This window comes from Spermophilus citellus (genome assembly GCF_964194105.1).
Source record: "Spermophilus citellus genome assembly, chromosome: 5".
Classification (NCBI taxonomy): Eukaryota; Metazoa; Chordata; class Mammalia; order Rodentia; family Sciuridae; genus Spermophilus; species Spermophilus citellus.
The window spans coordinates 129,359,020-129,627,002 of NC_138186.1; the positions used below are offsets into that span (position 1 = coordinate 129,359,020).

General features: G+C 37.2%; 3 protein-coding genes, 2 long non-coding RNA genes and 2 pseudogenes across 7 annotated transcripts in view; 4 read left to right on the forward strand and 3 right to left on the reverse strand.

Annotated features, from left to right (window-relative positions):
- Positions 1–6,087, forward strand: part of LOC308650008 — a 20,470-nt gene extending 14,383 nt beyond the window's left edge. Inside the window, exon 3 of the long non-coding RNA XR_014022215.1 lies at positions 5,850–6,087. This is a non-coding gene — a long non-coding RNA (uncharacterized lncRNA). The remainder of the gene's footprint in view (positions 1–5,849) is intronic.
- A 133-nt stretch (positions 6,088–6,220) lies between these two features.
- Positions 6,221–7,986, reverse strand: LOC308650006. Its single transcript, XR_014022210.1, has 2 exons — positions 6,444–7,986; positions 6,221–6,404 (listed from the first exon to the last, which is right to left on the reverse strand). It is a non-coding gene; the product is annotated as an uncharacterized lncRNA (long non-coding RNA).
- Positions 7,987–82,611: 74,625 nt separating this feature from the next.
- LOC308650002 (metalloreductase STEAP3-like) lies at positions 82,612–85,532 on the reverse strand. The gene has a single exon (XM_081295930.1). The coding sequence runs from the start codon at positions 85,496–85,498 to the stop codon at positions 84,035–84,037; it is 1,464 nt and encodes a 487-aa protein (XP_081152056.1). The 5' UTR covers positions 85,499–85,532; the 3' UTR covers positions 82,612–84,034.
- Positions 85,533–98,380: 12,848 nt separating this feature from the next.
- On the forward strand, positions 98,381–99,427 carry LOC308650004 (protein JTB-like). Its single transcript, XM_081295931.1, has one exon. The coding sequence runs from the start codon at positions 98,612–98,614 to the stop codon at positions 99,050–99,052; it is 441 nt and encodes a 146-aa protein (XP_081152057.1). The 5' UTR covers positions 98,381–98,611; the 3' UTR covers positions 99,053–99,427.
- An 8,116-nt stretch (positions 99,428–107,543) lies between these two features.
- LOC308649480 (large ribosomal subunit protein mL42-like) lies at positions 107,544–110,494 on the forward strand (annotated as a pseudogene). The gene is made up of 2 exons: positions 107,544–108,043; positions 110,477–110,494. The product of its transcript is annotated as a large ribosomal subunit protein mL42-like (transcript).
- A 2,202-nt stretch (positions 110,495–112,696) lies between these two features.
- LOC308649998 lies at positions 112,697–238,645 on the forward strand (annotated as a pseudogene). The gene is made up of 41 exons: positions 112,697–112,789; positions 115,030–115,138; positions 115,297–115,424; positions 116,241–116,365; positions 118,364–118,439; positions 119,156–119,236; positions 121,587–121,695; positions 121,852–121,979; positions 122,796–122,920; positions 124,914–124,989; positions 125,706–125,786; positions 128,137–128,245; positions 128,404–128,531; positions 129,348–129,472; positions 131,467–131,542; positions 132,259–132,339; positions 134,690–134,798; positions 134,955–135,082; positions 135,899–136,023; positions 138,014–138,089; positions 138,806–138,886; positions 141,107–141,215; positions 141,374–141,501; positions 142,318–142,442; positions 144,436–144,511; positions 145,228–145,308; positions 147,659–147,767; positions 147,926–148,053; positions 148,870–148,994; positions 150,977–151,052; positions 172,425–172,514; positions 177,109–177,226; positions 186,515–186,604; positions 191,199–191,316; positions 200,607–200,696; positions 205,286–205,403; positions 214,690–214,779; positions 232,352–232,457; positions 233,516–233,595; positions 235,929–236,041; positions 238,496–238,645. The product of its transcript is annotated as an uncharacterized misc_RNA (transcript).
- Positions 186,584–203,386, reverse strand: LOC308649481 (thyroid receptor-interacting protein 11-like; the record flags this gene model as incomplete). Its single annotated transcript, XM_081295018.1, has 5 exons — positions 202,699–203,386; positions 201,764–202,257; positions 200,203–200,362; positions 186,642–188,534; positions 186,584–186,595 (listed from the first exon to the last, which is right to left on the reverse strand). The coding sequence occupies exons 1-5, from the start codon at positions 203,341–203,343 to the stop codon at positions 186,584–186,586; spliced, it is 3,204 nt and encodes a 1,067-aa protein (XP_081151144.1). The 5' UTR covers positions 203,344–203,386.
- Positions 238,646–267,983: the final 29,338 nt, after the last annotated feature.

A 267,983-nucleotide genomic window follows, 5' to 3' on the forward strand; every position in this document is an offset into this window, starting at 1 on the left:
ATTAGTTTTTTATATCAAGTAATACCTAAATAGTAAAAAATATCTGATGACCTTATCTATGTTTCCACAGCAGTCTTAAATATTATCTAATTTTAAATATATAACCATGTAATTAATAACCTATAATTTACTATTAATTACAGTGTAGCAAAATGATTAGCAACTCAGAATCTGATTTCAGAGGAATCATTTTCAAATTCTGGCCACACCACACGCTGGTGGTATGACATTGAACAAGTAACTTGACATCAAGATGCTTCGGTTTTTTCATCATTAGAATGGAGAGAATACACATTGCATAAGAGTATTGTGTGGCTTAAGTAAGAATACATCAGGGAGCTAATAACTTAGCTCATTGAGTTAGCCTTATAATAATAAATGTCATCATTGTAAAATTCAAACATGCCAAATTAAAGAATGACATTTTATTATACCTGTGTATGTAAATTTTCATGTAGATATATGCATATAATTATGTACGTGTGTATATGTATACATATACTCAAGTATTGTATATTCACATATGTCAATCTTGTAGAAAAAAAAAAAAAAAAAAGAAAGTACTTATCCCAATGATGCACAAACCTGAGTGAGCATTGGAATCACTTTAGGAATTCTTAAAAATCATATATACTACAACTTTACTCCCAGAGATTGTGATGTTAATGACTATTTTTTTTCACACCCTAAATGAGTCAAATGTGTGACCAAAGCTGAAACCAATGTTATGTATTCAGTTGTATATTAATTATATAACAAAACTAATATATGCATGAATTATTTCAACTATAGGCAAGAGTTTGAAATTTATTATGATATTCATCAACTATAGGACTTTTATTATGCCTTCAGATTCCCTTCCAAATACATCTCTGTTAAAACATTCATAAAATGGACCATGTCTTTAGTTGTCAGCAGACTTTACCAATGAATTTTTTTAAAAAACCATATTTATACTTACTAGCAACACCAGTATAGATTCTGTAATTGAAGTACAAATGAACATTTCCCTTGTTAGTTTATGATTTGAAAAACCTGGGAATTTTTGAACCTCATTTTTCAGAAAGTTACTCTGGCCAAATTTTGATTGAAATAGGAATAGGAACTAAAGCAAACTTGTATATTTGTAATCTGATAATATGCCAGATAAGAAAAGTATAAAGAAAAAAGTTATTATAGTCAAAGTGATCAGAATTTTACATTTATGTAAGTATATTTTGAATTTTTAAATCACTAGGTAATGTTTACAGAGATTGTGTCTTATCTTGATTAAGTGGTAAAGAGTCAATACAAATGTTTATTAATTTTAAAAATGCACTTAGATATATAGACAAGTCTCTATTAATTGCCTCACACCACAACAATTACTAAGAATGTAAAAGTTTTATTATGCATTCTAACTGCAATCTGAGTTAGTTCTAACAATTTTAGCATGGCTAAACAAATGCTCTCAATTAACAGTATGAATATGCAAACAGTGGCAAGTTAATATCTTTCTATAGCAACCTTAATTTTAAAATGGAAATCTTTAGCAAATGGTTTTCTACTTATAGAGCATTGCTCAGCTAAAATATATTGGCAGATTTTTAAAGTCTAAACAAATAATTTTCTGTTCGTTTCCATAGTATCTAACTTCATGTGGTCTATGTACTCTGGTTGACATATGATTCAAACAAGAAATTATAACAATGAAACTGTTTCACTCAAAGTAAAAGCATACAAAGAGGGGAGGAAGAATAGGCTTTTTAAATATAAGCAAACTATAAAACAAAGCATTTTATTATAATTACTTAACCAAATTTTATGTGAATTTAATGTACTAAACATACATTTGGTCACACATACAAGCAAGAGTTATAAGTACTATAAGTTGTCAGTACTAGAGATCAAGACTATATTATAAACTATTATAAGGTTATAATATAAACTAAAGGATAGAAATTTTCCCTGAATAATAATTTTAAAGACCTCTCTCTATTCTTTATAAGCTTATTGCCACAAAATAAAAAAAGATAAAATCATTAAGTACTTACTCAAAATGAGTAAGTCTTAAAAGCACTAAATGACTAATAAAACCATAATAAAAATGAAATAGTTACCAATTAACTGTCTCTGTATGTAAATCCAATGATGGAATAGATTAGATAGAATTATACTGGTGTTAAAATAATAGAGATTTAGGGATATGAAATGCTAAAGATTATCTACCCTGAATATCTCAATATTTTAAAGTTAAATTTGCTTTTTGAGAAATAACGATTGGCTGATAATTGACTAAATGTACTGGAAATTTATCATGTGCTAACTCTTCTATGTATTCTGAGCTTCCTTCTGAAGTAGCTAGTGCTATTTCTCAGCTTTTGAGAGGAGAGACACGAAAAACAAAGAGGTTAAATAACTTATTGCCCAGCCTGGCCAGATTCAAACCCAAGCAGCTGGCCTCAAACTTACACTGGCATTCACTAAAATGTACAGCAAACATAACCAAAGATATGCCCTTTTTCAATATTTAATTTTTAAAAATAGGTTTTAATTTCTTTAAGTCCTTTATAGTATTTTTTAAACAATTACACAAACCCAAGGTTTTGATACTTTTTCTCATTTTCCAAACTGAAAACCATGACTTTTGTCCAACTTTCCCATTTTAGAGATTCACACTTTTAAGAATATTTCTATTCACACTTTTAAGAATATGTTGAGTGATGAACCAAATACAATTTTTTTCTTTAGTGACATTTTCAAAAATAACTATGAAATTGAATAAAATATATTAAATTTGATAAAAGATGGGAAGATATCTGGCAATTCAAAAGGGAGAGACTACCTGAAGGCTTCCCAGTAGACGCAGAGCACTAAATGGAATTCTAAAGAATGAATTGAATTTAGATAAATGTATAATTAATGAAAAAGAGGTGCCAGGTTTAAGAGAATTATGAGAGCAAGGACAGAGATAAGTAGGTGCTTGATAAGCCAGAAAGGAGAGGAGTCCCAGTTGCCAGAAGCAAAAAGTACATAAATGTACATCAGTAGAAATATTGTTGAAAATAGATGAAGTAGGTTCTGAAAAACTAGGTGATTCTATAAATAAAGGTACTTGAGCTGGAGGAGAGTGATAAGACAGCATTGTACAAAATAGTTTGGTGTGTTAATAAGAACTGGAAAAAATGGAAGTGGAAATTGAGCACATTGAAGAAATTAACAGCATGTTATGCAAATAGAAATGACAATTTGAGGAAGAAATGAGATATAAGTGTTTCAGGTACACTGAGTCCTTGTATCAAGATGACTGAGAAGACAAAAATAAGGACATCCACAAAAATATTAAACCCAGATATGGAAAGTAGACCATAATTTCATCTTGAAATTAGACATCAGAATAATCATGGAAAGAGACATCTTTAAAATGTTGCATTGAAATTTGAGAGCAAATCCAGCTTTAAAGTCACAAATGCTGGTGCTGTTTACATGGTGATTACAGATTCTGTTAAAAGATCAGGTGCTGCTATGAACATCGATGTGGCAGTATCCCTGTAGCATGCTCTTTTAAGGTCTTCAGGGAATAGTCCAAGAAGGGCAATAGCAGGGTCAAATGGTGGTTCCATTCCCATCTTTCCCAGGAATCTCCAAACTGCTTTCCAAATTGGCCACACCAATTTGCAGTCCCACCAGCAATGTACAAGTGTACCCTTTTCTCCACAACCTCTCCAGCACTTGTTGTTGTTTGACTTCCTAGTGGCTGCCAATCTTACTGGAGTGAAATGGTATCTTAGGGTGGTTTTGATTTGCATTTCTCTGACTGCTAGAGATGGTGAGCATTTTTTCATGTACTTATTGATTGATTGTATATCCTCCTCTGAGAGGTGTCTGTTCAGGTCCTTTGCCCATTTGTTGACTAGGTTATTTGTTATCTTATTGTCTAATTTTGTGAGTTCTTTGTATACTCTGGATATTAGGGCTCTATCTGAAGTGTGAGGAGTAAAGATTTGTTCCCAGGATGTAGGCTCCCTGTTTACCTCTCTTATTGTTTCTCTTGCTGAGAAAAAACTTTTAAGTTTAATTAAGTCCCATTTGTTGATTCTTGTTGTTAACTCTTGTGCTATGGGTATCCTATTAAGGAATTTGGAGCCCGACCCCACAATCTGTAGATTGGATCCAACTTTTTCTTCTATCAGACGCAGAGTCTCTGGTTTGATATCAAGTTCCCTGATCCATTTTGAGTTAACTTTTGTGCATGGCGAGAGAAAGGGATTCAGACTGTGGAACCAACCCAGATGCCCCTCAGTAGATGAATGGATAAAAATAATGTGGCATCTATACACAATGGAGTACTATGCAGCAATAAAAAATGACAAAAAAAAATCATAGAATTTGCAGGGAAATGGACAGCACTAGAGCAGATTATGCTTAGTGAAGCTAGCCAATCCCTAAAAAAACAAGTGCCAAATGTCTTCTTTGATATAATGAGAGCAAATATGAACAGAGCAGGGAGGAAGAGTAGGAAGAAAAGAGTAACATTAATCAATGACATGAGATGGGAGGGAAAGGGAGAGATGAGGAAAATTGCATGGAAATGAAGGGAGACCCTCATTGCTATACAAAATTACATATAAGAGGCTGGGTGGGGAATGGGAAAATAAATAAGGAGGGAGATGGATTACAGTAGATGGGGTAGAGAGAGTAAAAGGGAGGGGAGGGGAGGGGGGATAGTGGGGGATAGGAAAGGGAGCAGAGTACAACAATTACCAATAGGGCATTATGTAAAATTGTGGATGTGTAACCGATGTGACTCTGCAATCTGCATTTGGGGTAAAATTGGGAGTTCATAACCCACTTCAGTCTAATGTATGAAGTATGATATGTCAAGTGCTTTGTAACATTGTGAACAACCAATAAAAAAAATTAAAAAAAAATTAAAAAAAAAGATCAGGTGCGAGTATATCAACACACATCAGCACACGTAATGTAGAGTGAGAAGAATAATGAATTCTAAAAGTCCCTGGAAAACATCAACAGTGAGAGGGACTAGGACAAAGAGAAGAAATTAAAAAGATAAAATTAGTCATCAAAGACAAAGGAAACTCAGACAAATTGCAATTATGAAATTACAAGTGAGGAGAGTTTAGAAAGAGAATGTACTGGACCATATCAAAATTTACATGTAGGTCAAAGGTAGGGATGCCTGAGGAAGTCCCTAGAATTAGCTAATTAACAGTTATTGACATACTTAAGGAAATGTTTGTGGTAAGCAGAACAAGATGTGCTTATCTACATCCTTGGAACTTGTGAATATTACCTCATATGACAAAGCAACTTTACAGATGTGATTTAATTAAGAATTTCAACATTCAAAAATGACCTTGAATTATCCTTAGTATAATCACAGTGTCCTCACAAGTGAAAGAGGAAGGCAGAAAAGAGAGGAGATTCGATGATGTAAACAAAGTTTGGAGTGTTGTGATTACTGGCTGGGGCATCAGCCAAGGAATGCAGGTCATCTCTAAAAGCTGGTAAGGCAAGGAAATAGTCTCATTCTTGGAACCTCCAAAAGGAACCAGTGCTGCCAAATCTTGATTTTAGCCCCACATGAACCATTTCAGACCTATGACCTGCAGGACTGTAAGATATTTATTATCTTAAATAAATAATCGGCTTTTAAACTCCTAATCTGTGGTAATTTGATACACTAGACATAAGAAACTGACATAACATTTCAGTTAAGGAGTAAAATAAGTTCTTACTCTTCACATGAATACTTGAAGAGTTGTGGAGTTAAGAACTCTGAGGTTAAATTTCAACTGTACAAGTTACTTAACTATTCATGTTTCAATTTCCTTCTCTAGAAATCAAAGTTAATAATCCTAGAGCCTAAACATGGATGTGCCACCTGAGGAACTTCCAGACCCGGGGGCCTAAACATGGACGCCTGAGGAACTTCCAGATCCTAGAGTCTCAACATGGACGTGCACCAAAGGAACTTCTGGATCCAGGGGCCTAAACATGCATGTGAACCTGAGGAACTTCTGGATGCTACAGTCTAAACATGGAGGACTGAGAACTTCCAGATCCAGGGGCTTAAACATGGACGTGCACCTGACGAACTTCCAGATCCTGGGGCTTAAACATGGGTGTGCGCCTGAGGAACTTCCAGATCCGGGGGCCTAAACATGGATGCCTGAAGCACTTCTGGATCCAGGGGCTTAAACATGGACATGCGCCTGAGGAACTTCTGGATGCTGCAACCTAAACATGGACGCCAGAGGCACTTCCGGATCTGAGGGCCCAAAGATGGACGTGCACCTGAGGAACTTCCTGATCCGGGGCCCTAAACATGAACTCCTGAGGAACTTCCGGATCCTAGAGTCTCAACATGGATGTGCAACTAAGGAACTTCCGGATCCGGGGGCCTAAACATGGACATCTGAGGAACTTCCGGATCTGGGGACCTAAACATGGACACAGAGGAACTTCCTGATCCGTCGGCCTAAACATGGATGTGTCCCTGGAACTTCTGGGTCCTTGTGCCTATAAAGGGCAGGGTGTGACTCTCAGAAGGGACATGGCCCATGAAGAGGAGCTGAGTATGGGGCCTGTTGGGGGGCAGACTGAACTGTTGCACCCTGAATGTAAATGTGACGGTGGCCTCACTTCCCGGCCTTCCCCTGGGTGTCAGTTCCTCCCCTTCCAGGCGGTGCCGGGGAGGAAGGGAGGAAGTGAGACCAGACGCGGAGGCCAGGCTCTGAGGAGGCACACGTCTTTCTCCTCACTTAGCCAGGTACCTGGCCTGGCTGGGGACAGGGTCGTCTTGTGACACTGGCTGCCTCCTGCATCCCTGCCCCACGTCCTCAGGGACCACAAGCAGAGACGGTCGTTGACATGATTCTGCCCTGGCCACTGACTCTCAGCCCCAGGGTCTGCCCAGGGAGAGCGCTGTCTCCCAGAGGGTCAGGGGGCCGCTGTGACCTGCTGCTCCTTACCCACCATCATCCTGGGCGAGCACAGGTCAGGACACCAGACGCTACTGAGAGTGACATCTCCTGGATGAGCAGCTGGGGACTTTGCCTCTGTCCCCAGGCCTTAGACACCAGATCCCTCCCAGAGACAGAAAATAACCTCACATTGCCCAAGACTTATTTTTAAGCTTTAGATTCTGAAGTTTTCCTGCTGCCATCTTCTTTGTGAAGCCAGTTTTTCAACAGAGACAATATTCCTGGGGTGTAGAGGGGGAATCAACATGAAGTCAATCAAACCAAGCTGAAACATCTGGTCCTCCAAGAGAAATCTGGATTGGAGGGAGAACAGCCATTCTCAACTGGCGAAATAGTGAAGATTCCTTGTCCTTATTTTGTGTAAGCAAAATAAATACTCTGATGTTAACTCATCAAATTATTTTTGATGACTCCTTGGCTCATAGGAAAACTGATTCTGTTTTATGGAATAAAGTGTTACCTGATTTTAAAATTTAAAATGAAGCCAATAAAAAATAGAGTCTTTTCCTTAAAAAAAAAAAAAAAGAAAGAAATCAAAGTTAATAATAGTGTCTACCCCACAGAGGAGTTGAGAGTATTTAATGAGATAATTCATGTAAAATAAGATAAGTATCACCCACATAGCAAGGGCCCAATCTGTGTTAATTATTGTTATGTATGTGACAACAGAGTGCCCTACACAGTGAGGAGATAGGACAATGAGAACTATAGAAAGCTGAGACCTCTGAAGTACAATGGTTTCAAGGTCACATGTCTACTTTGAACTGATCTAAGACATAATCTCAGTTATCTTGGCCCCTGGTCTAAAAATGTTTTCATACTGCATACCATTATTTGTGCTAGAGACTGCAAACTGTCTCCTTCACTTTAGTCATAGAAACCTTGCATTTTTTCTTGGCAAAGAGCCACACAATGAGACACTCCCTTTCACATCCTCCTTACTGGTAGACTTTCCCATGTGTCTACATTGTGATCAATGAGATGTGAATGAAATTGGAATATGCCACTTGGGGGCCAACTCTCAAAAGAAAGCTGTTGGGTCTCTACTTTCTCCTCCTTAAAGGTTAGTATAGGCAAGGTTTCGGGGAACCAGTTCCAGCCACATAAGAGAAAAGATATCATCCTAGGAGATCATGGGCAAACAAAAAATATGAACGGAAGCCACTCCTCATAACCTGACTGAACAAGCCTAGCCCCTGCCTGGAATTATCCACCTATCTCTGGATGATTATACGAGAGGCAATCAGCATCTTTTTTGTCTCAACCACTTAATCTATCTTCTCTCTGTATACTGTTCTTATAAGAAATTTAACAAAATGAAAAAGGAAAAGGAAGTATCAAAAAATAGGGAAAATCTACAGATTCACATGGATAAACTTGATTGTTAACCTAAGAAAATATAGAATTTTTTACTGAAGTATAAAAAAATATTAATAATAACATTATTTGTAAGCATATTATTTTCAAAGCCCTAGGCTAATTTTTTTGGATGGATTGTCTCATACAAGCTCTACTATATTTGCATAAGAAAGGATCCGAAGTATCTTTATTTTCAGGTATCAATACTGAGACTGGATGATATTAATTATATTTCTACACAAGTAGAAAGTGACAAAGTTGGGACTTTTAACCCAGAATTACCTAACTCTACAACCACAAGTCTTAACCACTATGTATGCTGCTTTCCATTGAGGAATAGTAAAAACTGCAATTTAGCAATCCTTTTCCTAGGGAAGTAAGATTCTCCATCACATAGTTTTTTAAATTATACCCAAGAAGTCATAATTTTTTAAAAAAATTTTAACTTGGAAACATAATTTGCATAATGACTCTTTTTTGCCTAAACTTTATGGGTGTTGGCCCATTTTTAATATTGGAATTATAAATTTGAGATGCATTACTTATGTGCACACACTTACACAATACATGAAAATTTTCAAGAAGTTAACAGTAGGGTCAACTGGCCTGAATCATAAACAAAATGTGAGGGAACAGCTGTGTGGGATTTAGACCTAAGCTGGTAATCACTGCTTGTTCAAAGGAGCCAATATTAAGCAAATTACAATTTTAAATTATTATGTATCCCTCAGATAGACATTCTTCAATCAAACAGTCACTAAAGATTATTTCTGGAAATTGAAGCCTATCTCCTAATTACATGTTTTTTGATCTTTGAATGAGACTTCCCAAAAACATAGATTGCAGTTTTGTTAAAAGACTACCCAGAAATTTCAGTCCTTTTTCCGAAGCTTATTATTTCCTTTGAGTGTAATGTATATAGTTTGGCATGAGCAAATAACCACTAATTTGAGATCAGATTTCTAGACCAGTAGTCAGTTCAGGAAAGGACAACAAAACCTGATTATGAATATGCTATTGAAATTTGGGCTACTGCTTAGGAATATAAAATTCTTTCATTAAAACTGTATCATCGAAACCATGTAACACATTCCAAATGAGATGAAAATCTGGTGCCAAGTATTAAATAGGACTCAAACCTAGGCTCAGAGAAAAAAGTATTCAAATATAGATAAATGCAGACTTATAATTAAGGCCTTCTTATGCATACTAAATAGCTAATCAGTTATCAAGCATTTATATATTGCACATTTGCTACATGCCCAGAACAAAGGCAAGTACTTTGTGAAAAAGAATAAAGAATTCATTGTCACAGTCCTTGCCTTCAAAGAACTTTAAAATTACTGAGAAGTCAAGGCTCACTAATGTCAAACATCATATGCCTGGCGTTTTGCAATGGCCTGTATATTCATTAACTTGTTTATTGCTCACAAAACCTATGAAATAGAAACTTCTATTATCACCATTTCATATGGGAAAATACTGAGTCACCAGAAACTGAGGGATTGCATGGTGGCTTGTAGGTAGTGGAAGTCTGACTATGGAAGACATTACACCGCCTCCACAGTGTGCACCATAATACATACAGGGCCTCCTGATTCATTCATAGGAAACGATTGTAGAAAATCAACAAACAAAATGGAAAAATATTTCTACCCAGGAAAGTCATTTTTAAAAATTTGTTCTAATTAGTTATACATGACAGCAGAATGCATTTTGTTTCATTGTATACAAATGAAACACAGCTTTTTATTTCTCTGGCTGTACACAATGGAGCCACACTATTCAGGCAATCATACATGTACATAGGGTAATAATGTCCATCTCATTCCACCCTTCCCAGCCCTGTACCCCTCCCCTTCCTTCATTCCCTACCCTCCCCTCACTCCCCTCTGCCCAATCCAAAGTTTCTCCATTCTTCCCCCATTATGGATCAATATCCACATATCAGAGAAAATATTTGGGAGTCGCATGTTTTTAATTCAGGAACTTCAAATGGAAAAAAATAACACAAGAAAACAGACCAATACTGATAATAGCTGAGGATTTTTAACACTTACTATACATTTATTATGTTAAGAGCTTGATATAAAGTTCTTCATTAATCTTCATAAAATTAGGTGAAATGGGAGTTCTTATTCCTTTGTTACATATGATGAGCCTGTTCTTATACAAGCTAATAGTTTCCCCTGGTTACAACAACCAGAATGTGATGAAATCAAAATTCAAGTCCAGTCATGATGAGTCCAGAGTCCATTAATGCTCTTAATCTCTGGGACATATTGGACCCTCTCCAGCCTGAGCTGGACTCTCTAAAGAATCTAGAAGAAAAATTACCAAAGAGTGTTTTCAAAATAAATCTACCTTACCCATCACATTCCTAAGTCAGTCAAAACCTTATGTATGAATGGTCACCCTGAAATCCAAACCTATGGAACTAACTTGATTTCCAAAGTGCTGTTGCATAGTTACTTCTCTTTTGTTTTCTATGTCTGCTTGTCTTTTACAAGGTACACAAAGCCTGAATTGCTATTAGGCTACCACTATCCTTCCAAACAGCCCACTGACATGAAAAGAGAAAGGCTATTTGAAATGGAGATGTTCTCAAGTTTCATGTTAATCTAGCTCCTGCCTGAGGGGAAGGTTGAAAAAAACACCTCTAATTTACTGGGAGAAATTAGAAGTTTTAAAATGTAAATGGCTATTTGAAATAAAATTTTATAATAAATGGGTTTGAATGAAGGATAACCCTCTCAATATTTTCATTCATTTGTCTTAATAAAAGTTGTTAGTAACTACTCTGTGTTACCTGTTGCTTTAGGTGTACAGATATCAGTAAGCAAAACAGTAGATGCTGAATCAGGAGCTCTCAGTCTCTTGGGGGAGTTGCTTTTTAATAAAAGCATCAAGAATAAATATGAGTCATAGCAATGATAGGTTTTATGAAATAAAGATACAGATCATTATAACAGGAGGACATGATGAATTTCATGATATCAGATCAAACTTCTCTGAGAAAGAAATGTTTAAGCTGCATTCTAAATGATTAGTTGAAAGTTGTAGAGGAAAAGATAGTGAGATAGGTAAAATTATATGGCAAAAGGAGAGAACATTCAAGAAACTAAAGGAAGTCTTGGAACAAGATGACATAGAGTGAGAGGCCAAGCAATAGTCAACTACTTATATAATGAGAGTGATTTTTGATCACTGTCTCATAAACAATGGAAGCCAATGAAAGATTTTGACTGTAGAATCATAAGGAGATATAAAACCATGCTGCCTACATCAGGAAATTTGGAAGGGAGCAAGAGTTCAAAGAGGAGAGCATTTCAGAAGTTTGTCAGTTCACATTCTTTGAGGAGCAGATTCCAAGATGGAGTTAGAAATGCAAGAGATGTATTGAGGGTCATATCAATACACAAACTCACAAAAAGTTATGTAGCCAGTCAGTTAATGAGTTATTATATAACATTAAGTATAATCAATTTTCATATGGCCATTTTAGCTGCTGACCAAGTGTAATCAATGTCTAGATCCTTTCAATTAGCATGTAAACCTGCTGCATTGAACTGCAAGTGAGAATCAACTATCTCCATTTTTCTAGAGCGTGTTGAGCTGGCTGTGGACCACCATACACTGGCCAAAAGGCAACTCAAACTAGCTAGTAATAAACAATGAGCAAGACAAAGGAGAGACCAACCAATCCTTGGACATAAAAGACTGAGCTATCCACCCTCTTTCCCTTGTGCTCACAGCTCTAGCTTAGCTTGTAGAAAGGAATGAATCAATGAAATCTATGGCCACTAAATTATACTTAGTTCTAATTTCTCTCCATGCTGTTTATACATTGACATCCAGAACGAGGGCAATAAGCAACAGTGATCATGGTGTAGTTGTCCAAAGATGGTAGAGGAAAGGAGGGGAAGGAGAGGGAGAAAGAGAATATCCCTCTGTTGAATTTGTGCCCTCAAGCTAGACAAAGCTGTGTCCCCCATTGTCCCTAGGAAAAGGAAGTATATTTGATTTTACTTTGAGAACTAACTTTATAACTATCATTCTCCATTCTTCACAACTTCTTACGTTTTTTTGTTGTTGCTGATTGTTTGTTTCACTGAGGCATGAACTTAGGGCCTCATACATGCTAAGCATGTGCTTGATCACTGAGCTACATTCCCAGTTCTTTCTTCCTATATGGATTCTCACCATTAGATATATACTAGGAAAGGGCAAAACATTCTGATTGAGTTATAAGAGAAGTTTAGGATTCTTGAACTCTTATATTAAGTTGTATTGGATCACCAGCAGTTAAGTGTTTCTTTTGCCACACTATCATAAAATAGCTTCATTATTCATTAAATTACCTATTCACTGTAGACCACGGATGCCTAAAATTCTAATTAGAGTATCTGTGTGAAAATATAGTTATAATGCATGTTAATGGAAGATCTTAAGAGTGTGTGTTTCATTTTGGTCTAAATCTCTATAAATTATAATAATGTTTTATTTATGTGTGGAGAAATAATTTTAATTTACTAAAATAAGAAAATAAAGTCAATTTTCTGATAAATATCTAAAGAAGTAAATTTCTTTGTGAATAAAATAAAAATCATAGAAGTAATAACAGTGTGATAAGTTGGAAGCCAATCTGTATTTTAAAACCTCTAATGTTTAAATATCAAATATCTGAGAAAAGATGGAAAAATTAAATGGATTTGCAGAGATTGTGCCAAATACTTTAAAACTAGTTATGGGAATTTCATTTCAAGTAATTATAAAAATATTGAATAAACTGTTTTAGAATCTGAAGAATATAAAGAGAAAAGTAAGGAAGAGAGGAGGAAAGGAAGGAAAAAAGATGGTGAGGGAGAAGAAGGGAATAGGAGAGAGAGGAAAAGAGAAAGGTAGGAGGAAACAGTGAATCCAAATTCCTATTCAGTGAAAAACTCAACTTTCTGAATCTTATTCTCATCATTTATAAACTGATAGAAAGACTTGGGGCTTCCTATACCCCCAAACATTGAGATCTCCTTAACTTGCATCCTTAAAATTTGGAGCAATATCCACATCAAATAAATCAAAATATAAAGTTTTCATGTAAGACTTCTGTATAGTGGATATTGACCTTTACTGAAATAATAAAGAACATTTAAATCAATTATTAATGACAAGGAACTACTTCTACTGAATGACCTCTAGATCTCAAGGAAACCTCATTTTATGTATCAGACATGCCACCAAAAGGTTGGTAATAAATCTTTTTTTTTTCTAATGGAATCATATTTCTCCACTACTGGATAATTCTAATATGTTTTATCTTTATCCCAAGTCATTCTTCAATTGGCAGACATGGCTAACAATTTAGCTTTTAGTTTCCCTGTCAAGAATCTGTCCTATAGTAAATGATTTATAATTTTACAACAAAAGAACCAATACATATCACTTTTAGAGAAAAGAGTTTTTGCAATGAGTGTTTTTATGAAACAAAGAAGACTCATGTAACAGAACAGGAGTCGAAAGAATACTCATCTTACCTTCCAAACTAAATTAGTTAAAATGAGGCAGCCTGTATTGCAATAGCAAATAAATCCCCAAGGATCAGTGTATTATCACATCAATGTTTACTTATCATTTCCTGATATTAGGAAATATTTCAAAGCATTTTTTTTTCATGCAGTGACTCTGAGATTTAGGTTCTGTCCATCTCAATGCCTTGTTCTTTGGATTACTATGTTAGCAAAATATGTAGCTAGAAGGTCCCAAAAAGCTGTTCATGGATAGACATATAAATAGCATGCATCATTTCTGCTAATGGTCCACAAGACAGAATGAGACACAGGTCTCCATCAACTACAAAGAGATTAGGAAATGAGAAGCACACAAATATTTGATGATGCCTTTATCAGGCACCATTTGTCAGGTTTTATTATTTGTAAAGACACCTCAAAGAGTATCCACAGCATGTTGAAATCCATGCTGTGATAGGATTCTATTTAATATATGTGTATGCATGTTTAAATAGACAGGAAACTACTGAAACTAAACCCTGAAGACTTCCCATTCAAATGCCCATTCTATCATTGCTCTTTTCCCTACTATTCCATTATTTGAATACTTTCTTGTCTCTCTTATTTATTATCCATTCCTTTTTTTTTTCTATTGTTGCATAGAAGCATCATCCCAGTCTCAACTAGCTCATTTTCATGTAATCACAGGACTGTTCCTAGGTACACTCAGCCTTACTAGAAGTAGTTAAAATACAAGTGACAGAAGAAAAGAAGGATGAAAATAATTAGCCAGCATTCCACCTGGTCTTCCAACCTAGTGTTGGCTTTGGGAACAAGATACCCCCTCTCCCTCCCATCTTCTTACCCACCAACCAATGAAGAAAATGAAGGAAAGAAAGAAAACTTTTGAAGTTGTGAGAGAAGAGAGAGCATGTTTCATTCTTTATATCAATGTCCTAGCAAAGAAACAAGATGAAGAAAGAAATAACTTTATAGTTTGTCTAGGCAAATAGGTAGCCTTTCAAATGATACACTGCCTCAAGAGCTACCATTACTAAAGGAGCCATGGTCCTCAAATCATAGAATGTCTCTTATAGGACAATGATAGAAAATATTCTGTTACAAACACACACAAATACCTAAGTAAGGTCTTGGAAATTATACTAAGAAGGGTAAAGCAAAGATAAACATGTTAACTTCTAAGGATTATGAATAGATATTATTACTAAAATGTCCACTAATATAGTTCTAATATTGCTAACAATGCATATTTACTCAAATTACAGTTGATAATATGATTGTAAATCTCTAAAGATAATAAGACAATTTAGAGAAACGTAATAAAAATATATGAAAGTATGTTGGCCAAATTTAGTAACAGATTATAGATATATTTTAAAACGTGATGGTAAATAGAAATGTTCTATATGAATCTGTTTATGTTTATTATCTTTAGCAAAATTGCCAATGAAACATTATAATCAGGCCCATTTGAAAGTTGATACCACTGTTAAATTTTATATGCTGACTTACAAATGTTATTCGAATTCATGTTGATTTTCCCTTTAGTATCTACCTGCCTTATGTCAAAATTGATTCATGGCTGAACTATGAGGGTAAAAATTTAAACATTCCTTAATATTTTTGCATTGCAATTCTTACTACACCATTATACAATAATTCATCATATCTCTGATTATATATAAGGTATGAGAATTGCAATGCAAAAATAAATAAATAGATCGATAGATAGATAGATAAGCAAAAGGAAGTATAGCAGAGTAGATGAAGGAGAACAGAGAGGGCAGGGAGGATAGGAGGAAAAAAAAGGGAGATCATATACTGAAATCAAATTTTTTGCATGTATGATTTTGTCAGTATGAATCCAACTACTATATAACTATAATGCGCTAATTACAAAAAAAGAATAGTGGTTATTCTTTTTAGAACTACAAGACAGTAGAATATATTTTGACATACATACATGGAGCCAAACTTAGATTCTAATTGAGATCCCATTTTTGTGGTTGTACATCATGTGGAGATTCACTGTAGTGTATTCATACATAAACATAGGAAAGTTATATCCAATTCTATTCTTGAGGAGAAATTAATGACTAGAAAAGAATAAGGAATCATTTGGATTCTGGTAATTTTCTGTTTCTCATTCTGAATGCTTGTTACATAGGTGTGTTTAGTTTTGAAAATTTCATTGAGCCATAAAACTTTCAGCTGTACCCTTTTCTGAATGTATAATAATCTTCAATAAACTATTCATTAATAGTTTACATATAATCAAAGAAAACAAAAATACTAGTAAAGTCAAATAACAAAAAAATTAAACATTTATTAGCTGCCTAAAATTGTTGACTTTATTCTTATGATTTTCTTACATTTTGATCAAGTCTATTTTTGACCATCAACAAATATTATCTACTGGTAGAATGAAGCAGTAAGCATTCTGGTGAGCAAATAACATCATGGCTATTTGTCAAAGAAAGAAAATGAACACTGAACCAAAAATGGGGCCTTGGTAAATGCCTATAGTAAGTTTTTTATTAGTAAGAAATACCTTATTATTACTTTGGTGAAAAGTGAAAAAAAATGCATTGCTAGGGGAAGTAGTAATTTAGGTTCTGACAAAATCTTGAAAACCAGTGGGAAGCATGACTATGAATTATATGAATTATCTTTTTCTGCAAGTGTCCTTTGAATTTGTCATTAAATGTTGTTTCTAGAAGCTACCTTAAAATTCAAAAGTGTTTTCCTCTACGTACATGGAGGGGTTTGTTGCCTTTTGTAAATAATTTAATGAGTTAATAGTATCTATCAAAAGATGAAGATACTGGGTACCTTGAATTGTTCCCAGCTCAGCATCATTGTCTGGACATAGGCTATTAGCATTATGCTAATAATGCCCCCCTCAATGAGCAGAAGATGGATAAATAACTAAAATGATGAAAGATTTCATGAGTATTTTTAAATCTAACAAAAATTAAAATTCTAGAGCTGAAAAATCCAATATATAAATTTAAATAGTTATTAATGAGATTAATAGCAGATGGAACTCAGAAGAAAAGAACAATGAATAGAAATAAAGGAAGAAAGCAAGATGGTGAACTAGGAATGAGGCAGCATTTCTCCTAGCTCAGCTATCCAGAACTCAAACAGCAGGAATACTATGTCTCCCTAAAGCTTAAAGTGAAAAATCCTAAGACTGGAGGGCAGACCGCCCTAATCAAACCAGAGACTGTTTGACTCAGTAATCAGATCTAAAAAAATCCTATCACCCTGAGTTTATCAATTGTCCACAGAGGGCTGATCCAGGAGCCATCTTGGGACTGCAGTGTGGTGGAACCAACAGAAACTGTAAACCCAGATCCATGAGTTTGCAATTAGGTCTGCATGGGCCTGTAAGACCCTAACAAACCTGTGAAAAGTCAGAAACTAGGAGGATTTCACCCAGGGGAACACAGGTTAGAGGGGTTTGAGAGAGCCTAGCTCTCCCCAGCCCCGTGAGTCTTGCAGCTGGAAGGGACTGATGGGGCCAACTATAGTGGGTCAGGAGGTTAGAAGGGTGGTAGGAGGGCATTTGGCTCTTGGCTTGCCCAACCAGCTAGTCGAGCACCCACCAGGCTCCCAGGGCCCAAGCCAGGTTGGCACCAGTTTAGTTCCTGGCTCTCTCCCCAGTTGGTCCACTGGTCCCCAAGTCCCTGGGACCCACCAGGTCTAGCACCAGTCTAGTACCTGCCAGTGTCCCCCAGACCCTCCAGTCCCCAATTTCTCAACCCCCTACCCACCAACCAGGCCTACTGCTCTGCCTACATGGCTTATAGCTTAGCCACTTGCCCATAGGCCTTCATGCCAGGCCACTGCTTCACTGCCAGACCTGCCCCACCCAGTACCCAGCTTCACCACTAGCCCCTACGACCCAATGTCTGGCCCTGACTCACCAGGCACAGGCCATCTGGGCCCTCTGGATGTGGCAAACCAGCCCCCAGGACATGACCAGCTGCTTCACACCTGCATACCACTCAGCCTCCCCAGAACACCACTTTACTTCCAGGCCTGGCCTACCCAAATCTATCAAGAAGGGAAATTGAGAAGTCATAAACTCCAACCTTCAACCTTGTGAGCAACATAATAAAAGGGAAGAATGCACCAATGACAGCTCACACTCCCCCACTTAGTTCATACCTCAAGAAAAAGTGAAAACAAATCAGGTGGGCAAAGTCAGTGAACATCTAAACTCACTGACTGTTTTGTCCACCGTGGTGGATTTGACTTCTTAATTTCATAACATTTCACCAAGATATGGTGGTTGATCTTGTTTGTTTGTTGCAGTTCTGTTTTGCTTTTGTTTTGGTGCTCTCTATTGGGTTTTTGTTCTCTTTAAATGTGTACTGACTTCAAGAGCTTTGTAATGTTGTGAACAACCAATAAAAAAATTAAAAAAAAATAAAAATAAATGTGTACTGACTAATTCAAGGTCTCCTACACATTTTCATATTTGTTTCTCCCTCTACTAATTTCCCGATTTGTTTATTGTTTGTTTATTTGTTTTTTGAAAGTGTTATTTTCCCATGCTTTGTATTTTTGAGTATTAGGATATTTGATTAGCTTATTTTCATTTTGTTTTGTAGCATCTTTGCAACTATTCTATCTCCCTTCTCCCTCTCCCTCTCTCTCTCTCTCTCTCTCTCTCTCTCTCTCTCTTCCTTCTTCATTTTCCTGTTCCTGACACCAAAATTCCACTCTCTCTCACCTCCTTTATATTATGCTATTTTTCCCCTTTCACATTAACAACATATCCTAAGTTACCACTGCATCTGCCCTATTCACCCTTTGAAATTGCAAACACTTTTCTACACTCCTATTTTCCTTTCTCATACTCAACTCTATCCTTAACACTTCTTAACATTAATTGAGATGTATAACATCTACTTCCACCACCAATGTCACAGCAATAATTAATATTGCAGAACACCTACTGTTTAAACCAGACATAATGCATAATTATTCACTGGTTTTGCTGATGGAAATTGCTGGTCCTACTATATCTATAGATTGTACCAATTAACACTAGATATCAAAATAGGAACTAAGGACCTAGTCTACTGCTATATATTGTTTGCATTCAGTTTTGCTATCATTAGGCTCCCCCTCCCTAATCTGTGAGGTACTAGTAACATAGAGACACACTGTAAATTCACAAGGTAAAAACTCTACAACATCAGATCCATCCAGATAGATAGATAGACAAACAATATGAAAAAGCAAGGGAACAAACCATCCCAAATAACCCAGAACACCTAAAGAATAGACTCCATTGACACCACAGTGGAGAAAATGTCAGAGACGGAATTCAGAACGTTCATGGTTAAACTGATCCATGAGGTAAGAAATGAAATCAGAGTGGGCTGGGGATGTGGCTCAAGCGGTAGCGCGCTCGCCTGGCATGCGTGCGGCCCGGGTTCGATCCTCAGCACCACATACCAACAAAGATGTTGTGTCCGCCGAGAACTAAAAAATAAATAAGTATTAAAAATTCTCTCTCTCTCTCTCTCTCTCTCTCTCTCTCTCTCTCTCTCTCTCTCCCTCTCCTCTTTCTTTAAAAAAAAAAGAAATGAAATCAGAGTGAAAATATAAGAAGTGAAAGATTATTTCAATAAGGAGATATAAATCAGTTGGAAATCCTCAAAATGAATTAATCAATAAACCAAATTAAAACTTCAATGGAAAGTATCACCAACAGACTAGATCACTTGGAAGACAGTTTCAGGCAAGGACAACAACAAAATACATAATCCAGAAAATAAAGTTGACCATGGAGAAAAGATGTTAAGAGACCATGAACAGAACATCCAAGAAATATGGGATAACACGAAAAGACCAAATTTAAGATTTATTGGGATAGATGAAGGCTCAAAGATACAAATCAAATGAATACAAATCAATAAAATAATATCAGAAAATTTCCCAATCCTTAACAATTAAATGGAAAACCAAATACAGGAGGACCCCAAACGTACAAAATTAAAGCAGACCCACACCAAGGCAAATTATTATGAAAATGCCTTACATGTAAAATAAGGATAGATAGTAAAGGCTGCCATTTACAGGGAAACCAACCCAAGATCTCAGCTGATAACTCAGACTCTCAAATTGAGAAAGTCTTAGAATAATATATACCAAGTTCTGAAAGTAAATGTATGCCAGCCAAGACTACACCCAGCAAAATAAAGCTCCAGAATTGATGATGAAGTAAAAACCTTCCATGATAAACAAAAGTTAAGAGAATTCACAACTATAAAGACTGCACTATAAAACATACTCTATAAAATATTTCATGAAAAGTAAAAGAGAAAGCCAGCCAAAGGACGATCTACACTAGAAAACTAGTCAATTAAAAGAGAGATGAATTCAAGTTAAAAATCAGAAATAAGCAAAAATAACTGGTAATAAAAATTATATCTCAATAATAGCACTGAATGAAAATGGACTAAATTTATCAATCAAAAGACATTAACTGACAGATTGGATTAAACAAGAAGACCCAACAATATGGTGTTTCCAAGAGTCTCACGTCCTAAGCAAAGACATCCACAGACTGAAGGTAAAAAAAGAAAAAAAATATCACTCACATGGATCACATAAAAAGGAAGCGGTTTTTAATATTCATATCAGATAAAGTGGACTTTAAGAAAATATTACAGAAGGGTCAAAGAAGGCCATTTCATACTGATTAAGGGAATTGTACATCAATAAGACATAACAATCATAAATATTTATGCTTCAAACAATGGAACACCTATGTATATTACACAAACCCTTCTCAATTTCAAGAATAAAGTCAACCATAACATAATAATACTGGGTGACTTTAACACACATATCTCATCACTGGATAGATCCTCCAAATAAAAAGCCAATAAAGAAGCCACAGAACTAATAAATACAACTAATAATTTAGACTTAACAGACATATATAAAATATTTCATCCATCGATGACTAAATATACTTTCTTCTCAGTAGCACATGGATCCTTCTGTAAAATAGACCATATCATAGGCCTCAAAGCAACTCTTAACAAATACAAAAAAATAGAGATAATACATTTAATTATATGAGATCATAATAGAATGAAATTAGAAGTCAATTAGAAAATTTAAAAAAAAAAAATAGAAGCTACCCTAACAACTGGAGACCAAATAATTTGTATTGAATGACCAATGGATAGTAGAAGAAATCAAGGATGAAAATTTTAAAAAATACTTATGGTAAATAAGAATCATAACACAAATTATCAAAATCTTCATTGTACTGAGTGAATTCTTTAAAAGAATAAAATGTCACCAAAAAAAAAAAAAAGCCCTAGAAAAAGAACAAAACGACACAAAATGAATGGACTACTGGGTGGGAAGTGATGGAGAAACTAAGTCACTGAGGACATGCCAGTGACTATATCTTGTTCCTGCTCTTTCCCCTCCTTACTGTCTTCCATGAGATGAACAGCTTTCCATTGCATTTTCCTTCATTCATAATTTTCTGCTTCAGCAATGGACTTAACTATGGACTGAACCTCTGAAAACATGAGCCCAAAATAAAGTTTTTCTCCTTGTGAGGCATTTTGGTCACAGGATTGAAAAACTGCCTAAAATACTATATATATTTCCCAAATAATTCAATTCAACAAGAAATACTTGTGTAAATACTATGTGCCTGGTTATGCAGTAAACACTATGAATAACACAAAAATTAAAAAGATGGATACTTGTCCTTAACAACTTATGTAACATTTGGAAACATACAATAAAACAATATATACATGACACCATGTACTTATTAGGTATTTCACTATACCTGACTTAAATGATGACAAATGAGATTTAAAATGTGTATTATTTTCTCCCACTTTGCACCCTGCTGTTTGTGACAGTAAAGTCTCCTCTTTTGTAAATGTCAATCCAGTATATTTTGCATTGCTAGATTTAAAGAATACATTGGAATTATTTTCTAACAATTTATAAGTCCTTCTACAAATTATCTTCTACTTATGTATATTTTGAATACTGAGTAGACAGTAAGTGCTTATTGGAGTGGGATAAAAGTTATGCTATCTATACGAACCTAAATTACAAAAGGAGGAGACTCAAGGAAGGGTATAGACCATTGACTTACTTCCCTACTGCCCCAGCATGGTTTAAATACATGTCCTATGACTGAGGAATGTCCCCTGATTTAAGTTACTGCTTTATCAAGGTAGAAATACCCCTAAGTTAAGATTGATCCTGAAACTCAAACCTACATTTTACCTGGAGACCTTAGTGAATGGCGTGAGAAACAGAATGTATTTTCTAGAAAGATGGAGGTGGAAATGTATCTATCTTTATTTGCTAGGTGGCTGCAATTTTGTGCCCCTGCTGCAGTATGGCAGCGGGGGAACTAGGAGCAATAGCAGTTTCCCTTCAGACGATGCTACAGTGTGGTTTGGGTATGGTTCCTGAACATTCAGCCTCATGTCTGGTTCTTTGGATCCCCAGTGGTCCTACAAGCTCCCCATTATCTGTCCTTTTAAATACATACCTTTTCTTATTTAATTTATCCAGATTCTTTTGCTTCCTGTTAAAAGAAGCCTTGCTAAATACAGTTAGTATGAATGAAGGAAAGCAATTATGATTCACTGATATATTAAAATTGAAACTGAAAGTTTTCTGTACAGGTAAGAAATAAGGGTAATCCTGGCTATCAGAAAGGCTAGACTAGAGAGAAATCCAATTTGTAGAGAACAGACTGGGATTAATTAGAACCAACATTCAAAACTCCGTTTTTGAAATCCTGCCATCTCTGAAATCAGACAAGTCTATATGAAGAAGTCAGACTTCCAATCACTCCAGGCTCATGTAAGGAGAACCTTAATGGCTTATTTTTCTTACCACTATTCCCAAGATGTTCTTATACACAGGAACTCAATAGTGAAATTATGCAAGGACAGAAACAATAACATTTCTGAGAATCTATGAAGCCAAACATATCCTATGTGTGCAGAGTTTTTATTTAAATAATGTGGTGCACGTTTTGTTTTCTCAGCTGCAGTCCATTGTAATGCAGTAATTTGACTTTTAGTTTATGAGTGATTCTTAAGTACCATTGGAGTGAATCCACCAGCTCCTTCCAATGATGAAGATTGCCTTCTAACAAGAAGTTTCTCAAGTCTAGCTACACATTGATGGGGTGTGGGAAGGTGGTCACCAAACACTGAAGCTTGGGCCTCAGCACCAAAATGTCTGAATTGTTCAGAGGTATGGCCTGACCATCAGGATCTTTTCAATTTCTGAAATGAGCCAATATTCAAAACCACATGTCTAACCCTGGCTATGCCACAAGAGCAGTTAGAAACACACCATCTCGGTCCCCACTCCTGTACTACTGAATCAGAATCTGCATCTTTAAAAGGTCACAGATGAATGGTACAGATACTAAATTTTAAAAAACACTTTCCTAGACCACTTTCACATTGCCTGTGTTGGGATCATTTAATAAAATGCTGAAATCACTACTGGTGAATAAACATTGCTCTTTTACCTCACATCTTTTCTCCCTTCTCCCTCCATCCTCTCTCACTTCCAGTGGTGTTGGGAGCATCCCAAACAAACGTTTCTCTTCACTTCTTCAGGTTAGTAATTTATATGCCTGAGATTAGACATAAAATTTCTATTTTCCTCTGAAAATTAAACATTTCACAATTAACAACTGTGCCTTAAGACACTGAATGCACAATGAAGCATAAGCTAATATTAATTGGGGGGAAGCATACGAGGAAAAAATATTGATGAATGGTATTTTGGATTAAAAGGATATATTCTCTTATAATAGAAAAAATATTTTATCAAACTCATCATTCTAACATTATTAAATTGAACAATAGTATTATCAGTTGAGATGTTTACATAATGAAGCAACAAGTCCTTTTGAAATTTAAAAGTAGTTTTATTTACATTGTTCCAGAGCAAAGAAAAGCTACATAAAAAATTGTTTTACAAGAAAGTGGGTTGGTCATGTGGCTTTTTCTATTTTGTTGTTTTTCCTTTTTTAAAAATAAGAACCTTTTAAGAAGAAGAAATTAAGAAAGCATAGAATATAGTATTTTTTATTGCCATTAATCTATCACATGTTATAATATGGGTTTACCCTGATTATATCATAGGTCCATAAATACCAGATATAAGCATACTAAATTGTAAAAGTTGGTGTTTTAGTTTAGAATGTAGAATATTTAAATCTCCTAAACAGAGAAATTACAGAACCTTTGTAACAGTTTTTAAATAAAAACCCAAGAGACTTCCTTTAGGGGCACAATTTATCATCTGTCAGACAGACCAAACTCTGATTCTTTCCCTGTTTTCCCAGAACTTGTTAATGTCTGGGCTGAGATAGGTCTCTCTGTGCCACCTTCACAGGTCACCAGCCTAAGAATGGTCACACTTCATTGTGATTATTATGCCTATATTCCTGGAAATACATTATTTTCAAGTAGAAAAAAAAATAAGCACACAGATCTGGTTGTCCATTGCTCTATCTCCTACTCCAAAGAGTGCTGGCATGCAGTTGGGACTCAAGAAATTTGTTGAAAGAACCATCGTTAATTAAAATTGAATGACATCCACTTATATAGTTTATCCACTAGAGTTATAACAAAATCTCTCCCAATCAGGAGACAGAATAATGTATAGAAGTTAGAAACTTTCTTATAAACTTAACCTGTTTTAATTATACATCCATTTTTGCAATATCATTAAATGGAATTCAAACACCCATGAAAAAAAAATGTCCCACACCTTTTTCTGGCTTGATAACTGGGATACTCAACACAGAATAAAACTAAAATTTTTCTCATAGCACACATCAAGTACGTGTTACACAGAACTAAAAAAATTATTCCCTGTTTAGTTTTGCAGAAGCATTTCCTTCAAGGTTCTTGACATACTTCAAACAATCCCATGCCAGTCTTTATTTTAGCCACTACTGTGGCTCCTCCTATCTGAGTCTACTCCTGTGATATTGAGGACGATGCCCTTCTTAGTTTTCTAAAGTGCTAGCTGTAAAGTCATAGTGAAGTATAACTTGGAGTGATCTTCTTTTCTTCTTTATCAGGGAGCATTTTCTATTCCCTGTGCCCCTCCCATAATAAAAACATCCTGTATATTGTGTATAATTGCAAGAGTTTAACTTGGAAACATCTTGTAATTTTTTAAACTCTCTTTTTTCATCACATACAACCTAAGTAAGTCCCGCCAGAAGTTAATATGTGACCGAGATGAAGACTGAACACCTTTTGAGGGGATCTAGAATAATTCAGGAAAGATTTTCATACACACAGTTGTTACCCACAAATGCAATTAAATATATAAATCAAGAGCTTTGGAAGGTTAAAGGTTTCATGTATACTCCTACTCCTTAGCTGGAAACATCTTCTCTGGGCATTATTCTGAATAACCACTTCTGTCAGTGAAGAATTGCTTCCAAGTAACACAACCCCTAAAACAGTGGTTTAAATAAATTATATGTTGCACTTCTTTCACATCAAGAAATTTCCAGAGATAAGTGTTTACTGGTATTGGTTCAGCAGCTCATGTATACCAAGATCCAAGTCTGTGCATTCCTCTTGACCCTTCCCTCAAGGTGGCTTTGTGGTCAAAATATGATGCTCCACATCCGGAACTAATCCATATTCCAGTCATGAAGAAGAAAGGGAAAAGTCATATGTCAGCTGAACCTGACCCTTTGGCAAGAAATTTTCCCAGAAACCTCACTTCTACTTGCATATCACTGCCCACAATTGGGTTACATTGCCACTGTTAATCTTCAGGAGAGGTTAAGATATTGTTTTGAATTAAACATTGCTGTTTCCAACCCCAATCTGAATTCTTTGAGTATGAAAAGGAAAATTAATGTTGTGTAGGCTACATCATCCCTACATTTTTATTATCTTTCCTTAAAATTTCACTTCTGCTTATCTCTCTCTGGCTCCACTATTTTCTCCTAAAAATATCAATATACTTAAAATGTGTATATGCACACGCACGTGTATGAGATAAATTCTGATCTACCATAGCACAAAATTTATAATAAGATGAAAAATAAATGCATGTGGGAGAAGCCTTTTTTTATTACAGTAAAGTATAACAATGGTGTTTGACTCCTTAATTTTCATGCATTGTGGAAAGTAAATGGTCTGCAATTTATTCTCTCCCTTTACCTATGAAAGAAAAATAATCTAGACCAATCTTTAAAAATGCAAATAATTCTCCTCTGATACTCAGATTAATTCTATTTGAAATTATCCATAAAGCTTGATACTGGTAAAAATTTTAATTTGTGCTAAACTGATTTGGCAATCTGATCCTCGGAGTCATATTATGCTAAGATATGAACAGATGTATATTAGAGCACGACAAAAATCAACTATTTTCTCTGCTTTAGACACTCACATGTACCTTATCTGTCTTGTGCATTCCTAACTAGTCTTTACTTAAGAAATCAGTACTCCATCTCCCTCATGATCACTGTTGGTTGTTTTGTTGTTGTTGTTGTTTTGAGCCATAAGCATTGCCTAGAAGGTTGTCCTGTTTTGCCCTTTGTCATGGATGTGTGTGTTTAATTGTTGAAAATGAGAATGTACAGACATTCTTAGCAGAACACTTAGCACATAAATTGTGCTAAGTTAATTGTGGTAATCATTGTCAGGATGATTGTTCATCTGTCTTTTGATCTTTTTAAGCTTAGCCACACAGTCTGGTTTTTTCACATTCCTAGCAGTACAAAGTCTGGTAGTGGCTCAAAAAAAAATCTGTTAAATTAATTATTTTTAAAAGTTTTAAGAGCCCAAGTCCCTTCTTTACTTCATTACCCCCACTCACCACCTTTGGATTCTTTTAAAGTTTTATCTTTAAAATTTCAATTTAAAAAGGAAATAATTAAAATTCATTTTTGCTTCTAGATTCACACACAAATGATTTCCACGTTTCGATCAGAGAAAATAGATCTTTACTCAGTTAAGATGAGGAATTCTCATAGAAGCCATCTCTGATGCTACTTTAAAAGAGGGTGGTCTTTCAAGAGATTTTTTTCAGCATGCTATTAGCTTTATATTGCTGTGTAAAATTATGCTACAAATTTAGCCTCTAAAAAATTACATTGATTTGTTATTTAGTAGTCATGCAAGCAGGTGACCTGAGGATGTGTCAAATGGCATGAATCTTTGTACCATAGGAGACCCATGGGTTCTTGATGTATCTATACCAGCAGCAATACCGACAGCATGAACTAAACAGAAAAGGAGATTACAAAAGGAAAAGTTATTGGACCTCTAAAATTCTATTAGCAGGAAGAGAGCTAAAAGTTAGGACACAAGAGCCCAGAGGAGAGCTAAGAACCACAGAGCACTTTTCCCAGGCTTTGAAACCTAAGGAGTCTGCAGCTGGATTTCAAAACTTCTTTGAATCAATGACTCCTTTTTACTTTCCACTTTCCCCTATTTTGAAACATAATGTCACAGTTATTATCCTGTTCTCTACCACCATTATATGATAACAGCAGATAAATGTTTATTTAGTATCATAGATCCATAGAGTACGATTATGAACATAAAATTCATCCTAACTGATTTAGATTATACATGAGATTTTGAATTTTGAGCTGATGCCATAATGTAATGAAAATTTGGAGGGTATTGAATAAATATATTTTATATATGAAATAGATATGAATTTTTCAGGGACTAGAGTGGCCTGTAATAGATAGCATAATGGTCCCTTGAAGATGTCTTGACCCCAGAACATGTGAATATGATATTTACCTCTCCTGTGATTATGTAATATTATATGACTGTCAGTATTGGGCCAAAGACAGGGAGACCATCTGGTTTAGCCTAATGTAATCATACAAGCCCCAATCTAATCTCAAAGGGAGAGAGCTTTTTTTCTAGCTGATGGCAATAGAGGAAGTCAGAAGAAGGATTCAATATGTCTATAAGAGGAAGTGAGGGGAAAGGGGGAAAAAACAAGAGAGAGAAATGAATTACAGTTGATGGGGTAGAGAGAGAAGATGGGAGTGAGGGGAGGGGAGGGGAGGGGGGATAGTAGAGGATAGGAAGGGCAGCAGAATACAAAAGACACTAGTATGGTAGTATGTAAAAAAGTGGATGTGGAACCGATGTGAATCTGTAATCTGTATATGGGGTAAAAATGGGAGTTCATAATTGCCAATGTCTTGGCTGGGCACAGAATCACGAGCCACCACACACCTTGTAGATTCAAACAGCAATTCTTTATTCCCGAACTCACACCGGCCTCTACACACGTTCTGGGGAAATCCCAGTTCTGCTGCCGCCCACTTCACCTACTCCACAAGGCTTTTTTCCCAAAATACTCTCTGAATCTCACGAGAACTCAAAGGGAGCTCAGGTAGCAGGAACGCCCTATTTCCAGCAGCAATAATCCTCAACATGGAACTTCCCTAAAACCCATAGTCTTAAACCGGGAACGCCCTAAACTTGTCTTAAACCGGGAACGCCTTAAACCCAAGGAGCGGGATACTTCCTCAAACCTGCAGGATACACCCTAATCCTGGATCCACCCTGGTCCTTGAGCAAGGTCACCTTACATGCAATGTCAACAGCGAAATTCCAAGGCAAGTCCATTTAACATAGGGTACGCTGGCAAGGAAATTTCGATGCGTCATTCCTACTTGGCAATGGCCCTCAGCACATAATCTGCTTGAATCAAATGTATGAAATATGATATGTCAAGAGCTTTGTAATGTTTTGAACAACTAATGATAAAAAAAAATGTCAGCGATGACATTGAAGGCAGAGGGGGCATGAACCAATGCATTCAGGTGACATCTAGAAGCTGAGGAAAACCTTCAGCAAACAGTCAGGAAGCAAACAGAGACCTCAGCCCTGCAACCACAAGGAACTGAATTGTTAGTAACCTGAATAAGACTAAAAGTGAATTACTCCTAGACTATCCAGATATAAATCCAAGCTACTTATCTCTTAATTTCTTAATTTCAGTCTTTTGACTAGGTATAGTAGGCAGCTGAGCTCACTTGGACTATTTACTTGTATGACTATGAAATAATCAATCAGTGTAGTTTTAAGAGGCTAAATTTGTGCCATAATTTTACACAGCAATATAAAACTAACAGCATGCTGAAAAAAAGTCTCTTGAAAGACCACCCTCTTTTAAAGTAGCATCAGAGATGTTCTCTATAAGAATTCTTCATCTTAACTGATTAAAGATATATTTTCTTTGATCACAGCATGTGGGAATCATTTGTGTGTGAATCCAGAAACAAAAAATGAATTTTAATTATTTCCTTTTTAAATTGAAATTTTAAAGATAAAACCAAGAATTCAAAGGGGGTTAATGGGGTTAATGAAGTAAAGAAAGGACTTGGGCTCTTAAAACTTTCAGGTTTTTTTTTTTTTTTTTTGAGTGGCTACCAGACTCTGTACCGCTAGGAATGTGAAAATGGACCAGACTCTGTAGCTAAACTTAAAAAGATTAAAAGACAGATGAACAATAATCCTAACAATGATGACCACAATTAATTTAGTACAGTTTATGGACTAAGTGTTCTTCAGCTAAGAATTTCTGTACATTCTAATTTTCAACAATTAAACACAGACATCCGTGATAAAGGGCACAATAGAACAACCTGCTAGGCAATGCTTATGGCTCAAAAAAAGTGATCATGAGGGAGATGAAGTACTGATTTCTTAAGACTAGGGACACACAAGACATGTAAGGTAAAAGTGAGCATTTAAAGTAAAGAAAATAGTGTATACTAACATTTTTTTTTCTATTTTTCAAATTTATTTTTATTTTATACAAAAAACTTTAAAAGTGTACATATTAGTGTGATAGTATTTAATATTTCATTATATGTACAATGTGCAATGTTCAATTCGGGTTAAACATGTCTACCTCCTCAAACTTTTATCATTTCTTTATGGTGAAAACTTTCAAAATCCTTTCTTCTAGCTTTTTGAAATGTGTAGGATACTATTATTATCTATAGTCACTGCACTGTGCAGTGGCACACCACAACTAACTGCACCTATGTGTAGCTGTAACTTAGTACCTATTTTTTAACCTTTCTCTATCCCTCTCTCCCCTGCTTCTTCTCCCCAGCTTCTGGTAACCACCATTCTATTCTCAACTTCTCTGAGATAAACTTCTTTTAAATTCTTCATATGACTGAGATCATGTCTTTTCTTTCTGTGTCTGCCTAATTTTATTTCACATTATGATTTCCAGTTCCATCCATATTGTGTTAAATGACAGAATTTCATGCATCTGTATAGTTGAATAGTACTTCATTGTAGGACATGGTTTCCTGCTTCCAGGTCTTGGGGCCACACATGTGGCTGGGTTGGCGGTGCTGTGGGCGGTGACAGAGGAGGCGGACCACCTCCAGGATAGGTCCAGGACTCTTCCACCCTCATGAACAGCTCCTGCCTACCCTTACAGACTATGGGATGGGTGTACATGGGAACTTGCTCCACCCCTCTGACCTTTATTCTGATTGACTCCTCTGCAGTATATAAGCTGTGTGTAGTTCCTCATTAAAGGAGATCCTGCTTTGACTGTTCTCCCTGGAGAGTCTGATTGAGGGCTGGGTGAGGGCAGCCAGTCGACCTTTACCTCTCTTGGCTCCTCCTGGTCGGGTTGTGCTTTCCCCGCTTCTCCCGCAGGTCAAGGGGGGGGGGGCGCTAAAAACCTCAACACTTCATGTTATCCATGAATCATACTTTCTTTATCCATTCTTCAGGTGTGATGGATACATTGGTTGTTTTCATTTCTTGGCTGTTGTGAATCATATTGCAGTGACCATGGGATCACAGATGTCTCTTTGACATTTACTCATTTCCTTTGGATACACATCCAAGAGTGGGATTGCTAGATCATATCATAGTTTTATTTTGAATTTTTTGAGGAACTTCCACATTGTTTTCCATAATGGTTGTACAAATTTAAATTCCCACCAACAGTGTGCACATCCTCACCAGCATTGTTATCTTTAGACATTTTGATAGCAGCATTTTTTTTTTACTGTGGTCATGATGATTTTTCATTGTGGCTTTAATTTGCATTTCCCTGATAATTAGTGATGTTGAACATTTTTTCATATACCTGTTGAGCACTTGTAAGTCTTCTTTTGAGAAATGTCTCTTTAGATCTTATTGCCCATTTTTTAAAATTAGGTTATTTGGGTTTTTTTTGCTATTGAGTTGTTGGAATTCCTTATATATCCTGGATGGATATCAACTTCTTGTCAGAGGTATAGTTTGCAAATATTTTCTCCCATTCTGTAGGTTTCTTCAATCTGTTTATTGTTTCATTTGCCATGTTGAAGTTTTTAGTTTGGTACAATTTTATTTGTCTACTTTTGCTTTTGTTTCCTGTGCTTTGAGGGTCTTGTCCAAAAAGCCCTTGCTGATTTTAATGTCCTAAAGTATTTTCCCTATGTTTTCTTCAAGTAGTTTCATAGTTTGAGGCCTTATATTTCACTATACACATTTTGAGTTGATTTTTGTAACTGATGAATGATTGGAATATACTTTCATCTTTGAGTATGTGGATATCTAATTTTTCCAGCACTTTTTATTGAAAAGATTGTTCTTCAATGTGTGCTCTTAGCTGGCCACAGATGTGTGGGGTTACTTCTAGGCTCTCTGTTCTGTTCCATTAGTCTACATGTCTGTGTTTATGCCATACTATTTTCATAATTACAGATTGGTATGGTTTAAAGTCACATAAGGTAATGCCTCTTGCTTTGTTCTTTTTGCTCAAGACAGCTTTAGCTATATGAAGTTTTTGTGACTCCATATAAATTTTAGGATTTTTTTGTAGTTTTTTCAAGAATGACATTGGTATTTTGACAGGATTGCACTAAATCTATAATCACTTCAAGAAGTATGCACATTATAATAATATTGAATCTTCCAATCCATAAATACATAATTTTCAGTGTACAGGTCTTTCACCTCTTAGATTAAATTTATTCCTATGATTTTTTTTCTTTTGTTTTTTGGTTTTGTAGCTCTTTTAAATGGGATTTTTATTTTGATTTCTATTTTAGTTCACTTGATACTGGCATACATCGATGCAACTGTTTTTTAGCTTTATTTGGATCCTGCAACTTTGATGAATTCATATATTAGTTCTAATAATCTTTTGGTAGATTCCTTGGAATCTTCCAATTATAATATTCTAAATACACATAATATTATATCATCTATATATTACAACACATATAATATATAATATTATGTCATCTATAAAGTGACAATTTTACTCATTTTTCCAAATTTGATAGGCATTCTTTCTTTCTCTTCCCTGATTACTCTGTCTTGAACTTCCAGCACTGATGAGAGTAGGCATTCTTCTTGTTCCAGATCGTCATCTTTTCTGCATTCAGTATAATGTCAGCTATTGGCTTATTAAAAATGGCCTTTATTATGTGTTTTCCTTCTGTACCTAATTTGTTTAAAGTTTTTACCAAAAAGGAATATTTAATTTTATCAAATGCCTTTTCTTTATCTCTCAAAATGATCATACCATTTTTGCTCTTCATTCTGTTGATGTGGAGTATCACATTTTTTATTTGCATATGTTGAACTGTTCTTGCATCCTTCATATGAATTCGACTAAATCATGGTGAATAATCTTCTAATGTGCTATTGGATTCAGTTGGCTAGTATTTTGTTTGGAGATTTTTTAGTCTATATCACCAGGCTTATTGGCCTGTAGTTTTCTTTCCTTCCTTCTTTTCTTTTTATTTTGTTTTGTTGTATTCTTACCTAGTTTGATATGAGAGTGATACTGGCTTTGTAGAATGTGTTTGGAAGACTTTATTTTATTCATTTTGGAATATCTCAAGGAGAATCAGCATTAACTCTTCTTTAAATGTTTGGCATATTCCAGTAATGAAGCCCTCAGATCCTGGGCTTTTATTCAATGAGAGATTTTATCTTTATTACTGATTTAATCCTGTTTACTTTCTTTGTTGTTATCGTTGTTGTTCTATTCATACTTTTTATTTCTCCATGATTCAATTTGGGTAAGGTGTATATGTGTAGGAGTTTGTTAATTTCATCAAGGTTATCAAATTTATTTGCATATAACTAACATATTGCATAGTGAACTCTTTGTGAGCCTAATACAACAGAAGACTTGCACCCTGTCTTTACACATGAGCCTCTGGCAACTATTATAATCTCTTCTCTAAGCTCTTTTTCTTTATACACACACACACACATAAACACACACACACATTATACTGATTCATATCCATGTATTTATATTCTTAAAAAATTCGTTTTTAGATTTGGGGGGGTTCTAATGCATTTTTTTTAAAGAGAGAGGAGAGAGAGAGAGAATTTTTAATACTTACTTTTTTTTAGCTCTCGGCGGACACATCTTTGTTGGTATGTGGTGCCGAGGATCAAACCCAGGCCGCACGCATGCCAGGCGAGCGCGCAGGCGAGCACGCAGGCGAGCGCGCTGGCTTGAGCCACATCCCCAGCCCAATTTCTAATGCATTTTTAAAATACATCATTTCCTACTGAGCATTGAAGTGCATGCCTGTTATCCCAAAGACTCCTGAGGCTGAGGCAGGAGGATTGCAAATTTGAGACTGGCCTGGAGAGCATAATGAGATCCTGTCTCCAAATAAAAATTAAACTGGGGATGTTACTCAGTAGTAAAGCACCCCTGGGATAAATTCCAGCCATAATAATAATAATAATAATATTTCCTAAACCATTAAAATTAGTCACAACCTTAAACCATCTCAGATTCCCTAGTACCCATCCCTGTAATAATGTCAGCCTTTGAAGATAATATTCTAATACCTCATATCAAAAATATCAGGAATATACATTTTATATCAAGAAAAGTGTGCTCATTAAAAAAAAGAGAGAGAGAGAAAGTAAGTGTGTGCTTTTTAGCTTACCTGTATCCATCATAATAGTTAAAACCATACCCAAGACAGAGGAGAATGCCAACAAATTTTCTTTATAAGATAATTTTCACCCACAAAAGATTTTAGATGAAGTAAAAAAAATACATTGATTTTTTCAAATAAGACTTTTTAGACTTGAAGAAAATTTATAGCTTTATTCAGATAGTTCTTCCTTAAGTTTAGAAAAATGAGGGAGGGAAAAAACTAACTTCATATCAGTACATTTGAAGTCATGGACAAAATGCCTTCTAAAACTTCAGGAGACAACGCTATTATCCAATTGAACCTACTCACTGTGGCCAATTATACTGGTGCTCAAAATACTTTCAGTCTTTCCTCGTGATGCCCTGTCCCTAAGGGAGAATTGTATGTTCTCAACTGTTTAAATAAGGCATGATCTCTGGACTTCCCTTGGTCAATGAAATGTAAACTGAAGACTATGTCCTCTTCCCCTGGCAAAAACTTTCCAAGCCACCATATTGTTCACCAAGAGTTGTCCCCATCAGCTGTTGATTGACAATGTTACAGTCAGAGATGATGGGAAAGGGCTACAGTTGATCCACAGAGAAAGAAAGTGTGAACAAAATGTAAATCTTTAATTGCAAGTCACTGTAACATAAAGGTCATTTGTTATTACAGCCCAACCTAAACTACCCTAAAATAGGAGGAAGTTTCCTTCTCAACTATAGCAAAGATGACACTAAAGAGTAGAACTTCAGAAGTACGATCCTAGTGAAAGCTAGGTTAAAGCTAAGGATAGCTACAATCAACAATATTATCTAACAGTGTACTGGAGGTCCCAGTTAGCACAACAGGCAAGAATAAGAAAATAAAAATACAGTACATAACGGAGGACTGGGATTGTGGCTCAACAGTAGAAAGCTCACCTAGCACGCATGGGGCCCTGGGTTCGATCCTTGGCACCACATAAAAATAAATGAATAGAATAAAGGTATTGTGTCCAAATACAACTAAAAAATATATATATTAAAAAAAACACATAACAGATGGGAGAAAGATTTTTCTTTCTTTTTTCGGGGTGGGGGGGCGTGGATTAAATTCAAGGCTACTTTACCTCTGAGTTACATTCTCTGCCCCTTTTCTTTTTTAACTTTTTATTTTGAGAGGAGAGCTCACTAAATTGTAGACACTAGACTTGAACTTGTGATTCTCCTGCTTCAGTTGCCTGAGTCATTGGATTACAGACATGTGCCACTGAGGCCAGGGAAGATTTAGTTTTTCATATGTAGATTATCTCTCTCTCCCTTTATATATACATATATGTATGTATAAATACTACCATATATATAAGAAAATACATATTTAAAATAATATACCCAAACTGCCATTGTAAAAAAAAAACCTGAAATTCAAATACTACAATTAATCATAGATTTCAGAAATGTTGCTGAATTACGGTCAACATAAAAAGCAATGCAGAATATCAATTGCATTCTTATACAACAATAGCAAACAGCTAGAAAATGAAAATTTTCCAAGTTTCTGTTTATAATAACAATAATAAGATACCAGAAATAAATATAAGATGTCATAAGTAATGATAAAAAATTATTGAAAGGTTGAAGAAGACTTAAATAAATGGAAATCTATGAACCTCTTAAATCATTAAATTACATTCAAACTTACTGGTCAGTTTATTCAAGTTAACAAAATCAATTTTCAAATGTATAAGAATGAGAAAAGACCCAAGAATAGTAAATATAATATTGGAGAAAAATAATAAGATTAAAAATAAATACAATACAATACCAAAGAAAAATAATATGTATGGTATAGAGATTTCTTGGCTAACTATAAAGTAAAAACAATTGAGACAATGTGGTATTGGTGCAGGAATTTAAGGGGAAAAAGGGGAGAGGAAGTGGAAGAAGAGGATAAAGTCTAGAAAGAGACATGCACATATGAGAATACAGGAAGGTGTAGAGATACAAACCAAAAGGATGCACACAATCTTTTCAATGAAATAATATTGGAAATTTTCCAAAAACTAAAACTAAAGAATGAAATAAAAAATAAAATACAAGAGGATCATAGGACCCCAGATGTACAAAATTACAGCAGACCAACACCGAGGCACATTATAATTAAAATGCCTAGTACACAGAATAAGGATAGAATCTTAAAGACCTCAGGAGAGAAATATCAGATTACATATAGGGGGAAATCAATTTGAATCTCAGATAATGTCTCAATGCAGACAGTCAAAGCTAGGAAGACCTGGAATAATGTATTCCAAGCTCAGAATGAAAATGGATGCCAACCAAGAGTTTTTATATCCAGCAAAATTAAGTTTCAGATTTGAAGATGAAATAAAAACCTTCCATGATAAACAAAAGTTAAAAAAATTCACAACTAGAAAGCCTTCACTACAGAACATTATCAGCAAAATATTCTATGATGAGGAAATTTTTAAAAGTGAAAACCAGCAAAGGGAGGAGCTACACTAAAGGAAAAGACAATCAAAGGAGAAACTAATTTAAATTAAAGTCCAGAAATAAACCAAAGTGAATGGGAATATAAGTCACATCTCAATAATAATCCTGAAAGTTAATGGTCTAAATTCAACAATCAAAAGACATAGACTGGCAAATTGAATATGCTGTCTCCAAGACACTCACTTCATAGGCAGACATTCACAACCTGAAGGTGAAAGGATGGGGGAAAAAACATATCGCTCACATGGACAATAAACAAGCAGGGGTTTTTATCCACATATCAAATAAAGTGGACTTCAAGCCAAAGCTGGTAAGAAGGGACAAAGCAGGACATTTCATACTGCTTAAGGGAATTATACATCAACAAGACATAACAATCATGACTATTCATGCTCCAAACAATGGAGCATCAGCATGCAACAAACAAACCCTTCTCAATTTCAAGAATCAAATAGACCACAGCACAATAATACTGGGTGACATCAATACACCTCTCTCACCACTGGATAGATCTTCCAAACAAAAACTAAACAAAGAAACTATAGAATTAAATAATATAATCAATAAATTAGACTTAACATACATATATGAAATATGTCATCCATCAACCAGTGAATACACTTTCTTCTCAGCAGCACATGGATCCTTCTCTAAAATAGACATATGCCACAAAACAATTCTTAAAAAGCACAAAAAATGGAGGTACTATCCTGCATCCTATAAGATCATAATGGAATTAAAATTAGAAATCAATAATAAAATGAAAATAGAAGCTACTACAATGCCTAGAGAAATAACATGCTATTAAATAACAAATTGATAACAGAAGAAATCAGTGATTAAATAAAAAATACTTAGAGGTAAATGAAAACACCAATACAACATACCAAAATCTCTGTGTAGAAAGGCAGTGCTAAGAGGAAAGTTCATTGCATTGAGCTCATTTATTAAAAGAATAGAAAGTCAATGAATAAATGACCTAATATTACATCTCAAAGCCTTAGAAAAAGAAGAACAAATCAACATCAAAAGCAGTAGAAAACAGGAAATAATTGAAATCAATGAAATTGAAACAAAAGATACAATTTTAAAAATCAATTAAAAATTTTGGTTCTTTAAAAAAATAAACAAAATTGATAAATCCTTAGCCATGCTTAAAAAAAGAAAGAGGGAGAAAACTCAAATTACTAAAATTTGTGATGAAAAAAGAAATATCATAACAGACACTACTGAAATGCATAAGATAATTAGAAACTATTTTTAAAATTTATACTTCAACAACATAGAAAATCTTGAAGACATCAACAAATTTCTAGAGATATATGACCTACCCAAATTGAATCAGGAGGACATACACAATTTAAACAAATCAATTTTAAGCAAGAAATGGAAGATGCCATCAAAAGCCTATGAACCAAGAAAAGCCCAGGACCAGATGAATTCTCAGTTGAGTTCTATTAGAATTTCAAAAAAAAAAAAAAAAAAAAAAAAACACTAATACTCTTCAAATTATTCCATGAAATAGAAAAAGAGGGAATCCCTCCAAACTCATTCTATGAGACTAGTATCACCCTGATACCAAAACCAGAAAAAGACACATCAAGGAAAGAAAACTTCAGATCAATATCCCTGATAAACATAGGTACAAAAATTCTCAATAGGATTCTGACAAAACATATTAAAAACATAGTGCACCATGATCAATGGAGTTCATCCCAGGGATGCAAGGTTTGTTCAACATACAGAAATCAATAAACATAATTCATCACATCAATAACCTTAAAGACAAGAATCATATAATCAGCTCAATAGATGCAGAAAAAAATATTTGACAAAATACAGCACTCCTTCATGTTCAAAACACTAGAAAAACTAGGGATAGTAGGAATATACCTCAACATTGTAAAAGCTAATCTATGCTAAACCCAAGTCCAACATCATTCTAAATAGAGAAAAACTGAAAGCATTCTCTCTAAAAACTGGAACAAAACAAGGATGCCTTCTATCACCACTTTTATTCAACATAGTCCTGAAAACTCAGCAAGAGCAATTAGATAGACTAAAGAAATTATAGGGATACAAATAGGAAAAGAAGAACTCGAACTATCACAATTTGCCAACAATATAATTCTACATTTAGAAAACCAAAATATTCCACCAGAAAACTTCTAGAATTAATAAATGAATTCACCAAAGTAGCAGGATACAAAATCAACACCCATAAATTAAATTTATTCCTATACATCAGCGATGAATCCAGTGAAAGAGAAATTAAGGAAACTACCCCATTCATAATAGCCACAAAAAAAATAAAATATTTGAGAATCAATCCAACAAAAGAGGTGAAAGACCTCTACAATGAAAACTACAGAACAATAAAGGAAGACATAGAAGAAAAAAGACCTTAGAAAATGGAAAGATCTCCCATGCTCTTGGATACACAGAATTAATGTTGTCAAAATGGCTGTACTATCAAAAGTGCTATACAGATTTAATACAATTCCTATTTAAATCCCAATGACATTCTTCATAGAATTAGAAAAAGCAATCATGAAATTCATTTGGAAAAATAAAAGACCCAGAATAGACAAAGCAATCCTTAGCAAGAATAGTGAAGGAGGAGGCATCACAATACCAGACATTAAATCCTACTTCAGAGCCACAGTAACAAAAGTGACATGATATTGGCACCAAAACAGAGATGTAGACCAATGGTACAGAATAGAAGATACAGAGACAAACCCACATAAATACAGTTATCTTATATTAGACAAAGGTGTCAAAAATATTCATTAGAGAAAAGATAACCTCTTTAATAAGTGGTGCTGCAAAAACTGGAAATTCATGTTACAAAATGAAATTAAACCCCTATCTCTCACCCTGCACAAAACTCATCTCAAAGTGGACCAAAGACCTAGGCATTAAAAAAGAGACCCTGTGCCTAATAAAAGAAAAAGTAGGCCCAAATCTTCACCATGTTGTCTTAGGAGCTGACTTCCTTAACAAGACTCCTACAGGGCAAGAAGTAAAATCAAGAATGAGTAAATGGGATGGATTCAAACTAAAAAGCTTCTTTACATTAAAGGAAACAACCAAAAATGTGAGAGAGAACCTACAGAATGAGAGAAAATCTTTACCACATGCACTTCAGATAGAGCATTAATCTCCAGGATATATAAAGAGCTAAAAAAAAAAATCAACACCAAACCCCCCCCAAAACCCAATAAATAAATGGGCTAAGGAACTGAACAGACACTTTAGAGAACAAGAAATACAATTGAGCAACAAATACATGAAAAAATATTCAACATATCTAGCAATTAGAGAAATGCAAATCAAAACTACTCTCTAAGATTTCATCTAACTCCAGCCAGAATGTCAATTATCAAGAATACAAGCAACAATAAATGTTGGCAAGGTTTAGGGGAAAAGGTACACTCATACAATGCTGGTAGGACTGCAAATTGGTGCAACCATTATGGAAAGCAGTATGGAGATTCCTCAGAAAATTTGGAATGGAACCACCATTTGACCCAGCTATCTCACTCCTTGGTTTATACCAAAGGACTTAAAATCAGCATACTTCATTGACACAGACACATCAATGTTTATAGCAGCTCAATTCACAATATTCAAACTATGGAACCAACTTAGGTGTCCTTCAACAGATGAATGGATAAATAAAACGTGGTATATATAAATGATAGAATATTATTCAGCCTTAAAGAAGAATGAAATTATGAGATTTGGTGGTAAATGGGTGGATCTAGAGGATATCATGCTAATCAAAATAAGTCAATCCCAAAGAACCAAAGGCCAAATATTTTCTCTGACATGCAGATGCTAATTCACAATAAGGTCTGGGGTGTGGGATGGATGAATAGAGGTACTTTGGATTAGACAAAGGAAAGTGAAGGGAGATGAGGGGTTTGTGGGAGTAGGAAGGATAAAAAATAGAACGAATCAGACAATCAGACAATCAGATAATAGAATGAATTATTACCCTATGTACATATATGATTACATGGCTGATGTGATTGTACAACATGTACAACCAGAAGAATGAGAAGTTATACTCCATTTATATTTGATGTGTCAAAATGCTTCTACTGTCATGTATAACTAATTAGAACATTAAAAAAAAAAAAGATGTGGATTCCCTGTGTCGAGTCTCAGCAATTCCACTCCTAAGTATGTGCCCTGGAGAACACCCAGAGAACCACCAGAAAGGAACAAGAAAGATCACCATTGTTAATATTGATGTACCATTGTTAATATTGATGAGCCTCTCATTTATAAAATAGAAATAATATCAACACCTGCCTCAAAGGGCTTTTGTAAGAAATAAATATATCTTGACAAGTAAATTTTTAGAGAAGAACTTGAAATAGTGCAAGTGTGTAATATGTGTTAGCAGTTGTTAATGAATCCATTTTTAGGACTCGCTTTTCTTTATTTTAATTCCCAGGAATTACTGCACTAGGCTCAGAGCTAGAGATATTTTCTTTTGAAAGCTCTCTTTTCTCTATAACTCATTTAATGGGCTGTTCCCTAGTTCCTAGACAAGTGTACTTGCCATGTAATACAAGGGCAGCCAGGCCTGCTGGAATCTGGGTGGGGCTTGCACAACCTCTCAGGTCATGCTTATGCTAATCCTTTTGTCCAAAGGTGAACTGGCAGCTGTCCCATCATACGTTATCCCCAGTGAGGTCTGCCAAAGTTCTCAAAATTATTTTGATCTATCACATCAACAGATGCTAAATTGGGCCAGTGGGCATTTTAATTTCACCCCTTAATGGGATTTTTAATTGTAAGATTCTACTCTCAATAAATGCAAAAGGGAAAAGAAAACAAAGAAAGGAAGATTGGAGGGAAGGAAAAGGAAAAAAACATAAGAGATTCCAAATGCTTCTTTTTTACTTTTTTGTTCGTACATTATAATTAAACATAATAGATTCATTGTGACATATTCCTGCATGCACATAAAACAATTTGATCAGTTTCATTTCCCAGGAATTTATCCCCATCCCCTCTTGCCTCCCTCTGATCCCATTCCTCTGCTGGTCTCTCTTCTATTTTCAGAAATTCCCTCTTTTTTCTTTCCTTTCCTTCTTTCTTTCTTCCTCTCCCTTTCTTTCCTCTTTAGCTTCCATATATGAAAGAAAACATATGACCCTTGACTTTCTGAGTCTGGTTTATTTTGCATGATATGACTCTCTAGGAAAAATTCATATAATTAATAACATAGAGAAATGTTGGTAATTTAGACATAAGCAAGTTTTGCTTTTTTAAATAACAATGTAACTTTTTACAAAAAAATTATATGCTGATATACTTTTATTTTATTCATTTATTTATATGTGGTGCTGAGAATTGAACCTAGTGCCTCACACAAGCTAGGCATACACTCTACCACTGAGGCACAACCTCAACTCCTTGCCTTTTACCCTCACCTTTATTTCTTACTTCTTTTCTTTATTTGAGTAACTATTCACTTAACCCCAGAATCATTGATTGTCTGAAATTCTTTTCTTTCTTTTTTTTTTTTTTTTGGCACTGTGGATTGAATTCAGGGGCACTCAGCCACTGAGTGACATATCCAGCCCTGTTTTGTATTTTATTTGGAGACAAGTTCTTACTGAGCTGCTTAGCACCTCACCATTGCTGAAGCTGGCTTCGAACTTTCGATCCTCCTGCCTCAGCCTCTGGAAATTCTTAATCACAAACAAATTAATATTAAGAACTGATGGGTGCTAATATAATAAAGTGTCATATTTTTTCAGCTAACATAATGACATTTTTAAATGGCCCTCTAAAATAGATATAGTTTATTCACCAATATTATATAAAAACTTATCCTTCCACTGGTGTAGATTTTAGTCACCCTGACCATTCATTATGGGAGAAATTCTGAGATAGTCACCTTCCAGGACTCTAACATGTGGCATGAAATATCTGGTTTATTTGCCAAAACAGGTAAAGCTGGCTCTGAAAATACCCTCCATCCCAGCCCCAAACTGTTTTCTATATATTTACTAGAAGATATTAGCTTTATATGAACACAAAAGATGTATATTCTTCTTATTAGTAGCCAATATATGTATTTCATAAATATTTATAAAGCATTGTAATGTGCCAGGGAAATAACTAACTTTGTTTCAAATCCTTACTTGATTTCATCTTTATTCTGTATTTACCTATATGATTCCCATTCTCACAACTAAGACTTGCTGCTCTTCCTTCTCTCAGTCTTTCCCCGCTTCCTCAACACATACACACACACACACACACACACACACACACACACACACACACGATGAATATAAGGTTGGTCTGGATGAAGTCATATGGGTTTCCTTTCTTCAACTAAAGTACAATCTGATTCTTGACTTTGAAGTCCAGGTTTTGAATAAGCAATGCATAAAAATAACTTATTTTCCAGTAAATTTACTTTTAATGATTTTTCATTTATCTTTATCATCTTTTATGCCCAACATTACATAAGATTTTATAAAAATAATAGTTCTTTACATTGTTTAGAAACTTCTCATTTAAACACTTAATAGAATTTTTAGTATAATATTAAAATAGTACAATGAAATAATAATTGTTGGTTTACTATGACTTCATAAGACCACTAAAATGCAAAAAAATACATTTTGTCATTTTCAGTAAAATTGCATAGCATTTAAAAAATAATAGTAACCTCAGGATCTGGACCATTAATCTGATGGTCTCTATTCTTTACAAAATACTCAATTTTTTGTTTCCTTGCTCTTTGGAGACAAAGCATCTGAGTACTTTTTTCTTATTCTTTTTTAAAATATCAACACAGGAAAAGAGAACAATTCTTTGCTCTTATTGAAACAGTATTTTATCAGTTTTTTAAAATCAATGTTCCATCCAACATATTAGGGTGACCTGGAATCCTGCCCGCTGCTTATTAGAAAGGCTGTTGCAATTTCCTCTTCCTTTGTCAAATCACATCAAACACTCTAATCATCTCACTACACTTTGGTCAGTTGAGCCTTCCTCATGCCCTTCAGCTATGTCTCTTCCCATGACCACTTGAATCCTTTTAACTTTATGCAGTTGTAAATGCTGAATTATTTCTCCTTTCATCATAAATCAGCTCCTCCTAGACTCCTCAATTGGCCCCAGACTCTCAGTTTGAACATTTTCCAATCAAATTACACAAAAATAGTAAAGTTGGTCCAGATTTGTTTAATAATGCTAACAAAGACACTGAATTTCCACTCAGATAAAGCCCTTTGCTAAGTATTTTTTATATACCTTGTTATCCAAACTCTCAATAATTCTATGAGGTAGGAATTTTACTAACAGGGAAACAGATCTAATGAGTGTAAGAACTAGGAACTTACATGTGATCACCTAGTTGGCAATTGGGACAGCAGCTAGTCAAAATAATCCCAAAGTCTGTGTTCTTCCTTAAACATTCATTAAATGATGACTGAGAACTGTCTGCAGCAGAATTGCTTGGAATATTTGATAAAAATGCAGGCTACTGGTCCCTTTCCAGGCTGGATAAATTATTATCTATAAGGGAAAGGACCAGAAATAACACATTTTTAACAATACCTGCCCCCAAATAATCCTTAGGTATACTAAAGTTTGAAAATCACTAAACTGCAAGGCCCACATTCTGTGATACTAAGTACTTGATAATCTGAAATCAATCAAATCTACCATGAGGAAAATGTGTTGCTTTTGGTACTGTGCCTTCCACTTTTTAGTAAAAGGATCTATTAAAACACTAGTAGATATTAGTATTTTTACATCAAATTTGGGTGCTCCTAATACTGGCATTATGCAAACTTAGTGTGAGCCACCCTTGTTTGGTACACACTATAGTAAGGCCACTGCACAATTCTTACTAAAGAGTTGTTGGAAGGCTAATAATAGAATGTCTTAAGACTGTCTCTGATTAAAAATTATGTAAACCTCAGAATATAGATTAAGAAACAAACAAACAAAAAAACCTCCTGTCCAAGATGTCCTGTTCTAGTTAATGAAAATAGTTGTTTAAACTAACTTCCAGAATTCTGTGGTAGTACTGACCACCCCATCTGCAATCTCATAATATGATTGTTAAAAACGTTTGCTATGAATCATTATCCAAAATAACCATCTGCTAGAGAGACATGATTAATTATGTGCATAAATAAAATCACAGCTAACCAACAACAGCCTTTGGCCTAAAATAGTGGGAGAACTAATGGCCATAAAAGGTAAAATTTAAAAATATTTCTTTCTTATTGGGGAGAAGGACATGAGAGTATTTTCCCTGTGGCATCAAAGGACTATGCAGCTGTTTCCCTTTAACCCTCTGCCTGGTTGTAAATCGGAAGCAAAAAGCTGATTTTCAAGGTAATGGCAAATTATTCCTTAATCATTAGAAGTGCTAAAAATATCATGTTAAGAACTCAAAAAATTCTTCCAGCTCTGCTTACTTGCACAGTATCTCTCAGGCTAGGTTTTGTAAGGGACAAAAAATTGAGAGGTATATATATGTATATTTTACACACACACATCCTTCTACTGCGTTTCTCTCTTCTTTAGGACAACAATGCAAGATAATGAAGAAAGCAGGAAAATGACCTTTAGGTGAGATGCAGCCAGGGTAGGCCAATTATCCAGTGACAACATGGGGTCCCCTCAGCCTCTCCTTAGGGGAAATCACACATCTGATCCTTGCAATTAAGCTTCCTAGCACCCCTTCTAAGGCATTTGTCTTTAGATGCTTTGCGGTGCTGATTGAGTTTCTACGCCTTCTTACTTGTGCTGTGCAGGGACAATGGAACTTGAGCCCTTCTACCTTCTTCTCAGGAGCATAATGCGTGAAAATACACTATGATCATCATTGAATTTTAAGTCTCATTTCATACTATTATCCCAAATGTGACTCTATTAGGAATTGAAATCATCTTACTTTTCATCTCACACCTAATTGACTACAATAATCATATAACTCACTGAAGGACTGCCATAGAGTTTGGTCTGTATTAAAGGTTTAGATTACCCCAGTTTATCTAAAACCCTCTTAATCAGTAGAGACAATTGTATTTCATCCTTTTGAATTTTCATAGTAATTTATCGTTCACAGAACTCTCTTGAGGTTTGTGTGGGTAATTCTCCTTGGTTCCCTTTCCTTCCTCTCTGGGTCATAAACCATTTGTGGTTCTATGTTCCTTCCCCTACCACTTCCTCACAGAGGGCTCCAAAGCTTCAGGGAATTCTTGCCTCTTTCTTTGGACCTGTCTGTGATTCCCTCTTCTTGTGCTACAGTCACTGGCAGCTGCTTTGCTGATACATTTCCTTATTTTCCACTTTAACATCCAAGCATCCTCTATCTCATAAGGTAATTTGACCAGAGTAAATGGCTGTTGCCCATGGGGGGGAAAAAAAAAAAACACTATTCCATTTGCTGAGAAGAAGCAGTGAAGTTTTCTGGGGTCAAAAACCCCAAAATTGAGGGTAAATGAATGAGTAATGTTTTTCAAACTTCAAGATTTCAGGGAGAGTTCCAGCAAATATATGTGATATAGTTGACATAGCACAAAATTTAATTAAATCAGTATAGTTCTGAGGTATGCATGAATAGAGAGATCACAGGAATAGAAAAATCCCCAAATGGATCTTAGCAACAAGAAAAAGAATCATGAATCATAGGATGAGGCAAAGCACGTCCAACATACTTGAATTTACTTACTAAGTGTTGATTAAAGGTTAGACTTAATAAATAAATACACACTCATTTAAACTTTGAAACGGAGTTTTCTAAAGTAAAAATGTGATGCTACTTTATTTTAACTCACCAAATAAGCAATAAAAATAAGATTTTCAAGAACTCAATAAAATGGACTCTCAAACTAAACTTCTCAAAAATGATAATTGGCAGAGATTTTCTGAAAATAACTTGGCAAAGTATTTAAAAAAATATTTTCACATACAAAAATTTATTATAAGAAATATATAAAATATAAGATCAATATTGTGTGCAAAAAAGTTAGTACAATATTGCTTATAATAACAAAAAAATGGAACAACAAAAATCAAACATTTAGAGGATGGTTAAATTGTGATAGATTTATATAGTGGTATATTAAATAACTAATAAAAGTATGGAATCCAATGTCAGAAAAGGGTTAACTTGGTTTAAATCTATACATTCCAAAGAAAAGATTGACACTGACTTTCTGGGAAATGATCCTTCATGTCTTACACTATCTGGACTGATTAGAGTGTCTTTGTTGACCTGGAGCCACAGATGGTTAATCTAACATGGGATTTAGGTGGATGAACTGGGCCTTGTGTTACCAGTTTGACTCTAAGGAACCCTGGGATCTCAATACCTACGTAAGTTACAAGGCACTCTGTGACTCCATGGCTGAATCCCATTAGAAACTCTGCACCTGAAGCTTGTTTGATTTTTCTTGGTTGGCAATATTGTGTTTATAGTGTTTCACATTGCTGGGAATATTAAGTGTTGGTGATACAACTCCACTGGGTAGGGTCAACTGGATGCTTGCACCTGGTCTCTCCCAAACTCTGGCCTCTGCATTTTCTTCTTTTTATGAGTTTAATCTGTATCCTTTTGCTTTAATAAAATATAACCATGAGGAAAATTACATTTAAAAGAGCTTAAATGAAATGCTTCTCCTATAATGTTCATGGAGAAAAACCACAAACTGTTTGTACATAAGAACTCAACTTTATTTATAAACAATCACTTTTAAAAGTTTTCAAAGTATTAGCCAATATGATAACTGGCCATCTTTAAGCAGTGGGATAATATGTCATTTATTTTTCTCTGACTCATTATCCTAATTAATACTTTCCACATTTTTTTCATTAAAAACTGTAAACAACAACAGCAAAAACAGAACATGCAGATACACACCAAATAAGGGAAAATGTTTTTATTTTTTATAAGATCAAGAATAATATCAGTGGTTAAGCATCTCTGGATTTAGTTCCTGGTACCAAAAAAAAAAAAATCATTGAAAAGTGTAAGTAGATTTTTAGCTTGGTTTGGATTTGGAATTCTGTTTTAATAGTAAAAGATGTATAAAATATTTTAAATGTATAAAGCATAGGACATATATAAAACACATTAGTTATTGGTTTTGTGAAAATGGAAGGGAGGAGTAGGAATAAAAGAATAAATACGTGAATAAATAAAATACAAAAATAAACTGTTCTAATAATGTCATAAGATGCCTTCCTCCAATCATTAGCAAATATACTCCACACAGGATTTAAGAGAAAAAAAATATAACTTTAAGATTGTGTGTTTTGGTTTCATCATTTATTTTTGAAAGTTAATATCTACTTTTTAAAAAATTATGTCTGTAAACTACACATAATGTATCAAAATCCAATGCCCTTTTCCACTTACAGTTTTAAAGTTTCAAGACCAATTTCTGCCTCCTTGACATTTTCTTTCTCCTCTCTCCATTGACAGTGATGTACAACAAGGGATCAGCTCATGCAGCTCAGAAAAATGTGGAGGTACTTCTACAGTATAATCAAAAATGCCATGCATTAGTTTATCTATAGATTTATCAGAAAAATTTAGTTCTACCAGCACTAAATTTGCATAAAATGATCATTCCAGCTGAGACTAACTTATCCACCTATGGAAATCATTTAAAATATCAAGGGTTAATTTGGTCTATATGGACTGAATAGAGACAGTAATAAAGTAAGTATCCTTTCATTTTAACAGAATCAGTTGCCTTGTTATTGTTGTAGTTTTAATGTCCTTTTTTACTTTTTTCTTAGATATAATTAACTTTCAGATGGCCCCTCCTTAAGATTATTGAACCAGGTGTGGTGGCCCACACCTGTAATCCCAGTAGCTTGGGAGGCTGAGGCAAGAGGATTGCAAGTTCAAAAGCCAGCCTCAGCAACTTAGCAAGGTCCTAAGCAACTTGGGGAGAACCTGTCTCTAAATTAAATACAAAAAAGGGCTGGGGATGTTTCAAAGTGGTTAGGCACTCCTGGGTTCAATCCATAGTACCAAAAAAAAAGCAAAAAATTAATGATACTATCTTGCAAGTAACAAAAAGCTCTTTCTGACATTTGTTTGGCAATCACAAATTTAGTTACTAACTTAGTGTTAGAACCAATGATCACTAGAACACTCTGAATACTTTAAATTTCATCAGAACTGAAGACAAATTATATTTGTGTCCCAGAATTTACAACTCTCTTTTTTCTTTACTAGTAGCATCTTTTTTTCTCACAACTCACTAGAAAATGTTCACGTAAGAAATAGTCACAAAATAAAGATGCTGTAAAGAGCTACTAAGAGAAATGGGGATTTTGAATTTCATTCAGTCCATTGCATGATTCTCATTTGTTCCACTTTATTTGGACTCTGGGTCTTTAAGCTGATCTTTACAGTCATTCCAAAAACATGTTTGACTAATGTAAACTAAAAGTCCAAATCAGTGAATACTGAGCTACAGGGTTTGGTAGGAATTTGTGTTATATACAAATTAGGAAAGTAACTAATCATGTTTGACATTAAAATAATACAAAACAAAAGTTTAAAAATTAAAGCAATAAACTATTTGGAAACATAATACAACTTTAGGGTAAGCTTTAAATGTATCCAGAATAATTTATGCCAGGTAAGAAGTCAAGAATGTTAATTTTATTCCTCTTTTTTTCCCCTTAGACAGTATGGTCTGGATAATTTTGCTGTATCTGTGGAATATACCAGTTTTGAGATTGTCTTAGATACTGCCTTCATTACCACAAGCTATTTTACTCTTATTTACTCTATGGAAACACACACACACACACACACACACACACACACACACACACACTCTAGGGATATATATATATACAAACAAACAAACAAAGACATATATGTCTTTGTACATTTAGCTTTAATAAATTTCTTACAAGTATAATCCTTTCTAAATAAATCAGAAAAAAATAGTTTTCATTGCTTTAGCTGCTCCTTGTTGACTACAGAGTAATGTCCACACCTTTTCAGCCTGACATTTAAGGTCCCGCACTAGAGGTTCGGAACAAAACCTTCCTTCCTTCGGTTTTCATACGTCTTTTCAGACAATCAAAAACCCTCCCTCATTCTCCTCTCCCTTCTGCCCATATTCAGATCTGGATCATCCTTCAGCAGAATATTGTAATAGAACTATAATTTGGATCTGGGATGTCGCCTATTGGCACATGCATTAAAGGCTTGATCTGCAACTTGGCACTATTGGGAGGTGGTACAAACTTTAAGAAGTGGGATCTAGTGTGAGATTTTCTGGCCTTTGGGGACTTGCTCTTGAAGGACCTTGAAGGACACTGTGGGACATTGTTCTTCCCCTTTATCTTTCACTTTCTGACCATTAGATGAATAGCTTCCCCCTACACCTGCCCCTCACTGGGGATTAAACCCAGGGACACTTTTACCACTAAACAGCATTCCCAGTCCAAAATTATTATTTTTAACTTTGAAACAAGTTCTTGCTATGTTGCTTTGGGCCTTGCTAAATTGCTGAGACTAGCCTGGAACTTGCAATCCTCTTGCCTTAGCCTCCCACATTGCTGGGATTACAGGCAAGCACCACCATGCCCAGAGAGGTAAGCAGCTTTTCTTTGCCATGTGTATCCCACCATGAAGTGCAGCCTCACCACAGGTACAAAAGCAATTGAGCCAACCTTTACTCTGTATAAAATTATTACCTCAAGTATTTAAATAATGACTGAGAACTAACATTACTGGCAATCAAAGTATGAGCTAACAGGATGAATGGTAGGAATAAAACAAAAATAAACAGACTTAGAGGTAATTTCTAGGTTTCTTTCCTGGAAAGTCCAAAGGTATAGAAACAAACTATGAAGGGAGAGAAGAAGGAAAACCAAAAAGTGAAAAATGATAATACTGTCATTTTGAACTATTTGAATGCTTCAATTTTACATATATTGTAATCTACAGTAAGAGTATTTGTATCTTCTTTTTTAAAAATATTCTTTATACGCTTCAATGGTTTTCTTAGTGATAGGTAACTATTAGGCACACAATAAATATTTGGTGAATAAATGAGCAATGCCAATTTTTCACTGTCTTATCATTTTATTGATATGTCTTTTATTTTAAAAATGTCTATAAATCTTGACACTTATTATATAACCTAACTCAATTAGCGAAAGTTGAGAAGACTAACAATATCAAATATTGGAGAGGAGAAGGATCAACTGCAATGCATACATGACAGAAAGTGTAAATCAAAATGACCACTTTGGAAAAGAGTATGGTCAACTGCAATGATGAGTTTTTGGTGTGCATTATGTGGTATATGTTTTAGATCTTAAATATATGTTACACCTAGTCTTATGTACCAATTATTATTTTTAATGATTATAAAGCAAAAATGTTCAAAAAATCTGTAGGCTGATTCTTAAGTGTGTTACAGCATGGGATTCAGATTTTTGCTTTTTATCCTATTATACAGCCTACAAATAACTTTTTAAGGGGAAAAAACACTGAGTTATACATTGACATAATTTGTACATCCTACCCTAGAGAAATGGCAATGTTAATAACAACTAATAGCATCATATGACAGTGGGATATTCAAAATTATAATGACTTTGCTGGATTCATTTCTTGTTTTTACTTCATTAACTTTTTTTCCTCATCAAAGTACTCTGAACAATGAACTTAGTTTGTCCAGCATATGGGAAGAATTAGACAAAAAATCTTTTATTTCACATTGTCATGCCCAAAACAATCTTTTTGTTTAGCCAGAATACTGGCTTTGTCCTCAAATTTACAAGCAGAGGGGGTGGTTTGTGACAAATATCAATTCAAGTGTTTTTGTTTAGTTTTTCTATGTAATTTTGCAGCATTTTTCTAGAACTTTATGTGGTCTGATTGTGACACAAAACATTTGCTCTTTGACTCAGTATGATCAGCCGAAACTATTGACCTAGATATTGAGCCCATTATTTCTCATCGCCTTTTAAGAGGTTTTGTCACTAAGCTATAAGGTCCATCTAATTCACCTTCCTGGAGTGTCCTAGCCTATGAGCCATTATACCTGCCACGCTTTCTTTGTATATCCATCTGTCTCCCTTAGGAAATCACTCAAGGATAATATTTCACTATCATATCACATGAAAAGCAAAGCTGTTTTTAACAATGTAACACTTTTAGTGGCAATGATCGTCACATCCATGAATTTTAAATATCCATTTTTGTCTTATAAATGTAAGTTTTGTGTCCTCACATTCTTTGGGCGATATCTGAAGATTTTTCTGTTCCTAAAATTAGTGAATAGCTGGGAAAAACATTTTCCAACAATACAAATCTGCCATAGTTACTTAGGAATTAAAAGAAATTCAGAGAAATTTCTACTTTATTAACATATAAAAAAATTTTTTTATTCACGGTAGGAAAGAAATCAATACAAGAATTGCAAAGAAATCTAGCAAGTAGGAGTTTACCTAGAAATGTAAATATTCTAAATGTCTTGTAGAGTCCTGTTTCTTATAATTTCTATGCCCTGGTCCCATCATCATCTCTCACTTTGTCTCATTCAAATGACAGAAGTAAAGTGAAGATATTAATTCTACAAGTTAACAAATGAAAAGTCAATAAATGTTTCCTGAATAATATAGTAGGATAAAAAAAAAATCTGAATCCCATGCTGGAACACGCTTAAGAATCAGAATTTTCTTTAAGAAATCCTGCCATGAAGACTCCTATCTCTAGCATCTCTGTAACCAATGAACATTTAGCCTCCAAAAATAGAAAATGCATCACCACCAAGGGAGGCCTATTCCATCATTAGCCAGCTCTACTGGTTAGAAAATTATGTTAAAATTCAATTTACTACTTTGTAGCTTTCCTACATTTGCTCTGTGTCTGTCTATTAGAACAAAGAGCCCATCCTTAGATTTACTTAAGGATTTTTAATGCCTGTTTAAAATATCCCCTTAGGGGATGGGGATACAGTTCAGTGGTAAAGCATTTGCTTAACATGTGCTAGGCCCTGAATATGATCCCCAGCACTGCAAAAAATTAAAATATCCCCTTTTACTTTTTTATTTCACTAAAACATTTCCCAGAAGACAATTTTCAGGTTTTTTTCTCCAAAGAGGTTTCCAAGTTTTCCTACAGCATAGCATTTTGTCAGTGTAACACTAAAAATATGGTACTCAGAAGCAGATGTAATATTTTGGATGTTAGCCATTTTATATACCATAGACTTTAAATTTCTATTACTGCAACCAAACACAATTCTAATGCTTGTATAATTCAAGGATTGTTCATTTAGCAAATATTTACCACTGGGCATGGTGTTGTATGCCGGTAATCTCAGAAACTCAGGAGGCTGAGGTAGGAGGATCACAAGTTTGAGGCCAGCCTCAGCAACTTAGTGAAGCCCAAAGCAAGAAGACTCCATCTCAAAATTAAAAATTAAAAGGGCTGTGGTGTAGCTCCATAGTTATAAAACCCCTGGGTTCAATGCACAGTATAAAAAAATAATTCACCAAGTACCTACTAAATGCTAAGTTTTAGGTAGGCCTTGGGAATTTAAAATCAAAGAAGGCTTCCTTCCTTCCCTCCTATAGCTGTATTACTCTATTAAGTCATGAGGGTTTATAATTAGTTAAAACTCCATCTCTTCTGCATTTGTATTTCTACAAGCTGATCACTACTATCTATTGCTATGCAGAGAAATTTACCTCCCAAACTGTGAAGTTCGCTGACTTTAATCACAATGTTCCTTTTTTAATGGGAAATTTTTATTCTCCTTTTCCAAACTATATAGTCTGCTTGTTATCCCTTTCAACTTGTATGAGGATGAGAAAAAAAAGGTGTATTTTGAGGGATCCAACATGGCCGCCAGCGAGGAAGCAGCGATTCCAATGTCTCCACATTAACGGGATCAGAAAGACCCATTGGAACAGCGGCAGTCTACCTACTGAGGAACTTCTAGCAAAATTTCATTAAGAGGGGACCTGCTGGGAATTGGTAGGTTTATTAGAAGTGTCAGTTTGTCCCATACAAGTGGATCTTGGCCGGCCATGCGGGCGCGGAGGTCCAGTCACGCAGCCACCAGCCGCTTCTGCAAGTGGCCGGCGGCCCAGAGCGGCGTGGCCCGCCTGAACCCGCAGACGGCACCCGCCATCCCGCCATCCTGGGGAGGCCCTGCTCTCGCTCTGCGAACAGCCACCACGCCTGCCAGGCTCGTAGCCACGCGGCCACAGCTGCCCGGCTCTACAGGCGGCCCCCCGGCGGGTGCAAAGGTACAATCCCGCGGCCACCAGCCGCTTCAGAAAGCGGCCAGCGGCCCCGAGCGGCGCGGCCCGCCCAAACCTGCAGACGGCACCCGCCATCCCGCCGTCCCGGGAGGCCCCGCTCTCACTCAGCGAACGGCCACCCCACCCGCCTGGATCTTAGCCACGCGGCCGCAGCTGCCCGGCTCTACAGGCAGCCCCCGGCGGCCCGGCGCAGCGGGAAGTGTCCCCGCCTGGCCCAGCAGACAGCCCGTGCCCTCCCGGCTCTACTAACAGCCCCGCTCACCCGGCGAACGGCTCCCCCCCACTGAGACAGCATGAAGGGAATCTAACCAACCCTTTACGAAATAGCGAACTGGGAACTAAAACCAGAGATTGTGTCAGACCAGAGACAAGCCAGTTCCACCCCTCCCTTCGGACACTCCAGCAAGGAGCCAGGGGCCCGCCATAGCAGAGAGGGGAAGTCACCAAAGTTCGGCCAAAGAGATTCCTTCCCAGCGGAATCTACTTTAGCAGGTGTGTGACTCCCACCCACACCAGATACAAACAACCGGGAAACTTCAAAATCTCTACGTGGGCATGACCGTAAGGGCCAAAGGACTCTCGACCCCCAACTCTCCCTACTGCCAGTGATGAGGGCATGACTGTAGGGGCAGAGGGAAGCAGAGAAGACTCCCCACCCCCAAATCCCCCAACCGTGAACTGAGAGGGTGTGACGGTAGGGGCGGAGGGACACAGAGGACACTCCAGACCCCTAACTCCTCCTACCGCCAGCAGTGTGGTTGTGACTGTAGGGGCTGAGGGAAGTAGAGGGGATCCTCGACCCCCAACTCCTATTACCACCAGCAGCGACACCAATGGTCTTAGCTGCCAGATTCCGAAGGTGTGCCCACCAAAGGGGTCCGGAAAAATTAAACAATTGACTCCCAGACCACAGCTCCACAGCACTGGGGCTTAGATGAATGACAGCGAGAGTGCTCAGTAGTTAGGGAAATAGAGCACTCGGTGGGGCTGAAAGTGTAACCAAATCCTTGGGGAACTGCTACCGGTGAGCAGGACCTGGCTGGCTGGCAGGAGGAAGGGGAGGAGGGGCCGTAGAAGTAAAATGGCTCTGGACCAACAGGATTGAGAGACTCCCAGGAACTGCCTTACAGGAATTGCTGTTGACACATTGAGGGCAAAACTCAGCCCGGAGGGCACAGCTTTGCCTACGGGAAGAGAAGAAAATGGATCTCTAAGACCTATTTTATTTCCTATTTCATTTTAATTTTTTCTCTCCCTTTTCCCTCTCTCTCTCCCCTTCCAAGTTTTACTGCTCTTTCCATTCTCCTCTATGCTATCTATCTCCCTCTCCTTCTTTCTTTTCAAGAGCACCTACCATCCCCTTCCCCCCAACTTTCATCCCAAGCATTACGTCCTCCATTTCGCATAACTGTCTAAATACAAATAGGTGTGCACCCTCCCCCTGCACCTGCAAGGTAGCTGGACCTGCAACCCACCAGCAGGTCAGGCCCAGCAACCTGGGAGTGGCAGAGCCGCCCCACGCACCTGCAAGGTAGGCGCACCTGCTACCAACCAGCAGAACAGGCCCAGCGGCCTGCCGATGTGGTAGGCACAGTGCCCCAATTGGAGGAGGAGCAGAGCCCCTGCCCGTGCCTGCGCGGGAGACTTTGCAACTATACAAGAGTAATACAAATATATAGGGGGAAAATTCAATAACACAACAGTATCAGTAAGCAGAAAGAAACACGAACAGTATGAAGAGACAAGGAAAGAAAGCACCGCAAGCAATGCAGGTCAACTCAAAGTTAGAAGAGGTAATATCTGCAGCAGATGGAATGTCAGATAAAGAATTCAGGAGATACATGCTTCAGATGATCTGGAGTCTCAAGGAAGACATTAGACAGCAAAATCAGACAATGAAAGATCTCTTCAACAATGAAATACATAAACAAATCCAGGAAGCAAAAGATCAACTATACAAGGAGATAGAGGTTATAAAAAACAAACAAACAGAAATCCTAGAAAGGCAGGAAGCAATAAACCAACTTAAAAACTCAATTGAGAATACTACCAGCGAGTAGAACACTTAGAAGATAGAACATCAGACAATGAAGACAAAGTATTTCAACTTGAAAAGAACATAGACAGCTCAGCAAGACTCTAAGAAACCAGGAGCAGAACATCCAAGAAATATGGGATAACATTAAAAGAGTCATTGGGATACAGGAAGGCACAGAGCTCCAAACCAAAGGAATGAGCAATCTATTCAATGAAATAATTCGAGAAAACTTCCCAGACTTGAAGAACGAGACAGAATCCCAAATCCTAGAAGCCTACAGGATGCCGAATGTGCATAATCATAAGAGATCCACACCTAGACACATTATAATGAAGATGCCCAACATACAGAATAAGGAGAGAATTTTAAAAGCTACAAGAGAAAGGAAGCAGATTACATTTAGGGGTAAACCAATCAGGATAACAGCTGATCTCTCAACACAGACTTTGAAAGCTAGAAGATCCTGGAATAACATATTTCAAACACTGAAAGAAAATGTCTTCCAACCAAGAATTGTGTATCCAGCAAAATTAAGCTTCAAGATGGAAGATGAAATTAAAACCTTCCACAATAAACAAAAGTTAAAAGAATTTGCAGCTAGAAAACCATCTCTCCAAAAAATCCTCAGCAAAACATTACAGAAAGAGGAAATGGAAAATAACAATGAAAACCAACAGTGGGAGGTAGGAGAGTAAAGGGGGGAAAATAATCAAAGAGGAAAACAAACCATATTCAGTAACATAAATAAACAAATATGGCTGGAAGGATAACCCATATCTAAATAATAACCCTAAATGTTAATGGCTTAAACTCACCGATTAAGAGACACAGGCTAGGGGCTGGGGATGTGGCTCAAGCGGTAGCACGCTCGCCTGGCATGCGTGCTGCCCGGGTTCGATCCTCAGCACCACATACCAACAAAGATGTTGTGTCCGCCGATAACTAAAAAATAAATATTAAAAAAATTCTCTCTCTCTCTCTCTCCCCTCTCTCACTCTCTCTTAAAAAAAAAGAGACACAGGCTAGTAGAATGGATCACAAAACATGACCCAACAATATGCTGCCTACAGGAGACGCATTTGATAGGAAAAGACATACATAGACTGAAGGTGAAAGGTTGGGAAAAATCATATCACTCATACGGACTTCGGAAACAAGCAGGAGTGTCCATACTCATATCAAATAAAATAGATTTCAAGCCAAAGTTAATCAAAAGGGATAAAGAGGGACACTACATACTGCTCAAGGGAACCATAAACCAACAAGACATAACAATCATAAATATATATGCCCCAAACAATGGTGCAGCTATGTTCATCAAACAAACTCTTCTCAAGTTCAAGAGTCTAATAGACCACCATACAATAATCATGGGAGACTTCAACACACCTCTCTCACCACTGGACAGATCTTCCAAACAAAAGTTGAATAAGGAAACTATAGAACTCAATAACACAATTAACAACCTAGACTTAATTGACATATATAGAATATACCACCCAACATCAAACAGTTACACTTTTTTCTCAGCAGCACATGGATCCTTCTCAAAAATAGATCATATATTATGTCACAGGGCAACTCTTAGACAATATAACGGAGTAGAGATAATACCATGCATCTTATCTGACCATAATGGAATAAAACTGAAAATCAATGATAAAAGAAGGAAGGAAAAATCATGCATCACTTGGAGAATTAACAATAGGTTACTGAATGATCAATGGGTTATAGAAGACATTAAGGAGGAAATTCAAAAATTCTAAGAGATAAATGAAAACACAGACACAACATATCGGAATCTATGGGACACATTGAAAGCAGTTCTAAGAGGAAAATTCATTGCATGGAATTCATTCCTTAAAAAAAGAAAAAACCAACAAATAAATGATCTCATACTTCATCTCAAAATCCTAGAAAAAGAAGAGCAAAACAACAGCAAAAGAAGTAGAAGGCAAGAAATAATTAAAATCAGAGCTGAAATTAATGAAATCGAAACAAAAGAAAAAATTGATAAAACTAAAAGTTGGTTCTTTGAAAAAATAAATAAGATCGACAGACCCTTAGCCATGCTAATGAAGAGAAGAGAGAGAACTCAAATTACTAGCATACAGGATGAAAAAGGCAATATCACAACAGACACTTCAGAAATACAGAAGATAATCAGAAATTATTTTGAATCCTTATACTCCAATAAAATAGAAGATAGTGAAGGCATCGATAAATTTCTTAAGTCATATGATCTGCCCAGATTGAGACAGGAGGATATAGACAACCTAAGCAGACCAATATCAATTGAGGAAATAGAAGAAACCATCAAAAGATTACCAACTAAGAAAAGCCCAGGACCGGATGGGTATACAGCAGAGTTTTACAAAACCTTTAAAGAGGAACTAATACCAATACTTTTCAAGCTATTTCAGGAAATAGAAAAAGAGGGAGAACTTCCAAATTCATTCTATGAGGCCAACGTCACCCTGATTCCTAAACCAGACAAAGACACTTCAAAGAAAGAAAATTACAGACCTATATCTCTAATGAACCTAGACGCAAAAATCCTCAATAAAATTCTGGCGAATCGGATACAAAATCATATCAAAAAAATTGTACACCATGATCAAGTAGGATTCATCCCTGGGATGCAAGGCTGGTTTAACATACGGAAATCAATAAATGTTATTCACCACATCAATAGACTTAAAAATAAGAACCATATGATCATTTCAATAGATGCAGAAAAAGCATTCGACAAAGTACAGCAACGCTTTTTGTTCAAAACTCTTGAAAAAATAGGGATAACAGGAACATACCTCAACATTGTAAAAGCAATCTATGATAAGCCACAGGCCAGCATCATTCTGAATGGAGAAAACTTGAAGGCATTCCCTCTAAAATCTGGAACAAGACAGGGATGCCCTCTCTCACCACTTCTGTTCAACATAGTTCTCGAAACACTGGCCAGAGCAATTAGACAGAAATTAAAGGCATAAAATAGGAAAAGAAGAACTTAAATTATCACTATTTGGAGATGACATGATTCTATACCTAGCAGACCCAAAAGGGTCTACAAAGAAACTATTAGAGCTAATAAATGAATTCAGCAAAGTGGCAAGATATAAAATCAACACGCATAAATCAAAGGCATTCCTGTATATCAGCGACAAACCCTCTGAAATGGAAATGAGGACAACCACTCCATTCACAATATCCTCAAAAATAATAAAATACTTGGGAATCAACCTAACAAAAGAGGTAAAAGACTTATACAATGAAAACTACAGAACCCTAAAGAGAGAAATTGAAGAAGATCTTAGAAGATGGAAAAATATACCCTGTTCATGGATAGGCAGAACTAACATCATCAAAATGGTGATATTACCAATAGTTCTCTATAGGTTTAATGCAATGCCAATCAAAATCCCAATGGCATTTCTTGTAGAAATAGACAAAGCAATCATGAAATTCATATGGAAAAATAAAAGACCCAGAATAGCAAAAACAATGCTAAGCAGGAAGTGTGAATCAGGTGGTATAGCGATACCAGACTTCAAACTATACTACAGAGCAATAGTAATAAAAACAGCATGGTATTGGTACCAAAACAGGCAGGTGGACCAATGGTACAGAATAGAGGACACAGAAACCAACCCACAAAACTACATCTTTCTTATATTTGATAAAGGGGCTAAAAGCATGCAATGGAGGAAGGATAGCATCTTCAACAAATGGTGCTGGGAAAACTGGAAATCCATATGCAACAAAATGAAACTGAATCCCTTTCTCTCACCATGCACAAAAGTTAACTCAAAATGGATCAAGGAGCTTGATATCAAATCAGAGACAAGGCATCTGATAGAAGAAAAAGTTGGCTATGACCTACATACTGTGGGGTCGGGCTCCAAATTCCTCAATAGGACACCCATAGCACAAGAATTAATATCTAGAATCAACAAATGGGACTTGCTCAAACTAAAAAGTTTTTTCTCAGCAAGAGAAACAATAAGAGAGGTAAATAGGGAGCCTACATCATGGGAACAAATCTTTACTCCTCACACTTCAGATAGAGCCCTAATATCCAGAGTATATAAAGAACTCAAAAAATTAGACAATAAGATAACAAATAACCCAATCAACAAATGGGCCAAGGACCTAAACAGACACTTCTCAGAGGAGGACATACAGTCAATCAACAAGTACATGAATAAATGCTCACCATCTCTAGCAGTCAGAGAAATGCAAATCAAAACCACCCTGAGATATCACCTCACTCCAGTAAGATTTGCATCCATTATGAAGTCAAACAACAACAAGTGCTGGCGAGGATGTGGGGAAAAGGGTACACTTGTACATTGTTGGTGGGACTGCAAATTGGTGCAACCAATTTGGAAAGCAGTATGGAGATTTCTTGGAAAGCTGGGAATGGAACCACCATTTGATCCAGCTATTCCCCTTCTGGGTCTATTCCCTAAAGACCTAAAAAGAGCATGCTACAGGGACACTGCTACATCGATGTTCATAGCAGTACAATTCACAATAGCAAGACTGTGGAAGCAACCTAGATGCCCATCAATAGATGAATGGATAAAAAAAATGTGGCATTTATACACAATGGAGTATTACTCTTCATTAAAAAATGACAAAATTATAGAATTTGGAGGGAAATGGATGGCATTAGAGCAGATTATGCTAAGTGAAGCTGGCCAATCCCTAAAAAACAAATGCCAAATGTCTTCTTTGATATAAGGAAAGTAACTAAGAACCGAGTAGGGAAGAAGAGCATGAGAAGATGACTAACATTAAACTGGGATGAGAGGTGGGAGGGACAGGGAGAGAGAAGGGAAATTGCTTGGAAATGGAAGGAGACCCTTAGAGTTATACAAAATTACATACAAGAGGAAGTGAGGGGAAAGGAAAAAATAATACAAAGGGGAGAAATGAATTACAGTAGAGGGGGTAGAGAGAGAAGAGGGGAGGGGAGGGGAGGGGAGGGGGGATAGTAGAGGATAGGAAAGGCAGCAGAATACAACAGACATGAGTATGTCAATATTTAAATCAGTGGAAGTGTAACTGATGTGACTCTGCAATCTGTATACGGGGTAAAAATGGGAGTTCATAACCCACTTGAATCAAAGTGTGAAATATGATATATCAAGAACTATGTAATGTTTTGAACAACCAATAAAAATAATAATAATAATAATAATAATAATAATAATAATAATAATAAAGTTGTATTTTTTTTCTTGAATGACCTTTGCAAATAGGACATTTGGGACAGACACCTCTCTGCTCTCCTTAAGTCATGGTGGGCACAATGGGTATTACCAGATCAGAACACATCACTGCTGTCACTTACCCAACATTGTATCAATTGCTTCACAAATCATATCAAGGGCTTCACCAAGCATACCAAGAGCTTTACTCAGGATACACTGTGAGCATATTTTTCTGATTTACCACGTTAAAGATTCCATTATGAATGAATATAATGGAATATATAATTTATGTCTTGTTCTCAGTAAACTCATATTGTGATGTCAAGTTCTCCAAAGTTCTTCTGAATATAAATGTTTTATTACTTCACTCTATAATTTTTCTAGGTAATGAGATTATGTTTTCAGGTCTATTCTTTCCAAGTTCCCTCTTTTTATCTTCTGGAAATTAAGCAATTGACTCACAGTTTTCTGTCACTTTTCATCCCCCCATCCTTCCCCTTTCTCCCAATTAGCAAGAAAATAATGATTCTTCCTATCAAACTAGGCACTTACTAATGCTAAAAATGAAGACAGGCTCACAGTGAGAACAGAAATGGCTGAAAGGAGATGCTTCTGCATGGTGCATACCTGAGGTTTTCAGATTCCTTTCAGTTCCCTTATGATTCTTCAAATGAAAGACTACTTTCTACTACTTAATGGTAGTCCAATGACTGAAGCAGACATGATTGAAGTGCCTCTGGTTGCAAATAAGGAATACATCACATGGTGGTGCATGCCTGTTATCCCAGAAGTTTGGGAGTCTGAGGCAGGGAGATCACAAGTTCAAAGTCAGCCTCTGCAACTTAATGAAGCCCTAAACAACCTAGCAAGACTCTGTATCAAAATAAAAATAAAAAGGGCTGGGAATGTGACTCAGTGGGTAAATACACCTGGATTGAAAGGAAGGAAGGAAGGAAGGAAGGAAGGAAGGAAGGAAGGAAGGAGAAGGGAAGGGAAGGGAGGAAAGAAGGAAGGAAGGAAGGAAGGAAGGAAGGAAGGAAGGAAGGAAGGAAGGAAGGAAAGAAGGAAGGAAGGAAGGAAGGGAGGGAGGGAGGGAGGGAGGGAAGGAAGGAAAGAAGGAAGAAAGGAAGGAAAGAAGGGAGGGAGGGAGGGAGGGAAGGAAGGAAGGAAGGAAAGAAGGGAGGGAGGGAGGGAGGGAAGGAAGGAAGGAAGGAAGGAAGGAAGGAAGGAAGGAAGGAAGGAAAGAAAGAAAGATTTTCTACATACTTTTAATGTGTGCATGAATCTCACCTGAGGATCCTGTTTAAACTACAGATCCTAGATCAGTGGGTATGCGGTAAGCCAAAGAATCTGCCTTTCCGATGATCTTCTAGGTTGATGCCCAGATTTTCACCCACAGACTACACAATGGGGCAGTTATGGGATATTGGCAGCCTCTCAAAGCTGGAAAACATGAGGACCCAGTATTTATTTATTTATTTTGATACTGGGAATTAAACCCAGAGGTGCTTAACCACTGAACCACATCCCCAGCCCTTATTTATATTTTATTTAGAGACAGGGTCTAGCTAAATTGCTAAGATGGCCTGGAACCTGCAGTCCTCCTTCTTCAGCCTCCTGAGCTGCTGGATTACAAGCAGAACCCAGTTTTCTTCCACAGCCTACACAAAGGAACGCAGTCCTACTTATATCTTGATTTTAGTTCAATGAGACTCATTTCATACTTCTACAGAGCCGTAAAATTGTTTTAATCCAATATATGTGGTAATTTGTTATAGAAGCAATAGAAAACTAATAGATTCTCCGTACTAGTGTTTTCCTGAATAAAGAACTAACTCAAATTGTCTACATAATATCATGGGTTTCTCTTTTTAAAAATTAGATAATATTTGAGTGAAACTTTTGTCCTCTGAATTGCTACTTCATTTTCAATCTTCAAAACTATAAGGAAACTCATTTCATGTAAGAGTCAGTGGTGCATGTGTATGACAATATAGTATACTTTATTGACTAACTGAGCATCTGGAATTTGTTTACAAAGTACTCAAAATTGGTGGCTTTCATTTTTATTTTAGAGTAAGATTTACTACTTAAACTAATTGAGTAGAGTCCAATTTTTAAGTGTGAAATTTTGTTGGTTTTTTTAGGTGTTCAAAATGTGTCACCATTTGTGTTTAAAAAAACTAATTGAAAACCTATGAAATGATTTTTTTTTGTTAAAATTTTTATCCTTGTGGTATTTAAAGAAAGTTCTGCCACATTTACCACCAAATAAGTTTAAATGTCAGCATAATAACTTTTTAATAAACTCTAAATTAGTTATAATCTTGGTTGGAAGGAATAAGTACAAATATTGCAATGGAAAAACATCAGGAATTGGGCCCCATACATGCACAATCTTTAAACTCCCAGAGAAGGGGGAAGGGATGTCAATAAAAGTATTCTGAAATTTTATGTTTCTAAATAATGGAAGTTTCATCATGCACCAAAATGAAAATTACCTAAAAATAAGTGCACATAATTTGATGGCAAAATATCTGCATCTCAAGTATGAAGTTGCTAAAGAATATAAAAATATGTTTATATAAAGATAAATATAAAGACTTATAAATGAGCTTAATCTATTCAGATATAGTGGCCTCTTCTTTATACAACATTCAACAATCTCTGTTCTAGAAAGTTGACTCCAGGAAGCAAAAGGACTAATTTTCAATGTAAAATGTTCAACAATAAAGAATATCACACTGTCTGTTTTCATCTCCCAGTGGGAGAGGAGATCAGAAAAAAATGTGAGATCAGAATGAGAAGAGCCTCAGTGGATGCCTAAATGGAAAGAAAATCAGGGAAGGGTTCCAGTATCACAATAAAGCAGTAGTTAAATAAGCATGGAACTTTCATCATCAGAGGTTTGAAGTTGCAAACAACAGAAACCCACACCGACTTTTTGAAAATGGGTATTATTTGAGATCTTACAATGTTGTTCACAGTTCTTTGCATTGGAGAACAGGAGGAAATGAGGGCAACAAAGCAAGACCAAGTTCCAGAACCAGTCCATAAAAGTCACCACTGCTTCTGTTACTAAATATTGGAGCAGGTCTGCCATGCCATAGCTTTTGGCACTGAACATCGAACGCCATAGTAATACTGCTATAGTAATACTGTAGTAAAGCCATAGTAACACTGCTAGAAACAGTATTACTGCCACTTCTGCTGACACTATTCATCTCCAAAATGGATTTTCTCCAAATCTTACTCCTTTGAATCAGTAACTTCTTATTTAAAGTCAGAAGAGGTTATCATTCCAACCAGACTGGCAGTCATCAAAAATACAAATAATAATTAATGTTGACAAGGATAGGGGTGGGAACGAACTCTTAAACATAGTTGGTCAGAATACAAATTAGAACAGCCACTATGGAAATAAGTATGGAGTTTCCTCAAAAAAACTAAAAATAAAATTACCATGTGATCCAGCTATACCACTCCAGACATTTACACAAAAGAATCAAAGTCAGTATACTTTACAGATACATGCATACCTATGTTTATAGTAGTACAATTCAGAATAACCATGATATGAAATTAGTCTAGGTTTCTGGGAAGAAATGAATGTATAAAGAAAATATGATGTATATATACATAATGGTATTTAATTCAACTGTAAAGAAGAATGAAATCCTGTCATTTACAAGAAAATGGATGGAGATGAAGACCATCGTGCTAAGCAAAATGTCAGATTCAAAAGTATTGTATATTTTCTCTCATATGAGAAATTTAAAGGAAGAGGTGAAGGAGGACATCATGAATGTAAAAGGGAAACTTACTGTAGAGAAAGGGGAGGCATAAGGGAGAGTAAAAGAAGGTAGTAGGAAATTAATCTGATCAAACTATGTTATAAGCATTATGAATATGCCACAATGAAATGCAATATTCTGAACAATTAATATAAACATTAAAAAACTTAGAAGAGGTTGTGTATTTGCCTAGGTCATAGAATAAAGGTTATGTGCTCACATCATATACCAAAAGTACTTTGGGGATACAAATATCAAGTATGAGAATATCTATTATATAAGACAGACTCTCTCTCTCTCCTACACTATAGTTATCCCCTTGTTATCCACAGGGATTGCTTCCAGGACACCTCTATACATAAATCCCACCTTCCTGCCCCCTGTGGAGCCCAAAATTTGTAGATGCTCAAGACCCTTATATAACATGGCATAATATTTGCATATAACCTATGCACATCCTCCTGGAAATTTAAATCATCTTTAGATTATTCATAGCACATACTTCAATGAAAATGCTATCAAAGTAGCTGTTATTCTGTGTTGTATGGGAAATAATAACAAGGAAAAATGTCATTATATATTTGGCATAGATACAATTTTTCTTTTTCCAAATATTTTCTATGTGTAGTTGGTTGAATCCACAGATGTGAAAGGCCTACTGTAAGAAATGGAGGGCCTACTGTAATTATGTGTGGAATCCCAGAAATATAAAGGGACTTAAGGTGTTGGTCAACCCTAGCCTCTCAGAAAAGGTATTATCCAGTACAAGCAATCTGAATTAAATGAAAGGAAGCATGGAATTCCATGAGTGTTGGTTTCCTTCAAATTAGCTACAAATTTTTGGAGTAAGAGATGATGAAAAGATTCCTTCTACTTTTCCACTTACTCATTCTTTTTTTTTAAGAGAGAGAGAGACAGAGAGAGAAAATTTTTTAATATTTATTTTTTAGTTATCAGCGGACACAACATCTTTGTTTGTATGTGGTGCAGGATCGAACCTGGGCCACACGCATGCCAGGCAAGTGCGCTACCGCTTGAGCCACATCCCCAGCCCATACTTACTCATTCTTATACTCACTACCTGAAGTACAAGAACATCAGTTGGTACTTTTAGATTATACCTATGTGTCAACCCTTGTGATGATTCTGAGTACAAGATTAAGTATAATAACAATTATGGATTTACTGAATATTAGTACAATTTTTTATTTTTAAGAGCACAAATAAAAATTTTACTATCTATCTTTATGGTAAAAGATAACAAAAAAGGGCTGGGGCTGTAGCTCAGAGGTAGAGCACTTGCCTAGCATGTGTGAGGCACTGGGTTCAATCCTCAGCACCACATAAAAATAAACAAATAAAATAAAGGCATTGTGTCCATCTACAACTCAAAAAAACTTTTTTTCAAATAACAAAAAAATATAAATTAATTATAACAGTATCTTTACCATACAATTTTGGTGCATTGTCTTCTCCATTTAATGGTTAATGAAAATATTGAAAAACACTGTTAATTGCTTATAAAATTTTTTTATTCCATCTTCATAAACAACTTTATGAGGAAAATGGAACAGACTTGTTGCAGTTAGAGACTTGCTGAGGATTACACAAACATAGCAGAACTAAGGCCTCACCCAATTATATCTTAATTTCAAGTTCCAACTCCTAATTCCAAAGTTCAGCACTGATTAAAACATGCTGTAGGAGAAGCCCAGCAAAGTTTATCTTTCCCATTTTGTTTGACTCATTATTCTCTCCTAAGTATTAAAATTAATTATATCAAAACTTTAGGGGGAAAAAGTCTGAAATTGCAACTGGAAGTACTTACATAATTGTAAACCCCTGTGAGCTTTTTGAGACCTTGGAAAATATTTTTGTAGAACCCCTATCTAACTAAATAATTTGACTTCAAATAAATTATAGAGGGCTGGGGATGTGGTTTAGTTGTCAAGCACTCCTGGGCTCAGTCTTCAGCATCAAATTAATTAATTAATTAATTAATTGCAGATCTAATAGGTCCCTGTAAAATTAGCAAGGTATTGATGAAGATTATAATAATGGGTAGAAAAGAAGTATTTGTGTGTTTATTATCTAGTCATGTGAAGTCTCACAGTGTCCAGATGTCACCTCTTCCTGTTCTGAGCTAGGAACCATCCTCTTATGTTCTTTGTTCTCAACTGTGCTAACTTCATTATCTCCTACTGTGAGACTGTTATTATCCAATGTCATGCCTCATCAGAACCTGTTTGTGTTGAAACAATGCACATCTTCTTACCTATGCAGCTCCCTAATACTATTTGCTGAATGCTGGTTACATCATTACTGATGATTTCAAATTATCCCTCATACTGCCCATAGATATTTTCATCCAGCTGCTGATTTTCTTCTCAAAGAATAATGATGATTAACAAATATTGTCTTATACAGAGGAGGAAGGAAACCTGGACAATACTTCATTTATGGGCCACATTAAATTTATCATTCAGAATCTTACAAAATATATGCAGAATAACACATTGTATAGTAACGTTGACTGCATGGTGCCCTCCTCATAGCACCTCACCAAGAAAGACAGGGAAGGGACCCATGGGTGAAAGGAGAAGAATGTTCATATTTAAACAGGAATATGAATCCTATATCCCTCATGGCTTAAGACCAACCCAAGAGAGCATATTCTGGGAGCACTAACATTGCATAAAGATCTCAGAATCCCTGGAGACTGCACAATGCATAGTTATAAGCCTGAAAAGGAGTGGGGTTGGCCACCCTGGGTGCCATTGGTGAGGATGGGGAAGTACGGGGAAGGAAGCCTGCAAACCCACCCTACTACTGGTTGTTTACTTTTGTACTTTTTTTGCCTTGTTGCTGCCTCATCTATGTCATTATACCTGACTTAAACTCTAAAGAGATTTGTATGTGTGAGGAGTCCTGAAAGTCACGAATTCTCTGTAAATACATCTTCTCTGGTCTTGGTGAATTTGAGGACATTATGTGACAATTTTTCCTAGTTTTTTTGACCCTCAGTTTAAATATCTGTTCCTCTGGTTGAATTACATCTAAAATTTAGCAACTGGTTAATATCTTGCAATGGTCAATGTTTTGACAAATGCCTGTATGTTGCTGCATCAAAAGCAAATTACCAGTTAAAGTATTGGATAAAATACAAAAATAAAGAAACACAATCTTCTAAGTATTTGCTGAGTAATCTTGCCTGTGGCTGGACAAATATATATACCAGCTGACATCTGTTTCGATCTATCCTCCTAAATAAAAATGGGCAGTTTGACCTTACAGTTCTGTACTGCTATTAACTGTGATCAAAGCATCCTATGACAAATTTTACAGGGATCCTCAGGAAAAATAATGTCTGCTAGAGACTAGTAAGATCAAATTATGGGGAGGAGGAAAGGAAACATTTCTTTTAAGTATAAAGTTAGAAATGTCAAAAGGTTTTTATGTTTGTTATCACTACAGTGAATGCAACACGTTTAGCACAATACAGTGAATTATGTTACTTTCGATAATTTCATGTTGGTCCTTTTCAGTTGAACAACACAGTTAATGTTTTATCAGAAATTTACAGTTAATCTTTTATCAGAAATTTATAGTTATTCTTTTTCAATATGTGATTTAATTTTTTTCTTGGTAAATAACATAGTTTTATCTAGCCAAGTATCATCTCTAATTTAATGATAAAATAACAAGAAAAATAAAACCAGAACCTTTTACCAAAAATTTGAATAGCAAACTTTTAAATTCTATTAAGGGAAGCATGGATGAGTGGTCAAGTGTAGCTCAAACTGTCAGATACCTTCTGTAGTTAATTAAATGCTTATTTATATGGCATCTACAGATACCTAAGGCACATGAAGAAAGAATCAGAAGTACTCCCAAAAGAATTTTCTTTAACTTTTGATACAGGCCAAGTTCTTTATCCCTGAGAATTAGTTTGTATAGAGAAGTGTCCTAAATTCTTCCACAGTGCACTTCCTAGCAGCTCCAAGTAATACATCTTGTCCTCGTACATGAGAAAGTGTTTAGTAAAACCAGATGGCCAACTGTTTTCATGTCCTGAGGCACTAAAAACTGGGAAGAATAGATTTAAGGTCAAAAAAGTTACAGATTCTAAGTACATGAACAGACTCTCGAAAACTCTGGTTCGCCCATAATTAGAATATTTCATTTATTCTCCACCCAACCTGTACTAAGGCACAGTTTGCTATCTGAAAAATATTATTCTAACACACATTGAGCTCAAATCACCTCTATCCCTAACTTTGTGAAAGTCTATAAAAGATCTGTTTTGTTGTTTGAAGCACTAAGAAACCATTGGGGAAATAAATGTAAATTTACAACCTGCTGTTATAATCAACTCAACTTTATTATTGGATATCTTCAATGTCATCCCTGAATACTCAATTCAGAGATGTCCAAAAATAAGTGGGTCTTCTAGGCTAGTCCTTTCCAAAAACAAATCACCTAGAGATCTTGTCACTAAGAAGAGTGCAGCTTCAGGATCTGCATTTCTAATAAGTTCCCAGATGATGTCCATGCTACTAGACTAAGGGCCATTTTTGAATAACAAGTTCCCAGGGCTAGATGATATTCAAAATTCTACTGCTGGCACTGATTTCAGCTTCTCCCACAATTTTCTTACAACCTTCTTATTCCCTTCTCCATCACCCATCTTTTATAACCCCTACCCGAACTCCTCTTCTATTTTATATTGATGTGTCTGTCCATGGAGTGTGTAGTTTTGTCTACATCTCCAGTCTCTATGTTTCTTATTTCGAATGAAGCCTTCCACTTCTAGTTTCTGCTCTCTGGAATTCCTGCTTCATTTGTTGTCACCTCCAGAGCTCCTCATAAATGAACTAACATTTGGGTAATAAGAATATAAAGAAAGGGTGAAAGCAGACCCCAAAATACCAAAGGAAGTGCAGTATAAGATAGCAATGGTGTCTTTGGGAACCTGAAATCTATTTAATAGAGATCCTAAATTAAGATTAAAATGCTATTAGGAACACCAGATCTCATGTACGGGTCGAGAAATCAAACAGTACTTGCGAATTCAAAGAGAAAGCAATTAATCATAGCGATTAATTCTTAGTAGGGAAACTTAGTTAAGAAATATAAACTCTAAAAGTTGTATGGGAATAGATCTTGGGTTTATAAAAATAGATAAATTAGCTAAATATCATACAAACTTATAAATACAGTTTGTTAATCACTAGAACTTCTCAAAACATAAAGTTCAGAGTCGATAAACAGATTTATAGAAAGTTAATAAGAGGGAATCTTCATCTTATTAAAGTATGTCAAGAATCAATGAAGAAGGCAATGCACAGTGTGGGGAGCATATATGGGGAGCTGGTTAGGATGACAACAGTCATGGAAAAATAAGTTAGATGCCAGATACATTTTAGTTGAATAATCAGTGGGGCTTAGAACCTGCCTGGCTACAAGAAAAGGAAGAAGTGAAGGATGGATTTTGAATTTTAACCTTGAATGCCTAAAAGATATTATTAGAAAAGCAAAAGGGACTGCAAAGCAGGAGAGAGGGTTCAGCAGACATATTGATGGCGTTATCCTCAAGTGAATGTACCCACTAGGTACCTCAATTAATCCCTTAGCTAGAAGCTGCATTCTTCCCTTTCATTTTTCATTTATAGAGAATTTATCCTTTCCTTTTGTAAATAAATCAAATTTCTAGCTTATGTTCTCAACTTCAGGGCATCCTTCATGGATGTTCAAAATACTGACATTATCCACAGTACTTTTTATGAATTAAGAGGCCATCAATAGGACAATTATCAATTTAAGTTATGTTTTATACTATGTGACCTTAATATCAATCTGTGCCCAAATTCAATGGTATATAAAAAAACTATCTTCATTAAAAATTGTAAATGAAAGACAAAAATTGGTTTGATGTACACATTTAAGGATGAATTCTGCTACTCTATTTTCCCAGACTCAATTTATATGAGCTATATTCCTGTTTTATTTTAAACTTGAAACAAATGAGGTTTGTTATTACCTGAACCATAAGAGTGTAAGGAATTGGGCAGACAGTATTACCCCAACTATTGAAATTTTCTTGGAGATGCTGCCTTAAATTGGTCCTTTTGTTCATTCACTTGCCCTACACTTCAGGCTCTTATCAGTGTCTTAAAGCAAAGACAACTCAGACTTTGAACCCTCTGGTTTCCCTTGTGCTGGTATAACATTTTCTCCCATGTTATACCAATATACAACTGCCATATTCAAGGATGCCTTGACTCTTGTTTTTTGTCCTAGTTTCTAACATCATTTCAAACTAAACCTTTTGTACTCATGGATGTTTCTGGGCTTTTCACCAGCAGGAAATTTGATGATCTTTACACACAACCTAAATCATAATGTTAAAGTAGTGAGGGAAACATGTGGAATACAGTAATTTTATAGATGACAAAACTGAGCACAGATAGATCTATTAACTAAGCAGGGCCATAAGGCAAATTTGTTGCAGTTTTAAGCCTTGGAACCAAATGTTATATCTTCTACTTCAATGTTTTGTTTACCACAAAAGTTTATTTATTCTTTACCTATAATCCCAGGGCTAAGACCAAATTTAACAGTAATTTTATGGTACTCATTTGTACATACATCATTCTATATTCCAGCATCTTACTAAGCTTCATTACAAGGTATAGCTAATTCATTTTCACTTCTAAAACAGAGATCTTCCTGGAGTGAAATATAATAGCTAAAGCTATTCACTGGGAACAAATTCAAGCAACAGATAAGTAGCAATATCCATTTGAAAGGATATGGAGAATCTAAATGATGCTGAGTAGCTATCAAAATTTATAAAATGGATACAGCTCAGATATATTGTCACCTTAGTAATGCTCCTGGAGAACTACTACCCTCAAGGAGAAGTTTCATGGGGTTTTATAAGAAATTAAAACTTTTACACTTTCCAGGAGCACAGAAATAATTAGTTTGTGTAGTCATGATTCAGTACTATTTCAAAAGGATAATTCTGCATCCCAAATTGCTAAAGGGGTGGTCTAACAAGCTGGAAGCTCAGTTTGTCTTTGGATTTCAATTTCTTTTGAAGATAAGTTAAACGAATATCAACAATGACACAAGCATGTCCAACCCTGAGAGGCACAGAGGGTTAAAAATCACAGGAGAATTCCAGAGTCTCAAATCACAGCTTGTTCCAGCAACAGCCCATGAATTTCACCCTTCCCCACCAAAAATCAAAACATTAATTTAAGTGCTTTAAAACTAACATGGCTTTGTGTAAAGCACTTATTGGTTGCTTGTCATGGAAATAAATCAAGGGATGGTAAGAAAAAATGTCTTACACAGAAGAACTAGGATTTACGGTTCAGGTCAATATATCCTTCCTCTACCTTTTCTATTTTCCACAAGTCTCAGAGGAGAATAAGCTCAAATAATGAAACAGGAAGAATAAAAGTTGGAATATCTGACTTCCCATGCCCTCAAGAGAAATTTATCAGTAAAAAGGAAAGATAAAACTGAGTCCTGCTTGGTTTCTCAAGTACACAGGAAAGCTGACTTTTTACTTTGAAATTTTTATGTGTGCATTTTTAAATAAAGTACATAGGGATATAAACAACAAAGTTTCTTATTAAATACCTTTAGAAAATTAACAAAATTAATTTAATCAGAAAGCTTATTAGTTTCCTGTTTTGTTGTTTTGAGACTGGATACAGACTTCTGAGTTAGTGAAAAGATAAGAATGTATTTTGCATTTTTGACTAAGAATGTATTTTGCATTTTTGACTAGAAATTGCTGTTTCTCTGTTGAATGGTTTCTCCATTGTTACGTAATTTTGGCATGGATGATCTTTTTTCTTATAGTTATAATATTTGCAATATTCATGGCAATGACAAAATGACAGCACAAATATCAATCCCCCTTGCTAGACTTATAAAAATCTCAAGAGGAAAAGTAACCTAATTGATTAAACAATTACTGTGTTCCTCTACTGATGCTAAGAGTATTAAGTACAATTTTTACAGTAACTTTAGAAAGTATATATTATTGACCTCTGATACCAAAGAGTCTACCATGACACAGCACTCTACAGCCACTAGCAATTGCAGGTGGTCAACCAAAAATGTCAATTAGACAATGATTTTAACAAGCTATGCTATGAAATCACCATGATGTTTTATTAAGATATCACAGAGCACCTGGGCACAGTGGAGCATGCCTGTAATCCCAGTAGCTCCAGAGGCTGACGCAGGAGGATCTTAAGTTCAAAGCCAGCCTAAGCAAAAGCAAGGCACAAAGCAACTCAGTGAGACCCTGTCTCTAAATAAAATATAAAACAGGGCTAGGGATGTGGCTCAGTGGTTGAGTGCCCCAGAGTTCAATCCCTGGTACCCTCCCCACCCAAAAAAAAAAGATATCACTGATGCACAAATAACTAATAAAACTATTTAGAAAAATCCCTAAATTACTCAATGCACCATTTTCTGAATATGTATTTAATGGCTTTTATCATTCCCCCCCCATATTTCCCTACTAGAAGGGATAATTAATGGTAAGATGATTTCATAGATGAAATTCCACAGAATTGTCATTAGATGCAACTCTGAGTTGATTTCCAATAATAGATATTAGTTCCAACCTTCAATTTTGAATAAGTATGTAAGGGATAGCTAACCAGGGATTTGAAGGAAGCCTGTGCCAAGGAACAGTGTGTGCTTCTGTGTGACACTAACTGGCACCTACAGAGAACTAGTCATGTTGACCTCATAGAAATCAATCTATCATCAATGAAAGTGTCTGGCTCAGATAATCTATGAGCTCCTGACACCCCTCCAAAACCCCACATGTTAGCTATATGTATTAGTTCCCAACAGTCATATATTCAGTTACCAAAAACCTCAGTGGACAAACATGAAAATGTTGTGAAAAATCTTCAAAATTCACTTTCAATTCAGAACCTCCTTCTGCTTTGTAAGAAAATGAAAATATTGTTTGCTCTTTTATCATACTGAAAAAGCAGACATCCACATAATATTCAATGATCAGAAACCTCTCAAAGTGAGAAACTACTCCTTTAAAATCTGAACTTTGCTTTATTTGAGAAAAAAGTGTTTGGCATTAAGTTCATCTTCCTCAAAGCCACATTACTGCGAGTGAAATAACAAAACTAGATTATTTAGCATGACAACCTGCTGGGCACACTTTTCTGAGTGGTTATCACAAACCCTACCTCAGGTGACGATTGCAAGGCCCCCAGCCAAAAGCAAAGTGATTTCCAAGTACTGTATAAATCAACCAGAAATCATTTTGCTTGGCTCTCATATTGCTATTATGAAATAGAACAAATACAAACTAAGAAAGAAAAATCTGCTGCAGGCTGAACATTCCCTTTGCCTTTTCTTCATGTTCATGATAGACTTTGGTTCGTAAAGTACCATGGGATTGAAGATGTGTATAAAGTTCTCCAGCTTTACAAGGACATTCTGCAGCTTACATCTGGTTTCTGGTTACTGGCATATACCTGCTTTGGTAGCTCAAAGGACAGACTAATGGGTAGCATACAACTGTATCAAATGTGGAAGTAACTTTTGATCAACTGGAGTATAGTATATTTCCAAAACATATTGAAAATTAGTTATGTACCAAAAATAATTTGTTGATAACTTCATAAGCATATAATATGTTCTAGGAACTTGGCAATCATTACTTCATTTTCAGTAGGCCTGTTTTAACACAGCTCCATTTTAAAGTTGAGGAAACAGGAGAGATCAATTAATATATTCATTCTCTTAAATATTATCAACATGAACATAGTTTAATTTAATTCATTTATGAGTTACTAAAAAAATCAAGCAAACCATAGATGTTTAAAATATAATTGCTGTTGAATTGATCAATTCCAAAATTGAAGGTACTTTTCTTTGTACTATGCTAATTCTCTAAATAAGAAGGGAAAAAAATGAGAGAAAGGGGGAGGGAAGGAGAGAGAGAGAAAGTATCATCTCTTTAGTAAAAAAAAAGAGGAAAAAAATAACTTCAGTACTTTTAATTGTTCAGAACATTCGGGCAATTATTTTTCTATCCTTTCCCTGTCCAGCTAATATAGTTGTAATTACAATGTAGTTACTGAGTACTGTCAAAATCCTTTTTATATATTTTTGGAACTTAAAAAAAGTGCTTCAAATTTGTTAATGAAGTACAAATTGAGGCAAAGTTACATGACTTGCTCAAGATCATCATATAAATAGCAGAGCTGGGGTCATCTGATCGTTCATTTTTTATATGACTAGGTACTACACAATGTTCTAAGTGTTGGAGATTTATATGTAAGTGCAGTACAGTGCCTGCCTCAAGAAGTTTACAGGTCTGTGAGTAATACTCTAAAGTAATTAAGCAATGAATATAAAATAATTAAAACCCCAAAGAATCAAAAACATAAAAGAATATCTTTATGACCTTGAGATGGGCAAGAAAACTTTAATCCAGACACAAAATCTACTAATGATGAAGAAATAATCATAAATTAGACTATAACACAGTTCAGAATTTCTGTTCATTAAAGGATAATTAAAAGAGTGATGGCTACTTTTATGTGTCAACTTGACTGGACTAAGTTAGCAAAGCATTATTTATGGATGTGTCTATGAAGGTTTTTCCAGAGGAGATTAGCATTTAGAATCAAAACATTGAATAAAAAAGGAGATTCTCACAAATGTAGGCAGTTATCATTCAATCCACTGACGCTCTGTACAAGATAAAAAGGCAGCCAGGGGAAAGAGAAGAGTAAATTCACTTTCTCTGTTTGAACTGAAGCATTTGTCTTCTCCTACCTCTGACATTGGCGCTCCTGTTTTCTGACCTTCAGGCTTGGACCAGAACCTAGCACCATTAACTCTCCTATTTCTTAGTCCTTCACACAGGCTTTGGAATTTTGATTGAATTATGATATCACTTTCCTGGTTCTCCAGCTTACAGCCTACATCTAGGATTTTGCAGCCTCTATAATGGAAATAACCAGAGTTACAGGAGATATTCACAAGACATTACAAAATGATAGTATTTGGAACATACAAAGAACATACAAATTCATGTAAAAATTAAGATATTTCAATAGAAAACACTTCACAAAAGAGGATAGCCAAATGCCCAATACACATATGAAAGATGAGACACTACATTGTGTACGACCAGAGAAATGAAAAGTTGTGCTGCAACTGTGTACAATGAGTCAAAATGCTTCTACTGTCATATATACCTAATTAGAATAAATAAATTAATTAATTTTTTAAAAAATAAAAATCGCTGAATCACTTCTTTAAAAAACCCCTGTTCCTGATAATGGGGAGAATCCTATCCTTTAGGACAGGAGTCCTCTGTGTTTCTCCTTTTCTACCAAAACAATAAACCTTCTTTTTCCTTTTTCTCAAAAAGAAAGAAAGAAAATTGTCTGATATAATGGTGCTTGCCGGTAATCCTAGCAACTTAGGAGCCTGAGACAAGAGGATCACTAGTACAAGGTCAGCCTCAACAACTAACCAAGGCCCTAAGCAACTTAGTGAGACCCTGTGTCAAAATAAAAAATAAAAGGACTGGGAATGTGACTGAGTGGTAAAGTGCCCTTGGGCTTAATCCCTAGTACCAAAAAAAAAAAAAAAAAAAAGAAAGGAAGAAAGAAAGAAAGAAAGAAATGAAACTACAATAAAATATGACTGCATATACACTAGCCTTGATAAAATTAAATAGATAAAATTTAAGATGTACATAATGTGAAACAAAAAATTCATACATTGCTGGTAAGAGTCAAAATTGGTATAAAACCTTATGAAAACCAAACAGCACTGTTTATTAAAGCTATATGTATATAGCTTTATATACTCTGTTACCCAACCATCCAATTACTATTTATATTCCCAAGAGAAATATATTTAAGGTGTGCATGGTGGTATACACCTGTAATCCCAGTGGCTCAGGAGGCTGAGGCAGGGGGATCACTCAAAACCAGCTTCAACAACTTAGAGAGGCCCTAAGCAACTCAGGGAGATCCCATCTCTTAATAACATATATAGAAAAAGCTACGGATGTGGTTCAGTGGTTAAGCATCCCATGTGTTCAAAATCCTTGGTACCAAAAAGAGAGAGAGAGAAACAAAGAAAGAGAAAAGAAAAGAAAATGTTCACCAATACACATGTACCTCGTCAGTATTTATCTAAAAAAGTTTAAATTCAGCATACTATAGCAATACATAAATATCCATATTTATAGCCACACAAAAAGTACTTGCCACATAATTGCAAAATTAAAAAGGAGAAGAACCATAGAAAGAAATGAATCTATGCTAAGACTTCCACATTCAACCAAGATATAGTAACAGGGAATTGATTTAATGTTCTACCTGAAACAACTAAATCCTCAGATAAAATATAGGATATAATGATGGATTTTTGTAACACTAAGCATGAAGCAATGAAGGAAAGTGATCCTGAGAGATGAAAAACAAATGAGATCAGCCGTACCATTGCCCAACTCTAGCCTGGAGAGAGATTTCTGGCCATGGCCCAGGGAAGGAAAAAAGAGCCATATTGCAGAAAGACAGGTGAATTTCCCAGGAACCACTGGTAGCTGGAGTTTGCAAAGCAGAGTGGTAGAGAGAATGAAACTTCACACAGAGAGTTCTCCAGAGCTCTGCAGAGTTTTCCTCCACTCTCCAAACAAGTATTCATTATCATAGGATATCTAAAGTGCTACCTATGGCTAGAGAAAGAACCATCAGAAAGAAACAGAGGGAATATTATTGGAATTTACAAAGAAACTGAGACCGTTACTGTTCACCTACCCAGAGTGCAAAACCTCATGGTTCATGGGTTACTGAGGAGACTACTCAGAAGAGTTCCGCCCAAATAGTGGGGCAAAATAAATCCTAGGAAAGGCTGTTCTGGTTCCATCTAACAAATTTTACATAGAAGATATAAAGGTATTAGTATGTTTCCAAGTAACTTATCAGTTGTCCAGAAGAAAAGTTCAAGAATATTTATAAGAAAACAAAAATGTCCAAAAACATACAAGGTTAAATTCCTGATGTCTGACAATCAACAACAACAAAAATCACAAAGCATGCAAAGGAACAATACAATCAATAGTAAAGAAAATATCAATTAAAACTGTTAGACAGTCATTAGACATGAGCAGTGGATCAGGAGTTTATGAAAATTATACAGAGCAAATAAATTGATCAACAGCTCTGCTTCAATGGCATTGCAAGGTCTAAAAAGTATAGCTATTCGGGACCTTTGCCTGACCTCAGCCATATAAACTATTCTTCTTATATCAGGAGGAAAATAGATAAATTCAGGGGAAGACAAAGATGTTTGCTCAGGAGGACCTAATTATTAAGACATTTTAAGAAAAGCCGTACACAAACAACACAGACTAGAGATTCTCATACGTATTAATAAGGGTTCTCTAGAGGAACAGAACCAATGGGGGGATATTTGTGTGTGTGTGTGTATATATATATATATATATATATATATATATATATATATATATATAATATATATATAAAACAACATAAGGGGGTTTATTTATTAGATTGGCTTACACAACCAGAAGCTGCATAGTTCCATAATGGCCATCAGCAGGCTGGACAGCAGGAAGAACCAGTAGCTGCTCAGGATAAGAAACTGAGCCTCAAAACAAGAGACATCAATGGTGCAGCCCCAGTCCAGAACTGAAGGCCTGGAAACTCCCTGGAGAGTCACTGGTCAAGAGTCTACTTTGGAAGCAAGAAGGATCTGGAGATCTATGATCTCAGGTGATCACAGCAGCAATCGAAGAATCCACTCAAGAACTGAATTTTTACTTGCTGCTGCTTCCTTGTTCTTCCAGCTTTCATTGCATATATGCCCCCAACTTATTGGACCATGCAGCCCACACTCAGTGTGGTCTCTGTGTCAGTCTGCTGCCCCATATGGCAATCTTTCTAGAAACACCCACATTAACACACTCAGAAGCCTCTAAATCTTGGACATCTCTTAATCCAATGAAGTTGACAAATCAGATTGACCATCATGCCTAAGAAAGCATGATGATTAAGATCATCTGACCATAAATTCTGAAAAACAAGTTTCAATTAGGACCTGTCAGCAATGAGCCAGAATGCAGCACCATCCACTGCCTTCACTAGAGGCCAAACCAATGGAGTCTAGGAAATCTTGGATTCTAAACATCTAAAATTCTAAGATAACCTTTTTCTCTTTATAAATTAGCAGCTTCTGGCATTTCGTTATAGTGATAAAACTCTAAATAACACAGTAGATTGCTAAGTAAAGAATATTACCAACAATTCAAAGATTCATTTCACAATGATAAAGGGATAAATTCATTAAGATAATATGATAATTGTAAGTTTTTTATGTATCTCATCCATGAGTATATGAAATTACATAGAGCAAAAACTGAAAGAACTATAAAAGAAATAGAAAAATTCACAATTATGTTTAGAGATTTCAGCCTCGAAATCTGTCTTGATAGAATGAGCATACAGAAAATCAGTAAAGAGCCAAGAATGTAATCACCTGTCAATCAGTAAAGTGCCTATAATCCCAGCTCCTCAGAAAGCTGCTCCAAGAGGATCACAATTTCAAGGACAGCCTAATAATTTAGTAACACCCTCTATCAAAACAAAAACTTTAAAAAGGGATGCGGATGTAGCAAGGTAGTAGAGTGGCAGGGGGCTTGCCTAGCATTTGTGAGGCCCTGAGTTCAATCCTTAGCACCATATAAAAAAAAATAATAAAGTCATTCTGTCCATCTACAACTACAAAAAAAATCTTTTAAAAAAAGGAATCAATAAATGGGATGGAATCAAACTAAAAAGCTTCTTCACAGCAAAAGAAACAAGCAAGAAAGTGAAGAGAGAGCCTACAGAATTGGGAGAAAATCTTTGTCACCTGCACCTCAGATACAGCTTCAATATAAAGAACTCACAAAAACTTAACACCAAAAAAAAAAAAATCAATAAATGGGCTAAGATACTTCATAGAAGAAGAAATATGATTGGTTAACAAATATATGAAAAAATGTTCAACATCTCTAGTAATAAGAAAAATGCAAATTAAAACTACACTAAGATTTCATATCACTCCAGTCAGAATAGCAATTATCAAGAATACAAGCAACAATAAATGTTGGCCAGGATGTGGGGGGGGGGGGAAGAGGTGGCTTCTTAATGAAGAGTTTTTGCAAATATAGAACTTATTGCAAAAGTAATTGGAGAACAACTCCTTAGGGTTATGATAGATACATTAAGTTGGTAAAGAAAATAAAAATCTGCATGGCTTGGAGGGCACATAGTGTGCATCATCACAAGGAATAATTCCAAGAATTATTAGGTGAGTTTCAAAGTGCCCTGGAAGCACACACCAAAGGTGGGGCATATGAAAACAGAGCCAGGAAAAAGCACAAATCTGTGTTAGATGTTGGTCTGATGGGAGAATATCTCCTGGGTGGGATTATCAAAGAGTTTAACTTGAACAATATTTATATAAGAAGTAGCTGTTTTGATGAGTCTAGATGATATCACTATCAGCATCTACAAAAATCTGGAGGAAAAATCTGGATTATTCAACAAAAATAATCTTGAGGGAAAATGCAATTACATGAAACAGTGTCAGAGAATGAAAGGAAACAATTTTATGATGGAGTTTAAAATTCAACAGGGCCTCTCTGAAGGTGGAATACAAGAAAGGGAAATAAAATTAGAGACAAACACCCTACAGGTGCAGAACAAGATGTGGAAGAAAATATTGTTACTCAAGACCTGGAACATTTGAAAACTGAGCATAAGAAATAATTTTTTTAAAAGACAAGTATAACGTTTCAACGTGCAGGCCCCTAAGGGGCAGAGCTTTCAGAATAATCAAAAGTAATTTCAGTTTTGAAATCTATTAAGAGTAATTCTTAAATAGATACCAGTGGAAAACTTCCCTCTCAGCAGGTTTCCGGACTCATGCAATTTATATCACATAGAAATGAAAAGATACAAAATGAGAAAATGCCTGTTCACAAGATATTGGAACTCTGTATCCGTAGGTACAGTCATCCTCACTAAGGTCTAGGATGCTGGATGTACAAGACTCAAAGGGGAAAACAGAAATTAAAAAGGTTTAAATATGCAAAAGGAAAATAAAGCACCTGAAATGAGACCCATGGGCCAAAGTTACCACCATCATAATTTCTGAGCTTGGAAAAATGCACAAAGGACCTGGATCCCTAAATCTGATCATGAGATAATGCCAAAATGAATTCCTTCTAGAAGATATTGCAGTCTTTCAAGTTCATTGTTTAAATTAGTCAGCTTTATGTTACCATAACAAAATACCTAAGATAACGAACTAAAAAGGAGGAAAGGTTTATTTTGGTTCACAGTTTTGGAGTTTTCAGTTCATACTTAGTTGGACTTTGTTTTGGGGCCTGGGGTGAGGTAGCACATCATGGTGGAAGCATGTGGTAAAGGAAACTGCCTACTTTACAGCAGTCAGAAAGCAGAGAGACAGGCAGGGAGGGGCTGGAATTTCAGTATGAGTACACATACCTAGTGACCTAAGTTTCCCCCACTAGGCCTTATTTCTTTTTTTTTTTTGTTTTTTTTTTTTTTTGTTTTTGTTTTTTTTTCTTGGAAGGTTAGGTATTTATTTCTGTTGCTTAAGACAAGCTCCATAAGGTAAAAACAAAACAGAGAGGCTGAATGGCATAGATATTAAACATCCACCTTGGACCATAGCATTTAGGATTTCCAGAGCACATCGGTGGAGGCACTTTTGTACCGAGGCACATAGACTTTCCCAGGCCGCGGGGAGTGACCCGCTCTCTTGGGGATGCTGTTGCCAGCTGCCTAGTGAGGTAGGGAGGAACAGCAGTAGACACAGGTCAGGGCCAGCCCAGGGCCCCTTCACTAGCTGATTGTCTGGTGGCAGATGACAACGACGCCTATTTCTTCCTGTCACACACCTTGGGACCATTTCTGACCTGAACAGCCTTGGCAGGAGGCGGGTGGAGAAGGAAGGAAGGACCTTGTTTGGTGTCATCCTGTTTGGTGTAAGGAGGCACCCCCAGCCAGGGACCGATGGAGAAGGAACAGCTGACACCCACTGGGGCTGGGATCGTGGGAGGTTCATGTGCCAGTCAGTGTTTTCCCTGCTTCTCATTAGTAGGGAGACCACGGGCCCTCCCTGTGCCAAGCAAATGCCAATCTCTGCTCTGCTCCTCCCCCTTTAGGTGAACCTCTCATAGGCCATTTCTGGCACTCTATCAGGACCAATTTATGTGACACGCTTCTGCCTCCAGCCTGGGGGAGCACCTTAGAAAACAGACACCCCCCCCCCACACACACACACACACACATACACAGCCCTCCTCCAGCAGCCACAGGCCTAATGAGAGGCTCCTACACTGAGTTTTTTATTCCTTATCACTTAAGGACCCTAATGCAGTCTGTAGACGTTAGTACGTGAAGCCTCTGGGGGCTGGCAGGGGCATCTCACGCACTCTGTTGGCCTCTGAAGACCCTACTCTCTTGGCTTCATCAAAACATGCCTCCTGGTCCAGGAGCCCTCTGTGATCTTTGGGTTCAGAAATGACTTTTTGGTGGCTGATCATTCTAACCAGGGGAGGCAGGGCCGTAGGGGAGACTCAACAGAAAACAGCTGTTTATCAACAGAGAGTAAACCAGTTTTAGTCTGAATCAGTGATGGGTGGCATGGGATTGGGGGACAGATGTTCTGTGACCCTGGCTTTTTAGGTCTGGTCTCTTGTGCTTTGGGGCTGCAGTGTTTTTAGATTGGTAACTTTAATGGAAAAGTCCCTCCTAGCTGTTCTGAACCATACATAATACAGTAGTCCCCTCGTATCCTCAGGGATACTTACAGGACACCCCAACCCCCAGTGGATGCCTGAAACCTCAGATGGTATGAACTCTATACGTACATTCTTTCATATGCATACACTCCTGTGATAAAGTTTAATTAATAAATTAGGCACAGGAAGAGATGAACAGAAATAAAAACAGAATAATTATAACAACCTACTGTAACAAAATGTGTGGTCTCCCTATTAAAAGTCAAGACAAGTATTCATATTTTCAGACTGCAGTTAACCATGGAGAACTGAAAATAAGGACCATGAAACTGTGGATAAGAGGAGACTACTGTACCCCATGAGGGGGAACCACGAGCCACTGTGATTTTCAGGGTGCTGGGAAGGAAGGCAGTTTCTCTGCCTTGCATCAATGGAGGACATTTGAAGGTGCCCCGTTATTTTTCCACAGAGCCAACTTAATGAAGACAGTCCTTCAGCCTTGAAGGCAGGTTCAAGAAGAGGCTCAGCCATGATACTCAGTGAGTAGGTGTGTGTCCCCCTCCTACTGGACTGATCTGTAAAGGGTCTACTCTAAGCCTTCCAGGGAGACATTCAGGGTAACAATGAAAAGGTGAGAAGGCACAGTGGTTTAAAGAACGGTCACCACCTACTTAATGGAGAGAAAGCAATTACACTTGCACGGAAGACAGTTCATTAGTGGCTCCACAAAGAGGTGCCTTCACACCCTCACAGGAGGATCCATTTGCAGGCTCCATGGTGACTCCCAACTTTCAAGGGGGAAAAAATCTCCCTGGCTCAGTGAGAACCAGGTGCAGCAGCTTCAGCCCCAAAGTAACCCCCACCCCACCGCCAAATGGGTGGACCTTCATTTGGCTCCCACCCTTCCCACCACTGCCCAGGGGAGAGGAAGAGAAGGGACCACAACCCCTGCCCACTGACATCTCCTCATCTCCAGGCGCCCTTAGGTTGCAGGTAGAGCTGTTGTCTCCCTGTCACTTATGAGTCCCAGCTCCGCATGAGCCTTGGGAGAGCTGAAGGGGGACTAGGGTGGAGGATAAAGGCCGGTACTCATCAAGGCCAAAGCCTCTTCTGTACAAAAAATGGGTATATCTCCGCAAACGTCACAATAGCATGATCTTGCTATTTAACATCTGGCACTTGCTTTTAGCTACAAGTTGAAATCTCAGGGACCCAATTTTTTTTTAAGCTAAGTAAATATAATGGGAAGTCATGTTATATATGTAAAATACACGTACATCTATGACGCGCACACGTGCGTCATTCTGAATATTACCGCGCACAGTTGCATCCCAGGAATTCCAACCTCAAACCACCCCTTTGTGCGTGGACACTCCACATTGCTCCATCCAGAAAAGAAAACCCGAACAGGGCTCGGGCTGCCGAGCCGCCCGCACCTCTGGAGCTGAAGCAGGCACCTCACACGTGGCTCGTCTTCTCCACCAGGATGTGGTCTGTGGGTAGCACAAACTTAATGGCGCCATCCTTCTCCCAGCCCCTGCGGATCTTGGCAAGTCTTCGGCTGAAACAGGGGAGGAGGAACAGGCCTTTGGCCAGGATGATGACGCAGGGGACCAGCAGCGCGAGCGTGAAGGTGGGCGGCAGGTAGAACTTGTAGCGGTTCTCCTCGAAGGCGCGGGTCCAGCCGTAGGTGAGTGTGTGCAGCGTGGTCAGCACCAGGGCCACGAAGCCCAGCGTGGACTGTACAAAGCTGAACTCCCTCCAGTTGAGCGAGTTTGCAATGGACGGCAGAGAGGTGACGGCCAGCAGGGACAGCGTGCCGAGGGCCAGCACTCCCAGGGAGACGTATATCTCCATTCGCCAGACTTCCTCCTCCACCCAGAGGTGGCTCTTGTTGGCTACCTGATCGACAGCCAGGTTGACCAGCTCGTAGCGGGAGGAGCGCAGCAGAGGCAGGCAGAAGCTGTAGACAGCGTGCAGAGCCGCACAGTAGAAGCTGAGCAGCCCAATCTGCTTGCGGTGCTGCAGCCAGTGGTCCAACCAGTCGGGGAAGCGGCGGTATTTGGTGCCTCGTCGCAGCTGCAGAGCGGCTGCCAGCACGCCAGGCAGGTAGACCAGGGACAAGAGCACGTAGGCCACACAGGGCAGCGTGGTGTTGACCACAGACACGGGCAGCTTGTAGAACTTGTTCTTGCCGTCTTGCACATAGGGGTGCAGCACGTCGCGGACGAAGTTGTAGGCATAGAAGCAGACAAAGAGCCCCAGGGCCAGGAGGGTGGGCACCTTCCAGCCCGGGAGGAGGCGCAAGGGCATGGCCTCTACCTCCTGGGCTGATGCTAGTGATCCCATGTCCACAGGCATGAAGCCCATGGCGTGCACCATCTCTGAGACGGTACGCTTGGCTTCTGGCTGGTCACTACAGATGGGCACCTGCCTGTTCCCATCCCTCGGGCCAGCCTGCAGTGTCCAGGCGGAGATGACGTTGAAGGCCTTGACCACCATGCAGGTGGGGAAGAGAGAGGCCAGGTATTCGGCGTTGGACTCGCGATGCTGGAGGTGCTCCTGCTCCGTGGGATTGCTCACGTCCACCAGGATCTTGCCGGCTAGCTGGTCACTGAGATCACACAGTGAGGAGTAGTGCTCCCGGAACACAGCCACGAAGATGACTTCTGGGGAGCTCACCGCCTCCTCCCTCAGAGTCACCTGGGCTGAGGAGGGGAACAGCCCGGCTGTGCGCTTGGGATTACGGCTTCCCACCACCACGCTGAAGCCAGAGCCTATAAGGCGTGTGGCCAGGGAGCGGGCAAAGTCCCCACTGCCCAGAATGCCCACTTTGGGGGCCTTGCTGGGGGTCTCCGCGAGGCTGCCGTCACTGTCCACCAGGCAGCGGCTGATCAGTGGCTTGTCCATCTCTCCTGACATTTTGGTGGCTCCGCGGCCCGCCGCTCCGTGCAGCGGCAGTCTAGGCCTTATTTCTTAAAGATCCTACCATCTCCCACAGGCTGGAAACCAAATCTTTAATACATGGACCTTCAAGGGACATTTCAGATCCAAACTATAACACTAGTCATGGATTTGAAAGAACTAAAATTATGTATGGGAATCATTTGAGGTGTGAACCTCCCCCCAAAAAATCTACATCTAACTTCCTTCTCTAAAATTACTATTAAGACCTTAGGAACACTAAATTTAAGGATCTGGGAACGCACTTCTTGGGACAACTACTCTAGGAGATAGGAACCAACCCGTTTTTCAAATTGCATGAATGTAGGATTGACGCTCAGATAATAGTTTGTTCTACTAACTCATTCATAAGTGTTTTCATTTAAAGCAAGATTTAAGACTTAACTAAAACAACTGAAAGAGTCATACATATTATAGTGAAAAACTCTGATCACAGATGCTAGTGGAAAAAAATTGACTCTAGACTGGGGTTGTGGCTCAATGGTACAACACATGCCTGGCACATGTGAGGCACTGGATTCGATCCTCAGCACCACATAAAAACAAATAAATAAAATAATTAATATTACTTAAGTGGTATAATTTGATTTGGGACTTAAAATCTGTGGCAATTCCCCCAAATTCAATAATTAGAAAGCACTTATATTCCAATTTGGGATATCTCTGTGTGATAGTTTTCTACCAAAAAGTCTTAATGTATCATTGAATCTCATTGCAAAACTTGGACAAGGAATTTTGGACTATCATCATCCTTAGATGCAAAATGTTAATTTAGACAGTAAACTGATCTGACTTATTTCAGGGCCTTGTTCCAAAATGTTTAAAAATTGGTAAGAGGAGACTAGCCCCACAAAGAGAGAAACCTGTCTCAAAAAGCTCATTTTTCTCCCAAAAGGAAAAGCCACACTTCCCAATGAGCATAAGCTAAATGATTAAACCCAAAGGGTTAAAAGCAATCAAGATATTCTATATACTAAGACTATGGTAGAGTGTTTTGGTCCCTTCAGTCTTCCATAGTACAATGTCATAAACTGGGGAACCAGTAAGCAACAGAAACGTGTTTCTTACACTTCTGGAGCCCGGGAAGTCCAAGATAGAAGCACCAGGAGGCTCAGTGTAAGATGGGGGCTTCTTCTTTATAGTTGTGCTTCCCTTAACCTCACATGGCAGAAAGGCAAGAGGCCCTCTGAGGCCTGTTTTAAAAGGACACTTACCTCACTCGTGAGTTTGCTGCTCGTGAAGCAATCGGCTCCCAAGACCCTACCTCCTAACACCGTCACCTGGGGGCTGAGGATTTCACATGAATTTGGGGGGGGGGGATATAAATATTCAGGCCATGAGACAGAAGTAGAGGGAAACTCAGCACATTATTATATTGATAAATTTGGGAGCAAGCACTGGACAAGCTGAGTTGAGATTCCTCCCGTACCCTTCTTCCTTTCTTGGGAACAATCCACCAAAGGAGCACACGTTATTCTCTATTCTTAACACAACTAAAATTTTACAACTCTGCCTTTTGGGAAGTGGCCTGCTATAGTACAGGCATGTGGGAGGGAAAACTGGCCTGTTTATGGGTTCAAGATTTATAGGGTTTAATATCTTTATCACATAATCATACAAGTGTCCCAATAGCTCCAGCAGTTAAAAAACAAAACAAAACTAACATTCAGATCCTCCCCAGCTGGACTTCCTTGTCCATTTCAATTTAATTAGAATCAAGACAAGGAATTCTGAGTGATGTTATGTACTGCTCCTCTTTAAACCCCAGCTCTTAAAGGTTCTTAAAGATCGACCACATGCTGTTGCCCCACAGCAGATAGCCCTGCTACCTGCCTAACGGAAGATAACTTCTGAAAGTTGCCCTTGTACCAGAGTAATCACAGTGGGAGTGAAGAAAAGTTTACTAAATAAGCACGGATAGGATTTGGTGATAGATTATTACAACATTACTGGGTAGTAGATGATGTCAAATGTTTCATTTGGGAGCACAGCGGAGGAATCAGAAAAATGATGGTGCTTCCAATAAGAGAACTAAGAAGAAGAGAAAACAGAGCTCAGCCTGGTATCACTCTTCTTTCAAAAAATTGAATATCTACTTGGTACATGCTGTGTGCTGGCACTGGGTTGTTAGTTAATAGTATACAGACAAAAGTGGATCCAGGGGTGCCTTGCCAACTACCCTTAGCTCCTGCTGGGCTGCACCAGCAGCAAGAACAGTGGCATACAACATACAATAAAATACAAGCTCTATACAAATTCTTTACTTAACATTCATTCAGTATCATGAAAATACCAGGCACAGTGGCACATGCCTGTAATCCCAGCATCTTGGGAGGCTGAGGCAAGAGGATTGCTGGTTTAAAACCATCCTCCACAACTTAGCAAGGCCCTAAGCAACTCAGCAAGATCCTGTTTCCAAATAAAATATAAAAAAGAACTGGGGATGTTAAGTTCTTTTTTATATTTTACGGTTAAGCTCCCCCTGGGTTCAATTCCCAGTACAAAAAAAAAAAAAAACATACAAAGGAGAACCAAATGCATAGCCCACAACATAGCAGAATCCCTTTATATATGATTCTCTTCCTCCCTTCATGTCTCTAAAAACTCTTATTCCCTAAGATCCAATTTCTCAACCCAGAGTTTGTTGTCATTTATTTTTAAACTCTTCCTCTTCCTCCTGGTTCTTCCTCACTCTTCATTTCTGTCTGTATATGATGCTTCGGAGCCTTCCCATAAATCATAGCTTCCCGAGAGATGCCCCCTTAGCATGCATAGATTTCCCCCTGAGAACCAGCCCACTGGCCTGGTTCTTTCCATATCTGCACTTGTTCTCCTGACTTAAAATGCTTAAAATGCTCTCTAGAAAAGTCAGAACCCTTTGTAAGGTGGAGGAGGAATGAAGCCAAGTGAGCAGATCCAGAATCCTTTTCAGGGGAAACTAGAGGGGAGAACTGAAAATGTTTAATCAGTTTTTCCCAATCACAAGTCACTAATTAAAGCAATAATTAAGCTGGACCGGTGGCGCATACCTGTAATCCCAGCGGCTGGGGAGGCTGAGGTGGGACAGCATCTCGAGTTCAAAACCAGTCTCAGCAAAAGTGAGAGGCTAAGCAACTCAATGAGACCCTGTCTCTAAATAAAATACAAAATAGGGCTGAGGATGTGGCTCAGTGGTCAAATGCCCCTGAATTAAATCCCCAGTACTAAATCATCATCATCATCATCATCATCATCTTGAATACAAGGACTTATACTGAACATTCTTCCATGGAATTTTCCATTTATTGCAACAATTCTTTGGGATAATTAGTGCTATTATTCACATTGTAGATAGAAAGGAACTGAGATTTAGGGGTCAAACATTACCCAAGTCCACAAAACTAAGTAGAAATGAAATTAGAACTAGAATTTGGGTGTACCTGACATAAGAATCCTTAAAATCTTAATGTTGTACATGACAACATATTTGCCCCTTTCTTCTTATCACCCTCCAAAAAAAGAATACCAATTTTTTCAAGTTTTTCTCACACTAAAGATCAGAAATTTTAAAGCACTTAGAACAACATGACATATAAAAGCAAGCACATGGTGCCAACACACTGTCAGCACTCAACCAATAGTTGTTCATTTGATTTATAATGTCTAAAACAGAATCATATCCCTCCATCCAGCTTTACCCTCCAAATCAGTTTCTCTAAGTTTGCATGCTTTTGTTAAGAATATCATCTACTACTACCCTCAGCTTAGGCCACATCACCTTAGACTTTATTGATTTTTACATAGTCTGTTCACTCAAATCTCCTCTAATTCTTGTTTGAGATAGTGCCTACCATTACATGACTACTACCACACATAGCCTAAGGTCTCATCTAGTTTCTAAATTACAATAGATTTGATGGACTGTTTATTACCTTTATACAAACCCTTTAATTAATTCATTGTCTTTAGATGTAAGTACATATTCTTTGATCAGAATCTGGCCCCTGCATCTCTACACTGTAACTCACTCAGTTTCAAACTACCTTACTCATTATTCCCTGAATATATATTTACATTTTCCTAAGTAAAATATGAACAAAAATATATAAAAATGAGCTCATCTTCACTTACTAATTATAACATATTTATAATTAAATATGTATTAACTAAAACCTTGAAGTAACAAGTTTTGATTCAATAGGCAGAGATAAAGCTAAAAGAGATATAACATTCAATGTTAATAAGAATATAAGAAAAGAAGCATTCTCATTGGCAACAAAAATTACTTCAGTATTTGGAGAGCAGTATCTCTATCAAATAGACAAACACGTAACTAAGGGTTTGTTCTATAGATATTTTAAAACAATTAAACAAAAAATACAAAGTTATTTACTAAGCACTGTGCTATTAAAAATACTATCCAGTTCAGTTCTATGGCAAGAAGGATAACTATAAATAACAATAATGTACTGTGTATTTCTAAAAAGTTAAAAGAAATCATTTTGAGTGTTTTCACTAGAAATGATAAATGAAGGAATGTATGTTTCTACTGCACATATATCAAAACATTTTATTTTAACCAATAAATATTAATGATTCCTATGTGTCAATTAAACAATTACTACTTGGGAAATAATAATATGCCAAGTAAGAAATAAGCAAGGTTGGGAATGTAGCTCAGTGGTAAAGTGCTTGCCTATCATGCACACCATAGCTCCAGATCCCAGATTCAATACTCAGTACTACAAAAAAAAAAAAAAAAAGAAACCAGTGAAACTATTTATGGTGTATACTTCACTTTTGCTTAAAAAGGAGATATGTATAAAATATATATATGTATATATATATGTATATATATATATAAAATTGGTCTTTATGTGCTGATATAGAAAGATATTTATGATATAATACTAAGGGCAAAGAACAAATTTCTTCAAAAATCAATGAGTTTGCAGGAAAATTATACCAAGATAGAAGAAAAGACAACCTCAAAAAAAAGTTTTATACTGTATAATTCCACTGATAGAACATTCATAAAATAATAAAATTATAGAAATTAAGAACAAATTTGTGACTGCCAGAGGTGAGGGATTGGGGCTAAAAGGGGTAGCATAAAGAAGCCTTGTGGTCATGATGGCATTCCCTATATTGATTGCGGTGGTAATTACAGGATGCTACATATAAGATAAAGTTCCATTGAAGTATATACATAGACATTAAAAAATGGGTGCATATAAGGGTTGGGGATATAGCTCAGTCAGTAGAGTGCTTCCCTAGTATGCACAAGGCCATAGGTTCAAACCCCAGCACCACCAAAATAAAAAAAAAAAAGGTTCATATATAGTTGGTAAAATCTGAATAAACTCAAACTTTGTGAATTTTATCAATGTCAATTTTCTGGTTCTAATACTGTACCATATATGGGAGAGAATGGATTAAGGGTGCACGGGACCTCCCTGTACATATCTTTGCCATTTCCTATAAAGATATGATTATTTCAAAATAAAAACACTTTAGAAAAGCATAGGGAACTCCTCTGTGTTTACAACAAATGCAGTATTAGAGTGAAGCTCTTACTAGAATAGAAGCTGAATATTGATAATACTTGAAGATGGTAGGGGTATTATATAAAGGTTAGAAGTGTTAATACATGTTAGCATAATCTTAATAATTCTTCTTGTAAACCTCTTAATAATTCTTCTTGTAAATATGTAAGAATAAAAAGAACAGTTGTAGAATAGATGTATGATTATATCTCATTTTCAATATGTAAACATTTATGTAATTAAAATAGCAGGAATATATGCACCTAATTATTAATGATGTTTCCTTCTAGGAAATGTGACAGGGAGAATTGGAAACAAGGACTGGAAATTTTTATTTTTTATTAATTTAATAAAAAATTTTATGTTTTCTGTAACATTTATCTTTACTTTGTATTGGTGTATATTTATTTAGTAATTTAATATTGGTCAGGAAAATGAGGAGGGAGAAACCAAAAAGGGAAAATAAATGAAAGGAAAAGGAATTCCTCCTCTGAGCCTTTGCCCATCATAATTTTTCAAGACCTGTTTGACAATTTCCTGTGCGAGAGGTCAACAGAACTCTGAACACTAGAGGTATTAGACTTACTGTTCAACACTATATATTTGGGATTTAGGAAAGTGTTCTGTGATTTTATACCTTCAAGTAGTAGGTTCCTAAGAAATGTTCATAATGATAATACTAACGCAACATAGCTATAAAAAAGCAGGATAAGTTTTTTAAAATGTTAAAATTATCATATTGATACTTAAAAATGAACTCTGTCCAAACATCTAGTCGAACGCTCATTAATCCACGGCTGTATCATTTCCTACAAGAAGCTGCCCTGCACTCTTGTGGTGGTTTCTCTCCTTTGCAGCAAACATCCTCAACAGTGTTTATAGTAAAGGGAAGATAACCCTAAATGCATATGCTGATCATTCAGACTTCCTGTACTTATGATCAGGGTTGGGGAAAAGACAAGGATTGTTTAATGTATATGGAAGTAGTAGACCTTTGAAGAACTCAACCGAAGTACTTGCACTCATATACATCTTCCATTTTGCACTGATAGCTGTTTTGTTATGGTGGTCTTGATATTTAGATATTCATCATTCATTTGAAATAACTGAAAGAATGGATCTTATGCATATCAAATTTTTCCTTATTAAAAATGAAGAATTAGTTTTATAATACCAAGAAAAAGAGTATACTAGCAATTTTCAAAAAAAATATTGTATACATTTCAATATCTCAAACATATGATGCAATATCATCTCAATTATTAAATTATAGTGGATAGATAGAAAGGATTTGGTTTTATTCAGATACAGAATAAAATATAGAAAGGTCTTAAGAATGTTCTACTGATTTTCTAGCATAACTGTGCCTTGTCCACCACCTACAGGAAATATGTAAGATTTGCACTGAACATAACTGCTTGTGTGGGTTATAGAAACAAATCTAATGTTCATTATGAGATTTGTAAAATAGAGACAATTTCATCTACCTAAAATAATTGTCATGTAGTACTGATGGAATATGACTTCCAATATTATATACATGAAGTCAGATATCAATTAGAATCTAGCACAAATATTTGCAATTACTTAAACTTATCACTCAAATATATTTTAAACTCTACTTTCCTTTAATAAATTGGAGACAGCACAACTAGATTTTCCTCTAACATTCAAATCTATTGTTATTAATTAAATATATCATTTGTGCTGTCAATAAATAGTTTATACAAGGAGAAAAAAAAACCTGTCTTTCCTTTTTTTTTCCTATCTAAACAAGGAAACTGAAGCATAGTTTAGAAAAACTTCCAAACCTGAACATTTTATTTAAAAAAAAAATAAAAATAAAAAACAGCAGATCTGAATTTTTCACCAAATATTTTTAGAAATTATCTTTCTAGTCCTCATAGCATCCCTGTAACAAAGTGAGTTGCTTTAATGGTTGAATCACCTCCTATGAGTAAACATTTTTAATACAAAACTCTGTACTTGTGGTGTTATTATTTTCTAACAATATTTATTATGAACACATTTTTAATGACAAGTACCATGTTATGCTATATCAAAAACACCTAATCAGGGCTAAATCTATGCCTTCATTTGTTCTCAGAATTTGCCCTCTCCCTAATAAATCTCATTTAAAATTTCAGTTATATTCCAATGACTCCAAATTAATATCTGTAACAAAGATCTCACCTCTGAATATCTAAAAGACAACTTATAATTTATATGTGTATGCCTGAAAGGTATTTCAACTCAACATGCTCAAAGGTATTATGTTGTGTCTCCCAAACTTCAAGTGCACCTCTTTATTCTGTGGCATTATTGAAGTCATCCTTGGAAAACTCTCTACTTCCTTATTTAATGCATCATCCAGATCGCCAATTTCACTGTAAAGTCACCCCCAATCTGTTCACTCCAGTCCATCTCCACTTCTGCAATTCTAGTGCAAATTATTAACACTCCACACGTGAGCAATTGCCTTAACTACCAAATTCATCTCCCTTCCACACCATTGCCTGTGTCCAGTTCACCACACAGCAGCCATGAACAAGAATGGTGATTTTGTTCTTCATTCTAATGGGAGGAAAAAGATAAAGGACCAAGTTATCTTCTCTCTCTGCCACAAACCAACAAAACTGTAGTAAAGGTATACACACAATCACACACACACACACACACACACACACACACACATGCACACACAAAATAGATTAGGCCAGCAATGAGAAAAAGAGGGGAAAAGAGGGCATTTGAGAAGTAATTTCAAGAAATACTGGGAAGAATGAAAAACGATAAACCAGTGCCTGATAAATAAGGCAATGGAAAGTGCTATCAAGTGCTCACATAGAAAAGGCAGAAGTAGCAAGATGTTCTGCCCCACAGAATCGGGGAACTGAGAACTTTGAAGGGTTGATCAACTTGGAGAACAGAACTAAGGCATAGGCTAAAAATGGAGAGATTAATTGAAAGATTTCAAACAAAGCATGTCACCTTCCCCCAAACCCATCTCTTTCACCCATACGCTTTCTTAGATGGTTCAGCTGCTGCCTAAGATTTACCCCATCACAACTAGAGAGAGAGATAGAGAAGAGAAAAGAAGGAAGAAGGAAGGAAGGAGTAAAACCTGCCATTCTTCTCTATAAAATCTAACATGGTTCTTTGGAAGAAGCAGGGCAGCTTGTGTGGGAGTTGGAACTTTGACATTCAGGAGTCTAAAACTATAGTATTTAGCTCCCACCCACATATCTTAGAACAAAGCTTGCTAGTGCAATAACAGCACCTGACAGAAACTCACCTGGTTTTTCTGTTACTGCTTTCATAGTGCAAACGGACAGCAAGAACCACCAAAAATGTGGAGAGAAAAATGCAATATGAGAAAGCTCAAAATAAGCAAAAGTGACTCCAGAAAAAAAGAGATAATTCATCAACACAGAAAAAAAAAGAAAAGGAAGAAGGAAGGAAGGACGGACGGATGGACAGATAGGTGGTACCTTTCTGATGGTACCATCAAAGGTATTTGGGAAGATATCTTTCTTATCTACAAAACAAACAAAAAATACAAGTACCAGATGTTCTTAGAAATAAGAAAGCCAGGCTTAGTGGCACAGGCCTATCATCACAGTGACTCAGAGGGTTGAGGCAGGAAGATCACAGGTTGAAGGTCAGCCTCACTCAGCAACTTAGCAAGCCTTGTCTCAAAATAAAAGGGCTCAGGATGTAGCTCAGATGTGAAGCATCCCTGGGTTTAAGCCCCAGTACCCCCACAAAAAAAAATCAGTATGTTCTTGCAAATTAAAATATTTTTTTTTAAAGAGAGAATGAGAGAGAGAGAGAGAGAGAGAGAGAGAGAGAGAATTTTAATATTTATTTTTTTTAGTTTTTGGTGGCCACAACATCTTTGTTTGTATGTGGTGCTGAGGATCGAACCTGGGCCGCACGCATGCCAGGCAAGCGCGCTACCGCTTGAGCCACATCCTCAGTCCAAATTAAAATATTAATATTAAAAAATCTTCAGAATAATAAAATTAAATATGCAATAGAAAATATAAGAGAAAATGAGACATGGTTTACTTGCAGATGTCCAACTTTAGAGAGCACAGAATAAATAGGAAAAGGTGATAATAATAAATAAAAATGGAAGAAATCTCCTACAGCTAAAATGCTTCTTACATGGAAGTCAGCAAATTGAAAACATCCATGCAGACACAGTGGCGCATCTCTGTAATCCCAGCAGCTCAGGAGGCTGACACAGGAGGATCACAAGTTCAAAGCCAGCCTCAGCAAAATCGAGGTGCCAAGCAAATCAGTGAGACACTGTCTCTAAAAAAAATACAAAATAGGGCTGAAGATGTGGCTCGGTGGTCGAGTGCCCATGAGTTGAATCCACGGTACAACAACAACAACAAATTTAAAGCATCCATGATGTATCTGATTCAATAGCTAAAAGAAAGACATAGGCTGAGATATATCATTATAAAACTTCAAAACTATAAATATAAAACATACAAATATAATTTATAAATAAGTTGTCCAGTGTGGAGATAAAAACAAATTCCCTAAAAAAAAAAAAAAAAAAAAAAAAAAAGACTATCATCAGAATTACCAGCAGTACTAGATCAGGGAAAATCATGAAAGGATGTTTTCAAAATTTTGAGGGAAAATAATTTTTCACCCAGAAATCTCTAGTCAGCAAAGTCATTCACCAAATATGAGAGCTGGAAAAAATCAATATCTTCTGACATGTAAGTAATGAGTAAGTTCAGTTATTATAGTGCTTTCTGATGAAATTTCTTTAGAATTGATGTAACATATTCATCAAAAGGAGGGAATACACTTATAAAGAGGAAAGTTCAAAAAAACAATGAATCCTCTTCAGAAGAGCAATAGTGAGTCCCAGGATGACAGCAGGGTGGGTCAGGAAGTTGGAGAGCTCCAAGCAGGAACTAGGTGGCAAAAAGACCTACAATACCAGGGACTCGTGACAGGAAGTTCTAATAAAATTTAAAATCCAAGAAAGATAGATGATGCAAGAGAAAAAAATTAGAAACTACAAGAAAAAAAACAGATATAAAAGAAAGGAAATACAAATATAATGCATTCCTAACATTATATTTCAGCAATACTTACAGGATCATAATAGTGTTAACACTCTGTTGAATTTTGTACTTTAGAATCAACTTACAGAGAAAGTATGAAAGTCTTGTGGCTATAGAGTAGAATGCAGTGGTGTGAACCTCATTAAAAGTGAAAGGTCAAGAGGACTGGGGATGTGGCTTTGTTGTCTGGAGGTAGAAAGGAAAGAAGGGAAAGTAGAACTGACCAGATAAGCAGGGAGGCTGCTCCTGTAGCACAGAGTGGAAAGAAAAGACACTCTCCACAGTTGGAAAAACGAGAGGTCGAGGTAGCATAAAACTGAAAATGGCAGGAACTAAAGTGATTCTATAGAAGACAGATTTTCTTATTAAAACAAATTGCAAGATCAGGATATAGGAGAGCTTGGTAAAAATGAGCTAAATCTTCATCTGTCATTGCAAGAAGCCAATAAAGAGCCTTCACAATTGGTAAATCTAGGAATACAAAAGATAAGAATATTTTGAAGATACCTTAGTGGTATGCTGGTTGTGTGACAGCTAAGATAAACCACTGTGCATCATTTACTTCATCTATAAAATGAGAATAATAGCAGTACATGTTCATTTTGTTTGGCCTCTTCATGTTTATTAGGAACATTAAATAAGTCAATATATGTAAGTCACTTATAATGTGGTCTGGTGCATTATGAGTGCCACATACAAATAATATATATATCAATGTCTTTTGATGAGTGATATGGTGGAGATGGGGAAAGCAGTTACAGGGCTCTTAATGTTCATTAGTCACCTTTCTTATTATTTTTTGTTCTAACAAAAGATATGTGTTGCTTTGATTACCAAAAAAAAATAAATACTTTTAAAAAAATACTGAAAAGAGTCAATTCCAAAACCTAGAGATGCCAAATTTACATTTATCCCACATTTTTTCTTTTTGGTGCTCCCAGCTTCACCCAGGTCTTCACACATCATGCCTGCTGGGGAAGTATTCTACTACTGAGCTACATCCCCAGCCCCATCCCATGAGTTTTTAAGCTCTGCTATAGAACTAATTTAAAAATCTACATAAAGTAAAATTGAATTAAAGCATTAAACATGAGTGCTATTAAATTAAAAAAAAATAATTTACCATAAATAGCTTTAATTAAATTGATCAATTTAATTAAACTTGAAATTTTTAATATAAATTTATTTTGGAATAAAATTTTATTTGTTAAAGTTCCAAAGATAACACAAAGTGTTCCTAAATATTCTCCATCCTGTTTCCCCTTATGTTATTTTTTACGGTGCCAAGATATATTTGTTAATACCAAAAGACCAACATTTGTTCACTACTATTAAATAAACTACAGCTTCATTCACATTTTATGTTTTCTAACTTCAATATATCTTATTGTATTCTAAGATCCAAGTCAGAATATCACACTACCTATAGTAATTTTGTTTCTTGAGTCGCCTTCATTTTGTGCCAGTTTCTCTGTTTCCCTTAGTATTTTTTCTTGATGTTGGCAGGCTTGGGGAGGACTGGTCTTGTCATTTCTAAAGCATCTTTGAAGTTTATTTTGCCTGTTTTTAATACTCAATGGATTCATGCCTATAAAAACAGAATTTCAGACATTTTATTGATTTCTGTAACATAGTTATTAATGTAAATAAAACATTAAATATTATAATATGCTGTACGTGTTTCCTAACTTCTCAGAAGGGACCATGTGTTTTTAATTTAAGAGAATAATTTTTAAATGTATTTAATGATATAACAACCATAATATAGAAATATTCTGAACTTCCAATATCCTAGTGAATCATTTAAATAAATAGGAGAAATCACATGCCTTTAACATCTGTATACTTTTTTGTAAAATTATACCTTCACGAGAAGCACTTGCTATGTGTTCATATTTTATCTTTTTTTAGTATTTCATTCCAGTTTTATTGTAGAATGATATTACATTGTAAGTATATATCACAGTTTCCTTTTAAAAAATGTTATGAGCTTATTATAAATATAAATAATAGGCCATTGTGTATAGTGGTACCTGAAGTGAACAGTATTTAGTCAGTTTCATTATTTTTTATTTAAAAAAAAATAACATTAAGGAAGGGAAGAAAATCTGATCTTAGGAAATGCAACACTCTAAAATACATTCAATAACATAGTTTTTCTAATAATGAGAAATTCTAATGGAAATTAAGAAATTAATCATATTAAAGGACACTAGGGGCTTCCTCCCGCGCCGCACGCCCCGGCGAGGGGCCCGGCTTCCTTGACAGCGGATTCGTAGGCGCTCTTCCCGCCGCGACCGTGGGGTCGTCCCGGCAGAGCTTTGGCCCTGATGGGCAACGGGCCGTTTCACCTTCCTGAGCCGGAATCGCCCGAGCGCCTCTGCGTTCCGACAGGCTCGCGGCCCAACTAGCAGGTCCTTGTGTCCCGACAGGTGCGACCCTGACCGCCCATGCCTGCGGGCACCGGGAGGCGCGGCCTCCCCCAGGGCCTCCGCCTGTGCTGGCTCTTCTGCGCTTTCACCATAGAGCTCTGCCGAGCAGAGGCTTCCGTGCGGGAGGAGAAGCAGTCAGTGAGCACCTCGACTTTGCCGTGCTGGCTGGGAGAAGAGTTCCTGGTCGCAGAAGAGTGTACTCCGTGTTCCAGTTTTCAGGCTAAAACCATCCCTGAGTGTGGTTCCACAGGTTATGTTGAGAAAATTACGTGCAGCTCCTCTAAGAGAAATGAGTTCAAAAGCTGCCGCTCAGCTCTGATGGAACAACACTTATTCTGGAAATTTGAAGGGGCTGTGGTGGGTATGGCTTTGGTCTTCGCATGCCTTGTCATCATTCGTCAGCGACAACTGGACAGAAAGGCTCTGGAAAAGGTCTGGAAGCAAATTGAGTCCATATAGCTACATTCCACCCTTTTATCCTGGGTCTTATAGACCATATCTCAGAGAAAGTGAAATGGACTGATTTGCGCCTTTGGTTCTTAGGACTCTTGTGGTGGTAACCCCTTCTCCCCATCTTCCTCTCCATGTCATTAATAAGCACAATGAAAAAGAGTAAGTTAGTTTTTTTCTCCCTATAGTAATTTGTTTTGGGACAGGAAATCATGGAAGCAGAGAGAAAAGGGGATGGCAATCTCCCAAGTACCTACCTTCCCCCCTTTTACTACTTATTTAGAACTTCTGGGATATAATTTTAACTAGAAAATTTATTTCTTAGTCAAAACTTTGTTTCCCTCAACCCTATCCCCAAAGAAGAAATAAAATCACAGATACATAACAAAAAAAAAAGGACACTAGGGGCCTAGAGAAAGTGGAAACTAGGAAATTAATCACATTAAATGCCATTTGGGATCTTTGAAAATCAGGTTCAGGTTTCTAGTAGACATTTCTCTTAGAGGTGGTCTTTTTCTTCTTGTATTTACAGATCACAGAAGTAACAAATAATGAACACTAGAGGGAGCCAGAGGCACAGGCCAGAGGATAAATGTCAGCAACTATGTTTGGGGAATAGCCTTAAAGGAATGAATCAGGAAGATCAAAATTAAAAAGGCGTTATTTATTTTTTCTATCGCTCATAATATAAAAAATAAATAAAAATAAGTATCCATAAAAATGTATTATGAGTACCATAAAAAATGCAATAATTTTTCTTGGGATATGTCATGAAAAATGTTTATAAGGAAATACGCTTTGTGACGGATCTTGGAGAATGGTAAAAGATCAGTAAATATAAACGCAGAGGTCAAGATGAATAACACTGAGGCAGAAAGAAATAATTGTGCTGAAGCTAGAGATAAATATGAAAGAGTATCTGGAAATTGTGTACCTTGTCAGATGATAAAGATTCCTTCCCTACAATAGATTCCTTCCCTACAATATTCATAACAGACTCTGTCTTTTGGTAAACCTCTTTTACCCTTCTGTAGACTTGAAGAGGAAGATTGAAAACTGCAATTACCAATCTTCACTCTGCTTCTTTTATTATTTATAAAAAATTACAATTGTACTAATTCATAGGGGTATAATGAAATTAAGCAAGTTAATAAAGACAGAGAATTTGTAACTGTTCCTGGAGCATATTAAATACTATAAAGATGCTTCTTCTTGTTGATGCCATTGTTGGTTATTTGGTATCCATTCAAATACTCTGTTCTTTCCATGAAGAGTTTTCTAATCTCTCCAATCCACTCTGATCTTTCATTTCACTGTACTCAAATTCAATTTTACCTAGATAATATTTAATATTTCTCCAGTTATTTTGTATGTCTTCATGTTGTGCCTTCACACTAGCTCATATTTTTCTTGGAAGGGACCATCAAATACTGGATACTCATTTGATGTGTTATGGAATCAATAAAATTGAGGTCAGCTAATGGACAGTGAAAGAATGTCGTACATATCTTAAAAATGAAACAGTGAATAGCATGAGATGTAATTACCCATTAGCTAATGGAAAGTGAACATTATAAATAAGCTCAGGAGACATCTGAGCAAACATGCTCAAATAAACACAGCATTTTACTATTTCAACATTATTCAGTAGTATCAGGGAATATTTATTTGACATCTACAATTTCCTATACATTTACTCACAATAAATTTGAAAATAAATTTATTTAGAATTTTACAACAATCTTAGAGGGTTTTGTAAATGATTGAGGTTCATAGAGTACATTTTTTGTTAATAGTGATAAAGTTAAGATTTAAATCTATGTTTACCAAACTTCAAGTATATACTGTTTTGCCTATTACATCTTCTACTGATATAAATAAATTGGAGAAAAATAATTTTCATTTTTTAGATTAAGATGGCATATAATTATAGAGTGAACAAATAAAATGAAAACAAGAAAAATAAAAATGAAGTAGGAAGGATGGATATGATCAAAACATGTATATGAGTTTATGAAAACGTCACAGTGAAACCCTCCATTTATACAATTAATGTGTTTATAAATAATGTTTACAAATAATGTGAGTATTACATAAAAATCTGCTCTTTTTGTTTATCATTTTCCAACAAATGTTTATTAAGCACTTATACTGTTCCAAGCACACTTCTAGAATTTGGGATTTACATCTGTGAAAAAACAAAGATCCCTATCCTTGAAAGAAATTACGAGTATGTGGGATGGGACATTGAGATAGTTGTAGTATTGAACAGGTTGATCAAGATAGGCCTTATGGAAAATATTACATTTGAGCGAAGACTAAGGGGATTTTTATCTCTAGGAAATATAGGCAAATAGTATTCCAGATGGAGGAAGCTGTCATTAAAAAATTTCTAGGGAAATATGCTCCTGACATGTTTAAGAACAATAAAGAGTCCACTCTATCTGGACAGAAATGAGAGTAGTAAGAGAGAAGCTGGAGGGGTGAGGGTACAGGTCATGGGGAGACAAATCAGGTAGGCTCTTATGGGCATTAAAAGTTGTTTCTTGGAGGCAAATGAGGACCTTTTGCAGAGTGAGCATAGGAGTGACATCTTCTGATGTACAGTTTCAGTTTAAAGTAAATAACATAAAGTCATAGAATTATTTATTTAATTCAAAAGCAGGAAGCTAGCAAAGAGGAAAAATTGGTTTCACCTCTAAAACATCCAGGTAAATTTTTTTTTCTTAGGTTATCAAGGACTTTTTATTGCATATTCATTAAACTCTTTTTAAATTAATGACAAATATCACACAGATAATTCTAATTTTAATAAAGGTAAATAATTCTTGGCTCACCTAGGGCAAGAATAATACTTTAATATCTAATCACTAATTTTTTGTTATTAAATACAAATATTAATAATAATTTAAAATGTGTATTAATTTATCCAGTCATTATAAATCAACTGTCATAATAAAATATTTTGGTTAAACTTGTTCTAATATGCATAATAGTTGGGCTTTGGGGACGTCTGGAGAATTTGGTGTAGTTTGAAATCATGAACCTCCTGCAGAGCATACATGAGCAGTCTTAACTACAGAAGTTTCCAGTAATAACAGTGTGCAAGGGAGAGAGAGAGAACAGGAAGAACCAGGACTAAAACTGGCTACAGACCAGATGGGAGTGAACACTGGCAGATCCGGTGTTCGCTGTGTATGGCGAACTTCTCTACTGAGGACAGCACTGACAGATAACCCAAGGCAGGGAAGCCAAATAGGCTGCTACATTGTTCACCTACTATATTAGTGTGCTAGAGTTACTAGGTGGATTAAACAACACAAATCTGTTCTCACAATTCTGGAGATTAAAATCCAAGATCAAGGTGTTGGCAAGTCTGGTTTCCTCTAAGGCACTTTTTGTTGGCTTCCAACTAGCTGTCTTTTCCTTATGTTCTCACATAGTCACCCCTTGCTCTGTGTGTTGTCTGTATTGTATGCTCTTCCAGTCATATTGGATTCAATCCATCCACATGTCCTACTGATATAAATAAATTGGAGAAAAATAATTTTCATTTTTTAGATTAAGATGGCATATAATTATAGAGTGAACAAATAAAATGAAAACAAGAAAAATAAAAATGAAGTAGGAAGGGTGGATATGACCGTAAAGGACCTCATCTCCAAGTATGGTCACATTTTGAAGCACCAGGGTGAAGATTTCAACATATGAATTTTTATGGAATATGAATCAGCCTATAACACCTTGCATCAAGATCCAAATGATCTATCTGGTTGAAACAAGACTCAGGTCTGGAGTACTCAGTTACCTAATTAAGCTCTAGGTAAAACAGGAGACCCAAAATAGGTTTTTGTTTGTTTGTGGGAGTAGCATATTTGTTATTACAGATTTTGGTAATTTAAAAAATGTCAAAACAGTTATCCTGGAAAAAACAGAATTTTGTTGTACTTTCTTGTATTTATTATAATAGTCTTAATTTTTTTTTTAGATTCTTAAGAAGCATTTAATTAATTTTTCTTTATAAAAAGTCTAGGAGAAATTGGAGTAGAAGTCACCTTCCTGTCTGTGACCAGATGGAAGCCTTTATCAGAAATCAGCAGCAAATACCTCATGCCACGGTCGACCAATAAATGCAATTCCATGAAAACCAGGAACAAGACAGGGCAACATTTTTACAAGAATTCTGGAGATTTTAGACAATGGAATAAGGCAAGAAATTATAATAAGTTCCGTAAGTGTAACCACGTCAACGACCCAGTGCCAGGCACTGTCCTGAGTTCATTACATGAGATGGAGAAACTAGAGCACAGAGAGGCACAGCAACTCTCCCAAAGTCACACAGCTTCTGAATGACAAAGCTAGGATTTGAATCCAAGAGATCTGGTTCCAGGACACGGATGTTCCTGACTTAGGAGACGTTGTCTCTCAGGTGTTGGAAGAGAATAGAAAACTTATCACTTTTTGTAGATGATGTAGAAACCCGGTACCAGACGATCTCGCGCATGCGACCGTCCGTCTTGAAATTATACTTCAAGATCACCGCGTCCCCAGCCACCACAGGGGGCAGAGGCTCAATGTTAAGGGTCAGGTAGCCGCGCGCCAGGTCCAGGATCGCGGCGAGCAGCAGGCAGACGCCGCCGCGGAGGCCCGGGGCGGCTCGCATGGTGCCCGGGAGCTGGCGGCGGTGGCTGGGCGGCGGTGGCGGCGGTGGCGGTGGCGGTGGCGGCGGTGGCGGTGGCGGTGGCGGCGGCGGCGGGTCCCTTCGCCATGGGCTCAGGCGCGCTCCTGCTTCCAGCCCCCGGCGAGGCGGTGGCGGGCAGTGCGGGGCGCCGCGGGGGCGCCCCCATGCCGCCGCGGCCGGGCCGCAGGGCGCCGGGCTCCACTCGGCTCGGGCTCGGCGGGGCGCCGCGACCCTCTCGCCGGCGACGTCCTCCTCGGGGCGCGCAGAGGCTCCGGGTCCTCGCCGCGCACGGCGCCCACCGTGGCCCGGAGTCCGATCGGCGGCGGCAGCGCCGGAGTTTGGAGCCGAATCCAATAGTCTTAATTTTTAACTGGCCCCTAAAGTCAGTCAGCCTGTGACAAACCATGTGTAAGAGCTAAGAGAGCAGCCAAGCCAAGTGGGTATACACTGGAGGCCCAAATCTGCACCAAATCAGAAAACTGCAGCCCAGTTATAGGCTTGAGAAGAGAAAGAGAAGCAAAGGGAAGGCTACCACTTTGGACTGGGGATGGCAAGCACTTATTCCAGACACATCAGATACAGGAGACTTGAGACACCAGGTTTCATCCATCAAAGAATAGGCCCATCATAAGATAAATCCTAAACAACATAGTGGAAAGACATAGGCTTCAAAGTGGAAATATTTTGCACACTTCCAGTATCCTCTCATATGTACATACATATTTCCATACGTAAACATGCTGATTTGTGAGCCTGTGGGAATGTGACCAAAATTCTCTGGATCTCAATGCCCGTAAGTATCTCCATAAATATTAGCTGCTTTTCTCCTCTTGCAGTTGAGTAAGTCTACAGGAGATAGTTACCATAAATTATTAATTGAACTAGTAAAAAATAAAGCATAAAGAAATTAGTCCAAAACAGATATAGAATATATCTTCAGCTACCAATTCCCAAAAAGTTACAAGTAAGATTTAGTTTCCTGATGTTGCATTAACGGTTATGAAAATACCAAAGAATAAAGGTATTTTCTTTCATTTATATCCAATGGTGAAATCTCCCCTGAGCACCAAATATTAGATTATTTTGTCAAGCTTAAATATTTGCTATTGCCATAGAAGCATGATGTTGACATTTCTGGTTGCTAGGAGCATCATAGCCTTGGATGCATATACAATAGCTTTCTCTTGGCTCAAATAGGGGATTTTTTTTTTTTTTAATCAGTGTTACTTTCTTTTTGTATGCTGGTAATAATGGAAAATATAGATTTGCTATGTAAATCATTCATGAAGATCTGAATTCACTAATCCAAAGAAATAAAAGCACCAATATTTAAGGATTTAAGCTTGAGATTTCTTTCTTTCAGCCAGTCTTTCTTTCTTTCTTTCTTTCTTTCTTTCTTTCTTTCTTTCTTTCTTTCTTTCTTTCCTTCCTTCCTTCCTTCCTTCCTTCCTTCCTTCCTTCCTTCCTTCTCTCTCTCTCTCCCTCCCTCCCTCCCTCCTTTCCTTACTTCCTTCCTACCTTCTTTACCCTCTTTCTTTCTCTCCCCCTTTTTTTTTTCAGGATCTTAAGTGTAAATAAATGCTGGGCATGATAGTACATGCCTGTACCCTAGCATCTGGGGAGGCTGAGGTAGTAAGAGGATCACAAGTTCAAAGCCAGCCTCAGCAACTTAGTGAGGCCTTAAGCAACTTAGGGAGACCCTATCTCAAAATAAAAAATACAAAGGGCTAGGGATGTGGTTCAGGGGTTAAGTGCCCCTGGATTTAATCCCCGGTGGAGGGGTGTGTGTAAATAATTAAATAAATAAGCTCCTTGAAATGAAACAAATGTCCATCAGTAGCCTGGATATATTCTGCTCTAAACACATTGTGGAGCACCATGATATTATTAAAAAGAGTAAATTATAATTGTGCCAATTGAAATAATTTTCACCAAGTGTTGTCAAAATGAGAAAAGCAAAATTCATCAAATTATATATATCAATGTTCATGGCAACACCATTTATAACAGCCAAAAGATGGAAGCAACTAGCATGTCCATTGACAGATAAAAGGATAACAAAATTCAGTGGTGTGTGTGTGTGTGTACATATAGGATTCTACCTTATAAAGAAAGAAAATTATAAAACATGCTACAACATGGTTGAATCTTGGGGACATTATGGCAAGTGAAATAAGCCATTCTCCAAAATGAATACTGTATGAACAGATATATATGAGATACAGATATATGTGAGTAATCTAATTTATAAAGTCAGAAAGTAAATGGTGGTTTCCAGAGACTGGGGGAGTGGAGAAATGGTAGTTGTCATGAGAATACAGTTTTACATTTATAATATTAAAAGAGTTTTGGAGATTGTTTACACAACAATATGAATGTACTGAACTACTAAATTGAACACTTAAAAATAATTAACATAGCCAGGCCTAGTGGTGCAAGTCTGTACTTTCAGTGATTTGGAAGGTTGAGTCAGGAAGATCATAAATTCAAGGATAGACCCAGCAATTTAGCAAGGTCCTAAGCAACTTAGACTCTCTATCAAAATAAAAAAAAAAAAAACTAAAAAGCTGGCAATGTGGCTCATTGGTTAAGTACCCCTGGGTTCAATCCAGAGTACCAAAAAAAAAAAAAAAGTTAACATAGTGAACTTTATACAATATATATTTTACCACAATTAAAAGTAAATATAGATTTTTTTTTTAGGCAAGTGCAGTGATGCACATTTGTGGTCCTAGCTACTCTGTAAGAGTAGACAGGAAGATCACTTAAGGTCAGATATTCAAGACCAATCTATGTAACATAGTAAGACTCCACCTCAGAAAAAAAAAATGTTAAATACCTTTGTATAAAAATAATCCACAAAACCATCTACATGTATGTGAATATATATGTCTGTATATATACATATATATGTATGTGTGTGTGTGTGTGTGTGTGTGTGTGTATATATATATATATATATATATATATATATATATCTGGTATTAGATTACCAATTATGTCAAAGTTGAAAGGATGCCACCAGGTGTCAAATGAGGTAATTTGTACAAATGTTTGGTAGGTTGTTCCAGTAGATCAAGAAAATAAATGGTATAGAACTTATACGGAGGAAATGGGAGTTCTTCACAGAGTGATGTTAGGAGGTCTTTATCCTAAGAGATTGGAAATATATCTTGGAATATATCCTTAACCACTAATATCTGAAAGGTGCCATGCAATTAAACCTACAATCCAGCACTGAAATTCAGTTTTCCATCTAACTGAACTCATAGTTCAATGTAAGGATCTGTTTTGTTGCTTCAATCTGGAGAATTTTGCCAGATTTACATTCTTGATGACTAAGCTAAGCCAATTTGACTATTTCAGTGATTGGATTTTTTGTAGTCCCAAAGAATCAGAATTAGTGAAAGTCGACTCATTTTCTTTTCACAACGGTACCATCAAGTAGAAGAACTAAGAATCAGTTACTATTCTGCCATGGTTACAAAGATGTTACCAAAAATATGCAAAAAGCTAGTCCCCCATTCTATAAACCAGGTGAAGTACACTGATGTTGCAATGTTCCAACATTAGGTCTCAGCAAATGTTCAAGAGAGTTGGTAAAATCTAGATGTATTACTTTCATACTCTAGAACAGTTCTCTGCCTAGAACCCAGGATTTTAGAAGGCCTTGAATATCCTAATGCATATACTCATTAAGAATCAAATAGGCGGAGGTGGTCTCCTGGAATAAAAATTGGTGTGCCTAGAAGCATATTTTAAAGGTGGTTGCTCTTCAGAACATCTTTCATCATATGGTCTGATCATCTTTATAACACCATGGCAGCGATAGCATTCAAATGGATGATATCAAAGAGAAGTCTCTGGAAGCATTTATTTCCAGTTCAAAACAGTGCTTTTTCTGGTGTTTGTCATAAGTCCACATTTTCTTCTCTTCCAGATGCCTATAATTTCAAAGTAGAGCTTGCTTTGACATCTGATGGCAGGACGTTAGTATGGTGTCCTATTCTGTGGATATCCCATGTGAACATACACAACCTATTTCTCAACCAGATCCTGTGCACAGTAAGGAAGAAACACATGATCAAGTGCTAAAAACCAGATTAGAAGAAAAAGATGAACACCTTGAGCAAGGACCCATGATAGAAAAATTTAGCAAAATGTTCTTTACTACTAAACATCGTTGGTATCCTCATGGACAGTATCATAGATGTCATAAGAATCCGAACCAAAAGACAGATGATATTGAGACTCCTGGGAGAATCAAAGAAAAATGTTATCTGGTGTCTCATTTGCCATTTGAGAAAATGCAATCTAGCGTATTCACTAATATGTTATTTGGTAATATAATAAAATGTCTTTTCATATATTAAAAAAAAGAAAGAAATATGCCCCTCTATCACTTGGGATCTAGCACCCAGTGTTGGCATCCTACAGTTCTTAACATCACTCTATCTCCTATGCCTTTGAAATACAAGATTTTAGGTTACTCTACTTTCTATCCATGCCAGAGACAGAACTGTTTCAGAGTAAAAGAGAGTTTATTTTTTGAAGCATTTAATCCATTTGATTTTCTTTCAAAATATTAAATTTAAAATATGATATTTATGTGAATAGTTTTTAAAATTTAAAATTTATTAAATATAATTTATTGAATTTTAATTTTGTAACAATTCTGAATATAACTTAAATTATGAACATACCTAATTTTTCAACATTCAACATTTATTTTTAATAATTTTAGAAAATAGATTGGTTTTTAAATACATTTGTGCTTTGAGTGCAATTACATTTTTGATCAATAACATCAATAACATCCATACAACACAGATTATGTAACAATTTTGATGATGACAGCCTAATCAGTGACTTTGTTGAAATAAAATCAAGAAAAAATAATTATATGGAATAAACATGATTTAATAATTATGTCTTTATTCATTAATGATTTTAAACATCACTGTTCCATTAACAGAATACCAGACAATAATAATTAAATTTGATCTTCTTGGATATTTTACCAAACATGTCTTTTTTCTTTTTCTTTTTTGTGCTGCTGATCAAACCCAAGGACCCATGCTACCAGCATTCACTCTACCACATCCCTAACCTATTATGTCTTATGAAAACTATGGCAAAAAAAATTGTAGGAGAGCCTCCATTTTTACTTTCGCCCCAGAGCACCCAAATGCTTTGATTAAGAGGATAAGAATCCTAAGGTCAGGGACAAGGGCACCTTCAGAAGAAGGGTGTTATTGCTCAAGTATCAGGATTCCCAGTTTAGTCCAAAGTGGAGGTGTACACAGTTTTTAGTAAACACAAATATCCTGAACTTCACTCATTTCACACACAAATTCATTTTCACATATATTATTCTAATTAACAAAACTTTGATGCTGATTTAAAAAAAAAAGAAAGAAAGAATGCTTTCAGAGAGTAGGAATTTGTTACATCTTTCAAATGCTAACCAAATGCCTCTGGAGTGTGTATTCTTAATTAGAGTATTTTAACCATTAACTATCCCCAGGGTGCAAATTACAATTAAGGGTCACACTACATATTACTGTTTAAGTAGGAGTATTTTAGAGTAAACTATAGCAAATCTAACAATCACCACGTATAAGGGCTTTATAAAGCAAGAGTTCTGTCATTAATTAGCAAGTCTTTAATGTGTCCCAGCGAGTCCTTGATTCAGACTTTGATCTAAAAGGTCAGAAGTCATTCAGTTCTATCCTGGCCTTTTCAAGGAAAAGGAAGCTTGACTAAATGGATGGTTAGCACTTATCTGTGTATTCATAGATTTATTCAACTAATACTTATTGAGTTTAATGTATACAAAACACTGTGATAGCTTTGTAGGTGAATGGATGTAATTATGACAGTCTTTATATTAAAAGTATTTTCATAGTCCAGTATAAAAAGGCACATACATTTCAATATGATGTAATAAGTGCTATAATAAAGATCACCAAGGAAGATTTCACCAAAGAGATGAAAGCTGCATGCAACTGACCTTGAACGTTAAGGAGGAATTTAGGGTATAATGGGGAACCAGAAAGGCTCTCCAGGAGAGGCAACAGTGGTGAAAATATACAGAGGTGTGAAAGAATGTGACTTGTAAAATAACAGCAGTGAAGCAGTCAGGTGTGGCTCAGGCTAAGGTGTGAAGAGTGCTGGACCATGACTGGAATAGTAGGTAGTATCAGAACACTGAAGGTCTTTCATGCCATCTTAAAGGTTTAGACTTAGTTCTGGAAATTATGGGAAGCCACTGAATGACTTCAACAAGAAGATAAGGTTTTCAGATTTGTGTTTTAGAAAGGTATCTGTAGGATTGTGGAGAAAAATGTCAGTTCGTTGAGTTTCACTCTGTGAAGTAAGTATAAGAGGTATTTTCACTCACATTTGATGTAAGAGGCACTAGATCTGGTAAATACCATTCCAAAATGGAGAAAAATCAACACATTGTCCAGAAAGGAATGTAGGTAGAAACCTCTGTGTAGTTCATCTTTGGCTTCAGTCTTCTTATCCTTGAAAATAATTATTAATCACTAAGTCAGGTTACACTGTTGATACCAGATTTTTGCATAATTGATTGGATCAGAATCTGAATCAGGTACTCTGAAGCTTCAATTTCAATGATTGGATGGTTGTGGGTATTGAATAAGAGCTGTAAAGCCCTTGTCATATATAAAAGCTAATAAAAAATCCTTTATTACTTGTATCCCTTCATACATCTGATTTTGTTTCAGCGAATAAGCCAGTGCTGAACACAAAGTCAGTATTCAATCAATATGTGCTCATTGGAAATTATGTACATTTTTAAAAATAGACTATTTTACATATACCTAGGTAGGAAACTAATTCTATAGTGAATTATCTTTATTTGCAAATCTTATTTTTTGCTGACTATTGTAAAAGCTAAAAGTTTAATTTTGCACAATTCTTCATACTTTCAAAGAATTTTTCAGCTATATTATTAGGGAAACTATGGGAAAATATATTCTTATCTCCAAGGAAGAAATGGGAAAAAACCTTTGCAGATACATTAAAGAATTCTTCCAAATGACACAGTACCAGTGTAATTTAACATACATTAAAGTGTCCCTGAAGCTGAACCCAAACTCAGACTTACTTTTTCCTTGCCCAATAATTTTTTCCATATGCCAAACTATTTCGGGTAAATAAAAATGTACCTACAGTGTACCTGAAGAAACAATTAATTTGACTAAAATAATATAAAGTATTAGACAATGAGCTGGGCCTGATGGCACAGGCCTGTAAACCCAGCAGCTCCAGAGGCTGAGGCAGGAGAATAAAAGTTCTGCAATTTAGTGAGGCCCTTAGCAATTTCGGAAGACCCTACATCAAAATAATAATAATAATAATAATAATAATAATAATAATAATAATAATAATAATAATGATATACTGGGGATGTGACTCAGTGGTTAAGTGCTCCTGGGTTTAATTCTGTTCCACCTCCTAAACTCCCCCTCACTCTCCTTACCCCCTCCCCAGAAAAGAATTAGGCTAATTCATTTTAGGCTGGGCACAGAGTAGGCACTGATGTTTGCATAATTATAAACAACATGTAACAGCATGCCTATTACAGTGCCTGGTTTACAGTAATCCGTATATACAAAATAGTTATTGTTTAAATTCCTCTTTTCGATAAATATTTTAAAGGAGTCGCTTTCCCCTAATTAAACTTTAAGGATAAGGTTCATTATTTTAACAGTTTCTATTTGGGCCTAACACATCACATTGGAAAGCTGCCCTGTGCCTCAGGTGATTTATCCCTTCCACTACCCAGATGCAAATTACACTTTGCTTGCTAAACTAAGGACTCAAAAGCCCCTGATGGCTTTTTGTAGCCCTTTCTGACACAGCCAGAGAATTCAATGCCCTTCCCAATAGAAACAACTAAGCGCCTTCTCCTAAGCTGGAGGTCCGCTACAGTGAAACCTCCCGTATAAAAGGCAAATAAGGGGCTGGGGATGTGGCTCAAGCCGTAGCGTGCTCGCCTGACATGCGTGCGGCCGGGGTTCGATCCTCAGCACCACATACCAAAAAAGATGTTGTGTCCCCCGAGAACTAAAAAATAAGATATTTCCCATTGTTTGTTTTGTGTATTTTCTGTTTTATTCAATTACTTTAGTAATTTCTATCAGGATGAATAAAAATGAATGAAATCCTTATTTTGAAATAGATCATCTTTATGATACAAAGTTTTATAAAAGTTTGGCTTATAGCCCATTATATCTATAAAAAAAATATTAAAAATTCTCTCTCTCCTCTGTCACTCTCTTTAAAAAAAAAAAAAAGGCAAATAAGAAGGCAGCGTCCCCTTTAACTCCCGCCCATTACGCAGGCAGCATCCAATCACTTTTCTCAGTGGCGAGGCAGGGGCCTAGGTCTGGCTCCGCGGAGGACGGGCGCGAGACCAGCGCGCATGGGCGGAGTACAGAGATTTGTCTGTCAGCTGAGCGCCTGGAAGGGCTGGGTGGGGGGTGGGGGGCGGGGCCGGAGAGCTGCTGCGCCTGCGTGGTGGGCGTTCTAGGGGAGCAGTTGCTGCCGCCGACGCCTCGGCCAGCACCGCCGCCGACGCCTCGGCCAGCACCGCCGCCGACGCCTCGGCCAGCACCGCCGCCGACGCCTCGGCCAGCACCGCCGCCGACGCCTCGGCCAGCACCGCCGCCGACGCCTCGGCCAGCACCGCCGCCGACGCCTCGGCCAGCACCGCCGCCGACGCCTCGGCCAGCACCGCCGCCGACGCCTCGGCCAGCACCGCCGCCGACGCCTCGGCCAGCACCGCCGCCGACGCCTCGGCCAGCACCGCCGCCGACGCCTCGGCCAGCACCGCCGCCGACGCCTCGGCCAGCACCGCCGCCGACGCCTCGGCCAGCACCGCCGCCACCACCGCCCCGGCGTTGGGGTGTAAAATTAGGAATTCCTGCGGCTGGTTAACGATGAAGCAGAGTTGGAACGTGCCGGCTTTCCTCAGCAAGCTGTGGACGTTTGTGGAGTAAACCCACACCAACGAGTTCATCACCTAGAGCCAGGTATGGTCGGGGCACCACAGCCTCCAAACGCCTCCTCCCGCTCCCTCCCCCGGGGTTGTCCCTCGCGGCCTGAGGCTCCACGCTCCCTGCCAGGCGCGGGGCGGCTGTGCGGCACCGCGCGGCCTTTGCGGCACCGCGCGGCCTTTGCGCGCAGCCTCTAGAGGACCCACCCAACCGCCTCCTCCCGCTCCCTCCGCGGGGTTGTCCCTCCCGGCCTGAGGCTCCACGCTCCCTGCCAGGCGCGTGGAGGCTGTGCCGCACCGCGCGCGGCCTTTGCGGGCAGCCTCTAGAGGACCCACCCAACCGCCTCCTCCCGCTCCCTCCCGCGGGGTTGTCCCTCGCGGCCTGAGGCTCCACGCTCCCTGCCAGGCGCGTGGAGGCTGTGCGGCACCGCGCGCGGCCTTTGCGGGCAGCCTCTAGAGGACCCTCCCAACCGCCTCCTCCCGCTCCCTCCCGCGGGGTTGTCCCTCGCGGCCTGAGGCTCCACGCTCCCTGCCAGGCGCGTGGAGGCTGTGCCGCACCGCGCGCGGCCTTTGCGGGCAGCCTCTAGAGGACCCACCCAACCGCCTCCTCCCGCTCCCTCCCGGGGGGTTGTCCCTCGCGGCCTGAGGCTCCACGCTCCCTGCCAGGCGCGTGGAGGCTGTGCGGCACCGCGCGCGGCCTTTGCGGGCAGCCTCTAGAGGACCCTCCCAACCGCCTCCTCCCGCTCCCTCCCGCGGGGTTGTCCCTCGCGGCCTGAGGCTCCACGCTCCCTGCCAGGCCCGTGGCGGCTGTGCGGCACCGCGCGGCCTTTGCGGGCAGCCTCTAGAGGACCCCTGGTATTGGTCAGGAGGGTAGCTGGGGCCCAGCCGCACCGCTCGCCGCGGGCCGCGGTGGGGGAGGGGCGGCCCGTAACGGTCCGGCCGGGTCGCGTTCCCAACCGGCCCCGCGCAGCCTAGGCCGAGGATGTACCTAGGGCGCGGGAGCCACGTTATTGCACACTCATCCTCCATCTGGCTGGGGTAGGGATCAGAACCCGGAGATCCAGGCCAGGCTCTTCGGCGCGGGGTTAGCTGGGGAAATCTGTACCCTAGCGACCTGACCACACGCACACACCCCTCGCTTTGCATCTGGGACCTTTTATGAGGAGAGCTGTCGGGGGAGTAGACAGATGTTCAAACACAGGCTATTGCTTATCAATCCCTAAAAAACAAATACCAAATGTCTTCTTTGATATAATGAGAGCAATCATGACTAACTTTTTAAGACTGAATATTTCATTGTATATACTACATTTTGTTTATCCATTCAACTGTTGGACATTTTGGTTGTTTCTACCTTTTGGCTATTATAAATAATGCTATTGTGAGCTTCAACGTTTATGCTTCTTTTTCTTCTTTTAAGTACATATCTATAACAGGAATTGCGGGATATTATAGTGATTGTTTTAATTTTTTGAGGAACTACTATACTCTTTCCATAGTAGCCACACTTTTATAATCCATTGGCAATTCACACGAGTTCAAATTTCTCCACATCTTCATCAATACTTATTTTTTGTTTTTTGCTCATGACCATCTTAATGGCTACGAAGTAGTAGGTATCTCATAGTGGTTTTGATTTTATTTCTAATGATTAAGTGATATTGAGTGCCTTTTCATGTGCTTATTGACTATATTTATAAATGTTCTTTGGAGAAAGGTCTACTACAGTCCTTTGTTTTGTTTTAGTTAGGTTGTTTGATTTTTGTTGTTGAATTGTAGGAGTTTTGTATGTATTGTGGATATTTATTAGATCCTCCTCCCTCAGCCTTCCTACCCTCTGGGATTACAGGCTTGGGCCCCCTCACCTGGCCACTGTTAACTTTCAGTTTTAATGTAGTAAACATATAGCTTCGAGTTTTGCAGTCGATTTGTAATCAGTGCATCTTAGTATAGTGTCTACTACAGATATTGATAAAATGTGTTTCCTTTTAATTTATCTTATTTATTGTATTGTTATACAAGATAGCAGAAATGGTCTATTTTTCTTATTTAATGGAAATGCTAATGATATAATGCAGTATTTGGTGTCAGGTAGATATCGAAAAATTTAATTGCAGTTTGGCACTTAATTGCAATTTGTTGTTGTTGTTGCCATTATCAGGAATAGAATTTTGATTTGAAGGTATCATGGAAGGACTGGTCAGGACAGGTTTGGGATTCATATATATGAGTGTGCCAGAGAACCTTAACTAATTGACCTTTTCTGGTTTTCCTTAGAATGGCCAAAGTTTTCTGGTCTTGGATGAACAAAGATTTGCAAAAGAAATTCTTCCAAAATACTTCAAGCACAATAACATGGCAAGCTTTGTAAGGCAACTAAATATGTGTAAGTATGGCCAGCAGTTTATTTGTTCTGCTAACCAATTACTGATTAAACCATTTTTTTCTCATTAAGATAGATGATAAAGGAAAATTCCACACAAGCATTGTGACTTTTTGACTATTGTCTAATTCCAGTGTGATTAAATTTTCAATTTTTTTCAGATGGTTTCCGTAAAGTAGTACATATTGACTCTGGAATAGTAAAGCAGGAAAGAGATGATCCTGTTGAATTTCAGCATCCTTTCTTCAAACAAGGCCAGGATGACTTGTTGGAGAACATTAAAAGGAAGGTGAGTTGTTGTTAACATTATTTAGCTAAGATTTTGACATGTATGATTGACCAATGAGCAATTTTAGCTATTGTAATGCAGAATGTACAGAAATTACTCAGGTGTTCTTTGTTAGAATGAATCAGACCAATAAAACTTTAATTAAATATTCTATCCTCCACCTTTCCCTGTGTTCATCTGTAGTGAGAGCTCATTCTTTATTTTCTTGATGAAAGGAAAATGCTTACAACATTCTGATTGAGGATGAAGAGTCATTATTATATTAGGAAGGTTCATTCCTGTGTTGACTGAAAAAAAGTCCTCACTGTAGGACTTTTTTTGTTGTTTACTGATATATATCCATTGTACAGAATAAGTACTTTGTACATGGTAGGCATTAATTATTACATTTTTGAATGAATATCTTTTGCTGAAATAAGATATTTTTACTAAATCCATAAAAGGGCTGTAAACCATGAAAGAAAATGACCTGCCATGTAGCCATTACTGTATAAATTTAATTAAAAGTGGAATGTGGTAATAAAAAGGCTTGAGAAAATTACAGGGAATTTGGCAGAAGGAAAAGAAAAAAAACCCTAAGATGTTACTGCTCATGGAAACTTAAAGAAATTTTGTTTTGTTTTGTTTTCTGATTATTTCTTGCTTTCTCTCTGGATGAGCTGTGAAGTGTATTCTTTTCCTAGAATTCCACCCTGGGCTTTTAGAACAAAATCTCCCTTTGAGTAGATCACAAAAAATTCTTATAATAGGGAAGCTTTGAATTATAATCATGGGTGTGCCGTGTATTTTTGATTTTCTAAATTTGCTTTTTGAAAGGTTTCATCTTCAAAACCAGAAGAAAATAAAATTCGCCAGGAAGATTTAACAAAAATTATAAGTAGTGCTCAGAAGGTTCAAATAAAACAGGAAACAATTGAGTCCAGACTTTCAGAATTAAAAAGGTAAACCATTCTTCCAAATATAGTACTAATGTGTTGGGTGTTGGAGTTGTCTGGTGCATTGGTTCTTACTACTTTTGATTTGTAGTCATAGACTTAACTTTAATAACACGTTTTAATTGTGATGGTCAGGATCACGTATGAACCTAAGAACATCAAAACAATTTGATAAACAAATATTACTGAAGAAACAATAAATCTTTAGTGTAGGAAATGCATTTCTACTTAGGTGTTCACAAACAAAAGAGGGCACACACAAAAAATCTTATGTACTACTCATCCTCCCCCCCCCTCCTTTAAAATTCTTCCTTGAGTTCTATTAGGAAAAAGTAGGACACAAAAAGTAGGGAATAAAAGAACCCAAGAGATTTGCCCTACTTGATATTTGTCCTGCATAGGTGTGGGAGAATGTTATTTAAACCTTTTCTTCAAAAAGATGCTTTGTTTTGTTTTATGACATTACTTGATAGGTTTTCCTAACTTACAAAAGTAATAAGTTTATATATATATATATATATATATATATATATATATATATATATAGAGAGAGAGAGAGAGAGAGAGAGAGAGAGAGAGAGAGAGAGGTATTTTACTACTCTTAGTAAGCAGGTGAGATTTTTCCCTTTAATAGTTTCCAAGGGCTTGAGAGTAGTTCCTTGAAGTATTCTTCACCCATTTCAGTTATATTCCTAACTATATTTTAATAGTAACCTTGGGCTTTGGTTCTTTTTTTGAATAAATATAAATTTCTCCATTTTGCATATTTTATTTAATCACTGAGGATGTGTCTGTTCGCTATACTTTGACCTAATTCTTTGAATCTTAGTATAGCTCTTAAGGAAATAGATCCCCAGATCATCCTTTAAGTGTTAGAGGCAATGATCTCCTCCTTTAGTAGGCAGATAATAGCATCTTTAAAGGTGCGTCTGAAAAAATATAGCAGTTATTCAGTAAGTAAGTATTAAAGAAAATCTCCTTTTCATATACCTCTGTATTTAAATCCACATTTCTTTTTGTAATAATTCAGACTGAGAAAAATAGCTTTTGTGGAGATTAACAAAAGTTGAAAATTATTTAATTGGTAGATTATCTTTTATATCTTCTCACCATTTTCACAGTGCAATTTCAATTAAGAAACGGCAAAGGAAAAGAATCTTAGTATTGGGCAAGTTATTGGTTTGACATTGTTGAATATTCCATCTTTTTTTTTTTTAATTTTTATTTATTGATTATTTAAAGCATTACATAGCTCATGATATATCATCTTTCATACATTTGACTCAAATTGTGTTTTGAACTCCCATTTTCACCCCAAATACAGACATCTTTTAAAAAAATAAAACAGTGGTTTGTATATGCTTGTTTGAGACAGTTATCAAGGTAGTTTGAGAGTCTCACTTTAGTTTGGCTTTAACAGTTATAGAATTATCTTTGTGACACTGGGCAGGTTCCCACAAATTCTCTGTACCTCAGTGTCCTAATCTTTCAAGACAATTATTCCTTACTTGGCTGATTTTAGAGAAATTTAAATGCTTAATTGAAATGTTTAGCATAGTGCCTGAAGCACATCAAGTGTTCAGTAAATGTCACTTTTGTTTCCTAAGGTGATTCACAAATTCTAACCTCACTTAAGTGATGAACATTAAAAAAAGTAATGAACCACATTATCAAAAGGAGTAAATTGCTTGCTACCATATGGATATAGAAGTGTGTTTTAAGTGGGTTTTTTTTTTTTTTTTTTTTTTTTTTTGTATATTTTGCCATGAATAGCAGATAATACATTTAAGAGGGAACGATTCTGGAGTTGTGTTGAGATAGTTGTCATTCCTGTATTATTGAACCAGCTTTCTGGTCTCATAAAAATACATATCATAGTGAAAACAAACATAGTTAAGTTCTCTAGGTTTGTGTTTTTTAATTCTCTAGTATTCTTAATTAAGATACTGGGGTTTGGTTTTCTGACTAAATCTTTTTTATTTATTTATTTTTTAATTATAATAGTGAGAATGAGTCCCTTTGGAAGGAGGTGTCTGAATTAAGAGCAAAGCATGCACAGCAGCAACAAGTTATTCGAAAGGTAAGAAGCTCTTTTCCTTGTGACTATCATTTGCATTTGTTTAATGAGTTATGTGTGTAACACAAAGAAAACTGTTGAGTAGTTAGTAATTGATCTTAGTTTTTTATGTATTAAATACACAAAAGTAAAATTTTGAAGACAAACAAATTAAGCCAAGTGTTATATATCCTTTTTAACAACAGCAGAAACATTTCTCATAGCTAATGATGATTTTTCTATACTCTCATATAATATCTCAGTAGCTTTTACCTGGCATAACAATTTTGAGATACTTTATTCTTGGGAGCTTAATTAATACACTAGCCAATTTCTTAGCACTTTTTATTATTATTACTATAAAACAGTCTTACTGTGTTTTGTGGGAGATTTCCCCTTACTTTTTAATATAATAGGCATAGTTAATTTTTAAATAATTTGACCCAATTAGGAATTCAAAAGGATTTTTCAGTGGATGCCATTAAATCATAAAATCTGCGCCCATGGGCGGAGCACAGAGATTTGTCTGTCACCTGTGGTCACTGGGCCTCCTAGCCTAGCTGAGCGCCCTGCAGGGCTGGGTGGGGGGCGGGGCCCAAGAGCTGCTGCGCCCATGCGGTGGGCGTTCTCGGGGAGCAGCTGCTGCCGCCGCCACCTAAGGCTTGGCCAGCACCACCACCACTGCCGCTGGGTTGGGGTGTAAAATTCGGAATTCCTGTGTCTGGTTAACGCTGAAGCAGAGTTGGAACGTGCTGGCTTTCCTCAGCAAGCTGTGGACGTTTGTGGAGGAAACCCACACCGAGTTCATCACCTAGAGCCAGGTATGGTCGGGGCACCGCAGCCTCCGAACCGCCTCCTCCTGCTTCCTCCCGCGGGGTTGTCCCTAGGCGGCCTGAGGCTCCTCGCTCCCTGCCAGGCGCGCGGCGGCTGTGCGGCACCGTGCGCGGCCTTTGCGTGCAGCCTCTAGAGGACCCTCCGAACCGCCTCCTCCCGCTCCCTCCCGCTCCCTCCCACGGGGTTGTCCCTCGCGGCCTGAGGCTCCACGCTCCCTGCCAGGCCAGCTCTGGCTGTGCGGCACCGCGCGAAGCCTTTGCGTGCAGCCTCTAGAGGACCCTCCGAACCGCCTCCTCCCGCTCCCTCTCGCGGGGTTGTCCCTCGCGGCCTGAGGCTCCACGCTCCCTGCCAGGCGCACTGCTGCTGTGCGGCCTTTGCGCGCAGCCTGTAGAGGACCCTCCGAACCGCCTCCTCCTGCTCCCTCCCATGGGGTTGTCCCTCGGAGGCCTGAGGCTCGCTGCTCCCTGCCAGGCGCGCGGCGGCTGTGCGGCACCGCGCGGCCTTTGCGCGCAGCCTCTAGAGGACCCACCCAACCGCCTCCTCCCGCTCCCTCCCGCGGGGTTGTCCCTCGCGGCCTGAGGCTCCACGCTCCCTGCCAGGCGCGTGGCGGCTGTGCGGCACCGCGCGCGGCCTTTGCGGGCAGCCTCTAGAGGACCCTCCCAACCGCCTCCTCCCGCTCCCTCCCGCGGGGTTGTCCCTCGCGGCCTGAGGCTCCACGCTCCCAGCCAGGCGCGGGGCGGCTGTGCGGCACCGCGCGGCCTTTGCGCGCAGCCTCTAGAGGACCCACCCAACCGCCTCCTCCCGCTCCCTCCCGCGGGGTTGTCCCTCGCGGCCTGAGGCTCCACGCTCCCTGCCAGGCGCGCGGCGGCTGTGCGGCACCGCGCGGCCTTTGCGGGCAGCCTCTAGAGGACCCCTGGTATTGGTCACGAGGGGAGCTGGGGTCCAGCCGCACCGCTCGCCGCGGGCCGCGGTGGGGGAGGGGCGGCCCGTAACGGTCCGGCCGGGTCGCGTTCCGAACCGACCCGCGCAGCCTAGGCCGAGGATGTACCTAGGGCGCGGGAGCCACGTTATTGCACACTCATCCTCCATCCGGCTGGGGTAGGGATCGGAACCCGGAGATCCAGGCCAGGCTCTTCAGCGCGGGGTTAGCTGGGGAAATCTGTACCCTAGCGACCTGACCACACGCACACACCCCTCGCTTTGCATCTGGGACCTTTTATGAGGAGAGCTGTCGGGGGAGTAGACAGATGTTCAAACACAGGCTATTGCTTATCAATCCCTAAAAAACAAATACCAAATGTCTTCTTTGATATAATGAGAGCAATCATGACTAACTTTTTAAGACTGAATATTTCATTGTATATACTACATTTTGTTTATCCATTCAACTGTTGGACATTTTGGTTGTTTCTACCTTTTGGCTATTATAAATAATGCTATTGTGAGCTTCAACGTTTATGCTTCTTTTTCTTCTTTTAAGTACATATCTATAACAGGAATTGCGGGATATTATAGTGATTGTTTTAATTTTTTGAGGAACTACTATACTCTTTCCATAGTAGCCACACTTTTATAATCCATTGGCAATTCACACGAGTTCAAATTTCTCCACATCTTCATCAATACTTATTTTTTGTTTTTTGCTCATGACCATCTTAATGGCTACGAAGTAGTAGGTATCTCATAGTGGTTTTGATTTTATTTCTAATGATTAAGTGATATTGAGTGCCTTTTCATGTGCTTATTGACTATATTTATAAATGTTCTTTGGAGAAAGGTCTACTACAGTCCTTTGTTTTGTTTTAGTTAGGTTGTTTGATTTTTGTTGTTGAATTGTAGGAGTTTTGTATGTATTGTGGATATTTATTAGATCCTCCTCCCTCAGCCTTCCTACCCTCTGGGATTACAGGCTTGGGCCCCCTCACCTGGCCACTGTTAACTTTCAGTTTTAATGTAGTAAACATATAGCTTCGAGTTTTGCAGTCGATTTGTAATCAGTGCATCTTAGTATAGTGTCTACTACAGATATTGATAAAATGTGTTTCCTTTTAATTTATCTTATTTATTGTATTGTTATACAAGATAGCAGAAATGGTCTATTTTTCTTATTTAATGGAAATGCTAATGATATAATGCAGTATTTGGTGTCAGGTAGATATCGAAAAATTTAATTGCAGTTTGGCACTTAATTGCAATTTGTTGTTGTTGTTGCCATTATCAGGAATAGAATTTTGATTTGAAGGTATCATGGAAGGACTGGTCAGGACAGGTTTGGGATTCATATATATGAGTGTGCCAGAGAACCTTAACTAATTGACCTTTTCTGGTTTTCCTTAGAATGGCCAAAGTTTTCTGGTCTTGGATGAACAAAGATTTGCAAAAGAAATTCTTCCAAAATACTTCAAGCACAATAACATGGCAAGCTTTGTAAGGCAACTAAATATGTGTAAGTATGGCCAGCAGTTTATTTGTTCTGCTAACCAATTACTGATTAAACCATTTTTTTTTCTCATTAAGATGATAAAGGAAAATTCCACACAAGCATTGTGACTTTTTGACTGTTGTCTAATTCCAGTGTGATTAAATTTTCAATTTTTTTCAGATGGTTTCCGTAAAGTAGTACATATTGACTCTGGAATAGTAAAGCAGGAAAGAGATGGTCCTGTTGAATTTCAGCATCCTTACTTCAAACAAGGCCAGGATGACTTGTTGGAGAACATTAAAAGGAAGGTGAGTTGTTGTTAACATTATTTAGCTAAGATTTTGACATGTATGATTGACCAATGAGCAATTTTAGCTATTGTAATGCAGAATGTACAGAAAATACACAGGTGTTCTTTGTTAGAATGAATCAGACCAATAAAACTTTAATTAAATATTCTATCCTCCACCTTTCCCTGTGTTCATCTGTAGTGAGAGCTCATTCTTTATTTCCTTGATGAAAGGAAAATGCTTACAACATTCTGATTGAGGATGAAGAGTCATTATTATATTAGGAAGGTTCATTCCTGTGTTGACTGAAAAAAAGTCCTCACTGTAGGACTTTTTTTGTTGTTTACTGATATATATCCATTGTACAGAATAAGTACTTTGTACATGGTAGGCATTAATTATTACATTTTTGAATGAATATCTTTTGCTGAAATAAGATATTTTTACTAAATCCATAAAAGGGCTGTAAACCATGAAAGAAAATGACCTGCCATGTAGCCATTACTGTATAAATTTAATTAAAAGTGGAATGTGGTAATAAAAAGGCTTGAGAAAATTACAGGGAATTTGGCAGAAGGAAAAGAAAAAAAACCCTAAGATGTTACTGCTCATGGAAACTTAAAGAAATTTTGTTTTGTTTTGTTTTCTGATTATTTCTTGCTTTCTCTCTGGATGAGCTGTGAAGTGTATTCTTTTCCTAGAATTCCACCCTGGGCTTTTAGAACAAAATCTCCCTTTGAGTAGATCACAAAAAATTCTTATAATAGGGAAGCTTTGAATTATAATCATGGGTGTGCCGTGTATTTTTGATTTTCTAAATTTGCTTTTTGAAAGGTTTCATCTTCAAAACCAGAAGAAAATAAAATTCGCCAGGAAGATTTAACAAAAATTATAAGTAGTGCTCAGAAGGTTCAAATAAAACAGGAAACAATTGAGTCCAGACTTTCAGAATTAAAAAGGTAAACCATTCTTCCAAATATAGTACTAATGTGTTGGGTGTTGGAGTTGTCTGGTGCATTGGTTCTTACTACTTTTGATTTGTAGTCATAGACTTAACTTTAATAACACGTTTTAATTGTGATGGTCAGGATCACGTATGAACCTAAGAACATCAAAACAATTTGATAAACAAATATTACTGAAGAAACAATAAATCTTTAGTGTAGGAAATGCATTTCTACTTAGGTGTTCACAAACAAAAGAGGGCACACACAAAAAATCTTATGTACTACTCATCCTCCCCCCCCCTCCTTTAAAATTCTTCCTTGAGTTCTATTAGGAAAAAGTAGGACACAAAAAGTAGGGAATAAAAGAACCCAAGAGATTTGCCCTACTTGATATTTGTCCTGCATAGGTGTGGGAGAATGTTATTTAAACCTTTTCTTCAAAAAGATGCTTTGTTTTGTTTTATGACATTACTTGATAGGTTTTCCTAACTTACAAAAGTAATAAGTTTATATATATATATATATATATATATATATATATATATAGAGAGAGAGAGAGAGAGAGAGAGAGAGAGAGAGAGAGAGAGAGGTATTTTACTACTCTTAGTAAGCAGGTGAGATTTTTCCCTTTAATAGTTTCCAAGGGCTTGAGAGTAGTTCCTTGAAGTATTCTTCACCCATTTCAGTTATATTCCTAACTATATTTTAATAGTAACCTTGGGCTTTGGTTCTTTTTTTGAATAAATATAAATTTCTCCATTTTGCATATTTTATTTAATCACTGAGGATGTGTCTGTTCGCTATACTTTGACCTAATTCTTTGAATCTTAGTATAGCTCTTAAGGAAATAGATCCCCAGATCATCCTTTAAGTGTTAGAGGCAATGATCTCCTCCTTTAGTAGGCAGATAATAGCATCTTTAAAGGTGCGTCTGAAAAAATATAGCAGTTATTCAGTAAGTAAGTATTAAAGAAAATCTCCTTTTCATATACCTCTGTATTTAAATCCACATTTCTTTTTGTAATAATTCAGACTGAGAAAAATAGCTTTTGTGGAGATTAACAAAAGTTGAAAATTATTTAATTGGTAGATTATCTTTTATATCTTCTCACCATTTTCACAGTGCAATTTCAATTAAGAAACGGCAAAGGAAAAGAATCTTAGTATTGGGCAAGTTATTGGTTTGACATTGTTGAATATTCCATCTTTTTTTTTTTTAATTTTTATTTATTGATTATTTAAAGCATTACATAGCTCATGATATATCATCTTTCATACATTTGACTCAAATTGTGTTTTGAACTCCCATTTTCACCCCAAATACAGACATCTTTTAAAAAAATAAAACAGTGGTTTGTATATGCTTGTTTGAGACAGTTATCAAGGTAGTTTGAGAGTCTCACTTTAGTTTGGCTTTAACAGTTATAGAATTATCTTTGTGACACTGGGCAGGTTCCCACAAATTCTCTGTACCTCAGTGTCCTAATCTTTCAAGACAATTATTCCTTACTTGGCTGATTTTAGAGAAATTTAAATGCTTAATTGAAATGTTTAGCATAGTGCCTGAAGCACATCAAGTGTTCAGTAAATGTCACTTTTGTTTCCTAAGGTGATTCACAAATTCTAACCTCACTTAAGTGATGAACATTAAAAAAAGTAATGAACCACATTATCAAAAGGAGTAAATTGCTTGCTACCATATGGATATAGAAGTGTGTTTTAAGTGGGTTTTTTTTTTTTTTTTTTTTTTTTTTGTATATTTTGCCATGAATAGCAGATAATACATTTAAGAGGGAACGATTCTGGAGTTGTGTTGAGATAGTTGTCATTCCTGTATTATTGAACCAGCTTTCTGGTCTCATAAAAATACATATCATAGTGAAAACAAACATAGTTAAGTTCTCTAGGTTTGTGTTTTTTAATTCTCTAGTATTCTTAATTAAGATACTGGGGTTTGGTTTTCTGACTAAATCTTTTTTATTTATTTATTTTTTAATTATAATAGTGAGAATGAGTCCCTTTGGAAGGAGGTGTCTGAATTAAGAGCAAAGCATGCACAGCAGCAACAAGTTATTCGAAAGGTAAGAAGCTCTTTTCCTTGTGACTATCATTTGCATTTGTTTAATGAGTTATGTGTGTAACACAAAGAAAACTGTTGAGTAGTTAGTAATTGATCTTAGTTTTTTATGTATTAAATACACAAAAGTAAAATTTTGAAGACAAACAAATTAAGCCAAGTGTTATATATCCTTTTTAACAACAGCAGAAACATTTCTCATAGCTAATGATGATTTTTCTATACTCTCATATAATATCTCAGTAGCTTTTACCTGGCATAACAATTTTGAGATACTTTATTCTTGGGAGCTTAATTAATACACTAGCCAATTTCTTAGCACTTTTTATTATTATTACTATAAAACAGTCTTACTGTGTTTTGTGGGAGATTTCCCCTTACTTTTTAATATAATAGGCATAGTTAATTTTTAAATAATTTGACCCAATTAGGAATTCAAAAGGATTTTTCAGTGGATGCCATTAAATCATAAAATCTGCGCCCATGGGCGGAGCACAGAGATTTGTCTGTCACCTGTGGTCACTGGGCCTCCTAGCCTAGCTGAGCGCCCTGCAGGGCTGGGTGGGGGGCGGGGCCCAAGAGCTGCTGCGCCCATGCGGTGGGCGTTCTCGGGGAGCAGCTGCTGCCGCCGCCACCTAAGGCTTGGCCAGCACCACCACCACTGCCGCTGGGTTGGGGTGTAAAATTCGGAATTCCTGTGTCTGGTTAACGCTGAAGCAGAGTTGGAACGTGCTGGCTTTCCTCAGCAAGCTGTGGACGTTTGTGGAGGAAACCCACACCGAGTTCATCACCTAGAGCCAGGTATGGTCGGGGCACCGCAGCCTCCGAACCGCCTCCTCCTGCTTCCTCCCGCGGGGTTGTCCCTAGGCGGCCTGAGGCTCCTCGCTCCCTGCCAGGCGCGCGGCGGCTGTGCGGCACCGTGCGCGGCCTTTGCGTGCAGCCTCTAGAGGACCCTCCGAACCGCCTCCTCCCGCTCCCTCCCGCTCCCTCCCACGGGGTTGTCCCTCGCGGCCTGAGGCTCCACGCTCCCTGCCAGGCCAGCTCTGGCTGTGCGGCACCGCGCGAAGCCTTTGCGTGCAGCCTCTAGAGGACCCTCCGAACCGCCTCCTCCCGCTCCCTCTCGCGGGGTTGTCCCTCGCGGCCTGAGGCTCCACGCTCCCTGCCAGGCGCACTGCTGCTGTGCGGCCTTTGCGCGCAGCCTGTAGAGGACCCTCCGAACCGCCTCCTCCTGCTCCCTCCCATGGGGTTGTCCCTCGGAGGCCTGAGGCTCGCTGCTCCCTGCCAGGCGCGCGGCGGCTGTGCGGCACCGCGCGGCCTTTGCGCGCAGCCTCTAGAGGACCCACCCAACCGCCTCCTCCCGCTCCCTCCCGCGGGGTTGTCCCTCGCGGCCTGAGGCTCCACGCTCCCTGCCAGGCGCGTGGCGGCTGTGCGGCACCGCGCGCGGCCTTTGCGGGCAGCCTCTAGAGGACCCTCCCAACCGCCTCCTCCCGCTCCCTCCCGCGGGGTTGTCCCTCGCGGCCTGAGGCTCCACGCTCCCAGCCAGGCGCGGGGCGGCTGTGCGGCACCGCGCGGCCTTTGCGCGCAGCCTCTAGAGGACCCACCCAACCGCCTCCTCCCGCTCCCTCCCGCGGGGTTGTCCCTCGCGGCCTGAGGCTCCACGCTCCCTGCCAGGCGCGCGGCGGCTGTGCGGCACCGCGCGGCCTTTGCGGGCAGCCTCTAGAGGACCCCTGGTATTGGTCACGAGGGGAGCTGGGGTCCAGCCGCACCGCTCGCCGCGGGCCGCGGTGGGGGAGGGGCGGCCCGTAACGGTCCGGCCGGGTCGCGTTCCGAACCGACCCGCGCAGCCTAGGCCGAGGATGTACCTAGGGCGCGGGAGCCACGTTATTGCACACTCATCCTCCATCCGGCTGGGGTAGGGATCGGAACCCGGAGATCCAGGCCAGGCTCTTCAGCGCGGGGTTAGCTGGGGAAATCTGTACCCTAGCGACCTGACCACACGCACACACCCCTCGCTTTGCATCTGGGACCTTTTATGAGGAGAGCTGTCGGGGGAGTAGACAGATGTTCAAACACAGGCTATTGCTTATCAATCCCTAAAAAACAAATACCAAATGTCTTCTTTGATATAATGAGAGCAATCATGACTAACTTTTTAAGACTGAATATTTCATTGTATATACTACATTTTGTTTATCCATTCAACTGTTGGACATTTTGGTTGTTTCTACCTTTTGGCTATTATAAATAATGCTATTGTGAGCTTCAACGTTTATGCTTCTTTTTCTTCTTTTAAGTACATATCTATAACAGGAATTGCGGGATATTATAGTGATTGTTTTAATTTTTTGAGGAACTACTATACTCTTTCCATAGTAGCCACACTTTTATAATCCATTGGCAATTCACACGAGTTCAAATTTCTCCACATCTTCATCAATACTTATTTTTTGTTTTTTGCTCATGACCATCTTAATGGCTACGAAGTAGTAGGTATCTCATAGTGGTTTTGATTTTATTTCTAATGATTAAGTGATATTGAGTGCCTTTTCATGTGCTTATTGACTATATTTATAAATGTTCTTTGGAGAAAGGTCTACTACAGTCCTTTGTTTTGTTTTAGTTAGGTTGTTTGATTTTTGTTGTTGAATTGTAGGAGTTTTGTATGTATTGTGGATATTTATTAGATCCTCCTCCCTCAGCCTTCCTACCCTCTGGGATTACAGGCTTGGGCCCCCTCACCTGGCCACTGTTAACTTTCAGTTTTAATGTAGTAAACATATAGCTTCGAGTTTTGCAGTCGATTTGTAATCAGTGCATCTTAGTATAGTGTCTACTACAGATATTGATAAAATGTGTTTCCTTTTAATTTATCTTATTTATTGTATTGTTATACAAGATAGCAGAAATGGTCTATTTTTCTTATTTAATGGAAATGCTAATGATATAATGCAGTATTTGGTGTCAGGTAGATATCGAAAAATTTAATTGCAGTTTGGCACTTAATTGCAATTTGTTGTTGTTGTTGCCATTATCAGGAATAGAATTTTGATTTGAAGGTATCATGGAAGGACTGGTCAGGACAGGTTTGGGATTCATATATATGAGTGTGCCAGAGAACCTTAACTAATTGACCTTTTCTGGTTTTCCTTAGAATGGCCAAAGTTTTCTGGTCTTGGATGAACAAAGATTTGCAAAAGAAATTCTTCCAAAATACTTCAAGCACAATAACATGGCAAGCTTTGTAAGGCAACTAAATATGTGTAAGTATGGCCAGCAGTTTATTTGTTCTGCTAACCAATTACTGATTAAACCATTTTTTTCTCATTAAGATAGATGATAAAGGAAAATTCCACACAAGCATTGTGACTTTTTGACTATTGTCTAATTCCAGTGTGATTAAATTTTCAATTTTTTTCAGATGGTTTCCGTAAAGTAGTACATATTGACTCTGGAATAGTAAAGCAGGAAAGAGATGATCCTGTTGAATTTCAGCATCCTTTCTTCAAACAAGGCCAGGATGACTTGTTGGAGAACATTAAAAGGAAGGTGAGTTGTTGTTAACATTATTTAGCTAAGATTTTGACATGTATGATTGACCAATGAGCAATTTTAGCTATTGTAATGCAGAATGTACAGAAATTACTCAGGTGTTCTTTGTTAGAATGAATCAGACCAATAAAACTTTAATTAAATATTCTATCCTCCACCTTTCCCTGTGTTCATCTGTAGTGAGAGCTCATTCTTTATTTTCTTGATGAAAGGAAAATGCTTACAACATTCTGATTGAGGATGAAGAGTCATTATTATATTAGGAAGGTTCATTCCTGTGTTGACTGAAAAAAAGTCCTCACTGTAGGACTTTTTTTGTTGTTTACTGATATATATCCATTGTACAGAATAAGTACTTTGTACATGGTAGGCATTAATTATTACATTTTTGAATGAATATCTTTTGCTGAAATAAGATATTTTTACTAAATCCATAAAAGGGCTGTAAACCATGAAAGAAAATGACCTGCCATGTAGCCATTACTGTATAAATTTAATTAAAAGTGGAATGTGGTAATAAAAAGGCTTGAGAAAATTACAGGGAATTTGGCAGAAGGAAAAGAAAAAAAACCCTAAGATGTTACTGCTCATGGAAACTTAAAGAAATTTTGTTTTGTTTTGTTTTCTGATTATTTCTTGCTTTCTCTCTGGATGAGCTGTGAAGTGTATTCTTTTCCTAGAATTCCACCCTGGGCTTTTAGAACAAAATCTCCCTTTGAGTAGATCACAAAAAATTCTTATAATAGGGAAGCTTTGAATTATAATCATGGGTGTGCCGTGTATTTTTGATTTTCTAAATTTGCTTTTTGAAAGGTTTCATCTTCAAAACCAGAAGAAAATAAAATTCGCCAGGAAGATTTAACAAAAATTATAAGTAGTGCTCAGAAGGTTCAAATAAAACAGGAAACAATTGAGTCCAGACTTTCAGAATTAAAAAGGTAAACCATTCTTCCAAATATAGTACTAATGTGTTGGGTGTTGGAGTTGTCTGGTGCATTGGTTCTTACTACTTTTGATTTGTAGTCATAGACTTAACTTTAATAACACGTTTTAATTGTGATGGTCAGGATCACGTATGAACCTAAGAACATCAAAACAATTTGATAAACAAATATTACTGAAGAAACAATAAATCTTTAGTGTAGGAAATGCATTTCTACTTAGGTGTTCACAAACAAAAGAGGGCACACACAAAAAATCTTATGTACTACTCATCCTCCCCCCCCCTCCTTTAAAATTCTTCCTTGAGTTCTATTAGGAAAAAGTAGGACACAAAAAGTAGGGAATAAAAGAACCCAAGAGATTTGCCCTACTTGATATTTGTCCTGCATAGGTGTGGGAGAATGTTATTTAAACCTTTTCTTCAAAAAGATGCTTTGTTTTGTTTTATGACATTACTTGATAGGTTTTCCTAACTTACAAAAGTAATAAGTTTATATATATATATATATATATATATATATATATATATATAGAGAGAGAGAGAGAGAGAGAGAGAGAGAGAGAGAGAGAGAGGTATTTTACTACTCTTAGTAAGCAGGTGAGATTTTTCCCTTTAATAGTTTCCAAGGGCTTGAGAGTAGTTCCTTGAAGTATTCTTCACCCATTTCAGTTATATTCCTAACTATATTTTAATAGTAACCTTGGGCTTTGGTTCTTTTTTTGAATAAATATAAATTTCTCCATTTTGCATATTTTATTTAATCACTGAGGATGTGTCTGTTCGCTATACTTTGACCTAATTCTTTGAATCTTAGTATAGCTCTTAAGGAAATAGATCCCCAGATCATCCTTTAAGTGTTAGAGGCAATGATCTCCTCCTTTAGTAGGCAGATAATAGCATCTTTAAAGGTGCGTCTGAAAAAATATAGCAGTTATTCAGTAAGTAAGTATTAAAGAAAATCTCCTTTTCATATACCTCTGTATTTAAATCCACATTTCTTTTTGTAATAATTCAGACTGAGAAAAATAGCTTTTGTGGAGATTAACAAAAGTTGAAAATTATTTAATTGGTAGATTATCTTTTATATCTTCTCACCATTTTCACAGTGCAATTTCAATTAAGAAACGGCAAAGGAAAAGAATCTTAGTATTGGGCAAGTTATTGGTTTGACATTGTTGAATATTCCATCTTTTTTTTTTTTAATTTTTATTTATTGATTATTTAAAGCATTACATAGCTCATGATATATCATCTTTCATACATTTGACTCAAATTGTGTTTTGAACTCCCATTTTCACCCCAAATACAGACATCTTTTAAAAAAATAAAACAGTGGTTTGTATATGCTTGTTTGAGACAGTTATCAAGGTAGTTTGAGAGTCTCACTTTAGTTTGGCTTTAACAGTTATAGAATTATCTTTGTGACACTGGGCAGGTTCCCACAAATTCTCTGTACCTCAGTGTCCTAATCTTTCAAGACAATTATTCCTTACTTGGCTGATTTTAGAGAAATTTAAATGCTTAATTGAAATGTTTAGCATAGTGCCTGAAGCACATCAAGTGTTCAGTAAATGTCACTTTTGTTTCCTAAGGTGATTCACAAATTCTAACCTCACTTAAGTGATGAACATTAAAAAAAGTAATGAACCACATTATCAAAAGGAGTAAATTGCTTGCTACCATATGGATATAGAAGTGTGTTTTAAGTGGGTTTTTTTTTTTTTTTTTTTTTTTTTTTGTATATTTTGCCATGAATAGCAGATAATACATTTAAGAGGGAACGATTCTGGAGTTGTGTTGAGATAGTTGTCATTCCTGTATTATTGAACCAGCTTTCTGGTCTCATAAAAATACATATCATAGTGAAAACAAACATAGTTAAGTTCTCTAGGTTTGTGTTTTTTAATTCTCTAGTATTCTTAATTAAGATACTGGGGTTTGGTTTTCTGACTAAATCTTTTTTATTTATTTATTTTTTAATTATAATAGTGAGAATGAGTCCCTTTGGAAGGAGGTGTCTGAATTAAGAGCAAAGCATGCACAGCAGCAACAAGTTATTCGAAAGGTAAGAAGCTCTTTTCCTTGTGACTATCATTTGCATTTGTTTAATGAGTTATGTGTGTAACACAAAGAAAACTGTTGAGTAGTTAGTAATTGATCTTAGTTTTTTATGTATTAAATACACAAAAGTAAAATTTTGAAGACAAACAAATTAAGCCAAGTGTTATATATCCTTTTTAACAACAGCAGAAACATTTCTCATAGCTAATGATGATTTTTCTATACTCTCATATAATATCTCAGTAGCTTTTACCTGGCATAACAATTTTGAGATACTTTATTCTTGGGAGCTTAATTAATACACTAGCCAATTTCTTAGCACTTTTTATTATTATTACTATAAAACAGTCTTACTGTGTTTTGTGGGAGATTTCCCCTTACTTTTTAATATAATAGGCATAGTTAATTTTTAAATAATTTGACCCAATTAGGAATTCAAAAGGATTTTTCAGTGGATGCCATTAAATCATAAAATCTGCGCCCATGGGCGGAGCACAGAGATTTGTCTGTCACCTGTGGTCACTGGGCCTCCTAGCCTAGCTGAGCGCCCTGCAGGGCTGGGTGGGGGGCGGGGCCCAAGAGCTGCTGCGCCCATGCGGTGGGCGTTCTCGGGGAGCAGCTGCTGCCGCCGCCACCTAAGGCTTGGCCAGCACCACCACCACTGCCGCTGGGTTGGGGTGTAAAATTCGGAATTCCTGTGTCTGGTTAACGCTGAAGCAGAGTTGGAACGTGCTGGCTTTCCTCAGCAAGCTGTGGACGTTTGTGGAGGAAACCCACACCGAGTTCATCACCTAGAGCCAGGTATGGTCGGGGCACTGCAGCCTCCGAACCGCCTCCTCCTGCTTCCTCCCGCGGGGTTGTCCCTAGGCGGCCTGAGGCTCCTCGCTCCCTGCCAGGCGCGCGGCGGCTGTGCGGCACCGTGCGCGGCCTTTGCGTGCAGCCTCTAGAGGACCCTCCGAACCGCCTCCTCCCGCTCCCTCCCGCTCCCTCCCACGGGGTTGTCCCTCGCGGCCTGAGGCTCCACGCTCCCTGCCAGGCCAGCTCTGGCTGTGCGGCACCGCGCGAAGCCTTTGCGTGCAGCCTCTAGAGGACCCTCCGAACCGCCTCCTCCCGCTCCCTCTCGCGGGGTTGTCCCTCGCGGCCTGAGGCTCCACGCTCCCTGCCAGGCGCACTGCTGCTGTGCGGCCTTTGCGCGCAGCCTGTAGAGGACCCTCCGAACCGCCTCCTCCTGCTCCCTCCCATGGGGTTGTCCCTCGGAGGCCTGAGGCTCGCTGCTCCCTGCCAGGCGCGCGGCGGCTGTGCGGCACCGCGCGGCCTTTGCGCGCAGCCTCTAGAGGACCCACCCAACCGCCTCCTCCCGCTCCCTCCCGCGGGGTTGTCCCTCGCGGCCTGAGGCTCCACGCTCCCTGCCAGGCGCGTGGCGGCTGTGCGGCACCGCGCGCGGCCTTTGCGGGCAGCCTCTAGAGGACCCTCCCAACCGCCTCCTCCCGCTCCCTCCCGCGGGGTTGTCCCTCGCGGCCTGAGGCTCCACGCTCCCAGCCAGGCGCGGGGCGGCTGTGCGGCACCGCGCGGCCTTTGCGCGCAGCCTCTAGAGGACCCACCCAACCGCCTCCTCCCGCTCCCTCCCGCGGGGTTGTCCCTCGCGGCCTGAGGCTCCACGCTCCCTGCCAGGCGCGCGGCGGCTGTGCGGCACCGCGCGGCCTTTGCGGGCAGCCTCTAGAGGACCCCTGGTATTGGTCACGAGGGGAGCTGGGGTCCAGCCGCACCGCTCGCCGCGGGCCGCGGTGGGGGAGGGGCGGCCCGTAACGGTCCGGCCGGGTCGCGTTCCGAACCGACCCGCGCAGCCTAGGCCGAGGATGTACCTAGGGCGCGGGAGCCACGTTATTGCACACTCATCCTCCATCCGGCTGGGGTAGGGATCGGAACCCGGAGATCCAGGCCAGGCTCTTCAGCGCGGGGTTAGCTGGGGAAATCTGTACCCTAGCGACCTGACCACACGCACACACCCCTCGCTTTGCATCTGGGACCTTTTATGAGGAGAGCTGTCGGGGGAGTAGACAGATGTTCAAACACAGGCTATTGCTTATCAATCCCTAAAAAACAAATACCAAATGTCTTCTTTGATATAATGAGAGCAATCATGACTAACTTTTTAAGACTGAATATTTCATTGTATATACTACATTTTGTTTATCCATTCAACTGTTGGACATTTTGGTTGTTTCTACCTTTTGGCTATTATAAATAATGCTATTGTGAGCTTCAAAGTTTATGCTTCTTTTTCTTCTTTTAAGTACATATCTATAACAGGAATTGCGGGATATTATAGTGATTGTTTTAATTTTTTGAGGAACTACTATACTCTTTCCATAGTAGCCACACTTTTATAATCCATTGGCAATTCACACGAGTTCAAATTTCTCCACATCTTCATCAATACTTATTTTTTGTTTTTTGCTCATGACCATCTTAATGGCTACGAAGTAGTAGGTATCTCATAGTGGTTTTGATTTTATTTCTAATGATTAAGTGATATTGAGTGCCTTTTCATGTGCTTATTGACTATATTTATAAATGTTCTTTGGAGAAAGGTCTACTACAGTCCTTTGTTTTGTTTTAGTTAGGTTGTTTGATTTTTGTTGTTGAATTGTAGGAGTTTTGTATGTATTGTGGATATTTATTAGATCCTCCTCCCTCAGCCTTCCTACCCTCTGGGATTACAGGCTTGGGCCCCCTCACCTGGCCACTGTTAACTTTCAGTTTTAATGTAGTAAACATATAGCTTCGAGTTTTGCAGTCGATTTGTAATCAGTGCATCTTAGTATAGTGTCTACTACAGATATTGATAAAATGTGTTTCCTTTTAATTTATCTTATTTATTGTATTGTTATACAAGATAGCAGAAATGGTCTATTTTTCTTATTTAATGGAAATGCTAATGATATAATGCAGTATTTGGTGTCAGGTAGATATCGAAAAATTTAATTGCAGTTTGGCACTTAATTGCAATTTGTTGTTGTTGTTGCCATTATCAGGAATAGAATTTTGATTTGAAGGTATCATGGAAGGACTGGTCAGGACAGGTTTGGGATTCATATATATGAGTGTGCCAGAGAACCTTAACTAATTGACCTTTTCTGGTTTTCCTTAGAATGGCCAAAGTTTTCTGGTCTTGGATGAACAAAGATTTGCAAAAGAAATTCTTCCAAAATACTTCAAGCACAATAACATGGCAAGCTTTGTAAGGCAACTAAATATGTGTAAGTATGGCCAGCAGTTTATTTGTTCTGCTAACCAATTACTGATTAAACCATTTTTTTTTCTCATTAAGATGATAAAGGAAAATTCCACACAAGCATTGTGACTTTTTGACTGTTGTCTAATTCCAGTGTGATTAAATTTTCAATTTTTTTCAGATGGTTTCCGTAAAGTAGTACATATTGACTCTGGAATAGTAAAGCAGGAAAGAGATGGTCCTGTTGAATTTCAGCATCCTTACTTCAAACAAGGCCAGGATGACTTGTTGGAGAACATTAAAAGGAAGGTGAGTTGTTGTTAACATTATTTAGCTAAGATTTTGACATGTATGATTGACCAATGAGCAATTTTAGCTATTGTAATGCAGAATGTACAGAAAATACACAGGTGTTCTTTGTTAGAATGAATCAGACCAATAAAACTTTAATTAAATATTCTATCCTCCACCTTTCCCTGTGTTCATCTGTAGTGAGAGCTCATTCTTTATTTCCTTGATGAAAGGAAAATGCTTACAACATTCTGATTGAGGATGAAGAGTCATTATTATATTAGGAAGGTTCATTCCTGTGTTGACTGAAAAAAAGTCCTCACTGTAGGACTTTTTTTGTTGTTTACTGATATATATCCATTGTACAGAATAAGTACTTTGTACATGGTAGGCATTAATTATTACATTTTTGAATGAATATCTTTTGCTGAAATAAGATATTTTTACTAAATCCATAAAAGGGCTGTAAACCATGAAAGAAAATGACCTGCCATGTAGCCATTACTGTATAAATTTAATTAAAAGTGGAATGTGGTAATAAAAAGGCTTGAGAAAATTACAGGGAATTTGGCAGAAGGAAAAGAAAAAAAACCCTAAGATGTTACTGCTCATGGAAACTTAAAGAAATTTTGTTTTGTTTTGTTTTCTGATTATTTCTTGCTTTCTCTCTGGATGAGCTGTGAAGTGTATTCTTTTCCTAGAATTCCACCCTGGGCTTTTAGAACAAAATCTCCCTTTGAGTAGATCACAAAAAATTCTTATAATAGGGAAGCTTTGAATTATAATCATGGGTGTGCCGTGTATTTTTGATTTTCTAAATTTGCTTTTTGAAAGGTTTCATCTTCAAAACCAGAAGAAAATAAAATTCGCCAGGAAGATTTAACAAAAATTATAAGTAGTGCTCAGAAGGTTCAAATAAAACAGGAAACAATTGAGTCCAGACTTTCAGAATTAAAAAGGTAAACCATTCTTCCAAATATAGTACTAATGTGTTGGGTGTTGGAGTTGTCTGGTGCATTGGTTCTTACTACTTTTGATTTGTAGTCATAGACTTAACTTTAATAACACGTTTTAATTGTGATGGTCAGGATCACGTATGAACCTAAGAACATCAAAACAATTTGATAAACAAATATTACTGAAGAAACAATAAATCTTTAGTGTAGGAAATACATTTCTACTTAGGTGTTCACAAACAAAAGAGGGCACACACAAAAAATCTTATGTACTACTCATCCCCCCCCCCCCACCTCCTTTAAAATTCTTCCTTGAGTTCTATTAGGAAAAAGTAGGACACAAAAAGTAGGGAATAAAAGAACCCAAGAGATTTGCCCTACTTGATATTTGTTCTGCATAGGTGTGGGAGAATGTTATTTAAACCTTTTCTTCAAAAAGATGCTTTGTTTTGTTTTATGACATTACTTGATAGGTTTTCCTAACTTACAAAAGTAATAAGTTTATATATATATATATATATATATATATATATATATATAGAGAGAGAGAGAGAGAGAGAGAGAGAGAGAGAGAGAGAGAGAGGTATTTTACTACTCTTAGTAAGCAGGTGAGATTTTTCCCTTTAATAGTTTCCAAGGGCTTGAGAGTAGTTCCTTGAAGTATTCTTCACCCATTTCAGTTATATTCCTAACTATATTTTAATAGTAACCTTGGGCTTTGGTTCTTTTTTTGAATAAATATAAATTTCTCCATTTTGCATATTTTATTTAATCACTGAGGATGTGTCTGTTCGCTATACTTTGACCTAATTCTTTGAATCTTAGTATAGCTCTTAAGGAAATAGATCCCCAGATCATCCTTTAAGTGTTAGAGGCAATGATCTCCTCCTTTAGTAGGCAGATAATAGCATCTTTAAAGGTGCGTCTGAAAAAATATAGCAGTTATTCAGTAAGTAAGTATTAAAGAAAATCTCCTTTTCATATACCTCTGTATTTAAATCCACATTTCTTTTTGTAATAATTCAGACTGAGAAAAATAGCTTTTGTGGAGATTAACAAAAGTTGAAAATTATTTAATTGGTAGATTATCTTTTATATCTTCTCACCATTTTCACAGTGCAATTTCAATTAAGAAACGGCAAAGGAAAAGAATCTTAGTATTGGGCAAGTTATTGGTTTGACATTGTTGAATATTCCATCTTTTTTTTTTAATTTTTATTTATTGATTATTTAAAGCATTACATAGCTCATGATATATCATCTTTCATACATTTGACTCAAATTGTGTTTTGAACTCCCATTTTCACCCCAAATACAGACATCTTTTAAAAAAATAAAACAGTGGTTTGTATATGCTTGTTTGAGACAGTTATCAAGGTAGTTTGAGAGTCTCACTTTAGTTTGGCTTTAACAGTTATAGAATTATCTTTGTGACACTGGGCAGGTTCCCACAAATTCTCTGTACCTCAGTGTCCTAATCTTTCAAGACAATTATTCCTTACTTGGCTGATTTTAGAGAAATTTAAATGCTTAATTGAAATGTTTAGCATAGTGCCTGAAGCACATCAAGTGTTCAGTAAATGTCACTTTTGTTTCCTAAGGTGATTCACAAATTCTAACCTCACTTAAGTGATGAACATTAAAAAAAGTAATGAACCACATTATCAAAAGGAGTAAATTGCTTGCTACCATATGGATATAGAAGTGTGTTTTAAGTGGGTTTTTTTTTTTTTTTTTTTTTTGTATATTTTGCCATGAATAGCAGATAATACATTTAAGAGGGAACGATTCTGGAGTTGTGTTGAGATAGTTGTCATTCCTGTATTATTGAACCAGCTTTCTGGTCTCATAAAAATACATATCATAGTGAAAACAAACATAGTTAAGTTCTCTAGGTTTGTGTTTTTTAATTCTCTAGTATTCTTAATTAAGATACTGGGGTTTGGTTTTCTGACTAAATCTTTTTTATTTATTTATTTTTTAATTATAATAGTGAGAATGAGTCCCTTTGGAAGGAGGTGTCTGAATTAAGAGCAAAGCATGCACAGCAGCAACAAGTTATTCGAAAGGTAAGAAGCTCTTTTCCTTGTGACTATCATTTGCATTTGTTTAATGAGTTATGTGTGTAACACAAAGAAAACTGTTGAGTAGTTAGTAATTGATCTTAGTTTTTTATGTATTAAATACACAAAAGTAAAATTTTGAAGACAAACAAATTAAGCCAAGTGTTATATATCCTTTTTAACAACAGCAGAAACATTTCTCATAGCTAATGATGATTTTTCTATACTCTCATATAATATCTCAGTAGCTTTTACCTGGCATAACAATTTTGAGATACTTTATTCTTGGGAGCTTAATTAATACACTAGCCAATTTCTTAGCACTTTTTATTATTATTACTATAAAACAGTCTTACTGTGTTTTGTGGGAGATTTCCCCTTACTTTTTAATATAATAGGCATAGTTAATTTTTAAATAATTTGACCCAATTAGGAATTCAAAAGGATTTTTCAGTGGATGCCATTAAATCATAAAATCTGCGCCCATGGGCGGAGCACAGAGATTTGTCTGTCACCTGTGGTCACTGGGCCTCCTAGCCTAGCTGAGCGCCCTGCAGGGCTGGGTGGGGGGCGGGGCCCAAGAGCTGCTGCGCCCATGCGGTGGGCGTTCTCGGGGAGCAGCTGCTGCCGCCGCCACCTAAGGCTTGGCCAGCACCACCACCACTGCCGCTGGGTTGGGGTGTAAAATTCGGAATTCCTGTGTCTGGTTAACGCTGAAGCAGAGTTGGAACGTGCTGGCTTTCCTCAGCAAGCTGTGGACGTTTGTGGAGGAAACCCACACCGAGTTCATCACCTAGAGCCAGGTATGGTCGGGGCACTGCAGCCTCCGAACCGCCTCCTCCTGCTTCCTCCCGCGGGGTTGTCCCTAGGCGGCCTGAGGCTCCTCGCTCCCTGCCAGGCGCGCGGCGGCTGTGCGGCACCGTGCGCGGCCTTTGCGTGCAGCCTCTAGAGGACCCTCCGAACCGCCTCCTCCCGCTCCCTCCCGCTCCCTCCCACGGGGTTGTCCCTCGCGGCCTGAGGCTCCACGCTCCCTGCCAGGCCAGCTCTGGCTGTGCGGCACCGCGCGAAGCCTTTGCGTGCAGCCTCTAGAGGACCCTCCGAACCGCCTCCTCCCGCTCCCTCTCGCGGGGTTGTCCCTCGCGGCCTGAGGCTCCACGCTCCCTGCCAGGCGCACTGCTGCTGTGCGGCCTTTGCGCGCAGCCTGTAGAGGACCCTCCGAACCGCCTCCTCCTGCTCCCTCCCATGGGGTTGTCCCTCGGAGGCCTGAGGCTCGCTGCTCCCTGCCAGGCGCGCGGCGGCTGTGCGGCACCGCGCGGCCTTTGCGCGCAGCCTCTAGAGGACCCACCCAACCGCCTCCTCCCGCTCCCTCCCGCGGGGTTGTCCCTCGCGGCCTGAGGCTCCACGCTCCCTGCCAGGCGCGGGGCGGCTGTGCGGCACCGCGCGGCCTTTGCGCGCAGCCTCTAGAGGACCCACCCAACCGCCTCCTCCCGCTCCCTCCCGCGGGGTTGTCCCTCGCGGCCTGAGGCTCCACGCTCCCTGCCAGGCGCGCGGCGGCTGTGCGGCACCGCGCGGCCTTTGCGGGCAGCCTCTAGAGGACCCCTGGTATTGGTCACGAGGGGAGCTGGGGTCCAGCCGCACCGCTCGCCGCGGGCCGCGGTGGGGGAGGGGCGGCCCGTAACGGTCCGGCCGGGTCGCGTTCCGAACCGACCCGCGCAGCCTAGGCCGAGGATGTACCTAGGGCGCGGGAGCCACGTTATTGCACACTCATCCTCCATCCGGCTGGGGTAGGGATCGGAACCCGGAGATCCAGGCCAGGCTCTTCAGCGCGGGGTTAGCTGGGGAAATCTGTACCCTAGCGACCTGACCACACGCACACACCCCTCGCTTTGCATCTGGGACCTTTTATGAGGAGAGCTGTCGGGGGAGTAGACAGATGTTCAAACACAGGCTATTGCTTATCAATCCCTAAAAAACAAATACCAAATGTCTTCTTTGATATAATGAGAGCAATCATGACTAACTTTTTAAGACTGAATATTTCATTGTATATACTACATTTTGTTTATCCATTCAACTGTTGGACATTTTGGTTGTTTCTACCTTTTGGCTATTATAAATAATGCTATTGTGAGCTTCAAAGTTTATGCTTCTTTTTCTTCTTTTAAGTACATATCTATAACAGGAATTGCGGGATATTATAGTGATTGTTTTAATTTTTTGAGGAACTACTATACTCTTTCCATAGTAGCCACACTTTTATAATCCATTGGCAATTCACACGAGTTCAAATTTCTCCACATCTTCATCAATACTTATTTTTTGTTTTTTGCTCATGACCATCTTAATGGCTACGAAGTAGTAGGTATCTCATAGTGGTTTTGATTTTATTTCTAATGATTAAGTGATATTGAGTGCCTTTTCATGTGCTTATTGACTATATTTATAAATGTTCTTTGGAGAAAGGTCTACTACAGTCCTTTGTTTTGTTTTAGTTAGGTTGTTTGATTTTTGTTGTTGAATTGTAGGAGTTTTGTATGTATTGTGGATATTTATTAGATCCTCCTCCCTCAGCCTTCCTACCCTCTGGGATTACAGGCTTGGGCCCCCTCACCTGGCCACTGTTAACTTTCAGTTTTAATGTAGTAAACATATAGCTTCGAGTTTTGCAGTCGATTTGTAATCAGTGCATCTTAGTATAGTGTCTACTACAGATATTGATAAAATGTGTTTCCTTTTAATTTATCTTATTTATTGTATTGTTATACAAGATAGCAGAAATGGTCTATTTTTCTTATTTAATGGAAATGCTAATGATATAATGCAGTATTTGGTGTCAGGTAGATATCGAAAAATTTAATTGCAGTTTGGCACTTAATTGCAATTTGTTGTTGTTGTTGCCATTATCAGGAATAGAATTTTGATTTGAAGGTATCATGGAAGGACTGGTCAGGACAGGTTTGGGATTCATATATATGAGTGTGCCAGAGAACCTTAACTAATTGACCTTTTCTGGTTTTCCTTAGAATGGCCAAAGTTTTCTGGTCTTGGATGAACAAAGATTTGCAAAAGAAATTCTTCCAAAATACTTCAAGCACAATAACATGGCAAGCTTTGTAAGGCAACTAAATATGTGTAAGTATGGCCAGCAGTTTATTTGTTCTGCTAACCAATTACTGATTAAACCATTTTTTTCTCATTAAGATAGATGATAAAGGAAAATTCCACACAAGCATTGTGACTTTTTGACTATTGTCTAATTCCAGTGTGATTAAATTTTCAATTTTTTTCAGATGGTTTCCGTAAAGTAGTACATATTGACTCTGGAATAGTAAAGCAGGAAAGAGATGATCCTGTTGAATTTCAGCATCCTTTCTTCAAACAAGGCCAGGATGACTTGTTGGAGAACATTAAAAGGAAGGTGAGTTGTTGTTAACATTATTTAGCTAAGATTTTGACATGTATGATTGACCAATGAGCAATTTTAGCTATTGTAATGCAGAATGTACAGAAATTACTCAGGTGTTCTTTGTTAGAATGAATCAGACCAATAAAACTTTAATTAAATATTCTATCCTCCACCTTTCCCTGTGTTCATCTGTAGTGAGAGCTCATTCTTTATTTTCTTGATGAAAGGAAAATGCTTACAACATTCTGATTGAGGATGAAGAGTCATTATTATATTAGGAAGGTTCATTCCTGTGTTGACTGAAAAAAAGTCCTCACTGTAGGACTTTTTTTGTTGTTTACTGATATATATCCATTGTACAGAATAAGTACTTTGTACATGGTAGGCATTAATTATTACATTTTTGAATGAATATCTTTTGCTGAAATAAGATATTTTTACTAAATCCATAAAAGGGCTGTAAACCATGAAAGAAAATGACCTGCCATGTAGCCATTACTGTATAAATTTAATTAAAAGTGGAATGTGGTAATAAAAAGGCTTGAGAAAATTACAGGGAATTTGGCAGAAGGAAAAGAAAAAAAACCCTAAGATGTTACTGCTCATGGAAACTTAAAGAAATTTTGTTTTGTTTTGTTTTCTGATTATTTCTTGCTTTCTCTCTGGATGAGCTGTGAAGTGTATTCTTTTCCTAGAATTCCACCCTGGGCTTTTAGAACAAAATCTCCCTTTGAGTAGATCACAAAAAATTCTTATAATAGGGAAGCTTTGAATTATAATCATGGGTGTGCCGTGTATTTTTGATTTTCTAAATTTGCTTTTTGAAAGGTTTCATCTTCAAAACCAGAAGAAAATAAAATTCGCCAGGAAGATTTAACAAAAATTATAAGTAGTGCTCAGAAGGTTCAAATAAAACAGGAAACAATTGAGTCCAGACTTTCAGAATTAAAAAGGTAAACCATTCTTCCAAATATAGTACTAATGTGTTGGGTGTTGGAGTTGTCTGGTGCATTGGTTCTTACTACTTTTGATTTGTAGTCATAGACTTAACTTTAATAACACGTTTTAATTGTGATGGTCAGGATCACGTATGAACCTAAGAACATCAAAACAATTTGATAAACAAATATTACTGAAGAAACAATAAATCTTTAGTGTAGGAAATGCATTTCTACTTAGGTGTTCACAAACAAAAGAGGGCACACACAAAAAATCTTATGTACTACTCATCCTCCCCCCCCCTCCTTTAAAATTCTTCCTTGAGTTCTATTAGGAAAAAGTAGGACACAAAAAGTAGGGAATAAAAGAACCCAAGAGATTTGCCCTACTTGATATTTGTCCTGCATAGGTGTGGGAGAATGTTATTTAAACCTTTTCTTCAAAAAGATGCTTTGTTTTGTTTTATGACATTACTTGATAGGTTTTCCTAACTTACAAAAGTAATAAGTTTATATATATATATATATATATATATATATATATATATATATAGAGAGAGAGAGAGAGAGAGAGAGAGAGAGAGAGAGAGAGGTATTTTACTACTCTTAGTAAGCAGGTGAGATTTTTCCCTTTAATAGTTTCCAAGGGCTTGAGAGTAGTTCCTTGAAGTATTCTTCACCCATTTCAGTTATATTCCTAACTATATTTTAATAGTAACCTTGGGCTTTGGTTCTTTTTTTGAATAAATATAAATTTCTCCATTTTGCATATTTTATTTAATCACTGAGGATGTGTCTGTTCGCTATACTTTGACCTAATTCTTTGAATCTTAGTATAGCTCTTAAGGAAATAGATCCCCAGATCATCCTTTAAGTGTTAGAGGCAATGATCTCCTCCTTTAGTAGGCAGATAATAGCATCTTTAAAGGTGCGTCTGAAAAAATATAGCAGTTATTCAGTAAGTAAGTATTAAAGAAAATCTCCTTTTCATATACCTCTGTATTTAAATCCACATTTCTTTTTGTAATAATTCAGACTGAGAAAAATAGCTTTTGTGGAGATTAACAAAAGTTGAAAATTATTTAATTGGTAGATTATCTTTTATATCTTCTCACCATTTTCACAGTGCAATTTCAATTAAGAAACGGCAAAGGAAAAGAATCTTAGTATTGGGCAAGTTATTGGTTTGACATTGTTGAATATTCCATCTTTTTTTTTTTTAATTTTTATTTATTGATTATTTAAAGCATTACATAGCTCATGATATATCATCTTTCATACATTTGACTCAAATTGTGTTTTGAACTCCCATTTTCACCCCAAATACAGACATCTTTTAAAAAAATAAAACAGTGGTTTGTATATGCTTGTTTGAGACAGTTATCAAGGTAGTTTGAGAGTCTCACTTTAGTTTGGCTTTAACAGTTATAGAATTATCTTTGTGACACTGGGCAGGTTCCCACAAATTCTCTGTACCTCAGTGTCCTAATCTTTCAAGACAATTATTCCTTACTTGGCTGATTTTAGAGAAATTTAAATGCTTAATTGAAATGTTTAGCATAGTGCCTGAAGCACATCAAGTGTTCAGTAAATGTCACTTTTGTTTCCTAAGGTGATTCACAAATTCTAACCTCACTTAAGTGATGAACATTAAAAAAAGTAATGAACCACATTATCAAAAGGAGTAAATTGCTTGCTACCATATGGATATAGAAGTGTGTTTTAAGTGGGTTTTTTTTTTTTTTTTTTTTTTTTTTGTATATTTTGCCATGAATAGCAGATAATACATTTAAGAGGGAACGATTCTGGAGTTGTGTTGAGATAGTTGTCATTCCTGTATTATTGAACCAGCTTTCTGGTCTCATAAAAATACATATCATAGTGAAAACAAACATAGTTAAGTTCTCTAGGTTTGTGTTTTTTAATTCTCTAGTATTCTTAATTAAGATACTGGGGTTTGGTTTTCTGACTAAATCTTTTTTATTTATTTATTTTTTAATTATAATAGTGAGAATGAGTCCCTTTGGAAGGAGGTGTCTGAATTAAGAGCAAAGCATGCACAGCAGCAACAAGTTATTCGAAAGGTAAGAAGCTCTTTTCCTTGTGACTATCATTTGCATTTGTTTAATGAGTTATGTGTGTAACACAAAGAAAACTGTTGAGTAGTTAGTAATTGATCTTAGTTTTTTATGTATTAAATACACAAAAGTAAAATTTTGAAGACAAACAAATTAAGCCAAGTGTTATATATCCTTTTTAACAACAGCAGAAACATTTCTCATAGCTAATGATGATTTTTCTATACTCTCATATAATATCTCAGTAGCTTTTACCTGGCATAACAATTTTGAGATACTTTATTCTTGGGAGCTTAATTAATACACTAGCCAATTTCTTAGCACTTTTTATTATTATTACTATAAAACAGTCTTACTGTGTTTTGTGGGAGATTTCCCCTTACTTTTTAATATAATAGGCATAGTTAATTTTTAAATAATTTGACCCAATTAGGAATTCAAAAGGATTTTTCAGTGGATGCCATTAAATCATAAAATCTGCGCCCATGGGCGGAGCACAGAGATTTGTCTGTCACCTGTGGTCACTGGGCCTCCTAGCCTAGCTGAGCGCCCTGCAGGGCTGGGTGGGGGGCGGGGCCCAAGAGCTGCTGCGCCCATGCGGTGGGCGTTCTCGGGGAGCAGCTGCTGCCGCCGCCACCTAAGGCTTGGCCAGCACCACCACCACTGCCGCTGGGTTGGGGTGTAAAATTCGGAATTCCTGTGTCTGGTTAACGCTGAAGCAGAGTTGGAACGTGCTGGCTTTCCTCAGCAAGCTGTGGACGTTTGTGGAGGAAACCCACACCGAGTTCATCACCTAGAGCCAGGTATGGTCGGGGCACCGCAGCCTCCGAACCGCCTCCTCCTGCTTCCTCCCGCGGGGTTGTCCCTAGGCGGCCTGAGGCTCCTCGCTCCCTGCCAGGCGCGCGGCGGCTGTGCGGCACCGTGCGCGGCCTTTGCGTGCAGCCTCTAGAGGACCCTCCGAACCGCCTCCTCCCGCTCCCTCCCGCTCCCTCCCACGGGGTTGTCCCTCGCGGCCTGAGGCTCCACGCTCCCTGCCAGGCCAGCTCTGGCTGTGCGGCACCGCGCGAAGCCTTTGCGTGCAGCCTCTAGAGGACCCTCCGAACCGCCTCCTCCCGCTCCCTCTCGCGGGGTTGTCCCTCGCGGCCTGAGGCTCCACGCTCCCTGCCAGGCGCACTGCTGCTGTGCGGCCTTTGCGCGCAGCCTGTAGAGGACCCTCCGAACCGCCTCCTCCTGCTCCCTCCCATGGGGTTGTCCCTCGGAGGCCTGAGGCTCGCTGCTCCCTGCCAGGCGCGCGGCGGCTGTGCGGCACCGCGCGGCCTTTGCGCGCAGCCTCTAGAGGACCCACCCAACCGCCTCCTCCCGCTCCCTCCCGCGGGGTTGTCCCTCGCGGCCTGAGGCTCCACGCTCCCTGCCAGGCGCGTGGCGGCTGTGCGGCACCGCGCGCGGCCTTTGCGGGCAGCCTCTAGAGGACCCTCCCAACCGCCTCCTCCCGCTCCCTCCCGCGGGGTTGTCCCTCGCGGCCTGAGGCTCCACGCTCCCAGCCAGGCGCGGGGCGGCTGTGCGGCACCGCGCGGCCTTTGCGCGCAGCCTCTAGAGGACCCACCCAACCGCCTCCTCCCGCTCCCTCCCGCGGGGTTGTCCCTCGCGGCCTGAGGCTCCACGCTCCCTGCCAGGCGCGCGGCGGCTGTGCGGCACCGCGCGGCCTTTGCGGGCAGCCTCTAGAGGACCCCTGGTATTGGTCACGAGGGGAGCTGGGGTCCAGCCGCACCGCTCGCCGCGGGCCGCGGTGGGGGAGGGGCGGCCCGTAACGGTCCGGCCGGGTCGCGTTCCGAACCGACCCGCGCAGCCTAGGCCGAGGATGTACCTAGGGCGCGGGAGCCACGTTATTGCACACTCATCCTCCATCCGGCTGGGGTAGGGATCGGAACCCGGAGATCCAGGCCAGGCTCTTCAGCGCGGGGTTAGCTGGGGAAATCTGTACCCTAGCGACCTGACCACACGCACACACCCCTCGCTTTGCATCTGGGACCTTTTATGAGGAGAGCTGTCGGGGGAGTAGACAGATGTTCAAACACAGGCTATTGCTTATCAATCCCTAAAAAACAAATACCAAATGTCTTCTTTGATATAATGAGAGCAATCATGACTAACTTTTTAAGACTGAATATTTCATTGTATATACTACATTTTGTTTATCCATTCAACTGTTGGACATTTTGGTTGTTTCTACCTTTTGGCTATTATAAATAATGCTATTGTGAGCTTCAACGTTTATGCTTCTTTTTCTTCTTTTAAGTACATATCTATAACAGGAATTGCGGGATATTATAGTGATTGTTTTAATTTTTTGAGGAACTACTATACTCTTTCCATAGTAGCCACACTTTTATAATCCATTGGCAATTCACACGAGTTCAAATTTCTCCACATCTTCATCAATACTTATTTTTTGTTTTTTGCTCATGACCATCTTAATGGCTACGAAGTAGTAGGTATCTCATAGTGGTTTTGATTTTATTTCTAATGATTAAGTGATATTGAGTGCCTTTTCATGTGCTTATTGACTATATTTATAAATGTTCTTTGGAGAAAGGTCTACTACAGTCCTTTGTTTTGTTTTAGTTAGGTTGTTTGATTTTTGTTGTTGAATTGTAGGAGTTTTGTATGTATTGTGGATATTTATTAGATCCTCCTCCCTCAGCCTTCCTACCCTCTGGGATTACAGGCTTGGGCCCCCTCACCTGGCCACTGTTAACTTTCAGTTTTAATGTAGTAAACATATAGCTTCGAGTTTTGCAGTCGATTTGTAATCAGTGCATCTTAGTATAGTGTCTACTACAGATATTGATAAAATGTGTTTCCTTTTAATTTATCTTATTTATTGTATTGTTATACAAGATAGCAGAAATGGTCTATTTTTCTTATTTAATGGAAATGCTAATGATATAATGCAGTATTTGGTGTCAGGTAGATATCGAAAAATTTAATTGCAGTTTGGCACTTAATTGCAATTTGTTGTTGTTGTTGCCATTATCAGGAATAGAATTTTGATTTGAAGGTATCATGGAAGGACTGGTCAGGACAGGTTTGGGATTCATATATATGAGTGTGCCAGAGAACCTTAACTAATTGACCTTTTCTGGTTTTCCTTAGAATGGCCAAAGTTTTCTGGTCTTGGATGAACAAAGATTTGCAAAAGAAATTCTTCCAAAATACTTCAAGCACAATAACATGGCAAGCTTTGTAAGGCAACTAAATATGTGTAAGTATGGCCAGCAGTTTATTTGTTCTGCTAACCAATTACTGATTAAACCATTTTTTTCTCATTAAGATAGATGATAAAGGAAAATTCCACACAAGCATTGTGACTTTTTGACTATTGTCTAATTCCAGTGTGATTAAATTTTCAATTTTTTTCAGATGGTTTCCGTAAAGTAGTACATATTGACTCTGGAATAGTAAAGCAGGAAAGAGATGATCCTGTTGAATTTCAGCATCCTTTCTTCAAACAAGGCCAGGATGACTTGTTGGAGAACATTAAAAGGAAGGTGAGTTGTTGTTAACATTATTTAGCTAAGATTTTGACATGTATGATTGACCAATGAGCAATTTTAGCTATTGTAATGCAGAATGTACAGAAATTACTCAGGTGTTCTTTGTTAGAATGAATCAGACCAATAAAACTTTAATTAAATATTCTATCCTCCACCTTTCCCTGTGTTCATCTGTAGTGAGAGCTCATTCTTTATTTTCTTGATGAAAGGAAAATGCTTACAACATTCTGATTGAGGATGAAGAGTCATTATTATATTAGGAAGGTTCATTCCTGTGTTGACTGAAAAAAAGTCCTCACTGTAGGACTTTTTTTGTTGTTTACTGATATATATCCATTGTACAGAATAAGTACTTTGTACATGGTAGGCATTAATTATTACATTTTTGAATGAATATCTTTTGCTGAAATAAGATATTTTTACTAAATCCATAAAAGGGCTGTAAACCATGAAAGAAAATGACCTGCCATGTAGCCATTACTGTATAAATTTAATTAAAAGTGGAATGTGGTAATAAAAAGGCTTGAGAAAATTACAGGGAATTTGGCAGAAGGAAAAGAAAAAAAACCCTAAGATGTTACTGCTCATGGAAACTTAAAGAAATTTTGTTTTGTTTTGTTTTCTGATTATTTCTTGCTTTCTCTCTGGATGAGCTGTGAAGTGTATTCTTTTCCTAGAATTCCACCCTGGGCTTTTAGAACAAAATCTCCCTTTGAGTAGATCACAAAAAATTCTTATAATAGGGAAGCTTTGAATTATAATCATGGGTGTGCCGTGTATTTTTGATTTTCTAAATTTGCTTTTTGAAAGGTTTCATCTTCAAAACCAGAAGAAAATAAAATTCGCCAGGAAGATTTAACAAAAATTATAAGTAGTGCTCAGAAGGTTCAAATAAAACAGGAAACAATTGAGTCCAGACTTTCAGAATTAAAAAGGTAAACCATTCTTCCAAATATAGTACTAATGTGTTGGGTGTTGGAGTTGTCTGGTGCATTGGTTCTTACTACTTTTGATTTGTAGTCATAGACTTAACTTTAATAACACGTTTTAATTGTGATGGTCAGGATCACGTATGAACCTAAGAACATCAAAACAATTTGATAAACAAATATTACTGAAGAAACAATAAATCTTTAGTGTAGGAAATGCATTTCTACTTAGGTGTTCACAAACAAAAGAGGGCACACACAAAAAATCTTATGTACTACTCATCCCCCCCCCCCCCACCTCCTTTAAAATTCTTCCTTGAGTTCTATTAGGAAAAAGTAGGACACAAAAAGTAGGGAATAAAAGAACCCAAGAGATTTGCCCTACTTGATATTTGTTCTGCATAGGTGTGGGAGAATGTTATTTAAACCTTTTCTTCAAAAAGATGCTTTGTTTTGTTTTATGACATTACTTGATAGGTTTTCCTAACTTACAAAAGTAATAAGTTTATATATATATATATATATATATATATATATAGAGAGAGAGAGAGAGAGAGAGAGAGAGAGAGGTATTTTACTACTCTTAGTAAGCAGGTGAGATTTTTCCCTTTAATAGTTTCCAAGGGCTTGAGAGTAGTTCCTTGAAGTATTCTTCACCCATTTCAGTTATATTCCTAACTATATTTTAATAGTAACCTTGGGCTTTGGTTCTTTTTTTGAATAAATATAAATTTCTCCATTTTGCATATTTTATTTAATCACTGAGGATGTGTCTGTTCGCTATACTTTGACCTAATTCTTTGAATCTTAGTATAGCTCTTAAGGAAATAGATCCCCAGATCATCCTTTAAGTGTTAGAGGCAATGATCTCCTCCTTTAGTAGGCAGATAATAGCATCTTTAAAGGTGCGTCTGAAAAAATATAGCAGTTATTCAGTAAGTAAGTATTAAAGAAAATCTCCTTTTCATATACCTCTGTATTTAAATCCACATTTCTTTTTGTAATAATTCAGACTGAGAAAAATAGCTTTTGTGGAGATTAACAAAAGTTGAAAATTATTTAATTGGTAGATTATCTTTTATATCTTCTCACCATTTTCACAGTGCAATTTCAATTAAGAAACGGCAAAGGAAAAGAATCTTAGTATTGGGCAAGTTATTGGTTTGACATTGTTGAATATTCCATCTTTTTTTTTTTTAATTTTTATTTATTGATTATTTAAAGCATTACATAGCTCATGATATATCATCTTTCATACATTTGACTCAAATTGTGTTTTGAACTCCCATTTTCACCCCAAATACAGACATCTTTTAAAAAAATAAAACAGTGGTTTGTATATGCTTGTTTGAGACAGTTATCAAGGTAGTTTGAGAGTCTCACTTTAGTTTGGCTTTAACAGTTATAGAATTATCTTTGTGACACTGGGCAGGTTCCCACAAATTCTCTGTACCTCAGTGTCCTAATCTTTCAAGACAATTATTCCTTACTTGGCTGATTTTAGAGAAATTTAAATGCTTAATTGAAATGTTTAGCATAGTGCCTGAAGCACATCAAGTGTTCAGTAAATGTCACTTTTGTTTCCTAAGGTGATTCACAAATTCTAACCTCACTTAAGTGATGAACATTAAAAAAAGTAATGAACCACATTATCAAAAGGAGTAAATTGCTTGCTACCATATGGATATAGAAGTGTGTTTTAAGTGGGTTTTTTTTTTTTTTTTTTTTTTTTTTTTTGTATATTTTGCCATGAATAGCAGATAATACATTTAAGAGGGAACGATTCTGGAGTTGTGTTGAGATAGTTGTCATTCCTGTATTATTGAACCAGCTTTCTGGTCTCATAAAAATACATATCATAGTGAAAACAAACATAGTTAAGTTCTCTAGGTTTGTGTTTTTTAATTCTCTAGTATTCTTAATTAAGATACTGGGGTTTGGTTTTCTGACTAAATCTTTTTTATTTATTTATTTTTTAATTATAATAGTGAGAATGAGTCCCTTTGGAAGGAGGTGTCTGAATTAAGAGCAAAGCATGCACAGCAGCAACAAGTTATTCGAAAGGTAAGAAGCTCTTTTCCTTGTGACTATCATTTGCATTTGTTTAATGAGTTATGTGTGTAACACAAAGAAAACTCTGTTGAGTAGTTAGTAATTGATCTTAGTTTTTTATGTATTAAATACACAAAAGTAAAATTTTGAAGACAAACAAATTAAGCCAAGTGTTATATATCCTTTTTAACAACAGCAGAAACATTTCTCATAGCTAATGATGATTTTTCTATACTCTCATATAATATCTCAGTAGCTTTTACCTGGCATAACAATTTTGAGATACTTTATTCTTGGGAGCTTAATTAATACACTAGCCAATTTCTTAGCACTTTTTATTATTATTACTATAAAACAGTCTTACTGTGTTTTGTGGGAGATTTCCCCTTACTTTTTAATATAATAGGCATAGTTAATTTTTAAATAATTTGACCCAATTAGGAATTCAAAAGGATTTTTCAGTGGATGCCATTAAATCATAAAATCTGCGCCCATGGGCAGAGCACAGAGATTTGTCTGTCACCTGTGGTCACTGGGCCTCCTAGCCTAGCTGAGCGCCCTGCAGGGCTGGGTGGGGGGCGGGGCCCAAGAGCTGCTGCGCCCATGCGGTGGGCGTTCTCGGGGAGCAGCTGCTGCCGCCGCCACCTAAGGCTTGGCCAGCACCACCACCACTGCCGCTGGGTTGGGGTGTAAAATTCGGAATTCCTGTGTCTGGTTAACGCTGAAGCAGAGTTGGAACGTGCTGGCTTTCCTCAGCAAGCTGTGGACGTTTGTGGAGGAAACCCACACCGAGTTCATCACCTAGAGCCAGGTATGGTCGGGGCACCGCAGCCTCCGAACCGCCTCCTCCTGCTTCCTCCCGCGGGGTTGTCCCTAGGCGGCCTGAGGCTCCTCGCTCCCTGCCAGGCGCGCGGCGGCTGTGCGGCACCGTGCGCGGCCTTTGCGTGCAGCCTCTAGAGGACCCTCCGAACCGCCTCCTCCCGCTCCCTCCCGCTCCCTCCCACGGGGTTGTCCCTCGCGGCCTGAGGCTCCACGCTCCCTGCCAGGCCAGCTCTGGCTGTGCGGCACCGCGCGAAGCCTTTGCGTGCAGCCTCTAGAGGACCCTCCGAACCGCCTCCTCCCGCTCCCTCTCGCGGGGTTGTCCCTAGCGGCCTGAGGCTCCACGCTCCCTGCCAGGCGCACTGCTGCTGTGCGGCCTTTGCGCGCAGCCTGTAGAGGACCCTCCGAACCGCCTCCTCCTGCTCCCTCCCATGGGGTTGTCCCTCGGAGGCCTGAGGCTCGCTGCTCCCTGCCAGGCGCGCGGCGGCTGTGCGGCACCGCGCGGCCTTTGCGCGCAGCCTCTAGAGGACCCTCCCAACCGCCTCCTCCCGCTCCCTCCCGCGGGGTTGTCCCTCGCGGCCTGAGGCTCCATGCTCCCAGCCAGGCGCGGGGCGGCTGTGCGGCACCGCGCGGCCTTTGCGCGCAGCCTCTAGAGGACCCACCCAACCGCCTCCTCCCGCTCCCTCCCGCGGGGTTGTCCCTCGCGGCCTGAGGCTCCACGCTCCCTGCCAGGCGCGCGGCGGCTGTGCGGCACCGCGCGGCCTTTGCGTGCAGCCTCTAGAGGACCCACCGAACCGCCTCCTCCCGCTCCCTCCCACGGGGTTGTTCCTAGGCGGCCTGAGGCTCGTAGCTCCCTGCCAGGCGCCCGGCGGCTGTGCGGCAGGGCGCGCGGCCTTTCTGCACAGCCTCTAGAGGACCCTCCCAACCGCCTCCTCCTGCTCCCTCCCGCGGGGTTGTCCCTGGCGGCCTGAGGCTAGATGCTCCCTGCCAGGCGCGCTGAGGCTGTGTGGCACCTCGTGCGACCTTTGTGCGCAGCCTCTAAAGGACCCCTGGTATTGTTCACCAGGGGAGCTGGGACACCACCAAAAAAAGAAAAAAGAAAAAGAAAAAAATTTAAAAAGGAGCAGCCTGTGACATTCAGAAGCAGGCCTGGCTTTTATAGTTAGGCATATTAGGTATCAACCACATCATAAAACCCACTCTCAGCTGAGGCCACTCTTAGACTGTGCCAAAATGACCAAAAGAAAAGGGTGGGGGGAAGGCCACTTCATCATGTTGTCTAAGCACCCGCTGAAATGAAGTCACTCTGCCTCTCACAAAATACACAAGTATCCCCTTTCTCAGGCCAATGAATGACTATTGCTTCTTTACCAAAGACAACCCTGTTTTGGTTCTGGCCTCCTCTCCCTATGGATCAGATGTATTGAGACATGCAGTTGTATAGTTACCCCTGCTTTCTGAGGATATCCAATCTAGAGTGTAACCTACTTTCCTAGGCCCATCCCCCAAATCACCCAGCCAAAGCCAGACCACATCATAGGTTCTTTTCCTCCCTTTTGGCTGAGATAACTCTTGATTCCCAGGGTGTATCGACCCAACTTGTTCAACTACAGGTGTGTCTGACCAACGAGGAAGCCACCATCGGGAGACTCATAAAAAAGAGTGTGTATGGGCTGGGGATGTGGCTCAAGCGGTAGCGTGCTCGCCTGGCATGTGTGCGGCCCGGGTTTGATCCTCAGCACCACATACCAACAAAGATGTTGTGTCTGCGGAGAACTAAAATAAATAAATAAATAAATAAAAATAAATAAAAAAGAGTGTGTATTAGGAAGAATCGCCTGGAAAAAAAAAAAAACCAAAATGTGTGGAAAGGGTAGAGAAAGGGGCAGGATAATTATTTAGGAAACAATTATACTTATCTAGGAGAGAGGCGATGAGAGACTGTGGGAAGTCTGTCGTTATTGGAAGAAAGGGAAATCCCTCGAACTATTTTGGGAGAACTGGTAGGAAATGACAAACTATCATGATGTTCTTCATGCAACCAGTGCATGCCAGGGCTGATAAGATAATAAGAGCTCATGTTCCAAAGAGGGAGGACAATAACTATACCACGTGGGCATGTCTTTGGAGAGACAGGCAACGAATGGGATGGGAGTGAACAAAATGCTGTGGTGGCAATGTGAGAAGGCTGGTCAGGGAAGGTCGCCCTGCCATGACGAGGGGCAAATTGAGACCCCAATGAGAAGCAAGAGCTGGCCAGTGAAGGGGGCACGGTTGTTATTTAGGAAATAATTGTGCCTGGATATAGAGAGCGGCAGATAACACGCTAAACTCTGTGTAAAGTCAAGGAGAGGCAGAAAGGCTTGGTTGCAGAGCAGAGAGCCAGGGGAGAGCTGAACAGAGGGACATTGGTAAGGACATAGAGTCAGAAGCCACAGAGGCTTGGATGCCAAGAGAAGAATCTTACTAAGGAAGAGGAACCTGATCCTTCAGATTCATGCTGTTCATTGCAAAAGCCTCTTTCCTTGTCCTTCACTCCTTCTTTTCTTCTTTGTGTTGCCCTTCCCAAGTGCCCCTCTTGGATCTAAGAGGCCTTTGAGCAGTGGTGTCCTGGTCCCAGGGCCATTGATGGGCCAACTTCCTAGCTTCTGACTCAGCCTTTGAAATTAATTTCCCTTGAGGTGATTTGCAAATAATCCTTACCAAAAAAACAAACAAACAAACAAACAAACAAACAAACAAACAATGTGTGTGGAATGGCCCCGCCACTGGCTTGCCTTCATAATTACAGATGACCTCTAGAGAGGCCCAAGGTTTGGTTAAGAGTAACCATTTTATGTCTGAGACTACATATTGCTTTTAAAAAATTCCAGATGTGCGCAATGGCCCACACCTGTAATCCCAGCAGATCAGAAGACTGAGGCAGGAGGATAGGGAGTTCAAAGTCTGCCTCCGCAACTTAGAGAGGCCCTAAGCAACTCAGCAAGACCCTGTCTATAAATAAAACATAAAAATGTGTAGGGGATGTGGCTCAGTGGTTAAGCATCCCTGAGTTCAATCGCCAGTACTAAAAAAAAAAAAAAAAAAAAATTAAAAAAAAAATCACAGTGACTTTCCCATAGCTTTGCCACTTTTCCCACAATAGATTTTTTTATTTGTCTGCATTGTTCTAGAGTCTGAGTTATTCTTTTGGTGTTTTGTTTTTTTCAGTTTGGTTTTCCCTCTTCAATATAATAGTGTTTGTTCCCATGTTTGAATCATTTTTTGATATTTATTTTTTTAGTTTTCGGTGAACACAGCATCTTTATTTTATTTTTTCTGTAGTGCTGAGGATCGAACTCAGCGCCCCGCGCATACCAGGCGAGCGCTCTACTGCTTGAGCCACATCCCCAGCCCTACATTGTCTTCCTTCTATTGCTTTTTCCCCTTAATTTGTTTTCCAAGTTTCACCTTTATTGCTGCTTATGCGCCCAACCACTTGTGAGACGATAATATCTGAGGTCGGTACTTTGCTTCACTGAAATGCGTCAGTTGTTGTTCCCAGACACAAGATCTTCATTTGGCAATTCTCCACTCTCTCCCTTGGTGAGTAATGAAATCATCTTTTCAAAACCTATCTTTCTTTATACCTTTTGTACTCCAAACCCTTTTTTCCTCTGCAATAACATTCTATGTCTTGTGTATATGGTTAAAAAGCCCATGATTATGAATGCTGCTTGCAATATTGAGCCTCTTGATTTTTTTAATCTTTCCCTGATTAAACCCATATAATTATTAATTCTGCTTGTCTTTTGTAATTCATCTTTATTCTGGCTCCCTTAGATCTTAAAAAAAAAAAAAAAAAAAAAAAAAAAAGGACAGAAACAAAACCCCCCTGTATTGTTCTATCTTTAATTGAATATATTTCGGGGGCCATGTTAGCTTTTTAATATTATATTAAATGAGTTGCATTATTCTGAAAATTTCAGTACTACGTGATATAACTGTCACTTCAATTTATTCAGTTGTTAAACTTTTGAGATTAAGATTTTCATAGAATTTGGGAGCTGGGGATGACAGGTTAGTAGGACTTTCAATTACAGATCAGGACTTAGAGGTCCGTAGAAGTTAAACAATGTGTCCAAAATTAAGCAGCTCATTCATATGGCAGAGTCAGAAGTGGAAACTTGGTACCTGATTTCCTGTCTGCTGTTCTTGCTAGGACACAACTGCATCTCCTTTTAAGGTGTCATTTATATTCAAATGCTATCAGCAGGTCACCATTTTTACATCCTGTTCATTCTTTCTCTCTCCCTCTCTTCTGTATTTGTACTTGGAACACCCACAAAAGAAAAATCTTCCAATAAAATCTAGAAACAGGCTCCATCCTTCAATGTCCCTGGAGGTCCCTTGAGTTTTTACTGATGGAGTGGGCAGTAAAAGTCCCTCGGTTTTATTTTCAGTTCTTCTGCTGATTTGGTGTACAACTTTGGGGATATTTGCCTCTTGGGTCTTCCTAATGTGTTGGATTCCAGTTAGAGACAGACTCAGTGAAAGACCTTATCAAAGAAAATCAAAATGGGATGAGCAGCATCATTTAGGACATCTGATTTGAGGAAGTACAGTTATTTTTAATCCAGAAATTTGATTCTCACACCTCTCTTGTTAGTTAGGAGTGCATTTCTAAACCTCTCAGAATAAGCCCTAAACCCAGGATTTAGGGCATTTTAGACCTAAAAAAAAAAAAAAAAAAAAAAAAAAAACTGTTTTGGTGAAATTGGAAAAGGAAGTGCTGATAAAAGAGGCCTACATTTTTAATGCAGCTTTTCTCTATGTGGTGGGACATGGCCATGGCCAGTGTCTGAGATCAAGTCTTGCTAAAGCCTCATGAATGATCCAAGGTCTTGGGAATTTGCTTGCCTCCAGGAAAACTGATTTGAGAGCTGTGGTCCTGAGCTGTCCTTAGTATGTCAGTAGAGGTAGACTGCTTCAATTCTCTAGAGAAAGTTTGAGTAGCCTTCCTGATCAGTGAAACACACATCTTTGATCTTAGTAAGTACCCCTTGGCTGCAAGTACCTGAAACCAATTTGATTCTGCTCAAACAAGAAAGAGAAATCTACTTTAAGTATATGGCCTGTGTCATATAACTCAGGGCAGACACAAGGCTAGGCTAAGAAGATGTAAACTAGGGCTTAGAAAAATCCCTAGGAGGGAACCCAAGAGGGGTTCTCTCCAACTCTGGCTACTTTGCGGCAAGAATCAGAAAGAATAGGCTTCATGCCCACCAGCATATGAGTTCATGCAGAGGTCCTGTTTTGATTCCAAATTCCCTTGTGTGAATCAGGTACCCATCCACGAAGGCTTACAACAAAAGGAGGGGGAGGGCAGGTAAATGCACACAAGTTTGTTGTTGTTGTTTTGGGGTTTTTTTTTATGACTCTATTCTCATCAAAGAATAAATGTGCATAAGGGCAAAGCTTTGAATTCAGACACACACACAAAACCCATACGCTCACATATTCTTATATGGTCTAAGCCACACTCCTTGTGGTTTTAAATGATTATGGCATACTTTGACTATTTTTAGGGTGATGCTCAATGGTAGGATTCTCAGGAAACTCATAAATAAAATTCACTGCTTCATGCAAGGGAAGAAGAAATAGGAGGAAAGCAGGAAGAAATTCTATCACTTAAATGAATGATTCCTTTAACTCAGAAAGCACAGGCTCTGCAATTTCTGATATAAGCCTTTTAATATTTATTTTTTAGTTCTCGGTGGACACAACATCTTTGTTGGTATGTGGTGCTGAGGATCGAACCCGGGCCGCACGCATGCCAGGCGAGCGCGCTACCGCTTGAGCCACATCCCCAGCCCTGATATAAGCCTTTTGAAGGGCCAAATGACCTGCTCAAACTATAATAATGATCATTTTCTAATTAGAAAATAAATAAAACAAGGAGACTTCCCACTGAACTCCAGGTTGAACATTCATTATGTTTCTTTCTAAATATCACAGATATTTAGAAATGATTGTAAATGGATTTTTGTTTTAAATTCAAGGGACTAAAATACACAGAAAAAAGAGAATGGGGAGGGAGAGAAGTAAGCAAAGTTTGGAAGCTAGAAAGCAGAAGGCTTCATAGCCACACTCCTGGCTGATAGGGGAAGCTGAAGGCCAAGTGCCCCTGGTCGGCCAGAGGCAGGAGCAACCTAAGGACCCTTAGGAATGGAGATCAGTACGCCTCTCTGAAGGCAGGGGTGAGGGTAGTCAGCGGTGAGGGTAAGAGTAGGAGCAGGTCTCTACATATGGTGGCCTCATTCTTCTGGTCGTTGTGGCCAAAACCCAGCAATTCTTCATCCACCCTAAACCCGACTCACAGTCCAACATCAAACTCCATTGACTCAATTTCAAAACCATCTTCAAAGCTTGCCTATTTCTATCATCTCCATTATGAGCAACCTAGAACCAAACTGCCCTTACCTTTCACCTGGATCTGACCACTTCCTCTCATTTTCTGTCAATCAAGCTTTAGTTCCCACTTTCCTGCAGGACTTACCTCCACATTGTGAAGTATATTCATCATTCTCAGTCCTTACTTTATTTGCAACCCTCCCAACTTCTGGTTTTCAGAGTTCTGCAATCTTTTCCTTTCTTTCTTTCTTTCTTTCCTTCCTTCTTTCTTTCTCATCTCCTCCTCCTTCCTTTTCCTTTTCTTTTCTTTTCGGTACTGGGGATTGAACTCAGGGGTGCTTAACTACTGAGCCACATCCCCAGATCTTTTAAAAATTTTATCTAGGGCTGGGGCTGTGGCTCAGTGGTAGAGCACTCGCCTCTCACGTGTGGGACCCTGGGTTTGATCCTCAGCACCACATAAAAATAAATATACAAAATAAAAATATTGTGCCCATGTATAACTAAAAATTTTTTAAGTATATATATATATATATATATATATATTAGAGAAAGAGTCTCACTGAGTTGTCCCATACCTAGCTAAGTTGCTAAGGTTGACTTTGAACTCCTGATCCTCCTGCCTAAGCCTCCTGAGCTCCTGAGATAACAGACAAGCACCACTGTGTCCATCTTCGCCCCCTCCCCTTTTTTTTCCCCATTGACATTGCACCCTTCTAAGCTTCTTTTGCTGGTTTCCCATCATCTAGACAGCATCTAGGCGTGAGAGTGCTCCAAGTCTTAGGCGTCAGTTGTCTTCTCCACTTAGTCTCTAATTGATTGTATCTAAACAGTTTTTTTTTTTTAAAAGAGAGAGTGAGAGAGGAGAGAGAGTGAGAGAGAAAGAGAGAATTTTTAATATTTATTTTTTAGTTCTCGGCGGACACAACATCTTTGTTGGTATGTGGTGCTGAGGATCGAACCCGGGCCGCACGCATGCCAGGCGAGCGCGCTACTGCTTGAGCCACATCCCCAGCCCCTATCTAAACAGTTTTAAGCATCATGCATAAACTAAGAACTCTAAAATGTATATCCCAACCTGGATATCTCCCCAGATAGCTGTTTATTTAATATCTCCACTTGCATATCTCATGGATATCTCAAACTTAACCTGACTAAAGCAGAATTCCTGATTTCTACCCCCTTCCTAACATGCTCTTCCTTAATTATTCCCCACATGGCTGCTGCAGAGATTCCTTTTAAAAGTAAACCATATGCGACATTCACCCCTCTGTTAAAAACCCTTCGATAGCTCTATCATACTTGGCATAAAAGAGCCAGTGAATGATATGAAAGGCTTTCTGCCAGTCTGCACCCCCATCCAGTCATTCTGGTCCTTGTCATTCTTTTGCAGATTCATTGTCCTTAAATATCCAGGCATATTTCAAGCTTAGGGTCTTTGACCTCACAGTTTCCTGTGCTTGGATTGTACTTCTTTAAGAGAACTGCAAGGCACCTTCCCAACTTCAAGAGGCTCCCACTGGCTAAATCTGGGACAATTTGTAGACAATTTGTAAAAATCTATGAATCCATTAGGACTTTCAAGAAAATGAAGGAAGAATAAAGAGAGAAAGAAAAAGCTTATTTACTGCCATTGGAGGTTACTATTAGACAACCCTTTTCTATAGAAAAAATAGTAATTAAATAGAAAGCATTAAACACTTTCCCTGATTTCTAAGGAGGAATTATAATAAATACACCCCTGTGCATAAAGGAAAGTTCTTTAAAGAAGAACGCTAGCCAATAAATAGAAGGGATGATGGAGTGAGGAAAACTTCCTTTGCAACCCAATAAAATGGTTGACTGAGGCTGGGATCATCAATGGAGGCTGAAGATTAAAGAGAATATTGACTTGGTAAAAAAATTTCCACCCCACAGCTTACACAGGGGGAAATGTAGTTTTACACCCAATAGATTTAGCTGCCACTACCCAGCCAAGTGATCCAACTTAGTTATCACTAGAGGCAGGAAAATCGGTATTTCTCAGTATGATGGAATTTGAAGTACACAGCAGTATCATGAAACATTCCTGCCAATGTGGAATAGGAAATGAGAGAGTGACAGTGTCAACCTGATTTCAAAATTTGAGAAGTGATACATTGCCCATAGGACACACATGCCCCATTTGCAATGATGGTGAAGAATGAAATTAAAATATTATTTTTGCTTTCAATTTACATGTTGTAATGTTTTTTCAATTAGTTACCAAGTTGTTAGGTCAAAAATACTTGTTTGGCCCTCTCTACATAAAATGTTAGGTATTTCTTTTGGCCTAGGGGAAAGAAAAAAAAAAAAACTGTAAGGATTCCATGAACAGAAAAAGCTTGGGAATCTCTGCCATACGGCCATCATTGTTTTAGAATTAAACATATAAGATGATATTCACCCTTTTGACCTAAAGTCATCAAAATGGTGCTCTGACTCACTTTCTCTTTCTCTGGTCTTTATTCCTGATGATTTTAACATGCACAGTAATGATCCTTTTCTACTGTGACCCTCCATTGTCTTAAACTTCTCCCTTTCAATGTCTCGTCCTCCATCCTATCACAGCCACGAATTCCCTCTGCATTCCTGTTATTTCCCTGTTCTCTAGTTCTTGGCTTCAAAAAAATCCTTTGAAATGGTCCCCCATTGACCACTGACACCATACACTACCCACCCTTGGTTTGTCCTCTTCTCTCCTCTGCTTAGGTTCCATGATCAATCATTATAATCTCTCCCTTGTCCATGTCCTCAACTTCCTTTCCCTTTTCTCATTTCATTATAGTTGCTTTGCAAACCCCTACCTTAGGCAGATCTACCTCCCTGGCTCTTCTGGGTTATACCTGAGCACCTGGACTACTACAAGACCCCCATATTGCTTCTCAAACCTATTCTCCCTGCAACAGCCAGAGTGACTTTTTCTTTTTTTAAGATATTTTTTTCAGTTATATTTGGACACAATACCTTTATTTTTATTTATTTATTTTTATGTGGTGTTGAGGATCGAACCCAGTGCCTCGAACATGCTAGGCAAGCGCTCTACCGCTGAGTCACAATCCCAGCTCAGCAGCTAGAGTGACTTTCTAAAGTTTCCTTACTTCTTAAACCCTCATTGGTTCCTTGCCCTTTGGAAAGTCAAAACACATGAATCCTCATGCTCTGACCCCAACTTACCTCTCCAACCTCCTTTATTAGCATGCACCCCTTCCCACAGCCCATGTCACACTGTGTGATTCCTGGAATGTACCCTGTCTGCCCTCCCTTTTCTGCTTTTCCCTAACTGAACTAGTCTATCAGTCCTTACTGTGATCTCACTTTTCCAAGAGACCCCCGATATCTTCCCTACATGCTGCATAGACTACCCTTAGGTGGTAGCCCCGAACCTGTATTCCAGGTGATTCTATCTCATTTGTCTTCCTCACTATATTGGAAGTTTTCTGGGGACAGGAAATGTCCTCATATGGAATGTGCACCATAACTTGTTGTGAAATTGTGCTGAATTTTGCAAATGGTGTCATTTAAATACATACACCTTTGCCAGTCTGAAAGAATTCAGTCTTGGCAAACCAATTCTGGCTTCAACTTCCTAAGTGTCCATGGGCTTAAGGTCATTTTCCCTTGTTATTTCGTCTTTCAGCAAAATGTGCAGCATGCCTTGCCACAATCAGCATTATGACTTGAGTTACTGTGACCACATCACCCTAGGGACTGGAGTACAAACTTTTTTTTTTTAAAATAGTTTTATACTCTTATTCTGTTTTGATATTTTAGACACTAGGTGTGGATGTTTCCAAGAAAGTTAACTGCTAGATACTGATATGAAAGAATAGCAGCAGTCAAGTCCTTATCCAGGGCTGTCCCATTAGGATCACTAGTCTGGACTTCCATAGGCCCCTTGAGATGTCAGTAATGAATTTTAATCAAGTTCAGAAAAGAGGGAAAAGGTGAAGTTCCCTAAAGCACTCCCCTAAATGGAGGTCCAGGTTGACCATCTCATTTCCTTTCTTCAAAATTTGGTTTTCTTGCCTTATATGGGAAAGATAGTTCTGAGAATAAACAGAAACAGATAAATGAATGGAGTGACTAATCAATGTTGAAATAAAAGGTTCTTCAGACATCGTGAAATGGCATAAGACAGAATATTCTGGAGCAGACAAAAATAGAACCTCACAAAATTGTTCATACCAAGGATTTTAGTGTTTGTATACATCCTATTTCTGTACTCTTCATCTTTTTTAATATTTATTTTTTAGACATAGGTGGACACAATATCTTTATTTTATATTTAAGTGGTGCTGAGGATCCAACCCAGTGCCTCACACATGCTAGGCAAGCTCTACCTCTGAGCCACAACCCCAGCCCTTTATTTTTTAATCTAGAGAGCAAGGTGGTTTCTTTCCTCCTTACTAGTAAAACTTGCATACTAATTTGCCCTGAAGTGCAGTTTATACCCTTTTATATTCTACAGAGGTACTACTAGGGTGAGTTAGTTCAACATTTATTTCTTGCTTGAGAAAATTCAGAGAAAAAAATCTTTGACACAAATAATAATAGAAAACAAAATTGAAATTGAAATAATAATGATGCAGTTCCTATAGAGTTCACAGGTTATTTTTCAACTTCAAAATCAAGTCTTGCTATTTATTACTGATGAAAATAATGCCATGTAGAGAGAGAGATTTTTAAGCCTCATAAGGAAGAAGGTGTTGTCACTGTTTTTCTGTGCTACACAACTTAAAATGTACACATTTCATTCATTCATTGCATATTTGCATATTAATTTCATAGAGTAAATATGTCTTATGTAACTATTAAATGAAGGTAAGATAACACCATACATTTATAGATGACCATAGTAATGACACTGATTAAAAGCAATTTAAAGGCGGTTTCATTAATCTTAATATTCAGTAGACTTTAGAGTTTCAAATATGTAACCAACAGATTAATACTGGTGAATATTTGGGCATTTTCTCTCTAAATGGGGTGAGTTTTACTTGTTTCTGATGAACTGTTTGTACTTAAAGTGTTAATAATTCTTTTGTAAATACATAAAACATCATTTTTGCATGAAAGTGATTGCTCCTTATGATGAACTTCATTTCCTTGGTATATGTTAAAATCCATCAGTAGCCATAGTAAAGAAGGCAGAATGATAGTCTTTTTAGTGGGATTTGACCAGCCTCTTAAAATGTACAGAATGTGCTCTAGCAAACGATGAACTAAAGTTAGGTAAAATGCAAACATAAATAATCTTGTTATATTTTAAATAATCCGGTCCTTAATGAGAAACTTCCTATAGTTTGGACATCCCTGTTAAAAGAATAGAAGTCAGGAAGTCTTGCATTGTAGGCATTTCAAATCCTTGGCTCTTACAGACACAGCTGCTCTACCATTTGCCTTAAAATTGGCCTTACCTGGGCAGATTTCCAAAACATTAAAAAAAAAAAAAAAGAAAAAAAGAAAAGTCTACTTAAATTAAAGGGTTTAGGGAGTAGAATCTTTCTTGCTTGCTGTTTCTTTCCGCCACATCCAGTTTACATTCATATATGGCCACCTAAGGGATTCTTCTGAGTGCTGATTCTTTATACTTGTTTTTTTAGATGAAGAGATGTCACGCCAAATGCTTTAGACTCACCCTGTGTCGTAGCTAGGTAGTCCTTTGAACTGGGGTTTGAACCCAGATCTTGTGTCAGTAAATCTTTGCTTTTTGTTATGTTGTAGATAGATCATGGATGTTCATTTAAATAAACTGTTACATACTTCATAGTTTTCAAATATGTAGTCTCAAAATTTGATTTTCACTCTGAACTAGCAAGGTATATTCCTAGAATAGTAGCTAATGTTTATTGAGAACATACTCCATATGCTAGGAATAAGAATACTATTACATATATGAATTCACTCATTTTCCATTTTTAAACAAATTTTTGGAGATCCATAACTGCATTATCTATTAATGTTGCTGGATCAGGAGAAGATGGTAGGTTATTTAGGTTGCACAATACAGGTTTAGAATCCTTTAACGCTTGCCCCAGGGTCATCAAGCATTGTGAAATTGGCTTGGGAACCCAGTCTGCAAGAGTTGGCTCAGAAAACAAGAATGTGATATTTATTTACAAGTCTAATCTTGATAATTGGTTAGTTGTCAATACTAAGAGGTTGCCTCTCAATGAGCAGATTTAGTAAATAAGGCATAATTCAAAACATTGCTTGAAACCAAGAATAAAAACAGGGAGCACATTATTTCTGAGGCATATTTCTGTCAAGTAGTATGCTGATTGATTGCCTTACTCCCTTTTAGGGAAATGTCTAATTTGAAGAATCAAATCAGTCACCTAGAGGGAAGAACGTTTCTCTGAATTTATCTATAGGGACATTGGCAGAGCCACTTTCTTTTTGTGATGGTCCTTACTGGCTTGCAGGAACTTAGGCCTTTTACATCTTGACACATTACAGTTTCTAAGAATAGGCACTTTTTATTTGTTTGTTTTTGGGGTACTGGTAGTTAAAACCAGGGGCTCTCTACCAGTGAGCCAAAATCCTCAAACTTTTTATTTATTTATTTTTTGAAACTAAATTGCTGAGACTGGCCCCAAACTTGCAATTCTGTCTCAGCCTGCCTAGTCACTGAGATTACAGGTGTGCACCATCATGCCCAGTTAAGACAGGGTTTTACATTTGCTCCTTCCTGATTTTACATTATATAAGCAGCTCTCTGGATGATTTTCCATTAATTCCCATCTATTGTGTGGTTCTCGTTAGCGTTAGCGTTGAAGGTGTGTTACTTGCTGTTGTACCTGTGTTACCACATTTTGGGGGAGAGGTATCTGTGATTGATGAGTAGATTTAGTAAATATTTGAGTGTGAATATTTCGAAAAATGTTATTAAGAGAAATAAAAGCTAAAATTAAAAACTCAGGATCTTTTCAAATATTGATGTATTGGGCAACCATATATTTGGGATGTATTTCTGTTACTGTGCTTTATAGGTTACCTGTAAGTTTACTTTCTTTACTCAGGAAGTATTTATTTTCTGACTACCTATCGTTTACAGGATTAATGACAATTTTATACATAGTGTATTTTAAATGTTTGCAACATAATGTTTTGAGTATCTGAAAGGAGGTGCATGTGGGTCTCGGTGAAGTATGAATTGTATGTATTAACAGAAATGTTGATAAACATAGGGTGGTTTGTTTCCTGTTGCAACATCTTGCTTTTATTTGGCCTTACACTTGAGGTGGTCAGATGGTGGCTTTGCTGCATGCTAAAATTTGTCCTCTAAGTAGCATTGTTTCCCAGCATTGTGGAGCTGAATCATGTAGTTTGCTTTGCGCTCCAGGGTGCCTCATCCTGTCTTGCTGAAAATCTTCCGTTTGAGTTTATTTGTAGGACTTGTATTTCCTTGCCTTGTGCTCATTTATTTTTTGGTTAAAGTTTAGAACTTTTTTTTTTTTTTTAATCTCCTTTAACATAGTAATTATGCTGGTTAAAGTTTGTGTTAAATTCAGTATTTCTAGGTCTGTGATTTTATTATTCTGTTTTTTTATTATTTTATTGTTGGTTGTTCAAAACATTACATAGTTCTTAATATACCATATTTCACAGAATGATTCAAGTGGATTATGAACTCCCACCTTTACCCTGTATACAGATTGCTGTTGTTTTTACTTGTACTTTGTGTCACAGACTTTATATTTTATTTGCAAAATTGATTGTAGAAATATGTGAAGTTTAGGACGTTGCTATCATCCATAGTGGATTTACATTTGCTTCTTCTAGTTGTTTTGAAGTTTTAGCAATCCAGGAGCACCTTAACTATTTTCAGAGTAGAAATAATGTAAGGTAGGATTCAGTTTCTGCAAAGTTGTAATCAGTTTACTTTCAGTTTATTTTTCCACCCAGGGCCCTAATCCCAAGCAGGGAGATACATGTGTATCCTTGGAAGATGCTTCAATTCCAGTTCTTATTCTCTTAGCACCATGATTGTCAAAAACATTGCCCAGCCTTTCAGACACTCCTTGAGAACTGGTGAATACCTTCAGAGGGAAAAGTGATCCTGCTTTGGGGAGGAGAACTGAGTTGATATATTTTCTTTGTAGATTTTGTCCTCTTGTGATTCTTGGCCAGTAATTTCTACTTTCCCTAGGCCTTCTATATCTGGAGGCAAGTTTTTAAAAAACAATTTATATATAAAGTTCTGCATTCAGCTTTGTTTTATACTTGTCTATTCTAAAACCATCAGTAAGGATTTTCTTATTGGCTTTTTTAAAAAGTATATATTTTTGTTGTAAATGGACTCAATACCTTTGTTTTATTTATTTATTTTTATATAGTCCTGAGGATCTAACCTAGTGCCTCATACGTGTAAGGCAAGCGCTCCATCACTGAGCTAAACCTAGCCCTCTTATTGGCCTTTTGCAGTGGGACTATAGTAGAACTTAATAAGTGGGACACTTAAATGATTGAGCAAATGGATTAAGCTTTTAAAATATATTTTGTTATTTGATTTACCTTTAAAATTAGTAGTTTAATAGTTTTATTATTGTGAGTTTGCATCCTTGGCCAGAACTCCCAAGCTCTTGACTTGTAAGACTAGGCATATGGATTCAGAGTTTATGTGAAGTTAAGAAATGTTTTAAAACATTTCTTAAACTCCCTTAAAATAAGGGGTGAAGACTTTGTTGGGGGAGCCTAGGCAAAGAAGAAATATTTAACAGAAAATATGGCACTTCTGGGACTTGATATTGAACACATCAGGTTTCTATGCTCCTGCGTATAGCAAACTTTTAAAGTTCTCTCCAAAGAGTTAATCAGTTTACCTTCTATTTTCAGAGCATTTTGCATATGCCCCTAAAACATTTATATTATCCTCTGCTGGGACTTAACTCTTTGAGAATTATTTCTATGTGCCAGTAAAGAGAAACTAAACCCCACAGTATACCAAGAACAAGAGTATTTGGAAGAAAATGCTTTGTCTTCATGTTTTAAAGTGGTGTTAAGTAAAAAATTCTCATTAATCATAACAAAGCTCATTTGATGACTTTGATAATTTTTTAAAACAATTTTTAAAAGTCCTCCAAATTTTTTTATTAATTGACGCACTTTTTGTGGTGCTGAGGATTGAACTCAGGCCTCTGTACGTGCTATCAACTGAGCCTCACTTTGATAATGTTTAAGGCTTCATATAGTAACCCATTGATACAAACCTATGCAGTGACTAGAAGAAAATCCTAAATAGAAGTTATATTAAATTTGTAAAGGTTAATGCAGTGTGGCCATTTCAGTTAAAAGATTTGACCTTACAGGGAGTTGTATTTAGTGCCATTTTGACATAAATAATTTTGTGTCTTGCAAGACATCAAGCCTGCCTAACACTTGTGATGGACATCATTTGGTCATCCTGGTGGTTTTTACAGTATAGTTGGCTGGCTAAGTGTTGCCTTAAGGAGAATGCCAGATGTACTCAATTATTATACATGATAATCTTTCTGCATCATGTCCTCTATGACGTATTGTTTTAATTGACTTCTTTTAGGGCTTTTTGTAGATTGGTGAATTACACTGTGAGCACAATTGTAAGTATCCACTATGTAACAACAAAGACAGGAGTTGAAGCTGTTACACGATGGTTGATGAAAGGAAATGTTTTATTAATTAATGGTAACAAGTTAATAAGTGTGGCCATGTTTGTTGCATATGATGATGTTTTTATATGAGTGAACGTTAAGATTCCTATTCAGGAATGCATAAAAATTTATCTATAAAAATTGAAATTTACAGTAGTTAAACTCTAGGAGGGTGTTTTAGGGACAAATTTCACTTGTAAAGGAGTCTAAGAATAATATATTTTGGAAAAAGTTTACTAGGTATTGGATTAATTGAGCATTTGAATTTATTTTAATTTTTTATTTTTCTTAATACTGAAATAAAATGATAATTAGGAGTACATTGTGTTATAAAACTGATGTTCCCCCCCCCCCCCCAATACAGAAGCTCCACCATGAGGCGAGGTGGATGGAGGAAGCGAGCTGAAAATGATGGCTGGGAAAAATTTTATAAACAAAAAGTGCTACAGCAAACAAAACAAAATTTTTAAAAAGAGCTATAGCAAAAAAAAAAAAAAAAAAAAAAAAAAAACTACAAGAAGCAAAAAAAAAAAAAAAAAAAAACCTAGTATCTATATACATATATATATCAGCTTGTTTTCTTTCTCTTTTTGTCTACAAATACAGAGTTCTTTTGCAAAAGGCCATGCTGTAAAAGATCAAAAAGGGTTATGGCTTCTTTAAAGTGCTAAATATTTAGAAGATCCTAGAGTACAAGTCTGGCACTGTTGTCCGGGGACACTGGCAGTGGTGTGAAGGTGGGCATGAAATCTGCGATGGGTTTAAAAAGAGGATGCCCAGGTTATTTTATTTTATTTATTTATTTGTTTGTGTGTGTGTGTGTGTGTGTGTGTGTGTGTGTGTGTTATTCAGATTTGTGAGTTCTTTCTATGCCCTAGAGATTAGTGCTCTATCTGATGTGTGATGGGGCAAAAATTTTCTCCCAAGATGTAGGATCTCTATTCACCTCCCAGATTGTTTGTTTTGTGGAGAAGAAACTTTTTTAGTTTGAATCTATCTCATTTATTGATACTTGATTTTACTTCTTGTGCTATAGGAGTCTTATTAAGGAATTTTGGGACTAATCCCATATGATTGGAATTAGGGCCTACTTTTTCTTCTGTTACATGCAAGCTCTCTGGTTTTATTCCTAGGTCCTTGATTCATTTGAGTGGAGTTTTGTGCATGGTGAGAGATAGGGGTTTAATTGCACCTCACTCCAGTTAGAATGTCAGCGATTTTTGAAAATGGCAGCTATGATGAAGACAACAACGATAAGTGTTGGTGAGGATTTCAGGAAAAATGTACACTCCTACACTGTCGGTGGGACTGTAGATTGGTGGAGCCAATATGGAGAGCGGTTTGGAGATTCCTTGGAAATTTGGGAATAGAACCACCATTTGACCTAGCTATCCCTCTTTTTGGTCTATACCCAAAGGACTTAAAAACTGCATACTACAGGGACACAGCCACATCAATGTTTATAGCAGCAAAATTCACATTAGCTAAATTGTGGAAACAACTTAGTAGATGAATGCATAACAAATGTGGCATTTATACACAATTAATATTACTCAGATACTTACCCTCTCGCTCAGTCCAGGAGACGCTAGTGCCCTTCACTACCTCTGTCAGAGCCTGGTTCCGACAGCTGGTGCCTCGGAGAGGACAGGCTGATCCTGCCTGCCTCCCATGTACCCTTTGTCACAGGGAGCGACATTAATGTGAGACCAAATAAAATCCAGTCATAGACATTAATAGAATATCTCAAAAAAGTATTTAATAAAAAGGCTAGCAAATACAGGGTCTTTAATGAAACTTTAATAAAATTTATGAGACAAGGAAACTGAAAGCACAATATTTTCTTAGGAACTTTTCTGTTTGGTGTTATTCTTTACAATATAGAAGCTTTTCCTAAGAATGCAGGGAGTATGAAATTTCTAAGGCTATCTTGCTGTTTTCTCCATTAAACCCCTTGTCTTAAAAAAAATCTTGAATCTATATTAATCTTTGTAATTTTCTGAGTACCCGTATAACATATTTTTCTCAAGAATGCAGTGAGGTCGCTGTTTCCAAGAGCTCTTCAATTCTGAAATATAAGAAGTGTGTTTCCAGGCATCGAAACCCAAAGGCTCACCTAGACACAATGGAGTGAGCCGAATATATAAAAGTCTCTCATGACAAATCTGAACTCTGCTTTTCCCAACCATGTGAAGTCTACTGGAATAAGATTCCAAGTAATTTGGCAGGTCGAAGCAAAATATATACTTTGGTATTCTTCTCAGGAGTAACAACTGATGGCATCTTAATTTTGGTAAAATAATGTAAATGTTAAGGTGAAATTTAGAAATAAGAAAGGAAAAGCTGATGTGTGTGTTAGGTACTAGGTGTTTTTCTTCCTTTTTTTATTTTTGTAAAGTAAAACAAAAGATAAACCAAAAGGTTCTAGCTTAAGTTAGGGAAGATCAAAGAGGAGAAAAAAGAAGATAATATAGCTAATACTTCACTGCCACCTGTAATTTCCAAAACAACTAAGAGCATTTTTATTAAAATTAACTTTATTGACGTTTATATTAAATTATATAGTCAATATTAAATAACTCAATGTATATTATGTTAAATTTACTTTGTTAAATTGTATTAATTTAAATAAAATTTAATGAGTTTTTAAATATAAATCATACTATAATTTAATATAAGTTAATAAACAATATCAATTGATAAAATAAATTTAAATCAAACCATAGTATTAATAAAAGAAATTTAAATAATACTACTAATAAAATTAATTTAAATTAGGTTAATTTATATTAAATGATGATGTAATTTATATTTAAAAATATATTAAATTTTGTTTAAATTAATTTTAACAAAAATGTTCTGAATGGTTTTAGAAACTACAGGTGTCAGAGAAGTATGTGCTATGCAATCTGCTTTTTCTCTTCTCTGATTTCACCTACTTAAGCTGGAAACTTTTGATTCATCTTTTACCTTAATTTATCAAAAGGTTATAACTACTCCTATTTTAAAGCTTTTCATCTTCCAAAAACTGTTGTTAGCTTATTTCTCTCCCCAACTTGTTTTGATCAAATGTTTTATAAAATGTGTTTATGAGAATTATTGTAGAGCCCCCAATAGTATGTAGATAAGCAGTCCAGATATTTAATGATACATTCTTACTAATTAACTTTTCCATTGGCAATGGATCCTGTGATCCCACTTCGGGGTTGACTCATAAAAATACTCTTCCTTCTGGACATGTTTATCATCTGGAAAACTGAATTAATGTGAAGTGACTTTCGTATAGAAATGGAAATAAGCAAAATGGATAGGGGTCATAGAATTTGGATTCAAAGCATCTTAGAATTTATCCACTAAGCTTCGTGTTTAGGTCCTCCCCATTGGAATTTTCGCGTGGTAGTTGTACAATGTTATCTTGGATAAACTAAATATTCTCAACTTTTTGCAACATTATGTTTGGTTTTCATGTACTCTAAATCTGAGACATCCTTCTTATGGGTTGGATTTTTCTTGTTTCCTGTAATTACATGTATCGTTTTTATCTTAATGCCATTAAATTTAAGAAATATTATTATTGTTTTAAAAAAAAAGAGGTTGGAACTAGTGGTTCAAGAAGGCTGCTCTGTACAGTTGCTCCCAAAAGTACATCAGAATTGATAACGGGTGATGATTATCTGCTACATTGGAACAAAATTCTAGAAACAAAAAGTGCTACAAAAAACAAAACAAATTTTTTAAAAAGTACTATAGCAAAAAATCACAACAACAACAACTAAAAAAAATAAAATAAAATACCTAGTAGCTATACACTTACATATACCAGCTTTTTTGCTTTCTCTTTTTGTCTACAAACACATGAGTACTTTTTCAAAAGGCCATGCTGTAAAACGTAAAAAAGGGTTATGGCTTCTTTCAAATGCTAAATATTTAGAAGATCCTGGAGTACAACTCTGGCACTATTGTCCGGGGACACTGGCAGTGGTGTAAAGGTGGGCATGAAATCTGCAATGGGTTTAACAAGAGGATGCCCAGGTCCACCAAGTCCAACTCCAGCTAGGTTACCAAGAGGCATAGCTGCAGAACGTGGAACCAAAACAACTCATCCACTTACTGACACCACCATGATCGTTATTCAGCAACTGCTCCATTTCGTCCTTCGGAATGTCCAGGATGCTCCCCATCACCTGCAATACTTCACGACGTTTGTCCTTTGGTGTCTGGAAATGACCGATAAAAAGGTTTCGCATGAGGACTTTGTCCACTTTTCCTTCTGCGCTGTTGACCAAAGTCGACAATTTCTGTTGTGCATGGTCCAACATTTCTTTTCGGAGCTCGTTTTGTTTTTTCAGTTCTTCCATCTGTTCTTCCTTGAGATCTAAGTCTTCTCTCAGTCTGGAAGCAGAATCCAACAGAGCATTTGCTTCATCCAAACGTTCCTGCAATGATGATACTTCTCCTTCTAGCTTTTCGGCCTTGTTCTTCCATTCAGCTATTGACTGTTTTTCTTTGTCTTCTGCAGCCAAAATTTCCTGGGTGTAAGACTCTTCTGATTCCAAGAGATGGCTGCGTAGCCTTTCTAGCTCCCGGTTTAGGCGTAATTCTTGGTCCCGTAAGTGTTGAACCTCTTTTTCTCTTAGGATGTTTACTTTGGTCTCTTGAAAAATATCAGAATTCAATGTTTGAGCATCTCCTTTCTCTCCAGGCAACTGGGCTTTTAGTTCTTCAATAGTTTTCTGCAAGTTCTTAATTTCCTCCTCTTTTTCTAAAATTAACTGGCTATGCGCAGCATTCATCTGCTCATATTTGTACTTAAATTCATCCATTTCCTCCTTCTGCTCCTGTAAAGACTGAAGTAGTTGCATTTTACGCTGGTTTTGGTTTTCAATGATATTCAGGTGGTCTTGAATTTCATCTTCCAGATGATTTTTGACTATATTCAGTTGAGATACCTCCAATTCTAGTTCTGTGACAGCATCAAGAGCTGTAGGCTCAGCCACTGGTACAGCTTGATTGTGCTGTTCCCTAAGTATTTCCAATTCTACTCGCAGATAGTTGTTTTCTGCTCTCATGAAGGTAAGACTTTTGTCCTTTCTTTCGATGGATTGCCTTAAAGTTTCATTTTCTCCTAAGGCCTGAGAACACTTATCTAAATCCTTTTGTAGTTGTGAACTTTTTTCTTCGAGTTTTTCAATAAAAACTTCTTTCTCATTTATGACTTGTATCAATCGCTCCTCTTCTTCTACATAAGATGCCAAAATTTCATCAGTTTCTTTTTCATCAGCAGTCATTTGCTCAATATTCTTTTTGAGTCCTGCTATTTCAAGGTCCTTCTCTTGGCTGAGTTGAACTACACATTCGTGTTTCAGCTTTAAGGCAGAGGTATTCAAATTATGTGCATTGGAGAGTTCCTGAATAGTCTGCCTGTGATTATTTGCTTCTTCCAACAGTCTTTTTTCTGCCTGGTGCAGTTTGGCTTCAATCTCTTCTTTGTCTCTTTTGAGAGTCTCCGTGATAGTGTCTTTTTCTTGAGAGATTTGATTGTAAGCAGCAATAGATTCTTCCAACTTACGCCTTACATCGTCACGTGCTAAAATCAACATTTCATTTTCCGTTTTGAGTTCAACAGCAACTTTCTTTAAATTTTCATTGAGCTGTTCCTCTTCAGAAAGATTTTGCCTTAAGTTGCTAACTTCAGCTTCTCGTTCTTTAAGCATGTCATCCTTACAATGACTGTTAGAGTCTTCATTCAGAGAAGTTCGATACTTGCTCTCAAATCCAGACAGCTCATCTTCAAGTTGTCTAATGTGATCCTTAAGCCCCAGGTTTTCCTGCTGGATGTTTAAACTATTTTTTTGTGACTGATTTAGCTGATCTGCTAAATCTTCTACTTTACCTTCAAGCTTCTGCTTAGTTAAGTGCAAATCACTGAGGCTCTGTGCGTTCTCAGTTAACTTCTCCTTCTGCACATGCAACTCTTGGGATATGTTCATTTGATCATCCTCAAGTTGATGAACTCTCTTTTTTTCATCATCTAGATCTTGTTCCAACTTCTTGATGACAAGGTCTCCTTCATTTCGTTGTTTGGATAGCTCCTCTTGTATCAAAATCATGTGCTTTGTAGCTTCCTGATTCTGATGATCCAGTTCTTCTAACTCAGCTATCAGCATTTTCTTTTCATTGATAGTCTGATTCAGTTCTTCCTCCTTTGCCTTCAAGTGAAGTTTTAAGTCTAGTAATTGTACATTCAAATTCATGTCTGTTGAAGCTCTGTTTTTCATGACTTGGTAGTCACAGCTCAATTTTGACAGTGACATCTGAAGTTCCTCTTTTTCTTGACTCAATGATGCCTTCTCTTTTTCTAAAGCTTCAACATGCATTTTAAGTTTCAGATGGTCTTCAGCCAGACGGTTATCCTGGTTTAAACCATTTAGTCTCACGATTTCCTTCTCCGCATCAGCCAGGGCTTGTTGAAGCCTGAACACTTCTTCCACTGCTGAGCTCTGAGGAAGGATTCTTCCCTTTTCTGCCACAGTAGAACTCTGCTCCCAAACTGAAATTTCATGCTGATGATCATATATGTCTGGACTTTGGTTTGGTTGAAGAGTCTTGATAGTATTTTGTACTTTGCAGATTTCACTTGAGTCAGAATGGTGTGTTCCCTGAGCCTCAGCAATCTGCCTCGAGTGGCCAACTTCAGATTCATGTTTTGCAGCTTCAGTTGATAATCTGTTTGTTTCTTGTTGTGATAAGATTATGTCACTAGAGTCCATGTCGTCATCACGAAAGGCTGAAAAATGACTACTGATCAGGGAACCGAACGGAGCCGGTGCAGTTGTTGTTGGCACACCACAAGCTCCCGAGTGTACTGATTGAGCGGCTGCCTGTAGTTGGAACATTTGATCTTGCAGTACAATCTGTCCTGCTTTAAGATGGCTGATCTCTACCTCTTTCTGTTGCAGTTGGTTTTGGTAACTTACAGACTGATGGTTTATTTGTCGCTCTGATGCTTCATGCTTTTCTTCCAGGTCAGTACAATACTCTTTCAGTCTTTCATTCTCACATCTTAGTGTGGAATCAGTAGTTTCCATTTCCTTTCTCCAACAATGATGTAAAGCTGCTTCTGGGTCTCCTAAGTCACCCGGAAGCATTTCCCCGGCGAAGCTGGAGCTATGGCCGGTGAGGAAAGCCAAGCTGCTCCCCACCTGACCCAAGAAGTGGCCCAAGCCTGAGCCCAGGCCTCCAAACCAGGACCACATCGTGGCCACTTCAGTGATCCATGGGACCAGCTCTGAAAAGCGCGTCCATCACCGTCCACTTCTCTGCCCCGAACGTCCTCTGGCGTTGCCGGGGTCAATTATGACCCAAGCGCTCAGAATTCCTCAGAGCGCGGGGTTCCTGGGGCTCCACCAACACTAATCATCCCTTCCTGCCTGTAAACTCAGAAGCCTGTCCTGCGCTTTGACCAGGGACTGGCATCCAGTAGCACACACTCACCCCCTGCAGGGCCTCTGCTTCTTCCCTGCACTTGCCTGTCAGCTATTGGCTCACAGGATTGGGCAGGGTTGGCTGGGAGGAGCTAGAGATCCAGGAAAGTGTTCTAGTTTGAGTCCCAAGGCAGTGTGCTGTGGAGCCAGGAAGAATCAATGTTGTAGATGAAATCCAAAGGTAGTTCACTGGACAGTTCCCTCTTGTCTGGGAGAGGTGGGCTTTTTGTCCCATTCAGTTGCATTCGGTTGACGAGGTGAGGTCTCTCTCCATTACAGAATGGAATCTATTTAACTAAAAGTCCCCGATTCAAAAGTAAATCTCACCCCATAACACCAGCACAGACACACCCAGAATAAAAGTTGGCCAAGTGTCTGGGCATCGTAGCCAGGACGAGTTAACATGTAAAATTAACCATCACAAAGTCTTAATCATTCTCAGAATTCAAATTATAATATGGATTAAATGTCACTAAAGAACCATCTTACCCTTTCCAAAAATAAATTTTTGCTGTTAATCTATAAATTTTCGAGTTCATTTTAATATTATTTGGTCCTTGTTAATTCTGATTGAGTTTATTTAAGTGCTCAAAAATTCCACTTAAATTTCACTTAAGAAAATTTGTTTTAGAGCCAACAGGTTGATGTTCACTTAACCTATTGTTGTTTATCAATGCCAAATATAATCCAGGTTTAAACAGTACAGAGTGAAATAAAAAGTTGAGAAATTTTCTACGATGGAGTAACAATCCTAAATTTAATTCCCATACCTCTAAGGATCAGAAGGAGTGAAGATAAGGCCCTGGTTTCCAAGGTGTTTAAATTCCAACAAGTTAATGAGGAGGCAGTTTTGTAGAGTTGGGGACAAAGCAAAGAGATGAAGCACATGGGCTGTAAGAGACATACCAGTTGGGACCAAAGCAATTTTGGAGCTAAACTGACAGAATGCATTTAGAAAACCGTAAATGAGAACATAGTGTGTAGTTCTCACCTGATGGCTGGTGCAGAGAAAGTGGCCAACAAATAGAGCCTGCTGCCACTTTGTTCATATTTGCTTTTTGTTTTGTTTAGGATCATTTTCCTCATTACCCTTTAGAAGGGGTTTGGGTTTGCTCCCATTACTCTCTTCCCAGAGCCCATATTCAGGAGACTCTTTTCCTTGAGCTGTTCTTTCTATATGTCTGTTCAGGGAACAAAACCTCAAGGTGGCAGAAATAAAATTTAAAAAAAGGCAGAATTTTTGGAAAATTAATGGTTAAATAGATTCTAAGGATTATATTAATCACCTCATAATGTCTCTTGCCTTCAAGATAGAGCAAGTAGACATAATTACTCAGATTGGTATCAGAAACTAGTGACTGCATTTGTGTCCTGTGCTAGAAAAGGAAATCTTCTTGGTCCTTCTTATTCATCTCCAAATCTGAGAGAGAAATCAGGCCTGTGTTAGTCAATCTCTCCTCATAAAAGACTAATATAAAAATTTAAGCCCCTTTTAGCATCTGCTGAAGTGCGAATCCACGCTGTACCCCAGCTGTGTCTACTGTTGAAGAAGGCATCAACAATACCAAGTGTCCTTTTCTCCCTTTAGACCATTCCTCCTGTGTGTGTGTGTGTGTGTGTGTGTGTGTGTGTGTGTGTGTGTTAGAAGACTTTTTCATCACTTTGACAACATACCTGAGAAAATTAAATGAGTAAATATTTATTTTGGTTCAATTTCAGGCTCCATTGCTGTGGCCTGAAGTGAGGCAGATTACCATGGCAGAGAGCCTGGCTTCAAAACAGAGCTGCTCAACTCATGGAGATCAGGGGATCAACTCATGGAGATCATGGAGATCAGGTGAGGGGAAGAAAGGACTGAGGAATATGATGTACCCTTCCAGGGAATCAACTCCAATGACCTACCCTCCAACTAGGCCCTACCGCCCACAGTTTTTACCAACTCCCAATAGTCCTGTCCAATCGTGAACCCATCAGTGGATTGATCCACAGATGAGGTTAGAGCCCAGGATTCAATTCACCTTTCTGTAGAGTCCGTTCTGAATGCTGTTACATTGGGGTCTAAGCTTTCAACACATGACCTTTGGGCAACATTCCAGATCCAAATTATAGCAGGGTGCCTCCTTCTCTTTAGGTGTTCTGTGTTTGTTTATTGTTTTAAATCACAAATAATGATCCTTTTTCAGTGTAAGACCTATCATATTTGGCTTGAATCTGGTTCCAGTGGTTGTTGCTCTTACTGCTGAAAGGCATTTCTGATCACTCAGATTCAGTCTTCTAGCGTGGTTCACTCTGACCACAGCTGTTTGTCATTTTATATTTCAATCTGAGAGAGATACCTACCTACTGTATTCAAAACTGACCATCCAAATAAAAGCATTTCTCTTCTTGTAAATATGTTTGGAATATTCCTGGAAACTATGGGGGATATGGAGGGAAAACCCTGGCTCATTCGCGAACACATGTGACAAAAAGCATCCAATAATCATAAGTATATCCTTATACATGTATTCAGTGCCCCCAAAGTACAAGGTATTGTGGTAGATATTGTGAACAACATGAAGCTGTGTTATATACATTTCCTGCTATGAAGTGCAATTGAATACAGTCAATCAATGGAGAAGATGTTACATAGAGTGATCCTTGAATTATAATGCAAGGTCAGCCATTGATGACTGTGGTGGTGAGGATCTCATATGGGGGAAAAGACTAAGTAAGAAAGAATAAGCCAGAAGTAGAGAGCCCTTAATAATGGGGCTTTGTTAAAACACAGTTGAAGATTAAAATAATGAAAGCTTTTTGAGTCTATAAACATAGGGTGATAAATTCTATGCAAGATATTAAGTTTGTACTTTTTTTTAATACCTCATAATTCATTCAAACATTTTCTTATAGATTTCAGTAGAATTTTTAAATCTCTTTAATATGGGCCTTGTCTCTTCTTGTTTCTTTTTTTAAATTTTTATTGGTTGCTCAAAACATTACAATGATCTTGACATATCATATTTCATACATTTGATTCAAGTGGGGTATGAATTCTTATTTTTACCACGTGTACAGTTTGCAGGATCACATTGGTTATACATCCGAGTTTATACACACTGCCATACTAGTGTCTGTTATATTCTGCTGCCTTTCCTATTCCCTCCCTATCCCCCCTTCTGTCCCCTCCCCTCCCCTCCCACAATCTCTCTCTACGCCGTCTACTGTAATTCATTTCTCTCCTTTTTTCCCCTTTCCCCTCACATCCTCTTATATGTAATTTTGTATAACAGTGAGGGTATCCTTCCATTTCCATGAAATTCCCCTTCTCTCTCCCATTCCCTCCCACCTCTTGTCCCTTCTAAATGGTAATCTTCTTTTCATGCTCTTCCAGCCTGCTCTGTTTTGAGTCCCCCCTCCTTATATGAAAGAAGACATTCAGCATTTCTTTTCTAGGGATTGGCTAACTTCACTTAGCATAATCTGCTCTCATGCCATCCATTTCCCTGCAAATGCCATGATTTTGTTATTTTTTAGTGCTGAGTAATATTCCATTGTGTACAAATGCCACATTTTTTTATCCATTCATCTATTGACTGGCATCTAGGTTGGTTCCACGTTCTAGCTATTGTGAATTGTGCTGCTATGAACATTGATGTAGCTGTATCCCTATAGTGTGCTCTTTTTAGGTCTCTGGGAATAGTCCGAGAAGGGGAATAGCTGGGTCGGATGGTGGTTCCATTCCCAGCTTTCCAAGGAATCTCCATAATGCTTTCCAAATTGGCTGCACCAATTTGCAGTCCCACCGGCAATGTACAAGTGTACCTTTTCCCCCACATCCTTGCCAGCACTTGTTGTTGTTTGACTTCCTAGTGGCTGCCATTCTTACTGGACTGATATGGTATCTTAGAGTGGTTTTAATTTGCATTTCTCTGATTGCTAGAGATGGTGAGCATTTTTTCCGTGTATTTTTTGATTAATTATATATCCTTCTCTGAGAAGTGTCTGTTCAGGTCCTTGGCCCATTTGTTGATTGGGTTATTTGTTTTCTTAATGTTTAATTTTTGAGTTCTTTGTATACTCTGGATATTAGGGCTCGGCACATTTGTATTTTTAAGAATTGGCATAATCAATGAAATGTTCCCCACACATTTGTAGGAAGATTAACATAACACTCCAGTGACAATACAATAGTAGAAGGATTGATTTGGACTGAGAAGTTGTTCAGTGAACGATATATTACCCATAAATTTGAATTCTCATTATCACAAAGAAGCAAGGTGAAAATAAGAATTTAAGAGAGTGTTGGGGATATGGCTCAAGTAGCAGCTCGTTCACCTAGCATGCGTGAGGCATGGGGTTTGATCCTCAGCACTACATAAAAAAATAAATAAAATAAAGATGCTGTGTCCACTAAAGGCTAAATAATAAATATTTTTTAAAACGAATTTAAGATAGTCCATAAATGCTATATACAAACTGTGAAAGTAGATGCTTTCTCATCTAGTGACTTTTATAAGTAGGACAAAGAAATGTAGTTCTGCTGTGTATAAAATGATCACAATAAATCACCAATGTCATTTTTTGAAATGGGAAAATGTTTTTTTATTGGTTATTCAAAACATTACAAAGCTCTTGACATATCATCTTTCATACATTTGATTCAAGTGGGGTATAAACTCCCATTTTTACCCCAAATACAGATTGCAGAATCACATCGGTTACACATCCACGTTTCTACATAATGCCATATTAGTGACTGTTGTATTCTGGTACCTTTCCTATCGCCTACTATCTCCTCTCCCTCCCCTCCCATCTTCTCTCTCTACCCCGTCTGCTGTAATTCAATTCTCTCCCTTGTTTTTTTTTTTCCCCCTTTTCCCTCACATCCTCTTATATTTAATTTTGTGTAACAATGAGGGTCTCCTTCCATTTCCATGCGATTTCCCTTCTCTCTCCCTTTCCCTCCCACCACGTGTCTCTCTTTCATGTTAATCTTTTCCTCATGCTCTTCCTCCCTGCTCTGTTCTTAGTTGCTCTCCTTATATCAAAGAAGACATTTAGCATTTGTTTTTTAGGGATTGGCTAGATTCACTTAGCATAATCTGCTCTAATGCCATCCATTTCCCTGCAAATTCCATGATTTTGTCATTTCTTAGTGCTGCGTAATACTCCATTGTGTGTAAATGTCACATTTTTTTTTTTATCCATCGTCTACTAAATGGCATCTAGGTGGGTTCCACAGTCTAGCTATTGTGAATTGTGCTGCTGTGCACACTGATGTGGCAGTATCCCTATAGTACGCTCTTTTAAGGTCTTCAGGGAATATTCCGAGAAGGGCTATAGCTGGGTCAAATGGTGGTTCCATTCCCAGCTTTCCCAGGAATCTCCATATTGCTTTCCAAATTGACCGCACCAATTTGCAGTCCCACGAGCAATGTACAAGTGTACCCTTTTCCCCACATCCTCGCCAGTTCTTATTGTTGTTTGACTTCATAATGGATGCCAATCTTACTGGAGTGAGGTGATATCTTAGGGTGGTTTTGATTTGCATTTCTCTGACTGCTAGAGATGGTGAGCATTTATTCATGTACTTGTTGATTGATTATATGTCCTCCTCTGAGAAGTGTCTGTTCAGGTCCTTGGCCCATTTGTTGATTGGGTTATTTGTTATCTTATGGTTTAATTTTTTGAGTTCTTTGTATACTCTGGATATTAGGGCTCTATCTGAAGTGTGAGGAGTAAAAATTTGTTCCCAGGATGTAGGCTCCCTATTTACCTGTCTTATTGTTTCTCTTGCTGAGAAAAAAAAAAAAAAAAAAAAAAGAAAGAAAGAAAAAAAAAAAACTTTTTAGTTTAAGTCAGTCCCAATTGTTGATTCTTGTTATTAACTCTTATTCTATGGATGTCCTATTAAGGAATTTGGAGCCCGGCACCACAATATGTGGATCGGAGCCAACTTTTTCTTCTATCAGATGCAGAGTCTCTGATTTGATATCAAGCTCTTTGATCCATTTTGTGTTAACTTTTGTGCATGGCGAGAGAAAGGGATTCAGTTTCATTTTGTTGTATATGGATTTCCAGTTTTCCCAGCACCATTTGTTGAAGACGCTATCCTTCCTCCATTGCATGCTTTTAGCCCCTTTATCAAATATAAGAAAGTTGTAATTTTGTGGATTGGTCTCTGTGTCCTCTATTCTGTACCATTGGTTCACCCGCCTGTTTTGGTACCAGTACCATGCTGTTTTGGTTACTCTTGCTCTGTAGTACAGTTTGAAATCTGGTATCGCTCTACCACCAGATTCACACTTCCTGCTTAGAATTGCTTTTGCTAATGTTTCTCAGACACCTGTAGTTTCTAAAACCACTAAGAGGATTTTTATTAAAATTAATTTTATTAATTTTTTTTATTATATTATATAGTTAATATTAAATGATTTAATGTATATTAAATGTTATTTAAATTGACTTTGTTAAATTGTATTAATTTAAATGTAATTTAATGAACTTTTAAATATAAATCAATCTAAAATTTCATCAAAATTAATTAAAAAAATCAATTAAGAAAATGAATTTAAATCAAACAATAGTATTAATAAAATAAATTTAAACAATATTAAAAATACTCTTACTTCTGGACATATTTAACATCTGGAAAACTGAATTAATGTGAGGTGACTTTTCTAAAGAAATGGAAATAAGTAAAATGGATAGGGGTCATAGTATTTGGATTAAAAGTGTCTTAGAATTTATCCACTAAGCTTCATGATAAGGCCCTCTGCACTGGAATTTTCTTTTAGTACTTGTACCAGGTTATTTGGGATAAACTAAATATTCTCAACATTTTGCAACATCATATTTGGTTTTCTTCTTCTCTAAATCTGAGATCTCCTTCAGGTGGTTTGGATTTTTCATCTTTCCTGTTATTTAAATGTATCATTTTTATCTTAATGCCATTAAATTTAACAAATATAATCATTTAAAAAAAAAAAGAGTTTGGAGCTAATGGTTCACTAATGCTGCTCTGTACAGTTGCTCCCAAAAGTACATCAGAATTGATAACGGGTGATGATTATCTGCTACATTGGAACAAAATTCTAGAAACAAAAAGTGCTACAAAAAACAAAACAAAATTTTTAAAAAGAGCTATAGCAAAAAAAAAAAAAAAATACAACAAGAAGCAAAAAAAAAAAAAAACCTAGTATCTATATACATATATATATCAGCTTTTTTTCTTTCTCCTTTTGTCTACAAATACAGAGTTCTTTTGCAAAAGGCCATGCTGTAAAAGATCAAAAAGGGTTATGGCTTCTTTAAAGTGCTAAATATTTAGAAGATCCTAGACTACAAGTCTGGCACTGTTGTCCGGGGACACTGGCAGTGGTGTGAAGGTGGGCATGAAATCTGCGATGGGTTTAAAAAGAGGATGCCCAGGTTATTTTATTTTATTTATTTATTTGTTTGTGTGTGTGTGTGTGTGTGTGTGTGTATGTGTTATTCAGATTTGTGAGTTCTTTCTATGCCCTAGAGATTAGTGCTCTATCTGATGTGTGATGGGGCAAAAATTTTCTCCCAAGATATAGGATCTCTATTCACCAAACTTTTTTAGTTTGAATCTATCTCATTTATTGATACTTGATTTTACTTCTTGTGCTATAGGAGTCTTATTAAGGAATTTTGGGACTAATCCCATATGATTGGAATTAGGGCCTACTTTTTCTTCTGTTACATGCAAGCTCTCTGGTTTTATTCCTAGGTCCTTGATTCATTTGAGTGGAGTTTTGTGCATGGTGAGAGATAGGGGTTTAATTGCACCTCACTCCAGTTAGAATGTCAGCGATTTTTGAAAATGGCAGCTATGATGAAGACAACAACGATAAGTGTTGGTGAGGATTTCAGGAAAAATGTACACTCCTACACTGTCGGTGGGACTGTAGATTGGTGGAGCCAATATGGAGAGCGGTTTGGAGATTCCTTGGAAATTTGGGAATAGAACCACCATTTGACCTAGCTATCCCTCTTTTTGGTCTATACCCAAAGGACTTAAAAACTGCATACTACAGGGACACAGCCACATCAATGTTTATAGCAGCAAAATTCACATTAGCTAAATTGTGGAAACAACTTAGTAGATGAATGCATAACAAATGTGGCATTTATACACAATTAATATTACTCAGATACTTACCCTCTCGCTCAGTCCAGGAGACGCTAGTGCCCTTCACTACCTCTGTCAGAGCCTGGTTCCGACAGCTGGTGCCTCGGAGAGGACAGGCTGATCCTGCCTGCCTCCCATGTACCCTTTGTCACAGGGAGCGACATTAATGTGAGACCAAATAAAATCCAGTCATAGACATTAATAGAATATCTCAAAAAAGTATTTAATAAAAAGGCTAGCAAATACAGGGTCTTTAATGAAACTTTAATAAAATTTATGAGACAAGGAAACTGAAAGCACAATATTTTCTTAGGAACTTTTCTGTTTGGTGTTATTCTTTACAATATAGAAGCTTTTCCTAAGAATGCAGGGAGTATGAAATTTCTAAGGCTATCTTGCTGTTTTCTCCATTAAACCCCTTGTCTTAAAAAAAATCTTGAATCTATATTAATCTTTGTAATTTTCTGAGTACCCGTATAACATATTTTTCTCAAGAATGCAGTGAGGTCGCTGTTTCCAAGAGCTCTTCAATTCTGAAATATAAGAAGTGTGTTTCCAGGCATCGAAACCCAAAGGCTCACCTAGACACAATGGAGTGAGCCGAATATATAAAAGTCTCTCATGACAAATCTGAACTCTGCTTTTCCCAACCATGTGAAGTCTACTGGAATAAGATTCCAAGTAATTTGGCAGGTCGAAGCAAAATATATACTTTGGTATTCTTCTCAGGAGTAACAACTGATGGCATCTTAATTTTGGTAAAATAATGTAAATGTTAAGGTGAAATTTAGAAATAAGAAAGGAAAAGCTGATGTGTGTGTAGGTACTAGGTGTTTTTCTTCCTTTTTTTATTTTTGTAAAGTAAAACAAAAGATAAACCAAAAGGTTCTAGCTTAAGTTAGGTAAGATCAAAGAGGAGAAAAAAGAAGATAATATAGCTAATACTTCACTGCCACCTGTAATTTCCAAAACAACTAAGAGCATTTTTATTAAAATTAACTTTATTGACGTTTATATTAAATTATATAGTCAATATTAAATAACTCAATGTATATTATGTTAAATTTACTTTGTTAAATTGTATTAATTTAAATAAAATTTAATGAGTTTTTAAATATAAATCATACTATAATTTAATATAAGTTAATAAACAATATCAATTGATAAAATAAATTTAAATCAAACCATAGTATTAATAAAAGAAATTTAAATAATACTACTAATAAAATTAATTTAAATTAGGTTAATTTATATTAAATGATGATGTAATTTATATTTAAAAATATATTAAATTTTGTTTAAATTAATTTTAACAAAAATGTTCTGAATGGTTTTAGAAACTACAGGTGTCAGAGAAGTATGTGCTATGCAATCTGCTTTTTCTCTTCTCTGATTTCACCTACTTAAGCTGGAAACTTTTGATTCATCTTTTACCTTAATTTATCAAAAGGTTATAACTACTCCTATTTTAAAGCTTTTCATCTTCCAAAAACTGTTGTTAGCTTATTTCTCTCCCCAACTTGTTTTGATCAAATGTTTTATAAAATGTGTTTATGAGAATTATTGTAGAGCCCCCAATAGTATGTAGATAAGCAGTCCAGATATTTAATGATACATTCTTACTAATTAACTTTTCCATTGGCAATGGATCCTGTGATCCCACTTCGGGGTTGACTCATAAAAATACTCTTCCTTCTGGACATGTTTATCATCTGGAAAACTGAATTAATGTGAAGTGACTTTCGTATAGAAATGGAAATAAGCAAAATGGATAGGGGTCATAGAATTTGGATTCAAAGCATCTTAGAATTTATCCACTAAGCTTCATGTTTAGGTCCTCCCCATTGGAATTTTCGCGTGGTAGTTGTACAATGTTATCTTGGATAAACTAAATATTCTCAACTTTTTGCAACATTATGTTTGGTTTTCATGTACTCTAAATCTGAGACATCCTTCTTATGGGTTGGATTTTTCTTGTTTCCTGTAATTACATGTATCGTTTTTATCTTAATGCCATTAAATTTAAGAAATATTATTATTGTTTTAAAAAAAAGAGGTTGGAACTAGTGGTTCAAGAAGGCTGCTCTGTACAGTTGCTCCCAAAAGTACATCAGAATTGATAACGGGTGATGATTATCTGCTACATTGGAACAAAATTCTAGAAACAAAAAGTGCTACAAAAAACAAAACAAATTTTTTAAAAAGTACTATAGCAAAAAATCACAACAACAACAACAACAACTAAAAAAAATAAAATAAAATACCTAGTAGCTATACACTTACATATACCAGCTTTTTTGCTTTCTCTTTTTGTCTACAAACACATGAGTACTTTTTCAAAAGGCCATGCTGTAAAACGTAAAAAAGGGTTATGGCTTCTTTCAAATGCTAAATATTTAGAAGATCCTGGAGTACAACTCTGGCACTATTGTCCGGGGACACTGGCAGTGGTGTAAAGGTGGGCATGAAATCTGCAATGGGTTTAACAAGAGGATGCCCAGGTCCACCAAGTCCAACTCCAGCTAGGTTACCAAGAGGCACAGCTGCAGAACGTGGAACCAAAACAACTCATCCACTTACTGACACCACCATGATCGTTATTCAGCAACTGCTCCATTTCGTCCTTCGGAATGTCCAGGATGCTCCCCATCACCTGCAATACTTCACGACGTTTGTCCTTTGGTGTCTGGAAATGACCGATAAAAAGGTTTCGCATGAGGACTTTGTCCACTTTTCCTTCTGCGCTGTTGACCAAAGTTGACAATTTCTGTTGTGCATGGTCCAACATTTCTTTTCGGAGCTCGTTTTGTTTTTTCAGTTCTTCCATCTGTTCTTCCTTGAGATCTAAGTCTTCTCTCAGTCTGGAAGCAGAATCCAACAGAGCATTTGCTTCATCCAAACGTTCCTGCAATGATGATACTTCTCCTTCTAGCTTTTCGGCCTTGTTCTTCCATTCAGCTATTGACTGTTTTTCTTTGTCTTCTGCAGCCAAAATTTCCTGGGTGTAAGACTCTTCTGATTCCAAGAGATGGCTGCGTAGCCTTTCTAGCTCCCGGTTTAGGCGTAATTCTTGGTCCCGTAAGTGTTGAACCTCTTTTTCTCTTAGGATGTTTACTTTGGTCTCTTGAAAAATATCAGAATTCAATGTTTGAGCATCTCCTTTCTCTCCAGGCAACTGGGCTTTTAGTTCTTCAATAGTTTTCTGCAAGTTCTTAATTTCCTCCTCTTTTTCTAAAATTAACTGGCTATGCGCAGCATTCATCTGCTCATATTTGTACTTAAATTCATCCATTTCCTCCTTCTGCTCCTGTAAAGACTGAAGTAGTTGCATTTTACGCTGGTTTTGGTTTTCAATGATATTCAGGTGGTCTTGAATTTCATCTTCCAGATGATTTTTGACTATATTCAGTTGAGATACCTCCAATTCTAGTTCTGTGACAGTATCAAGAGCTGTAGGCTCAGCCACTGGTACAGCTTGATTGTGCTGTTCCCTAAGTATTTCCAATTCTACTCGCAGATAGTTGTTTTCTGCTCTCATGAAGGTAAGACTTTTGTCCTTTCTTTCGATGGATTGCCTTAAAGTTTCATTTTCTCCTAAGGCCTGAGAACACTTATCTAAATCCTTTTGTAGTTGTGAACTTTTTTCTTCGAGTTTTTCAATAAAAACTTCTTTCTCATTTCTGACTTGTATCAATCGCTCCTCTTCTTCTACATAAGATGCCAAAATTTCATCAGTTTCTTTTTCATCAGCAGTCATTTGCTCAATATTCTTTTTGAGTCCTGCTATTTCAAGGTCCTTCTCTTGGCTGAGTTGAACTACACATTCGTGTTTCAGCTTTAAGGCAGAGGTATTCAAATTATGTGCATTGGAGAGTTCCTGAATAGTCTGCCTGTGATTATTTGCTTCTTCCAACAGTCTTTTTTCTGCCTGGTGCAGTTTGGCTTCAATCTCTTCTTTGTCTCTTTTGAGAGTCTCTGTGATAGTGTCTTTTTCTTGAGAGATTTGATTGTAAGCAGCAATAGATTCTTCCAACTTACGCCTTACATCGTCACGTGCTAAAATCAACATTTCATTTTCCGTTTTGAGTTCAACAGCAACTTTCTTTAAATTTTCATTGAGCTGTTCCTCTTCAGAAAGATTTTGCCTTAAGTTGCTAACTTCAGCTTCTCGTTCTTTAAGCATGTCATCCTTACAATGACTGTTAGAGTCTTCATTCAGAGAAGTTCGATACTTGCTCTTAAATCCAGACAGCTCATCTTCAAGTTGTCTAATGTGATCCTTAAGCCCCAGGTTTTCCTGCTGGATGTTTAAACTATTTTTTTGTGACTGATTTAGCTGATCTGCTAAATCTTCTACTTTACCTTCAAGCTTCTGCTTAGTTAAGTGCAAATCACTGAGGCTCTGTGCGTTCTCAGTTAACTTCTCCTTCTGCACATGCAACTCTTGGGATATGTTCATTTGATCATCCTCAAGTTGATGAACTCTCTTTTTTTCATCATCTAGATCTTGTTCCAACTTCTTGATGACAAGGTCTCCTTCATTTCGTTGTTTGGATAGCTCCTCTTGTATCAAAATCATGTGCTTTGTAGCTTCCTGATTCTGATGATCCAGTTCTTCTAACTCAGCTATCAGCATTTTCTTTTCATTGATAGTCTGATTCAGTTCTTCCTCCTTTGCCTTCAAGTGAAGTTTTAAGTCTAGTAATTGTACATTCAAATTCATGTCTGTTGAAGCTCTGTTTTTCATGACTTGGTAGTCACAGCTCAATTTTGACAGTGACATCTGAAGTTCCTCTTTTTCTTGACTCAATGATGCCTTCTCTTTTTCTAAAGCTTCAACATGCATTTTAAGTTTCAGATGGTCTTCAGCCAGACGGTTATCCTGGTTTAAACCATTTAGTCTCACGATTTCCTTCTCCGCATCAGCCAGGGCTTGTTGAAGCCTGAACACTTCTTCCACTGCTGAGCTCTGAGGAAGGATTCTTCCCTTTTCTGCCACAGTAGAACTCTGCTTCCAAACTGAAATTTCATGCTGATGATCATATATGTCTGGACTTTGGTTTGGTTGAAGAGTCTTGATAGTATTTTGTACTTTGCAGATTTCACTTGAGTCAGAATGGTGTGTTCCCTGAGCCTCAGCAATCTGCCTCGAGTGGCCAACTTCAGATTCATGTTTTGCAGCTTCAGTTGATAATCTGTTTGTTTCTTGTTGTGATAAGATTATGTCACTAGAGTCCATGTCGTCATCACGAAAGGCTGAAAAATGACTACTGATCAGGGAACCGAACGGAGCCGGTGCAGTTGTTGTTGGCACACCACAAGCTCCCGAGTGTACTGATTGAGCGGCTGCCTGTAGTTGGAACATTTGATCTTGCAGTACAATCTGTCCTGCTTTAAGATGGCTGATCTCTACCTCTTTCTGTTGCAGTTGGTTTTGGTAACTTACAGACTGATGGTTTATTTGTCGCTCTGATGCTTCATGCTTTTCTTCCAGGTCAGTACAATACTCTTTCAGTCTTTCATTCTCACATCTTAGTGTGGAATCAGTAGTTTCCATTTCCTTTCTCCAACAATGATGTAAAGCTGCTTCTGGGTCTCCTAAGTCACCCGGAAGCATTTCCCCGGCGAAGCTGGAGCTATGGCCGGTGAGGAAAGCCAAGCTGCTCCCCACCTGACCCAAGAAGTGGCCCAAGCCTGAGCCCAGGCCTCCAAACCAGGACCACATCGTGGCCACTTCAGTGATCCATGGGACCAGCTCTGAAAAGCGCGTCCATCACCGTCCACTTCTCTGCCCCGAACGTCCTCTGGCGTTGCCGGGGTCAATTATGACCCAAGCGCTCAGAATTCCTCAGAGCGCGGGGTTCCTGGGGCTCCACCAACACTAATCATCCCTTCCTGCCTGTAAACTCAGAAGCCTGTCCTGCGCTTTGACCAGGGACTGGCATCCAGTAGCACACACTCACCCCCTGCAGGGCCTCTGCTTCTTCCCTGCACTTGCCTGTCAGCTATTGGCTCACAGGATTGGGCAGGGTTGGCTGGGAGGAGCTAGAGATCCAGGAAAGTGTTCTAGTTTGAGTCCCAAGGCAGTGTGCTGTGGAGCCAGGAAGAATCAATGTTGTAGATGAAATCCAAAGGTAGTTCACTGGACAGTTCCCTCTTGTCTGGGAGAGGTGGGCTTTTTGTCCCATTCAGTTGCATTCGGTTGACGAGGTGAGGTCTCTCTCCATTACAGAATGGAATCTATTTAACTAAAAGTCCCCGATTCAAAAGTAAATCTCACCCCATAACACCAGCACAGACACACCCAGAATAAAAGTTGGCCAAGTGTCTGGGCATCGTAGCCAGGACGAGTTAACATGTAAAATTAACCATCACAAAGTCTTAATCATTCTCAGAATTCAAATTATAATATGGATTAAATGTCACTAAAGAACCATCTTACCCTTTCCAAAAATAAATTTTTGCTGTTAATCTATAAATTTTCGAGTTCATTTTAATATTATTTGGTCCTTGTTAATTCTGATTGAGTTTATTTAAGTGCTCAAAAATTCCACTTAAATTTCACTTAAGAAAATTTGTTTTAGAGCCAACAGGTTGATGTTCACTTAACCTATTGTTGTTTATCAATGCCAAATATAATCCAGGTTTAAACAGTACAGAGTGAAATAAAAAGTTGAGAAATTTTCTACGATGGAGTAACAATCCTAAATTTAATTCCCATACCTCTAAGGATCAGAAGGAGTGAAGATAAGGCCCTGGTTTCCAAGGTGTTTAAATTCCAACAAGTTAATGAGGAGGCAGTTTTGTAGAGTTGGGGACAAAGCAAAGAGATGAAGCACATGGGCTGTAAGAGACATACCAGTTGGGACCAAAGCAATTTTGGAGCTAAACTGACAGAATGCATTTAGAAAACCGTAAATGAGAACATAGTGTGTAGTTCTCACCTGATGGCTGGTGCAGAGAAAGTGGCCAACAAATAGAGCCTGCTGCCACTTTGTTCATATTTGCTTTTTGTTTTGTTTAGGATCATTTTCCTCATTACCCTTTAGAAGGGGTTTGGGTTTGCTCCCATTACTCTCTTCCCAGAGCCCATATTCAGGAGACTCTTTTCCTTGAGCTGTTCTTTCTATATGTCTGTTCAGGGAACAAAACCTCAAGGTGGCAGAAATAAAATTTAAAAAAAGGCAGAATTTTTGGAAAATTAATGGTTAAATAGATTCTAAGGATTATATTAATCACCTCATAATGTCTCTTGCCTTCAAGATAGAGCAAGTAGACATAATTACTCAGATTGGTATCAGAAACTAGTGACTGCATTTGTGTCCTGTGCTAGAAAAGGAAATCTTCTTGGTCCTTCTTATTCATCTCCAAATCTGAGAGAGAAATCAGGCCTGTGTTAGTCAATCTCTCCTCATAAAAGACTAATATAAAAATTTAAGCCCCTTTTAGCATCTGCTGAAGTGCGAATCCACGCTGTACCCCAGCTGTGTCTACTGTTGAAGAAGGCATCAACAATACCAAGTGTCCTTTTCTCCCTTTAGACCATTCCTCCTGTGTGTGTGTGTGTGTGTGTGTGTGTGTGTGTGTGTGTGTGTTAGAAGACTTTTTCATCACTTTGACAACATACCTGAGAAAATTAAATGAGTAAATATTTATTTTGGTTCAATTTCAGGCTCCATTGCTGTGGCCTGAAGTGAGGCAGATTACCATGGCAGAGAGCCTGGCTTCAAAACAGAGCTGCTCAACTCATGGAGATCAGGGGATCAACTCATGGAGATCATGGAGATCAGGTGAGGGGAAGAAAGGACTGAGGAATATGATGTACCCTTCCAGGGAATCAACTCCAATGACCTACCCTCCAACTAGGCCCTACCGCCCACAGTTTTTACCAACTCCCAATAGTCCTGTCCAATCGTGAACCCATCAGTGGATTGATCCACAGATGAGGTTAGAGCCCAGGATTCAATTCACCTTTCTGTAGAGTCCGTTCTGAATGCTGTTACATTGGGGTCCAAGCTTTCAACACATGACCTTTGGGCAACATTCCAGATCCAAATTATAGCAGGGTGCCTCCTTCTCTTTAGGTGTTCTGTGTTTGTTTATTGTTTTAAATCACAAATAATGATCCTTTTTCAGTGTAAGACCTATCACATTTGGCTTGAATCTGGTTCCAGTGGTTGTTGCTCCTACTGCTGAAAGGCATTTCTGATCACTCAGATTCAGTCTTCTAGCGTGGTTCACTCTGACCACAGCTGTTTGTCATTTTATATTTCAATCTGAGAGAGATACCTACCTACTGTATTCAAAACTGACCATCCAAATAAAAGCATTTCTCTTCTTGTAAATATGTTTGGAATATTCCTGGAAACTATGGGGGATATGGAGGGAAAACCCTGGCTCATTCGCGAACACATGTGACAAAAAGCATCCAATAATCATAAGTATATCCTTATACATGTATTCAGTGCCCCCAAAGTACAAGGTATTGTGGTAGATATTGTGAACAACATGAAGCTGTGTTATATACATTTCCTGCTATGAAGTGCAATTGAATACAGTCAATCAATGGAGAAGATGTTACATAGAGTGATCCTTGAATTATAATGCAAGGTCAGCCATTGATGACTGTGGTGGTGAGGATCTCATATGGGGGAAAAGACTAAGTAAGAAAGAATAAGCCAGAAGTAGAGAGCCCTTAATAATGGGGCTTTGTTAAAACACAGTTGAAGATTAAAATAATGAAAGCTTTTTGAGTCTATAAACATAGGGTGATAAATTCTATGCAAGATATTAAGTTTGTACTTTTTTTTAATACCTCATAATTCATTCAAACATTTTCTTATAGATTTCAGTAGAATTTTTAAATCTCTTTAATATGGGCCTTGTCTCTTCTTGTTTCTTTTTTTAAATTTTTATTGGTTGCTCAAAACATTACAATGATCTTGACATATCATATTTCATACATTTGATTCAAGTGGGGTATGAATTCTTATTTTTACCACGTGTACAGTTTGCAGGATCACATTGGTTATACATCCGAGTTTATACACACTGCCATACTAGTGTCTGTTATATTCTGCTGCCTTTCCTATTCCCTCCCTATCCCCCCTTCTGTCCCCTCCCCTCCCCTCCCACAATCTCTCTCTACGCCGTCTACTGTAATTCATTTCTCTCCTTTTTTCCCCTTTCCCCTCACATCCTCTTATATGTAATTTTGTATAACAGTGAGGGTATCCTTCCATTTCCATGAAATTCCCCTTCTCTCTCCCATTCCCTCCCACCTCTTGTCCCTTCTAAATGGTAATCTTCTTTTCATGCTCTTCCAGCCTGCTCTGTTTTGAGTCCCCCCTCCTTATATGAAAGAAGACATTCAGCATTTCTTTTCTAGGGATTGGCTAACTTCACTTAGCATAATCTGCTCTCATGCCATCCATTTCCCTGCAAATGCCATGATTTTGTTATTTTTTAGTGCTGAGTAATATTCCATTGTGTACAAATGCCACATTTTTTTATCCATTCATCTATTGACTGGCATCTAGGTTGGTTCCACGTTCTAGCTATTGTGAATTGTGCTGCTATGAACATTGATGTAGCTGTATCCCTATAGTGTGCTCTTTTTAGGTCTCTGGGAATAGTCCGAGAAGGGGAATAGCTGGGTCGGATGGTGGTTCCATTCCCAGCTTTCCAAGGAATCTCCATAATGCTTTCCAAATTGGCTGCACCAATTTGCAGTCCCACCGGCAATGTACAAGTGTACCTTTTCCCCCACATCCTTGCCAGCACTTGTTGTTGTTTGACTTCCTAGTGGCTGCCATTCTTACTGGACTGATATGGTATCTTAGAGTGGTTTTAATTTGCATTTCTCTGATTGCTAGAGATGGTGAGCATTTTTTCCGTGTATTTTTTGATTAATTATATATCCTTCTCTGAGAAGTGTCTGTTCAGGTCCTTGGCCCATTTGTTGATTGGGTTATTTGTTTTCTTAATGTTTAATTTTTGAGTTCTTTGTATACTCTGGATATTAGGGCTCGGCACATTTGTATTTTTAAGAATTGGCATAATCAATGAAATGTTCCCCACACATTTGTAGGAAGATTAACATAACACTCCAGTGACAATACAATAGTAGAAGGATTGATTTGGACTGAGAAGTTGTTCAGTGAACGATATATTACCCATAAATTTGAATTCTCATTATCACAAAGAAGCAAGGTGAAAATAAGAATTTAAGAGAGTGTTGGGGATATGGCTCAAGTAGCAGCTCGTTCACCTAGCATGCGTGAGGCATGGGGTTTGATCCTCAGCACTACATAAAAAAATAAATAAAATAAAGATGCTGTGTCCACTAAAGGCTAAATAATAAATATTTTTTAAAACGAATTTAAGATAGTCCATAAATGCTATATACAAACTGTGAAAGTAGATGCTTTCTCATCTAGTGACTTTTATAAGTAGGACAAAGAATTAAATGTAGTTCTGCTGTGTATAAAATGATCACAATAAATCACCAATGTCATTTTTTGAAATGGGAAAATGTTTTTTTATTGGTTATTCAAAACATTACAAAGCTCTTGACATATCATCTTTCATACATTTGATTCAAGTGGGGTATAAACTCCCATTTTTACCCCAAATACAGATTGCAGAATCACATCGGTTACACATCCACGTTTCTACATAATGCCATATTAGTGACTGTTGTATTCTGGTACCTTTCCTATCGCCTACTATCTCCTCTCCCTCCCCTCCCATCTTCTCTCTCTACCCCGTCTGCTGTAATTCAATTCTCTCCCTTGTTTTTTTTTTTCCCCCTTTTCCCTCACATCCTCTTATATTTAATTTTGTGTAACAATGAGGGTCTCCTTCCATTTCCATGCGATTTCCCTTCTCTCTCCCTTTCCCTCCCACCACGTGTCTCTCTTTCATGTTAATCTTTTCCTCATGCTCTTCCTCCCTGCTCTGTTCTTAGTTGCTCTCCTTATATCAAAGAAGACATTTAGCATTTGTTTTTTAGGGATTGGCTAGATTCACTTAGCATAATCTGCTCTAATGCCATCCATTTCCCTGCAAATTCCATGATTTTGTCATTTCTTAGTGCTGCGTAATACTCCATTGTGTGTAAATGTCACATTTTTTTTTTTATCCATCGTCTACTAAATGGCATCTAGGTGGGTTCCACAGTCTAGCTATTGTGAATTGTGCTGCTGTGCACACTGATGTGGCAGTATCCCTATAGTACGCTCTTTTAAGGTCTTCAGGGAATATTCCGAGAAGGGCTATAGCTGGGTCAAATGGTGGTTCCATTCCCAGCTTTCCCAGGAATCTCCATATTGCTTTCCAAATTGACCGCACCAATTTGCAGTCCCACGAGCAATGTACAAGTGTACCCTTTTCCCCACATCCTCGCCAGTTCTTATTGTTGTTTGACTTCATAATGGATGCCAATCTTACTGGAGTGAGGTGATATCTTAGGGTGGTTTTGATTTGCATTTCTCTGACTGCTAGAGATGGTGAGCATTTATTCATGTACTTGTTGATTGATTATATGTCCTCCTCTGAGAAGTGTCTGTTCAGGTCCTTGGCCCATTTGTTGATTGGGTTATTTGTTATCTTATGGTTTAATTTTTTGAGTTCTTTGTATACTCTGGATATTAGGGCTCTATCTGAAGTGTGAGGAGTAAAAATTTGTTCCCAGGATGTAGGCTCCCTATTTACCTGTCTTATTGTTTCTCTTGCTGAGAAAAAAAAAAAAAAAAAAAAAAGAAAGAAAGAAAAAAAAAAAACTTTTTAGTTTAAGTCAGTCCCAATTGTTGATTCTTGTTATTAACTCTTATTCTATGGATGTCCTATTAAGGAATTTGGAGCCCGGCACCACAATATGTGGATCGGAGCCAACTTTTTCTTCTATCAGATGCAGAGTCTCTGATTTGATATCAAGCTCTTTGATCCATTTTGTGTTAACTTTTGTGCATGGCGAGAGAAAGGGATTCAGTTTCATTTTGTTGTATATGGATTTCCAGTTTTCCCAGCACCATTTGTTGAAGACGCTATCCTTCCTCCATTGCATGCTTTTAGCCCCTTTATCAAATATAAGAAAGTTGTAATTTTGTGGATTGGTCTCTGTGTCCTCTATTCTGTACCATTGGTTCACCCGCCTGTTTTGGTACCAGTACCATGCTGTTTTGGTTACTCTTGCTCTGTAGTACAGTTTGAAATCTGGTATCGCTCTACCACCAGATTCACACTTCCTGCTTAGAATTGCTTTTGCTAATGTTTCTCAGACACCTGTAGTTTCTAAAACCACTAAGAGGATTTTTATTAAAATTAATTTTATTAATTTTTTTTATTATATTATATAGTTAATATTAAATGATTTAATGTATATTAAATGTTATTTAAATTGACTTTGTTAAATTGTATTAATTTAAATGTAATTTAATGAACTTTTAAATATAAATCAATCTAAAATTTCATCAAAATTAATTAAAAAAATCAATTAAGAAAATGAATTTAAATCAAACAATAGTATTAATAAAATAAATTTAAACAATATTAAAAATACTCTTACTTCTGGACATATTTAACATCTGGAAAACTGAATTAATGTGAGGTGACTTTTCTAAAGAAATGGAAATAAGTAAAATGGATAGGGGTCATAGTATTTGGATTAAAAGTGTCTTAGAATTTATCCACTAAGCTTCATGATAAGGCCCTCTGCACTGGAATTTTCTTTTAGTACTTGTACCAGGTTATTTGGGATAAACTAAATATTCTCAACATTTTGCAACATCATATTTGGTTTTCTTCTTCTCTAAATCTGAGATCTCCTTCAGGTGGTTTGGATTTTTCATCTTTCCTGTTATTTAAATGTATCATTTTTATCTTAATGCCATTAAATTTAACAAATATAATCATTTAAAAAAAAAAAGAGTTTGGAGCTAATGGTTCACTAATGCTGCTCTGTACAGTTGCTCCCAAAAGTACATCAGAATTGATAACGGGTGATGATTATCTGCTACATTGGAACAAAATTCTAGAAACAAAAAGTGCTACAAAAAACAAAACAAAATTTTTAAAAAGAGCTATAGCAAAAAAAAAAAAAATACAACAAGAAGCAAAAAAAAAAAAAAACCTAGTATCTATATACATATATATATCAGCTTTTTTTCTTTCTCCTTTTGTCTACAAATACAGAGTTCTTTTGCAAAAGGCCATGCTGTAAAAGATCAAAAAGGGTTATGGCTTCTTTAAAGTGCTAAATATTTAGAAGATCCTAGACTACAAGTCTGGCACTGTTGTCCGGGGACACTGGCAGTGGTGTGAAGGTGGGCATGAAATCTGCGATGGGTTTAAAAAGAGGATGCCCAGGTTATTTTATTTTATTTATTTATTTGTTTGTGTGTGTGTGTGTGTGTGTGTGTGTATGTGTTATTCAGATTTGTGAGTTCTTTCTATGCCCTAGAGATTAGTGCTCTATCTGATGTGTGATGGGGCAAAAATTTTCTCCCAAGATATAGGATCTCTATTCACCAAACTTTTTTAGTTTGAATCTATCTCATTTATTGATACTTGATTTTACTTCTTGTGCTATAGGAGTCTTATTAAGGAATTTTGGGACTAATCCCATATGATTGGAATTAGGGCCTACTTTTTCTTCTGTTACATGCAAGCTCTCTGGTTTTATTCCTAGGTCCTTGATTCATTTGAGTGGAGTTTTGTGCATGGTGAGAGATAGGGGTTTAATTGCACCTCACTCCAGTTAGAATGTCAGCGATTTTTGAAAATGGCAGCTATGATGAAGACAACAACGATAAGTGTTGGTGAGGATTTCAGGAAAAATGTACACTCCTACACTGTCGGTGGGACTGTAGATTGGTGGAGCCAATATGGAGAGCGGTTTGGAGATTCCTTGGAAATTTGGGAATAGAACCACCATTTGACCTAGCTATCCCTCTTTTTGGTCTATACCCAAAGGACTTAAAAACTGCATACTACAGGGACACAGCCACATCAATGTTTATAGCAGCAAAATTCACATTAGCTAAATTGTGGAAACAACTTAGTAGATGAATGCATAACAAATGTGGCATTTATACACAATTAATATTACTCAGATACTTACCCTCTCGCTCAGTCCAGGAGACGCTAGTGCCCTTCACTACCTCTGTCAGAGCCTGGTTCCGACAGCTGGTGCCTCGGAGAGGACAGGCTGATCCTGCCTGCCTCCCATGTACCCTTTGTCACAGGGAGCGACATTAATGTGAGACCAAATAAAATCCAGTCATAGACATTAATAGAATATCTCAAAAAAGTATTTAATAAAAAGGCTAGCAAATACAGGGTCTTTAATGAAACTTTAATAAAATTTATGAGACAAGGAAACTGAAAGCACAATATTTTCTTAGGAACTTTTCTGTTTGGTGTTATTCTTTACAATATAGAAGCTTTTCCTAAGAATGCAGGGAGTATGAAATTTCTAAGGCTATCTTGCTGTTTTCTCCATTAAACCCCTTGTCTTAAAAAAAATCTTGAATCTATATTAATCTTTGTAATTTTCTGAGTACCCGTATAACATATTTTTCTCAAGAATGCAGTGAGGTCGCTGTTTCCAAGAGCTCTTCAATTCTGAAATATAAGAAGTGTGTTTCCAGGCATCGAAACCCAAAGGCTCACCTAGACACAATGGAGTGAGCCGAATATATAAAAGTCTCTCATGACAAATCTGAACTCTGCTTTTCCCAACCATGTGAAGTCTACTGGAATAAGATTCCAAGTAATTTGGCAGGTCGAAGCAAAATATATACTTTGGTATTCTTCTCAGGAGTAACAACTGATGGCATCTTAATTTTGGTAAAATAATGTAAATGTTAAGGTGAAATTTAGAAATAAGAAAGGAAAAGCTGATGTGTGTGTAGGTACTAGGTGTTTTTCTTCCTTTTTTTATTTTTGTAAAGTAAAACAAAAGATAAACCAAAAGGTTCTAGCTTAAGTTAGGTAAGATCAAAGAGGAGAAAAAAGAAGATAATATAGCTAATACTTCACTGCCACCTGTAATTTCCAAAACAACTAAGAGCATTTTTATTAAAATTAACTTTATTGACGTTTATATTAAATTATATAGTCAATATTAAATAACTCAATGTATATTATGTTAAATTTACTTTGTTAAATTGTATTAATTTAAATAAAATTTAATGAGTTTTTAAATATAAATCATACTATAATTTAATATAAGTTAATAAACAATATCAATTGATAAAATAAATTTAAATCAAACCATAGTATTAATAAAAGAAATTTAAATAATACTACTAATAAAATTAATTTAAATTAGGTTAATTTATATTAAATGATGATGTAATTTATATTTAAAAATATATTAAATTTTGTTTAAATTAATTTTAACAAAAATGTTCTGAATGGTTTTAGAAACTACAGGTGTCAGAGAAGTATGTGCTATGCAATCTGCTTTTTCTCTTCTCTGATTTCACCTACTTAAGCTGGAAACTTTTGATTCATCTTTTACCTTAATTTATCAAAAGGTTATAACTACTCCTATTTTAAAGCTTTTCATCTTCCAAAAACTGTTGTTAGCTTATTTCTCTCCCCAACTTGTTTTGATCAAATGTTTTATAAAATGTGTTTATGAGAATTATTGTAGAGCCCCCAATAGTATGTAGATAAGCAGTCCAGATATTTAATGATACATTCTTACTAATTAACTTTTCCATTGGCAATGGATCCTGTGATCCCACTTCGGGGTTGACTCATAAAAATACTCTTCCTTCTGGACATGTTTATCATCTGGAAAACTGAATTAATGTGAAGTGACTTTCGTATAGAAATGGAAATAAGCAAAATGGATAGGGGTCATAGAATTTGGATTCAAAGCATCTTAGAATTTATCCACTAAGCTTCATGTTTAGGTCCTCCCCATTGGAATTTTCGCGTGGTAGTTGTACAATGTTATCTTGGATAAACTAAATATTCTCAACTTTTTGCAACATTATGTTTGGTTTTCATGTACTCTAAATCTGAGACATCCTTCTTATGGGTTGGATTTTTCTTGTTTCCTGTAATTACATGTATCGTTTTTATCTTAATGCCATTAAATTTAAGAAATATTATTATTGTTTTAAAAAAAAGAGGTTGGAACTAGTGGTTCAAGAAGGCTGCTCTGTACAGTTGCTCCCAAAAGTACATCAGAATTGATAACGGGTGATGATTATCTGCTACATTGGAACAAAATTCTAGAAACAAAAAGTGCTACAAAAAACAAAACAAATTTTTTAAAAAGTACTATAGCAAAAAATCACAACAACAACAACAACAACTAAAAAAAATAAAATAAAATACCTAGTAGCTATACACTTACATATACCAGCTTTTTTGCTTTCTCTTTTTGTCTACAAACACATGAGTACTTTTTCAAAAGGCCATGCTGTAAAACGTAAAAAAGGGTTATGGCTTCTTTCAAATGCTAAATATTTAGAAGATCCTGGAGTACAACTCTGGCACTATTGTCCGGGGACACTGGCAGTGGTGTAAAGGTGGGCATGAAATCTGCAATGGGTTTAACAAGAGGATGCCCAGGTCCACCAAGTCCAACTCCAGCTAGGTTACCAAGAGGCACAGCTGCAGAACGTGGAACCAAAACAACTCATCCACTTACTGACACCACCATGATCGTTATTCAGCAACTGCTCCATTTCATCCTTCGGAATGTCCAGGATGCTCCCCATCACCTGCAATACTTCACGACGTTTGTCCTTTGGTGTCTGGAAATGACCGATAAAAAGGTTTCGCATGAGGACTTTGTCCACTTTTCCTTCTGCGCTGTTGACCAAAGTCGACAATTTCTGTTGTGCATGGTCCAACATTTCTTTTCGGAGCTCGTTTTGTTTTTTCAGTTCTTCCATCTGTTCTTCCTTGAGATCTAAGTCTTCTCTCAGTCTGGAAGCAGAATCCAACAGAGCATTTGCTTCATCCAAACGTTCCTGCAATGATGATACTTCTCCTTCTAGCTTTTCGGCCTTGTTCTTCCATTCAGCTATTGACTGTTTTTCTTTGTCTTCTGCAGCCAAAATTTCCTGGGTGTAAGACTCTTCTGATTCCAAGAGATGGCTGCGTAGCCTTTCTAGCTCCCGGTTTAGGCGTAATTCTTGGTCCCGTAAGTGTTGAACCTCTTTTTCTCTTAGGATGTTTACTTTGGTCTCTTGAAAAATATCAGAATTCAATGTTTGAGCATCTCCTTTCTCTCCAGGCAACTGGGCTTTTAGTTCTTCAATAGTTTTCTGCAAGTTCTTAATTTCCTCCTCTTTTTCTAAAATTAACTGGCTATGCGCAGCATTCATCTGCTCATATTTGTACTTAAATTCATCCATTTCCTCCTTCTGCTCCTGTAAAGACTGAAGTAGTTGCATTTTACGCTGGTTTTGGTTTTCAATGATATTCAGGTGGTCTTGAATTTCATCTTCCAGATGATTTTTGACTATATTCAGTTGAGATACCTCCAATTCTAGTTCTGTGACAGCATCAAGAGCTGTAGGCTCAGCCACTGGTACAGCTTGATTGTGCTGTTCCCTAAGTATTTCCAATTCTACTCGCAGATAGTTGTTTTCTGCTCTCATGAAGGTAAGACTTTTGTCCTTTCTTTCGATGGATTGCCTTAAAGTTTCATTTTCTCCTAAGGCCTGAGAACACTTATCTAAATCCTTTTGTAGTTGTGAACTTTTTTCTTCGAGTTTTTCAATAAAAACTTCTTTCTCATTTATGACTTGTATCAATCGCTCCTCTTCTTCTACATAAGATGCCAAAATTTCATCAGTTTCTTTTTCATCAGCAGTCATTTGCTCAATATTCTTTTTGAGTCCTGCTATTTCAAGGTCCTTCTCTTGGCTGAGTTGAACTACACATTCGTGTTTCAGCTTTAAGGCAGAGGTATTCAAATTATGTGCATTGGAGAGTTCCTGAATAGTCTGCCTGTGATTATTTGCTTCTTCCAACAGTCTTTTTTCTGCCTGGTGCAGTTTGGCTTCAATCTCTTCTTTGTCTCTTTTGAGAGTCTCCGTGATAGTGTCTTTTTCTTGAGAGATTTGATTGTAAGCAGCAATAGATTCTTCCAACTTACGCCTTACATCGTCACGTGCTAAAATCAACATTTCATTTTCCGTTTTGAGTTCAACAGCAACTTTCTTTAAATTTTCATTGAGCTGTTCCTCTTCAGAAAGATTTTGCCTTAAGTTGCTAACTTCAGCTTCTCGTTCTTTAAGCATGTCATCCTTACAATGACTGTTAGAGTCTTCATTCAGAGAAGTTCGATACTTGCTCTCAAATCCAGACAGCTCATCTTCAAGTTGTCTAATGTGATCCTTAAGCCCCAGGTTTTCCTGCTGGATGTTTAAACTATTTTTTTGTGACTGATTTAGCTGATCTGCTAAATCTTCTACTTTACCTTCAAGCTTCTGCTTAGTTAAGTGCAAATCACTGAGGCTCTGTGCGTTCTCAGTTAACTTCTCCTTCTGCACATGCAACTCTTGGGATATGTTCATTTGATCATCCTCAAGTTGATGAACTCTCTTTTTTTCATCATCTAGATCTTGTTCCAACTTCTTGATGACAAGGTCTCCTTCATTTCGTTGTTTGGATAGCTCCTCTTGTATCAAAATCATGTGCTTTGTAGCTTCCTGATTCTGATGATCCAGTTCTTCTAACTCAGCTATCAGCATTTTCTTTTCATTGATAGTCTGATTCAGTTCTTCCTCCTTTGCCTTCAAGTGAAGTTTTAAGTCTAGTAATTGTACATTCAAATTCATGTCTGTTGAAGCTCTGTTTTTCATGACTTGGTAGTCACAGCTCAATTTTGACAGTGACATCTGAAGTTCCTCTTTTTCTTGACTCAATGATGCCTTCTCTTTTTCTAAAGCTTCAACATGCATTTTAAGTTTCAGATGGTCTTCAGCCAGACGGTTATCCTGGTTTAAACCATTTAGTCTCACGATTTCCTTCTCCGCATCAGCCAGGGCTTGTTGAAGCCTGAACACTTCTTCCACTGCTGAGCTCTGAGGAAGGATTCTTCCCTTTTCTGCCACAGTAGAACTCTGCTCCCAAACTGAAATTTCATGCTGATGATCATATATGTCTGGACTTTGGTTTGGTTGAAGAGTCTTGATAGTATTTTGTACTTTGCAGATTTCACTTGAGTCAGAATGGTGTGTTCCCTGAGCCTCAGCAATCTGCCTCGAGTGGCCAACTTCAGATTCATGTTTTGCAGCTTCAGTTGATAATCTGTTTGTTTCTTGTTGTGATAAGATTATGTCACTAGAGTCCATGTCGTCATCACGAAAGGCTGAAAAATGACTACTGATCAGGGAACCGAACGGAGCCGGTGCAGTTGTTGTTGGCACACCACAAGCTCCCGAGTGTACTGATTGAGCGGCTGCCTGTAGTTGGAACATTTGATCTTGCAGTACAATCTGTCCTGCTTTAAGATGGCTGATCTCTACCTCTTTCTGTTGCAGTTGGTTTTGGTAACTTACAGACTGATGGTTTATTTGTCGCTCTGATGCTTCATGCTTTTCTTCCAGGTCAGTACAATACTCTTTCAGTCTTTCATTCTCACATCTTAGTGTGGAATCAGTAGTTTCCATTTCCTTTCTCCAACAATGATGTAAAGCTGCTTCTGGGTCTCCTAAGTCACCCGGAAGCATTTCCCCGGCGAAGCTGGAGCTATGGCCGGTGAGGAAAGCCAAGCTGCTCCCCACCTGACCCAAGAAGTGGCCCAAGCCTGAGCCCAGGCCTCCAAACCAGGACCACATCGTGGCCACTTCAGTGATCCATGGGACCAGCTCTGAAAAGCGCGTCCATCACCGTCCACTTCTCTGCCCCGAACGTCCTCTGGCGTTGCCGGGGTCAATTATGACCCAAGCGCTCAGAATTCCTCAGAGCGCGGGGTTCCTGGGGCTCCACCAACACTAATCATCCCTTCCTGCCTGTAAACTCAGAAGCCTGTCCTGCGCTTTGACCAGGGACTGGCATCCAGTAGCACACACTCACCCCCTGCAGGGCCTCTGCTTCTTCCCTGCACTTGCCTGTCAGCTATTGGCTCACAGGATTGGGCAGGGTTGGCTGGGAGGAGCTAGAGATCCAGGAAAGTGTTCTAGTTTGAGTCCCAAGGCAGTGTGCTGTGGAGCCAGGAAGAATCAATGTTGTAGATGAAATCCAAAGGTAGTTCACTGGACAGTTCCCTCTTGTCTGGGAGGGGTGGGCTTTTTGTCCCATTCAGTTGCATTCGGTTGACGAGGTGAGGTCTCTCTCCATTACAGAATGGAATCTATTTAACTAAAAGTCCCCGATTCAAAAGTAAATCTCACCCCATAACACCAGCACAGACACACCCAGAATAAAAGTTGGCCAAGTGTCTGGGCATCGTAGCCAGGACGAGTTAACATGTAAAATTAACCATCACAAAGTCTTAATCATTCTCAGAATTCAAATTATAATATGGATTAAATGTCACTAAAGAACCATCTTTACCCTTTCCAAAAATAAATTTTTGCTGTTAATCTATAAATTTTCGAGTTCATTTTAATATTATTTGGTCCTTGTTAATTCTGATTGAGTTTATTTAAGTGCTCAAAAATTCCACTTAAATTTCACTTAAGAAAATTTGTTTTAGAGCCAACAGGTTGATGTTCACTTAACCTATTGTTGTTTATCAATGCCAAATATAATCCAGGTTTAAACAGTATAGAGTGAAATAAAAAGTTGAGAAATTTTCTACGATGGAGTAACAATCCTAAATTTAATTCCCATACCTCTAAGGATCAGAAGGAGTGAAGATAAGGCCCTGGTTTCCAAGGTGTTTAAATTCCAACAAGTTAATGAGGAGGCAGTTTTGTAGAGTTGGGGACAAAGCAAAGAGATGAAGCACATGGGCTGTAAGAGACATACCAGTTGGGACCAAAGCAATTTTGGAGCTAAACTGACAGAATGCATTTAGAAAACCGTAAATGAGAACATAGTGTGTAGTTCTCACCTGATGGCTGGTGCAGAGAAAGTGGCCAACAAATAGAGCCTGCTGCCACTTTGTTCATATTTGCTTTTTGTTTTGTTTAGGATCATTTTCCTCATTACCCTTTAGAAGGGGTTTGGGTTTGCTCCCATTACTCTCTTCCCAGAGCCCATATTCAGGAGACTCTTTTCCTTGAGCTGTTCTTTCTATATGTCTGTTCAGGGAACAAAACCTCAAGGTGGCAGAAATAAAATTTAAAAAAAGGCAGAATTTTTGGAAAATTAATGGTTAAATAGATTCTAAGGATTATATTAATCACCTCATAATGTCTCTTGCCTTCAAGATAGAGCAAGTAGACATAATTACTCAGATTGGTATCAGAAACTAGTGACTGCATTTGTGTCCTGTGCTAGAAAAGGAAATCTTCTTGGTCCTTCTTATTCATCTCCAAATCTGAGAGAGAAATCAGGCCTGTGTTAGTCAATCTCTCCTCATAAAAGACTAATATAAAAATTTAAGCCCCTTTTAGCATCTGCTGAAGTGCGAATCCACGCTGTACCCCAGCTGTGTCTACTGTTGAAGAAGGCATCAACAATACCAAGTGTCCTTTTCTCCCTTTAGACCATTCCTCCTGTGTGTGTGTGTGTGTGTGTGTGTGTGTGTGTGTGTTAGAAGACTTTTTCATCACTTTGACAACATACCTGAGAAAATTAAATGAGTAAATATTTATTTTGGTTCAATTTCAGGCTCCATTGCTGTGGCCTGAAGTGAGGCAGATTACCATGGCAGAGAGCCTGGCTTCAAAACAGAGCTGCTCAACTCATGGAGATCAGGGGATCAACTCATGGAGATCATGGAGATCAGGTGAGGGGAAGAAAGGACTGAGGAATATGATGTACCCTTCCAGGGAATCAACTCCAATGACCTACCCTCCAACTAGGCCCTACCGCCCACAGTTTTTACCAACTCCCAATAGTCCTGTCCAATCGTGAACCCATCAGTGGATTGATCCACAGATGAGGTTAGAGCCCAGGATTCAATTCACCTTTCTGTAGAGTCCGTTCTGAATGCTGTTACATTGGGGTCCAAGCTTTCAACACATGACCTTTGGGCAACATTCCAGATCCAAATTATAGCAGGGTGCCTCCTTCTCTTTAGGTGTTCTGTGTTTGTTTATTGTTTTAAATCACAAATAATGATCCTTTTTCAGTGTAAGACCTATCACATTTGGCTTGAATCTGGTTCCAGTGGTTGTTGCTCCTACTGCTGAAAGGCATTTCTGATCACTCAGATTCAGTCTTCTAGCGTGGTTCACTCTGACCACAGCTGTTTGTCATTTTATATTTCAATCTGAGAGAGATACCTACCTACTGTATTCAAAACTGACCATCCAAATAAAAGCATTTCTCTTCTTGTAAATATGTTTGGAATATTCCTGGAAACTATGGGGGATATGGAGGGAAAACCCTGGCTCATTCGCGAACACATGTGACAAAAAGCATCCAATAATCATAAGTATATCCTTATACATGTATTCAGTGCCCCCAAAGTACAAGGTATTGTGGTAGATATTGTGAACAACATGAAGCTGTGTTATATACATTTCCTGCTATGAAGTGCAATTGAATACAGTCAATCAATGGAGAAGATGTTACATAGAGTGATCCTTGAATTATAATGCAAGGTCAGCCATTGATGACTGTGGTGGTGAGGATCTCATATGGGGGAAAAGACTAAGTAAGAAAGAATAAGCCAGAAGTAGAGAGCCCTTAATAATGGGGCTTTGTTAAAACACAGTTGAAGATTAAAATAATGAAAGCTTTTTGAGTCTATAAACATAGGGTGATAAATTCTATGCAAGATATTAAGTTTGTACTTTTTTTTAATACCTCATAATTCATTCAAACATTTTCTTATAGATTTCAGTAGAATTTTTAAATCTCTTTAATATGGGCCTTGTCTCTTCTTGTTTCTTTTTTTAAATTTTTATTGGTTGCTCAAAACATTACAATGATCTTGACATATCATATTTCATACATTTGATTCAAGTGGGGTATGAATTCTTATTTTTACCACGTGTACAGTTTGCAGGATCACATTGGTTATACATCCGAGTTTATACACACTGCCATACTAGTGTCTGTTATATTCTGCTGCCTTTCCTATTCCCTCCCTATCCCCCCTTCTGTCCCCTCCCCTCCCCTCCCACAATCTCTCTCTACGCCGTCTACTGTAATTCATTTCTCTCCTTTTTTCCCCTTTCCCCTCACATCCTCTTATATGTAATTTTGTATAACAGTGAGGGTATCCTTCCATTTCCATGAAATTCCCCTTCTCTCTCCCATTCCCTCCCACCTCTTGTCCCTTCTAAATGGTAATCTTCTTTTCATGCTCTTCCAGCCTGCTCTGTTTTGAGTCCCCCCTCCTTATATGAAAGAAGACATTCAGCATTTCTTTTCTAGGGATTGGCTAACTTCACTTAGCATAATCTGCTCTCATGCCATCCATTTCCCTGCAAATGCCATGATTTTGTTATTTTTTAGTGCTGAGTAATATTCCATTGTGTACAAATGCCACATTTTTTTATCCATTCATCTATTGACTGGCATCTAGGTTGGTTCCACGTTCTAGCTATTGTGAATTGTGCTGCTATGAACATTGATGTAGCTGTATCCCTATAGTGTGCTCTTTTTAGGTCTCTGGGAATAGTCCGAGAAGGGGAATAGCTGGGTCGGATGGTGGTTCCATTCCCAGCTTTCCAAGGAATCTCCATAATGCTTTCCAAATTGGCTGCACCAATTTGCAGTCCCACCGGCAATGTACAAGTGTACCTTTTCCCCCACATCCTTGCCAGCACTTGTTGTTGTTTGACTTCCTAGTGGCTGCCATTCTTACTGGACTGATATGGTATCTTAGAGTGGTTTTAATTTGCATTTCTCTGATTGCTAGAGATGGTGAGCATTTTTTCCGTGTATTTTTTGATTAATTATATATCCTTCTCTGAGAAGTGTCTGTTCAGGTCCTTGGCCCATTTGTTGATTGGGTTATTTGTTTTCTTAATGTTTAATTTTTGAGTTCTTTGTATACTCTGGATATTAGGGCTCGGCACATTTGTATTTTTAAGAATTGGCATAATCAATGAAATGTTCCCCACACATTTGTAGGAAGATTAACATAACACTCCAGTGACAATACAATAGTAGAAGGATTGATTTGGACTGAGAAGTTGTTCAGTGAACGATATATTACCCATAAATTTGAATTCTCATTATCACAAAGAAGCAAGGTGAAAATAAGAATTTAAGAGAGTGTTGGGGATATGGCTCAAGTAGCAGCTCGTTCACCTAGCATGCGTGAGGCATGGGGTTTGATCCTCAGCACTACATAAAAAAATAAATAAAATAAAGATGCTGTGTCCACTAAAGGCTAAATAATAAATATTTTTTAAAACGAATTTAAGATAGTCCATAAATGCTATATACAAACTGTGAAAGTAGATGCTTTCTCATCTAGTGACTTTTATAAGTAGGACAAAGAATTAAATGTAGTTCTGCTGTGTATAAAATGATCACAATAAATCACCAATGTCATTTTTTGAAATGGGAAAATGTTTTTTTATTGGTTATTCAAAACATTACAAAGCTCTTGACATATCATCTTTCATACATTTGATTCAAGTGGGGTATAAACTCCCATTTTTACCCCAAATACAGATTGCAGAATCACATCGGTTACACATCCACGTTTCTACATAATGCCATATTAGTGACTGTTGTATTCTGGTACCTTTCCTATCGCCTACTATCTCCTCTCCCTCCCCTCCCATCTTCTCTCTCTACCCCGTCTGCTGTAATTCAATTCTCTCCCTTGTTTTTTTTTTTCCCCCTTTTCCCTCACATCCTCTTATATTTAATTTTGTGTAACAATGAGGGTCTCCTTCCATTTCCATGCGATTTCCCTTCTCTCTCCCTTTCCCTCCCACCACGTGTCTCTCTTTCATGTTAATCTTTTCCTCATGCTCTTCCTCCCTGCTCTGTTCTTAGTTGCTCTCCTTATATCAAAGAAGACATTTAGCATTTGTTTTTTAGGGATTGGCTAGATTCACTTAGCATAATCTGCTCTAATGCCATCCATTTCCCTGCAAATTCCATGATTTTGTCATTTCTTAGTGCTGCGTAATACTCCATTGTGTGTAAATGTCACATTTTTTTTTTTATCCATCGTCTACTAAATGGCATCTAGGTGGGTTCCACAGTCTAGCTATTGTGAATTGTGCTGCTGTGCACACTGATGTGGCAGTATCCCTATAGTACGCTCTTTTAAGGTCTTCAGGGAATATTCCGAGAAGGGCTATAGCTGGGTCAAATGGTGGTTCCATTCCCAGCTTTCCCAGGAATCTCCATATTGCTTTCCAAATTGACCGCACCAATTTGCAGTCCCACGAGCAATGTACAAGTGTACCCTTTTCCCCACATCCTCGCCAGTTCTTATTGTTGTTTGACTTCATAATGGATGCCAATCTTACTGGAGTGAGGTGATATCTTAGGGTGGTTTTGATTTGCATTTCTCTGACTGCTAGAGATGGTGAGCATTTATTCATGTACTTGTTGATTGATTATATGTCCTCCTCTGAGAAGTGTCTGTTCAGGTCCTTGGCCCATTTGTTGATTGGGTTATTTGTTATCTTATGGTTTAATTTTTTGAGTTCTTTGTATACTCTGGATATTAGGGCTCTATCTGAAGTGTGAGGAGTAAAAATTTGTTCCCAGGATGTAGGCTCCCTATTTACCTGTCTTATTGTTTCTCTTGCTGAGAAAAAAAAAAAAAAAAAAAAAAGAAAGAAAAAAAAAAAACTTTTTAGTTTAAGTCAGTCCCAATTGTTGATTCTTGTTATTAACTCTTATTCTATGGATGTCCTATTAAGGAATTTGGAGCCCGGCACCACAATATGTGGATCGGAGCCAACTTTTTCTTCTATCAGATGCAGAGTCTCTGATTTGATATCAAGCTCTTTGATCCATTTTGTGTTAACTTTTGTGCATGGCGAGAGAAAGGGATTCAGTTTCATTTTGTTGTATATGGATTTCCAGTTTTCCCAGCACCATTTGTTGAAGACGCTATCCTTCCTCCATTGCATGCTTTTAGCCCCTTTATCAAATATAAGAAAGTTGTAATTTTGTGGATTGGTCTCTGTGTCCTCTATTCTGTACCATTGGTTCACCCGCCTGTTTTGGTACCAGTACCATGCTGTTTTGGTTACTCTTGCTCTGTAGTACAGTTTGAAATCTGGTATCGCTCTACCACCAGATTCACACTTCCTGCTTAGAATTGCTTTTGCTAATGTTTCTCAGACACCTGTAGTTTCTAAAACCACTAAGAGGATTTTTATTAAAATTAATTTTATTAATTTTTTTTATTATATTATATAGTTAATATTAAATGATTTAATGTATATTAAATGTTATTTAAATTGACTTTGTTAAATTGTATTAATTTAAATGTAATTTAATGAACTTTTAAATATAAATCAATCTAAAATTTCATCAAAATTAATTAAAAAAATCAATTAAGAAAATGAATTTAAATCAAACAATAGTATTAATAAAATAAATTTAAACAATATTAAAAATACTCTTACTTCTGGACATATTTAACATCTGGAAAACTGAATTAATGTGAGGTGACTTTTCTAAAGAAATGGAAATAAGTAAAATGGATAGGGGTCATAGTATTTGGATTAAAAGTGTCTTAGAATTTATCCACTAAGCTTCATGATAAGGCCCTCTGCACTGGAATTTTCTTTTAGTACTTGTACCAGGTTATTTGGGATAAACTAAATATTCTCAACATTTTGCAACATCATATTTGGTTTTCTTCTTCTCTAAATCTGAGATCTCCTTCAGGTGGTTTGGATTTTTCATCTTTCCTGTTATTTAAAAGTATCATTTTTATCTTAATGCCATTAAATTTAACAAATATAATCATTTAAAAAAAAAAAGAGTTTGGAGCTAATGGTTCACTAATGCTGCTCTGTACAGTTGCTCCCAAAAGTACATCAGAATTGATAACGGGTGATGATTATCTGCTACATTGGAACAAAATTCTAGAAACAAAAAGTGCTACAAAAAACAAAACAAAATTTTTAAAAAGAGCTATAGCAAAAAAAAAAAAAAATACAACAAGAAGCAAAAAAAAAAAAAACCTAGTATCTATATACATATATATATCAGCTTTTTTTCTTTCTCCTTTTGTCTACAAATACAGAGTTCTTTTGCAAAAGGCCATGCTGTAAAAGATCAAAAAGGGTTATGGCTTCTTTAAAGTGCTAAATATTTAGAAGATCCTAGACTACAAGTCTGGCACTGTTGTCCGGGGACACTGGCAGTGGTGTGAAGGTGGGCATGAAATCTGCGATGGGTTTAAAAAGAGGATGCCCAGGTTATTTTATTTTATTTATTTATTTGTTTGTGTGTGTGTGTGTGTGTGTGTGTGTATGTGTTATTCAGATTTGTGAGTTCTTTCTATGCCCTAGAGATTAGTGCTCTATCTGATGTGTGATGGGGCAAAAATTTTCTCCCAAGATATAGGATCTCTATTCACCAAACTTTTTTAGTTTGAATCTATCTCATTTATTGATACTTGATTTTACTTCTTGTGCTATAGGAGTCTTATTAAGGAATTTTGGGACTAATCCCATATGATTGGAATTAGGGCCTACTTTTTCTTCTGTTACATGCAAGCTCTCTGGTTTTATTCCTAGGTCCTTGATTCATTTGAGTGGAGTTTTGTGCATGGTGAGAGATAGGGGTTTAATTGCACCTCACTCCAGTTAGAATGTCAGCGATTTTTGAAAATGGCAGCTATGATGAAGACAACAACGATAAGTGTTGGTGAGGATTTCAGGAAAAATGTACACTCCTACACTGTCGGTGGGACTGTAGATTGGTGGAGCCAATATGGAGAGCGGTTTGGAGATTCCTTGGAAATTTGGGAATAGAACCACCATTTGACCTAGCTATCCCTCTTTTTGGTCTATACCCAAAGGACTTAAAAACTGCATACTACAGGGACACAGCCACATCAATGTTTATAGCAGCAAAATTCACATTAGCTAAATTGTGGAAACAACTTAGTAGATGAATGCATAACAAATGTGGCATTTATACACAATTAATATTACTCAGATACTTACCCTCTCGCTCAGTCCAGGAGACGCTAGTGCCCTTCACTACCTCTGTCAGAGCCTGGTTCCGACAGCTGGTGCCTCGGAGAGGACAGGCTGATCCTGCCTGCCTCCCATGTACCCTTTGTCACAGGGAGCGACATTAATGTGAGACCAAATAAAATCCAGTCATAGACATTAATAGAATATCTCAAAAAAGTATTTAATAAAAAGGCTAGCAAATACAGGGTCTTTAATGAAACTTTAATAAAATTTATGAGACAAGGAAACTGAAAGCACAATATTTTCTTAGGAACTTTTCTGTTTGGTGTTATTCTTTACAATATAGAAGCTTTTCCTAAGAATGCAGGGAGTATGAAATTTCTAAGGCTATCTTGCTGTTTTCTCCATTAAACCCCTTGTCTTAAAAAAAATCTTGAATCTATATTAATCTTTGTAATTTTCTGAGTACCCGTATAACATATTTTTCTCAAGAATGCAGTGAGGTCGCTGTTTCCAAGAGCTCTTCAATTCTGAAATATAAGAAGTGTGTTTCCAGGCATCGAAACCCAAAGGCTCACCTAGACACAATGGAGTGAGCCGAATATATAAAAGTCTCTCATGACAAATCTGAACTCTGCTTTTCCCAACCATGTGAAGTCTACTGGAATAAGATTCCAAGTAATTTGGCAGGTCGAAGCAAAATATATACTTTGGTATTCTTCTCAGGAGTAACAACTGATGGCATCTTAATTTTGGTAAAATAATGTAAATGTTAAGGTGAAATTTAGAAATAAGAAAGGAAAAGCTGATGTGTGTGTAGGTACTAGGTGTTTTTCTTCCTTTTTTTATTTTTGTAAAGTAAAACAAAAGATAAACCAAAAGGTTCTAGCTTAAGTTAGGTAAGATCAAAGAGGAGAAAAAAGAAGATAATATAGCTAATACTTCACTGCCACCTGTAATTTCCAAAACAACTAAGAGCATTTTTATTAAAATTAACTTTATTGACGTTTATATTAAATTATATAGTCAATATTAAATAACTCAATGTATATTATGTTAAATTTACTTTGTTAAATTGTATTAATTTAAATAAAATTTAATGAGTTTTTAAATATAAATCATACTATAATTTAATATAAGTTAATAAACAATATCAATTGATAAAATAAATTTAAATCAAACCATAGTATTAATAAAAGAAATTTAAATAATACTACTAATAAAATTAATTTAAATTAGGTTAATTTATATTAAATGATGATGTAATTTATATTTAAAAATATATTAAATTTTGTTTAAATTAATTTTAACAAAAATGTTCTGAATGGTTTTAGAAACTACAGGTGTCAGAGAAGTATGTGCTATGCAATCTGCTTTTTCTCTTCTCTGATTTCACCTACTTAAGCTGGAAACTTTTGATTCATCTTTTACCTTAATTTATCAAAAGGTTATAACTACTCCTATTTTAAAGCTTTTCATCTTCCAAAAACTGTTGTTAGCTTATTTCTCTCCCCAACTTGTTTTGATCAAATGTTTTATAAAATGTGTTTATGAGAATTATTGTAGAGCCCCCAATAGTATGTAGATAAGCAGTCCAGATATTTAATGATACATTCTTACTAATTAACTTTTCCATTGGCAATGGATCCTGTGATCCCACTTCGGGGTTGACTCATAAAAATACTCTTCCTTCTGGACATGTTTATCATCTGGAAAACTGAATTAATGTGAAGTGACTTTCGTATAGAAATGGAAATAAGCAAAATGGATAGGGGTCATAGAATTTGGATTCAAAGCATCTTAGAATTTATCCACTAAGCTTCATGTTTAGGTCCTCCCCATTGGAATTTTCGCGTGGTAGTTGTACAATGTTATCTTGGATAAACTAAATATTCTCAACTTTTTGCAACATTATGTTTGGTTTTCATGTACTCTAAATCTGAGACATCCTTCTTATGGGTTGGATTTTTCTTGTTTCCTGTAATTACATGTATCGTTTTTATCTTAATGCCATTAAATTTAAGAAATATTATTATTGTTTTAAAAAAAAGAGGTTGGAACTAGTGGTTCAAGAAGGCTGCTCTGTACAGTTGCTCCCAAAAGTACATCAGAATTGATAACGGGTGATGATTATCTGCTACATTGGAACAAAATTCTAGAAACAAAAAGTGCTACAAAAAACAAAACAAATTTTTTAAAAAGTACTATAGCAAAAAATCACAACAACAACAACAACAACTAAAAAAAATAAAATAAAATACCTAGTAGCTATACACTTACATATACCAGCTTTTTTGCTTTCTCTTTTTGTCTACAAACACATGAGTACTTTTTCAAAAGGCCATGCTGTAAAACGTAAAAAAGGGTTATGGCTTCTTTCAAATGCTAAATATTTAGAAGATCCTGGAGTACAACTCTGGCACTATTGTCCGGGGACACTGGCAGTGGTGTAAAGGTGGGCATGAAATCTGCAATGGGTTTAACAAGAGGATGCCCAGGTCCACCAAGTCCAACTCCAGCTAGGTTACCAAGAGGCACAGCTGCAGAACGTGGAACCAAAACAACTCATCCACTTACTGACACCACCATGATCGTTATTCAGCAACTGCTCCATTTCGTCCTTCGGAATGTCCAGGATGCTCCCCAACACCTGCAATACTTCACGACGTTTGTCCTTTGGTGTCTGGAAATGACCGATAAAAAGGTTTCGCATGAGGACTTTGTCCACTTTTCCTTCTGCGCTGTTGACCAAAGTCGACAATTTCTGTTGTGCATGGTCCAACATTTCTTTTCGGAGCTCGTTTTGTTTTTTCAGTTCTTCCATCTGTTCTTCCTTGAGATCTAAGTCTTCTCTCAGTCTGGAAGCAGAATCCAACAGAGCATTTGCTTCATCCAAACGTTCCTGCAATGATGATACTTCTCCTTCTAGCTTTTCGGCCTTGTTCTTCCATTCAGCTATTGACTGTTTTTCTTTGTCTTCTGCAGCCAAAATTTCCTGGGTGTAAGACTCTTCTGATTCCAAGAGATGGCTGCGTAGCCTTTCTAGCTCCCGGTTTAGGCGTAATTCTTGGTCCCGTAAGTGTTGAACCTCTTTTTCTCTTAGGATGTTTACTTTGGTCTCTTGAAAAATATCAGAATTCAATGTTTGAGCATCTCCTTTCTCTCCAGGCAACTGGGCTTTTAGTTCTTCAATAGTTTTCTGCAAGTTCTTAATTTCCTCCTCTTTTTCTAAAATTAACTGGCTATGCGCAGCATTCATCTGCTCATATTTGTACTTAAATTCATCCATTTCCTCCTTCTGCTCCTGTAAAGACTGAAGTAGTTGCATTTTACGCTGGTTTTGGTTTTCAATGATATTCAGGTGGTCTTGAATTTCATCTTCCAGATGATTTTTGACTATATTCAGTTGAGATACCTCCAATTCTAGTTCTGTGACAGCATCAAGAGCTGTAGGCTCAGCCACTGGTACAGCTTGATTGTGCTGTTCCCTAAGTATTTCCAATTCTACTCGCAGATAGTTGTTTTCTGCTCTCATGAAGGTAAGACTTTTGTCCTTTCTTTCGATGGATTGCCTTAAAGTTTCATTTTCTCCTAAGGCCTGAGAACACTTATCTAAATCCTTTTGTAGTTGTGAACTTTTTTCTTCGAGTTTTTCAATAAAAACTTCTTTCTCATTTATGACTTGTATCAATCGCTCCTCTTCTTCTACATAAGATGCCAAAATTTCATCAGTTTCTTTTTCATCAGCAGTCATTTGCTCAATATTCTTTTTGAGTCCTGCTATTTCAAGGTCCTTCTCTTGGCTGAGTTGAACTACACATTCGTGTTTCAGCTTTAAGGCAGAGGTATTCAAATTATGTGCATTGGAGAGTTCCTGAATAGTCTGCCTGTGATTATTTGCTTCTTCCAACAGTCTTTTTTCTGCCTGGTGCAGTTTGGCTTCAATCTCTTCTTTGTCTCTTTTGAGAGTCTCCGTGATAGTGTCTTTTTCTTGAGAGATTTGATTGTAAGCAGCAATAGATTCTTCCAACTTACGCCTTACATCGTCACGTGCTAAAATCAACATTTCATTTTCCGTTTTGAGTTCAACAGCAACTTTCTTTAAATTTTCATTGAGCTGTTCCTCTTCAGAAAGATTTTGCCTTAAGTTGCTAACTTCAGCTTCTCGTTCTTTAAGCATGTCATCCTTACAATGACTGTTAGAGTCTTCATTCAGAGAAGTTCGATACTTGCTCTTAAATCCAGACAGCTCATCTTCAAGTTGTCTAATGTGATCCTTAAGCCCCAGGTTTTCCTGCTGGATGTTTAAACTATTTTTTTGTGACTGATTTAGCTGATCTGCTAAATCTTCTACTTTACCTTCAAGCTTCTGCTTAGTTAAGTGCAAATCACTGAGGCTCTGTGCGTTCTCAGTTAACTTCTCCTTCTGCACATGCAACTCTTGGGATATGTTCATTTGATCATCCTCAAGTTGATGAACTCTCTTTTTTTCATCATCTAGATCTTGTTCCAACTTCTTGATGACAAGGTCTCCTTCATTTCGTTGTTTGGATAGCTCCTCTTGTATCAAAATCATGTGCTTTGTAGCTTCCTGATTCTGATGATCCAGTTCTTCTAACTCAGCTATCAGCATTTTCTTTTCATTGATAGTCTGATTCAGTTCTTCCTCCTTTGCCTTCAAGTGAAGTTTTAAGTCTAGTAATTGTACATTCAAATTCATGTCTGTTGAAGCTCTGTTTTTCATGACTTGGTAGTCACAGCTCAATTTTGACAGTGACATCTGAAGTTCCTCTTTTTCTTGACTCAATGATGCCTTCTCTTTTTCTAAAGCTTCAACATGCATTTTAAGTTTCAGATGGTCTTCAGCCAGACGGTTATCCTGGTTTAAACCATTTAGTCTCACGATTTCCTTCTCCGCATCAGCCAGGGCTTGTTGAAGCCTGAACACTTCTTCCACTGCTGAGCTCTGAGGAAGGATTCTTCCCTTTTCTGCCACAGTAGAACTCTGCTCCCAAACTGAAATTTCATGCTGATGATCATATATGTCTGGACTTTGGTTTGGTTGAAGAGTCTTGATAGTATTTTGTACTTTGCAGATTTCACTTGAGTCAGAATGGTGTGTTCCCTGAGCCTCAGCAATCTGCCTCGAGTGGCCAACTTCAGATTCATGTTTTGCAGCTTCAGTTGATAATCTGTTTGTTTCTTGTTGTGATAAGATTATGTCACTAGAGTCCATGTCGTCATCACGAAAGGCTGAAAAATGACTACTGATCAGGGAACCGAACGGAGCCGGTGCAGTTGTTGTTGGCACACCACAAGCTCCCGAGTGTACTGATTGAGCGGCTGCCTGTAGTTGGAACATTTGATCTTGCAGTACAATCTGTCCTGCTTTAAGATGGCTGATCTCTACCTCTTTCTGTTGCAGTTGGTTTTGGTAACTTACAGACTGATGGTTTATTTGTCGCTCTGATGCTTCATGCTTTTCTTCCAGGTCAGTACAATACTCTTTCAGTCTTTCGTTCTCACATCTTAGTGTGGAATCAGTAGTTTCCATTTCCTTTCTCCAACAATGATGTAAAGCTGCTTCTGGGTCTCCTAAGTCACCCGGAAGCATTTCCCCGGCGAAGCTGGAGCTATGGCCGGTGAGGAAAGCCAAGCTGCTCCCCACCTGACCCAAGAAGTGGCCCAAGCCTGAGCCCAGGCCTCCAAACCAGGACCACATCGTGGCCACTTCAGTGATCCATGGGACCAGCTCTGAAAAGCGCGTCCATCACCGTCCACTTCTCTGCCCCGAACGTCCTCTGGCGTTGCCGGGGTCAATTATGACCCAAGCGCTCAGAATTCCTCAGAGCGCAGGGTTCCTGGGGCTCCACCAACACTAATCATCCCTTCCTGCCTGTAAACTCAGAAGCCTGTCCTGCGCTTTGACCAGGGACTGGCATCCAGTAGCACACACTCACCCCCTGCAGGGCCTCTGCTTCTTCCCTGCACTTGCCTGTCAGCTATTGGCTCACAGGATTGGGCAGGGTTGGCTGGGAGGAGCTAGAGATCCAGGAAAGTGTTCTAGTTTGAGTCCCAAGGCAGTGTGCTGTGGAGCCAGGAAGAATCAATGTTGTAGATGAAATCCAAAGGTAGTTCACTGGACAGTTCCCTCTTGTCTGGGAGGGGTGGGCTTTTTGTCCCATTCAGTTGCATTCGGTTGACGAGGTGAGGTCTCTCTCCATTACAGAATGGAATCTATTTAACTAAAAGTCCCCGATTCAAAAGTAAATCTCACCCCATAACACCAGCACAGACACACCCAGAATAAAAGTTGGCCAAGTGTCTGGGCATCGTAGCCAGGACGAGTTAACATGTAAAATTAACCATCACAAAGTCTTAATCATTCTCAGAATTCAAATTATAATATGGATTAAATGTCACTAAAGAACCATCTTTACCCTTTCCAAAAATAAATTTTTGCTGTTAATCTATAAATTTTCGAGTTCATTTTAATATTATTTGGTCCTTGTTAATTCTGATTGAGTTTATTTAAGTGCTCAAAAATTCCACTTAAATTTCACTTAAGAAAATTTGTTTTAGAGCCAACAGGTTGATGTTCACTTAACCTATTGTTGTTTATCAATGCCAAATATAATCCAGGTTTAAACAGTATAGAGTGAAATAAAAAGTTGAGAAATTTTCTACGATGGAGTAACAATACTAAATTTAATTCCCATACCTCTAAGGATCAGAAGGAGTGAAGATAAGGCCCTGGTTTCCAAGGTGTTTAAATTCCAACAAGTTAATGAGGAGGCAGTTTTGTAGAGTTGGGGACAAAGCAAAGAGATGAAGCACATGGGCTGTAAGAGACATACCAGTTGGGACCAAAGCAATTTTGGAGCTAAACTGACAGAATGCATTTAGAAAACCGTAAATGAGAACATAGTGTGTAGTTCTCACCTGATGGCTGGTGCAGAGAAAGTGGCCAACAAATAGAGCCTGCTGCCACTTTGTTCATATTTGCTTTTTGTTTTGTTTAGGATCATTTTCCTCATTACCCTTTAGAAGGGGTTTGGGTTTGCTCCCATTACTCTCTTCCCAGAGCCCATATTCAGGAGACTCTTTTCCTTGAGCTGTTCTTTCTATATGTCTGTTCAGGGAACAAAACCTCAAGGTGGCAGAAATAAAATTTTAAAAAAGGCAGAATTTTTGGAAAATTAATGGTTAAATACATTCTAAGGATTATATTAATCACCTCATAATGTCTCTTGCCTTCAAGATAGAGCAAGTAGACATAATTATTCAGATTGGTATCAGAAACTAGTGACTGCATTTGTGTCCTGTGCTAGAAAAGGAAATCTTCTTGGTCCTCCTTATTCATCTCCAAATCTGAGAGAGAAATCAGGCCTGTGTTAGTCAATCTCTCCTCATAAAAGACTAATATAAAAATTTAAGCCCCTTTTAGCATCTGCTGAAGTGCGAATCCACACTGTACCCCAGCTGTGTCTACTGTTGAAGAAGGCATCAACAATACCAAGTGTCCTTTTCTCCCTTTAGACCATTCCTCCTGTGTGTGTGTGTGTGTGTGTGTGTGTGTTAGAAGACTTTTTCATCACTTTGACAACATACCTGAGAAAATTAAATGAGTAAATATTTATTTTGGTTCAATTTCAGGCTTCATTGCTGTGGCCTGAAGTGAGGCAGATTACCATGGCAGAGAGCCTGGCTTCAAAACAGAGCTGCTCAACTCATGGAGATCAGGGGATCAACTCATGGAGATCATGGAGATCAGGTGAGGGGAAGAAAGGACTGAGGAATATGATGTACCCTTCCAGGGAATCAACTCCAATGACCTACCCTCCAACTAGGCCCTACCGCCCACAGTTTTTACCAACTCCCAATAGTCCTGTCCAATTGTGAACCCATCAGTGGATTGATCCACAGATGAGGTTTGAGCCCAGGATTCAATTCACCTTTCTGTAGAGTTCGTTCTGAATGCTGTTACATTGGGGTCCAAGCTTTCAACACATGACCTTTGGGCAACATTCCAGATCCAAATTATAGCAGGGTGCCTCCTTCTCTTTAGGTGTTCTGTGTTTGTTTATTGTTTTAAATCACAAATAATGATCCTTTTTCAGTGTAAGACCTATCACATTTGGCTTGAATCTGGTTCCAGTGGTTGTTGCTCCTACTGCTGAAAGGCATTTCTGATCACTCAGATTCAGTCTTCTAGCATGGTTCACTCTGACCACAGCTGTTTGTCATTTTATATTTCAATCTGAGAGAGATACCTACCTACTGTATTCAAAACTGACCATCCAAATAAAAGCATTTCTCTTCTTGTAAATATGTTTGGAATATTCCTGGAAACTATGGGGGATATGGAGGGAAAACCCTGGCTCATTCGCGAACACATGTGACAAAAAGCATCCAATAATCATAAGTATATCCTTATACATGTATTCAGTGCCCCCAAAGTACAAGGTATTGTGGTAGATATTGTGAACAACATGAAGCTGTGTTATATACATTTCCTGCTATGAAGTGCAATTGAATACAGTCAATCAATGGAGAAGATGTTACATAGAGTGATCCTTGAATTATAATGCAAGGTCAGCCATTGATGACTGTGGTGGTGAGGATCTCATATGGGGGAAAAGACTAAGTAAGAAAGAATAAGCCAGAAGTAGAGAGCCCTTAATAATGGGGCTTTGTTAAAACACAGTTGAAGATTAAAATAATGAAAGCTTTTTGAGTCTATAAACATAGGGTGATAAATTCTATGCAAGATATTAAGTTTGTACTTTTTTTTAATACCTCATAATTCATTCAAACATTTTCTTATAGATTTCAGTAGAATTTTTAAATCTCTTTAATATGGGCCTTGTCTCTTCTTGTTTCTTTTTTTAAATTTTTATTGGTTGCTCAAAACATTACAATGATCTTGACATATCATATTTCATACATTTGATTCAAGTGGGGTATGAATTCTTATTTTTACCACGTGTACAGTTTGCAGGATCACATTGGTTATACATCCGAGTTTATACACACTGCCATACTAGTGTCTGTTATATTCTGCTGCCTTTCCTATTCCCTCCCTATCCCCCCTTCTGTCCCCTCCCCTCCCCTCCCACAATCTCTCTCTACGCCGTCTACTGTAATTCATTTCTCTCCTTTTTTCCCCTTTCCCCTCACATCCTCTTATATGTAATTTTGTATAACAGTGAGGGTATCCTTCCATTTCCATGAAATTCCCCTTCTCTCTCCCATTCCCTCCCACCTCTTGTCCCTTCTAAATGGTAATCTTCTTTTCATGCTCTTCCAGCCTGCTCTGTTTTGAGTCCCCCCTCCTTATATGAAAGAAGACATTCAGCATTTCTTTTCTAGGGATTGGCTAACTTCACTTAGCATAATCTGCTCTCATGCCATCCATTTCCCTGCAAATGCCATGATTTTGTTATTTTTTAGTGCTGAGTAATATTCCATTGTGTACAAATGCCACATTTTTTTATCCATTCATCTATTGACTGGCATCTAGGTTGGTTCCACGTTCTAGCTATTGTGAATTGTGCTGCTATGAACATTGATGTAGCTGTATCCCTATAGTGTGCTCTTTTTAGGTCTCTGGGAATAGTCCGAGAAGGGGAATAGCTGGGTCGGATGGTGGTTCCATTCCCAGCTTTCCAAGGAATCTCCATAATGCTTTCCAAATTGGCTGCACCAATTTGCAGTCCCACCGGCAATGTACAAGTGTACCTTTTCCCCCACATCCTTGCCAGCACTTGTTGTTGTTTGACTTCCTAGTGGCTGCCATTCTTACTGGACTGATATGGTATCTTAGAGTGGTTTTAATTTGCATTTCTCTGATTGCTAGAGATGGTGAGCATTTTTTCCGTGTATTTTTTGATTAATTATATATCCTTCTCTGAGAAGTGTCTGTTCAGGTCCTTGGCCCATTTGTTGATTGGGTTATTTGTTTTCTTAATGTTTAATTTTTGAGTTCTTTGTATACTCTGGATATTAGGGCTCGGCACATTTGTATTTTTAAGAATTGGCATAATCAATGAAATGTTCCCCACACATTTGTAGGAAGATTAACATAACACTCCAGTGACAATACAATAGTAGAAGGATTGATTTGGACTGAGAAGTTGTTCAGTGAACGATATATTACCCATAAATTTGAATTCTCATTATCACAAAGAAGCAAGGTGAAAATAAGAATTTAAGAGAGTGATGGGGATATGGCTCAAGTAGCAGCTCGTTCACCTAGCATGCGTGAGGCATGGGGTTTGATCCTCAGCACTACATAAAAAAATAAATAAAATAAAGATGCTGTGTCCACTAAAGGCTAAATAATAAATATTTTTTTAAAACGAATTTAAGATAGTCCATAAATGCTATATACAAACTGTGAAAGTAGATGCTTTCTCATCTAGTGACTTTTATAAGTAGGACAAAGAATTAAATGTAGTTCTGCTGTGTATAAAATGATCACAATAAATCACCAATGTCATTTTTTGAAATGGGAAAATGTTTTTTTATTGGTTATTCAAAACATTACAAAGCTCTTGACATATCATCTTTCATACATTTGATTCAAGTGGGGTATAAACTCCCATTTTTACCCCAAATACAGATTGCAGAATCACATCGGTTACACATCCACGTTTCTACATAATGCCATATTAGTGACTGTTGTATTCTGGTACCTTTCCTATCGCCTACTATCTCCTCTCCCTCCCCTCCCATCTTCTCTCTCTACCCCGTCTGCTGTAATTCAATTCTCTCCCTTGTTTTTTTTTTTCCCCCTTTTCCCTCACATCCTCTTATATTTAATTTTGTGTAACAATGAGGGTCTCCTTCCATTTCCATGCGATTTCCCTTCTCTCTCCCTTTCCCTCCCACCACGTGTCTCTCTTTCATGTTAATCTTTTCCTCATGCTCTTCCTCCCTGCTCTGTTCTTAGTTGCTCTCCTTATATCAAAGAAGACATTTAGCATTTGTTTTTTAGGGATTGGCTAGATTCACTTAGCATAATCTGCTCTAATGCCATCCATTTCCCTGCAAATTCCATGATTTTGTCATTTCTTAGTGCTGCGTAATACTCCATTGTGTGTAAATGTCACATTTTTTTTTTTTATCCATCGTCTACTAAATGGCATCTAGGTGGGTTCCACAGTCTAGCTATTGTGAATTGTGCTGCTGTGCACACTGATGTGGCAGTATCCCTATAGTACGCTCTTTTAAGGTCTTCAGGGAATATTCCGAGAAGGGCTATAGCTGGGTCAAATGGTGGTTCCATTCCCAGCTTTCCCAGGAATCTCCATATTGCTTTCCAAATTGACCGCACCAATTTGCAGTCCCACGAGCAATGTACAAGTGTACCCTTTTCCCCACATCCTCGCCAGTTCTTATTGTTGTTTGACTTCATAATGGATGCCAATCTTACTGGAGTGAGGTGATATCTTAGGGTGGTTTTGATTTGCATTTCTCTGACTGCTAGAGATGGTGAGCATTTATTCATGTACTTGTTGATTGATTATATGTCCTCCTCTGAGAAGTGTCTGTTCAGGTCCTTGGCCCATTTGTTGATTGGGTTATTTGTTATCTTATGTTTTAATTTTTTGAGTTCTTTGTATACTCTGGATATTAGGGCTCTATCTGAAGTGTGAGGAGTAAAAATTTGTTCCCAGGATGTAGGCTCCCTATTTACCTGTCTTATTGTTTCTCTTGCTGAGAAAAAAAAAAAAAAAAAGAAAGAAAGAAAAAAAAAAAACTTTTTAGTTTAAGTCAGTCCCAATTGTTGATTCTTGTTATTAACTCTTATTCTATGGATGTCCTATTAAGGAATTTGGAGCCCGGCACCACAATATGTGGATCGGAGCCAACTTTTTCTTCTATCAGATGCAGAGTCTCTGATTTGATATCAAGCTCTTTGATCCATTTTGTGTTAACTTTTGTGCATGGCGAGAGAAAGGGATTCAGTTTCATTTTGTTGTATATGGATTTCCAGTTTTCCCAGCACCATTTGTTGAAGACGCTATCCTTCCTCCATTGCATGCTTTTAGCCCCTTTATCAAATATAAGAAAGTTGTAATTTTGTGGATTGGTCTCTGTGTCCTCTATTCTGTACCATTGGTTCACCCGCCTGTTTTGGTACCAGTACCATGCTGTTTTGGTTACTCTTGCTCTGTAGTACAGTTTGAAATCTGGTATCGCTATACCACCAGATTCACACTTCCTGCTTAGAATTGCTTTTGCTAATGTTTCTCAGACACCTGTAGTTTCTAAAACCACTAAGAGGATTTTTATTAAAATTAATTTTATTAATTTTTTTATTATATTATATAGTTAATATTAAATGATTTAATGTATATTAAATGTTATTTAAATTGACTTTGTTAAATTGTATTAATTTAAATGTAATTTAATGAACTTTTAAATATAAATCAATCTAAAATTTCATCAAAATTAATTAAAAAAATCAATTAAGAAAATGAATTTAAATCAAACAATAGTATTAATAAAATAAATTTAAACAATATTAAAAATACTCTTACTTCTGGACATATTTAACATCTGGAAAACTGAATTAATGTGAGGTGACTTTTCTAAAGAAATGGAAATAAGTAAAATGGATAGGGGTCATAGTATTTGGATTAAAAGGATCTTAGAATTTATCCACTAAGCTTCATGATAAGGCCCTCTGCACTGGAATTTTCTTTTAGTACTTGTACCAGGTTATTTGGGATAAACTAAATATTCTCAACATTTTGCAACATCATATTTGGTTTTCTTCTTCTCTAAATCTGAGATCTCCTTCAGGTGGTTTGGATTTTTCATCTTTCCTGTTATTTAAATGTATCATTTTTATCTTAATGCCATTAAATTTAACAATTATAATCATTTAAAAAAGAAGAGTTTGGAGCTAATGGTTCACTAATGCTGCTCTGTACAGTTGCTTACAAAAGTACATCCGAATTGAAGACTGGTGATGATTACCTGCTACATTGGAGCAAAATTTTATAAACAAAAAGTGCTACAGCAAACAAAACAAAATTTTTAAAAAGAGCTATAGCAAAAAAAAAAAAAAAACCTAGTATCTATATACCCATATATATATCAGCTTTTTTTCTTTCTCTTTTTGTCTACAAATACAGAGTTCTTTTGCAAAAGGCCATGCTGTAAAACATCAAAAAGGGTTATGGCTTCTTTAAAGTGCTAAATATTTAGAAGATCCTGGAGTACAAGTCTGGCACTATTGTCCGGGGACACTGGCAGTGGTGTAAAGGTGGGCATGGAATCTGCGATGGGTTTAAAAAGAGGATGCCCAGGTCTACCAAGTCCAACTCCAGCTAGATTACTAAGAGGCACAGCTGTTGAACAAGGAACCAAGAATGGATTCCCGTTGGTGCTTCTGCCAGTTCTGAATTCAGCTGCACTGAATTCACTGGAGTGTTATGTTAATCTTCCTACAAATGTATGTGGAACTACTCTCTAGGGTATAGAAAGAACTCACAAATCTAAATATACTCACACACACACACACACACACACACACACACACTAAATAAATAAATAAATAAATAAGTAAAATAACCCCTTCAAAAAATGGGCCATGGACCTGAACAGACACTTCTCCCAAGATGATATACAATTAATCAACAAATATATGCAAATATGCTCATCATCACTAGCACTTAGAAAAGTGAAATTCAAAACAACTCTAAGATTTCAAGTTCAGTCTTAAAGGCTGGAAATGAGCATGTTTCACTTTTCTTTCTCTTTCTACCACCAAATCCTCATAGAAATTAGAAAAGGACATTTGAAATGCTCAGTGATCAAAAATAAGAATCAGAATTCTCAAGGACTGAACACAAAAACAGATTATGAAAGAGTAGATCAATTGCAAAAAACAAAAGCAAATATAGGATGTGCAAGAAAAAATTCCCTTGAAGAAGTTTAGATGAAACAGGCTGCTTGATGCTTTCAGTATTATATACCAGGGATCAAAGAGCCCAGGACAACAATAAGATAGTTATCTGGGGTACCACACAGTGGGGTATGTAGAGCAAAAACATGGGAAACCCTGCAGAATAAAAGGCATAAACTGAACATCCCTCTCTCAGAACCCAAACAAGGAATCTCCAACAAGCAGGGAGGTATTGAGAAGAGCTGGATAATGCACTGAAGAAGCCTGACTGAGTAGCTATACCAAGTAGTTGTACCATGCACACAAAACTACATATCATGTTCAAACACACAGGCTATAGCCACCAAAATTTACCATGCCCTAGACCACAATGAAAACGCCAGCCAATTCCATTAAGGTGTTATCACACAGGCTGCAGTTCCTTGTGCATCAAAAATTACAATAATTTTGACTTCTCAGACAAAATTCCATATATAATGAAATTAGGTCCATAGAAACAATGCCAAATAATTGTTAGATTAAAGCAAAAATCAAGATGGAATTAAATTAAAATACTATAATAGTCATATGGTGAGTATGGCAGAAGCAACAGGGATTTAGATATATGTATTTGAAAAGAGATTGAAATCAAATGGCATATGCTTTTAACGTAAAAACATAAGAAAATACCTGGATACTGGCATGCACCTGCAATCCGAACTGCTAGGAAGGCTGAGACAGGAGGATAGCAAGTTTAAGGCTAACCTCAGCAATTTCTGAGAATCTGTTTCAAAATATAAAATGAAAAGGACTATGGATGTAGCTCAGTTTAGGATTCAATCCCCAATATCGCAAACAACAAGAAGAAAACATGGAATAGAGAATAGAAGAAATAAGTAAGAAAGAGTTAATATAAAGTTTAAACAACAAATGAAACCAAGGAAAAAAGCATCAGGGGCTAGCGAATTAAAACAAAACATGTACTTAAAAGGTTAATAAGATACTTTAGCAAGTATGATCAAAATAAAAAGTTTCAAATAGTTGCCAGAAATGAAATGAGAATCATCAACCATGATGAGGAGTCGAAAGTTTCATAGGAAACTCAGCTTCAGAGCAATGCATTGCTTTATTAAATGTAGATTATCTGAGTTGTTAATTTAAAAAAAAATCAGTTATGAATGAATGTATACTTTCCTGATGCCTACACTACTAGCTCGAAAAAGGGTTTAAAGTTAATAATAATTGAAATGTATCCCTCGGGGGAATTTTTAAAAGGAGAAAAAAGTAATTCAGGTGTTCCTGGTACAGAAAGAAAGTGGCCAAGATAATTGTTTCCTCCTTAGGCATGTTAGTGAGCTCTCATGCTCTGTGCCATGGACAGAGAAGGCAGAGTCTGGCATTTCTGCTGAGGCAGAGGCAGGAGAAGCAGTAGTGATTCATGGGGGAAAAGGTACTCCATGCAGAAAAAACAAGTAACTTAATGTTATTTACTGGTATTTGTTACCATTGATACCTCTGAAACCCAGATGGTCATTTGGCCCTTTCTGTTCAGGCTTGAATTTCTAGATCTCATGGATCTGACAGAAAGAAAGAAAGTAACTTCTAGTTGTTCTCTTTCCCAATAGGTGCCTAGAATGTAAAAATAATTCAAATGATAACTTACATAACTTTTGAGACGATGTACACTTTTAAAAAGTATTAATGTTCCTTCACCAGGCTAAACTTGCAGCTAATATTAATTCTCCCAAAAATATCATACAGCCTCCAAAACTATAAAAATAATCACAATTAAGAGTGAGGAAAGTGTAAAAGACATCAGCTTCAACAGAAGCAGACTTTAATCCCAGTGGCTGAGGCAGAAGGATCACAGGTTCAAAGCCAGCCTCAGAAAAAGCAAGGTGCTAAGCAATAGTCTTAGTAGTCAATGTTTTCAAAGTAAAACCAATAGTGAGATCCTGTCTCTAAATAAAATACAAAACAGGGCTGGGGATGTGGCTCAGTGGTGGAGAGTTCCTGACTTCAATCCCTGGTACCCACCCACCCCCCAAAAAACAGACATCCACTCTCTTACCTGTTATGTAAATGCTTTACTGTACTAATGTAAATGTTATCTGTTGTTGTTTAAACAGTATAAATGACACATAAATTTTGGCTTCTATCTCAGAGCTGAGAGTGTTAATCTGTAATCCAAATAGAGAGGTGGACAAAAGAGACCTGAGGGGCACTTGCAGTTTGTGGCCCAGGTGGCTCTACAGAAAGGTGAATTGGATCATGAGCTCTAACCTCATCAGTGGATTAACCCACTGATGGGTTCATAATTTGACAGGATTATTGGGATTTGGTAAAAACTGTAGGCAGTAGGGCGTGGTTGGAAGGTAGGTCATTGGAATTGATTCCCTAGAAGGGGACATCTCATTCCTCAGTTCTTCCTTTTCCTCACCATTTTTCTGATCTCCATGAGATGAGCAGCTCTGTTTTGAAGCCAGTCTCCCTGGCTTGTTGATGGCCATCTTCTCCTGGTGTCTTTAAATGGTCTTTCCCTTATACACATCTAGGTCCAAATTTCACCTTATAAGGATCCCAATCCTATCAAATTAGGACTCATCCTAATCACCACGTTTTATTTTAATCCTCTCTTTATAATGTTCTCTCCAAATACAGATAGCTTATGAAGCACTGGGGATTAGAACTGCAACATATCTTCTATGACGTTTATAAAGTGACGGCCAAGGTAAGAAACGGAATTATGGCTAGCAAAGAGCTCCTATCCAGGGCCTCCAAAGCTGAATTGAAAGAAGAAAGTCAAATTCTGACAAATCTCATTAGTATCACATAATCAGTAGAGAGATAAGCAATCAGGAATACGTCATGATGAAATCCTGAAGAGTGTTATTAGTGACTGGGTTGTGTGCTCTCAGCAAATGCAGCAGAGTTGCCTGAGCTCACCATTTTAGAAGGTTTCAATCAAAATTGAGAAAATAATCCCAAACCAACTGCTATAGGACAAATGGTACAACTCCAACTTGACATAAGACAAAATTCTCAAGTCAGGAAATAAGGAACAGGCCCACACAACATAGGGTATATTCAAGTCTTAACAAGTTCATGACTTGTCTGGATTTTGCCCACAAAGAGGCTCTGAAATGTAACTCGAAACACCATATCATGGCTCTAAAATTTATCTCAGAAGTAGAAAGATATCAGATATGGTAGTTAAAGGCAAATTACAACCACATATTCTCCAAATAAGATCCAGTGAGAGGTCTATTCAAAGCTGCTTCTATGAAGCATAAGCTAAATGAAGGAACTACATGCATACATTTGTAAACACACACACACACACACACACACACACTCTACATCAAAAAAAAAGAAAAAAAAAACCCAGAGATCATGATATGTAAAAGCTAGATGAAGAATTTGTTTTTGGAAAAACAAATGATCAAACCTAGTGAAATATCATTCCCCAGAATTGTGCTACAAAATAATAAGGACATAAATTTAATAAGAGCTCAAAATTAAGACAAACAATCAAATTAAATTAAAAAAAGAAACTCCAGAGGCAGAGAAGCAGAGTCTAGATGCTACATTCAAACCAATAAATAAATTACAAAAATCAGGCCATAGATAAACAAGAAGGCATGAAATTATCAAGTGCATGTGAATAAAATGGATCGAGTATCCAATGATATAAGTACATCCATCATTGGGTATTTTGTCAGGAATGCAACTTAAATAAAATATACTTTCTTATAGCCTTTGAGATACCATATGGCATCAACATTCTACAAGGTAGAATTCCAATACAACCAGAAAATGTGCTTTGAAGGTATTAATTGAATGAATTGCATTTGTAAGTATTCATGTAATACAGCCAGTACCAGAGAAAGTACTACCTTAGAATTTGATTCTTGTACCAAGTTATGGGTTTACAAACACATCAAACATGGGGGTTATAAACCAGCAATTTTAGAGCAGTCATCACACCAATCTTTTTTTCATAATTTCTTTTGGCTTGAGCTAATTTGTGATGAGTCATGGAGTGAAAAACTTCTAACAATGAAAGCTTTAAGAACTCAAGAAGGGGGCTGAGGTTGTAGCTCATTGGTAGAGCAGACATGAGGCACTGGGTTTAATCCTCAGCACCATGGAAAAGTAAATAAATAAATAACATTATTGCGTCCATATACAACTAAAAACTTATTTAGAAACTCAAAATTATTTATAAACTCAAGATGGGGGACTTTTTCAAGATAGTAGCATAGAGGGGGTTGCTTTCCTGGTTGCTTCTTAGTGTTAAACCAAGAAAGCAAATAGGCAGCTTCACAGGAAGGTAGATTAAAAAAAAAGAGGGGGGGCGCTTTACTGGGAATTAATACTGGACATTCAAAGCAAATGTGAACTCAGCAATTTGTCTATAATAAAATAAGGGAGAAATTCCCAGTGACATCACCAGCAGCAGCACCAACCAAAGTGGTACCCCAGTGAGCAAAGTGGAAGGGTAGGGAATTAAAGGAATCCACATTTTGAGGAGCCTGAGGCATGCTTGGGTATGGAGTGATCAGAGATAAAAGACATTGTCTGACTAAACTGAAAGGCTGCACATCCTTGTGTGGGAAAGAAGCCACATCTCTCCCAGATGGACATGGAGTACAGATGAAGGAAATATTTTGTATCTGCTTTACTGAGTCCAGCAGCTGTCAGAGCCAATTCCTGGAAAACTAGAGCTTAACTGAAAATGCAGTTCTAAGAAACCAATGCTGCACAGCATAGAGTGTGCCTAAGTGACCAGGAGAAAATCAAAGGTGAAGAGAAGTTTACACAGGGGAATGCAGGTCATGGAAACCCACCTGGCTCCCCTCTCCCCCTCAAGACTGGTGGCTTGCAGGACCAGCTGAAAGAGAAGCACCCAGCCACGAATTTGAAAGGTCAGGGACAGGAGTGATTTACCGAAGAGTGACCAGGAAACAAAGGGTCTGCAGGTGACAGAGTAAACTAAGGATTGGCTCTTCCACTGCATGAGTGGAACCCAGGAGAGATCCTGGGGTACAGTGTTCCAGCATGGACTGACAACTTCTTGGCCCTGCAGATATATAGATTTAAAATTTCAGACCAATTGTCAATCAAGAAGAAACCAGAGCCTACCCAAGACTAAACCTCATCCCCAGTAGCTCTGCCTATGGATTTTCTCTCACGGAATATTCCAATGACCCCATCCTGAGGGTAGAGCAGACATCACACTCCATCCCACCCCACCAATCACTGCTGAGAAAGGAAGATCAGAATCAACTCCAACAGAATCAGTTCTATAAATTTTCATCAATTTTTTTCTATTTCTTTTCTTTTAATTTTATTTACTTTTTATTTTTTCTTTCTTTCTCTTTAATTGTGACCTGAACAGTTTATGGACATTTATACATATTCATGTTTGTTTCTTTTTTCTCATCTCTAGAATTTTTTGAAGGTAGTTATTTTTCATTGATCAATATTTTAAAGAGTAGGATGTTTTATTAGTATATTGTGGTTTTGTTTTGTATTCTTTTATTTTTATTTTTAAAATTTTTATTTTATATATTTTGTTCTCACTTATCTGTTTCCCTTGATTCTATTTCTCTTTTTATCTGCTAACTGCCAATATTTATTGCTGTATCATTCACTCTCCCAATAATATTTTATTTTATATACAATTGGCATTTATCAATAAAATATGAATAGGAAAAAAAGAACTATGATTTCTAACTTTCAGTCATGGAACTTTGATCTTAAACTGAAAAACCCCATATGTAATTTTTATTGTAGCAGTCCATGTTATTTGACAAGATGATTTCATATAGGGGACAAACAACAAGAAAACAGCTCCTTAGAAATAAGGCTCTTTACTCAGAAAACAAAATTCATGTGCTTGATTAAAAAAAGCAAAGAAAAAATGATTCCCAAACACAAAAGAATTTATTTTAAAAACAATTTCATGTCAACAGAATTATTGTTCCTACACATTTTTTATTTGATGTCAGCATGCTTTTTCAACAGTTACCACCCTTTCTGTTAGAATTCTTATTTTTGGATGAGTGATCAATTGCTTCATGTTGATTCTCCCCAGCAAGGTATAGGTTCACCCCAGCTGCAAAAATTTTCAGAACTCTAAACAAAGCTCCATAGGCAAAGTCAGGCTATGATCTTTCAAAGGTAAACAGTGTGACTCTGTAGGAGTCTACTTAGGAATTTGAGCAAGGGATTCTGTGAGAGTAAAAAGTTTTTAGCTTTTATCACAGCAGAGTTGATACCAAAAAGTGATTAAAATGCTCATAAATTACTAACTTTTATCAGGACTTCTGATAACCTAAATGTATTTAATTTACCAATTTTTCTCCTATATATTATTAGCTAAACCTTGACAGAAATAACATGGGAAGTTTGGAGCCAGTTATTCAGGGAGCACCCATGTTAGTGCCAAATTTGGTATATAGCTTCTAGCCTTCTGATCCAAAGTCAGTAGTGCTGGGGGTATCCCCATAAGCAAATGTTGATAACACAGAGTTCTGCCAAAAAATTGGATTTATTCCCTGTCATCTTCTCAAAAAGGACTGGAGTTTAATGTGTGGGAGTCTGAACACAGTAGAGAGTGTTAAAGATAACATATGTTTGCATAATTATCATCTTGTCACAGAAATCTGAAGAAAATAAGATTAAACTTATTTCCTTGTGAGATTCTGCAGATATTTATCCAGCTCTACTCTACTCTTCTAGTGGAAATGGATACTGCATCCTGAAGGGGACTCAAAAACACTCCAAACCCAGATGACATCAGCAACAGAACTGTATTACCTTCCACTTGTGATGCTCATGCTACAGGGCAAGTTACCTAACTCCCTCTCACAAATGGCCTCTTTCTTTTGCCTTTAGCCCAGTCTATCATAAAAGCATATTCTGCATTAAAAATTGAAACTTCATTTCAGAAATGGGTATATGTGCTGGAGCAGAGATTTTCGCCCCCTACTTTCCTTTCTCTCTTTCTTTCTTTCTTTAAGGAACATTCTTGTCCTCCAGATGTAGCCAACCAGAGTCCCATTTCCCATCATTTCTAGCAATGCTGTGTGGTCATGTGATGGGTTCCTTGCTAACAATATTTGAGTAGGAGCAACATGCGTCAGTTCAACCTTCCCACTTGAAAAGAAAAAAGAAAAGAATACCTTCATTTTCCCATATATCACAGCCTAGAAGGAAAGATGGCTGTGAGCCAATGTCCTCCTGGCCTTTGAAGTTCATCTAGGGAATAGCTGAGTAACAATAGATTTAGAAACTGGGGTCTTGAAGGACTCAGCCATCTCCCCCAGGTGTGTTATACTGGGTATCTATTCCATTTGAGCCACTATGTTTTGGTGTCTTTGTCATAACATCATGCCTGTATCTCAAAAATACAATTATTCAAATTGGGACTTTGTTCATGTGAAAATAAAATGAACAAATAATTAAAAAAAAAAAAAAAGAACTGCCTGCACCTCATTCCAAACATTTTTTAATGTGTTGAAATGCTGCTGGTGAGAGCCTTACCAAGGTATGTGGCAAAAGAATATGATGGGACTAGTGTTTCTTCTCTTTCTGAACAAAGAAAAGCTGCTTTGTGATGTGTGTTCTTGAGCCACCAGGCCTAAACAAATTCGCAGTATTTAGGCTGCTGTCCTTGGGCTCCATGGCATTTGTTTTTCATCATTTCATGACCTCATTGGAGTTGTTTGAAGCTTTTTTCATGCTTTCTTGCACTGAATCTTATTTCTGCCTGTTTGATTATCACCACAGAACATGCATTTGTGTGTCTGTTTATTATCTGTTCTCTGCATGTCTGACCAAGGGCAATCAAGCAATGAAAGTATTATTTTACTAATATTTACCAGATTTCTTGACATTTTATAGATCTTCTGAAGTTCTCCCATTAGAATAATGCTCAGCATACAATACCTACTGTGACAACGTGTTTGCAGGTGTTACCCGAGGTGCTGTAGCTCAGTTATATATGTTTCTATCACTGATGTAAGCTTTGTTGATAATATTCTACAACCTGGATTAATTACAAACAAGAAGATAATTCTTCTCTTTTAGTCTTTAATTCCCTTATTTAAAAAAAAAGATAAAAATTAAAGTTTCAATAAAATAATGGGCAATTTGAGAGGGAGGGTCAATAAAGGGAGGTTGGATAACAGGCACCAAAAGACATAGATAAAAATTCTGGTGTCCCATAGCCCAAGGAATGACTATAGTTCACAACAACCTAATATATTTATTTTATGAAGATCTAGAAGAAAGGAGCTTCATGGTTCAAACATAAAGAAGTGATGAGGAGAAGGAATGCTAATTACCCTGATGTGATCAGTGTGCATTACTAAATACATGTATTGAAATATCATACTGAACCACATTAACATATAAAATTAATAAATGTCAATCAATAAAATATATATGAAAATAATGTCCAACTGCATCAACAATGTTTAACATTATATCTATGATTTCTAACCCTTAGATCTGGGAAAAATGACTTTCATCTTTGGTCTCACAAATTAGAGTATTTTCAAAGGGAAATGAATTTTTTTTTTTAAAGAGAGAGTGAGAGAGAGAGAATTTTTAATATTTATTTATTTTTTTCTTAGTTCTCGGCGGACACAACATCTTCGTTGGTATGTGGTGCTGAGGATCGAACCCGGGCCGCACGCATGCCAGGCGAGCGCGCTACCGCCTGAGCCACATCCCCAGCCCAAGGGAAATGAATTTTAAAGATGATCTGATAGAGCAGTTATGAAATTGTGCTTCTGGTGCTCTACAACTCCGCAGAAATTGCTTAGGGTATTGCCTGCAGTGGGATGGAGGGCGGAGCTTGAATGGGAAGAGCAAGTCTCCTCATCCTGCTTCAAGGGTAGAAGCTTTTCTTACATCTTTTAATATGTTAAGTTTCAGTCTGAGATTTCATTTTTAAAAGGGGCCTCTTAATAAATGTTTGAAAAGCATTGATATAGTCCAAAGCAGATGAGAGAATTAGCTCAAGAATGTAAGATTTACAGAAGATCAGAGAGAGCTGACTGGTGGTGAAGCTCAGATGAGATGCTGGTCTTCTGACATCTGGTCCAGAATTTTTATGCCTAAAATACAGAAATTTATTAATAAAATGTAGGCACCCAACCACACCAGAGTTAAACTGACATAACTGCTCTTAGGTGCACATGTGACTGTAAGAGCATCAATATCAACTTCAAATTTCTAATATCCATTTAGCTTATATTTTAGAATAGTGTTAAATATATTAATACCCTATTTCTGAGCCCAGTAATTAAGATGCTAATGTTAGTATTTTTCCATTGTTTAAAAAGCAACATTTTTATTAGAAAGATATTTATGATGTGACATAAAGAACAGGACATCAAGTTGGGAAATGATTCAAATAGCACCCTGCAACCAAAGAAATAGCTTTGGGTCCTCACCTCACCTTGACAGAACTCAAGTTTCTTAGCTTTTGGTGAAGTTAGTCTGTACAATTTATGAGGTTTCTTTAGCTTGGAAAATCTCAATTTGATTTTCCAAGTGAATTCTGTTTATCATTACATCAAAGAATAAAATATATAACTACTCATCTGTATCTCTCTGTGTGATTTATGTATGCATTAGCATATGCCTACTAATGAGTGAAATCTTGGGCTTCTCATTTTATAGTTCTAGTTTACGTTTTCCCACTTTTTAGACTAAACAGTTACTTATATACAGTGAATTCACATCTTAAGTATACGGTTCTGTAAATTTTGACAGTTTTGTTATCATAAATATCAACGTATGTAACAGTTCTATCATTCCCCAAAGTTCCCTTGTGCCCCTGTATAGTTGATCACATCACATTTCTTTTCCCGGGCAACAGTTGCTCTGTTTTCTGTCACTGTAGTTACACCACTGGAAGGTTTTGTATTTTAAATCTTGAGCCTGCTTATTTTCTTTCTTTTTTTTCCCTAGGATTCTGAAAGTTGAATAATATACACTGAGCCAAATCTGATAGTTGCCTTATATAAGTTATCTTATTTAATTTCAATATCACCTTTATAATGCAAGTGCCCCTGAACCAATTTTATTTATGAGAAAACTGAGACTCATAACAAGAAGCCGTTTTTTAGGTTCCTGCAGCTAGTTTAATGAGGGAGCTCAGCATCTTAATGTCCATTGCACTATTGGTCCTGGTTCAACCCAATTCCCTGATTTCTGTTATGTAAGACAAAATAAATATCTACTTGTTAGAGCCTCTGTTAGCTTTAATTTTCTATTAAGTGAAATCATTTTCTATTAAATGTAGCCTCATTTCTTTGGAGTTCTACTTTTTGCATCACCCTCTTCTCAGAACCTGAACTACTGACCTCTACCATGACCATCTCTAAGCCAGGGAGAGATCATAGATTGTGCCCACAGGTAATGGTGTATTCTCAAATTCACACTTTTAAAAAATTCATGCAAACTCTTTTCAATTAGTTCCAATCCCAGAGGACAAAAATGATATTTATCAGAGAATTTGGAGACCCTAATGTTCAACATTCATGTGGATTTCAAATTTACCAATGACACCCTGTTCTTCAATTCAACTTGTGCTACATAGGATTTTCAAAAACTACTTAGTCCTGCTTTAGTGCACACATCAAAGATCCATTTTACACTATACTCACATTTACAACAGTAGATTTGCTTTATAAATTCAACTCTGAAGTACACACATAAAAAGACAGTCTATTTCAATCATAAATGCAAGGTCCAGAGGCCAAGTCTGCATATATTTTTATGAAAGATATTGGAAAAGCACAATTAATGCATCAACCACTATAGTACCTAAGCAAGCTACTTGTATGAATACCTTAAAAATTAAGGAAAAGTGTCAATTTTTAAGTGTTAGAACCACTAACTTGGGAAGGAAAAATAATGTTATCTGATATTATTAGATGATAACATTATTTATCTCATGGAAATAGAGAGGAGGTCATACTATGCATATTTCTGAGAAATGGATTTCTCTGCTTTTAGTATAGAAAAAATATTGTATTTTGTGTGTGTGTGTGTGTGTGTGTGTGTGTGTGTGACCAGTAGCTTTGTTTTTAGCTTATAACCTTTTCGACTGTTGAAACTGGTTATATTTTCCTCTTTTTTTGACTCCTAAAACTTGGGGGCATATTTATGAGACCTTTTTAGAAAGCCTGTATCAATCATTCCAGAGGCCAGCTTTTCTTCCTCAATCTTATTTTCCTTTTTCTTCTTTGAAGTTATTTTAAATCTTTAATGTTTTTAAATATAGATATTACTGAACTGTTTCTGATGCCAATTTGGAACAATGTCAGTTCCAATTTAATTAACTAGCACATTATGCTAATATTTGGCATGTTTAATTATCCATTAAGACACCAAATATAATACAATTATTAATATGGAGTGAGAATGATAATTATATTACCTTCTTATCTCTGAGATCAGTAAGCATAGGGCATTGCAATTAATCGGGTTTATTATTTTAAATATGTTTGTAAAGACTTTGGGCAAAAGATGCATAAATTCTGCTTAACTCAGAGAAAAATAAAGACATAAGAAAGAAATAATGCCAAAGGTTCATAAAACCAAAAATCTGATATTATGCATTTACTTCAAACTAACACATTAGTTGTTCATCAGCAGGATGAAAGTTAATCAGTTTTATTACTTTAAAAGCATAGATATACTTAACTATAGCCGTATCAATGTGATTTGGTTGGCTCAATTTCTTATTTTAGATGAACTCAAATTAAGAGCCAATACATCTGCTATAATATCAGTGTGGATATATGAATCTATATAACAATATTTTAAATGAATAAAATAACAAATCAAAATTCTTAGTTTGGGGAGAGTTTTCACTGATAATACAGAAGAAAAAAGAAGGAAAATATTTAACATATTTTTAAGAATTATTTGCCTTTATTAGGTCCCTAAGCAATTTTACTCCAAATCTTTCTAATTTATGTAAAGACTTTCAATATTATTAGATAGTTTAACTGAAATGCTAATTTTCAAATGCCTCTTCTTTCCAAAAGGCATTTGGTTTAAATAAACATCGTCACCCTAAGTATGATGAATTTTCATAGTTTCCAAGAACAGTTCACAATATGGGACATTTTAAATCCTTTGTGTTTTTAAATGTAGATAATACTGAATTGTGTCTGATACTATTTTTGGAGGCAGAATCCAAACCTAAAATGGGCATGATTCTGTCTCTGAGAATCAAATTAATGATAGAAAAAGGGAAAGAGAAGCTCACTTTCTGAATATTATGCTAAACATATTCATAAACTATCATATAAATTATCTGGGCTTAGAGGCTATTCAGGGATTTCTGTAAAAAGTGTCTGAAAATAATTCTGGTGAGAATTAAAATCTAAGTCTCTCCTTCTATGTGTCTCAGAAACTATACTAGACACTTTTTAAAAATTATTTCATTTATTACTCAAAATAGACTTGGAGCTACTTTTACTACTACCACCATTTTACACATGAGGAAATCAAAGTGCAGAGAAAAGGTAATTTACTCAAGTTATACAGCTAGCAAGTCATTGGGCCAGAATCCAACCCTAAAATTGACACATGGGCTGGAATTCTCTACGACTAGTTATGCTGGTATCCCATGAATACATGAGATGTTCATAAGTGGAATCACGCCACCAGCTAAGACCTATCTCACCAGCCAACAACAACTCCAAGCCAAGGTACTTCTAAATAATCCCAGGATTCTATCCTTCAGAAAACCATTCTCTCTGTTTTTGTTTAGCTAACATGTAGTGGACATTTTGTAATCCTTTACCTACCCTCTTCTCTTCCCCTACTTAAATAGTTTCTGATTTAAATTTACAGATTCATGTGACTCTGATGAAGCTGATGCCACCTTCAGAATCAAGAATGGAACACAGGATGTAAGATCAGTCTGTTCATTGCTATCTTTTGATCAGAAGATTGGCACAAAGAGGATCAAGTGACAAAATCAGAAAGACTCAGGAGTTATAGTCAGAATATGGAATGTAGACTCTTTTTCATATTAGATATGAACAAGAACATGAACTGGCATGCATTTAGTAATCTTACAGAAAATGGTAACACCACAGAATGCAGAGCTAAGAAATGGGAAGAAACTGAGGCATTTAATAGTCCACTGGCACAAACTTCATCCGTCATTGGCTTTTCAGTTATGTGAACAAAACAATTTTGTATATTGTTTAAATAAGTTTGTTAGGTTTCTATTATTACAACTGAATTCACCTGAATTAATATATAGGGAATTGGACCTGTAAGGTGGCTAGGTCTCAGAAGGATATTTAAAGAATTGAGATATATAACATATCTCAAATTTGCCAAGGACTGGCAAGATTACAATGTTTTCTACATCATTGACTCCCTCAGTGCAATCAGCTGCCTATAAAACTATTTTAAAGCTAAATTTCTTATTGTCTTCTATCTTGCAAAGGATATTTCCATATCTTATAGCATTCTCACCTCATAACAATGCTATGAGATAGGTATTATTCCAGCTTTATAGATAAAAAAAGCTGAGGTGATTTTCCCAAGATAATAAATCTATCAAGTATCTGAGAATAAGGATTTAAAACCAAATCTTCTGAATCAAATCCTTTTTTATTTCTGCTACCCCAAGCAAAACTGGATTTCACCTACACATAAAACTGAATGATGGACCTTAGTTCTCTAAGGTAACTGGAAACCATGGCAGGTGCCATCATTGTATCAGCACTTTGTAATGTTTCCTGGGAACACAACACATAAATGATGCTTTTAAAAGAAACATGTACTGAAATCTCTATCCTACCTTTAATACCTACTAAAAGCCTTAGATCCTACCCTTGAATGACCTAAGTGGACCCTGTCTGGTTTCATCCACAGTAATCCTCTCACCAGTGGATTCTTCATACACATAAATCCTCTTTGACAATCCGTGTTTTTGCTAGTCCCTTCCATAAAATAGAAATATCTCAAATTTCCAAATAAGAATGATACTAACAATTTTAAAATAACATTTTATGCACATCAAAATGAATGATATAGGTATTATTACAATGATTGAGATGTAGGGAAGGAGATGAAGGTATACAGAAAGTAAATGAGTTTCCCAAGGTCACCCAATATGTCAGAATCTAAAGACTGTGCTTTTAAATCTCTCTACTATAATTACACACTTTGTTATTATTGCCCAAGCAACAATTCATTAGAACTTTATCCTACAAGAAAATAACAGAAAGCCCTAAATTGAGGGACATTCTCCAAAATCCCTGATCATGTCACTCAAAACTATGAAGCTCATGAAAAATAAGGAAATATTTCACAGACCTAAAGATAATCAGGAGATATAATGAAGTGCAATTTCTATCCAAGTGTAAATTCTGGAATAGAAGAAAGGCATTCATAGGAAAACTAGTTAAATGTGAAAAAAAAATCTTGAGTTAATGGAGTTTTTTAATGTATTAATGTTGGTTTCTTAGTTGTGACAAATACAGCATGATTAAAATAAAATATTAAGAATAGGGGAAACTAAATAATAAACATATGATGGTTCTCTATACTACTTTTGTTACTTTTTTGCAAAATAAATTTATTCCAAAGTTAAAAGCTTAGTAAAATCAATTTTGAAAATACAAAGAAATTATTAATCGTAAAGATAATTAAGCAAAATAAAATGCAGCTAATTATAGTTTCATTTCATCTTCATTTAATCAAAATATTGAAGATTTTATTAAAGTATAAAATTTTCTGCCATATTACCTACATTATGAATTATTAATTTGGTTGTTACTTTTGAAGAAGGATCTACATATTCCTGACAGCTCTGGAGAAGCAGTAACTTCAGGTTTGGTTCATAAGCAAAAGGATGAATCAGTAAATATTGTCCATATGTGACTAGGTAACCTGACTTTTAGAGAATTCATCAACATGATCAGACTTACAGGGACACCTCATCACTTACCTATCGAATATTCTACATCATATCCTGTTATTGTAAAAGAAGCATGCCGTAGAATCTGCTCCATCTCTTGATTATATAAAACAAAGTCTGTTCACACTACTAAGTCAGGACTACCTAACTACAGAGGCCAAACATCTGCTCTGTTGTACTGCCTGCTTATTAAGCCAAAAAGGATTTAAGGCCACTTGTCCATGTAGATAGGAATGATGAAATTCTAGTAGCAATTCTTCTAAAAAAAAGAGAAAAAAAAGTTCAAACAAAGCCAAGAAGACAATAATAAATGAAAGTTATTTATTCATTTTTTTCCCAAACACCTTTACTTACAGTCTATGAGCTACCTAAGCCATGGAAATATCTGGCTTTAAATATTGTTTTTGTTTTTTTTTGTTTTTGTTTTTTGTTTGTTTGTTTTGATGCTGCTCTTTTAAAAAGAAAACAACAACAACAACAAAAGAATTGTTTGAAACAACTTCAAAACCACAAAGAAAATGTGTTTCAATTTAAAGGTCTGTGTCAATTTAATTTTGGTAACCAAATGGCAAGGCTGAATTAGAACTCAGAGTTCTGGACTTCTTGTTCAGTGCGCTTGTCCTTGGGGGACTTCTAGAACTCACAGAAACAGTAACAGTCATACAAGCACAGCTAAGGAAAAGGAGTTCATTTAGAAAGGCTTATCAAAGAGGAAAATGTCCTTTATTTTCATCAACTCAGGATTCTAGCAAAATTTTCTGCCAGCTTACATGTTTTTATCATTATTATTTCTTTCAGTTGAACTTATTGCATCTCCCATCAGTAAAACCTCTGGGCAAGTCTACAGGGTTGTGAAATCAAGACCAATTCCTGCTGCTAAAGTTTACAATTTAAAAAAAAAAAATGCCACAAAGGCCTAGGATTTATCTATTACAAAAACCTCAAGTGAAGGGTTCATTTCAGAAAAAGAAGAAATGGTCATGGGAAGGAGATAAGTATAAGGTCTAAACTATTAAAACCATAGGTTTCTTTTCCAGAATACTATTGACAGATACTCAGGATCATACTTTTGCAGAAGTGCATTGTGCCTTTTGGAAGAAAATGCTGTAATCTTCAGCTCACTGAATTTTTCAAGGCAAGGTCTGAATCTCAGAGCTTCCATAATCATGGATAGCATGGACCATTAGAAATGACAAGGTCCATAGGAGTCTGGTCTTCTATTTTCTATTTACATACCCAAAGAGACCTGTCCAAGTCACTTTCCATACTGCAAAACTTAGAAGTGTTACTGAAGGGATGCTTCTTCTAGAAACATTTCTGGTAAGTTTAAAGAAACAGATAAATATGTACCGCCACCACAGATTGTGGTCCTACATCTTATTTCAGTCTGTTCTCCAGGCGAGTGTACAGTAAGAGCAAAGTGCTCAATAACAGAAAGTTGCTGCCATCTATCGGTGTCAGGGTAGTTTAGCCTAAATATTTAAACATCTTTCTGAAATCAAAGAACAAAGAACTCCCAGAGTAAACAGATTTAATGTATCAGTCTACATTCCCTAAAAGAGAGAATTCCTGGTTTCTTATAATCTTCCTAATAATATTAGGTTTCTGTACATGAGTCAGAGATAATATTTTAAAGTAGGATACACTTAACTTTTTAAAGAGTGTATTGAAACATAGATTTTAGTAAATTAGTTTTTTATATCAAGTAATACCTAAATAGTAAAAAATATCTCTGATGACCTTATCTATGTTTCCACAGCAGTCTTAAATATTATCTAATTTTAAAAATATAACCATGTAATTAATAACCTATAATTTACTATTAATTACAATGTTGCAAAATGATTAGCAACCCAGAATCTGATTTCAGAGAAATCGTTTTCAAATTCTGGCCACACCACACGCTGGTGGTATGACATTGAACAAGTAACTTGACATCAAGATGCCTCGGTTTTTTCATCATTAGAATGGAGAGAATACACATTGCATAAGAGTATTGTGAGGCTTAAGTAAGAATACAACAGGGAGCTAATAACTTAGCTTATTGAGTTAGCCTTATAATAATAAATGTCATCATTGTAAAATTCAAACATGCCAAACTAAAGAATAACATTTTATTATACCTGTGTATGTAAATTTTCATGTAGATATATGCATATAATTATGTACGTGTGTGTATGTATACATACACTCAGGTATTGTATATTCACATATGTCAATCTTGTAGAAAAAAAAAAAGAAAGTACTTATCCCAATGATGCACAAACCTGATTGAGCATTGGAATCACTTTAGGAATTCTTAAAAATCATAGATACTACAACTTTACTCCCAGAGATTGTGATGTTAATGACTATTTTTTTCACACCCTAAATGAGTCAAATGTGTGACCAATGCTGAAACCAATGTTATGTATTTAGTTGTATATTAATTCTATAACAAAACTAATATATGCATGAATTATTTCAACTATAGGCAAGAGTTTGAAATTTATTATGATATTCATCAACTATAGATCTTTTATCATGGCTTCAGATTCCCTTCCAAATACATCTCTGTTAAAACATTCATAAAATGGACCATGTCTTTAGTTGTCAGCAGACTTTACCAATGAATTTTAAAAAAAAAAAAACATATTTATACTTACTAGCAACACCAGTATAGATTCTGTAATTGAAGTACAAATGAACATTTCCCTTGTTAGTTTATGATTTGAAAACCTGGGAATTTTTGAACCTCGTTTTTCAGAAAGTTACTCTGGCCAAATTTTGATTGAAATAGGAATAGGAACTAAAGCAAACTTGTATATTTGTAATCTGATAATATGCCAGATAAGAAAAGTATAAAGAAAAAAGTTATTATAGTCAAAGTGATCAGAATTTTACATTTATGTAAGTATATTTTGAATTTTTAAATCACTAGGTAATGTTTACAGAGATTGTGTCTTATCTTGATTAAGTGGTAAAGAGTCAATACAAATGTTCATTAATTTTAAAAATGCACTCAGATATATAGACAAGTCTCTTTATTAATTGCCTTACACCACAACAATTACTCAGAATGTAAAAGTTTTATTATGCATTCTAACTGCAATCTGAGTTAGTTCTAACAATTTTAGCATGGCTAAACAAATGCTCTCAATTAACAGTATGAATATGCAAACAGTGGCAAGTTAATATCTTTCTATAGCAACCTTAATTTTAAAATGGAAATTTTTAGCAAATGGTTTTCTACTTATAGAGCATTGCTCAGCTAAAATATATTGGCAGATTTTTAAAGTCTAAACAAATAATTTTCTGTTCGTTTCCATGGTATCTACCTTCATGTGGTCTATGTACTCTGGTTGACATATGATTCAAACAAGAAATTATAACAATGAAACTGTTTCACTCAAAGTAAAAGCATACAAAGAGGGGAGGAAGAATAGGCTTTTTAAATATAAGCAAACTATAAAACAAAGCATTTTATTGTAATTACTTAACCAAATTTTGTGTGAATTTCATAGTGGCTGCCAATCTGACTGGAGTGAGATGGTATCTTAGGGTGGTTTTGATTTGCATTTGTCTGACTGCTAGAGATGGTGAGCATTTTTTCATGTACTTGTTGATTGATTGTATATCCTCCTCTGAGAAGTGTCTGTTCAGGTCCTTGGCCCATTTGTTGATTGGGTTATTTGTTATCTAATTGTCTAATTTTTTGAGTTCTTTGTATAATCTGGATATTAGGGCTCTATCTGAAGTGTGAGGAGTAAAAATTTGTTCCCAGGATGTAGGCTCCCTATTTACCTCTTTTATTGTTTCTCTTGCTGAGAAAAAACTTTGTAGTTTAAGTCAGTCCCATTTGTTGATTCTTGTTATTAACTCTTGTGCTATGGGTGTCCTATTAAGGAATTTGGAGCCCGACCCCACAATATGTAGATCGGAGCCAACTTTTTCTTCTATCAGACACAGAGTCTCTGATTTGATATCAAGCTCCTTGATCCATTTTGAGTTAACTTTTGTGCATGGCGAGAGGAGGGGATTCAGTTTCATTTTGTTGCATATGGATTTCCAGTTTTCCCATTTGTTGAAGATGCTATCCTTCCTCCATTGCATGCTTTTAGCCCCTTTATCAAATATAAAATAGTTGTAACTTTGTGGATTAGTCTCTGTGTCCTCTATTCTATACCGTTGGTCCACCCGCCTGTTTTGGTACCAGTACCATGCTGTTTTTGTCACTATTGCTCTGTAATATAGTTTGAAATCTGGTATCGCTATACCGCCTGATTCACACTTCCTGTTTAGAATTGCTTTTGCTATTCTGGGTCTTTTATTTTTCCATATGAATTTCATGATTGCTTTATCTATTTCTACAAGAAATGCCGTTGGGATTTTGATTGGCATTGCATTAAACTTATAGAGAACTTTTGGTAATATCGCCATTTTGATAATGTTAGTTCTGCCTATCCATGAACAGGGTATATTTTTCCATCTTCTAAGATCTTCTTCTACTTCTCTCTTTAGGGTTCTGTAGTTTTCATTGTATAAATCTTTCACCTCTTTTGTTAGGTTGATTCCCAAGTATTTTATTTTATTTTTTTGAGGATATTGTGAATGGAGTGTTTTTCCTCATTTCCGTTTCAGAAGTTTTGTCGCTGATATACAGAAATGCCTTTGATTTATGCGTGTTGATTTTATATCCTGCCACTTTGCTGAATCAATTTATTAGTTCTAGTAGTTTTTTTGTAGACCCCTTTGGGTCTTCTAAGTATAGAATCATGTCATCCACAAATAGTGATAATTTAAGTTCTTCTTTTCCTATTTTTATGCCTTTAATTTCTTTTGTCTGTCTAATTGCTCTGGCTAGTATTTCAAGGACTAAATTAAATAGAAGTGGTGAGAGAGGGTATCCCTGTCTTGTTCCAGATTTTAGAGGGAATGCCTTCAACTTTTCTCCATTCAGAATGATGCTAGCCTGAGGCTTAGCATAGATAGCTCTTACAATGTCAAGGTAAGTTCCTGTTATCCCTAGTTTTTCTAATGTTTTGAACATAAAGGGATGCTGTACTTTGTCAAATGCTTTCTGTGCGTCTATCGAGATGATCACATGGTTCTTATCTTTAAGTCTATTAATGTGGTGAATAACATTTATTGATTTCCCTATATTGAACCATCCTTGCATCCCAGGGATGAATCCTACTTGATCATGGTGCACAATTTTTTTGATGTGTCTTTGTATTCGATTCGCCAGAATTTTACTGAGGATTTTTGCGTCTAGGTTCATTAGAGATATTGGTCTGTAGTTTTCTTTCTTTGAAGTGTCTTTGTCTGGTTTTGGAATCAGGGTGATGTTGGCCTCATAGAATGAATTTGGAAGAGCTCCCTCTTTTTCTATTTCCTGAAATAACTTGAAAAGTATTGGTATTAATTCTTCCTTAAAGGTTTTGTAAAACTCCGCTGTATACCCATCCGGTCCTGGGCTTTTCTTGGTTGGTAGTCTTTTGATTGCTTCTTCAGTTTCATCCATTGATATTGGTCTGTTCAAATTGTGTGTATCCTCCTGACTCAGTCTGGGCAAATCATATGACTTAAGAAATTTATCAATGTCTTCACTATCTTCTATTTTATTGGAATATAGGTTTTCAAAATAATTTCTAATTGTCTTCTGTATTTCTGTAGCATCTGTTGTGATATTGCCTTTTTCATCCAGTATGTTAGTAATTTGAGTTCTCTCTCTTCTTCTCTTCGTTAGCATGGCTAAAGGTCTGTCGATCTTATTTATTTTTTCGAAGAACCAACTTTTAGTTTTGTTAATTTTTTCAATAGTTTCTTTTGTTTCAATTTCATTGATTTCTGCTCCGATTTTAATTATTTCTTGCCTTCTGCTACATTTGCTGTTGTTTTGCTCTTCCTTTTCTAGGGCTTTGAGATGAAGTGTGAGCTCATTTATTTGTTGGTTTTTTCTTTTTTTGTGGAATGACCTCCAGGCAATGAATTTCCCTCTTAAAACTGCTTTCATTGTGTCCCATAGATTCCGTTATGTTGTGTCTGTATTTTCATTTATCTCTAAGAATTTTTTGATTTCCTCCTTTATGTCTTCTGTAACCCATTGATCATTCAGTAACATATTGTTCATTTTCCAGGTGATGTAGGATTTTTCCTTCCTTCTTTTGTCATTGATTTCCAGTTTCATTCCATTATGATCAGATAAAATGCATGGTATTATCTCCATCCCTTTATATTTACTGAGGGTTGCGCTATGGCATAATATATGGTCTATTTTTGAGAAGGATCCATGTGCTGCTGAGAAAAAAGTATATCCATTTGATGATGGTTGATATATTCTATATATGTCAGTTAAGTCTAGTTTATTGATTGTGGTATTGAGTTCTATAGTTTCTTTATTCAACTTTTGTTTGGAGGATCTGTCCAATGGTGAGAGAGGTGTGTTGAAGTCACCCATAATTATTGTGTTGTGGTCTATTTGATTCTTGAACTTGAGGAGAATTTGTTTTATGAATGTCGCAGCACCATTATTTGGTGCATAAATATTGATAATTGTTATGTCTTGTTGGTGAATGGTTCCTTTTAACAGTATATAATGTCCTTCCTTATCCCTTTTGATTAACTTAGTCTTGAAGTCGATTTTAATTTTCCCAGCACTATTTATTGAAAAGATTGTTCTTCAATGTGTGCTCTTAGCTGGCCACAGATGTGTGGGGTTACTTCTAGGCTCTCTGTTCTGTTCCACATGCCTGTGTTTATACCATACTATTTTCATGATTACAGATTGGTATGTTTAAAGTCACATAAGGTAATGCCTCTTGCTTTGTTCTTTTTGCTCAAGACAGCTTTAGCTATATGAAGTTTTTGTGACTCCATATAAATTTTAGGATTTTTTTTGTAGTTTTTTCAAGAATGACATTGGTATTTTGACAGGATTGCACTAAATCTATAATCACTTCAAGAAGTATGCACATTTTAATAATATTGAATCTTCCAATCCATAAATACATAATTTTCAGTGTACAGATCTTTCACCTCTTAGATTAAATTTATTCCTAGGATTTTTTTTCCTTTTTTTTTTTTTTTTGGTTTTGTAGCTCTTTTAAAAGGGATTTTTATTTTGATTTCTGTTTTAGTTCACTTGATACTGGCATGCATCAATGCTACTGTTTTTTAGCTTTATTTGGATCCTGCAACTTTGATGAATTAATATATTAGTTCTAATAATCTTTTGGTAGATTTCTTGGAATCTTCCAATTATAATATTCTAAATATACATAATATTATATCATCTATATATTATAACACATATAATATATAATATTATGTCATCTATAAAGTGACAATTTTACTCATTTTTCCAAATTTGATAGGCATTCTTTCTTCCTCTTCCCTGATTACTCTGTCTTGAACTTCCAGCACTGATGAGAGTAGGCATTCTTCTTGTTCCAAATCCTCATCTTTTCTGCATTTAGTATAATGTCAGCTGTTGGCTTATTAAAAATGGCCTTTATTATGTATTTTCCTTCTGTACCTAATTTGTTTAAAGTTTTTATCAAGAAGGAATATTTAATTTTATCAAATGCCTTTTCTTCATCTCTCAAAATGATTATACCATTTTTTCTCTTCATTCTGTTGATGTGGAGTATCACATTTTTTAATTTGCATATGTTGAACCGTTCTTGCATCCTTCATATGAATCCCACTAAATCACGGTGAATAATCTTTCTAATGTGCTATTTGATTCAGTTGGCTAGTATTTTGTTTGGAGATTTTTGAGTCTATATCACCAGGCTTATTGGCCTGTAGTTTTCTTTCCTTCCTTCTTTTCTTTTTGTTTTGTTGTATTCTTACCTAGTTTGATATGAGGGTGATACTGGCTTTGTAGAATGTGTTTGGAAGACTTTATTTTATTCATTTTGTAATATCTTAAGGAGAATCAACATTAACTCTCTTTAAATGTTTGGCATATTCCAGTAATGAAGCCCTCAGGTCCTGGGCTTTTATTCAATGAGAGATTTTATTTTTATTACTGATTCAATCCTGTTTCCTTTCTTTGTTGTTATTGTTGTTGTTCTATTCATACTTTTTATTTCTCCATGATTCAATCTGGGTAAGGTGTATATGTGTAGGAGTTTGTTAATTTCATCAAGGTTATCAAATTTATTGGCATATATCTAACATATTTATATTGAACTCTTTGTGAGCCTAATACAACAGAAGACTTGCACCCTGACTTTACACATGAGCCTCTGGCAACTATTATAATCTCTTCTCTAAGCTCTTTTTCTTTACACACACACACACACACATTCACACACACACACACAAACACACACTTCCTTCTCATCATTATACTGATTCATATCCACGTATTTATATTCTTAAAAATTTCATTTTTAGATATTTTTCTTTGGGTTTTCTAATGCATTTTAAAAATACCTCATTTCCTACTGGGCATGGTAGTGCATGCCTGCTATCCCAAAGACTCCTGAAGCTGAGGCAGGAGGATTGCAAATTTGAGACCACCCTAGGCAGCATAGTGAGATCCTGTCTCCAAATAAAAAATACACTGGGGATGTCACTCAGTGGTAAAGCACTCCTGGGATAAATTCCAGTCTTAATAATAATAATAATAATAATAATAATAATAATACATAATTTCCTAAACCATTAAAATTAGTCACAACCTTAAACCATCCCAGATTTCCTAGTACCCATTCCTGTGTTAATGTCAGTCTTTAAAGATAATATTCTAAAACCTCATATCAAAAATATCAGGAATGTACATTTTATATCAAGAAAAGTGTGTTCATTTAAAAAAAAAAGAAAAGAGAAAAAGTAAGTGTGTGCTTTTTAGCTTACCTGTATCCATCATAATAGTTAAAACCATACCCAAGACAGAGGATAATGCCAACAAATTTTCTTTATAAGATAATTTTCACCCACAAAGGATTTTAGATGAAGTAAAAAAAATACATTGATTTTTCAAATAATGCTTTTTAGACTTGAAGAAAGTTTATAGGTTTATTCAGATAGTTCTTCCTTAGGTTTAGAAAAAAGAGGGAGGGAAAAACTAACTTCATATCAGTACATTTGAAGTCATGGACAAAATGCCTTCTAAAACTTCAGGAGACAACACTATTAGGCAGTTGAACCTACTCACTGTGGCCAATTTTACTGGTGCTCAAAATACTTTCAATCTCTCCTCGTGATGCCCTGTCCCTAAGGGAGAATTGTATGTTCTCAACTGTTCAAATAAGGCATGATCTCTAGACTTCCCTTGGTCAATGAAATGTAAACTGAAGACTATGTCCTCTTCCCCTGGCAAAAACTTTCCAAGCCACCATATTGTTCACCAGGAGCTGTCTCCCTCAGCTGTTGATTGACAATGTTACAGTCAGAGATGATGGGAAAGGGCTACAGTTGATCCACAGGGAAAGAAAGTGTGAACAAATCGTAAATCTTTCATTGCAAGTCACTGTAACATAAAGGTCATTTGTTATTACAGCCTAACCTAAACTACCCTAAAATAGGAGGAAGTTTTCTTCTCAACTATAGCAAAGATGACACTAAAGAGTAGAACTTCAGAAGTACGCTCCCAGTGAAAGCTAGGTTAAAGCTAAGGATAGCCACAATCAACAATATTATCTAACAGTGTACTGGAGGTCCCAGTTAGCACGACAGGCAAGAATAAGAAAATAAAAATACAGTACGTAATGGAGGACTGGGATTGTGGCTCAAAAGTAGAAAGCTCACCTAGTGCATGGGGCCCTGGGTTCGATCCTTGGAACTACATAAAAATAAATGAATAGAATAAAGGTATTGTGTCCAAAGACGACTAAAAAAAATAAATATTAAAAAAAGCACATAACAGATGGGAGAAAGATTTTTCTTTCTTTTTTCGGGGTGGGGGGCGGGGATTAAATTCAAGGCTACTTTACCTCTGAGCTATATTCTCTGTCCCTTTTCTTTTTTAACTTTTTATTTTGAGAGGAGAGCTCACTAAATTGAAGAGACTAGACTTGAACTTGTGATTCTCCTGCTTCAGTTGCCTGAGTCATTGGATTACAGACATGTGCCACTGAGCCCAGTGAAGATTTAGTTTTTCATATGTAGATTATCTCTCTCTCCCTTTATATATACATATATGTGTGTATAAATACTACACATATATATAAGAAAATACATATTTAAAATAATATACCCAAACTGCCATTGTAAAAAAAAAAAAAAACCTGAAATTCAAATACTACAATTAATCATAGATTTCAGAATTATGGTCAACATAAAAAGCAATGCAGAATATCAATTGCATTCTTTTTTTTGTATTGGTTGTTCAAAACATTACAAAGCTCAATTGCACTCTTATACAACAATAGCAAACAGCTAGAAAATGAAAATTTTCCAAGTTTCCGTTTATAATAATAATAAGATACCAGAAATAAATATGCGATGTCATAAGTAATGATAAAATATTATTGAAAGGTTGAAGAAGACTTAAATAAATGGAAATCTACACCCCAAAATGAACCTGTTAAATCATTAAATTACATTCAAACTTACAGGTCAGTTTATTCAAGTTAACAAAATCAATTTTCAAATGTATAAGAATGAGAAAAGACCCAAGAATAGTAAATATAATATTGGAGAAAAATAATAAGATTAAAAATAAATACAATACAATACCAACGAAAAAATTATATGTATGGTATAGAGATTTCTTGGCTAACTATAAAGTAAAAACAATTGAGACAATGTGGATTGGTGCAGGGATTTAAGGGGAAAAAAGGGAGAGGAAGTGGAGGAAGAGGAGAAAGTCTAGAAAGAGACATGCACATATGAGAACTCCGTGTATAACAAAAATTGCTACAGTGGCTGAATGTCTCTAGTTCTTCAGGATAAAAGCAGTAAGTTATTTTTTTTAATTGGTTGTTGAAAACATTATAAAGCTCTTGACATCATATTTCATACATTAGATTTAAGATGGTTATGAACTCCCAATTTTACCCCAAATACAGATTGCAGAATCACATCGGTTACACATCCACATTTTTAAATAATGCCCTATTAATAACTGTTGTATTCTGCTACCTTTCCTATCCTCTACTATCCCCCCTCCCCTCCCCTCCCATCTTCTCTCTCTACCCCATCTGCTGTAATTCATTTCTCTCCTTGTTAACTTTCCCATTCCCCTCACAACCTCTTATATGTAATTTTGTATAATAATGAGGATCTCCTTCCATTTCCATGCAATTTCTCTTTTCTCTCCCTTTCCCTCCCACCTCATGTCTCTGTTTAATGTTAATCTTTTCTTCCTGCTCTTCCTGCTCTGTTCTTAGTCGCTCTCATTATATCAAAGAAGACATTTGGTATTTGTTTTTTAGGGATTGGCTAGCTTCACTAAGCATAATCTGCTCTAGTGCCATCCATTTCCCTGCAAATTCCATGATTTTGTCATTTTTTAGTGCTGCGTAATACTCCATGGTGTATAAATGCCACATTTTTTTAATCCATTCATCTATTGAAGGGCATCTGGGTTGGTTCCACAGTCTAGCAATTGTGAATTGTGCTACTATGAACATCGATGTGGCAGTATCCCTGTAGTACGCTCTTTTAAGGTCTTCAGGGAATAGTCCAAGAAGGGCAGTAGCTGGGTCAAATGGTGGTTCCATTCCCAGCTTTCCCAGGAATCTCCATACTGCTTTCCAGATTGGCCGCACCAGTTTGCAGTCCCACCAGCAATGTACAAGTGTACCCTTTTCCCCACATCCTCTCCAGCACTTGTTGTTGTTGGACTTCATAATGGCTGCCAATCTTACTGGAGTGAGATCGTATCTTAGGGTGGTTTTGATTTGCATTTCTCTGACTGCTAGAGATGGTGAGCATTTTTTCATGTACCTGTTGATTGATTGTATGTCCTCCTCTGAGAAGTGTCTGTTCAGGTCCTTGGCCCATTTGTTGATTGGGTTATTTGTTATCTTATTGTCTAATTTTTTGAGTTCTTTGTATACTCTGGATATTAGGGCTCTATCTGAAGTGTGAGGAGTAAAAATTTATTCCCAGGATGTAGGCTCCCTATTTACCTTTTTATTGTTTCTCTTGCTGAGAGAAAACTTTTCACTTTAAGTAAGTCCCATTTGTTGATTCTTGTTATTAACTTTTATGCTATGGGTGTCCTATTAAGGAATTTGGAGCCCGACCCCACAATATGTGGATCGGAGCCAACTTTTTCTTCTATCAGACGCAGAGTCTCTGATTTGATATCTAGCTCCTTGATCCACTTTGAGTTAACTTTTGTGCATGGCGAGAGGAGGGGATTCAGTTTCATTTTGTTGCATATGGATTTCCAGTTTTCCCAGCACCATTTGTTGAAGATGCTATCCTCCCTTCATTGCATGCTTTTAGCTCCTTTATCAAATATAAGACAGTTGTAAGCTTTGTGGATTAGTCTCTGTGTCCTCTATTCTGTACCATTGGTCCACCCGCCTGTTTTGGTACCAGTACCATGCTGTTTTTGTTACTATTGCTCTGTAATATAGTTTGAAATCTGGTATTGCTATACCGCCTGATTCACACTTCCTGCTTAGAATTGATTTTGCTATTCTGGGTCTTTTATGTTTCCATATGAATTTCATGATTGCTTTATCTATTTCTATAAGAAATGCCATTGGGATTTTGATTGGCATTGTATTAAACCTATAGAGAACTTTTGGTAATATCGCCATTTTGATGATGTTAGTTCTGCCTATCCATGAACAGGGTATATTTTTCCATCTTCTAAGATCTTCTTCTACTTCACTTTTTAGGGTTTTGCAGTTTTCATTGTATAAATCTTTCACCTCTTTTGTTAGGTTGATTCCCAAGTATTTTATTTTATTTTTTTGAGGATATTTTGAATGGAGTGTTTTTCCTCATTTCCGTTTCAGAAGTTTTGTCGCTGATATACAGAAATGCCTTTGATTTATGCGTGTTGATTTTATATCCTGCCACTTTGCTGAATCAATTTATTAGTTCTAGTAGTTTTTTTGTAGACCCCTTTGGGTCTTCTAGGTATAGAATCATGTCATCTGCAAATAGTGATAATTTAAGTTCTTCCTTTCCTATTTTTATGCCTTTAATTTCTTTTGTCTGTCTAATTGCTCTGGCCAGTGTTTCGAGAACTATATTGAATAGAAGTGGTGATAGAGGGCATCCCTGTCTCGTTCCAGATTTTAGGGGGTATGCCTTCAATTTTTCTCCATTGAGAATGATGCTAGCCTGAGGCTTAGCATAGATGGCTTTTACAATGTCGAGGTAAGTTCCTGTTATCCCTAGTTTTTCTAATGTTTTGAACATAAAGGGATGCTGTACTTTGTCAAATGCTTTTTCTGCGTCTATTGAAATGATCATATGGTTCTTATCTTTAAGTCTATTGATGTGGTGAATAACATTTATTGATTTCTGTATATTGAACCATCCTTGCATCCCAGGGATGAATCCTACTTGATCATGATGCACAATTTTTTTGATGTGCCTTTGTATCCGATTCGCCAGAATTTTATTGAGGATTTTTGCATCTAGTTTCATCAGAGATATTGGTCTGTAGTTTTCTTTCTTTGAGGTGTCTTTGTCTGGTTTTGGAATCAGGGTGATGTTGGCCTCATAGAATGAATTTGGCAGAGCTCCCTCTTTTTCTATTTCCTGAAATAACTTGAAAAGTATTGGTATTAATTCTTCCTTAAAGGTTTTGTAAAACTCCGCTGTATACCCATCCAGTTCTGGGCTTTTCTTGGTTGGTAGTCTTTTGATTGCTTCTTCTATTTCATCCATTGATATTGGTATGTTCAAATTGTGTGTATCCTCCTGACTCAGTCTGGGCAAGTCATATGACTTAAGAAGTTTATCGATGTCTTCACTATCTTCTATTTTATTGGAATATAGGTTTTCAAAATAATTTCTAATTGTCTTCTGTATTTCTCTAGCATCTGTTGTGATATTGCCTTTTTCATCCAGTATGTTAGTAATTTGAGTTCTCTCTCTTCTTCTCTTCGTTAGCATGGCTAAGGGTCTGTCGATCTTATTTGTTTTTTCAAAGAACCAACTTTTAGTTTTGTTAATTTTTTCAATAGTTTCTTTTGTTTCAATTTCGTTGATTTCTGCTCTGATTTTAATTATTTCTTGCCTTCTGCTACATTAAAAGCAGTAAGTTATTAAGGAAAAGAATGTAAATTAACCTAAAATTTAAAACTAATGTGATCAAAGGACACTGTGAAAGAGAGAATTAAAAAGAGAAGAAAGGGAGAAAACTGAGAAAGAATATTTAACCTGTAAGCAGCAGAAAATTAGTAACCAAGATATATAATCACACATAACTAATTAAAACAAGTACAAGCCAATAAAAATTATCAAAGAACAGAAAGTAAATTCCTAGAAAATGAAAATAGAGAGGCCAATAAACATACGTAGATATGATAAAGCTTAAGTAATTAGTGAAATACAAAGGTAAATAAGATTTCCACACCCTTCAACATGGCAAGTTTTAAATGCCTGATAAAAGGGCAATGTAAGGTTTCATATATTCCTGGAGGTAAAATGATGCAATTGCTCTGGAGAGCAAATTTGGTCTACTAAGATAAAGATGTACATTCCCAACTTTCCCACCTCCACAATGCCTTCCACAACAACTGCCCCATCTCCTGGTGTGGATGCCTCCATCTTGGGACACTGTTGCTGCTACCATCACCATCTCAAGATTCACCAGCCTCTATCTTGGGACACTTGCCAGGGCCTAAAGGCCCAGTGTCATGCTGCCTGCAGGTTTTACCCACCAACATCTTGGGACATGGGTGCCTTTTTCTGGGGACAGAAACCAGGGCCTGGAGGTACATTATCAAGGCTTCTATAGGTTTGATTATACCTTAGGTCTTCCTGCTAAGTGTGCTGGTAGTTATATCTTGCTGCAGAGGCAGGAGAGAGCCAGGCTCTCCTCAGCTTTGTGAGTCCTGAAGCATGTGGGGATGAGCTGGACTGGCTACAGTGAGGGGAAAGTTAGAAAGAGTGTGTGAGGACATCTTGCTCTTGGTTCTCCAGCCAGCTAGTCCGGTACCCATCATGTTCCTGGGGCCAACTTGTGTTGACACTTGCTGGGTTGTGGCAACAATATGGTTCCTGGCTCCTCCCCGGTCTGGCATCCACCAATCCCCTGGTCCTTCCAGGTTGAGCCTCAGTCCCACACCCATCAGGGTCCTCTGGTTCCCCAGTCCCCAGTCTCCCAGTCCCCCTTTAGCCACCAACCCAGCCCAGTGCTTGCAGCTACAAGGTCAGCCCACACTTTCAGTGCTTTGTCCTGATCTGCCTAATACAAAGCACCTCTCCACAACAGGCACACAGGTCTTGGTGCTCAGCCCTCAGGACTGCCTGGGAGAGAAGTACCTAACATCTAATAGGAACTATTTGGTTTAAAGTTGTATATTGTTTGTGTTGGGTACTGTTAATATTGATCTTTTCCTTAAACAAGAGGTATTGAAAATATTCAGGGACACTATAAGTCTATAGGGTAGAAACTGTACTATCTCAGATTCACACTTCTAGATGAAAGATACATGAATAACATGAAAAAAAAGGGAACAAAGCACCTCAAACACACCAGGATGCTCCAATTATAGAGTCCATTGATGGCACAGTAGAAAATGTCAGAGAAGGAGTTCAGAATGTACATAGTTAAACTAACCCATGGACATAGAGGATAATGTCAGGAGTGAAATCAAAGATAAATTTCAGGAGGTGAAAAATCAATTTAGTAAAGAGAGATTATGAAAATAAATCTGGCAGCAATCCTCAAAATGAAGTAATCAATAAACTGAATTAAAAATTCAATGAAAAGTATCACCAACAGACTAGACCACTTGGAAGACAGAACCTCAGACAATGAAGACAAAATATTTACTCTTATAAATAAAGTTGACCACACAGAGAAGATGGTAATAAACCATAAAAAGAACTTCCAAGAATTATGGAATAACACTAAAGGACCAAATTTAAGATCTATCAGAATACAGGAAGGTGTAGAGATACAAACCAAAAGGATGCACACAATCTTTTCAATGAAATAATATTGGAAATTTTCCAAAAACTAAACTAAAGAATGAAATGAAAAATCAAATACAAGAGGATTATAGGACCCCAGATGTACAAAATTACAGCAGACCAACACTGAGGAACATTATAATTAAAATGCCTAGTACACAGAATAAGGATAGAATCTTAAAGACCTCAGAAGAGAAGTATCATATTACATACAGGGAGAAATCAATTTGGATCTCAGCTAATGTCTCAACGCAGACCCTCAAAGCTAGGAGGACCTGGAATAATGTATACCAAGCTCGGAACAAAAATGGATGCCAACCAAGAGTTTTATATCCAGTAAAATTAAGCTTCAGATATGAAGATGAAATAAAAACCTTCCATGAGTTAAAAGAATTCACAACTGGAAAGCCTTCACAACAGAACATTATCAGCAAAATATTCTATGATGAGGAAATTTTTAAAAGTGAAAATCAGCAAAGGGAGGAACTACACTAAAGGAAAAGACAATCAAAGGAGAAACTAATTTAAATTAAAGTCCAGAAATAAACCAAAGTGAATGGGAATATAAGTCACATCTCAATAATAACCCTGAAAATTAATGGTCTAAACTCACAATCAAAAGACATAGACTGGCAAATTGAATATACTGTCTCCAAGACACTCACCTCATAGCCAGACATTCACAACCTGAAGGTGAAAGGATGGGGGAAAAAAACATATCACTCACATGGACACATAAACAAGCAGGAGTTTTTATCCACATATCAAATAAAGTGGACTTCAAGCCAAAGCTGGTAAAAAGGGACAAAGAAGGACATTTCATACTGCTTAAGGGAATTATATGTCAACAAGACATAACAATCATAACTATTTATGTTCCAAACAATGGAGCATCAGCATGCAACAAAAAAACCCTTCTCAGTTTCAAGAATCAAATAGACCACAGCACAATAATACTGGGTGACATCAATACATCTCTCTCACCACTGGACAGATCTTCCAGACAAAAACTAAACAAAGAAACTATAGAATTAAATAATATAATCAATAAATTAGGCTTAACATACATATATGGAATATGTCATCCATCAACCAGTGAATACACTTTCTTCTTAGCAGCACATGGATCCTTCTCTAAAATAGACATAGGCCACAAAACAATTCTTAGAAAGCACAAAAAAAATGAAGGTACTATCCTGCATCCTATCAGATCATAATGGAATTAAAACTAGAAATCAATAATAAAATAAAAATAGAAGCTACTACAATGCCTAGAGACAAATAACATTCTATTGAATAACAAATTGATAACAGAAGAAATCAGTGATTAAATAAAAAATACTTAGAGGTAAATGAAAACACCAATACAACATACCAAAATCTCTGTGTAGGAAGGCAGTGCTAAGAGGAAAGTTCATTGCATTGAGCTCATTTATTAAAGAATAGAAAGTCAATGAATAAATGACCTAATATTACATCTCAAAGCCTTAGAAAAAGAAGAACAAATCAACATCAAAAGCAGTAGAAAACAGGAAATAATTGAAATCAATGAAATTGAAACAAAAGATACAATTTTAAAAATCAATTTAAAAATTTTGGTTCTTTAAAAAAATAAACAAAATTGATGAATCCTTAGCCATGCTAAAAAAAGAAAGAGGGAGAAAACTCAAATTATTAAAATTCGTGATGAAAAAGGAAATATCACAACAGACACTACTGAAATGCATAAGATAATTAGAAACTATTTTGAAAATTTATACTTCAACAAAATAGAAAATCTTGAAGACATCAACAAATTTCTAGAGATATATGACCTACCCAAATTGAATCAGGAGGACATACACAATTTAAACAAATCAATTTTAAGCAAGAAATGGAAGATGCCATCAAAAGCCTATGAACCAAGAAAAGCCCAGGACCAGATGAATTCTCTGTTGCGTTCCTTTAGAATTTCAAAAAAAAAAAAATTAACACTAATAGTCTTCAAATTATTCCATGAAATAGAAAAAGAGGGAATCCCTCCAAACTCATTCTATGAGACTAGTATCGCCCTGATACCAAAACCAGAAAAAGACACATCAAAGAAAGAAAATTTCAGATCAATATCCCTGATGAACATAGGTACAAAAATTCTCAATAGGATTCTGACAAAACATATTAAAAACATAGTGCACCATGATCAATGGGGTTCATCCCAGGGATGCAAGGTTTGTTCAACATACAGAAATCAATAAACATAATTCATCACATCAATAACCTTAAAGACAAGAATCATATAATCAGCTCAATAGATGCAGAAAAAAATATTTGACAAAATACAGCACTCCTTCATGTTCAAAATACTAGAAAAACTAGGGATAGTAGGAACATACCTCAACATTGTAAAAGCTATCTATGCTAAACCCAAGTCCAACATCATTCTAAATGGAGAAAAACTGAAAGCATTCTCTCTAAAAACTGGAACAAAACAAGGATGCCTTCTATCACCACTTTTATTTAAGATAGTCCTGAAAAATCAGCCAGAGCAATTAGATAGACTAAAGAAATTTCAGGGATACAAATAGGAAAAGAAGAACTCGAACTATTACAATTTATCAACAATATACTTCTACATTTAGAAAGCCAAAATATTCACCAGAAAACTTCTAGAATTAATAAATTAATTCACCAAAGTAGCAGGATACAAAATCAACACCCATAAATTAAATTTATTCCTATACATCAGTGATGAATCCAGTGAAAGAGAAATTAAGAAAACTACCCCATTCATAATAGCCTCAAAAAAATAAAATGAAATATTTAGGAATCAATCCAACAAAAGAGGTGAAAGAAATCTACAATGAAAACTACAGAACACTAAAGGAAGACATAGAAGAAAAAAGACCTTAGAAAATGGAAAGATCTCCCATGCTCTTGGATAACACAGAATTAATATTGTCAAAATGGCTGTACTATCAAAAGTGCTATACAGATTTAATACAATTCCTATTTAAATCCCAATGACATTCTTCATAGAAAAAGCAATCATGAAATTCATTTGGAAAAATAAAAGACCCAGAATATACAAAGCAATCCTTAGCAAGAATAGTGAAGGAGGAGGCATCACAATACCAGACCTTAAATCCTACTTCAGAGCCACAGTAACAAAAATGGCATGATATTGGCACCAAAACAGACAGGTAGACCAATGGTACAGAATAGAAGATACAGAGACAGACCCACATAAATACAGTTATCTTATATTAGACAAAGGTGTAAAAAATATTCATTGGAGAAAAGATAACCTCTTTAACAAGTGGTGCTGCGAAAACTGGAAATTCATATGTTACAAAATGAAATTAAACCCCTATCTCTCACCCTGCACAAAACTCAAAGTGGACCAAAGACCTAGGCATTATAAAAGAGACCCTGTGCCTAATAGAAGAAAAAGTAGGCCCAAATCTTCACTATGTTGTCTTAGTGAACTGACTTCCTTAACAAGACTCCTACACGGCAAGAAGTAAAATCAAGAATCAGTAAATGGGATGGATTCAAACTAAAAAGCTTCTTTACATCAAAGGAAACAACCAAAAATGTGAAGAGAGAACCTACAGAATGGGAGAAAATCTTTACCACATGTACTTCAGTTAGAGCATTAATCTCCAGGATATATAAAGAACTAAAAAAAAAAAAAATTAACACCAACCCCCCCCCAAAAAAAAAAAACAATAAATAAATGGGCTAAGGAACTGAACAGACACTTTACAGAACAAGAAATACAATTGAGCAACAAATACATGAAAAAATATTCAACATATCTAGCAATTAGAGAAATGCAAATCAAAACTACTCTCTAAGATTTCATCTAACTCCAGCCAGAATGTCAATTATCAAGAATACAAGCAACAATAAATGTTGGCAAGGTTTAGGGGAAAAGGTACACTCATACAATGCTGGTAGGACTGCAAATTGGTGCAACCATTATGGAAAGCAGTATGGAGATTCCTCAGAAAACTTGGAATGGAACCACCATTTGACCCAGCTATCTCACTCCTTGGTTTATACCAAAGGACTTAAAATCAGCATACTTCATTGACACACATCAATGTTTATAGCAGCTCAATTCACAATAGTCAAACTATGGAACCAACTTAAGTGTCCTTCAACAGGTGAATGGATAAATAAAACGTGGTATATATAAATGATAGAATATTATTCAGCCTTAAAGAAGAATGAAAATATGAGATTTGGTGGTAAATGGGTGGATCTAGAGGATATCATGCTAATCAAAATAAGTCAATCCCAAAGAACCAAAGGCCAAATATTTTCTCTGACATGCAGATGCTAATTCACAATAAGGTCTGGGGTGTGGGATGGATGAATAGAGGTACTTTGGATTAGACAAAGGAAAGTGAAGGAAGATGAGGGGTTTGTGGGAGTAGGAAGGATAAAAAATAGAATCAATCAGACAATCAGATAATAGAATGAATTATTACCCTATGTACATATATGATTACATGGCTGATGTGATTGTACAACATGTACAACCAGAAGAATGAGAAGTTATACTCCATTTATATTTGATGTGTCAAAATGCTTCTACTGTCATGTATGACTAATTAGAACATTAAAAAAAAAAAGATGTGGATTCCCTGTGTCCAGTCTCAGCAATTCCACTCCTAAGTATGTGCCCTGGAGAACACCCAGAGAACCACCAGAAAGGAACAAGAAAGGTCACCATTGTTAATATTGATGTACCATTGTTAATATTGATGAGCCTCTCATCTATAAAATGGAAATAATATCAACACCTGCCTCAAAGGATTATTGTAAGAAATAAATATATCTTGACATGTAAATTTTTAGAGAAGAACTTGAAATAGTGCAAGTGTGTAATATGTGTTAGCAGTTGTTAATGAATCCAATTTTAGGACTTGCTTTTCTTTATTTTAATTCCCAGGAATTACTGCACGAGGCTCAGAGCTAAAGATATTTTCTTTTGAAAGCTTTCTTTTCTCTATAACTCATTTAATGGGCTGTTCCCTAGTTCCTAGACAAGTGTACTTACCATGTAATACAAGGGCAGCCAGGCCTGCTGGAATCTGGGTGGGGCTTGCACAACCTCTCAGGTCATGTTTATGCTAATCCTTTTGTCCAAGGGTGAACTGGCAGCTGTCCCATCATACGTTATCCCCAGTGAGGTCTGCCAAAGTTCTCAAAATTATTTTGATCTATCACATCAACAGATGCTAAATCAGGCCAGTGGATATTTCAATTTCACCCCTTAATGAGATTTTTAACTGTAAGATTCTACTCTCAATAAATGCAAAAGGGAAAAGAAAACAATGAAAGGAAGATTGGAGGTAAGGAAAAGGAAAAAAGTAAGAGATTCCAAATGCTTCTTTTTTACTTTTTTTATTTGTACATTATAATTAAACATAATAGATTCATTGTGACATAATCCTACATGCACATAAAACAATTTGATCAGTTTCGTTTCCCAGAAATTTTTTTTCCTATCCCCTCTTGCCTCCCTCTAAACCCATTCCTCTGCTGGTCTCTCTTCTATTTTCAGAAAATCCCTTTTTTTTCTTTCTTTCTCTCTCTCTTTCCTCTTCTTCTTTCTTTCTTCCTCCCCCTTTCTTTCCTCTTTAGCTTCCATATATGAGAGAAAACATATGACCCTTGACTTTCTGAGTCTGGCTTATTTTGCATGATATGACTCTCTAGGAAAATTTCATATAATTAATAACATAGAGAAATGCTGGTAATTTAGACATAAGCAAGTTTTGCCTTTTTTAATAACAATGTAACTTTTTTAAAAAAATTATATGCTGATATACCTTTATTTTATTCATTTATTTATATGTGGTGCTGAGAATTGAACCTAGTGCCTCACGCAAGCTAGGCATACACTCTACCACTGAGGCACAACCCCAACTCCTTGCCTATTACCCTCACCTTTATTTCTTACTTATTTTCTTTATTTGAGCAACTATTCACTTAACCCCAGAATCATTGATTGTCTGAAATTATTATTATTTTTTTTTGCACTGGGGATTGAATTCAGGGACACTCAGCCACTGAGTGACATACCCAGCCCTGTTTTGTATTTTATTTGGAGACAAGTTCTTACTGAGCTGCTTAGCACCTCACCATTGCTGAAACTGGCTTTGTCGAACTTGCGATCCTCCTGCCTCAGCCTCTAGAAATTCTTAATCACAAACAAATTAATATTAAGAATTGATGGGTGCTAATATAATAAAGTGTCATATTTTTTAGTTTCATATTTTTAACATAGTGATGTTTTTAAATGGCCCTCTAAAATACATACAGTTTACACAAAAGATGTATATTCTTCTTATTAGTGGCCAATATATGTATTTCATAAATATTTATAAAGCATTGTAATGTGCCAAGGAAATAACTAACTTTGTTTCAAATCCTTACTTGATTTCATCTTTACTCTGTATTTACCTATGTGATTCCCATTCTCACAACTAAGACTTGCTGCTCTTCCGTCTCTCAGTCTTTCCCCACTTCCTCAACACACACACACACACACACACACACACACACACACATACACACGATGAATATAAGGTTGGTCTGGATGAAGTCATATGGGTTTCCCTGCTTCAACTAAAGTACAATCTGATTCTTGACTTTGAAGTCCAGGTTTTGAATAAGCAATGCATAAAAATAAATTATTTTCCAGTAAATTTACTTTTAATGATTTTTCATTTATCTTTATCATCTTTTATGCCCAACATTACATAAGATTTTATAAAAATAACAGTTCTTTACATTGTTTAGAAACTTCTCATTTAAACACTTAATAGAAATTTTTAGTATAAGATAATATTAAAATAGTACAATGAAATAATAATTGTTGATTTACTATGACTTCATAAGACCACTAAAATGCAAAAAGTACATTTTGTCATTTTCAGTAAAAATGCATAGTATTTAAAAAATAATAGTAACCTCAGGATCTGGACCATTAATCTGATGGACTCTATTCTTTACAAAATACTCAATTTTTTGTTTCCTTGCTCTTTGGAGACAAAGTATCTGAGTGCTTTTTTCTTATTCCTTTTTAAAATATCAACACAGGAAAAGAGAACAATTCTTTGCTCTTATTGAAACAGTATTTTATCAGTTTTTTTTTTAAATCAATGTTCCTTCCAACATATCAGGGTGACATGGAATCCTCCCCGCTGATTATTAGAAAGGCTGTTGCAATTTCCTCTTCCTTTGTCAAATCACATCAAACACTCTAATCATCTCACTACACTTTGGTCAGTTGAGCCTTCCTCATGCCCTTCAGCTATGTCTCTTCCCATGACCACTTGAATCCTTTTAACTTTATGCAGTTGTAAATGCTGAATTATTTCTCCTTTCATCATAAGTCAGCTCCTCCTAGACTCCTCAATTAGCCCCAGACTCTCAGTTTGAACATTTTCCAATCAAATTACACAAAAATAGTAAAGTTGGTCCAGATTTGTTTAATGCTAACAAAGACACTGAATTTCCACTCAGACAAAGCTCTTTGCTAAGTAATTTTTATATACCTTGTTACCCAAACTCTCAATAATTCTATGAGGTAGGAATTTTACAAACAAGGAAACAGATCTAATGAGTGTAAGAACTAGGAACTTACATGTGATCACCTAGTTGGCAATTGGGACAGCAGCTAGTCAAAATAATCCCAAAGTCTGTGTTCTTCCTTAAACATTCATTAAATAATGACTGAGAACTGTCTGCAGCAGAATTGCTTGGAATATTTGATAAAAATGAAGGCTACTGGTCCCTTTCCAGGCTGGATAAATTATTATCTCTAAGGAAAAGGACCAGAAATAACACATTTTTAACAATATCTCTCCCCAAATAATCCTTAGGTATACTAAAGTTTGAAAATCACTGAACTGTAAGGCCTACATTCTGTGATACTAAGTACTTGATGATCTAAAATCAACCAAACCTACCATGAGGAAAATGTGTTACTACTGGTACTGTGCCTTCCACTTTTTAGTAAAAGGATCTATTAAAACACTAGTAGATATTAGTATTTTTACATCAAATTTGGGTGCTCCTAATACTGGCATTATGCAAACTTAGTGTGAGCCACCCTTGTTTGGTACACACTATAGTAAGGCCACTGCACAACAATTCTTACTAAAGAGTTGTTGGGAGGCTAATAATAGAATGTCTTAAGACTGTCTCTGATTAAAAATTATGTAAACCTCAGAATGTAGATTAAGAAACAAATAAAAAAAACTCCTGTCCAAGATGTCCTGTTCTAGTTAATGAAAATAGTTGTTTAAACTAACTTCCAGCATTCTGTGGTAGTACTGACCACCCCGTCTGCAATCTCATAATATGATTGTTAAAAAGGTTTGCTGTGAATCATTATCCAAAGTAACCATCTGCTAGAGAGACATGATTAATTATGTGCATAAATAAAATCACAGCTAACCAACAACAGCCTTTGGCCTAAAATAGTGGGAGAACTAATGGCCATAAAAGGTAAAATTAAAAAATATTTCTTTCTTATTGGGGAGAAGGACATGAGAGTATTTTCCCTGTGGCAACAAAGGACTATGCAGCTGTTTCCCTTTAACCCTCTGCCGGGTTGGAAATCGGAAGCAATAAGCTGATTTTCAAGGTAATGGCAAAATTCTTCCGTGATCATTAGGAGTTCTAAAAATATCAAGTTAAGAACTCGAAAAATTCTTCCAGCTCTGCTTACTTGCACAGTATCTTTCAGGCTAGGTTTTGTAAGGGTCAAAAAATTGAGAGGTAGATATATACATATTTTATACACACACATCCTTCTACTGCCTTTCTCTCTTCTTTAGGACAACAATGCAAGATAATGAAGAAAGCAGGAAAATGACCTTTAGGTGAGATGCAGCCAGGGTAGGCCGATTACCCAGTGACAACATGGGGTCCCCTCAGCCTCTCCTTAGGGGAAATCACACATCGGATCCTTGCAATTAAGCTTCTCCGTTAGGCAGCCAAGAGTTATCGCTAGCATCCCTTCTAAGGCATTTGTCTTTAGATGCTTTGCGGTGCTGATTGAGTTTCTACGCCTTCTTGCTTGTGCTGTGCAGGGACAACGGAACTTGAGCCCTTCTACCTTCTTCTCAGGAGCATAATGCGTGAAAATACACTATGGCCATCATTTAATTTTAAGTCTCATTTCATACTATTATCCCAAATGTGACTCTACTAGGAATTGAAATCATCTTACTTTTCATCTCACACCTAATTGACTACAATAATCATATAACTCACTGAAGGACTGCCATAGAGTTTGGTCTGTATTAAAGGTTTAGATTACCCCAGTTTATCTAAAACCCTCTTAATCAGTAGAGACAATTGTATTTCATTCTTTTGAATTTTCATAGTAATTTATCATTCACAGAACTCTCTTGAGGTTTGTGTGGGTAATTCTCCTTGGTTCCCTTTCCTTCCTCTCTGGGTCATAAACCATTTGTGGTTCTATGTTCCTTCCCCTACCACTTCCTCACAGAGGGCTCCAAAGCTTCAGGGAATTCTTGCCTCTTCCTTTGGACCTGTCCATGATTCCCTCTTCTTGTGCTACAGTCACTGGCAGCTGCTTTGCTGATACATTTCCTTATTTTCCACTTTAACATCCAAGCATCCTCTATCTCCTAAGGTAATCTGACCAGAGTAAATGGCTGTTGCCCATGGAAAAAAAAACACCATTCCAGTTGCTGAGAAGAAGGAGTGAAGTTTTCTGGGGTCAAAAACCCCAAAATTGAGGGTAAATGAATGAGTAATGCTTTTCAAACTTCAAGATTTCAAGTAGAGTTCTAGCAAATATATGTGATATAGTTGACATAGCACAAAATTTAATTAAATCAGTATAGTTCTGAGGTATGTATGAATAGAGAGATCACAGGAATAGAAAAATCCCCAAACAGATCTCAGCAACAAGAAAAAGAATCATCATAGGTTAAGGCAAAGCATGTCCAACATACTTGAATTTACTAAGTGTTGATTAAAGGTTAGACTTAATAAATAAATACACACTCATTTAAACTTTGAAACGGAGTTTTCTAAAGTAAAAATGCAATGCTACTTTATATTAACTCACCAAATAAGCAATGAAAATAATATTTTCAAGAACTCAATAAATGGACTCTCAAACTAAACTTCTCAAAAATGATAATTGGTAGAGATTTTCTGAAAATAACTTGGCAAAGTATTTAAAAAATATTTTCAAATACAAAAATTTATTATAAGAAACATATAAAATATAAGATCAATATTGTGTGTAAAAAAGTTAGTACAATATTGCTTATAATAACAAAAATAGAACAACAAAAATCAAACATTTAGAGGATGGTTAAATTGTGATAGATTTATATAGTGGAATATTAAATAACTAATAAAATTATGGAATCCAATGTCAGAAAAGGGTTAACTTGGTTTAAATCCTGTACATTCCAAAGAAAAGATTGACACTGACTTTCTGGGAAATGATCCTTCATGTCTTACACTATCTGGCCTGATTAGAGTGTCTTTGTTGACCTGGAGCCGCAGATGGTTAATCTAACATGGGATTTAGGTAGATGAATTGGGCCTTGTGTTACCAGTTTGACTCTAAGGAACCCTGGGATCTCAATACCTAAGGTAAGTTACAAGGCACTCTGTGACTCCATGGCTGAATCCCATTAGAAACTCTGCACCTGAAGCTTGTTTGATTTTTCTTGGTTGGCAATATTGTGTTTATAGTATTTCACATTGCTGGGAAAATTAAGTGTTGGTGATACAACTCCACTGGGTAGGGTCAACTGGATGTTTGCACCTGGTCTCTCCCAGACTCTGGCCTCTGCATTCTCTTCTTTTTATGAGTTTAATATGTATCCTTTTGCTTTAATAAAATATAACCATAAGGAAAATTACATTTAAAAGAGCTTAAATGAAATGCTCTCTTATAATGTTCATGGAGAAAAACCACAAACTGTTTGTACATAAGAACTCAACTTTATTTTTAAACAATCGCTTTTAAAAGTTTTGAAAGTATTAGCCAATATGATAACTGACCATCTTTAAGCAGTGGGATAATATGTCATTTATTTTTCTCTGACTCATTATCCTAATTAATACTTTCCACATTTTTTTCATTAAAAACTGTAAACAACAACAGCAAAAACAGAACATGCAGATACACACCAAATAAGAAAAAATGTTTTTATTTTTTATAATATCAAGAATAATATCACTGGTTAAGCATCTCTGGATTTAGTACCTGGTACAAAAAAAATCATTGAAAAGTGTAAGTAGATTTTTAGCTTGGTTTGGATTTGGAATTCTGTTTTAATAGTAAAAGATGTATAA

Coding starts and splice junctions, on each gene's coding strand:
- LOC308650002 (XM_081295930.1), bottom strand. CDS start 85,498: ATGTCAGGAGAGATGGACAAGCCACTGATCAGCCGCTGCCTGGTGGAC.
- LOC308650004 (XM_081295931.1), top strand. CDS start 98,612: ATGCCTGCGGGCACCGGGAGGCGCGGCCTCCCCCAGGGCCTCCGCCTG.